This window comes from Gasterosteus aculeatus, chromosome 6, assembly GCF_964276395.1.
Source record: "Gasterosteus aculeatus chromosome 6, fGasAcu3.hap1.1, whole genome shotgun sequence".
In the NCBI taxonomy this organism is placed as follows: Eukaryota; Metazoa; Chordata; class Actinopteri; order Perciformes; family Gasterosteidae; genus Gasterosteus; species Gasterosteus aculeatus.
The window spans coordinates 4,395,939-4,665,962 of NC_135693.1; the positions used below are offsets into that span (position 1 = coordinate 4,395,939).

At 45.8% G+C, this 270,024-nt stretch overlaps 21 protein-coding genes and 1 long non-coding RNA gene across 43 annotated transcripts; 11 read left to right on the plus strand and 11 right to left on the minus strand.

Annotated features, from left to right (window-relative positions):
• Window positions 1–3,811: 3,811 nt before the first annotated feature.
• On the minus strand, window positions 3,812–37,827 carry fgfr2 (fibroblast growth factor receptor 2). Of its 9 annotated transcripts, none has more exons than XM_078104521.1 (20): window positions 37,067–37,827; window positions 34,892–35,146; window positions 29,673–29,863; window positions 28,782–28,926; window positions 26,883–27,134; window positions 26,664–26,738; window positions 23,255–23,424; window positions 21,774–21,897; window positions 18,894–19,084; window positions 17,622–17,766; window positions 16,273–16,466; window positions 15,469–15,608; window positions 13,589–13,710; window positions 12,764–12,874; window positions 11,985–12,175; window positions 11,279–11,401; window positions 10,250–10,320; window positions 7,507–7,644; window positions 6,857–6,962; window positions 3,812–5,507 (listed from the first exon to the last, which is right to left on the minus strand). In XM_078104521.1, the coding sequence occupies exons 2-20, from the start codon at window positions 35,070–35,072 to the stop codon at window positions 5,343–5,345; spliced, it is 2,835 nt and encodes a 944-aa protein (XP_077960647.1). In that variant the 5' UTR covers window positions 35,073–35,146; window positions 37,067–37,827; the 3' UTR covers window positions 3,812–5,342. The 9 variants fall into 9 exon arrangements, with proteins under 9 accessions (XP_077960647.1, XP_077960645.1, XP_077960650.1 ...); XM_078104519.1 differs by having other exon boundaries at window positions 15,469–15,607; window positions 16,266–16,466; XM_078104524.1 differs by lacking the exon at window positions 17,622–17,766 and adding an exon at window positions 18,481–18,619.
• Window positions 37,828–38,945: 1,118 nt separating this feature from the next.
• LOC144409475 (uncharacterized) lies at window positions 38,946–44,021 on the minus strand. Its single transcript, XR_013467930.1, has 3 exons — window positions 43,952–44,021; window positions 40,016–40,078; window positions 38,946–39,545 (listed from the first exon to the last, which is right to left on the minus strand). It is a non-coding gene; the product is annotated as an uncharacterized LOC144409475 (long non-coding RNA).
• Window positions 44,022–57,929: 13,908 nt separating this feature from the next.
• Window positions 57,930–98,965, minus strand: ate1 (arginyltransferase 1). Of its 5 annotated transcripts, XR_013467931.1 has the most exons (14): window positions 98,718–98,907; window positions 95,537–95,600; window positions 95,379–95,441; window positions 95,124–95,227; window positions 94,752–94,988; window positions 92,457–92,671; window positions 90,049–90,177; window positions 88,435–88,563; window positions 83,757–83,789; window positions 82,160–82,239; window positions 78,512–78,693; window positions 75,168–75,267; window positions 62,662–62,782; window positions 57,930–58,709 (listed from the first exon to the last, which is right to left on the minus strand). XR_013467931.1 is itself a non-coding variant. In XM_040178804.2 (13 exons), the coding sequence occupies exons 1-13, from the start codon at window positions 98,824–98,826 to the stop codon at window positions 58,531–58,533; spliced, it is 1,665 nt and encodes a 554-aa protein (XP_040034738.2). In that variant the 5' UTR covers window positions 98,827–98,907; the 3' UTR covers window positions 57,930–58,530. The 5 variants fall into 5 exon arrangements, 4 of the variants coding, with proteins under 4 accessions (XP_040034738.2, XP_040034739.2, XP_040034740.2 ...); XM_040178804.2 differs by lacking the exon at window positions 82,160–82,239; XM_040178805.2 differs by lacking the exons at window positions 82,160–82,239; window positions 88,435–88,563 and having other exon boundaries at window positions 98,718–98,965.
• Window positions 98,966–100,095: 1,130 nt separating this feature from the next.
• LOC120820818 (delta-1-pyrroline-5-carboxylate synthase) lies at window positions 100,096–106,992 on the minus strand. Of its 2 annotated transcripts, none has more exons than XM_040178986.2 (17): window positions 106,730–106,992; window positions 106,165–106,285; window positions 105,912–106,054; window positions 105,692–105,841; window positions 105,474–105,578; window positions 105,226–105,384; window positions 104,764–104,854; window positions 103,997–104,121; window positions 103,761–103,905; window positions 103,604–103,677; window positions 103,334–103,433; window positions 102,807–103,027; window positions 102,271–102,408; window positions 101,995–102,190; window positions 101,715–101,836; window positions 101,293–101,575; window positions 100,096–100,782 (listed from the first exon to the last, which is right to left on the minus strand). In XM_040178986.2, exons 2-17 carry the CDS (start codon window positions 106,259–106,261, stop codon window positions 100,601–100,603), a joined length of 2,331 nt encoding a protein of 776 aa, XP_040034920.1. In that variant the 5' UTR covers window positions 106,262–106,285; window positions 106,730–106,992; the 3' UTR covers window positions 100,096–100,600. The 2 variants fall into 2 exon arrangements, with proteins under 2 accessions (XP_040034920.1, XP_040034921.1); XM_040178987.2 differs by having other exon boundaries at window positions 106,165–106,282; window positions 106,730–106,982.
• A 568-nt stretch (window positions 106,993–107,560) lies between these two features.
• On the plus strand, window positions 107,561–110,490 carry LOC120820812 (E3 ubiquitin/ISG15 ligase TRIM25). Its single transcript, XM_078104868.1, has 5 exons — window positions 107,561–108,264; window positions 108,379–108,474; window positions 108,563–108,796; window positions 109,032–109,137; window positions 109,213–110,490. Exons 1-5 carry the CDS (start codon window positions 107,680–107,682, stop codon window positions 109,809–109,811), a joined length of 1,620 nt encoding a protein of 539 aa, XP_077960994.1. The 5' UTR covers window positions 107,561–107,679; the 3' UTR covers window positions 109,812–110,490.
• A 1,584-nt stretch (window positions 110,491–112,074) lies between these two features.
• Window positions 112,075–116,660, plus strand: LOC120821101 (uncharacterized). The gene is made up of 3 exons (XM_078104869.1): window positions 112,075–112,147; window positions 113,328–116,338; window positions 116,520–116,660. Exons 1-2 carry the CDS (start codon window positions 112,075–112,077, stop codon window positions 114,644–114,646), a joined length of 1,392 nt encoding a protein of 463 aa, XP_077960995.1. The 3' UTR covers window positions 114,647–116,338; window positions 116,520–116,660.
• Window positions 116,661–124,742: 8,082 nt separating this feature from the next.
• dnajc12 (DnaJ (Hsp40) homolog, subfamily C, member 12) lies at window positions 124,743–127,546 on the minus strand. The gene is made up of 5 exons (XM_040177796.2): window positions 127,235–127,546; window positions 126,583–126,661; window positions 126,217–126,356; window positions 125,835–125,976; window positions 124,743–124,967 (listed from the first exon to the last, which is right to left on the minus strand). Exons 1-5 carry the CDS (start codon window positions 127,310–127,312, stop codon window positions 124,885–124,887), a joined length of 522 nt encoding a protein of 173 aa, XP_040033730.2. The 5' UTR covers window positions 127,313–127,546; the 3' UTR covers window positions 124,743–124,884.
• Window positions 127,547–127,785: 239 nt separating this feature from the next.
• Window positions 127,786–133,809, plus strand: sirt1 (sirtuin 1). 2 transcript variants are annotated; one of them, XM_040177770.2, is made up of 9 exons: window positions 127,786–128,355; window positions 128,771–128,893; window positions 129,010–129,245; window positions 129,378–129,530; window positions 130,084–130,231; window positions 130,324–130,403; window positions 131,185–131,368; window positions 131,490–132,017; window positions 132,194–133,809. In XM_040177770.2, exons 1-9 carry the CDS (start codon window positions 128,037–128,039, stop codon window positions 132,214–132,216), a joined length of 1,794 nt encoding a protein of 597 aa, XP_040033704.1. In that variant the 5' UTR covers window positions 127,786–128,036; the 3' UTR covers window positions 132,217–133,809. The 2 variants fall into 2 exon arrangements, with proteins under 2 accessions (XP_040033704.1, XP_040033703.1); XM_040177769.2 differs by having other exon boundaries at window positions 132,293–133,809.
• Window positions 133,810–134,134: 325 nt separating this feature from the next.
• Window positions 134,135–137,561, plus strand: cacul1 (CDK2 associated cullin domain 1). Its single transcript, XM_040177785.2, has 8 exons — window positions 134,135–134,749; window positions 134,885–135,011; window positions 135,108–135,210; window positions 135,294–135,389; window positions 135,510–135,612; window positions 135,806–135,895; window positions 136,039–136,177; window positions 136,280–137,561. Exons 1-8 carry the CDS (start codon window positions 134,401–134,403, stop codon window positions 136,317–136,319), a joined length of 1,047 nt encoding a protein of 348 aa, XP_040033719.2. The 5' UTR covers window positions 134,135–134,400; the 3' UTR covers window positions 136,320–137,561.
• Window positions 137,562–138,025: 464 nt separating this feature from the next.
• On the plus strand, window positions 138,026–152,970 carry mypn (myopalladin). Of its 2 annotated transcripts, XM_040177750.2 has the most exons (21): window positions 138,026–138,236; window positions 139,350–140,426; window positions 143,104–143,279; window positions 143,376–143,427; window positions 143,534–143,966; window positions 144,050–144,124; window positions 144,208–144,349; window positions 144,696–144,719; window positions 145,080–145,196; window positions 145,285–146,044; window positions 146,640–147,704; window positions 147,790–147,922; window positions 148,522–148,599; window positions 149,922–150,143; window positions 150,233–150,382; window positions 150,461–150,540; window positions 150,751–150,877; window positions 150,974–151,181; window positions 151,284–151,449; window positions 151,565–151,698; window positions 151,790–152,970. In XM_040177750.2, exons 2-21 carry the CDS (start codon window positions 139,351–139,353, stop codon window positions 151,966–151,968), a joined length of 5,397 nt encoding a protein of 1,798 aa, XP_040033684.2. In that variant the 5' UTR covers window positions 138,026–138,236; window position 139,350; the 3' UTR covers window positions 151,969–152,970. The 2 variants fall into 2 exon arrangements, with proteins under 2 accessions (XP_040033684.2, XP_077960655.1); XM_078104529.1 differs by lacking the exon at window positions 148,522–148,599.
• Window positions 152,971–155,962: 2,992 nt separating this feature from the next.
• On the plus strand, window positions 155,963–157,048 carry atoh7 (atonal bHLH transcription factor 7). Its single transcript, XM_040177800.2, has one exon. The coding sequence runs from the start codon at window positions 156,148–156,150 to the stop codon at window positions 156,577–156,579; it is 432 nt and encodes a 143-aa protein (XP_040033734.1). The 5' UTR covers window positions 155,963–156,147; the 3' UTR covers window positions 156,580–157,048.
• A 1,984-nt stretch (window positions 157,049–159,032) lies between these two features.
• Window positions 159,033–164,848, plus strand: pkd2l1 (polycystic kidney disease 2-like 1). The gene is made up of 15 exons (XM_040177768.2): window positions 159,033–159,352; window positions 159,816–159,929; window positions 160,849–160,976; window positions 161,079–161,332; window positions 161,422–161,646; window positions 161,732–161,960; window positions 162,044–162,214; window positions 162,295–162,476; window positions 162,575–162,695; window positions 162,784–162,882; window positions 162,969–163,090; window positions 163,227–163,344; window positions 163,438–163,568; window positions 163,682–163,817; window positions 164,029–164,848. The coding sequence occupies exons 1-15, from the start codon at window positions 159,079–159,081 to the stop codon at window positions 164,146–164,148; spliced, it is 2,424 nt and encodes an 807-aa protein (XP_040033702.2). The 5' UTR covers window positions 159,033–159,078; the 3' UTR covers window positions 164,149–164,848.
• tial1 (TIA1 cytotoxic granule-associated RNA binding protein-like 1) lies at window positions 164,847–172,591 on the minus strand. The gene is made up of 12 exons (XM_040177780.2): window positions 171,983–172,591; window positions 171,443–171,539; window positions 171,169–171,267; window positions 170,968–171,022; window positions 170,775–170,862; window positions 169,146–169,221; window positions 168,784–168,892; window positions 168,548–168,643; window positions 168,346–168,430; window positions 168,017–168,140; window positions 167,424–167,626; window positions 164,847–167,210 (listed from the first exon to the last, which is right to left on the minus strand). Exons 1-12 carry the CDS (start codon window positions 172,009–172,011, stop codon window positions 167,087–167,089), a joined length of 1,185 nt encoding a protein of 394 aa, XP_040033714.2. The 5' UTR covers window positions 172,012–172,591; the 3' UTR covers window positions 164,847–167,086.
• A 3,403-nt stretch (window positions 172,592–175,994) lies between these two features.
• bag3 (BCL2 associated athanogene 3) lies at window positions 175,995–181,157 on the plus strand. The gene is made up of 4 exons (XM_040177774.2): window positions 175,995–176,385; window positions 178,238–178,573; window positions 178,670–179,017; window positions 179,134–181,157. Exons 1-4 carry the CDS (start codon window positions 176,188–176,190, stop codon window positions 180,019–180,021), a joined length of 1,770 nt encoding a protein of 589 aa, XP_040033708.2. The 5' UTR covers window positions 175,995–176,187; the 3' UTR covers window positions 180,022–181,157.
• Window positions 181,158–183,206: 2,049 nt separating this feature from the next.
• inpp5f (inositol polyphosphate-5-phosphatase F) lies at window positions 183,207–195,149 on the plus strand. 3 transcript variants are annotated; one of them, XM_040177761.2, is made up of 20 exons: window positions 183,207–183,838; window positions 185,244–185,324; window positions 185,759–185,895; window positions 186,524–186,652; window positions 186,806–186,991; window positions 187,111–187,167; window positions 187,672–187,870; window positions 188,111–188,290; window positions 188,660–188,727; window positions 189,095–189,219; window positions 189,305–189,382; window positions 189,524–189,644; window positions 190,214–190,342; window positions 190,424–190,541; window positions 190,634–190,832; window positions 190,912–190,983; window positions 191,068–191,141; window positions 191,315–191,443; window positions 191,524–191,611; window positions 191,765–195,149. In XM_040177761.2, exons 1-20 carry the CDS (start codon window positions 183,742–183,744, stop codon window positions 192,912–192,914), a joined length of 3,417 nt encoding a protein of 1,138 aa, XP_040033695.2. In that variant the 5' UTR covers window positions 183,207–183,741; the 3' UTR covers window positions 192,915–195,149. The 3 variants fall into 3 exon arrangements, with proteins under 3 accessions (XP_040033695.2, XP_040033696.2, XP_077960658.1); XM_040177762.2 differs by having other exon boundaries at window positions 186,824–186,991; XM_078104532.1 differs by lacking the exon at window positions 183,207–183,838 and adding an exon at window positions 184,930–185,042.
• Window positions 195,150–195,151: 2 nt separating this feature from the next.
• mcmbp (minichromosome maintenance complex binding protein) lies at window positions 195,152–201,274 on the minus strand. Its single transcript, XM_040177771.2, has 16 exons — window positions 200,995–201,274; window positions 200,312–200,403; window positions 200,061–200,201; window positions 199,890–199,931; window positions 199,722–199,811; window positions 199,460–199,589; window positions 198,941–199,086; window positions 198,693–198,790; window positions 198,441–198,613; window positions 197,465–197,588; window positions 197,255–197,372; window positions 196,990–197,155; window positions 196,753–196,886; window positions 196,014–196,178; window positions 195,830–195,918; window positions 195,152–195,598 (listed from the first exon to the last, which is right to left on the minus strand). The coding sequence occupies exons 1-16, from the start codon at window positions 201,050–201,052 to the stop codon at window positions 195,472–195,474; spliced, it is 1,893 nt and encodes a 630-aa protein (XP_040033705.2). The 5' UTR covers window positions 201,053–201,274; the 3' UTR covers window positions 195,152–195,471.
• Window positions 201,275–201,442: 168 nt separating this feature from the next.
• sec23ip (SEC23 interacting protein) lies at window positions 201,443–209,384 on the plus strand. Of its 2 annotated transcripts, none has more exons than XM_040177765.2 (18): window positions 201,443–201,792; window positions 202,385–202,902; window positions 203,056–203,263; window positions 203,360–203,553; window positions 203,730–203,819; window positions 203,894–204,014; window positions 204,416–204,505; window positions 204,604–204,745; window positions 205,514–205,722; window positions 205,818–205,915; window positions 205,991–206,146; window positions 206,357–206,452; window positions 206,538–206,696; window positions 206,779–206,934; window positions 207,583–207,685; window positions 208,039–208,221; window positions 208,297–208,459; window positions 208,981–209,384. In XM_040177765.2, the coding sequence occupies exons 1-18, from the start codon at window positions 201,660–201,662 to the stop codon at window positions 209,060–209,062; spliced, it is 2,901 nt and encodes a 966-aa protein (XP_040033699.2). In that variant the 5' UTR covers window positions 201,443–201,659; the 3' UTR covers window positions 209,063–209,384. The 2 variants fall into 2 exon arrangements, 1 of the variants encoding a protein (XP_040033699.2); XR_013467932.1 differs by having other exon boundaries at window positions 201,502–201,792; window positions 207,164–207,685.
• Window positions 209,329–214,929, minus strand: csgalnact2 (chondroitin sulfate N-acetylgalactosaminyltransferase 2). Of its 2 annotated transcripts, none has more exons than XM_040177778.2 (8): window positions 214,732–214,929; window positions 212,170–212,975; window positions 211,867–212,083; window positions 211,606–211,707; window positions 211,345–211,523; window positions 211,173–211,267; window positions 210,867–210,948; window positions 209,329–210,796 (listed from the first exon to the last, which is right to left on the minus strand). In XM_040177778.2, the coding sequence occupies exons 2-8, from the start codon at window positions 212,819–212,821 to the stop codon at window positions 210,504–210,506; spliced, it is 1,620 nt and encodes a 539-aa protein (XP_040033712.1). In that variant the 5' UTR covers window positions 212,822–212,975; window positions 214,732–214,929; the 3' UTR covers window positions 209,329–210,503. The 2 variants fall into 2 exon arrangements, with proteins under 2 accessions (XP_040033712.1, XP_077960660.1); XM_078104534.1 differs by lacking the exon at window positions 214,732–214,929 and adding an exon at window positions 213,126–213,381.
• A 991-nt stretch (window positions 214,930–215,920) lies between these two features.
• ret (ret proto-oncogene receptor tyrosine kinase) lies at window positions 215,921–233,234 on the minus strand. The gene is made up of 21 exons (XM_040177763.2): window positions 233,123–233,234; window positions 232,287–232,757; window positions 223,918–224,163; window positions 223,385–223,672; window positions 222,787–223,025; window positions 222,504–222,699; window positions 222,222–222,421; window positions 221,403–221,679; window positions 221,148–221,279; window positions 220,849–220,959; window positions 220,596–220,709; window positions 220,229–220,473; window positions 219,990–220,137; window positions 219,763–219,870; window positions 219,471–219,685; window positions 218,984–219,106; window positions 218,832–218,902; window positions 218,564–218,701; window positions 218,359–218,458; window positions 217,654–217,801; window positions 215,921–216,833 (listed from the first exon to the last, which is right to left on the minus strand). Exons 2-21 carry the CDS (start codon window positions 232,345–232,347, stop codon window positions 216,676–216,678), a joined length of 3,318 nt encoding a protein of 1,105 aa, XP_040033697.2. The 5' UTR covers window positions 232,348–232,757; window positions 233,123–233,234; the 3' UTR covers window positions 215,921–216,675.
• Window positions 233,235–235,217: 1,983 nt separating this feature from the next.
• On the minus strand, window positions 235,218–254,441 carry LOC120820239 (heparan-alpha-glucosaminide N-acetyltransferase). Its single transcript, XM_040177772.2, has 18 exons — window positions 254,227–254,441; window positions 253,971–254,065; window positions 253,453–253,571; window positions 252,412–252,530; window positions 250,532–250,601; window positions 250,369–250,435; window positions 248,904–248,986; window positions 246,029–246,105; window positions 245,181–245,211; window positions 244,936–245,096; window positions 242,713–242,825; window positions 242,395–242,516; window positions 241,669–241,792; window positions 241,474–241,560; window positions 239,940–240,017; window positions 237,232–237,302; window positions 236,049–236,161; window positions 235,218–235,506 (listed from the first exon to the last, which is right to left on the minus strand). The coding sequence occupies exons 1-18, from the start codon at window positions 254,306–254,308 to the stop codon at window positions 235,325–235,327; spliced, it is 1,794 nt and encodes a 597-aa protein (XP_040033706.2). The 5' UTR covers window positions 254,309–254,441; the 3' UTR covers window positions 235,218–235,324.
• Window positions 254,442–254,963: 522 nt separating this feature from the next.
• Window positions 254,964–257,779, plus strand: pcbd1 (pterin-4 alpha-carbinolamine dehydratase/dimerization cofactor of hepatocyte nuclear factor 1 alpha). Of its 2 annotated transcripts, none has more exons than XM_040177799.2 (4): window positions 254,964–255,175; window positions 255,950–256,081; window positions 256,163–256,243; window positions 257,408–257,779. In XM_040177799.2, exons 1-4 carry the CDS (start codon window positions 254,996–254,998, stop codon window positions 257,498–257,500), a joined length of 486 nt encoding a protein of 161 aa, XP_040033733.1. In that variant the 5' UTR covers window positions 254,964–254,995; the 3' UTR covers window positions 257,501–257,779. The 2 variants fall into 2 exon arrangements, with proteins under 2 accessions (XP_040033733.1, XP_040033732.1); XM_040177798.2 differs by having other exon boundaries at window positions 254,966–255,175; window positions 255,947–256,081.
• Window positions 257,771–267,080, minus strand: sgpl1 (sphingosine-1-phosphate lyase 1). 2 transcript variants are annotated; one of them, XM_040177776.2, is made up of 14 exons: window positions 266,765–267,080; window positions 264,217–264,382; window positions 263,664–263,731; window positions 263,204–263,351; window positions 263,020–263,099; window positions 262,787–262,915; window positions 262,606–262,694; window positions 262,145–262,253; window positions 261,958–262,056; window positions 261,716–261,862; window positions 261,375–261,613; window positions 261,131–261,277; window positions 260,897–261,017; window positions 257,771–260,186 (listed from the first exon to the last, which is right to left on the minus strand). In XM_040177776.2, the coding sequence occupies exons 1-14, from the start codon at window positions 266,774–266,776 to the stop codon at window positions 260,043–260,045; spliced, it is 1,698 nt and encodes a 565-aa protein (XP_040033710.2). In that variant the 5' UTR covers window positions 266,777–267,080; the 3' UTR covers window positions 257,771–260,042. The 2 variants fall into 2 exon arrangements, with proteins under 2 accessions (XP_040033710.2, XP_040033711.2); XM_040177777.2 differs by lacking the exon at window positions 266,765–267,080 and adding an exon at window positions 264,601–264,762.
• Between the last annotated feature and the right edge of the window lie 2,944 nt (window positions 267,081–270,024).

Here is a 270,024-nt window from a genome sequence, read left to right on the forward strand (position 1 = left end):
TCAGAATGTGACTTCAAATTGTGTGTGAATGTGTGTGTGTGGAATATTTAACCTACTTACTGACTAAACACTAGTAATAGGGGCACATTACTCCTTCTTCCGCTTAGTTGATAAACAGAAATCTCTCTAAACTTCTTTCAAAGACGTCAGTCATTGAGGTCTGGCAAGTCTGCCCTGTTATCCCCCTCTAAACAATTTGGTTTCAGCTCGTCTTATTCCACCGATCAACCTCCAGGGGCTGTTACCTCAGACACTCAGACATAGCAAAGTCAGTATATAAACTGACTGGAAGTGAATTACAATTGCTCAGACACAATTGCGCCATTAGCAAATGTTTAGAGGATCCCAGGGGGGCAGCAAACCACACACATCGTCGCACGCACAAAACACACACTCGTCTTGTTTATGCCGTCATGCAGAACCAGACATGGTGCCTTGCAAGCCCATCAAACACAAGTGGACCCCTCCCTCTCATGAGCACTGACCTGGCGATGAACCATTCATTATCTGCCACTCGATGCAAACGGCAGGTTGAGGAGGGCAGATTCATGCTCTCGCCTCGTTGGTCGGTGGTAAAGAGTTTAGAGAAATATCTGCTTTGAACGCAGGGAATAAAATAATTACGCTGGCGAGCAGACGCCTTGAACACAGACATACGCTTCCTGCTCCCAGTTGTTGGCAAAGCAGAGAGTTGGTAGAGGGGGATTGAGCGGTGGGTATTTCGCTCAGCTTTGTTAAACTTTTAGTCTCTCTAACTACGACCCCCCCCCCCCCCCCCCCCAGCCTCCCACCCTCTGACCCCTCCTCCTCTCCCCCGGGTTGGTGGGGTCTTATCTCCAGTGGATGTGGGCTCCTCTGGCTTCACACAAAGCCCTGTGTTGACATTCCAGAGGGCCGGGCCTTGTGCAAACACACCAGGCCCCACCAGATGGCTAGGCGAGGGAGGACAGGGCTAGGACCAAGGACGCAGAGGAGGACTAGGAAGGACAGGAAGAAACAGCAGGATCAGAATGAAAATCGCTTTACTCCGCCAAAAATGTCAGGCTACCCCAGCAGTCCATGAATCTGTCCCGCTGCCAGATGTCCCTCCGTCCACTGACAAACGATTCTCTGGCAAAAAAGCTGATATCCGTCAGGGCCTTTCGCGATACAATACACATGGAATGAACAAATAGTGTTCCTCTGTCTGCCACGTCTCCCTGAAGCCAGTCACAGCTAATATTTGAGGGTCACTGGGTTAATCTTCAGGGCATTAGGGAAACCATGGAGTAAAAACCCCTCCAAATGAAAAAGTGGTTTGGAGCTTTGACTGAGCGTGGTGGGTCGTGTTTATAAAAGGTCACCGCCCCATGAGTCCTCGGGGCATTGGCGTGATGTATAAAGAACAACATCAGAATATATTCACATTGCAGTGAACATATGACAGCAAAACCTGAACCACAATTTTATGTTGGCACAGGAAAGTTATGCAAAACTCAAAACTCAAATGACATTGAATAATGCAATCAATGCAATGAAGATTTCTGCTTCAGTGCAGCATTAACCTCAAAAACAAAAGCTGTTTGTTACCTTCACATGAGGACTGACTGATTTTAACCTGTCTATTTATATACTTTTACTTCACAATCAATGTAAACAGAAGTCATAGTGCGTCTCTTGAAAGAGCTCTAATCTAAATTAAGATCCATTGCGTCACATTACTGATGTCGGATAAAGTGTATTTGTCTCGCATAAACTCAATGGCACCTCGGAGGGCATTTTGTCAAGAAGGAACAAACTAATCCTCTCTTTGGTCTCCCAGGAGCTCCCCCCCCCCCCCCCCCCTGCCTGCTTGTGTGTGCCACCAGCCACCAGCACAATAGACAAGCGTTGTGATGAGAGTGTGCAATAGCCAGTGTGGATATCCGGCTGCCTTTCTCTCCACTCCCCCCTTAATGAGGGTGTATGGCGCTGTGGTTTCATCCTGCCACTCTTTCTTTCCGATCCTCCAGGGCTGTAGCTGCCCCCCCCCCCCCCCCCCCCCCTTCCTTACTCAATGGAAAAAACAGGAATGTTTTCTGACTGACTTTCCCCCCAATCCTCTTTTCTGGTTCCGGAGACATGAGGGGACACGTTTACTGGAGGATGACTTAGTGGTGTGTGTGTGTGTGTGACCATGTTTATTTAGAACAAGTTAAAACAAGGTAATGAAAGGAATCAGGATTTATGTTAAAGGTCTCGCCAACTCGCCAAGAACGTTTGTTGATCTCCTTAATGTCTATCCTGTATTTTTACTTCCAGATTAATATTTCTTATTGCTCTTTCAACCATCATTTCTCAGCATGCTGTTACCTTCACTTTATTTATTATCGGCTGGTGTACAAATATTCATTTTGCCCGAGCATCAGCCCTGCTTACTATGGGGATCCCCAGACGTTTTATCCAGCACCACCAGGCTGTGAAATGTCTAACTTATCTTATCTCAATGTCAACATAATTGACTGCCACAACATTTTGGACATTTATGGTTCCCAGAGTGCGCACTGTGGTCATTTTGATAACCCCTGTGACTTTTTTTCTATTTAATTAAAATCACAAAGTAGCCTCAGACAGCTTTACAGTCTGTACATATGTGACACCCTCTGTGCCGGGAGCCTTAAGTACTGTACAGGCACAGGAACAACTCTCCCACAGGACGAAAACAAGGAGGAAACCTTCGGGAGAGCAACCGAGGAGGAATCCCTCCACCGGGATGTGCATTAGAAGTCATGTGTACGGAATGAACATAAAAGTTTTACAATATGTGCGATGCTTATGACATAACTGTTTTATGATCATTAACTAGAGTACAGTTGTGGCTGTCATGACATCTGTTGGACGGATCGCCAAAAATTCCCCCCCAGGATGAATTGCAGTAACTTGATACCTGTTGACACCTCAACATTTTATGCAGCGCTTTTATTTATTACTACATTCCTTCAAGACCAATGTGACCACGGTGAAGCTCGTTAAGAGTCCAATGTCAGCTTTTTAATCTTTTACGTATTTATTTGTATGCCACTGAGCGTATTTATTGCAGTGCGAGGCTTTCTATAGAATACGTCTGTCTTTGTCGTGTACTGACAACATTCTTGTTATACGGTTGATAAGTACCCGCCTTTACTACATACATCCACATCCACGGCTGCCACAATCAATCGCCCTCGCTCATCGATTAACTTTGATTAACTTACATCAAATGGGATAAATCAACTGGCAGAACAGGACGGAATGGATTTTGTTCTGATAAGAGAGAAATCGATCAGCTAATCGTTGCACCTATTAGTGCAGCAAAGACTCTTTGTGTGATCAAAGTCGGGACACAGAGACACACTATCATGGCGGTGACCAGCTCCCTGTTCATTAACTAGATTGCTTTGGCCGGGAGCATGAATTCAGTACTAAACCTGATCACATTTCTGTGTGTTTGTGCTGAGTTGAGCAGTTTAGAGGTTTAGCGTTAAGCTTATCAAGAACACTTAAGCATGTGAGTGTTTTTAAGTAAAAGTACGTCACTTATATAAGACACATTAGTCCGAGATAAATAAAAAAGGCTTAGAGCCCCTACAGTCATCCAGTTTTCCATTTCAAAGCCATAGCAAGTAAAGAATCAAAGCATACAAGAAAAGTAAGTTTCTCTTCCTTGTCCATATCAAACACAAAGAAAAATAAATGTAGCTGGGTGGAATGTGCACTTAATGATAACACATTCTTCCTGCTTGGACAAAAAAAAACAAATCCAGCATTATCTTTTGATTATCTCTCAGCGAAGTCAGAGATTAGGACGAGAATATACATTTTCCATCTTTTATTTCGCAAATGTGGAATGAACACTTGCAAAAGAGCATCTTAAAGTTGGTCCAGTAGAAAAAGACAAAAAAACACTTGAATGATTTAATACTTTGTTTTTCAGCTTTCAATTCTGTCGAGTTAATTTGGAGTCTATATTTTGTCAAAATGAGAGTGGATTGCTAGTAGGCATTTCCATTATTTTCTATCAATCGTATATAAATATCCAGGAATAAATCTTGTTTCCTTAAACCAAGTTTAGAAAGAGTAAAATGTCTGGATAGAAATGGCATCATTATCTACGTAAGAAAGGGATTAGCGGACTATAAAATGTACAGTTGTTTTAAATTTAACTTAATATTCACATTCATATATATAAAACTTACAAAACCTGGATTTTCAAACCCACTAAAATAGTTTTTTTCTGTTACTGCTGAAAGATCATTTTAAATTACCATAAATTGAATGGATTATTTATGTATTATCAGCATCATTAATGTAATCATTTATGCCATGTTGTTCTTTTTCTCCAGGCTCTTTTTGATTCATTTAAAAAAAAACATAGGTCAATAAATTAACATGCTACCTCAGTCCCTGAAAGCCAATACTCTGTGTTACTGAGTGGGAGTAAAACAGGTGTTTGTGTACGTTTAAGTGTGTATCCATGTCTGTGTGTGTGTGACGTAACCTGTTAGAATACCTGCCTCAGACTCAAAATAGGGTGTAGAGGGTTGGGGTTATTTCGGAGTCCATACAAAAAATAGTTCATTGTAAATATATAATATATATATTTATACATTTTGAATATATTTACAAATATACCCAGCACTATACATTACACTGTGTATTTCTCTCCAGAATAATTGGGAAGGTTTTATGAAGAGAACCAAGAAAGTCAATCAATATTACAAAATAAAGAGGAAAACTGTTTCTATATGTGCTCCGCTTCTATTCCTCTCTTTTGTTAGTTGAAGCTCGGTCCTTTTCCTATTAGACGTCCTCTTCTAGTCCCGCGGTTCCTTTTGAGTTCACACAGGTCCACACTTTCCTCCAGGAGCAAACAACAGTCTTGGAATGCCAGCCGCTGGAATGGGATCACTCAATGAGTAATGTCTTCGACAACAAAAAAGCAACCTAACGTGAGAACCAAACTCTGAAATCTGTGTGTTGTTATGAAGGGAGGAGGAGGAGGAGGAGGAGGAGGAGGAGGAGGAGGAGGAGGAGGAGGAGGAGGAGGAGGAGGAGGGTCCCTGGGGAAAGTCAAATCATTCAGTCAGTTAAAAACAACAACAGCTTCAGTAGGGTCCCCGTCCTCTCCTTTAAGACTTCTTGTGAGCACGCAGTGTGTGTGTGTGTGTGCATGGCAGTACGAGTGTGTGACAGCAGCGCTGCCCCCCCTCCCCCCCCCCCCATCCTGGTCCATTAGTCCACTTGGAGTGATGGAGGTAGGAGGTTGGGAGGTTTTGCGAGAGGGTGTCTGCGCGCCGTGTGTTTAGGGGTACGGCTGTGGGGGTTGAAGAGGGGCGGGCGGGGGCTCATGTTTTCACGTTGCCGTTGATGTGCTGGTACTTGGGGAGGCAGGGCTCCTCCGGTAAGGGATCGTGGGAAAACACAGAGTCGTCACCGGAGGAGCAGGAGCTGCGAGTGTCGGGGAAGCTGGGGGAATACTGCTCTGCAGGGGCGCACAGGTCCAGGTACTCCTGGAAATACAGACAACAGGAAGGGACGTCGTTTACACTCAGGCACAAGCTTGTATGTTAGAAAAAGGGAAAGTGGCTTTCAGGAGAGGAAAAAGACCAGAGAACATAAATACAGTTCTGAAACCCAGTCAGCAAGACCGGGGACTTTCCAGAGGAGGCGGGTGAGCGAGTATCGCCTTCATCGTGATATTTATCTACACCATGCCAAATCACCCTGGAAGGGTTTCATGAAACAGAACAGAGGAATAACCATGAACTGGATAATGTATGAAAATATTTGCATGAATAATAGAAAGTAAATGAGATGTTGGAGCTTCAGGATAGCAGGGTCGGCCGAGTTGGGGTTTTGGCCTGTTACAAAGTGGTTTAAGGTGGTGGGGGTGGATACATTTAGACCAGGGGACTGGCACTCAAGCCTTTACGACATCCCTTCTCATCAGTTTAGTCCAAACAAATCTGACATATGAAACATCCAACGTAAACAATAAAAGATGGGGAGAAAACAATATCAAGACGCTGGCAGAATACAATGCCACCCACCCCCCCCCCCCCCCCCCCCACACACACACACACACACAAAAGAAGATGAAGGAAAATGAAAACCTCAAGAAATCCTGTTATTCATTTCTGACTCGTCCCAACGTAGTGTGGTTGTTATATGTCTCTTCATCTCTGTTACATGTCTTGGGATTTTCTAGAAAAAGAGCGCTGGCTTCCATTTTCCCTCCTCAACACAAGAAGTCTCGTATTACTAAAGACCTCCACATCTGCCAGCGGTTTGGGGCAGAGGAAAAGGAGGAGGAGGGGGAAAAGGCTAGAAAAAGCCACCTTGTTACATTTCAAAAGTTCAAACTAAAACTTGGCCTTTTTTTTTGGCTCAATTTCACGGAGTTCCAGCTCCATGAGCAGACGAGTCTTGACAGCTTTCCATCGACGAGCTCTCCTCAGGTCTGCCCTCGGATATCACACGAGACAAGAAGCGGGGGATGGAGAGAAACTCTGGCCATAGAAAGGAGCAAGGCCAGAATGTGACGATTGGGCAACTCCGCCGGGCCGTGGCGGCCATGTTATGCCTGGATCAAAACATCTGGACATTTTTTCGGTCACCACGAAGGCCTTTTGTCAGCTTTGTAGATGCTAATGCTCTAAGGCTCCCAGCAACATTCTGCTGAACCCTGCATTCACTGGCACAAGAATCATTTAGTTTGGACTAAGAAGCATGTTACTGTGTGTAGGAATGTACCATTTTATTACCGGACTCACACTTGACAGGAAAAGTTAAGGTTTGTGCAGCATGATTTCCGACCACCCTGAATCCCAGGACTTGAATAAGAGTGAAATGAGCTCACCTCGTTTGTGTTGAGGGAAAGGATGCGATCCAGATCCTCTACTAGCTGCTTGAAGGTGGGTCTGTGCGATGAGATGGCATGCCAACAGTCTTTCATCATCATGTACCTGAGGGAGAGAAAACAAATGGTAGCTGATTACTCAGAGACAAGCGTCCTTCGGCCTTATTTAGCCCATCCAAACTCGACCTGTGCCTCTCCTTATCTGACTCGTATTCAAGTTTCAACATTTGCTGGCTGAAGAGTTTATGCCTCTGGACTCGGGTGTCCATGTCAAAGAACCGCAGGTCTCATTTTAAAATGTATTCCGGCCTGCCATCAAAAACTGTGAGAATACCGAGGGCCTGCTGCTAATCACAACAAACTACAATGTGCGCGCACGTGTGTTCGTATGTGCATGTGCGTGCGTATGTGTGTCTTGAACTGCCATTGTGCCTGTACTTTGTCCTCCATCAACTCTACTAGTGTGGCACTGGTCTCTAGTTGTCTCTTTCGAATGAGGACACTTCTAGCGGCCAGTCACAGCTGTGCAGCGGCCCGACGGTGCACACAGAGTCCTGGAGTCGTGGATCTGAGGAAGGCTGGGGTGGCGTTAAAGAGTCTGTCGTGTGCGTTTAGGGCGAGGATGTGACTTTGGGAGAAACGGCGCTTACAGCTCGTTGGTGCAGTTGCCAGGCTTATCCATGCGATGTCCCTCTTTGAGCAACTTGAAGAGCTCTTCGACAGGGATGCCAGGATAGGGGGAGCCCCCGAGGGTGAAGATCTCCCACATCAGCACCCCGAATGACCAGCTGATGAGACAGAAAAACACAGATACTATACGACAGAGAAACAAAGAATAGTGTTCCGGAGCTCCCTGTCACTTTAAATAACATTAACATTATGACTCTCGCTTCGTTGAACTTTCGGATCATTTACATATTCACTTGGCAAGAGATTGGAAGGGAACTTAAACAGTGGGACCGCAGTGGTGTCAATGCCTTCTTTCTGCCATCCGGAGGCTTGTGGGGCAAACCCGCTCCCAGTGCCACTCGGGCGCTCACATCAATGAAGGCTTTTGTAGGCGGCTGGCCCGGTCACACAGGCTGGCATTGTCCCGTCACACCACACCAAAACAAACAGCGGACCACCCACCGCCAAAAAACCCGGAGGGAGAGGCCTCGGGGCGGCCAGTGGCTCGTAACCATTAACTACTTCCTCATCCTTGGTGTCCTGGCCGTAAAACATACATGTCCGCTGACTTCCATCTTGCGTTTATGTGAAACAATGTGAATCATTCTATCCTTGTAAGCATGCTTAACCCACAGTCGCAAGCTGACAAGCGCAGTCGGGCATCCTCAGGCCTCCTTAGGGTTCATCTAGGCCAGGGAGCCGTGGACAGGCAGGTCGGGGCTTTTATCAGCTCCTTCCATCTGTTTACACAACCAGCCCTGGGTTCGTTCTTTCTTCTATCACTGCGTTGCATCGCTCCACTTGTTGACACACTCATCCCTCCTTTCTGTGATACTTTGTAACCGTCTGTCAGCGCGCGTCAAGCTGTTGGTCCCCCGCAGTCGCCCTCCAACCAACCCTGACTCGACAAATAAACACGCCGACCAACGTGCTCCGGGTCACTTTAACATCTGGCTCTACTAGAGAGCCCTTGTGTATTCCAGCTGACGAGACGCGTAAACTAGTTTAAAAGTGGCTCTGTATTCCGGAGGCGTGTTCACATCTCGATGCATCTCAATACATTCAAACTGTAGCACTTAAATTGCACTTATAATGGCTCTTATTCTATAGTAGGTTTCAGATGTAAATCGGCTTGTTTCTTGTTTTTATCCTTATAGTCGAAATGCACTTATTGTAAGTTGCTTTGGATAAAAGCGTCAGCTAAATGACAGCGGTTAGGTTGTGCTTTCTCAATAATAAAATGTAAGAAAACCCGTCGATGACCATCAGTGGATCTGATCCTGATACGAAGATCGGAGGCTGTGAGACGTGGCATTGTGAGCTACATGCATTCGCTGGTTTTATTTGGGCAAAGGGGTTCGTCTCCGCCGAGTCGTGGCCAGGACGCCACCTCCGTGGGCTTCAGCCACGACTCTTTCCCTCTCTCCCCTTGGGCCATTTATCAAAGCGGCAACTTCCATTGGAATTCATGTATTCATTTAATCTGATGTCATATAAGGACCGACCATGCTTCTGGTGCTGTTTGAGTGCCGGCCCCCCCGCCCGCCCCCCCCGCCTGCCCCCTCCCATCGCCCGCCCCCCTCTTTCCTCCCCCATCATATGGAAAAGCCAATTACTAAATGTGAGTGACGAAACGTAATTAGCAGCGAGCTGATAGGAAGGACCGCAGTAGGCAGTTCATGTCTGCCCACCCCCCACCCGGCCCTCCTGTGCTCCCCCCAGGTTATTGATTGATCCTGCACCATGGAACATGAAGGGCATGATGTGTACGTGCGCAGACACTAGCATGAACAGTAGCGAGACCCTCGATCCAAGTGCTTAACTGGATGAGCGCTATCTTTAGTGTGCTACTGCTGTATGACTCACACACACACACACAAAGAATCCTCCTTCCAAGGGGTCAGCATGCAAGGCATTTATCTAATTGCCACATACGCTCTCTGCCGCCGGTGTCTGGAGCACAAACTTCAAACAGCGCTGTCAGGACACATAAGACTCAAACTGCGAGAAGAGGGGGGACGCTCTCCCTTTGTTCTGTTTTTAGAATAAGCGCCGTGGACTGAGAAAGAGACGGGTCTGCAATTCACATACCAGATGAATGAAAACAAGAACGGCGGGCGAAAAGTGGTGGTGGTGGAGGAGGGGGGGGGGGCGGGGGATTATTTTGATCATGGAAGGGCTCCAAAACGATGAGTCACGTGTTCAAAGTGTTGAACAGAATGAAGGATGGCAGGGGGTTAAAGGAGGGGGGGTGTAGGGAGGGTGAGGCCCGCACCGGAGGGCCGCAGCATTGTTGCGTTTGGACATGTGCGGGGGCCGGACGAGAGGGGAGACTTCCGAGCCGAGCTGGTGGGGCTCGGGGTGGGTCGCTGGGGGAGGCGGCGCTGGTGGGCTCGGGGCTCCTTGCACTGCCCTTTGAAGCCGGTCAGATTAGTAACACGGCATTGGCTACAAGTCTAGCGTGAAATCCTCACTTTTGCCACGGAGCGGCCCCCTATAGGCAGCCCCCGCCCCACCTAACACTCACCGAGTGCTGCAGCCAAACACCTCAACCACCCCTAGAAAAACAACCCTCCGAGGCCGACTGCAGGCTTCAGCCAAACGCCATGAAAAACAGCAGTGATGAGAGTGTTTTCATGAATGCGAAGGTTCATTTGCATCACCGGTGACTGGTTTCTATCATATACTATGATAATCGTATATATATAACACCCATATACTTACACGTCACTCTGGTGTGTGTAGACCCGGTCAAACAACGCCTCCGGAGCCATCCATTTCACCGGGAGGCGACCCTGAGGACACAAACGGATGTGAGGTCAAACAAAATCAACGCACAACCGGCCCACGGATTTCTTTATGTCTTGCTCGACGCTTGAATCAGTTTGGTGCAGGGAGATCTCATTACTGCTGGAGATGCTGATACGTGAAAGCGAGCCTGGGAGGAGGATTTCCCAGAGGAACGTTTACATTGTTAGAGCAATAGAGCTGATAAACATGGTCACAGATAAAGGAGAGTTTATCTCTCTGTGCGGTTAAAATACTGGCTGGGAAACTAAGCGTTGCTGACAAGGCGACCTTGGTCAGCGTCAGTGCGGTCGACTAGTGGCAAGGACAATCTCATCGGACACACAAGTCACTAAATGAAGGGATAACACCTAAACAAGTCCTCCTCGGTCCTAAATACTAAGCCATCGACAAAAATATGAAGAAAAAAATGGTGAGAAACACAAAATATATATGTAAAATATGTGTATATATACTCTAGCTATTCATCATTCATCACACAACGACAGCAGAGATGAAACTGAAATGAAACAACTGTGTCACTACTACGACGGCCCCGCTTAGATTAGTTTAACGATCATCACTAATCATCCTTATCATCGACATCGTTGCACGTTGGTAGTTATTGTTCTCTGCGTGCGATGAGAAAGCGGCCATGCCGACTAAAGGATGAGGATGTGCCGCCAATGCTGCTCTGCGGTGGGAAAAAAAGACACCATTGGGCCACCATGGAAATGTCAATAATGGTTAAGCCCCTCCCCCTCTCGCTCTCGCCCTGCCGCTCTTCTTCTGGCTAATTGTGTAAGTGTCTGTGGAACCAAAGGAACAAGAGAGGGCAGGACAGAGCCTCCAGAAGCACCACATTCACAGGCTTCCTGGGAACCTGCAGCGTCTGCCAGGACACCAGCCGAGGGGAAGAGTGGAATACTACTGTCTCAGCGTTCGTCACGCGGGACGAGGACTCACGTTGGTTGTCTTTTTATAGTAGTCGATGTTATGGACGTCCCTGGCCAGCCCGAAATCAGCAATCTTCATAAAGTTGCTCTCTGTGACCAGGACGTTCCTGGCTGCCAGATCTCTGTGTATACACTGTAATGGGGAGAGTGGGACAGGATTTGGGATGGGTGAGAGAAGAGGGGAAGAAGACTCATTAGCTCATTCCGTTAATAAACCCGCTGTGAAACAGGTGTATACTGAATCAGGAATGGTGTTAGGAAAAGCTCCTGCACCGAAATGAGCCGTGTCAGGATAAGTAGGCATTCCTTGCATACTTGAGCACATATTCGGTCTGAGTGGTTTCTGTGCCTGTCAGAAATCGTACGTTTGTGTGCGTGTGGGTGACTGAGACGGTACAGTCTGTCACATTCCAACAGTGAGAGGGAGCGTGAGGCTGCTTTCGGCCGCCATGGCCGGACCCCCACTGACGGTGACCTCGCAGCTCTACACAGAGGGGCTTTTGTGGTTGGATGAGAGACAATGCATGGGTCCTGGCAGGAGGGGGGTCAGTGAAGTGTTTTTAGGAGACAACATTCCCACCGTGACGCACATGCAAGCTCCCTGCATGAAAAGTTACTGGGTGCAGCACATTGGATGATCTGAGATCAGCCTTGGCAGCCAGAACAGGACTGATGTGAAAACAGGATATTTTGTGTGTTTGTGTGTCGGTTGTTACCTTCTGGGATGCGAGGTACTCCATGCCCCGGGCCACCTGATAAGTGCAGGAGACCAGATCTTTGAAAGTAAGCTGTTCATCTGAGACCCGGGCGATGTCGTAGGAGTACTCCATGCCGGGCGGCCGGCGGGCCCGCAGGTACTCCCTCAGGTTGCCTTTGGAGGCGTACTCCACTATCACGTAGAGAGGACCTGAGGCAGAGAGAAGGACCCACATTACCTCATGGGCACAAATGATTCAATGAAAGAAAGTGCACATAAAGAAAATAGCATTTGTTGTGTTGCAGCATTACATTTCTTATGTTATGCTGCAACACAATTTCACTGACCTACTTCTTACACAATACATTACTTGAGTACTTTGAGGCAAGGGTACTACTGTAGCCTTTCTGCCTCTGAAAAGGTTAGTTGCAAGTGTACTGCATTTCATATCTTTCCATTTTTCCACAGTCACTCTGTGACGTGTCATGTCGTGTCATTTATTAGATTAGATTTATTAGATGTATTAGAAAATTAGATTGCTCGGCATCATCCACCCTTCACATCCAATTAGGCTCTCTAAATGAGATACTCTTTTAGCTGCTGCCACCTTGTCCTTCACTCGTGGGTGATGTCTGAGGAAACATTTCATAAATGTGCGGCAAACTTAAGCTCAGCGTTGCAACAAAGTTAACGAGGCACATGACTGAATACGATAACAACAAGTTATACAATTTTCTAAGTGCACCCCCCCCCTTAAGGCCCTCCACAATGTGTTAGTCTGTGTCACGTCCTACTCACCTTCTTGTGTACAAGCCCCCAACAGATTAATAATGTTCTTATGTTTGCCGATCATCTTCATCATTTCCATCTCTGACACCAGGTCAGACAGGTCTTTCTCAGTGGCATCGTCTAAGAACAGAAGGAGAACACCTTTATTTTGTAGGTGCTTCTGATTAAGCGCGGCTGACAGACAATGTGGGCTTAAGTTACTGCGGCGAGGGAAGCTCCTCACACAGACTACAGAGGCATCCTTTCAGTGACAGTGGGAGGGAGGGGGGAGGAATTAAAGACGCTCAATCACAATTCATTATTTGCTGCACAGGCTCCTTTTTCATGGGACAGACTGAGCCAGCCGGGTATCAGGAAGGGCAGAATGGCATTGCCTGCATTCCTCTGGGCCATTACCTTACCTGGGGTGGTCATAAAGAGCAAATTGACAATGTCGAGCTCGGTCCAATAGCCTGCTCCTGTACCTGGTCTGACCCCCGCCCCCCAAACCCAGGGCCCCCTCCTGCCGATTTCATTAATCAGTGCTGCTAGTGTGACTTGCCTCTTTGTGTGGGTGCTGACTGAGCTCCAGCCAGCTGCTGCTCTTGGGTCAGGTATGTGACCGCCCCTAACCCTCACCTACACAACCCGCTTCCCTCTGGCCGTCACTCAGCAACCAACAATAAAGAATAATAATGAGAGCCCCTGGCTCCGCCTTGCTCCTTTGCTGAACCCCCTACTGTAGCATAAACTGCCTGTGATATGTTCTCGGGTTGCTCACAAGTCTTAATGAAGCAGCGTGTGTCTCATCCCAGTGGTCGACGTGATTGTGCAGCTGCAGGAGACCCTGCTTACCTTTCAGCATCTTGACAGCGACCGTTACAGCGTCCTTGGTTTTGTCCTTGTCGATGCCCAGGGCCTCGGCCATCACAACTTGACCGAAGCAACCCTCACCTAGGGGCTTGCCCAGGGTCAGCCTGCAGTCAGCACAGAGAAAACATAGAAAGAGGGCGGGACAAGAAGAACAGACAGGAACCTGTTTAGCTGCTGAAACAAACACTGAGATGCCATGACATGACCTGGTAATGAAAACAGGCACCGGGCCAGTTTCTCAACCTGTTTTATTTTTTTACTGCATCGCTCCCTCCGTTTGAATCAGATTGTGTCTGTGTGAGTGCTTTATTGGCGTGGTAACTGCAGCCCGTGCCAGAGCAGTAGGTAGGCACTCGGAGGAAGACACGGCAAAGCCAATCACCTGATAAGGCCAGGGAGAGGCGCTCTTTTCTAAACTGTTTACCTCGCCTTGGCATGTTCCAGTATGCACTCCAACGCACACTTTAAAAGTCATTACACAGAGCTTAGCTTTGCCTGTCACATTGGCCTGTGACGGATGAGATGCTGGCTGGATGCTGTGTTGCTGCACTGGTGAGCCGGACTACAACACCAGATGGAATTTAATTGCACGATGTCCGATGTTTATGTCCAACTATGTGATATTGATTCATATGGTGAGGAATTCTCCATACTCCACAACTATCCATGACAGCCGCAGCACCCATCTAACCCAGATGAGCTAAGCAGTGTACCGCTGTGCTTTTTGGTGTGATTGACAGGTGTAACCCCACCTCTAAGGCCCAGTGTCCTGGCTGTGTAAACACTCACACCGCATGCCGCCAGGCCAAGAGCACGAGGCCCGGCGCCCGGCCGGAGAAACACAATCCCCTATCTGTCCACACACTCGCCACGCTCAATGGCATCCATTCTGTCCATCCAGCTACACATAATCTGTTATTTTTTCCTCCGTGAAAACCACAAATGTTAGCATTCCTCGGCGTTCTGCGATCCCAACATGATCCCTCAGGCGCAGACATGACAGGCGAGGAATAAAGACCCAACAGAGAGGCTCACAGAGATCCATTCAGCGTAGATAAAACATCCTGTTTGCTGATCTAATCAATTAGAATCAAAACCTTTCCCCACAACGCTATTCTATACGCACAAGGAAGTCTGGCTTTACTCTAAAAAAGGTTTAGAATTTAAGAAACAAGTCATTTCTTTTTTCACGAATGACAGGCCTTCGTGTTTATAGTTTGGGATTTTCCTTTTTCTTTAAAAAACAGAGGCCTCGAGTAGGTATTAAACGACTTCAACCTTTGCTGTCCATTTAAATCCAGCCTAAAGCTTATCACCGGCCGCTAAAAGTGTGACCAATGGAAACCTCCGTGGCGCTAATTCCTCTGGTATGAAGCCGAGCAAACACTCCCAGCTCAAACATGCTGTTGAAAGCTGCGAGCGCAAAACAGTAATTATCACCGTCCCTCCACATACCGTCCGAGCCTGTGTGCGACTGTGTGTGTGTGTGTGTGTGAGCGAGAGTGTGACCAGGCAGCGCTTGTAAAGATGAGGCGTGGGGCGCAGTGCCAACTTCAAGTCATTTTACTACAGCACCAACAGATGAATCAGCAGCCTCTATCTCAGGCATCACAACCATTATCTAGCAGTTAGTCGTTATTGCCTGCTGTCTATTGGTGTTAATAGTCCTCTTCGCCTCAAGCCATCGTTATCTAATCATTCAGTAGCCCCACACACAATCAAACGGAGGTGCTTTATGGATGAATCTTGAGGCATGGAGGACAATAGCTCCGTGTGTAGAGCTGAAAGTTGTTATGATAACTGTGAAACAGGAACCGTATTGCAGCACGCCACCATGCGCGTGAAAGGCAGATGTTCCTCACCTGTCTCGGGAAAACTCCCAGCACGGGTCCTCGGGGAGGTCATACTCGGGGATCCGGTCGTCGTGCGCTGAGCTCCGCCGCGTCGTGATGCGTACCAGCGGCGTACTGGAGTTCATGGAAGAGCTGGAGTCAGCCGACACCTAATGGAGGGGAGAGATTGGCTGATCACCGGAGTCTTGGTACACAGGTCAGATAAAGCTCCAAGGCATCACTAGAGGAGTAAGGGTTGATGTGCATATAAGTGATTCACTGTGGTACTTTTACTGGAATTACAAGGTATTTCTGTTCAAATGAATACATCATAAGTGTCCACGGTTTGTGCTTTAACATCACAGTAGCATCTAGACTTTAGACCAGAGAGAAACATTCCATTGATCACTAAGAAGAAAGGGACGGCAGTCCTTTTGATGAATGTGTGTGGATTGTCCAGCCTTGCCTTCGGTCCTCAGGGCTCATCTCTCGACTCTCCGCCCTAACCTTACCTTGACACAGGAATCAGTCTCTCCGCAGAATGAAATCCAATACTTTTAGTACCTTTTGGAGCATTTATTTGGGTTTCCCTTGAGGGGAAAAGCATGGCTCATACAGAGAAAGAACTTGCTCAGAAATGCATCCCCTCCAAATGAGGTGGATTTTTTAAAAATACTGCTATTGAAGTATTTTATCAACCATGCAACCTAAGCCTCCTGTGTTTTTATGTCAATCATCTATAGTTTGTAGTATAATATTGTATTTTTGCATTGTGTGATTTTCTCCTCTAGGGGTGTTAAATGCCTTTAGAACTCTTTATCTACTTTCTGTTACCTGGCGGCGCAGAGGGATCTGCTTGCTCAGTTTGTGGACAGCTGGTTGGCCCCCAAAGTCGGGTTTCTTGGCGGTGTTCCTCATGCGGCAAACAACCACAATCCCCACCATGCAGGCGATGAGGAAGACGCCTGCGCAGTAGATTGCGATCTCCACATAGTCTGGAGAAAAGGGCCCGATGGATTTCTCGATCGCTGAGGGTAAAGTAAAGGGTGAGCAGTGAGACCGAGGGAAAGACTCTTACAGACCGCTATGCACACACACACATATGGGTGACAAAGTTCTCCATTCAAATAGACCAACGTAGGTCTTAGCTAGGCAAACAAAGGGGCTAATGCTTTAAGGATGAATCATGCGTACATGTAAGCACCATCGGCAAGCACATCTTTCTCTCGCATTACTAAACCTCGCGGTGAAGCTACATCTCCCAACCTTTCTGAGAGCTGCTGGACCCAAAACCCACTGCGCACAGACAGACGCCATCAAAGATGACATAACGATAACATATTGCTCCCAGAGGAAATGGCACGCCAGTGATTATTAACTGTTGATACCGGTTGTCTGTTGCAGACAGTAAACTACTCTCATCGATTGGTTTGATGCCTGCCCTACATTTACCTAAAACTCGGGCAGAGGCATTTTGGTCTGTTGCCAAAATGCCTGCAGGGAACTTGTGCAGAAGACTAAGTTTAAAAAAAGTCGATAGATGAGAGCACATAAATGGACGAACATTCACATGCATGAGTCCTTGAGTGTGTAGAAGCGGAGACAGGTTTGGCCCTGATAATTGAGAAAGGCAAGCCAACATGAAGCGAGTGTTGTGCTTTAACTTTCAATCTTCATTCCAAACAGAAATAAGGATCTTAAAAGAAGCCAATTATCAGAGCCATTGAAAGGGTGGGGGGAGGGAAACGCTTTATTGGACATGCACACTCGTAAACCAAAATGCGGCACTGAAATAGTTTCCCCAAGGTGCAGAAGAGAGACGTAAGAGAAGGAAAAGAGAAGGCGAGCGACATCCCCTCCCCTCCTTTTGGAGTCCCGAGACACTCGAGCTGCTCTGGGAGCTCCACTTCTGTCTCGGAGTAATAATAAGTCGTCTGCAAACCAGCCCGTTATCTCTCTGAGCTTTCGACAGCTCGCCAATCCAGATAATATTCCAGAATATATGCCTGCTCTTACGTTACATAGTCACGGATGTTGACGGGCTAGTTCACAGTAGTAATGTAATATTTGACCTGTGTGCCTCTGAGACTCTGAGAGGGTGGGGGGGGGGGCTGCCTTCCGCCAAGGTCATTGACATAAAAGTGATTCAGGCAAGCCGGAGAACAGTAGACGGGTATATATACCTGGAAGCACCGTCAACCAAGCAGTGTGATAGGAGATCCCAATAGAATTACCCGCCAAGCACGTATACTCCCCAGAATCTTCAAATGTTACATTGGGCAAGTAGAGAGCTTCTATCTCCTTATCTGTGGTGTTAACACCTGCGGTCTGGTGAGAAGGAGAAGAGGAGGAACAGGAAAGGAGGGAGGTGAAGGGCAAGACAAATGGGGATGAAGATTGAGGGCAAAAGGGGGAAGGGGGGGCAGAAAGCAGAAAAGAGAGGGGTGGGAGGGTTGGGCAGAGAGAGAGAGAGAGAGAGAAAAAAAAATGAGACCCAAAACACCAAAAGAGAAAATAAGAAAAGCTGGATGACGTCCTTTGTTGAGGTCCAATCTAGAGCAAAGGATGTTGGGAGATTCCAAGGGTAAGAAAGAGAAGGAAGAGGCTTCATGAACACAGAAAGAGCCCAATATGCCACCAAAACATGAGAACCAATACGCCAACACACCAACAAACAAAAGAACAAAAAGAAACCAAAACGTTCCCATCACCATGCATGAACAAACACAGAGGGCATGGAAGGCACTGCACTGCAACACCTTCTTGACACAGCTTGTAAGGGAGAGAAAGGGAGGTTGAAATGCCAGCTGTGTCTAGGTATGCAGGTCCGACCAGTGCTTCTATGGCTGCGCTACTCTCAGCAGTGAAGGAAGGCAGCTGAAACGCAAGGGTCCAACATTAGGGGAGAGAAGGTCCGTGAGCCCCAGGACCACCAAGAGACCACCAGCGGGACCAGCACAGCACAGCAGGTCAGGGACGAAGCCCAGGAAACCACACCGGGGGGGAGGAAGGGTACGTCGGGGTCAGGTCTCGAGGGTTTACCTGGAACGACAGTCAGCCAGCCCGACTGGCAGGCCTCGCCTATATAATTGGAGACTTTACAGATATACTCCCCAGCATCTTTCTCCGTCACGTTGGTGAGGGTGAGCATCTCCACGTCGGAGCTGTTAATGCCTGAACGCTGCAATCCACACACACACAAATACTTAGAACTAGAGAAATCAGACAAAAACAGACGTGCAAACATCGCGACTGTATCAATAAGCAGGAAAGAGGAGAGAGCAGGAATCACCAGCTCGAGCCTGCATGGAAAGGACCTATCAAAGCAATGAGGGAGGAAATGTGATGATCACTTTCTCTATATGACAACTCCAACAGAACAGAAAACCAAAAAAAAGAAAGAAGGACCTTGAATCAAGGGAAAGACAACTGAAAGAGGCAGTGCGGGAAGGTACCTTCAACACTTGGACATACGGGTGTCCGTCAGGGCCGTAGCGACTGCCGTTCCGGCTGATGTGTTTCAACCACTGGATGTGAGGTTGGGCGTCGCTGTAGACCTTGCAGACGAAGCGGGCGTCCTCCCCGACGTGAACCGTGATGTTGGCCGGGAGACCGGCCTGGAGGATGGGCCGGTGAGGGGACCGTTCTGTCGAGAGGGAGGGACATATGACGTTTAGGACCCCGGTTTGTGTGTCGACCAGCTCGGGGGGCTCAAATAACTGTGCCAGCCATGGAATGAAAAACACTTTCGTAGCACTTCATCTCCAACCGTCTGCATTATTTTACAAGGAAACATTTGGCCTGCGAATCCAAACAGAGCGAGAGCCGTTAAACAATGCCTCCTTTCAAAACTCTACCTGCACCGCACAACCAAAATGAGGAGCCCAACAACCCCCACCTGACAGCAATCACCCGCCACCGCCACATGCACTCACACACACACACACACACACACACACACACACACTAAATGACATCAATAAGCTTAGGACGCTTCCTAAGCATTGCCTTTCCAAAACAAAGCCTCATAGTAGGTGCAGTGAATTTGTATGTGTGTGTGTGAGGTCGCGGGTGGGTCAGGGGGGGAGGGTCAGAGGTTGAGGCTGGGTTTAAGAAGGAGGGCTACAAAAGGGAGAGTGAACTAGCGGATCAACAGATGGAAAGTGCAGAAAGTAAGAGGCAGAGACTTCTCCCATGAATCTGCCTCTCCTCCCGCTCCATCTTTCTGAAATATGTTGGATCAGATGATTCAACCCAACCCTCCCCTGCTTCCCGATCTCCCTCCTCCTTCCTGTGCATTCCTCGGGTCCGCCTGGTTTTTTGGCCCGCCCCAATCTCCCTCCCCTCATATTCTATATCTTTGCGATGGTGAACTTAAATCTCCAAATCTTTGTCATACCAACCACACAACACTTTCAGGCATGTCATAGCTTAACTAAAGCAGCCCCAAATTTAAATGTGGAGATGAGATATTCTTTCTAACCGTCATTATAGCTGATTCAAATGTTAACTGGAGCATTTAGAGGAGCCTGGCCTACACCTCAGACCAGATGTGTGTGTAGTGCGATAAAACAGGCTACATCATGAATATGGAGAAACCGCAAAACTATAAAACTTTGTGGAGCACAACTCGTTTAAATTAGGATAAGGAATATTACGTGTGTGTGTGGGGGGGGGGGGACGAGAAAATGAATTGTTCAAGAAAGATTTGAAGAACATCGCTGTCGTGTCCTCTCGGTCTGATGCGTGAAAGGCGGCAGAAACAGCTCACAGGTGGTTTCCATGTACACAAAGGTGGAATGTAGTAAAGTGCGTTTACTGAAATACTAGTGCATATTTCAGGGTTTTTTTGCTTGCCACTTTATACTTTACCTGACAGAATTACTATGGTGCATGCATTTATATATATGGTATATTGTTATTGGTTTGTGGCCATCTCAGATCATTTAAAAAGCGTCATTGCTCAACAATGAATATACTTGAAATGGAATTTAAAAAAGGCCTTTTCATCTTTCTCTGTGTTCCATATGACCAAATGATTCCATCTGTCAATTAAGTCATCAGTGAAGAAATTTGATGGCCGCGGCGGTGGGATGGAGGCCGAAAGAAGCGTGGGGAGGCAAACCCAAGGGCATTCCATGGTGTCCCATGCGAGACCGCTGAACTCTGGGCAACCTAGCGGCTTGGCACACGGGGCCCTCGGGATCGGGGAGGGGTGGCGGCAGAGGAAGAGAGCGCGGCGTGGCACAGGATGGCATGGGGATACCAACAAAGTGCTGCACGGCCACTGGGGGCCACAGCTCCGATTGAAAGAGCCGACGTGCTTTGACTCCTCGTTTGTGTCCACTCATCATGTGTGTCTGCTCGTGGGCGTCCCACTGCGGCCCTTTCTATTGGGGCCAGTCTGAACTGGTTCCTCTTGGTTTTAATAGCTGATCCAGCAAGTCCTTTGGACAAAAAAAGCGAGTGATAAGAACAGACTTTTTTTTCTGTTTTGCCTCCTTTTCTCTGCCCCCCCCTCCCTCCGTCGACCTCACTATAATGGAAGAAAATGAGGCAAGAGGTTGCAGGGGCCAGTGGCTGCAGAGCCAGACGTGGAGGGGGTTTACTGCTTTGCAATAAAACAGAACAAAAAACTGAAATATGCAGTCTAAAGGAGAGCTTTAGTTTACTCCAGGGGAGCAGAGCAGGGGCCCGCAGTTGGGGAGCATGTGTGTGCGTGTGAGGACCTTCACGTGTTTGTGTGCATGATTCTTTAGGCCCTTCTCGACTCGCCGTACTACATAAACATTCTAAACGGATCCCTTTGCAATTCCTGTTGCCATGTCTGTAAATGCAGGAGCTCACAGAGAGTAAACTCAGTTCTAAAGAATGGCAACGAAAAGGTCTATATTTGCTCATTGTGCAAAAACCATCAGGTAATGAAACTCCATCTGATATAAGGAAAGGAAACAACTGTTCAACAACTCAGAACAATGGTGATACACAGCCGTGGTACCTGAATGCTCCTCTTGAGCTCACTTTGGAGAAAAGCCGTGTCAGTTAAACTTTGATTGTTTGTAATTGTTGTAATTGTTTTGTGATGTGAGTGAGGCCAAAGGAGAGCGGCCTCGCCACAAATGGACAGCAAACCATTAAGTACTACATGAAAACTGTTGTCACATGCATCTTTAGCTCCCAGACACTTGGCAGCAGTCCTCGGCCTGTACCTGCATCCCGGGTGCACCTGGGCCCTCAAACAGCACAGACACCATTCTCACTGTGACGACCCGCCCTCCCCAATCTGCCTTCATTGATGCAGGCGTACTCTGGACCTGAGGCTGTGTTGTACTGACCCACTACATCCAGGGTGTAGGTGTGGTTGATGGCACCGAACTCGTTCTCCACCAGACAGGTGTAGTTGCCCTTGTCCGAGGGCACCACGCTCTCCATGATCAGGGTCCAGTGCTGGCTACGCACCTGGGAACGAGAGGGCAGGGCTTTCTGTTACACCGACACAGTCAATGCTACGCGCGCTAATGCTACGCGCGTACATACGAGACATCAACAGGCATGGAGAGCAGGCGCTAGTGAGGAAGATGAAATGAGAATGAAGAGAGAGAAAACTCCACCCTGAGTTGCTTCACGCACAAAAAGGTATTTGCAAAGGAAGAAGGGTTTCGCCCCTCGTGGAATCCACAGGTGTGAGCTAACAAAAGAGCTTCCGTCTGAATGCTGAGGAGAGACGGTGCCTGCTGCTTGTACAGGCCTCCATTTCACACAATGGAGAGATTATGCCACAGGGCTGGGCTCAGGTACCGCCTTTGTCCAGCATTTGTTGACAAAAAGAGAGAAATGAGCTGGCCGCAGTGTATCTGACAGCCTGACGGGATAGTTTCCGTCGTGTCGCGGCTGTTTTTTGTCACGCTGTTATGATCGCGCCAAAGGGACACGGCATAAGCAACTGCATCAACATAATCTGCTCCTAAACTTTCCTGGCAGGGAAGCGTGTTTCCTCATAAACTGTCAGTCATTAACCAGGAAACTCCGACTTGTTGAGCATCACTGCATCTTGCAGTGGGTTCATTTCTTAACTGTTTAATAACTGACCTGCAATTCAAATAGACTCATCGGAGAGGAATTCTTCACATTAAGACTAGTTGTAGCGGCTCAACACAACCACGCTAGCTTCGCTTCCCATCACACAGAAGTAAAGTTTTTCCAAAAAAACAGGAAAAGAGTGAGAGAACATTTTACAAGGAACCACAGAAAAGAAAGTGGTATCGAAGATGTTTACTACTGACATTATACATATAAAATATTCAATGCATTGTAGTCCAAGTCTGTTAGGTTGTCTTTATGTAGAATGTTTCAAATGGAGCAGCACACTAAGCTTGCACCAGCTCAGCAATAGTGTTTGTCAATCCCATTTCACCAACATAAGAATCACATGCTAAAGTCACAAACGGGTTCCCGACCAGAGCCAGTGGGACCTGTTCTCCCTGATTGAGTTACCTCAGCATTCTCAGCTCACTTCCACCTCTAACCACCGTCTCTATACGTTACTGTCTGGGGGCATTTAACCCTTAAGTTGCCGACTAGAAGTGTCCTGGTGAGAGGAGGCGCATGGATGAGCAATTCCAATTTCACACCAGAAACCCTGCCCTCTTGTTCCTCTGCCTACTCTCCTCCTGTCTCTCCAGTGACGGGTGGAAAAGGGGTGAAAGGAAGTAGGAAGGATCTACGTCCCTTGTAAATACATTTGCACAGAAAGCAGTAAAAGGTCAGAGAAGGCAGTGAGTTGAGGTAAAATATGACGTATAACTCTTTATCCTACCTTATACCCTCCCATGCGGTCCTCTTGGCGGAAAGGCCTGCTGTTTTTAAGCCAGCGCATCTTGGGCCGGGGGTTGCCTCCTGCGGCACAGCGGAACTTCACCGTGTTGGCGGCCGGCACCGCGTGCAGCCTCTTCTCCATCTTCGCTGTCGAGGTCCAAAACGGAGCGCCTAGAACCAGAGACCAGTTGGTGTTCAGTGAGGCTGAGATGTCCTCACAGCATTAACACACATGCAGATGCACATGGAAGCGTGACTGCAGAGGAGCAACCCCTCCTCCATTACGGATCCGCTGTCTGCATAACACAACCCAGAGCTCACTCTCTCACGTAAAAACGCACACGTTCCCTGTAGGATAAGCAGACGGGGGGGGGGGGGGGGGAAACAGCTCTGAGGGGAGAATGTGCCTGGGCGTTGCCAAGAGGGTCACTAGACCATCACATTCAATTTCAACTCAGCTCTTTCTTCTCTCCCTCCCACTTCCTCCAATTACTGCAGCTCCCCTCTTTATCTGTAGCTCGGCCCTCTTATCACCTTCAGAAAACCATGATGTGCCGCCGGGGGAGAGGTTTTGTGTTAGCATTTGCAGAAATCTGTCACCCTCCTTGTGCTTCCTCCGTTCTCTGGTTTTGTCTTTGCTCCCAATTTCTGTCTTTCAGTCAGCTTGATTTCCCTCAGAGATCAACCCCCCCTTTCTTTTCCCTCTGCACCTGGGTGTGTGATTGCCTCAGCAGATGGCACTCAGAGGGGAAGAAATACTTGAGTCAGACAACAACCAAAAAAACGGCAAGCAATGTTGGGAATACCCACTGATAAGAGCACTACTGACTCCAACATGAGTTGACCTCTCAGGGCAATATTTCCTCCACTCTCTTTCCCGCCGGGCCAATCTGCATACTGTCAGACACCTCCCGGCGTTTTCTCTGGCACGCACATCCGTACAAGTCGCACATACTTGGATAATAAATTCAGTAAACAGGGCTCTTCCTTCCTGAGTGGATTTGTACGGCGAGTGCCCAAACTACAATTAGTCCTGCCGCCTTTCCTTGTTCCTCTCGCTATGTGTGCTTCTCTTCCTGCATCTTCTCCTCTCAGCCCCCCTTCCATTTCTCCCCATTCACTCTCTCTCTCTCTGCCATCGCTTCGTCAGATCAGACGAGACAGATCATGTGGGGACTGGCCCCATTGCGAGGCTGGTTCTCCCAAACGAACTCTGACCTCTTACAAACTGGCAGCCGGGTCTGGAGGATGAGGTTAGGACATGAAAGGTGGACGGAGCCGTTTCCCATGCTCTCCGTCCGGAGGGGCAGCACTTCAAACAAGACGACCCCCAGACCTCTCTGCAGATGACGGCAGACTCTAGCTGGCCCAGCTGCTGTGGAAGGCCCGGACAGATCCCCGCTCACCTCCGTTTGTCCAAAGCTGGCCTGGGGTGAGCTGAGGTAATCAAACTACATGAGTCAACATAATGTCTGTCCCCTGATAAAATAATAATACGGTACCAGTCAAAGGTTTGGAAACATTTTCTCATTCAATTCAGTGAGAAAGGATGTCCAAACTTTTGACTTGTACTGTGTTTTTACTGAAAATTATTGCTAAATCCTGATCGGTTTATAGATACATGTGAGTTTTTGTCCCATTTAGTCCCACTCACTTCACACTAGTGGGATGAGCTCAGACAAAATAAACACTGAAATCACTGCTTTGGTTCCATTAAGATGCTAAGAAGCTCAGTTAAACTTAAATATGTTTTCCTTTCAAATGTTTTTTCACAGTGGAAAACCAATTATTGATTCCTTTGAACAGATTTTCACTTAAGTGTTAAAACAGAACATCAGTGAGGATTTAATGTTTTGAACAATTGTTCTGTGCATGAGTGCTTTAGCTGAACCTGAATGATGCCGGTGAGATAGACCTGTTCCTACATGAAGGTCTAAGGAGGAGGCCCAGCGGCAAATGAGTGATGTAAAATAAGGAGATCAGAGTCGTCAGTGTGCTCTGAAACAACAACAGGAACGCAAAGGCTTTTGACCCCACGTGGCTACACCCCCCCCCCCCCCCCCCCCCCCCCCTCCCTTTCCTCAGAACACAGCTTCCCTCACAGATCCCTGTGGAGGCTCCATGTCTCCTCCAACCAATAACACCACCACGTGCTGGTTGGGACCCAAGCCCCCTCCCTCCCCTGCCTCTTTTCCCGCTCCTCTTCTTCCCCTCTTTTCTTAAAATAAAAATCTTGGGTTTTTGAATTTTGAGAAACACACACACAGCGAGAAAATGCAACCGTACGGCCAGAACAGCTCCGCCTCAGCCTTTACCACCAAACCGGCTGCATCCTTTCCCTCTCCCCCAGTTCCTCGCTCTCCCCCACGTTTAATGGCTTTCAGGCAATTACAGTCAGCCCAAACGGGGAAGAGGGGGCACGGCGTGAGATGCAATGCGTGTGGGGAATTTGATGTGGAAGCCTGGTCTTTACTTCAGCGATGCTCTGTGTGCGTGAGTACATGACCACATTACTGCCACCGATAGTCGCACACACAAAGACACACTTGGGTAAATACTTTCTCCATCTCACTCACTCACACGCACGCACGCGCACACACACACACACACAGGCCCATCAGGTGGGTAACTGGGTCCAGATGGGTTGTCTTCTATAATGCATGAGCCCAGCTGACTGGCTGGCTGGCCGGCTGGTTCCGTGAGGCTTGACTATACCTGGGGGACACCAGCTAAAGGAATGTCAGGAATCTCTGTATTCCCTGGAGACATACGCACACTGACTCACTCAATACAACACGCACTCCAATATCTCACACTTTGGGCTTTGACAGGAACGCTAAGGTATATAAACAAAAAGATGCTCCTGATCACCATCCGCTTTCCCTCCTGCCTTACTCATAATATCATAATAGATCATACCGCTAAATCTTAACTGTGCTGATAAAGACTGACAAAGCATCAAGACATAACATTATTATTTCACTAAGGGATTTAGTTTTTGTAAGTGTTTGGCTATAGTACCCAACATTCCAGACTTTAAACTCATCTGCTCATTATTGTTTTAGATCGTCACAGGGTTTCAAACAAAGGAGATGTGGGAGATTCCAGCTCTGGATGTGGAGATAAATGTTGTGTGTGTGTGGAATTCTTTTATCATTTTTTCCAAACATTTGAGTGTTTTCCTAATATTTCCCTTTGTTTGCCAAATGTTATGTTCTGAGAATAAAACGGGATAAATTTAATTACGATCAGGGTCACGCATTTGCAACTTCTAAAGAAATTCCAGTAGTTACTTGGAGAATGAGGGTTGAGTTAATGATAGAAACGTTTCCTGGAAAAAGGATGAGACCAGCGCAGCCACTGGCCTACTACTGTCGCCTTATCCCTCTTTTGATTCCTCCCATACTCACTTATCTGCTCTTCGTCCACCCCGGTGTCCTCCGATCGCTCACTGTCGTCCTCGTCATCCCCCGACGAGATGGCATCTGCACAGAGTAACCGCGGTTACTGTCATCCGTTTTGCATCCGGCACACACAAATCCAGTCTATTCATCCCTGATCTGCTCTACTAGTTCTGTTGTTCAGGCCTAACCGTCCTAACTCCTTGCTCTGGCTCTTCCCTGACTCACCTGTGACATTCACTATGAAGCAGACTGTTTTTTTGCCCACGCTGGTGCAGGTGTACAGGCCTGAATCCTTGGCCGTGGCGTCACGGATCTGCAGCACCTCCTGCTCTATGACCGTGCGATTGTTGGTGCCCACTGAGCTGCCGTCTTTGGTCCAGGTGATGGTCCCCGGCGGCGACAGAGGGCAGCTCAGCTTCAGCAACTCTCCCGGGTGCACTGAGCACAACGTGGGCGTAGGAATTCGGTTTGCGGCCTCTGCGTGGCGGGTGGGGAGGGGTGGAGAAGCCAGAGAAAAGATTGGAGAAGGAGGAAGGTGCATAGGAAGGAGGAAACAGAGGTGGGAGAGGAGGAAACAAGCCATAGTGTAAGGAACATATCACGACACGGCCATTTTTACTGACACACTAACAAGTCGTAACCACAGATCAGTCGTTTGTTCTGTTGTCAAGTTTGCAGTGTGATTGCTGTTGCCGGGTTCAGAGCATGCATTTACGGCCCCTGCAGGATGTGCAGGGAAAGACATATCGATGGTTTGAGAGCAGGTGTGAACTGGACATCACCGTGTTGAGAGACGGTCTCAAACCACCAGCACCACCCCCCGTCCCTTTTAGCAGAGATTCCGAGCAGCCAGTGTGTGAGTAGGAGCAGTACAGACAGATCTCTGCAGCCCAAAACAACAAGGTAACTACAGCATGTCTGTCCGTCAGAAAGGAAAGCAGAGGAAGGGAGGAGGAGGGGTGGGGTGGGGGTCTTTCACTGTTTTCTTTTGGGAGTGGGAGGACTATCATTTGGTTAGACAAAACTTCGACCTGGCTGTAGCCTGACGCTTGGGTCTGACTCCTGTTTTCCATCTCCCTCCTGGTTCTCTCCTAAAACACGGCCACGGATGCTCTACAAATACAGCAAGAAACTTCTGTCGACTCCAAAGTGCATAAAACCTTCACTTCTGGGACAAAATCCAAGTCCGCCTGTGCGTGCATGTGTGTACACCGTGTCCCCTCACTCGTACAGCTAGACGGAGCAAACGAGGTGAATGTCCAATACATCAAAGGGAGTTTGGAGCTGAGGCGGCCCTTTCACATCAGGACACATTTTATATGTTAACTCTAAACTGTGACTGAATGTTGAGCAGAAGGGGGGAAAACTGAAATGAAACATGCCGTCCGCCACATATACCGAAATTCCAGTCGACTTAAGGCTCCGGTAGACTTGAGCACACACACGCATTCGTGCACAAATGTGTCCATTCACTCTGCTTCGATACCATCCACAGGGAGAAAAACTAAGTTATTTTTATTGCAGTACAAAAATGTCCCAAACTGGGTTTTTTTCAGAGGGAACTGAAGCAGTGGGGCAAACAAGAGACAGATTAAAGAGATGTGTGGGTGGGGGAGGGAACAATGGAAAAGGAAAAAGCCAGTGATGAAGGTATACTGCATGTAGTGTTTGACTAAAGTCTGATAGGTGTAATTAAAGAGGCGTGACACTGCCTCTCCCAGCCCTTCCTGTGACTCAATGCACCTTTTCAACAGCTTTCCAGCCCCTTTATGCGCCCGGTGTGTGTTTTAAATGTAAACTACACACACACACACACACACACAGACAGAAACACTCCAGGATCACATGGGGGGGAAAGTCATTCCGCAAGCAGCAGCAAGCGGTCGGGGCATGTGTGCAAGCCTCTAAACGTTCCCCATGGGCAAGTAGACACACAAGGGTACAGTTCTTGTATTGTCTTCTTTTTCACCTCCTCCATCTCCTTCTCCACCCAGGACTTAAGTGTGTGAGCTGTGTGCCTCTACACTGGGGGAGGGGCTGCCTTCCACTGAGGCCATTGCCATGAAACTGTTTAAGGAAAGCCTGAGAAAAAGAAAAGAACGGAGAGTAGACGGGTGTATATACCTGGAAGCACCGTCAACCAAGCACTGTGATAGGAGATCCCGACAGAATTACCCGCCAAGCACGTATACTCCCCAGAATCTTCAAATGATACATTGGGCAGGTAGAGAACGTCTATCTCCTTAACTGGGGTGTTAACACCTGTGGTCTGGTGAGGAGAGCAGGAAAGGGAAAGGAGGGAGGTGAAAGGGATGAAAAAGAGGGATGAGAGCAAAAGGGGGGGCAGAAAGCAGAAAGGAGGAGTCACAGAGAAGGGGTGGGGTAGAGAGAGAGAGAAAACATGAGACCCAAAACACCAAACAAGAAAAAAGATGAGCTGGATGACGTCCTTCAAACATTAGGGGAGAGAAGGTCCGTGAGCCCCAGGACCACCAAGAGACCACCAGCGAGACCAGCGCAGCACAGCAGGTCAGGGACGAGGCCCAGGAAACCACGCCGGGGGGGAGGAAGGGTACGTCGGGGTCAGGTCTCGAGGGTTTACCTGGAATGACAGTCAGCCAGCCCGACTGGCAGGCCTCGCCTATATAATTGGAGACTTTACAGATATACTCCCCAGCATCTTTCTCCGTCACGTTGGTGAGGGTGAGCATCTCCACGTCGGAGCTGTTAATGCCTGAACGCTGCAATCCACACACACACAAATACTTAGAACTAGAGAAATCAGACAAAAACAGACGTGCAAACATCGCGACTGTATCAATAAGCAGGAAAGAGGAGAGAGCAGGAATCACCAGCTCGAGCCTGCATGGAAAGGACCTATCAAAGCAATGAGGGAGGAAATGTGATGATCACTTTCTCTATATGACAACTCAAACAGAACAGAAAACCAAAAAAAAGAAAGAAGGACCTTGAATCAAGGGAAAGACAACTGAAAAAGGCAGTGCGGGAAGGTACCTTCAACACTTGGACATACGGGTGTCCGTCAGGGCCGTAGCGACTGCCGTTCCGGCTGATGTGTTTCAACCACTGGATGTGAGGTTGGGCGTCGCTGTAGACCTTGCAGACGAAGCGGGCGTCCTCCCCGACGTGAACCGTGATGTTGGCCGGGAGACCGGCCTGGAGGATGGGCCGGTGAGGGGACCGTTCTGTCGAGAGGGAGGGACATATGACGTTTAGGACCCCGGTCTGTGTGTCGACCAGCTCGGGGTGGGGGGGGGGGCTCAAATAACTGGGGCTCAAATGAAAAACACTTTCGTAGCACTTCATCTCCAACCGTCTGCATTATTTTACAAGCAAACATTTGGCCTGCGAATCCAAACAGAGCGAGAGCCGTTAAACAATGCCTCCTTTCAAAACTCTACCTGCACCGCACAACCAAAATGAGGAGCCCAACAACCCCCACCTGACAGCAATCACCCGCCACCCCCACATGCACTCATGACATCACTAAAGCCTAGTTTATGCTTCTGCGTTTTCAGAGAAACGCAAGGACACGCAAGAGCCCCTTGGGTGCATTTTCACCCCTTCTTGTGTGCTTGCGTGCGTCCACCCATTTTTCTAGACTAGCTTCAAAAGCTACGAAAGTCAACAACTATTGGTCTGCTAACTACATCCTTTAGTCTCACATTTCCGGTTTCATAGCACAATACTGCCATTATTAAAACAAGGATATTTTACGAGAGAATGAATCAGATTGAAGAGCTTTTGATGGAAGAAATCCAAATATGACCACTTCTACAACCAGTCATGACGCGCGGATGGCCTCCGATTCACGGAGGGAGACCTCGAGGGGTCCACAAAGTTGTGGAGGAAAAAAAGGCGATGAAAAGCAGCAGTTGCGATGCACAGGGCAATAAAGTTATGATAAATAAATAAAGAAACCAATGACACACAAAGACATCACAGCACCTGAAATGAGTTTGAGACCCCTGCTCTAGGACGTCTTCGACAAAAAACGTTACTCCCCCTATTGTTCTGGCGGTGAATTGCTTTGCAACACGTGGAAGCCTTTTAGAAGCATGAATTGAAACGAGAAAAAATGCAAACGCATGCGGCAGCCTTAAGCTTGGGAAGCTGCATTGCCTTTCCAAAACAAAGCCTCATGGTAGGTGCAGTGAATTTGTATGTTTTGGTGTGTGTGTGTGTGTGTGTGTGTGTGTGTGAGGTCGCGGGTGGGTCAGGGGGGGAGGGTCAGAGGTTGAGGCTGGGTTTAAGAAGGAGGGCTACAAAAGGGAGAGTGAACTAGCGGATCAACAGATGGAAAGTGCAGAAAGTAAGAGGCAGAGACTTCTCCCATGCATCTGCCTCTCCTCCTGCTCCATCTTCCTGAAATATGTTGGATCAGATGATTCAACCATCCCTCCTCCTTCCTGTACATGCTGTTGATTCAACAGCGCCTCGTGGATCATGGATACGACACACGTTTTCTGATAGAAAATGACTTGTGCGTTCTGTTCGTCTTCAAACCAAGACCAGTGTTATTGAGAGACCAGTGATAAAGATTTGTCTTCTTTGTGAAGCAAGGGCACGTAAAAATAATAATAATGACCCACAACATGTTTCTTTACCATGGAAAAGGTTTAGTGATAAAGGAGTTATAAAACTGCCTGCTTGTTAGACTATTTCAAACTGCTTTTCACCTTAGAAGAACGTTAAAAACGTGTGAGGGTAATTTGATGGTGTATTAGTAACCAGCAGTAAAAGTGTTGGTATTGTGGTCATTTAGAGAAGAAAAGGTGGATGAAGACAAAGGATGTGATCTGTATTTTCAAATAAATTTCCACCAAAGAGAGAGATTCTGCATATTTCATCTTATCATTTATTTCTGCAGAGAGAGACTGCAAAATCTCCATCTTGCTGTGTTCCACACAATGGGATAGGTGGATTTAATGCAATGACTACCATTTTGGACGGTGCATGCAGACCAACAGGCACACACTTCAAAATCACATTATTGATGCTGGCTTCCTTCTCTCTCCTTTTTTTGTCCCCTCTGTACCTTCCTCACATAGTCAAATCCCGCAAATTTTCTCCCCTTTTTTGGCCTCTCCCTCTTTTCTGATGTGTCCTTTCACATTCAAATCCGGCCTTGGCTTTTTTTATTATGACAAAGGAGCAGCTCCGTCAACTGGCTGCTGCTGGCATCCATGGCAACTGCGCCCTTCGCTTCCAGCGACCCCTTCACCGCTCCTCAAGGCATTCTCTGAACCCCACCCGACCCCCTTGGCTACCCCCTTATCTCCAAGGATCGTCTCCGGTTGAGGCCCGAGTGGCCCTCTGATTAGAGCTCCGCTACTCTGGCTTCTAGATATGAATCTGTTTTCTATTTTCACCTTTAGGGAATCTGCCAATGGCTTTTTTTTCTCACAGTTTCGCAGAGATCAGGCTGACATCTCCAAACGTGTTTAGTTGAATCCAACAGTTCAAGCTCCTTTTGATATTCAGCTTACAATGATAAAAAGCAGACGGGAGACAGAGATAAGCAGTAAATCCTCACATTGGAGACTAACCCGTTTTTTTATGTTTTCTACTATTGAACTAATATTTTAATTCCAATATCATCAAACATCTACATTATAAGAGGTGCCTTTATCAGAAGGTGGAGTATTCAGGGGGCATATTTGAAGGATGATTATTGTTTGTTGTTACATCTGTCAAGGAGGCTATTTTTTTTGGTTCAAGGGGGATCCCATGCAATTTTGGAGAGCACCGGCCTCTCCGGAGTTCCCTTTTGGTCGTGATTGGTTTTACTCAAGAGGCCCACGCTGGCCCAGGTAGCAGCTCTTATCAGACAGCTGTGAGATCGGGGTGGAGTGAGAAGGTGTTTTCTGGCATATCAGCAAAGCAAACAAACACCCAACCCCCCCCACAAGCCCTCACATTGAAGATTAACAGCACCCGACCGGGCCGGCCATTGAAAGTCGTTGTGTGAGGCTGTAGATTCCGTCACACCAGCGATTCATTAAGCGTTCACTCCCACTGCCGTCGCCACAGTCGCACGCAACGTGTGTTGTTAACCTGCCAGGTGACTCTTTTATACTTTAGCAGCCCTCTCCTGCTGTGCAGAGAGCACAGCGCCTTCCTTCCCGACTTAGCATAGGACCATCAACAGTCTGGAGGGAAATGGACTTTGTTAGCCGTCTATTATCATCATGTCTGTTACGGTACAGAACAGCAGTAAAAACTTGATTAAGAGTAGAAACCGTGAAGCAAATAAATAGAGAAACGTGCCAAGAAATAAATGATGTTCACGCTGTGCCCAGAAACAAGCATCCTTCTTTCTCTTTTGTATGCCTGAGCATGAACGATACGTCCTTGTAGCCTTTCCTTATTTAACCGTGCAACTCTTTTGGCGCCGATGAGCGCTCTTTACAGAAGAACATCCAGACCGTGAGCGGACTTGTTGCTGCACTCGCATACGCTAAACGGAGGCGTGAGCCAACAAAAGGGCCGACCCTACCGCTTTTACACACCTGCTGTGTTTGCCATTATTGTTATTCAGCTCGGTCAGATTATTCTAATCGCAGAGACGGTGACAAGGTAAACACGGTAGATTCTGTAGTGGCCAAAGGGACAACAATGGCCCTGTTGTGTAGAGCGAGTGCGCCCGCTCTACTTCTAGTGTTACAGCAGCCGCAGGTAAACAAACTAGCGGGGCCACCGTGGGTGCAGGCGTGGGCTCTGCAGAGACAGCATTGACGTGCAATGTGAGCGGGGGGGGGGCCTGAACATCTCTGTAGAGGGTGGGACCAGCCGATCTGTCTCCCTACCACATACTGTATGAGCTACCGCTGACACACACACACAGGGCAGCCCACCAAGAGCAGCGAAGGGAAGGCCGCAACAAACATTCATTTGCTCACACACACACACACACAGACGCGCGCACACGGCTGCGGTCAAATCTATGTGAGCTATGTGCAGCGAGGAAACTGACTCAGGATCAGATAAGCGGGCCGGGTTCTCTGTGCCCTGTTGAGCCCTCGTCATGTGACCCCCCCCCCAGGTCCAGCCACTTAATCTTCAGTCACATGACTTCACCGCCGCTCCGTAATCTCTCCATCTAAAGGAGAAGTCAAATATGCACAAATCCTCTTAGCCCATTCCTGGAGGGTTGTATAACTGTGGCCGTGTAGCGCAGCTCTCAGGCCATGTGAGGCCGTGAGGCCGGCAGCTCGCAGCCGAACCGTCTGCGACAGACCAACTAAAGCATCAGCAGGAGGCTCTTGTCGAGGTGGGAAAGGACGATGCGTGACCTCTAGGGCAAAGGGCGAGGCGTTACGGAGCGATTGAATGGAGACGGAGAGGTCGACTCGGTGGCTTAAGAGAAGTGATGCTCTGTTGTTGGCCCAACTTACAATTAACATGCGGATTAAAGCCCAGGAACAAAGGGCTTTGGAATGTGAGTTACCATCCATCACAACAACTCCAATCAGCTTCTCTCTGACCACAAAAGGGAAAACTTTTTTTTATTTTTCATTTTTTTTAACATTTTTATTTTACAGACCACGGAAAAGCTCTCGAAAACGTTTTTACTTCTGTCAAAACGAAATGTGAGTTTGCAGACAACGGAGCGAGTTGCGGGTCAAAATAAGAAAACGTCTTCCCGGGCAAGCCGGGGCATGAGAGAAATGGCAGCAGACAAACAGCGTCCCACCTTCCTTCTCAGCTCCCCCTCGTCCTCCCACTCGGGGTCACAAACCTGCCCGTAACACTCAAGCACAGCCTAAACTACCGCGGACACGTGGAAGGAAAAGAGAGCGCCAATCAATCGCCTCACTGTGAACAGACACCAGTCATGCTGAGGTCAGTTACTTCTCTCCTTTGGTTTGTTCATTTGAATCCCCTCAAAAAATCTTATATGAGCTCCTTCTACTTGTTAGACTCGAAGTGAAGCTTAAATAGTAATGTATAAACAACGTAGGAAAAGACGTTATTAAGGGATGAAACATAGAAAGCTAAATATCCCTCATGTGAAGGCCGAGCCATTCCCATTAAAGTGAGATAAGGAAAGGAATTCTAATAAAAGTTCATCGAAGCTCTGAAGTCAGATTTAAGGAGGGAAAACAAACTTGACAAACCTTCAACTGCTCTCTAACAGCACCCAAACAAATGGCGAGTCCTCCCCCTCCACCTCCTTCTTTTCTGTCCCCTCTCGCCCCCCCGCCGCTTACCTTCAGGTTTCTGAGCGGCCTCCTCCTCCTTGGTGGCGGCGAGGGGCGGCCGGGCCACGCTGACGGTCAGCAGGGACAGCAGGACAGCGGCCAGCAGCCAGGCCCACAAGGCCATCCCGTTAGTGGGGGCAAGCGCTCCCCATGCCCCCCTTCTCCACCTCCCCCTGGACACTGATCCCATCTGAGGGGGTCCGCCCAACCATCAACTGCTGCCGGTCGGCCTGTCACTCAGCAGAATTCACCCAATCACCTGGGCTGAGAGGTGGATGAGAGAGGGATACAGAAAGATGGGGAGGTGGTGGCGGAGTGATGATTGGAGAAGTGGACAGAAGAGTGGACAGAGAGGGGGGGGGGGGGGGTTATTTGTTAGTGCAAGAATTTATTTTATTTTATTCAGAGTTTTTTTTGTGCAACATTTTAGCTCCTCGCAAGATGAGATGGACAAATGAAACGAGGGAAAGCAAACAGAGAGACAGTGTTTCAGAAGTCAAACCAGCCATTCATCAGACATCCCGGAGCTGTGAGACAAGCAGTCAACTATATCTTTGCTGCTCATCAATAATTATATGCTCTGAAAAAAAGCAATTAAGAGCTATGAGAGTCTTAATGTTCACAGTCTAACCAGTTTAGAGCCTCCCTAAACTTCATTAAAATGGCATTTATTTTCATATTTATTTTCCCATCAGATAATAAAATAAAATATATTTTGTAATGTTTTGTAAATAACCCTGGAGCGGGATGGACAGCATGTCTGCCCATGTGGCACCATGTTGCGCTTGATCCCGCCGAACCTGTTGCCCGCGCGGCTGCGTCCGTGCGAATTGTATCGGTTAAACTTATTGCACGTGCGTGACTTGATTATCGGATAGGTTTTAATTGAAAAGGAATATTGTTAATTGCACGCGCGCACACAGTGATCTGTTTAGCCAGACATCTGCGGTACAATCGCGCTGAAGCGTCTCGGGAGGTTTGGTGAAGTCACGCTTCCCGGCGCTCCTTCTGCTCCAGACGGACGGATCGATCTTTTTTCTCCCCCCCGCAAGGACACATGTAGTTTGGCGTTTGGAGAGCAATTGTGAAACGTGCAAGCTGATTTTATTTTACTTCTGATTTCTGTTATAGCCTCTGTAGCCTCCGGGGACGCCGCGCGACACGGACGGCGGACGCGCGCACAGGCGCCGGGGAGGACCGTGACAATTAGAGACGAGACAATTCCGCATCGCTCCAGCGCACACGGACGCGTTACTAACTAATTGTAAAGCAATCAGCGATCGACCATTGAGTTCACCTCTCTCAGGAAACGTCAGCAGGACGAGTCGGGACCAGAATCATCTAGAAACCTCCGTTCGTTTTTATGCGGCAGGTTTCCAATATAACCAAACGTACGGCACTGAATGTACAGAGAGAGGAGAGTGTCAACAAATGAAGAGAAAGGTTTTATTGAGTTGACAACGTGCTCCTTAACTTGTTTTTTTATAGACGTATTTTAGCCCCTTTAGCCCCCTGACAAGATGACATCTGGACACATGGGGGACTTTGCCCCATACATGGCCACAGCTCCTCATTTAAACCGCCCGCCGAATGACATTTCTTGGCACTGAGTGAATTCCTATTGACATTCAAATGAGTTGGCTTTATCCACAATGGGGGCCCGTTTGGAGCTGCTCGGTGATTTAGGGCTCCGGCATCGAGCAGTGAAAAAAACAACTGCGGTCACGGGATAATTGGCACCATAAATGCAATGTAGAAAATTAAAGCAAAGTAATAAATAACCAGGACACTTGTTAATAGGCCCCAAAGTGATGATGCAAGGTGCTGTGTACGTCCCTTGCCTCCTCAAGGAAACACGGGAAGATTTATCTGCATCCACTTAAATGAAGGATGGTAGAAAATAACACGTACATTGGGGTGTTTTGTTCATGGGGTCAGAAGGGTAAAACAAACTTTATGGACAACTTTTAAAAAAAGGTCAAACAAAAACATTGTCGATTGACAAAACTTTGTATTTCGACTATAATAAGTGAAATCCTATTTAATGCGCCGTACAGCCGCAATGAAAGACAAGGATGACGACGCAACGCAGTTGTAAATCCACGCAGCCCGCGTGCCATGACAGCCCAAACAGTGACAGACGAGAGCGCGAGGAAGCTTTACGCGCAAACAGAAAAGACTTACCAGGGAGGAAGGAATCGTGGAGATCTCTGTTTTGGCATGCACGGGTAATGGTTGAGAGAGCATGAGCTGAATCTGAAGGGAGGAATGTCTCCAACTGCACAATGCACCAAAAAAAAAAAAGCGAGAGAGAGAGAAAAGGGGACTGCGAGGCGCTGCCTTTCTCTCGGTTTACTATTCCACAATCAAACCGGCATCAACTCCGATCACAGGGTATATTCCACACACGACCGGCAGCGTAGTCCAGCGCCATGCAAAGAAATCCCAGTTCACACGCGTTCGTTATCCTTCAAAACAGCTCGGAAAAAGCACACCGCTGTGCACCACCTCACCCACCCACCTCAACCCCCACCCAAAACTTTCTTCGCCGTCACCAAGTTGCGTCTGGGGCGCAAAAACATGCCCAGTGTTCCCCGAGCGGCGGACTTCTTAACTGGACAGAAAGTTCGCAGCTACTGCGGCGGCGAGACGAGGTTTACAGAACCAAAATGTATTGGGGGGGGGTCGGAGGGGGTAGTCGTCCGGGGCAAAATGTCATTAAATCCCGTCAGCGTGCGTCCCCCGGGTGTGAAGAGCCGCGTTCTATCCTTCCGCCGACGGTCCTCGCACTGCTCCTCAGACGCTTCGCTCAGGTTTACTAGGGGTTTTTCTCCTCCCTTACGTCTCCACACACTGCACTCCTCCTTCACTCCAGTGGGTGTCACCCCCCCACCCCCGTCACCCCCCCACCCACACGCACCCCCAAGTGTAATTCGAGCCGCTTCCTGGCCGCAGTGCCTTTGGGCCCTGCCTTCCTCCGCCCATCAAACTGCCTGCGCTTAACCCGCTTAAACGTTAGGGGCCCCCGCTCCGCTCCGGGGCCGAGGGACCGCTGTAACAGCGCCCCCCGGTGGCCGAGGCCTGACATCTGGGCGACGAGGCGCGCGCGACATCCGACCGTTCACGCAGACATGAGTCCCTGACCCCCTGGACCGCTTTCTATATCTCAATATAGTTGGAGGTTGCAAGGAAGGAAGAAGTACCACAAAGTACCAGCAAAAATTGTCATATTTAAAGAAAGTAATATCAGCTAAATAAACTTTAAGACACGGCAGAGTTTATATGTACATATATGTATTATGGAGCAAACACGGCCAACGATGTAGTAAAAAGGGAATCATGAATAATGGAACAAAATTAGGATATGCAGTTTAAACATTGTGATGTACCATCATATGTTATGACGTAACATAATAGATTACTACCTTTCCGATAAACGCAATTATTTCCTCTGGAATGGAGTTTAAATATTGAGACCTATATGCCTTTGGAGTCAACACATTTGAATAAAGAGTAATTTAAGAGTGAAAGTTACTGTGCTTAAGCAAAACATTTTTGAGGTACTTTTACTTACCTTCGGCGTACTTTACTTATAGGTCCTATGCAGGTTCATTTTACATACCACAGTATGTGATGACAGGGAAGATGAGAAAGAAAGGAGAAGTGGAAAGGAGAAAGTGAATAAGGAACAACTGAAGGCCGTAACTTCTCAGATGAACAGATCTTTCCAGCGTTACCCAGAGAGATGCCGCCGGCTGCCCCCCTGTAGCTGGTCCCTGGTCCCCCATCGCGTCAAGCTGCCCCCCGCATTGGTTCAGAGAGACGCAGCACAGGATAGAAGACTAACACTCTTTTTTTTCTATCTCAATTCCACTGCTGAAGCCGTCCTTTATTTTTTAAACAAGGGAGGGAAAACTCTTCCATTCATATTGAAAAGGGGCACTATAAGGGCTTTGGCCTGTGAATGGAGAGTTCCCTGTCTGCTTTTCTCTCCTCTCCCATCTCTACCTCCACCAGTAAAGCCATCAGATAAAAGGGGGGGGGGGGCGACGGGTTTGCCAGAAAGAAAGAGAGAGAGAGAGAGAGGTGAGGAAGGAGAGTTTAACTCATTTTTCAAGAGTGGCACAAAACACCCCCCACTGTTTCTCCCTCTCTGGGTGTCTCTTTCCTCCTACTGCATGAGTCTATTTACAATCGCCCAATTTATTTTCTGCCGCTCGGGCGTTCCACGTTTGAAAGAAACCTCATCAAGCAGAGTCTCATGGGCCTTTGACTGAGAACTGGATGGACTCAATACCCTGTGCCGTCGTATCCGTCAACCTGTCATTGTCCCTCTTCATCTAAACATCTTTTCTTTACACCTCTTTCTCCCTTAATCCCTTCTGCACCAACAGCCTGGCACGGTCTGGATTTAGGAAGCAGAGTGGGAGGGAAAGAAATTGGCGAGCTATTAGCGATTAGCTTGATTATGCCGTCAGCATCTCGGATAAACATATTGATTCCTTTGTCGTAGTTGGAGAGGTTCGCCATTAACCATGTGTTGATTGTGGGAATACCTCTTATTGGTGTGAAGTCAGTGGTGTTGTGGGAGGGATGTGGAAGCACACACAGGCCTTTCATTGAAGTAGGAGATATCTTGCGTCCAGCAGCAACATCTTGCAAACTAAAAATATTCACCTGATTATTGAATTGATTCCTTTGCAAATAAATGTTGTTCACAAAATGTGCATTGGAGCCAGGGACTCCAGACGTGGAAGTTATACCAGCAGCACGACCCTGGACTTTGGTCCAGACTGAGATGCATTTTATTCACTTTTTTTACTTTAATAATGATCCTCACAGAACCTCGAGAAGTCGCGCTTCTTATTCTAGTGTTGCAAATGTTTCTATTGCAGGTTCTTTTCTATTGAGGGACATCAAGTCAGGTCTATTTTCAAGCAGAACACGTCTTCTCAAGTCCCAACATCAGTCGTGACCCACGCAGTGGCTGGGGTGTACGCCCCTAATGGAGGCAATACACTATTATGCAGTGTTTTTTTTTTACTGCAATGGAACGTAGACAATCCACCCCCATCACAGTGAGCTAAGCCAGGACGGAGAAGCCGTTAACAGTTATTCACTGTTGAGACTCACCGAGCACAAAACCGACTTGTTCTGCTCCTGAAGATCCTTCTTTCTTCTTCCTTCAGGGTGCTGCTGTGAATAATGAACGGCACAGCCATGTGTTAATGTAACTTTCCCTACGCCAAATCTGTGAGTGAGACCCCTCCTTCTTCTCCCAATATAACCCTGACAGCATTTAATTAAAGCAACAAATGTGGGTGAGTCATATCCTGTACAAATATGAAACAAATGCAAAGAGCCGTGTGTGTTGGGGGATGAGGAGATGGGGGGGGGGGTCATAAGTAGACGGATGCCTCGGGCTCTAATTTGAACCATATAGCTCCTCTTCAGCCATGTGGCAAACAGGAGGACCCTAAAAGAAAGTGTGAGAGGAAAGTTTGGGTGTTCGGATAGAGAGGGGGGGTGGGGGCAGAAATCGGTAGAACTACACAAAATGTGTTTGAAAACTAAAAAGTTTTCTGAGGAAAACCTCTCATCCCTCTCATGCACTGTGGACATTTAGTCCAACCAGGAGGTCCGCTTCCTGCTGCCCCGGCATCCCACAGGGCGGGCCCCCTCTGCTTATAGCTCAGGAGGCATCGCCGCATGAGTCAGCGGGTCGTCCATGCTCACCGTCATCGATATGCCGTAATAAGCTCATGCAGAAAGCCAGGCCTCCCCTATCCGCTCCTCCCCCCTCAGCAGGTATCAGAGAGCAGCGATGGCGGGGGAGTGGAGGGTCAACCGTCCAGATTCCTCACATGTTTCCACCTCAGGACTCCAAAGTGTTTCAAATAGCTGAGATGCCTACGGATTGAGCTCGCAAAGGGGAGCACACAGCTAAGGGGGAAAGTTGATGTTGATGGGTGCTTGGTAGTTTCACCTCCGTCAAGCTGAAGTACAAAGAACAGCAGTAGAAGCAGAGAGTTGCTTCATATCACTTCTAATGAAACTATAGAGGACTTTTTCCTGGGAGAGACACAGAAGAAATGAATGATTGATTGAGCTTTTCCTGGACTTTTAAACGTCTGCAAGGATTATTGTCCTTTTTTTCTGTCTCAGTCTATTTTAGTCCCTCTCTTTACTTTTCCCTCATTTTTTCCATGGTTCAGTGCACATAAGCAGTGTGCTCACACACACAAATGCATTACACAGCTCATTTGGTTCAGAGAACAGGTCACTTCAGTCATTCTGGGCATGACTCCCAGTGTGCATGTGGGGACCTCAGCCTGTGCTGACGCCGGTGGAGTTTGATTTGTTTGTCTGGCCGAGCTATCACTTCTTTTAGGACCAAGCTACAACAGCTCAATATTCCTCTTTATTGATCACACATCGTGACTATGAGTTGTGACTTTAGTTATTGCAAAATGAGGGCTATCGAAAGTCTTTAAACTAAACAATTCGGATTCTTTTTTTATCACACAAAAAGGAGAAAGCAGAAACCCACCTGTGTTGTCCTGCTGTATAATTTATTTGATGACATTTTTGCTGAGCAAACACAACGGTCTCACCTAAAAATAACGTAATGAGGGATGATTAACCCTAGAACAAGATACCATAATAAAAGAAAAGAAAGGAAAATCAGTACACTACTTCAGAAATGATATTCAACAACTAATCGTCTACAGTTTGCTAACATTAATTATTCTCTGCATCAATGGATTCTTTATTTTTTCATATGTATGTGTTGCTTCTCTGTTGTCCCAGCGAGTTAGACATTAGCGATGCAGTGATCCCTGAAGTTACGCATAGAGGAACTGCAGGAAGTCGGGTTAAACATTACTTGGTGTACGTACGGACACAAACTCTTTTCCCAGAACCAGCCGCAGTCACCGTGTGTTTGCTTGGAGGTACCTGCATTGTACGGCTCCCACCAGCAGCCCCGTCCGCTGCTATGAAGAGAACTGATGCTATCTCTGAGGATGTCCTCATGGACTCCCTTTAAAGGCAGTGGGTTTTCTGAAGGACTTTCACTGCATTTTGGAAGCAGGTGCTTTCTATTGAAAGTCTTTACGCCATTTGAGCACAGCCCGTCCTCTGGCGGATCTTTAGAGAGCGCTCATTGTCGCAGACGGTGATAAAGCGAGGACTTAAGAGCGCTAAAGAAACAACCCGAGCGTGTTTAGGATTGCTCCAGACTGCCCAGCTCAGAGAGAGAGAGTTATGCATTTCCAGCATACGCATTGCTTTCATTGTGACTATAGATCGAGGGAGGCCCGTGGAATAAATCACAAGGTCAGTGAATGGGCTGTCTGACCTTTGACCCCCACGGCAGAGAGAAGTCTCTGCTCTGTGTCCTGATGTCATCAGCGAGTCGTTACTGCCAAGGCTCTCAACACCTCTACCATCCCACCCTAAGTCACAGTGCTCAGCTGCTATTGGACAAGCCGCCTGGCCACAGCACCTAAATCACTCTGCAGGGCGGCAGTTATAGACTTGACCTTGGCCTGGTGCTGTTTTACATTCCCCGCTCCCACATTTAACTGTGTTTATTGTTTCTTTGTGTCTCCGCCCCCTCCTCCTCTGGTCAGTGACAGGGCCACAAGGAATAACTTATGGGTGCATTAAACCATATTGCTCTAACATGTCATATTTGCTTGTGTTAGTGATGTGTAACGACTCCTTTCATGTTACCAATTATTCTTTGAACTTTGGGTATTTGAAAGAACGTGTTAAAAATGTTAAGACATGTCAGTGGGCATGTTTGTGGTTGACAGTTTGTTGAGACGCAACTAAGGCGTTGAGGCAAAGCGTATGTTTTCTTAAGAGACGGCGAGGTGAGCTGAGGTTAACTATTTTGACCGTGAATGCCAACCTGAGGCCTAATTTGAGCAGAACGGTCTCCTGAGGAGTCACCTCCTCGCCAGGGCCCTGACCTTTGAACCCTTCAAGCTGCTTCTGCAATACATCCAGGGAGATAGATAGAGAAAGAGGCCAAAAGTGATATATATGTGCTAATTAAACATCTCTGCACGCCCCGACCGGACGAACCACCCTTGAGCACAGAGAAACATCTCTCAAAATAGGTACAAAGTTGGATTTTCCCCAGTTGTTTACAGATTGACTGTGAGCAGGCGGCTTCACGTCGTAGCATGCCCACCTCCACAGCACCGACTGAAAGATCTGTGTCGTTGTTCACCACATTGTTTGCCCGCTATTCCCAATTACAGTGTTGAATAATGGCATCTCCGAAATATCATCATCACTCATCATCTACCCACTTCTATTTCTGGATAAGAGACCCACGGAAATGGCATAAACCCTGAGCTGTGCAAAGCAGGGCAGATTAAAGGCTCCTATACGGCGTATAAAATACGCAAGCACTTATGAAGGCACCTGGATAAACTCCTCTGAATGCTCCTCAAGACAAAAGACCCATTGACTAATCCATTCATATAACAGATCATACCTACACCAACCTCGGAGAAAAAGATGTGCATGTCTGAACACGCGTAGACTAATGTATACTTCCCTCGTTGGAAAGCTGCAGTACAAATAAATTAATCAGGAGGAATGCTACACACTCAAGCTCAAAGCTCTTAGCAGCTCAGTGTATATTCCATCAATCATGATCAGATCACTCTGGAAAAATGGGACATGGCCAACGTGCAGAACTGCTGCATCAGAGCAGGAACTTATCAAAGTTTCCAACCTGTAGATAATGTCTATGTTAAAAGAACAAGTAATGCTTTATTAATGCTATTAGTAATAAAACATTCAAAAGGAAAATTATTGGTTGGCAGATTGTACAAAACAACAAAAAAGTACTTTTTCCAAACTATTTCCACCATTATGGAAGAACCCTTGATTGACGACTAGTAAACGCTAGTTGTACACCAGTAAATCCCTATCACACTATGTATGTATGTCATCAATTACAGCTTATATATTAATTTAAATTATAATAAGGACTTTAACAAAACAGTTTCTATGTACATTTATAATGCATAGGTTGGTTTTACCTACTGCTTGTTTGAAGCTAAACCGTCATTGTGAACGACCCTGAACAGAGTGCATGTGTGCAGCTTGTAATTACTGTAACAGTGAAAGTCAAGGCGACACACCTTGTAAACGGATCCCTGAGAATCCTGATGTTCACACTGACGGCCACTCCCCTGTCTCTACGCCCGCAGTAAAGCTGCAGGAGAAGCCTCCCCCATCCCTCCCTCCCTCCCTCCAAACACCCATCTGATCCACCCAGCACGAGCTGTCACTCCTTTACTGTGTGACCGTAATTCACAGTGACAACAAACAACTGGCCATGCTACACACAGACAACTGAGGGGGGGGGTTGGAGAGTCGGAAGAAGAGAGAGGGGGCGACATTTAAGAGAGGACAAAGAGAAGAGAAAGGGGGGAGAAGGGGTAGGAAGACTAGAAGCTATTGTGATTTTGACAACTCATCCCCGTTATGTGTCATATTTATTCACAAGCCTTTATTTACACGCTTCCACATGATGACATCCTGTAGTAATTACAAAGGACCACATGAGGCTGACAATTAAAACGGGGCTGTTAGAGGGGTTGATAGGTTGAGGAATAGGAGGATGGTGACCTCTGACCACGGAGCGGAGGTGGTGTGGGGGGAGGGCAGTTTAAGTTTCACACCCCTTCTCAAACGCAGCACTTAAAGGTTCAAGGTTTTCTAAAAGTTAAGGAGCATTTTCTTTCCCTGAAAGACGTAAAGTATTTAACTAGTAGACAAAGGGCTGGGGAGGTAAATAGGAGCAAAGGGAGGAATACCAAAAAGTAAAGAAAATAGGAATGAAATGAAAATAAGAAGGAGGAGCGAAAGCTGGGATCAAAGGGTGGAGAGAAAGAGGAACATGACTGTAAATCAAAGATGGCGTGAAAACACGGCCCCCTTAGGCCTCTCGGTTTTGCCTTCCGCCGAGGGGCCGGATTGTTCTCTCGCAGCCACTTCTGAGGCTTCATAGGCTGATGGTGGTGATCAGTTGTTGTTTATGTAGCATTACTCCAAAGTGCCGAATCAATCACCCTGTAAACATTAGCCAGGGACTAAGAAGAAATTCCCTGTCAAGCAGGGCAGCTTCTCCTCCACCACCACGCTGGGTTAAAAGCTCCGGGGGAGAAAGGTCCCAGAAATCATTAACAATTTATTTTTGTTATTTCTTTATTTTGTTGTTTCTTGGCCACCTGATGGTTTGTCATTGCAGAAAAGATGTTTGGCTGTGAAAACGTATTCGGCGTTGTAGGTGTGGTGGAGGTATGTGTGTTTCACAACAGCAGCAGAGACAGCCAACAATCAAACTGTCCATTTCCCCTCCGGTGGTCCCCATCAGCTGGCCTCAAAGCTTTCCAACACAGGGGGGGGTAACTTTGTGCTTATCATATTATTATTATAATCACTACAGTACACTGATATGTTTACAACTGACAATGCATTCCATGCAATACAGTTCCATTGAGAGTACAGTGAAGTACAATAGAGTATGTTTATTTTCAGATAAAGAATAGAGGAGCCGGGTAGAACAAAGTACAGTGCCGTTGTTGTGGGTAAAGTAGAGTACAGTAATACTGTGTGTTTGAGTTAATGGGGCAGTAGAGTAGAGCAGAGTGGAGTACAGCAGAATGAGCCACATCTTTACTGTTCCAGAGGTTATTGTGTCACTCACGCTTCAGAGAAAACAAACCGAGAACACACTGACCCCAGATGAATGGTTTCCTCTCGTCGGCCTCACGCTAGAGGATGGAGCCACCATCTGTGCGTCAGGCTGCTTGGCTGGTGGGTGAAGCGCCTGCCTATGGTGTGGGGGTCTGTCGCAGGGTGTCAGGCCATGTGTCCCCACTGAGAGGGGGGGCACAGTGGTCCTGGTTGGCCTTGTGGCCTGTGACCATGAGGCCTGTTCCCCCTGAACCCAAGCACCACCCCTCACCCCAAGCGAGACACACACACACACAGGCACGATACCATATCCACTTGCCAAAACCATTAACACTTTTATATGAGCTTACAATGTAATGACAAGCACATGTCCACAGGTTGCACTACAATGGGAAAGCTGGACACCAGATTCACATTCAAGGTCTGTTAATCATTTCAATATACTGTTCAGGACACAATTAGAAAATATCCCTATGCTCATGGATATCCAGCCTTCGTTGGATGCGTTCAGCATTTGGGTTCTTAAAAATAAACAGGTGTGAACATAATATCTCCTACGTACATGTGGAGATGCCAACTTCAAACACAGAAACAAACAGCCACTGGTGTCTCAGCTGGATGGGACGAAGACTTGGCCCCATTATCTATAGCAAGCCCCCCCACACACACACACACCAGGCCCAATGCAGTCATTCAGACTTAACAAAAATATAATGCAGCTAAATTTGTAAGTCAGAATGCGTGACACAAAGCAGCGGAAATCAACTCAATCAAACTAAAGAGGGAGTCTGACAGAGGAAAGTGAGGGTTAAGGAGCATCTTCAGTTAATACAGGTAGTTCCAAACCTTTCCACTTCATATGCAGACTTGCAGCTTGCGGCACAACTCCAAGACACATGACGCAAACAACATGCACACAACTAAATTCACATGAGTGCGTTCCCACAGAGTTGTAATTGGGCTTTCAGACTATGAGAGCGGGTGCTGGCCCATCTGCCCCTGGTACCCGGCCCCTGTGTTTTGGGGGGCCATGCACAGACTGCTGCCGGCGTGGAGTCTGAATAGGCTGGCGGCTGAGCTAAGAGCTGTGTGCACATGCCTCCATGGCTAATCTGCTAATGTATTCCAGAGGTCAGGAGGGTTTCGCACCAAATCAATGGAGGGATTTACACAGCTCTGCCCTGGAATGTGCTCTATCCGTGCTCTGCTCCGGGGAAAAACATCCACCTCTGATTTGCCAGGCCGTACGATTTTCTACGGCATTTAGCTGCAAAGAAGGAAAGGGGGAAGTGCAGTGAAGCAATCGCTTAGTCGTACCTTGTTTTTTACATTTCCAGAGTGAGTCAGCGTTTTGTTACTGGGATATTTTGGTTCGTCTGGCTCTCTGTCCAACCACATTCTGTAAAGCCCACTGCCACAGAAATCACTGTAGGGCCGAGCTTTACATGTCGGGGGAAAGGTTGAAAAAGCAGCTGGGAGGGATGAAATAAAATATTATAAGAGCAGCGGGAGCCTTCGCCTGGATCCAGTTTTTGAGCCGTATCTCCTCTAATCCGAACTTCTACCGAGAGGCTCTTGAACCTTAACGGTAAGAAAAGCAGCAGGGCTTGAGGATATATCAGCATGAAACACATTTCCATCTGAGAATTTCTGTACGCCAGCAGCATCAACAGCATATCTGCTCTCATAACATAAAGGCTCAAAATGTTCCATCTAAACGTCTGACCGAAAATAGAAGCAACGTGGGGCCTCACAGATTTAATTTTGCGTGCAGCCAGACCTCCCGAGCAGTCTTGATCAACACTGAATCGCGTTCTCACCAGAGGGTGAAAAAGCTTTGGTAAAAATAAGTGATTAAGCATGGTTTAAATCACACAGTAGTAGGACTGTGATGTAGATGCAACACTGGCTCTCTTTCATCAGGTGTCATCTTACATAAGTGTCAAAGAAAAGTTGAAGCGGCTAGAGAATTCATTTTAGAAATTCCATTATTAAAGGGAAATCTTAGGCCATGACCCTGAAATAGATGCCTACGCTGATTACCGTCCAGAGAAAACGAGACAGAGGGATGGAAAAGGGTGAAAACAAATATTAGAGAGGGAAAGTGGCCCACTCTACAAACTAGCACTCAAAGTTTCTGATATGAGATCATGGGAGATGTTTCCATCTCTCATCTGCAGTGTGTGTGTGTGTGTGTGTGTTTTTCTGCAAATGTGTGTCCGTCAGGTCTTTTGTGCGGAATGCACAGGGGTTATGCAGCCCTCGATCCCTCCCCTCCTCTCCTCTGTGTTTGTGGATTTTGGAGCAGGCTTGGCTCAGGTCATAAATAAGCCGGGCTGGGTGGAGGAGGACACCCGATTCCAGACACACAGACGCAGCGTACAGGGGCCCTGGCCTTAAATCCAGACAGCGCAGCTAGGACCAAACCAACCTAGACACACAGGCAAGAGACAGACAGGGACAGAGAGAGAGAGAGAGAGAGAGGGAGAGAGAGAGGGAGGGGGAGAGAGAGGCAGGCGGCTCACTTTCACTCCCCTTAAACTCTGTTACAGAGGTCAAAGGTCAGATTCATATATATGAATGTGTGCAGCTCCGCACCCTTTGAACGGGAGATTGATGTTCTGCGCTCAGCTTCTTGTGTTTTTCTTTCACATATCTGTTTCTGGTTGAGACGTGCTCCGTGTTAGACTCCCATATGGAACGTTGAAATAAAAGCAGTTTATTTAAAAAGGGGATTTACACCCTATAGATTTTTTGAGGGATGAACTATAGTCACATACAGATTAAGTTCTTTGTGCAATGTTGTAGATATTTTATCTTTACAAGTGTGGGTCCCAGACTGAATGTCTGTTTGTATCGCATACTGAAAGTCTTCTCCCATTCTCCCTGCTAGCTTTTACCATCCTCCCCCCTCATCCAGCTCATCTGTCTGTGACTGCAATGCGACATGTTCTTTTTACCAATGACTCCCGGGCTGAGGCGGACGACAAAAGGCTGTTTTACTTATTTCTTCTGACGTTTAATCTAAAAGAGTGGTTTTAAATATCCATTTGACATGTTCCTGTCTTCATGCTTATTTAATTGTTAAGAAAAAAAATTGGCAAGAAAACAAAACTATTACTTTCAGCTTTAATAGTATGAAATTTTCCATTTATGATGTAAAAATGAGAGAGGGATGAGGGAGAACCACCATCCCAACTTACCAAGTTCACCCACAGTGCTCATCCCCGCTCCACCACATGGCTCAACCCCCCCCGGCCCCTTGTCCCATGCCCCATCCTGCACATTGACATGATCTCTCCATTCATCTGCCAGAGCGTTTCCTGTGTACGGGGTGATGGGGGGTCAGCGGTTTGATAAACACATAAAAGGCCCCCAGGTTAGCCCATGAAGGCCTCGAATGGCCTCTGTCACCCATTCCCACAGGGCCGCCTGTCTGTCAGCCCCACAGACTGACAAAGCCCCCCCCCCCCCCCCCCCCCCTACCCCCTCAACACACACACACATGCATACACACATTAAAAATCATTCCGTCTGGCCCTGCCACTCACTTACTTGACAAAAGCTTGAGTCTCACACTTTTGCCCCTTGTTAGTGTAGAGGGGGGGGGGGGGGCGCAGCGACTCCACCTTGTCCAGTCTTAAGAAGGGTCTCTTTCTGTCTTTTCAGACAGACAGCACCGTGCTAAATCTACCGAAAGGGATGGTGGGTGTTGTGAAAAGAATGACACTGGTGCCACCCTCCCCCTGGTACAAAGACACAGATGCTCCTGGCAGGAGGCTCGGAGCACCTAAAACGTCCTGCCATGTTTTAGGAATGGGCTTTTTTCTGTAATGACTTTTTCATTTATGTGCTATTGTTAAATTTGGATTCAGTAGCACACCGAGATCAGATCACAAAATCAGTGACTATTTCATATCTTTCTCCTTTGTTAAAAATATAATTAGCGATTGAGCCGGAGTGTGATCATTTTCAACACAACCGGAAACTGCTAACTCGTATTTTTTTTTGTGCTAATTATTAATTCTATAGCATGACACCGTTGAGTAAAATAAGAAGACATTTATGTCAGTCCTTTAGAATAAAAAGTGAAATAAAGTTTCAATAATAAAACCTCCATATTTTATATATATATATAAATATACCACAACAAAACAACAACAAAGTCTCATCCACTTCCTCCAGTTAAAAATGAAAGGATATTGTATAAGTACTCATTGACTGGTGTCCAGAACCTCAAAATACTTAAAGCTGATTTTTCCACCCATTTAAGGAGCTCACATGTCTGCTCTGTTGGTACTCTGAGACAGACTTATGGTGTTTGAGGAGGAGTAGCAGACCAGAAGGAGGCAAGGACATCAATGGTAGGAGAGATGGACCTGAACCAACAACCGTACATAAACAGCTGAACACTGACAGTTCAGATGACACAAATCCTTGGTTTTAATGGTTATGTGTCTGTTCAACACACTATGTTACTGTTAGACAAGCTGTACTAAAAATAAAAATACTGTACTCAGACTTTTGTTATGCTATGAATACATTCTACATAATATACAGATATTGGTTTTCCTCTGGAATCATTTCAATATATCATAGGATAACTTTCTTATTACTTCTTTCTTATTACTATATTCTACACACTATACTATGACTTATATAGGATTTTTCTCAACATAGTATACATTGACATTTTGTGACATGCTATCGTCTTATGATGTGTTAACGGAGCTCGAAAAGTTATAGTTACTCCCTTGTTTCTTTCGTGATATAATCCTTGGACATTTTACTCCATCCATATCATGGATGGAGTAAAATGTCAAGTCTTTTCACAGCTGCAGTTATTTCTTTACTGTGCAATGCTAACATCTTTCTGCAAATGAACATTCCTTTCCAGGACCAGGGAAGTGTGTGTCCACTGCTTTATTAAGAACCTTGTGACTGCACCCGACTATTTAGCTCGTTCCCAAAGGGATAAAGTTACTAGAAATGTTTTCTAACTGTCCATGTTAACAGATTTCAACCCAACAACATACATGCACGCGACCGCAGTTCCATATCTCACCCCTTCACTGGGGGCCGGGGGTGGGCAACCCGGCCAGCAGAGGCCCGGTGGTGCCTCCCGAAACACATCTGCCTGATGGAGAGTGACCTCACCGGACCAGAAACTGTCTGAGGCCAAAGACCAAAGGAGAATTAGGAGGAACCTAATGGAATGGAGAGAGAACCCTTTCTGTCAGAAGATGAGATAATCTGAAGGGGCAGCCTCAGACACACACACACACACACACACACACACACACACACACACACACACACACACACACACACACACACACACACCTGCACACTCAGGTTAAAGCAGCAGAAAAAACACTGCAAGACCATTTTTGAAGAGTCACATGGGGTGTTGTCTTAAAGGAGAATATGTCTTTCCCTGCATGAGACGTTTCACTGACTACTTTGTGATGGTAATTTCCACAATGACAGCAACCTGGTTCCAGTGTGGTGACCAGGGATAATGCAAGTCATGCATGACTGTTTCTATCGTTGTCTCTGTGCATCTCACTCCATCTGTCTCTATAGCCAATAACGCCAATTACGTCCATCAGTATGCATTTGTGCATTTGGAAAAAAGGAGTAAGACAATCTTGACTCTGATCTGACTACTGCTGATATAGTTGTTTCAGCGGGACAACCATTTTTTCTCTGACCAACTTCTCAACTTTTGTACTCCGAGCTCTCGCCCCCCACCTCCACCCCCAGTACTGTGTGGTGAAGCTGGCAGCCGCACGGACGATTTTGATTCCAGAGCTGAGGTTTCTTAGGTTCTTGTGGCGCAGACCATCTTCTTTCCTGCTCTGTTTACTGAACAGTAAAACCCAGAGGCCACAGACCGACGTGGGATCCCCCGATTTCCTCATTCCCACCAGAGAGGAGCCCATTTCTTAAGAATAATACCAAAAACTTCTCCTTTCCCGCAGCTCTGCAGATCAGGTTTTGGTTGTATTATTCTTTATATTACAGTATTGGCTGCCAGAGTGGCTCATAAACACTAACCCTCAATCAAAGCGGCGCGCTTGAGAATCTTTCATAGGCCGATCTCAAACCAACAGTAGACCTTTCAATAGTCCTCTTAATGGGGTCTTTCAGGGGGTCGATTTGAGCTGTCTTGGGAATGGGGAAAGGACAGAAGCCAGATAGTTCGGAGCAGATGAGAAACCGAAAAAGAGCAAAGAGAAGTAAAGCGTGTAGAGGCTGCGAGAAACTGAGTAAAAGAAAGCAAGTAAAAGTTTAAGGAGAGACTCGGTTTTCTTTTCCCTAACTCTGGATTCCTGGGTAATGACTGGGCTCCAATGGTGCTGAGCCTCAATTCGTCAAACGAAACAAGAGGCCCTTCCAGCCCTATAATGTTTATTTCTCTCCTGTTTTCAATTTCTCCTTTTTTTTAAACTTAAAAATCATACAAACAGAATCTGCATTTAATTTGATCGGCATCCCAATGTTTTCTCCCCCTTTTCCGATCTGCTACCCCCCAATTTCTTCTTGCACATTCAGCAAAGTCCTTTGGCCAAAGCAGGGATTTGTGGCTTGCGGAGGGGATATTTTCTGAGAAATACCCTCTGCCAACAACTTTCCTAGTTGCAGCCTCATATGCTGACCCAAGCAAGCGCCCTTTGAATCACTGCTGAAAAGGACTTTGGCCCAAGCCCTCCCTCAAAAGCAGTGACCCAAATCTGAACACGTAAGTTGGTAGAACAATGTCCAAGCAATGAAATGTCTACTTAATGTAACTGTTGTTATCTTTGAGTGCTGGTATGAAGGGATAGTCAGTGCATCTCCGTCTCTGCCTCAGAAAAGGTTGAAAAGAGAACGTTAAGCCTACACACACACACACACACACACACACACACACACGCACATTCTTTCTGTGGGGTCAGTGAATCTCTCCTATCTCCTTATAGCTCTGAGACTCCTGCTTTTGCAACGAGCATATCTGGCCACGAGCCTTATTTGGTTTGATTTGACGGAGCACCAGTAAGTAAGTCAAAACCCAGACAGAAATTCTGTCTCCGCGCACACTGTCCAAGCAAACCCCATCAACCTCAGTATTCAACACAATTGTGCTCTGTATTGGCTGTTACCTGAACTCGGTGCTTGACATTGGAAATAAATTTGCGTGGTTTCACATTGTTCTCTGGAGTACACTTGGTTATTATATTCACAAATGGTGGGACATATTGTAATGTATTTAAATCCTAACTTTGGCAGCTGTGATCACATTTATACCAACTAATATCTGAAAGATTGACTCTGATTGACTCCTGGTTGTTTCCTGGACTACATACACTTTCATTTCAATCTTTCTGCTCCCATCTGACATCCTTTACATACTGGACTTGTATCGTGCTCCACTACCCCATCTCCTCTCTTTCCTCATCCATCCACACAAAGCAGCACCCTCTTCAACAGCCGTCCCAAGCCAGTCAGTTGGGAGGCCTGTGCACACGTTTAGCCAGAAATCAAAATTAAGTGTTTTGGCAAATGCTTTAACCAGTTCATGAGCTGTCAGAGCCTGGAGTTCAGGTGGTCTGGTCCTTATTAATCAGAGAAAGACATCGGTTTCTCTTTTACAACTTTATCCCTGGCAACGTCTAGAGGGGCAGGAGCTGGCTGGGAGTTGAGCTACTGGACAAAACGGTGACCCCATGGCGCACGGCGCCTCTCCTCGGAAAGTCTCAGCTCCCCGACCCGCAGCTTTTATCAGTCCTGCATGGACATCTGACTGCTCCTGAGACAAGGCGCATGAAAGATTTCTGGCATTTCTCAAATGTGTGGCTAATCAGGAATGGCTGCTCATGTGTAGAGGATTCTCTTGCGGGGGGGAGAGGGGGAGAAAATGGGAGACTGGTGTACAACTTTGGGGGATAGAACATATAGTTCTAAAAATCTTCCAGTCATTTTCCATTTTTATATAGTATAAGAAGCCCTTTTTAACTGAGATGCTGTATAAGAGATTGAGCTCCATAAAGAAAAACACCATGAAAGACACAGTGAAGGAAAACAGTGTCAAAAGGAATCAGCTTCACTGCTGCAACTTCACTCTCCAAGCTGGAGTCTATAAGCCATAAATATCAGCATTTTATAATCTTAATTATACTGCGAACTTTCTGTTCTCCTCCACGGTCCGTATCCCCCTCAGACTCAGCGGGGCGCCTAGACAATGCCAAGTGCTTCCCTAGACAAGCAGCAGCATTCAACAGGCAAAGATTTAGAGCTCTATAAATATTGGCGATGCTTTTTTCCATGTGTGGAGGATAGACGCGCGGAGACGTTTAGCAGGCGGTTGGTGTTGTTTGTGCCTTTCGCCTCTACCTATTCCAAACTGCTGGAAATGATCTTTCGAAATGATCCGTAGCGAGTAGAACCTGGAAGGGGATATGCAACATGGAGAGGGGAGTTTCCGAAGCGGAGTTAAATGAGATTGAGGCGTAAAAGCAACACGGAGGGAGCAATCAAAAGAAGATTTAGATTCCCCAGTAGAGACAGGACACATATTGAGAGGTGGGTCCACTCCCACAGCCACCGAAAAGCTCCGCTCTATTCACCCTGACACATTAGTATTCTAATGTCAGTGGGAATATGTATAAGTGCCTCAGACAGAAAGAGATGCACAAGCTGAGGAGCAGGAGAGCACACAATGAAGAGAAGAGAGACGTTCATGTGGAGCCTTAACACCATGGAGGGGTTTATGAGGACAACATCCATCTCTCTGCAGTTATTGTCTGTGTCGTCATGCCGACACAGCAGCTCTTCTCGTGCCTGTTTACCTTTAGATTATTGAGTATGATGAATTACCCGGCGGCTTTTGTTCTACGAAGCTTTTGGACGTGACCGTGTGTGTAGACATGAGTCAAGAGTACAAACACTCTTTTACAAGCAAAGTTTTGGCATTTTACATCCTGCTCGAGTTGAGAAATATAATAAACAAATGTACTTTAAGTGAAATGAATGGAAGAACTCACTAGTTGAGGTGAACCAAGTTTTATTTACTTTAAAGAGTTGTCCATTGTGTCCCAATTTAGGAGGCATTTTAAGGCATTCAAAAGATAAATACATAATTGGAAAGATCATGAGATGAGACAAAAACTAAACATTCTTACACACAAACACACACAATTATTTAATGTTTGCTTATTTTTATTAGAGAGAATAAAGCGTTTTTGTGTTGAGTTATAACAAGAAATAGCACTGAGAGGGTTTAAGGGGAAATGTCTCTTTGGTAGAGCTGTTACAGACTAATAGAAGGGACAAGGGATCCTAAACAGACACCTTTGAGTCAAGTCATGTCCTTTTTTGAAAGCGTGGCAAGTCAGAAGGGGTTAGAATTCCCTGTCTTAATCTTCTTATGCAGATTCTCAATCTGAAAAGCAATAACAACTGTCTGGATATACTATAGATACATTTTTTTTAAAGTACAACACTGCAATGATGTACATACAGTATAGTGAAGTAAATACACTACAGTACTTAGTCCACCAGGTACTCTGAATGAAAAAATATTGCAAACTACCATTTACGATTGCACAGAAAACAACTGCTTCAAAAATAGAAAATAAAAATCTATACATGTAGATTTTGGTCATTGATTATTGTAAAAGCAAGCAAATCTATCCAAACAATAAATATGCATCTGTTGTCTTTAGAGACCTCTTCATGGACGGTACATCACTTTGACAGTAGCATCACAGATGCAATGAATTCAAATACCTTTTGCAAATAAATCGACTGGGCCTCAAATAGTTCACTGTTGAGACGGACATGCAGTGTGTACGACAACCTGATGCTCGTGAACATTTTCAGCGATGTGGCTTAACTCAAAGCTCAGTCTGAAAATGCATTTTCTACGGTCCTCCAATAAATCAGGCTAATCACTTTAGCATTGTCTCCAGAGGCACAATGCGTCCCCTCATGTCCTGTATCCTAGCGAGGGGGCTAGGGAGCGGCCCTGTGACGGTGTGTTGAATTTAGGTGACAGGGCCCCAGTGGGAGTGGGCGCCCCCCCCCGTCCTCTAGCTAATCCCTAAGAGAAAGGGCCTGCATTTGGGGTGCGATCCGCTTAATCCAGAGGGGGGGGCCCGGTTCACAAAGGAGCCCTGCATTTCCTCTGGCCTGGGAGCTTCCGCTGCCCTGGGGGGCCGTGCCATGGGTGCCAGTACAGTCATGCGACTATAATACACGTCTGCGCTGCAACGGCACAAATAACACGCCACGTATAGACGCCTCCCACTCAGACACTGGTTGGTGGACTAGGGAGGAAGCCGGGGGGGGGGGGACAGGAAAAACAATAGACCTGTAAAAATCACACTGTCCTAATGGGGAGCCAATACGAACAAGCAGCTCACGGCACACTGTGGGCAGAGGCAGTGTTTAGATTCGGCCCCCGGGGTGTAATGAAAAGAGAGGGCTCAAACGCCCCCCCCCCCCCCCCCCTCCGATGCTTTCATGTTCATAACCAGGGTGTAAGCGTAGACACCATGCGGCGCATGTGATCATGAGCGTTTGCTTCCGCGCCGTCGGCTCTGCCGTCCTACAGGGAGGCGAAGCGGGATTTCTCTTGCCACAGTTGGGATAAGACGTCAGGACGGACGTCTCTTTTCCCTCATTAGGGGACATGCTTTTCCTGCCCATACTGTTTGACGATGACACAACCTCTTTCCTCTGTGCGTCCCCGGGCACTTTCACATGGCCGCAGGGTTTGTGTGCAGACTGAGAGGAGGAACAGAATAGAGATACAAATACTTCTAAACAGCCTTTTACTTAGTGACACTATGCACAAACTTCTCCGACTACAACTGCAACTGACATTCAGATTCCTTTACACTTTAACATTTCGACTAACTCGAGTTCCTTCATCTTTTAACTTTAAAACAGTCTTTCGTGGCTTACACATTGAGTGGCATTTCCGCAGCATTCATCTCCGCACTCTTTCACGAGCCAGCATCTCAGCGGCAGATGGGAAATAAACTTGAAAGCAAATTTGCAAATGTTTCCACTTATTAAAAGTCTTTTCACATCTTCAACTCCCACATAACAACACATATCAAGATGTGGTTACAGTGTGCGATTTTCTGTGCACACATTTTCTCCGGTCGAAGTGACCGAAGATGCTTGTTAGGTTACCTTACAGAGGGTCATACCCTTCTTTCCCGGCTTCTTGGCAGTCTCTTTATTTTCCAGCGTAACAAACCTCGCCCATTTGGCACCAACACAGGCTGAAATAAATCAGTGATATTCAAACATCTCTAGAACTCAGGGCAGTAAAGCCTTCTTTCCAAGCCCCTTCATGTAGTGAGTATTTTAGCGTCACTGCGTGGTAATTACAGACCTCGTACCTAAAAAGACTTATGAGCAGCCACAGTTATATATCAGGGTCATGTTCAAACGGCTGTGTCTTGCAGCATTATGGAATTATAAAATAGCCAACCGGTCTAGGCCTCTAGTGTTGACCAAAAGCGGTCCACCAAAGCACTGGCACATGTCTCGTGTGTGGCGTCCACCAGGACTAACAGCTTGTGACAGTGCCAGGAGAGAGTGTGTGTGTGTGTGTGGCTATGTGAGAGCACATTAATTCCGAGGGGAAGCATGCCTAATGTGGGAAAGAAACATTCAATCAGATGGGGCCACTAGCCAGCGTCAGTGTTCCCTTCTTGGACAATTAGCCTGTCAGTCCATCATAATTTGTTCTCTTCAACCCTGGTGGTTTAAAGTTGAGAGACTCTCTCTCTGTCCTGTATTATTGGGATTGGGTGCAGGCAGACAGGGCAGGTAGTCTGGGGTCAAGTTGACATTTTACAGTCTGTGGTTGGCAGCATGCTGCTGTGTTTCTAGGGGAGTTCCTGAGTCATCCGATACCTTCTTAGTGTTAACCAGATACAACATTTATACGTCTAGATTGTTTTTGGGAGCGGACACTGTAACCAGGGTGTGTGTTAAATGTGAAGTCGGTTACATAGCCGCGTTAAACTAGCCGGCCTTTATGCTGAGCCGAAGACCCGCCCTGTAGACACCATGGTTGAGGGAGAGAGCCAATCAGTGCTTTCTTCTGCCGGTTCATATATCCCTCATCCCTCATATATACCGGTCGCTCGGCCCACTTCATCAGGTCTCCAGTCAGGCATGTATCTCGTGCATGTTTTGGCCTGCCTGCACCAGCTAGAGGAATCGTGAGATTTTATTCTTCCCGAAATCCTTCCACCAGTGGATAAAGGGTTGTGTTGAATAATTAGTATGCAAAGGAAAGCCACAAAATCCAAGCCAGGATTATACAACTCATTTATTTGGCTTAATCAAAAGTAACAATTATAATATTAAAAGAAAATCAAACAAAGCTACAAACATTACAGACAAAAACATTTTGGGGCTTTTTGAAGCCCCAGAATAAAAAACAAAACAATAAAATGTTTGTGGATAAAATAGAAGCAGCTGACAACCAAAATCACTTAACATTTAAAGGACAACATGCTTAAATCTAAACCCGCGTCAGGAGAGCCGTCGCCTGTGTGTAGCATCCTCACCGCTAACATCAGCTACTTAACAATTCAGGATAGAAAAAACTCACAGCGATTCATTACATTCAAGAGGACGGTGCCTGAAGAGGGGGGAGGGAGGGGGGGGATTACTCAATGAACAAGATGTAAATGAGATAAGTGATGAATGAGGCCGATGGGTGAATGGACACATGCAGCGACAGTGAGCTTTTGCAGAGCGAAGCAGCGGTGAGACGTCAGGGAGCGGCGGCAGACAGTCAGGAAGACACACGGACGTCCGTGAAGAGAAGCAGACTGGAGGGGTGGGGGGGGGGGGGTCTGCGTATTCACGGACGCATTCAAAAAGGTGGGGTGCACGGCGCTCTACGTTTAGGCGCGGTACAGCAGGATCCTCTCGGCACAGTCCTGGCCCACCAGGTCGGCGTACTGCTGCACCTCGGCCTCGTCGCTGGAGCCTTTGCGCTTGCGGGAGTAGGCTGCGTAAGGCATCACGGCCCGCCGGTACAGCACCAGGGCCCGGCCCACCTCCTTCAGCACCCGGGCGTCTCCTGGACACGTCAAGCACAATTCACATTGGGTTATTTTAAGGTTGACCTCTTAGTGACTTGGCAATAATAAAAAGCATTGTGGTAAAAAGTTGACGTGTCACGAATGAGAGAATTCAAAGAGTCTCTGATGAAGGTGCAACAACGGTGACTGAACATCCAAACTGTTCAACCAAGTGAACAGCAAGCTCCGGCTTGCTCCTCAGGAAGGAGGAGCGCTCGTTATAAACACAAAGCCCCGAGGCTCATTGGCGCCAACCAACCCCCCCCCCATCTCCAAAAATACTTTATATACATTATATATTTATTAGCCTCATTTCCCTGCTCAGTAATGCCTGAACCCCCGAGTCTGCTCTCCCTGCTCAAAAAACTGCTGATGCACACAACTGAGGAATGCTTGATATACACTTTTAAACTAAGAAAAAGCAGCAGTTCAGTTCATGAGGAAAATGTGGGTTTCAAAAGGATGCAAACATGTTATGTAACTTAACTGTCATTTGGGTCCATGAAGAATTAACGAGTCAAACTTCCTCAAGAACTCGAGCAGCCCTCAGCACTGCCTCTCTGAGCGCCATGTGCCGCATTTCTCCATCGCTGCCCACTTGCAGAGTCATGCAGAGGTACATTTGTTTACTGAAACGGGGGCCCCGCTCTGAAGCCCCACTGTCCCCTTGTGATGATCTAGATCAGATCACTACGGAGAGGATGTGGCTTTGAGATGCTCTCTTAACCTTCGCACTAACACAGCCTGGGCCTTATCTCGCTCTTTCCCTCCAACTCGAGGCAATCCAAACATCCGCTCCACATATAAACATCTTCCAGTGCTTGTTCACTCACTCCCGTCCTCCACCAGTGACCCCCTCCCCCCGCTTTGAGTGTCTCCAGACCCCGTTCCCGCCAGGCCCACCGGACGTTCAGTGACACGCTGCTCTGAGGTCACGGCTCCTCGGGGTCGCGGGAGGGAAGAGGAGTGCCGAGGGTCGGTGAGGGAGTGAGAGGGTCAGAGTCGAGGCTGAGGGCCCAGACACCTCGCCACGCTCCCCCTCTCTCTTCCCATCCATCTCAAACTGTCACAACACTTGCTTAACACCGGGCGACCGTCAAAGGCAGGCCGCCGGGTTACGACCGGCTCCTGTGACCCAATGTCGCCCGTCCCAAACGGCGCTTGCGTCTGAAAAGGAAAAAGGCCTAAATGACGGAGCGACCAGAAGACCTGGGTTCAAGCTCCGGGGTCAGCACCCCCGCGTCCAGCTGACTCTGAATCCCTGCAGCTCTGTGTAAGTTCCTCTGGATTTTAAAGGATATTATTACCATTATTGTTATTTAAAATGAGGGTGAAGTAAAGTGCAGGAGATCTGGGAGAATCAAAAATAAAGAAACAAAAACTACCTCCCGCATTACAACAAGAAGCAGAGAGAAGTGATATCACCCCCCCTCCCACACACCAGCACGAGTAGGCTGAGTAGCAGGAAGCCTTCTGAAGAGCAGAGCAAAGTACCTCTGACAGTCGACAAGATATGAAAGTGTAAACTGGAGCAGCCAGAGAGCTCAGGGGAGAAGGCAGAGGGCGGCTAACGTCTCTCTGCATGGATGAAAGCGGAGCTACAGCAGAATGTGGGTTTTCCTTTGATGGGGGTGGTGGGGGGGGTGTCCTTACTCCTCTCCCCCTCAAGCAAACACTAGCTTGTGGCTGTGTGAGAGACAGCACACATGCTGTGTAGAATGTGTGTCTGTGTGGAGACGCTGTGTGTACATTTGCTGGTCGATGTGTCAGCAGCAGGCATGTAATCAACGTGAGCCGAGTGTAAACTTTGGATTAGCTGTCTTTACACACCTCATTAGGACTGCAGCTCTGTAACCTGGTCCCCCCGGTTTTCTCCTCGGCCGAGGCGAGGCCTTACTACGGCCCGACTATGAAAACTGAAATGTCTTGAACGAAGATGTTATTTTTGGATAGAGCACCCTGTCGCTGTAGAACTCCTGGTTGTATTATCAGCATGTGTGTGAACGCAACTGGAGATGTACTGAGTAATTGCTATTTTGGACAGGACAAACTACTACTAGACTTCAAGGAGGAGAGAAAAAATACGTACATTCCTACAATCCAAACCTCCTCCCTACCAAGCTATGTAAAATATCTCACAGTAGTCCATTCATCTTAACTGTGGTGATAAGGTGACATTTCAGGAGCTGTAGCCTAAATGTGGATAACTTGGATTAAGGACACTTTCCGTTGAATGAAGGAAAGAGAAGCGAGACACCCTTGTAAGGAAAGCACTGTGAGCAAAGAGGCCCAGAGTGGAAAATATCTTCACAACACACTAAGGAGTGCGATTTTATCTATGGATATTTATTCAGACTCAAGGCGATTCAAGGTATTGATCATGTGACGTTAAGAAAAGATACAAACATGTATAGACAATAAAAGGCCGGAGAGCGAACCATCAAGACAGCAAAGCCTCAACTAAAATAAAATGTCAGAACTCCTCCAGGACCATCAGTCCACGCAAGAGACACGGACACACACAGACACACACACGGACACACACACACACACACACACTCGCTGGCCAGTCTGCGCGGAGACCTGCGAGGCTGTAGGTGGAGATACTGAGCCTTGGGTGGAGGCAGTGGCTCCAGGTGGATATGAAGCTGCCCCCTGGTCACCGGTCGCTTGTGCCCATTCTGGGATTAGTGGTGTGACTGACATGTGAGACCTACGCGGTTTATGACGACCCGGTAAAGGGCCGTCCCACCAACGGTGTTTGAAATGCCCCCCTCATATTTACAATGTTTACTGAGGGAATAAATCGAGTTAGATGCAGGGTCGTTTTCTCATAGCCTTCCATACAATCTGACTTCTTTTAGCAATCAGATGAGTTGCCCCCCCCCCCCCCCGATGCCAGGGAGAGCGTTTCTCCTTGAAGTTCATCATTTGAGCTGGGGTTTTTAAGTCTCTACATGGCAGAAGTCCAGGTATGACCTCACTTCTGTAAACTCTTACTGCCTTTCACCAGAATCACATATCCTTCTTTCCTCCTCCCCCCTGTCAATCTGTCTCTCATTGTATTATACTTCTCTCTCTTCTAGTGCCAGCAGACAAGCACCAGCCTCCCTCCCTTTCACTTCAAAGCTCTATGAAAATCATTCACGTTTCCCCACTCTCTTCCCTTCCAGTTTTCCATCTCTTCGCAGTCATCTAAGTATTCTAGTCTACTTGACGTCCCATATTACTGTCCATCAGTGTCTCTTTGCTGTCCGGTGCCCGTTTACCGATGCAGATTAATGTGAGAGCTAACGGAAGACTGCAGGCTACTGCACCACTCGGGTTACAAAAACGTGCATAACCCATATTGTGTATGTGCGTGCCTTTAAATCCATGCACCATGTGCACTAACACCAACAAGCTGCAGCCATGTCTTATCAAACAGTATGTGTACAGTGACACTTATTTAACTGCAATGGACCATGACAGTCTACACAAGGTGTGCAGGGCCACAAGATGCAAACTCTGGGAACTCTTGGTTCTTGGTTTGGTTTTTGTGGGAGCTGCAGAAATTTCACTGCATATTCCCTATAAAACCATCGAGAGCAGAGAAAGGCTGATTCCATACGGCAGAGTAAACAGAGGTTGATTAAAAGAGAACTAGGAGGATGGAAAATGACTCCATCTAATCTCTCTAGATACGCATGTATGCAAGAACAAAAAAAAATCCCTTCCAAAACTCTCCTCTGAAACCCGCTCCATTAAACACTCCGCCTGGCCTGGTCCATCCGATGGCCGCCTGCCAGTCTCCATTACAGCAAATATCACTAATCATCTAATGGCACCATGGTCCCTTTTTAGAACGACAACACAGTGCAGCACCACAGTGAAGCAGGTTCATGGAGCGCAGTGTGGCAGGTCAGCAAGCTGCGTGGTTCATGGAAGCGCTAGAGTGCCACGTGGTCCTACCTGCTTCGGGGTCCTGGTTAAACCGAGCGTAGCGGGAGTTCTCCAGCTGGGGTATGCATTGCTCTATTGAGACCCAGGCATAGGTTTCTGGGCACAGGAGGTCTGAAGGCCGGTACTGTCCCTGGGGAGACAAAAGGGACAGAGAGGGGGAGAAAAAGCGTGTTAGGCCTCCTGCTGGAAAATCCACTCATTGGGAAATGTTCTGCCCGGGAAGAATGTCAAACTGGCTTTCGACATTTTTTTATAAAATGACAGAATTTCCTTAATTTTTCGATGTCGCCATGAATCCCTTAATATATATATTGTTTAATACAACAGGCAGATGGCAACATTATTTAGCAGTGGTAGCGCCAGTAGTCGTGCGAGCGGTTCAGTCCACTTACAGCTTCCTCGGTCGAGCACAGCCCCACACACACTACGCCAGTAACCCTCCAGGGTTAAAAGGTCGTGACAAGTTGTAAACTGACCTGTGGGTCAGGATCCGGGGGGAGACCTAGATCAAGCTCTGCTCTGTTTAAGTTATTTTGTTTGAGTTTCTGTGTCAGGAGTTTTATGCTGTCCGCTGAGCACAGGAAATGTAAACACACCAGCATATTGTAACGTGTGCTTGTGAAATGGGTACAAGTCTGTATTTGACCTAACATTTTGGATGGAAAGTAAACCAAGCTGAACAAAAACAGCTGCAGGGTACACAGGGGCGGTTGAATGAACTGAAAAGTAAAAGGCTCCATTATCAGAGACCTGTGTTCCATCAGAAGCCACCAAACAAACACAAGCAGCGGAGATAACTCCGTATACGCGCGGGCTCCATCTCAACACACACGATAATGTCCATTTGTTTTAGCGGCATTAAACTGGAGGGCAACGACTCCAACATTTCAAGAACGCACAGTATTTATACGCAACAGATAAAAATGTGCAGTAGGGAGACGTCAGGAGGAACTCTAAAAGAGAGGAAAGGCCAACTCGGGCTCCCTCAACCAGAGCCATCTGTTAGTTTGGCCTCTTACATGCGGAGTAGGACGCCATGAGTAGGAACCCCGCTGGACATTTCCCTCCTCATCCTCAGCCGCCCATAGACAAGTCAAACATATTCCTAAACTCACACACTCAGGCCGAAACTGATGCACAGGTTGAGACCGTAAAAAGGCAATTCGGATGGGAGGCGAAAGACAACAACGTGCTTTAAGTGCATCTGCTAACAGACGGGTGGCGGTGGAATGCTAAGAGTCTGTAGCGCTGATGCTAACCCTCCTGCGACCGTCAGTGCAGTCGGCTCAACACTCGCACACTCCGCCACACCTCTGTGGACTCCTTCAACACTGCGGTGGGACACGGCCCGTTCCAAGCTGCACACAGACACACACACACATACACACCACACAGGAAGGTGCGGACGGAGTAGCAAGAGTGAGAGCGACAGGAGAAGAATGACAACAAGAGAGGACAGACCTTTGGGAACACCACTAGTCCATGCGGTCGTGTTCTTGTGTTGCACTTTGTTTCTTTTACAAAGTGGGTTCCCGAAAGCGCACATCAGCTCACAGCGGACAATTATATTACCGGTTCTTTGTTGTGAAGCTTCAACCCGAGAGAAAAACAGCTATTGGCGGTCTGGACGGAGGAGAGAGAAAATGAGAGACGAGAGGAAGGAAAAGCCTGGTTTGCCTTTCAGCTTCTTCGCTTTATTGGACTGAAAGTAAAGACTGAGCTTACCGCCGACTTTCCTCATGTCCCCTCTCATTTGCTTCCCTCCCCAGGTTGCCTTGAAGGCCCCTTAATTCACAGCCCCCCCGGCAACTTCTCCTGGCTCTTCCTCAGGGTCAGCTTGCTCACAGCATCCGTCACGCTACCGGACGGTAACCTACGACTTAAAGCAGAGGACGGAGTAATGTTTTCCTGGAACTTGCGTCCTCGAGAGAGCCGACTTATGCGAGGAGTTTAATGTCTGCGAGTGAAAGGGCCTATTTTTACAAACCCATGTTCCTGAGAGGCCGTTACCTCAGCGAGTGTCCCGAAAAGGCTACAGGAAGTGATGGTTGGTGTGTGTGACAATACACATGCTTTTTAAAAGGTTAGTTCGCTACACGACCGATCAAAGGTTGAGGGTTTCCCAGACGGAGGATATATTTTAGTTTTTGGTCCTCTCTTCGTGCACTCCGCTCCTCCCTCTCTAAGTGCTCAAGACCTCCATCACGAACCAATCCGTCACCATCCCTCAGTCCTTCCCTCGCTTCTGTGCTCGCCTGCTCAGACGGATGTGGAGGTTTTGCCGATGACTGACGACCCCTGAAAGGCTCGTTTAGAGAAACGAAAAAGGAGACAGGGATGAAAAAAGGCGAAGAAAGAAGGAAACATGTCGAAACTGCAGCGGGACAGACTTGGCTGCTGCCGGAGGTGTGAGAAATGAGAGGAAGATTGGACGGATCACGGGTGCGACGAGAGAAAAGGGGAGGTGCAGGTGGTATTTAACGTCACGGTGAAAAGGGGCCGGTGAGAACTGATGGAAGTGATCGGACCGAGGGGCCCCAGGACGGAGAGAAGATGCGGGATGAAGAGGAAGGAAGCTGGGAAAGAGGGCCTGACAAGGGGCGGAGCCAAGTGGACGCGAGACGGAGACCACGGAGAAAACTGACAGATTAGAAAAAAAAAAAGAAGAAAAAAAAGAGCTGCAATTCATTGGCGCCACACAAACAAAATGGAGACAGTCACAAGTCAGGGAATGCACTGTTAATTAATGCGCTGAGGTCAGCGGTCAGAGGGAGGCCATCCTCTACGGTGCACGTCTCCCCCGGAGCAGGGAAATCACTCCACGTCCACATTTGAATAACAAGCTGCCCCCCCGAGTGAACCTCATTCATCAAAAGTAAATAAATGCACATCTCAACTTGGGCTTGACATGTAGTTACACAATACTGTGTAGATCCATTATCGCGCCGAGCTCCATGCGGGACACAGCATCACTCACTCTTTTCATGCCAAACACACACAAGTGAACTTAATTACCAACGCGACCACTCAAACGCATAACTGTCCCCTTGTTCCTCTTCTTCGTTGTCCACCCCCCCTGTTCTGTCTTCTTCTCTTACACACTTCTTCTCTTGCACAAGGTAGGTTGCGTTGCCCCATGACCGTACCTATGATTTATAAGAAAAGCAATTAATCAGACACGTAAATGGAATCCTGGTGAAAACCTACACCGATTTGGCCTTCTGCTTCTAACGCTTCGTCTCGCCCGACCAGCAGTTTGTTATGTGCCGCGTTAAGGAGGCTTTCATCAAGTGAGACTCTATTGTGGCTGATGGAGTCTCACTTGACGAAAGCCAGGTTGTCCCAAATGTTAAGTGAGAAGTTGAAAAATGTATCATTCAAACTTTGGATGTTTTGCGGCTGTGTTTGAACGTCTCACTCAGAACACTTAGGTGATGGGTTTTATGCTGCTGGTAATCACAACGTGAGTTTGTGAGGAGCAAACAAGAGGATGACCCCTGACCTCAGTGAGAGCTGGATTGGCTACTAAAGCGAATCAGACAGATTTGAGGATTTCTGCAGCCATCATCTTTCCACTCTGTGTTACAAGAGCTGAAAACCAAACACTATGGATTCATCTAAAAATGAATCAGCAATTCGTTTGAGGATCCATGAATCATTTAATTCAAAATATCTGTCAAATGTGAGGATTGGACGTCCTCAATTATTGTACATTTCAATATCTTTTTTCAGAAAATAAAAAGGGGATTTCACAACCTCTACCTGGGTGTTGGGACCCATTGTGACATTACATTGACCGAGCAATAAACTATTCATTTGAGAAAACAGGAAATCAATGAGGGCCAGCAGAATTAATAACAGCTTAAAGCAAAGTATGTAGTTCAATCAGAGCCATTTTCCAATGAGTACTGTATTGATCAAGAGAAGTGAGTGCCGTGGTCTCTGTGGAACATGATGCATTGTGCTGCCAGCGCCAAGTTTTGCAGAAGCACTCATTCAGTCGTTTTTTACACTGAAAAATACACAAAAATAAAACACCCTCCCACTACTCCTGATTGCCTTAATGTGTCATAAAACGCCCTTTACATAAAGTGAACAGAAACTAAATAAAAGCTCACCAAACTCATCTTGATTGTAGACTGCTGCAATTCCAACAATCAGAAACTCTTGCATGGTTAAAATAAATCCCTCCATCTTCAAACCGCTTACCCTGCACACAGGGTCACGGGGGGGCTGCAGTCTATCCCAGCCAACTTCGGGCGAGAGGTTAAAATAAATCATGCATCGTAAATAATCCTGGTCCGTATTGTCCTTTGCGCTCTTCATTTCGGATGCTATTCTGTGTTCAGAATGTAACTAGTTTGCGGTGAAAGTGAAAAAACGAATAAGGACGCTTTTGAAAGCTGCTGAAGCTGAAGTGCTACTTCCTTCTCGATTTCCCTTTAAAACACTAAATGAATGTTCAAACAATTATTCCTCAGCTTATGTCGTGTGTGCCTTTGCGTTGTGCGACTTATGACAATTTTATTTCATTATTAATGCCGATACCATGTGTTAATACGAGGGAGATCTACACTATCACACCTCGCATTAAAGGCCCTTTTTAAGGATCGGATCATTGCACTGCAGCGTCGTGCTTCAAAGTGACCCTTTCAGGCTCGCTGGAAGAAAGACCAGAAGACAGGAGGTGGACTGGGTGTGCTAGTAAGAGGGGCTCCCTGCCTCCATCTTTGATACTTTACACCCACATCTGCTGCTGATTTCCTGCCCATATCTTCCCCTGGCTGAGGTGTGCCTTCACGTGTGTGTGTGTGTGTGTGTGTGTGTGTGTGTGTGTGTGTGTGTGTGTGTGTGTGTGCAGGATGTCTTAATGCAGTCTCAACGAAGGCATGAAGTGATGCAGTAATCTGCTGGTCAACTGACGAGACAGTGATGTCAGGCTGGTCGCAAAACAGATGAGCTCACCAATGTCAGACTGCGGCCTGTTTGCTCTGCGCAAAAGACATCCAAAAATAACAGCCTGATTTATAGGAGGTTCAACACAATAGTGAATGGGAGGCAGAGACGAGCACATTTAACCTGAACAGACAACATCTGAGGTCTCCTTGCGGTACTTTATGCAGCTGGTTGTCACTCAGGGCAAGGCTGAACTCTCTGGGTATACAAAGGGGCCTAGTGTGACCCGGAGCCGAGCAGACCCAACCAGCACTCTGACCCGGGGTCACGCTCATCCAATCAAAGTTTAAACAAAACAACAAGCCGGGGCCCTGATCCCGACATCAGTACACTGTCAAACGTACAGCTCTCACAATGCACCCCTTCTATCACATGGAGCCGCTTGGAACGCAAACTTTCTACCTAGACAAGGGGGCACGGCTGCTGATGGACACACGTAAACAGCGCCGCATACACAAACACACACGCAGCTACACAAACAACACCAAATGACGAAGCAGGCGGGACGAGAGGGACAGCGCCATTGAAAGACATGTCCAAACAAGCCGTGATGCAGAGCAGGCCGCGAGGGACACACTTCCCCCCCCCACACACACACACACACACACACACACACACACACAGTCCGTGACTACATGCACACGCAGTTGTGTATGTGAGTGCATCTACGTTTTGGGAGGGATTTACGCTAACTGCTGCTGTTTAAACACTTTTCGCCCCCCCCCCCGCTCAACACATTAACACGGGACCACCTTTAAATAAAGCTTGTGGGCTTTGGTAGGTCTCCCCGCCTCGGGCCCCTAGACTACCCGCGCAATCCCCTCAATCCACCCCAGTCTGCCCCAGCACTCCCAGGCCCGGCTATGCGTCATGGCTTCACGGATGACAGGTTAATGAGGAGAAAATATTTTTACAGGATCACATTTCTACGGAGCCCCGAGAAACCAACGCAGCGCTTTTACGGGCATCAGCTCGCAGGCTGGCCACTTTCCTCTCTTTATCTCCTCAGGTCTTTACGAGCAGGCGAGCTGTTACGGCCGTCTGACGCAGACCACAGCTTAACCCCCCCCCCCCCCCCCCCCTAAACTTCTGACTGCAAGGCCCCTCTGCCACACACGAGAGTGTCTCACTCGATCGGTCCAGCACTGCTCATCTGTCTGCATTCCCTTTGCCAAAAAGAAAGCAGGCGTTTCAGACAAGGCAGCTGCTGCAGGTTGGAAAATAAATAGTGGGGAAGTTAATGGCAAAGCAAACACCTCATCGCTGGCAGCCAACGGGCTCTGGAGCTCCTCCACATGACACCATCTCCAAACTCTCATTTTCGCCCTTGTGACCTTCACACCTTCCCCTCTCCTCCTGCCACCCGCACCCCCTCCCACCCAACTCCGTCCTTCTGCACTCAGTGAGACTGAATAGTCTGACCTGACCTAATGAGCTCATGACCCCCCCCCCCTGCTGTCAGCACTCCTCCGAGGGGAAGCCAAGCAGTGGCTGCCCCGACACGGCAGCCTGTGAATCATTTGTTAAAAACACAACCGTGGCAGCACACACGATGATGAGGTATAAAAGAGCAACGAACATATCAAAACATTCAACAAATGTTTCTGCTGAGAGGTGCACTGTTGGTGGTCTCCTGTTGAGCTAAATCAAACAGAAATGTTTCTGTCAAAAGGTTTCTCCAAAGAAGGAGGGGTGGGGGGGGGGGGGGGGTGTTAAGCTTATAACAGACAGTGAAAATGGGCCTGGCTGACTTTTGATCTTATTTTGATGGGAGCAGGTTTTCTAACTCGAGGGCTGTTGTTGCTGGCAGAACTAAAGAAATATTTGAAAGCAGAGCAGAGACGAAAAGCAAAGAAAAAAGATATGTATATTACAGTGAACAAACGAGCCCATTAGGTTCAACATGGAGCACTCAGCAACAGCAGCTTCATACCACCTCCAAGCAAACAGTCGCGCGTAAACAAATATGCATGTTTCATCTTTGAATGAAATCACTCCGTCAATCTATGATCCGGACCAGCATGGTGGCTGCGTTCTTAAACAGTCGCTGAAAGACAAACTGACACCCCCAAAAAATAGACAGAAAGAGAAATGGGGGTGGGGGGGGGGGGCTGGACTGTGCCTGGACCTGCAGGGCCTGTGAAGCGTAAACCCACCGCTCCACACGGCCGTCCACCGTAAACCTTTTTCAATCCCAGAGAGACGAGAGACCAAAACGTCAGCGCGTACTGAAGAGGACGTGCGTACGCAGAGATGGGGGCTGCGTGGGGAACGCCCCCCCCCGCTTGCCTCCAACTCACTCGCTGTCAGTCCGAATCTGCCCAGATGCACCGCAAGCGACGGGCAGAAATGTGGGGTCCCACACGTCCACACACAGCATGAATGCGTGTCAGTGACGAGCATGCGGGGTCCTGCGAGCGGTGGCTCGACGCCTCTGAGCGAGTCGCGACCTGCAGCGGCTCACCTGGAGAAGACAGATTCATTACATCATTACACGCTGCGACAATTCACAAAGACGAGCCTTGTTTCCCTCTTGGACCCGCTATTCAGGTTTCGATTAATCTGATATTAAATCAGTCCTTTTTGTTGTTAACTTGAAGCTCACGTGCGTCTCGTGAAAAGGTTTACGTGCCTGAGCTGGGAGGCCATTTGTCATGTCGAATGAGAGTTAAACTCATGCAGCAGGTGACGGGAAAAAACCTGCAGCCACACACTGATTAGGAAAAACATGCCTGAAGCTAACATACTCTTCCACACAGTGACTGACACCTGGACGGATTCATTTCAGCTCCACCGAATCCTAAAGCCGTGTGCTAAACTGCGGGCTGTTGCTAGAGAACTGACCGCCTCTCCGACAGTGTTTGTTGTTTGTGAGCGAGGAGGAGTTTCTTTGAAAGGGAACGGAGGTGCAGCTGCCGCAGAAAGGACCCTCTGAGAGGCAGTGAAGTGCCGCCGGGAAACAAGCGATCCTTTTCATCCTGCCTCCTTTTCTCATTTGGCACACATTTTGTGACTCCTTTTTTTCCTCTCTCTCTTCATATGTCCGTCTTCCTCCTTTCACTTATTTCGGTCAATCCTTCTTTCTTGCCCTATGTGGAAAATGCAATGGTTTCCTGGGATGGAGAACGAGACATTCTTTCACTGTGAACAATATCATCAAGAGCAGGAGCCACTTCATGTAACTACCTGGCTATTCCGTGTGTGTGTGTGTGTGCGTGCACGTATGCAAGTGCTTGATCTGTTAAAACCAGCTACTGCACATTGGTAAAGGGAAGTGGGTGATCGCGCCGGGTATCATCATGAAAGTCTGCTTATTCAGTACTTTCAAAAGATAACCGACAAGATCTCACATATGCACACAGCTCTGCAAAGAAACGGAAAATCACTACAGCATTAAAACCCCGCTCAGTCCAAAATGAAAAGTGGATATGTATCAAATGAAAGCTAATGACACTCTGGATATGTTCTGCAAGCTGATGAAGCTGGATGGTGGAGTTATTGGGAGGACAAGGGAGTCAAACATGGTGAGAAAAAGCAAGTGAGGGGTCAGGCTGACCAAGAAAATGAATCACAGTTAAATATAGTTGCATCCGGACGGGTTTACTGCAAAATATCTAGATGGTTCCAGAGTTGTAATGAGCATGCAGTGACAGGTTTCTCTTGCCATGAAAGCCTGGAGAAATGTGCACGCACCGTGCCGCAGTAGACTTCCAGTGATCCTTCCTATTGGACCACAGTCCGTACAAGTGTACTGCTGGCCGCTCCAGCTTGTTATCTGCAGCGAGCACCGTAAGCAACAACAGTCTCAGTTACTGCAGATGACTTTTAGCTGCCCATGAGGACAAAGTGAAAACAAAAAACGGGTGGCAGGAGAGCCAAGACCTTTGGTCTCATTTAGCCTCCAACTGCTTTACCTTCTGCTCGCTACAGCTCAACATCAGAGGGCCAAAGGAGCAGGGACAGGAGCCAGGGGCAGGATGTCACGTCTAACCCGGAGCCCGGCAGCCAAACCAGCAAGGCTCTGTGGGAAGCTCCGTCCCAGCTCCGAGAACAAAGGTGAGGGTCTGACACTGGCTAGGCGGCCCCCTGCTCCTGGCCGGACTCCAAGTCTTCTAGGACCCTTTAAGGCGGCACTACAGGACCATGGCCAGCCTTTGGCACTGCGAAGACCCTTTAAAGCCATCGCTCATGGAGCGGTTCCCCAGGGCACGCGGGATGTGACTTGGCAGAAAGAACCCCCCCCCCCCCCCCCCACCCCCCCAAAAAAACCCTGAAAAAGGAACACAGATGCAAGCGAGTCCGGTCTTGGACAGTGGCCCCCAAATCCCCAACACAAGGTAGGTACAAAGAACAGGACAACAGTGACAAAATAACCTTCCTACTACTATTATAAAGTCTCAATGCCTTCCATTATGCTGCCTGTGTCACTTACATAAACAATACACCTCTATTACTACTGAGAAAGTCGTTTTAAGTGCAGTTCACGTCTACCTCACTAACGCAGACCAGTGACTAAACTGATCAACTCCCATTGGGATGTTAAGCTTTGCTGTTAATGCGGAAATGAAGAAAATTAAAATATCCAAATCGGTCACCATCTCGTAAGGACTGTGGGCTACATTACAATAATCAAACATCAATTTAGAAAAGGTTGGATACTCCACGCAAGTACATTTGAGTGACATGACAGAGGGTCATAAATAAAACCTGATAGCCGTCACACAACCAAACCATTACCTCGCAGTCAGAAACAGTCAACTCAACTTTTCTATTAGCTAACTGATCGCATTAAAACATAAAAATGCAAAACTATGCAGTCAGAGTTCAGCCCCTTAATGAGTGGTATGACAAGCAGACCTTCAATACATTACTCAAGTACATTAATCAGAATGTGGGTGCGACGTGCGCTGAAGGCTAAAATGGCAGCAATGCATTTGACATGAATCCGCATTAGTGTGAAGGGATGGGCAGGGCGAGAGAGGGAGTGGGCTTTAAGGAGGTCGGAGTGGTGTCCAGCAGGGTTCAAGTGCTGGTGTTTTGGTCTCCAAAGAGGAAACAGCAGGACTGGGATCCAGTAATCAGAAAAACCTCCGACACGATAACAGAGGAGTCTTGCTCTCCATCGGAGCGGCTTGAACAATTCCACAGTATGTCGCCGCATTAATGAAGTACTTGGGCTCATATGCAAATGGGACAATGGGGCGAGACACTTTGCATGTGGTGAGGGTGTGAGGGGAATGCGGCTCGGGTCTCTGTGGGAGGGGGAGAGCCCCAAAAGGTGGGAACCGGGCAACCTTCTCACCCTTGTTCTGTGTTCCTCCACAAGGGTAAAATAGGGAGTAGTGGGGAGGTTGTGAACGAGACACTGCAATAGCAAACACTGTATGGTGGGGTTTGGGGGAGTAAATACCAACGTGGGGGTGGGGGGGGGGGGGGGGAGGGAGGTGCTGTGGTTACAGCGTTCTCAGCTAAAACAGCGTGATCGAGATTCAACACACAAAACACGGCGACAGAGCAAAACACACTCACATGATGCACTCCATACACACACACAGACACACACACACCCAAAGCACTCTGCAGACCCCAAAACAAGTTGTAAATGGACAACAACAACAAAAAGATGTGGCACTTTGCCATAATCCCCAACAAGACAACAGTCTCCCATGAACAAGAACAATCTCTGGGAACATCTGAATGAAATGACAGTAAAATGGAGGAATTAGTAGATGGATGAGAGGAGGACGGGATGAATGGTCGATCTGGGCCAAAGGACTGCACTTAGTAGAGCTGCTTTCTTCCACCATACTTCTGAAGCTGTAGATCTTTCAGTGAGGTTTGGTGTGAATCCGAGCATGTTGGCTCCTGCGTGCATGCACATTAGGCAATTTTGTGTAAAAGTAAATCAATCACACTTACAACTATGCATGAAGACACACACGTGAGCAACACACTGTAACCTTCCTCTCAACCTTTAATGTCTTCAGCAGCCGCTCTTCCTGGCTCTTCCTCGCGCTCTTAAATTTCTATGTTTTTATCCCTCCTGTCGTGAAGTTTCCCGCACGTGAATCTGCTGTTTGCAAATGCAATTCTGTAGAATATATTTGATTGAAAAGCATTTGCACATCATCGCGATGGATACAGCAGAACAATGGATCCCTGATATAAAGTGTTAAACACATTGTTAAAGGTTTATTTTTAAGGTTAAGCCCCCGGCTGCACATCTAATCTACCATATACTGAAAGTTCTTAATAAGTTTCATTGAGCTTGAAGAAGCAGAGAACTGAAAAATGAGCAACTAGAACAGGTGTGGAAAGGAGAGAGAGGAGCACTTGGATCGGCCCCTGTTGGGACTTTGGCAGCTATAATAACAAAAGTAAAAGAGGGAAAAGTGATGGGCCGGAAACCTACATTATGCTAAATTAATCAGGGGAAAAAAGAACTTCCTCACAGTCTAGGGAGGAGGTGGAAAGACAGGAAGAGATGCAGGTAAGTAGCGTGGGAGAGGGATTGACATGGGAGATACTTGTCATTCCGATGTTCCTATAAAACAGCAGAACTTTACAGCTTTATTGTCCGTCCTCCACGCAAAATAACGGTCCACTAGAGGACAGTTACTTTGACTATCTCTCACCAACCGAGGGACGCCGTGGAAGCGAGGCGCCGTGTGAAACATTTACACTCCAAAAGAAAAACGATACATCATTGTACTTCATTTAGAAGTGGTTACAACTAACATACAAGAGGAAAGAACAGTGTTGCCATCCTTTTATAGGGGAAGAAATGATCATCAGATCCCACGTTTGCATGGTACCGTACCAGTTTTGACTGGTGTGTAAAGTTCAAATTCCACTAGGACCATCGAGTGCAAGTTCAAAATCAATAGACTGAAATAATAAAAGATTAATCAAATAAAAAAGGCCTTTGTGATCAAAATCAAAAAAGCTGCAATTAAAAATGTAAATGTTTAGTTTTATTGATCTAACCAATCAGAGGGTCAGAAACATATCTGGGGGCCTCACGTGCAAGACATGTGACGCATGCTGTGGGCAAATGAAATGATCCGCGGAGCTGATCATGGAAGAGAGGACTTTCACGTCACAGGAACAGCACCTCTGGTATCTGGACGGATTTGGTGTTTAGACATGAGGACGCAGAGCGTGACCTGCTAAGGGCCAACAGTTAAAGGTTCATGAATATTCTATTCTACAACTCATTGGCGAAATAAAGTTTTATTATTTATGCATCAAATAATTTCACTTCATCGTCACATCAGGACCGGGCCCCCATGAAGATGCGGGACTTTTATTGACTGTATCCAATGTTGCTTTGGCCGTACTATGTAATGATTTAGCGCTTGTGCATATTGGATAATACAGAAGATAAGAAACTTTTAAAAAAATTTAAAAAACACTAAATCCCAAAAGTCCCTAAATACATATTGGTCTAAAAACACCAAAGCGGTGTGGAGAAAAGCACACAAAGATGGAAGATTAGATAAAAAGGGGAAAGTCCTGAGTAACAGGTTGTATGTGTCACACACAGAGAGAATGCGTACCTTATACCGCATCTTGGGACAGGAGTGGATGTAAAAGCCCAGGTAGTAGAAGGACAGCTTGGGAGACTGTTTCTGCAGCTGCCTGGTGAAAGCGATCTCCCTGCAGCAGGAAACACACACGCACAAAGGGTAATCAGCAGTTTGCAGAGCAATATACTAGACAAAGCAGAGTCAATTAGAATATACCAATTTATATTGCAATGCCTCTTAAGTGTACAACTTTAAAAAGTATTTGCAGGTTAGCATATGCATGAGGGCACTGAGAAATCACAATGGTGCTAGCAGCTGTGACAGTGCCTGAGCTGAAGGAAGTGAACACTCGCACTCAAAAAAAAAGGCAGCTTTTCTTAGTCTCATTTCATTATACAAAAACAACTGCCTTCTCTTTGTCGCCATTGAGCCCTCCAGCAGAAAAGGTGCTGGTGAAAAAGGAGAGAGCGTGTAAAATAAAGATTTAGAACTTGGAAGATTTATATGGCTTCTTCAAATACAGTAAATGTCTTGCCCGCTTTATTTTTCCCCCAATAGTTTCTCCCTTAATTGCATCCTTTCTCTGAAAGCCCATTTTCTCCTTTCCCTGTGCAGTTTCCTTCAGTATTCCATAACCAAATTCCAGCCCGGCTTTCTTCGCTCTTTTTGTTTCACTCTTCCTTCCACCCTCTGTGTTTCACCCACTAAAAGGGAAGGGGGAGACGTCTTCTTACAAAACCGAATAGAGAGAAAGAGGCCTTAAAATTAAATAGATGCACTGAAAAATAAGACACGGGACAAAGCAGGCGGGGAGGGGGAGAGACGGGGAGAGACGGGGAGAGAGAGGGAGCAGGGGGAGAATATAAAAGAGGAGGGTCAAGGAAGAGAAAGGGAGGGAGAGGAGAGGCAGCTACAGCGAGGTGCTAGAAGGTCACCCGCTTGCTGCCAGGTTCCTGGGTTCCCAGCCCCTTCCCACAAAAGCACCCGGCAGGCCTGAATTGGGGGAGAAGGGAGGTGGGTCAAGAGAGCCCATTCACAAAAAAAATAAAAAGCCCAGCACCCCCCTTCACTTGAGGCCTTAACACCCCCACCTCCACCCTCCATGGCAGCAGCTTGAGACCGCCATTATCCCCTCTTCAGCCATCTGACACTCCAGCACAAGCCAATTATCAAGCCCTCTGCTTCTGCACGGCTCCCCTCGTACTGATGTGCGCGCACACACACACACAAAACAATAGTGCTTACTGCCCACTCGCATGCATGCAAAACATTTCACCACCGAAAACTACAGGAACCAGTGTGGCCGGACCTGACTGGAAGCCCACATGGAGACGGGGAAACCAACCTAAAATGACAATGACACATGGTGTGTGTGTGTGTGTGTATAAACTATGCATTAAAAACAACTGGATGAAGCTGCGGCACAGCTGCTTTACTAAAAGCCCAAATGGGATCCCCGAAAAACATTCAACTTCAAAGTTGTGAGCCAGTTATAAAGGCATGTGAACTAAACAGCATCCAACCTGCAGCAGCCAGCATTGCAAGTCAATGACATGGCTTCAAGCTGGCCGTGTGTGTGCAGAGCCTCTTTGTATCTCAACAAATTGCACCGTTCTGCAGGTGTAATACACTTGTAAACCGTTGCTGTGGTTTGACACTGACATTAAACTTAAAAAGCACTACTTTCCTCAAACACTACGCACAATTATTTGTCACTACATAAAATATTCCTTTAAAAATATCATCACTGGAATGTTGCACAGATTTCTTTCAGATAACAGTCTTACTTATTCTAAATTAGGCAGACTGCAGACTATATGTGCACTTTGCCACTTTCCTGCAATATCAAAAATGAGTAAGAACTTGGATGAGATCAGTGGCGACACATCAGGACATCTCCATGAGAAAGTGATGGAGCTTGGACACCAGCTGCGTTTCCGACACACAGCGCCTCAGGCCCCTCATTATGTGTCTCTTTACCTCTCCTCCTCTTCCTTCTTCCTCTGGGCCCGTGGCAGAGGGAGCTAAGCTCCTGCAAGACGGTCCTCAACACCGCCCTCTCCTGTTTCTACTGCTGAATGGCACATCTACACACATACCGATGTACTGAAGCCCACAAAACACACAGTGCTGGCCTTGTTTTTGTACTTTTTAAACAAACATTTCCCCCCACAACTGTAACATCATCCAAACTCAACGTCGGCTCTCTCAGATGATCAATTAAGGACAAAGTTCTAATGTGCACTCCTCTTAAAATGGTGCACTCCTAAAATGAACGGCCCACGTTCCAATCCAGTTGGGCTTACTGTGGAGATAACATTCTAAATGTTTGCTCACGCTGTGTGTGGGGGGGGGCGGGCGCATGCACTCTGAACAGAACGTTTTGGACAGAATCGGCCAGGCAGCCCAGGGACAGTCCAGACCCGATCAAAGGCCCAAGCTCTGGTGACCCCCCCCCCCCCCCCCCCCCACACACACACACACACACACACACACACACACACACACACACACACACACACACACACACACACACACACACACACACACACACACACACACACACACACACACACACACACACACACACACACACGTGTTGTTCCAGGAGTCAGACTCTTGAAACAACAAGTTGATGACCAGGGTGTTCCTTCTGTCCGAGCAGAGCACATCTCGAACCGGCCGGCCGGCCTAATGTGCGTCGCACGCGCATGAACGCCGATGGCCGCTCGCAACTCCCACACAAACATCTGGTACTTTGAAGTCGAGATCCCAGAATTTACTCCACATCTGTGCAGATATATTTTTAAAAGCCATTCCCACATTATTGGGTTACATTTTACATGGAACCTCAGATATGTGCGCCTGTAGCGTAGGTGTTCTCCTGTTACATGTCGGCAGAGACAGCTGTCGTCAGCAGAACCACAAACGGAGCGCTGCCTCGGCCAATCAAGTGTAAAGAAAGTACAGGTACTAAGCGGGAGACAAAAAATCTTGGAGGAGGGGAAAAGATCAAGAGGCAGGGACAAAGCAGGTCAAATATAAAAAGAAGAATCGAGAGAATGGTCACCAACAAGGCGCTATTTGTAAAGACACGGTACAGTTACTGTAAATAATCTGGATACTCCTAAAGCTTGATTCCCCTCTACTTCATAGTTCTCTTTGAGCACCACTGGTGTACTTTTGGCAGGAACGGTGAGCCAGAACTGCAGCATTCTGAGCCACCAAGCAAAAACAGCAAGGATATTATCAACAAGCACGAGGAGAATCCGTGACACATCATCGCCACCATCTAATATGTCAATGGCCACTATCAAAAGAGGAAGAGGAAAAAGGTGATGACGTGGATGACGGGCGAAGTCCTGGCGACCGACCTGAGAGCAGAGTAGGAGCCCAGCGACAGCGAGGCAAAGTCCGGGTGGTAGTAAAGGTAGACTGAGGACACACACGTAGGCAGGATATCGATCACCCCCACCGCCACGATGCGCCCGTCCAGCAAGTACTGCTGGTGGAAGGAGCCGTAGCCCGCCTCGGGCCCATCGGGAGAGTGTTCTGCCTGGGGAGAAGCACAGGGAGAACCAGAGTAAAAAGGGGGGGGCTTGTGTGCCTTAGAGTTCCTATGCAAAATATATAAATCACAGCAGAGCGACATTGTGGTATTTCATGTTTTTCTACCTGTATGATGGTGTATGTATGAGGCTTTTCCCCGCTGGGCCTCACACATAATGTGTGTGTGAGGGGGGGGTGAGTACAGTAGCCTCACATTCAGCCAGCTAATGGCTCCCAAATGTGCAGAGAGCGCCGGGTGGAGTTGCGGGATGGGGGGTGGGGGCGATTGACGCCGGCTCCAGAAACACTCCAGGAGAGGACTGTTTAATAAAAAGACCCCGCATGAGCAAAATCCATTACACCAGGCGGTGGAGGAGTGTTGCTAAGCTTTCTCGCCTATATATGTGTGTCGGCTCTCTCCATGTGGCATGAAGCCCCCCCCCTCCCCCATCAATAACACTGCTTAGTATTTGACACACGGTGCGCTTCTCATCCACACGCTGGGTTTCTCAATCAAGTCTCTATACTGCTTTTATCATGGGGGCTTAAGACTAGAGGCTTGGGGTTAGGGTTAAAAGTCATAGTAAGCTGGGGGGGGGGGAGAGCGGGGGGGGGGCACTGGTAACGGGAGCCTTCTCCTTCACCGACATTCATCTGGACTCAGTTAAGCACTGCAGACGCAGCTAGTTATCACAACACGGAGAAAGCTGGCTCGCTAATCCACCGTGCCACCGGGCCCACACTCCGATCAAATTAGACCTGACCAAACAAAGACAACCCCCCCCCCCCTCCCCCCGGGATAAACCTCACTCCTCACTAGCATGCAAGATTCTCATCAGTAGGGTAAAAAATTATATCCCACTAGCTCAGGGCCCTTGAACACTCCGGTCTGATTACCTGCCTGACACTATATACACAGCACAGTCCATGTACTTCTGAGTGTTTGTGGGAGTTGTCAGAGTGGGGGGGGGGGAATTATTATGATGATGTGGGTTTAGGCAAAAAGGAGGGAAGAATCAAGAATATGAGGGGGGCAGCTGGGGGTGTGGACGGGTGACAGGCACCACATCTGGAATAAAGCCCTCTACCTGGCTGTGTGTGTGTGTGTGTGTGTGTGTGTATGTGAGTGTGTTTTGGGGAGCTGTCTGTCCGTGGAAGCAGGCAGCCTGTTACTCCTTGGCACCAGTTCCCCCAGAAACACTGGGGGCTTTGTCAGAGGCGGGTAAGAAGAAGATGGAAGTAGAAGGGAAAACATCGAGAGGTGATGTGTGTGTGTGTGTGTGTGTGTTTTCTCTTCCTTACACCAGCCCCAGCGCAACTGCTCGGGCTCAAGAGAAGCCGTGTGCGTCCGAGCCGGCAGGTTTGTTTGTGAGTTCGTGCCACGTTCAAGGCCCATCTCGTCTGGCTGACCTGTGCGTCACCTCGGATGACGGCCTAATGGCTGCGTCCTTGCCACCGGGACAACAATCTAAACAGTCGCTGGAACCCTTCAAACCACCCAGAGTTTCCCCTGCAGACGCTAATCGCTCACACATGGCCAGAATACAGGGCCCTGCGAGCGGCGTGCTGCCTGGAGCGCGCACGCGCACACGCACGCACACAGTGGTTTCCCCCCCCCCTTAATAACGGTCCCACATGGCAGAGAATTAAAGGAAATCTGTACTGTAAGAAGTGATATAAAAGGATTGAGCGTACAGTGAGAAAACATTTGTGTGACTGTCTAATTCAACATGACGATATATCGATCCAAACATTAGACATTAACAGTGCTGCAGTTTTAATTGTCTCATGTGTGTGAAAGGAAAATGTCCTCCATGCCTGTCGATGATCATTCTTCACAAACAGTATTGTATGTGGTTGAAAATCAATGGAATGATTTGTAGCCTTGCTTGGATTCTGCAGGGCCCAGTTTTCCTTCCAACTTTTATTCGTGTCTTTAATGAGTAACACACGATGGAAAACCAGATTTGGATGGAGCGTAGCGTTTCAGTCAACTCCACAAAGCGTTTGATCCAAGCGGTTTTCCAATAACAGGATGGAATACGGCTCGGCTTTTGCTAAGGCAATGCGACGGATTTTGGAAATAGCTTTAGTTTATTTCACTTCTAAACAACAATAGTGAATTTACACAATATACAGTCAGAAGTATTTGGCCAGTTTTCTAAATCTTTACGCATCTTGAAACGATTCGAAGTGAAGCACTCAGTATTTGGTTTAAGCAGGACGCGTTCAGCTTTAATTTGATGAATTAAAAAAAAAAACTAATTGTTTAGGAATTAGAGCCATTTCGACACAAGTATCCACATCTTCAGAGGCTCAGAAGTAACTGCAAGAACAGCTTCTTTTTGATACTTACTGAGGAGCTCTATGCAGTCAATGATTGCCTGAAGCACCCATAGAGTTTCCTCCCTTGAGATGCTCTGCCCGCCTTTTACTGCAGGCTCCTTCAGCTGCTGCTTGTTTGTGGCTCTTTCCACATTCAGATTCATTTCAGGTACTTCCACCATATATTCAATGCTTCAGCTCAAACCACTGAGGCAAAATGTAGAAATATTGTGTGCGAGTCCAACTACTTATGTATTTGGAATGAGCATGGTTTCATCTAGTGTCCTGCTTGCAGACTTCCCCCTACTTTTATCCTAATCAGAATTCAGCATTCATTAGTCAGCATGTAATATGTGGTTTGTCTCTAAAAATCAGACGGATCATTGTTGTGGACAGAACCCATATTCCTTGTATCCCATCCATTGCTTTTATGTTGGAATCGAATCAGTGGAACTTTTCTTTTAATGCTTTACATCGACTCCTCAACCGTGTAAATCGGCAACATGGATTTATTGGACCGGCTGCAGCAACGATGCCGTTATGATTCTGGCTCCAATCACAAGCAGATGGTGAACGCACACATCAGAAAAACTCTCGCCTTCCGTCCCTCACACATGTGCAGGTGCAGCACGGCGCACATCGCAAGCACCGATATCACGCACACGTCAGTGTGCAAACATATGCACTTCTCCCGTGCCGCGAAGGACGGGGAAATTTACATTTACTGAACGGATCGGTTTGAGAGTAGATACAGCTGGTGGACTTTTTGGTTTTGGGCTAAGGGTACAGCTGAGGCATGCACAGTAGGGTCTGTGTCCTCACTACTATGGTATGTCAGCTGGCGCATTCCCTGCTGAGGAGTTCTCGGGTTTCTGTACGTAATGGAAATTGTCCTTCTCTCATCTCTCAGGGAAAGAGAAAGAAGAGAAAGGCAGAGCGCTGTGGCCACAATAAAAACAGAGTGACTAATTGGCCAACACCCCTTTTAACGAGTGTTTGCCCCTTGGTTAGACACATTAAGAGGCTGTTAACAAAAATAAATAGAAACCGAACGAGTGCACGAACCCCGCACAGCCCATAAAACAGAGTTTCAGCACATGGCACCTGGACCTCAGCGGGGTCCAGTGCAGTGACACACGCACACACACCTGCTGCTCGCCATGTCTGCAGGTACTGACGTGCCACTGTTTATCAGGCTGCACCAGTGTTCACGTGTCCACGTGTGGGCCTAAATGCATTCAAAGAAACAAAAAAGTGAGCCGACGTTAAATACTTCAAATCGGTGAAACAGCACAACACACGAGTAAGAGTCAGTCAGTCAGAAGTGGGACGACCTCGATTTGATTAGCTGCAGTTGGATTTGTGCGGATAACGTTTGCATACATTTGTATAAATACCGGCTTGTATGCGAGCTGATGAACCACACAGTATGCAGGCCCACGTGGTGTGTGTGTGTGTGTGTGTGTATTTTAATAGCACTCTGATTGCATGCAGATGTAGGCCGACACGCAGAGGTAGCACATAATCACTCTGAAATGGAGAGCATTTGGAGAGAGACAGGAGTAGACGGGGAGGGGGGAGGGAATAAAAACACCCTGCGCCAGAGGAGGCCGAAGGAACAAGGACGGCCCCGTGAACCATTCTGAGAGGACGGGACAGTGGCAGGAAGATATGTGAGGCAGCGTGTGTGTGTGTGTGTGTGTGTGTGTGTGTGTGTGTGTGTGTGTGTGTGTGTGTCCGGCCGCCAGCCTTGACAAGGTGATAAAAGCTTGTTTCCTATAAACGCTAATGATGTTCATTAGTGAAGACCTGTTGGGGCCCATAGGGCAGCACAGAGTGACTGTGTGTCTCTGTGTTAGTCGGTGTGTGTGTGTGTGCGCGTGTGCGTGTGTGTGTGCCCTGGACCTCAATCCTATGAAAGTGGTGGTTACAAGTGCCCATCCTGGCTCTAATTTCTGGTGTAATTGTCCTGCCCCAACAGGTCCACAATGTTCGAGGAGGTTAGCTAAGCGCCTTGCTGCATTTCTCACCTCAGTGAGAATACGTCAGCATAGAAGAGAAGCCTCCAATACGCCGCTCACCTTTACCCTCTAAAAATCAAATCAGTCAATATATTTCAGCCTTTACTGTTTCAAAGCTGGAATAAGCAGTGTAATGTTGCCGTCATTAGATCAGAACCCCTAAATATAATTATTAAATAATTACTGCAGTGGTCCCGTGGCTCTATATTCAGGCTTCAAGAAATCCCACAGCTGCAGTCAGCTAAAGATCAAGCAACATTTTCATCTCTTCCATCGTTCAGCCCTCCGAGGTCACCGGGAAACTTTGCCTGGTGATAAAAAAGCACTTTCAGCTTGCAGGGCTTTAATCCGTACCACACCACAAAGTTAGGCGCAGAGGTACGTCCCTCTCTGAAGACCACACAGTCCGGGGACGATACTTCACTGGTCCCCCACCAGCACCCACTTTCATTTAGACAGGGCTAAATAAAACCTCTCCAATATGAACCAAAAACCGCTGGATGACGAGAGCTAGTGCACACTTAGTCCCTTTCAGTCGGTTTAGTAAAGAACTTTTGTGTTTGTTTCTTTGTAATCATCCCCACCACCATCGTGATGTCGGAGACAGTGATGTCAGCAGGGGGGGGGCTCTCCGCTGAATTATTACAGGTCACAAATACAGACGAATGGAGACATTTAAAAGGTGGTTTCATTAAACTGTCCACAGGCCAAAGGAAATACATACCTCTAGTGGTGAATCACAGAGAAACCGCCGGAACTGTGGAAGGAGAGGGGGGTTGGGGGGGGAGGAGGGGGGGGGAGAAAAACAGTTAGTTCTGTGGGTCACCAACGCTTAAATGAAAAGCATTCACCTCTCCGTTGCTATCCTATACAGTTTATGCCTCCCTGCCTGTCACATAAAGTCCCGCCTCTCATTCCCGAAGGGGCGGCAAGAAACAAAAGAACACATTTGGCCCATCAGCTGAGGCTGAGGACACCGTGAAGCCTTGAATAACAGCCGGTGAAAGGCACATGAGAGATCAATTACTGGGGGCCTTTACGTCTGTGGAGCCATTAAATCTTTCTGCCGTTCCCTACACTCGCTCCGGCGCGCCTCCTTTTCACGCGCCGGGGGGTTGAGAGCAGTGTGTTTACAGACGAGCCGCCCTGCGGGACTGGACACGGAAAGCGGCGCACGCTGCCACGTTCAGGGGCCAAAAGCCCATCTGTAACGGGACGCAGCACGGGGGCCACGGCGGCGCAGTGACGGACAGCTTTTCACTGCCCCGTCTGTCTCGCGCTCGCTCGCCACGGTAACAAGTTCCTCTTTCACGAGGAAACGCCAGACGCCACCGCGGCCTTTCAGAAAGGTTCTACTTTGCTTCAGCTGTCAAAAAAAGATATAATACAAAATATCACAAACAATTATCCCACTGCTGTAAATACTGGGGGGGTCCTCAAAGATTTATTAATAAGTTAAACTCATCTTCCACCAAAAAGCGACCGATACTCACGAGAGTAGACGTAGCTTCCAAAGTGCACAACAGACAGCATTAAATGAGGCCTGAGTAACACAAGTGATCATTAAACAATCGGACCGCTTCTATTTCAACTCGGCCCCTTTTCTATAGTAACCCCAAGTGAGTCTGTGGCGAGGCCTCATGAATCCTGCTTCCAATCGCCCGTTTATAGGCCAAGTCATCGCCTTGGGGAAGCAGACCAGTGACACCCGAAAACGCCAGGTTCTGTCTAGTCGAACCATCGAACCGAAGGTATTGACAATAAGACTCTCACAGCGACTCCTGCACGCACACACGCACGCAGCGTCCTGGGTGGGCCACTGCTGGCATGTAGCACAACTCGAAATACCGACACTTCTACTAAACTTATCCAACAGAGAGTGCGTTTGTCCGCTGATGTGTGCGTCAACACCAAGGCAGTGTTCTCCACCACGAGGGACATTTTGGCAGCGAGGGGTTACAGAGTGATGCACCGTCATCTGTCATTTCGATTTCACCCCGGTCCAGAGCCAACGGTTCTCACTACCTTTCAAAGTCGCCCTCTTGAGTTGGACCGCGGTCATAAATATGGAGTAGATCTAACAAAAACATTAGCGACGTTCAAGGCGGCAAAAAGCGCGACTATAAACTCACTCAATCAGGATTACACAAGCAGACGGCCTGTGTGGGGAATCCTCCTTTTTGCGGAGAGGAACAGGCGTGATAAAAGACTCATGGACCGTGCACCCTGCAGTGCGCGGGACTTAAAACGCACCGGCTCACCCTCAACTCGACCCCGTAGCAGCACGCAGAGCAGCAGAGGGGAGGGACAGTCCTCTTAACCTCACGCGCTGCTACTCGATGCCGTACGGTGAACTGCTTATGCTTACACACTTAAATAGGAGCATTCGGGGCACATTTTACACATCAGTGGGGCTGATAATGATCTCCAGTCTCCCCCCTTTACCATGTCGGCAATGTTCCTCTCCTAACTGGGACCACCGCACTCTGCCAGTTAACAAATTACCAACAGCAACGCCTCCCAATGAGTAGTATGGCTGCAGGGGACAAATTAAAGTTTTGTCTAAGCCTCACAAAAAACAAATGGTTTACCAACAGAACAACGGCTGCAGTCATTTGATGACATCATTTATAAAGGCCATGAAAAGGCCGGGCTGCTGTGCACGTGTGGAAATATGAACCTCCGATGGCCTTTCTGGTGAAATGCCGTGTTATGTCACTGTGTGAGACACACGTTAAGCTCTGACAGCCCGCCGCTTTAGCAGGCGCTCATCAGGAGGGCTGATGGGTAACCGTATTAAGGGGAAGCAACTTTCCACTGGTGGGCGGGGCCACTTTCTCCTGGAGGAGGGCAGCTCGAGACAATCAGCAGACCACATGGCGCTGCCAGTCTGGGACGTTCTCCTCTGCAACACAGAGTCCATCACTTCCTCACGAACTCTCCTTTTCCTATAGTAAAGACTCATCTGTGTACGATTAGAAGGGCAACACACACGTGCATCTGCTTAGACCTAATTGCTACTTAGATCTCGTCATTGTGCTCAAATGTCTGTGCTTACTTTAGCGACAACGTGCCTTAATCTATTGCGTTAAAAACAATCATTCGAAAATGTTGGCTGACTTGATATTTGTTTGTTTCAGAGGGCAGCAATGGGGACTATGAAATCTGATATAAGAGGAATGTTTCTTATAAAGATTCATTGAATATCTCGTTATTCAGCTTTGAGAAAAGCCAAAATGTTTTTCTCTTGTTCATTTCTTCTATTTTTACTGACACATTTTATTGCCATTTTGCAGCTTTTTCCATATACTTCTATGCCTTTTTTTCTGTGTCTTGGTTAAGGTCCCGGCCATCAAGAGTAAATACAGATTTAAAAGGATTTGTTTTCATCAAAATGAATGCCACATGTGCAGGAACTCAGAGTCACGGCTCAGCAAAACAGTTAAGACCACTAAGTGTGAGTAAGAGTGTGTGTCTGTGTGTGTGTGTGTCTCTAAATAATTGCGTTTATAGTTTGTGCTTCAACTCTGTCAAGAAACCCTGACTGTGGACAGTCATTGTTTGACAGGAAATGTATACATCCTTAAACGAAAAAAAAAGCCAGTTCCCTGTAGGACGTCGCACTGTCTAATGCCAGTACAATTTAGGCATGGTAATTGAACTTGTGCCCCCGTGCACACGCACACGCAATCTCTCCGATCGCATGGCTCTGAGCCAGGCTGACAGCATTCCACACTCTGTCCCTAGGAAATACTTTAATGGATTAATAAATACCTAAACCGATACTACCGGGGGTGGAGAGCGGTGGGGGGGGTCTCTAAGCTTCTGGGAAGACAACAGGCGATTTAACCTGGAGCTCGACCGGCAGGAAACTAAAACCGGCGTGTTTGCTTTTCCCCCCGTGGGCTCAGGAGTGGCCTTCACAGGGGGATACGATAAAGAGCAGGGAGGATCGCGTACCAGGCGACTGCAGTGGGCAGAGAAGAACGCGTTTTGAGAAGCGGGACGCCACAAAAGGCCGATCCCAGGAGGATGGAAGGAGGGAATAACTCGCGATACATCATTTCATCACAGGAATCCGTTTAACGACAATATTTCATATGGAATTTTCATTCCTGCATAAAGCCGTCCTTGGTGAATTAGAATGAGGTAGTAATTAACCGAATCATAGTTTCACGTTTCATGTGCTTTGACACTAGACTACATTCCGTCTACGATACAACTTAGAAGGTCCATCGATAACAACAACAATTTTGCTTTATGAAGCCCTACACCTTTCTTTTTTTAAAGTAACTCCTGTGGTTGTTGAACCCGTTCTATTCCAGTACAGTTATAAACTGAAGCTGGAAACCAAGCGCGCGCACACACACACACACACACACACACACACACACACGCTTTAATGGAGCTAGTGTTATGGCACTAGGAAAGAATCTGCCACAGTCTGCCCAATCTGACAGCTTTTATTTTTTATTAATTACATTACTTTTACGAGCTGGAGAATTCAAGTAATTTACTGAGGCCTGCTGGCAGGAGGGTGAAGGAGGTTGTTTTTCCAGCCCTGAGGGACAAAAGCCCCTCTCAGGTTAGTGAGCAAGTCCAGCAATAAAAATGTAAATGTAAAGTGGAGAAAAGTATTTTACAGTCCAATTTACTGAGAATTATACAATCATTTTCAGACTTTACGCATCTATAATTGGTTATGGCCATTCATTATACATAATACCTATTTTTCACTGCATGAACTTGATCGCTCTTTTTATAGAGTTTAACATTCATTGCTTACACAAGCTAAGAATTGAGTGCGGAAAAATGTTTTTGAAGTATAAATCAGACCTGATGAATGCTGCCATTCTCCCGTAGCATGAACACTTCTCAATGTGATGGACAGCGCGATAAACTGAGGCTGATCCAGGCGCAAAGACTACAAATGAACAAAGAGATCATTACCAGATTGGGCCGCAAGCAGGGATCACTTTCATGATCAATTAACCTGTCGATAATTACAATGATCACCAAGTTATCATCTGAGGATTGCTTGTTTCACCAAACAGTCCAAAATCTAAAGACTAAAAGGTCCAGTGTGCATGATTGACAGGGACTGTTCAGTGTACGCAGTCCTGCACCAAACAATAAAATTGTTTTGATTGGCTGAGAATGTTGCTTTTCATTTCTTCCCACAAAGCCATGTTGCAGTCGTCCAGCAGGCAAAATGTGTCTTTGCGTTATCTGCAGGACAACCATACGCTCACTGACACGCTTTAAACAGAGGGGGGGGCGTTCAATTGGTTGCAATCCTAAACCTCACCACTAGGTGCCCCTAGATCAAACACACGCTACGTGAGATTACAATAACGTTAATCTGAAAATAGCAACGGTGCGGAATAATAATCATGCAGTACCTCGCTCTCACTACACTCGCTGGGTTCGTCGCCGTGAATGGCCATCTGGTAGCTGGCGTACAGCGCCACCGACTGCTGATAGGACGCTGTGAACTGAGGGTCCTCAAAGTTGACCGGCACTAGCCTCACCTTCAAGCACAGGGGTGTGGAGTGAAAGAAGCAATAAAGGTGGAGGAGGGTGGGGGAGGGGGAGGTATATAAAGGGTTGACAATGGATAAAAGGACGGCGAGTTGTTAGAAAACGCAGAATCATAAAAAGGTGCTTTTGAGGACTCAGAGGTTTTAAAACAGTGTCATACAAGTGTCAGTCTACTAGTCCTGAAGGCAGGCTGGTCTGATTCAGTGAATTCAGCAGACCGCTGCGCAAAATGGACACATGAATGAAAGAAAAACAACAGGATTCTCGGAGACTGAACGAGACATTTTAAAATCAGGAAATGACTTGAAGATGAGGCTAGCGCATCGCCCAGCTTTTACCGCAGATTGGCAGACAGTTTGAGTTTCCACACAGCATCCATGTGTGTGTGTGAGGTCCGGAGCACCAGAAAAGCCCAAATCATGTTTTCATGAAGCTCTTCCAGCTCTACGTCTCCTCTCAAGAAGGTGAGGAGGTATAAACAGACTGCACGCACAGAGACCAGCTAAACGTCGTGACCACGGAGTGGCAAAGACATCAATCCTCCAACTCAAAGGCGCTTCCAGTGCAGACACAACTGTGATGAACTGTGTGAACTATGGTGCGTCAATGTCAACCGGTTCATGACAAACTGACCCCCCCGACCCCCAAAACTGAAACAGCTCAAGACTGAATGACTGACTGACTGACTGCCGGCTGGGGGACAACTCGACACCTGAAGAAACACTGGTCCCAACCATGGCGTATGGAAACCCCCCCCTACCCCCGATTTCCCCTCGCTCTTATACAAAAACACTTAATATGAACACATTCACTTAGGTTTCATCCATACCGGCCTTTTGTTTACTTTACCTCAAAGTTCCAACTGTTGCAAAAAGTTACAAGATACAGTTCAGTACCTACTGTTGATTCAGATTTAACCCGTATGCATCATTAGGAACGGTTTGGACTTCTTAGTTTCTAGATGGTTTTATGCTCTGTCAAATTCATATGGCATACATTTAGCAAAGGGCGTAAACCCTGGTTTAACTTTGCACATCACAAAAATAAGTATAGTAACAGTAAGAATAACTAGCATCATGTGTGCCATTTAAAAAGGATTATATTTGGTAGTAATGATAAAGACAGATGTTAGTAAAATATTTAACTCTGTGACAGTGGAAAATAATCACATTTTATATATATTTTTTTTTTTTGCATTTTCCTTCTAGAAAATCGTGTTTAAAAATGGATGCACAAAGGTTCAAAATAATTTTAAAATACATCTTTCCAGCAAAGGCTACTACCTGTGTTGCATTGGTTTGAAACATAAATCACATCCTGCACTCGCACAAACAAATTGTTGAGGCAATAATACATTTTATCCCATGATATAAAAGTAGAACCCATATCAGATACTCATCAAGGTACCCAAACTCCCTCCCTCCCTCCCTGGGTGCCCCCTTGAGCAGAGCGACCTATGCCCCCCACCCTCTGACCTGGCTCTCGGAGGGTTTGTCGGGAGGGTCCTTGTGAATGGCCATCTGGTAGAGTTTGTACACCTGGTAGGAGGCGTCGAAAGAGGCTTTGAACTGCGGGCTAGGGGGATTGGAGCGCACTAGCCTCACCTTCAAGGAGAATACGGGCAGACAGAGGTTAACACCAAGATGGAAAGGAAGTACTGATAATAACATGAGTGCAAGAGATCGTCACAAATCAAAGAGACATAGTGAGAGAGGGAGACATACACAAACACACCCTCTCCGGGCCGGGCGACACACATGGGATTGTTTTTAGCCATTTTACAAACAAAATGGGAACATTTCCCTTTTGAAAGTTTTGGTACTCGTCTTTAGTCAACGTCCTTGTTTTCACCAACAACCGCAGCGAGCTGAAGCCTGAACGATACAGAGAAGGTGTGTTTGATCCGTCTCCACACAGATACAGCAGGTGTCAATCAAAACAACAATATTGGAACTGGCCGTTGTAGAAAAGTCACGTTTACATTGCAGCCTCCCCTCATAATGTGTATTGAGCCCATTTCCAGTGCTTCACCATGTCCTCTGAAACCAAATCTAGGGAGAAATTTGTTGCCCTTTAACATTTCCAGTATGTTCCATTTGGCGACTTATATAATAATATAATAAGGTATATCCAAGATAACGTCAGTACATCAGCTGATATTGGCTTATTGCAGACTTACCGTATGGATGTGAAGTGCATCATAGGAATGCAAAGCCAGGTTTTGGGTTTCACCCGGTCAATCCACCCAAAGACCATTTATAAATCATGTTTTCAACAGTAAAACCTCCGTAATGTCTCTCAAAATAAAAGAAGCTTTTGTTGGCCACGGAGGCGCCGCCATGAGAATCCCCTGGACGGGCAGAGCAGTGATAGAACCTGGGGATTGTTTGAGTTGGACCCGAGTGGGTTTCGCTCACATGTCCACTCGGCCTCTACATCTTTAGCCAAACGGAGACATTGGGCCTCTTACATAAAAGGACAATGCTGTGGTTCAGTCCTCCAGCTCGAAATCTAGAGATATATTTTGACAGGCTGAAATCATTTTCGGTGAAACAACACTGTGGCAGATCCATGGAAATGAAATATGAGCAATTCTCATAACAGACCTGAAACTGAAACACTAGCGGTCTGACACCGCCTAACGAACGCTCAACGAAAAACCAACAAAACACCACTGCCTTTTAACTTTAATTAAACTGGTTTATCATAATGTTGCCCTGAACGGGCACATTGAAGAATACCATCATAAATTATTAAAACAGAGCAGCCAATGAAGCGCTGTGAGACCGTGGAGAAGAGTCCGGAGGGGAATGGTCGAGCTACACTAGTGGGAGATAACGGAGTCACACTGCCCCCTGGTGGTGGGGACTGAAGCAACAGCTGTTATTAAAAGAACTACGCCCAACTTCATACCCAATGTTCAAAAACATTACTAAACATGATCAACGCTCTCCCAAATCCAATAACCAGAGAGCTGACACTCATATTGGTGATGTCAGTACGTATTAATTGTGGAACTGCTTTTGTGAGAGAGTAGTACATGTTCACAAATAAGAAAAATAAATTGGATTTTAAATTTGTTCGCTTTTAAAGCCTTCAACTTAGCCAACAGAACAGGAGCCCGACGCTGCAGCAGATCCACTCAAATTGTCCTTTGGCCACAAATAGGGTGAAAATGGCACATGTAATAAATAAAAAGCTCAACGGGTCAAATAGGGGCATCTCTCAACTATTTAGCGAGCAAGACTTATAATTACCTTCATTTGCACAGGATGACCCTGTGTTCATGCCCACTTAGTCAAATGGAACCATAATTGCAGGAAAACAAATGAGTCCAATCGGGCCGGTCTGGACTCAGGAGGCACAAGGACAAGAGACAGACACCGTCTGGTTGCTCACTGCATCTGGCTCAGATCTCGGTGAAGACCAAGAATGACGCTACTCCACCAACCTCAGCTCGAGGCCTTCACCAGAGAACTTTCTGCTTTGTTCAGCCCCCCTCCCACCTCCTGCCAAAAGTTCATTTCCAGGTCGTCTGGTACCTGCGGTCTCAATGTCGTCAGCGGGGTAATGCGACCCAGTTGGTGTGGTGGGCCTGTCATTAGGGTTGCATTTTAAAACTGGGAAGAGGTGGTTTTTCCGCACTGCTCGGGCCAGCCACCCTCTCTGCATACACAAACACATGGTGAAGTCACTGGAGCTGGGGAAGGGGGCACTGTGACGCCATATTTTCAGGCTAAGTGAATCCGAACATTATGGCGACAGAGAGCACGACACAAGACGCAATTTCCTAATGATCGCTGGAATCATCCCCAACAGGCTAATGTTTATTCCAAGTCACATTACAAGCAGAACGGAAAGCCCCCACTACATTTCAGCTCACCTCGAGGCGATGTGGGGAGTTGTCGGGCAATGACTCATTGATGAAATCTTCCAGGGGCTTGGGTTGCGTGGTCTGTGCCGGATTGGGTGGAGTTGGAGAGACAATGGAGGCGTCCCCTTCAGACTGCTGTCTGTTCTGCTCTTTCTGTAGACGTCGCTCCTTTCTCAAGTCTTTGGCCTTCCGACACGGCGGCCGGCCAGGATCAGCACCCATCCCTGCCCCCCCACACCACACAGAAGAGAGGACGGGAACCGTAAGACTCACATCTCATGGCATCTCACCGAATACTTTTCTTTAGTTTAACCCTCCGGCCACTGGCCATGTGTTACTTTCAGCATTCAGCTTCAGCTCGATCACACTCCTCGGTATTGTATTGTATTGTAATTGCCTTTAGTAATTCAGATGTTAATTATTAAAGTGCTGTGAATAAAATCTATTATAGGAAATTACCAGCCTCAGGTCACTGTCTGCTGTATTGGTAACTGACCTGAGGCACTAAAAGAGGTTTGTATTTGGAAGCAAACCTCTGATATAACGCGTACAGCTCTGGGAGTCATGGAGGGGGTCGGAGGTTCTTCCCCTCAGGAGAGACACAACAAAGTCTGCACTGTGTCCTTCACGCACTCTGTCCACGTGCCTCTCCTCCCTCCTGCTGCTACGCTTTCTCCCCGGGTTCCTGCACAAACAGCCGCCGGTACTCCTGAGGACGGCGCACGCAGCCGCGGTCTGACGGATCAGTTCCGGTGGAGGACACGTACCCCCGCTGCTCTGAGAGCAGCCACTACAATATCAACATGGAGCCAAGCGGGGTCATGTGAGAGAAAGTGGACTCTGGGAAACTTCTGCCTACTTCAAGAAGGTGGAAAGTAATCCCGCTCCATTGTCACGACTAAGTGTGAGGTAAAGTATCTGTATCTACACTGACCCTTTACCCATCTATACTCTTTTTAGGTTTCTGCTGCTGTAATTGCCAAAAGCAGAGGGGTCATACATGCAAATACGACAGCACAGGCACTAGCCAATCAGATCGCGTCTATGCTCACGTCTAAAGAGCGCAAAGCTCAAAAATAAAAGATGGCGGACCAAAGTCCGTAGAATAGGGGTCCGTGCTCCATCTTGCCATCACCTCTGAAGTCACTTTGTAGCTAAAGTCATCTTAAATTGAAAAGATTTTGATCATCAATTATCATGAGCAAAAGAAGTCTGTTTAAAAAGGATTTCCGCTCACATTTCAGTACTGACCAGCTCCCTGAGCCTCACTGCTACTCTCCTAGAAAGTACCTCATTGCAAGACTACAGATGCAGGTATTAAAGTCTCACTGCTTGTGAATCCACAAAAAGCAGACCCAGGGAGAGCTTCTGCAAAAGCACCGCATTCCACACGTCCTTCTGTATCCGTTTACCTATGGCTCCGTGCACGCCGTATGGAAACGGGGAGCCGTGTTTTCTCAAGCTGGAACTGGAACCGTGCAACGCTTGGGTCATAAAAGTAGAGGAGACACATGTCCAGGTGCTTTCTGCTCGCAGTAACCGGGGGGGAAACCCTGATCCCACACAGTAAATCCTACCTGCTTCCTCTTCAGGCCTGTTATTTCTGACAGCGAGAGGACTGTGGCACCTTTGTGTGGGTGTGTGTACATACATCCGCAGCTGGATCGACCTGTGCAAATACTGAGCTGCCTAATGATTAATGAGAGCGTTTTCATTAGACGTTTGACAGGGGAAAAGGGTGTGTGTGTGTGTGTGGGTGGGGGGGATGAGGCCTGAAACTATTTCTGCGTCTTAGGAGTTTATTATCTCCTCACTTGGATTATTGTTAGTTCATTACTATGTGTTGGCTATGAGGATATCCTGTGCTGGAAGAGTAAGCAGGAGAAGCCGACACGCTGGTCCAAACACAGAGGAGTGTGTTGTGAGGAGACCAGGGGATACACTCTGGCAACAGACCAGCACCGCTGTGCCAGTTCAGCTTATGGCTGTGGTCAAATGTCAGCTACCGTGGCCACTTAAAAGATGTCCCACCTGCAGTTTTCAAAAGAATATCAGATGTCCTAAACAAACGTAACAGAAAACAGCAGCAAACAGCTGTTTGAGCAGTGCAGCAGGACGTAAAAGCAGATCACCCATCAGCGTTCTTTGTGTGTGAACTACATTCCCCACTCCACTTGCATATGGTGCATCAATAACTGATGAGCGGCTACTAAAACACTCCGAACCAAAAAACAAAAATATTTCTACTAATTATCAAATTTGAGTGACAAGTGTAACCAGCTAATTGGGAGTGGGATTTCTCACCTGCTCTGGGAGCCCCGGCTGTCGCTCGCTCACCCGCAACGGACTCTGGATCTTTTCTTGGGGTCACAGAGTCGGCCGGGGCGCCGTCTCCCGCCTCCTTCCGAGCTTCCGTGGCGGCGGGACACTCCGGCAGCTCCTTCTGAATGTCGGTTATGGCGGCACGCTGCACTTGGGAGGGGCAGGCGTTGCTTGGTTCGCGCTGACCTGCTTGGTCACACACGGAGTCCATCGGCTCCCCTGCAAGGCACAAAATGAGACACCCCCCAAAATGTGAACTACTTAGCGAAATGGTCCAAACCGATCCCTGCTTTTTCAGAGTTCCAGTACAATCACTAATCTTCTAAGACGAAAGACAAAAATAAATACGCTCACCCTCAGCCGGTCCTTTCGGTAATTCCCCTTTGGAAATGAATTTGCTAATCTTTTTCAGGACTTTCTTGTGCGACTTGGAAGGCTGGAATTTCAGTGCATGACATCTTGAAGAGAGCATTAAAGTATTATTACAAACATGTGTGTGTGTATGTATTTCTGTTGTTATACAAATATCTAATATTATGGGTCATCCTCATGTGTTCCACGTTATTCTTGTCCGCTGTAAAGTTAACTGAATCATATGGGAACAAGTACCTGATGGTGTACTGTGGACAGCAGGTCTTGTTCATTTTGGGCTTATAGACGTATTTCCCACTTCTGAAAAAGAAAAAGAACAGACGGACTTGACTAAATACACAGATATTGAAATATCCCAAACTCAAAAGGCGAGCAGGATTCCACAGAGTCCTCACCTTCTCCACCCTCGGTCTATGAGGTCCTGGTAGTCTTGTACAGTCATGGTGTGAGACCACATCCCTGAAAGAAACCAAAGGAACATTAAACATTTAATTGATCTCACGTGATACATTTCATACATCCGTTGGGGTCGCTGCTTCATCAGCAACCCGAACACGCAGCCACAGTAAAAAATAATAGCCGCCGTGATAAAAGCGGTTTTAATTCTCTAAAATCTGAAACCCTCGGTTTCATGTTTAACTATATTGGACGAGTCTTAAAAGTCTGGCGGATAAACACGACGGGGTGACACTTGAAATGTGTAGAGAGAGACAAGCGCATGTCATTCGGAGAGAATACGTTTCACCAAGAAAACTTGGAAAGAAGCTTTAATGCTTCGGAACCACTGGACCTTCCTTTATCAAAGGAAAGGAGATCATTCCGTCCCACAATTCCTTGCTGCAGCAATGTTTAGAGTTTTTAGGAAGGTCATTTTGGTTAGGAGGTCATTTTTTTCCTATTCAAATCTATTGGAATGGATAAAAGAGACAGTTAGCCTTAAATATGAGACATGTATGCAAGTGAGGAGTGGTTTGTCAACAGAGTATAGTGGGGGGGGCGAGGTTCAGGTTTTTGCTTCATAGCGACCCCTAAAAGATTCCCACAGTCCCCCAAGGCGTGTCCACAGCGATCCCGTTTCCCACAGCCGAGTCCTGGCCTCCCCGCTTTCAACTCCTGCCCTTCTCCTCCCCCTCATATACACTTTGCACACGCACACAAAAACAGACACGACCCTTCTCAGCCTACATCAACAGCCACCGAGGGAACTCCGTGTAGAACAGATCACACACACACACACACACACACACACACACACACACACACACACACAGAGGCTGAGCGCAATGTCCCATGTCCCAAGAGACACAACAATGACACGGGAAAGGACTGGAGACACAGCAGCAACACTAAAGACTCGTGTTAAATCGTGTTCAGTATCGCCCAGTGACGTGAACAGCGTGTGAGTCGCTCACTGGCATTAAAACGGAACACAAACATCAAATGCATGACAACTCTTCTTGAAAGGTTCCATAATAGATGGGGTTAGATTCTCATGACAAAGCAGTAAAGCGGCCATATTAATGAAAGTAAGAACCAACAATTTTAGTTTTCCGTTTTAGAAAGCATTGAGAATGCTTCCTGAAAAAGAAAATCTGGCATATTTAAAACTGTAGACATCAAGTGATCATCGCCATCTTAAAAACGTTTAAGAGTGAGTGAATCTGGAGCGCAGGGAAGGGCCAAACAAATGACACAAAGGCACCAAAACCCTGTCCAGGAAAAGGCGTGATAACTAGTCCGGCAGAAGGTCACACGTTGACCAAGCTTGCAGAGCATCATGTCCCGTGAGCTCCAAGAGCCGCTGCTTTCCCAACGACACAGGCGGGCCTGTCCACTGTTCACACCTGCTCCCCTGTTCAGCCTCCCCTGAGGCGCCACAGACACAGAGGGGCGCAGATGTTTATTGTGGGGTGGCGTCGTTGATAACATCAGTGCACCAATGACGCAGAGGCGAGCACTATCGCACCGAGCACCTGCTTGGAAAACTGATTGTGTCGTTGACAATATTTGTGTTGATCTAATGTGGCATGTCCTCCCAGCAGCGTGGTGAGAATATAACACGACAAGGAGATTGACAACCTTTTTCAACCTTTGCATCATGAATATATTTAACTGGACCTGATTTTCTAGCATTGTAAGTCTTCTGCTTATACTTAGTCTCAACAGCGTCAATGACCACTGTGGAGAAACACACAGGAAGTGCGATCTCTCCTCGTCCCGACATCCTGCCATTCCCTCGCCATGCACCGTATCCAGATTACCACTCTTATCTTAGATTAGTCTCGTCTGCCGGCCGTGAGCCCAACCGCTCATTGACTTGCATTAGGAACTGCCTCCACCCTAATTATAGTCAACCTGTCTCGCCCCTGTTCACTCCCTCTGAATTCAGCCCAACAGAGAAAATCCTTTCCTATCTTCTTACACAACTTCTTATATAGCCTGGACTCAGAACTTCTAAAATGCACAGTTACGTGCACCTTTGCAGCAGTTATATGAACACAGCGCATAGTATGGCTTATTTCAGCACCTCACAGATAAATTATGTATTATGTCTGTAATCACTGATTGCCACATGATAAACATGGTGTTTTTACTTAACGTTTTGTGGCTGTTTTAGTCTAACATACACATGCACAAATAAATATTTGCACACACGTATTTCACTTCAATTGCAATTAGGCATTTTAAATGGTGCCGTAAAATATGGTGGCCCAACAATGACGATAAGACATTGGGAGAATTAGTAGGAAACATCAGAATTAGATCCTCGATCCACCGTCTGTTTTGTGGGGTTACATTATGAATTTAAAAAAAAAACAGTGACAGTGTTTATTCGGAAGTGAGCCCAGGCCACTGATCACAGCTGGATCTGGGAGGAAGGAGCTCCTGCAGCTGGATAAAGACGTTGGTCTTTTAAACGTAAAACAACATTGACCATTAGGTCATCGGTCGTGGAGCGATGCTAACATCTCCAATGAGACCATCACGGTGACAGAGATCAGACGTGGTGGTCAATAAGAGCACGTTGCCCTCACACGGTAAACCGGGGGCACCGGAAAGAACGGGAAGTCACGTGAATGCCTCCAGCGTGACAGAGCAGGTGAAGCCGGCTGAGCGACAGCCTCGGTCTGCTTGGCTGGTCAGCTAGCGCAATGCTAACGTGTTAGTTAGCAAGCCTTCTGCTAAGGTAGAAGAAGCACAGCGCTCGACTGGAGTGAACATTAATCTCAAACTGTACTGCTTCAACAAACACCATCAATACCAAATTCAATTACCTCACCCCAGTGTACTTAATGACAGTCTAGTGTGTTGTTTCCTCGCAATAAAAGAGTTTGGGTGCAAGATGCTAACAGTTAATTCCAACATTGAACTGCCAAAGTAGCGAAAGTGTGCCCTGAGCTTGATGTAATGCACCGGTCTTGCTGAGCGTTAAATACAGCTATTTTACCACAACTCACTCTTATGAATTGACAATAGGGTAAAGGTTTGCTCCTTTCTCTAAATTGGAAAGTAAGCGGAGCTAGGTCGTTAGCACCAGTTAGCCTCATTTTTAAGCTAACAACGAGAGACTCTTACCGTGAGAAAAGTTGCCTTTATCATTTTTACAGTAACCACACCGGTAACCGCTGTCCCCGCCGAAATATTCAACTATAGTGTAAGACTTGTTTCCTGCCATCTTTAACATCGACTGAAGTGACAGCTAAATTTGGCTGCAGCAGGCAAGACTGAAGTACTGTGGATATAAAAACAAAAAAAAACACGCCCCTAGAAAATACGTCATCAGTGCTGCGTTGAGGAAAAGTGGGAGCTTTGACTGAATTTCATTACCAGCGTTGTAACGTTGGGCCAAACAAGACATGTTTGTTTTGTTATTTGGATTATAAGTACTGAATAATCCAGAACGACACGCGTCAATGAAAAAATATGTTTCGAGATACTGTTGTATATTTTAGGTCGGTTTCTTCACATTATCACATGCGACTGCAGTAGTTCCCACAACCACCAGAGGGGGTGGACAGTAGGAGACACATGTGAGTGCTTTTTGTTATGTCATTACATTACATTACATTACAGGTCATTTAGCAGACGCTTTTATCCATATGTCATTGTCCATAATAGTTAGAAACACCTTTGGAAGTGCACGCAATCTGACAATTGTAAAAGATATAAATGGCGAAGTTGAAGTGATTGGATTGGCATTCGTAGCAAACAACCGTACTTATTTTCTAGATAATGTGCAATATTTGTGGGCGCTTGTATCAGGAATTAGGAATCAGGAACATTTATTACCAAAATATGAAGAAACTGTTTGTGTGGCGGGAGGTCTGGGTCCTGATGGACCTCAGTCTCTTGCCAGATGGAACAGTTTTTGTCCAGGGTGAGAAGGGCCGGCAACAATCTTTTTAGCCCGCTTCAGGATCCTGGAAGCGAACAAGTCCTGGAGTAATAATGTTGGTTATAGCTCAACTAATTTTAAAATGTTGTTGCAAAAATTCTTAAAAGAAATTCAACTTGAGCATAAAAGAACGCGTTCAGGTACTAGAACTCTTATACTCCACAAAAAACATTGCAGTTCCCTTTTTCCTCTTGCTATGGTTGTGCAATTTCCATTGAGCTGTAAGACATGGGGTATAGGGTACTACGTATGGGGTCAAATGCACACATTAGTGGATCTACTCCGTAAAACCCACACACAAATGTGAAGCCATCCACAAACAAATATAAATAATATGATTTATGTGGGCGTTGGAATATATTTGTAAATCAAATAGAACTGCTCGGTGCACATTTGTGAATTTTCTGTTTGTATTTGTGAGTCATTCGGTGCTCATATGCAATTACTGAGACTGATCTGACCCCATACTTATATTTCACTGAAAAACAAGGCCACAAAGTAAAAGATGGCAAATGCAAAAAAAAAAAAATGTTTGCATTAGAAATAATTTAAAACAGATTACAGTTTGCAAATAACACATTTATTAAATCATCTGTGCAAAGACAGTCTAATATATATTGAACCAAGAGCCTGCACAAACAGAAAATTCCAAAAAGGCCAAGGGGTATCCATGTAGAAAAATAAGTTACAATATCATAGTCAAGTCAATTATCTTTTTTTTGTACTCCTATAAAAAAACAGAAAAAACAAACCCTTAAAGAGCAAAGATAAGTCTCTGTTTACTTTACATTTTAAACAGATTATGTTCTTTTTCTTTTTTACCATAATACTCTGTTATGTAACAATCACTCATCTTCTCTGGGGCTTGGTATTTATCTTATAAGCTGTCCAGTAAAAGTAGCATCTGTTCTGCATGCAGGTTTTCTGCACCAAAATAGTGGATTCATACAGTTGAAGAACAGCAGCACTTTACAGAAGTTGAAGTGCTACTAATAATCCAAAACCCCCTCCTGAAAACTGGGTAGTTAAATTGATTCCTGTTGATGGCTCTTTGGTTGGGCCCCTAACTAAAGCCCCCCTGGGGGATGGGGATGTTTTCATGAAGGTATTTCATGCTCCCTTGCTCAGAGAAGTCAGCCACAGTGTGTCCTTCTCCTCGAAGGACCCATTTAGTGGTCAGAAGCCCCTCCAACCCCACGGGACCTCTGGCATGTATCCGTGCTGTACTGATACCGACCTCAGCTCCTGCAAGACAACGACACAAAATTAGCTCTTCTGCTCAGTTTTCAAACCAGTGGTAGGTGTGGTGAGTCACCTGAGGCCCGCAATCGGGCACCATGTAAACCGGCCGAACCCCAATCCCGGGTTGAGCGCCGGCAGCTGGTGCCACTTAACCCAACCCCATTTAAGCGGCAGGTTTACACCAAACCAGGAGGGCGAGAGACGTGTTCTAGCCCTTCTTATTTTGTCTTCAGAGACCAGCGTCTGATGCTCAGCCCGCACGGCGCGGAAACCCGGGTTCGTGTTGACCCCACGGCCCACCCGACGACAGACCACAAGAGGAGCACTACCGTTCTCCTGCATGTGTTGGACACCACTTTGCTTGGTATTTTAAACAAATAATCAAGAAACCCCCGTCGGGGGGACTAATTACATTCTCCGTGTTGTAGCGTCCCGACTCCTCCCGTGACACAGGTTAGATCCATTTACAAAAAGGATGCAAACTCATGAAGAATTCAAAACTACAGTGCATACCTAGGCCAAAACGGTAGCCGTCAGCAAAGCGAGAGCTGGAATTCCAGAACACACAGGCGCTGTCCACCTGCTGCAGGAACTGCTCGGCCTTCTCTTCGCTCTCAGTAACAATGACGTCTGTGTGAGAGCTGCCGTATTTGTGGATGTGGTCCACGGCGTCCTGCATGCTGTCCACCACCTCAATGCAGCACTCCAGGTCCCCATACTCAGTCCTCAGAGACTTCACCTCGGACGGGCTGAAGGTTAAATGAGAGGCAAACCGGGGGCCTGCGTGGATCTTCACCTGAGAGAAGGCAATGGCACAGTGATTGGAATGAACAGAATAACTAAAACATCTAATAGGCCTAAATGTAGCACCAAACGCCTTCTCCAAAAAGTTTGTTCACATGACACGTATATACGTCTTGATGAAGGGTTCTTACGTGCTCGGTCCTCAGCATGTCAATGATCTGGTCGAATATGGGAGTTCGCAACAAGTCCCTGTGAATAAGGAGGGTCTCCATGGCATTGCAGGCCGCGGGGTAGTCACACTTTGAGTCTCTGACTGCAATGAAACACAAGTTAGTACCTGTATATCCAGCAGTTCTGTGTTACACCAGCAAGTTAACAACTCTTGAGCAACATTTAAAATAATGACAACTTTCCTAACCCGAGGAATAAAATGATTTCAGAAATGAAAACACCTTCACAGAAAGCACATACCGATGTCTATAGCTTTGTCTATGCTGGCGTCATTGTCTATGTAGACGTGACAGATGCCCTCGCTGTGGCCCAGAACAGGAATGCCCTTGGCCGCCCTCTGGATTTCCCTAACGAGCTGGGACGAGCCCCTTGGGATGATCAGGTCGATCAACTTGTCCAGTCGGCACAGATCCTCCACTTCTTCACGTGTGCTCACCTACACATCAGGGAACATGTTACAATGTCACCAAATCATGTGAAAACTGGGTTTCAGTAACGCAGTGTTTTCAGTGTTACCAGTTGAATGGCATCTGCCACTCCGTGAATGGAAAGCGCTTCTTGAGCGAGTTGATGTAGAATTCTATTGGTGTTGGAAGCTTCTTTACCCCCCTTCAGTAGCAAAGCATTTCCACTGGCAATAGCCAGAGCCGACACCTGAAACACAGATATGTCAAAAGAGGTCTTTCAATGACAGAGATGTTGTCGTCTTTAGACCAGAGGGTCTGTATTTACACAACAACGCGAACCTCATTATACATTTCAAAAGTTTAACACAAAAAGGTGTTCACAAGCTTAAACGTTTTTCAAGCTGAAAGATTTTGCAGACATGATCAATTTGTTTCAGCCATCGCACCATGAATAACATTATCAACCAATCACGTGGTGAAGAATGGCCCTATTCTCAAAACATTGAGTATAGAGACTCTGTAGTCTGAACGAAAGCAAACGTTATTGCTTCTTTCAGCATGGACAATAAGGAAGCGCTGCCCAGATTCACATCCACTCTTACCTTTCACAATAAAAGCTGTAGACATGATCCCTGGTTTACTGACCTGCGGGAGACAATCAGGACGCGACTCAAAGATGACCAGCAGGACACCGATTGGCACAGTGATCTGTTCCAGCTCCAGGTTGTTGGCCACCCTGGTCCTCCTCAGCACCCGACCCACGCTGTCCCTGGAAGACACGGCAAGCTGGCGGAGGCCAATAGCCAGGCTGTTCAGCTTAGATGTGGACAGACTCAGGCGGTCGATCAGAGGCTGGGAGAGACGACCTATCAACGGGTAAAGAACAAGGACAATGCAGGAGTCTGAAGATCCACGGAGGGCAACCAGAGACTGAGAACTCTGCTGACCCGGTTAAAGAATTACCTCCCTTCCTGCATTCACAAGCCTCCTACGGACAACCCAGAGCAGGGCAACATTCTACCAAACACCGACAACCAGATAACGCAAGCCTCCTTCATAAGCCGCTGTCCCTTAGTAGACAGATGGAGACCCACTGGCAGAATGTGGGAGTCAGATAATTGCATGAGCCAGTGGCTCAGGGTGATCCGCGTTTCTTCCCTGGGTCTTTGTACCTGACGTTGTTGCTAACTCCATGTCTCTCTTGTTGGCACTAAGGATCTCATCTTTCTTCTCTGTAAGCAGGTCAGCAAGAGAGCAGATGATCTCCCCTCTCTGGAAAACACACACGCACAGTATAATGATGAATTATCCAAGAGATGAATTATGTGTCTTGTCTTATCAAATCTGATATAGCAAATCAGCAGTAAATCTGTGCCATTCCATCCTCTTGACATACGTAAACATTTTAATATCGGACCGTACTGAGGGAGCGAGAACCTCACCTGTTCAGGGTCCAAGGAGGCCAGAGCCCTGCCTGCATGCCGGGCCATCTCCGTCTGCTGCTCCACAGTCGGACCTGTAGGTGTTAAAAGATACACGCATCAAATGCAAAACAAGTGAAGAAAAGAAAAACTCTTTCCACGTGGACTTGGCCAATACCTGCAGGTTTCACCTCCGAGAAGAAGGTGCCGACTTTCTTCCCCTCCACAATGTCCGTGATGACGTGGCCCGTGACTTTAGGATGCGTGCCGTTGGCGATGACGACAGACGTGCCACCCTGCAGAGCCCAGAGGGCTGCTTTCACCTGATTCAGAGGACACCCCGACTGAGTACGATGCAACTTCTTACTCGGTCCTGTTTACACTCCCAGATGACACATTGGCGGTTGCGCTGACCTTTGCTTCCATGCCGCCAATGCCGACTCTGGACTTGCTGCCGTACGTGATTGACTGCTGGTCTCCAGGATAGAAGATGTCGATGAGCTTGGCATCATCTGTTCCTGGGGGACGGTCGTATAAGCCTGCAGAAAGGTTTGGAAATTTTTTATACTACACAGAACCAAAGCAGTAACACAGATATCGATTGATCAAGAGGCCAGACGATAAAGAAAAAGTTTCTACGAACACATAATTCACTTACGGAAGATGTTGATTCCTAAAAGCAATGCAGTGACAATAGATTATCGCTAAAATTATAAACTCTGAGGATTTTGATTCCTGATAAGCTTTTTAAAATACACCAGTATTGCACTAAATTGGAGGACACCAAAAACAGCAGCTGATGTTGACAAATACTGACATTATGTCTATAGGAAAAGCTGAAAAGGAAATCACTGCTCCATATATTCTCTATGATGTCCAGTGACTCAGTAGCATCCTTCATTATCCCGGCTTTCCATTTCTTTGATTCCCCACCTCAAATTTGTAGCACCTGCTTTCTGTTAACAAGTTTACGTGGCAAGAACTCTGTTAAAGTCACTTCAGAGCCACAGACATTGTGTTTTCACAGGTTGGGTAGTATTCCTCACCACGAGTCAAATTAACATGGCTGTCTGTCTTGGGAGTCTGTGGCTCAAGTTATTTTTATTACAATAAAATTAATTGTTATTGCCTTGCTTCACATCATTGTAAACATGGTGGATAAGAAAAGTCAACAATAATACCTTCTACATCCGACAGGGCAATTAGGAGGTCCGCCTTCATTTCAACAGCTAACCGTGCAGCCAGGCTGTCATTATCTTTGACACTTATTACCTGAAATAAAAATGGAAATGTCATTTAGCAAAAAAAAAAAAAAACCTGGATCTCACAGTAGATTGTAGAATAATCTGCTGCTCCCAAGCAACAAAAGCCTCTGGGTCCCATTAGTTTACTAAATCAACAAGACATGTTCCCCCCCTCTGCAAGAGGCGATAACACAAGCGTGTCTGTGCAAAAATATAACAAACCACCACAGCTTCAACAGGTGGTCAACATTCAAAGCAGCCTTTACAATGACAGACAACAATGTGTCCAAAAAGTTAAATGTCAGCGACTGTGGTCATTTATGCATCAATTAAGGAATCCATCATCACAATTCTGGACCACGCTCAGAATTCCCAGCATGCCCTACACACAATACCTACATTTCCTCCCTGCAGGTCACTGTTGGGAACAGGGGGCGGAACGACGGCGTCGTTGGTGTTGATGATGGGAACGATGTTCATTCGCAGCAGCTCATGGAGAGTGCTGTTCAGGTTGCGACGCTTCTGCTCATCATAAAAGTCCAGGTTGGTGACCAGAATCTGCAGAAGTGGGAAAAAAATATTAAGAGAATTACGTGGGTTCAACTCTGTCAGCATTTTACTCTCTGACTCGACAGTCGAGTGCCTACTTGTGCCGTGCAGGTGCTGTATTGGGTGAACATGGCCTCGTACAACGCCATCAGGCCGCTCTGTCCAGCAGCTGCGCATGCCCTTGCCTCTAAAACCGGAACGGACTAAAAAACAGGAAATACAGTAAAATTTAACAAAAATTAAATAATATAATCAAATACTTAAACGTTTCTCTACAAGGGGACTTCCAGTCCCAGGGTTCAGGGTTACAACTCACCATTTCTTTGAGCTGGTTCTGCCCAGAATGTAAGGCCTGTCGGACGCTCTGAGACAGCAGGATCTCGTGCCTCAGCCGCTGCTTCCCAAAGGCCACGGCGCCACTGGTGACGATCATCATCTCCCTCCCTTGATTCTGCAGCATGGCCACCTGACAGAACGGACGGTTATGGTCACAGTGTCCCATCTGGTCTGTACCAACAACATGACCGTGGCGTTACCTGCTCTACTATTGAGGCCAGTCGCCCCAGCGCCAGACCACACTCATCCCGCGTCACCACAGCACTGCCCAGCTTCACGACAATGCGCTTGGCCTTCTTTAACTCGCTGCGGTGGGCCAAAGACTTCCCATGGGGACGTGGGACTGCAGAGAATAATAAACACACCTTAATTCACACATCGGCAAAGACGGCGAAGACATGAATTTCATGTTGTCTCCTTCGGGTAGGAGGAGGAAGACGGCTGGTTACTTACATTTAGACTGGGCAAACGCTCTGATGGAGACCGGACAGACATTTGACTGCCGGATTCTGGATGGCGAGCGGGAGCACAAGGCCAGTCTGGCAAGCATGGCTCTTATAGCTGAGGACAGCTGCTGTAAACACACAAACCCATGTCAAAAAGTGCAACAACCTCATCCAAACGTTCAGATACGGTATCTCCACACTACTGTAAAGAGGATCACAAACACAAGACAAATGAGTGCATTTTATCTCACATTATGTGCCATGATGTCATTATCAGGCTATTTAAACTGGACACACTGAGTTATAAGTTAGAGGTTAGTGGCTTAAAGACATATTTGCTCACAGCTCAAATAGTTCCAGGATGTAGGTCCTGCTCATTTATATGAGCTTTAACATATTTACACATATGAAGCCATTGGAGTCTTTAAAGCTAACACGCTGTAGCCGCTATTGTCTGTCAAAAAGGGACCCGGGGCTAGCTGACGTTAGCTCGCATTCGCTAAAACAATGGAGCTCGGCGGCTATTTGGGACCGAGCGGACGGACTAAATGTGGCAGAGAGTGAGTCCTCACCTCGCAGCGTGAAGGACCGGAAAGCAGAGCCCAAACACTGGCAGCGCGGCGCGGAGAGACACGTAGTCACCGGGCTCCACCGACCACGTCCACTGCACACGTTGGTCGGGTTTGCGCCGGAACTGTGCGATGCGCGAAGGAAAGGTACGTAGGAAATCGGCACGTGTTAATGCTTCATCCGACGTTCACGTAGGGAGACGGATGCGCTGTTTACGTAGGCAGAAGCGCTTTTGATGGGGGGCGGAGACTTGCGTCGCCGTGGGAGGGAGAAAGAAAACGCGTCATAGATGTTGACAGACAAGGACCACTCTAATTTAAAGCATACAGTGGAATACGTGCAGAAATGATTGTTTTACATGAGATGCTCTACCGGTTAATGAAGCTTTTGATTTTCTTATTGCCTTAAACACAATTGTGCTCTAATAAAAATAAGAAGAAGTGATGTTTTGCTTATAAAGGAGCCGATGTTATCGATTAATTTAAAAAAAGGTGAGAAAAAAAGTGTCGATCTAAACACCTATATACTGCGACTGTTTTAATTAACTGTCCCTCAATAATCAAGTCAAGGTTTACTTATCTTGACTCATACCATGATGACCTTGAAATGATGTTGGAAGCTCCTGAAAAATCAAAAACCTGAAGTTCAGATTATTATTACTGAGAAGTCAATATTTTTTTGTAATACTGAAATGAATAGGTGTAATGTGATTCCTTTTAAATAGTGCTCTATTTAACAAAACATAATTTAATTCACTTAATTTGTTTTTTGGAAATGTGCCATTCAGTTGCTTAAATCAACTTGTGGAAAATATCATCTCATCTTTTGGTAACACGACACGGAGGCACATGAGTGGCGTGTGCATGTTGACAGAGGCCTGTGAAACATTCATGAGCAGAAAGGCCAGCACTACAGTGCACACTGAGCTGCCGTTTCAGGTGCATGCAGAGCCATGGGGACGGTCAAGAAAACTTTGAAGTGTCCCGTTTGCCAGGATTTTTTCACGGATCCTGTGACCCTGCCTTGCGGACACCACTTCTGTCTCACCTGCATCCAGGCCGTCTGGGAAACCGATGGGTCGGAAGACGGTCCGTTCTTCTGTCCAGAGTGTCAAATATTCTTACCCGCTGATCTCAAACTGGAAGTGAACACCAGCCTTCAGATCAAAGTAAAGGACGTGGCAGAGACAACAGAGCTGTGGACACCAACCACGAGCAGAGCCACAGAATCAGCCTCAACTATCCACTGTGACCACTGCATAGACACACCTTCGGTGGCCATAAGGACCTGCCTGACCTGTGACGCCTCGCTGTGCCGTGCTCACGCCCTGCTGCACCAGCAGAGGTCTGCTCTGAGGGAGCACACTGTTGTGGAGGTGACGGGAGACCTGCTGTCTCTCAAGTGCAAGGAGCACCGTGAAGAGCTCAAGCTCTTCTGTATGGAGGAGAGGGTCCCTGTGTGTTGTCTGTGTGTCCTGGTTGGCATGCACAAGAACCACAATGCATTGCAACTGCGTGAGGCCTGTGCAGACTTTAGGGTGAACATGAGCACTATTTAATCATTGACATTTCTATTTTCTTGCAAATTGTATTGCTTCATCCCTGTGTCAGGATTTTCTTGTTTCATAAACCTTTTGCTTTTTTGTATTTAGAGCATGTTAGAGACCACCATGAACCAGATGCTGAAGAGGAGAAATGAAGCAGAACACGCCATAAGGGACTTGGAGTCATTGTATACACAAACAGTGGTACCTCCTTCAACCATTCAATTGTTGTATTTGCAGATTCCCCTCTTATATGTACCATTGTATGTATAACATATTTTATTTCCTATAGACGTCTGCTGCCAATTTCAGGGAGAGAATCTCAGACAAGTACAGCCGCATTCGCGTTGTACTGGATGGTGATGAGCGTCTGATGATGCAGATCATAGACGCAGAGGAGACGCACATGACAGAGTGGCTGGAGGCCCAGAGGGGCAACATGGAGGCTCAGATCAAAGAGATCGACAGCCTCAGAGCCTCCAGAAAATCACTCCTCAAAGAAGAAATTGAGCTGCGATTCCTACAGGTAGGTTAGCTATTATTCTGATGACGGTGTGTCATTGTGGTCATGTGAAAGTACAAATGCATCTAAAATATTGAACGTACCTGTTTATTCATTTCATATTCTAACAGCAAATCACCGCACAGAACCTTTGGTGAGTGCTCTGCTTTTTCTATCCTAACTGCTAATTTTTGGTGTGATTTTTTTTTAACATTGAAGTTTGTATCGTAGCGACCCTTTGGATTTAGCACCAATCCAGGAGGTAGACAAAGACCTGTGTGACCTGGAGAAGCTGAGAACGGCCGAGAGGCTGGTGGATGACCTCTCGGGGGCTCTTTCTCAACACTTCCCACGCACGTGGTCATGTTAGTATCCTATGATTCTTGAGGAATCTCTTCCCTATCTCTAGTTGTGTTCTGAATGTCGATTCGTATTTGCAGATCTAAGTTCACCTGCTCTGGACTCCAAGTCAGCCCATCCAAACCTGCAAATATCGCCGGACAGGAAACAAGTGTACTGGAGAAAGCAGCCTGTCGGTGAAGCTCTGAGACCTCAGCTAAACGACTTCCAGTACAGCGTCCTCGCTGAGGACAGTTTCACTGCTGGCAGTCCCTACTGGGAGGTCATTGTACAGGAGAAACCTTACTGGCTAGTGGGTCTGACCACTGGGCCAGTTGGCAAAGGAGAGCCACCAAGTGAGAGCTGCTCCAGCCTGGGTGTGAACAACACATCGTGGTGCATTTACCACGGAGATGGACAGTACCTGGCATGCCATGGCACAGAGGAGAAGCAGCTGTCAGTGGGGAAGAAAGTCCGAAAGCTGGGCATTATGGCGAACCTCCAGAAGGGAGAGCTGGCCTTCTACGACGCAGATGCCATGACCCTGCTCCACTCTTGTTGTGTGCAGTGCACCCTGCCTCTGTACCCCATGTTAAACCCATGCATTGATGTGAATGGACGAAACACACAGCCGCTCACCATGTTTTGGATTAAAGACCCCTGGGATTGGCATGTGAACGCAGAAGGTGTCAAAAAGTGAACTTTGAGGAAAGCTTGACTGTGCTGTGAAAAAAGATTGAAGCCTCGCTGATGAAGCTCTGTATTTGGACTTGTTCCCGTGTTTATTTTGTTTGTTAATTCAAATGAATTCTCAAACGTGCCGGACTTCCCCTGGCTGAATCCGTCCCAGGAAGAATGACAAAGATGGTAGTCGTCTCATCGCGCCGATGAGACGATCATTACGTACAGACAAGAAACACGGAAATTCATCATTCAATCAAGAAACCAGAAACAACAGGTGGACATATTGTACATGGTTGTTGTGCATTTTACATGACTCAGTATTTCTGACCCTCGAGCTGCATTCATGTAGTCTGCACTGATTAGCTGCAAATGCATTTTCCTCCAAACAGAGAAAAGCTGGATTGATGTTACTTTCACATGTTCTGCTGTACTGTATGTTGGCTTTGCTTGTAAACAAATGAGAAAAAACACTTATTTTTTTCATTGGTTTAAAATAACTTGTGTATGTACTCCAGTATCGTACTTTAAATTCTACTTTCACTTGAATATTTACATTTTCTAGCACTATACTCTTGCTTCTTTTACTCTACAGCTTTACATTACATTACATTACATTACAGGTCATTTAGCAGACGCTTTTATCCAAAGCGACTTACATTACACAGCTTTAGTGACATATTAAGAGGAAAATTTGCTGTCAGATGTGCTGTATTTATTCAAATTAAAGAACTTTAAAGAGTTGTCTTTTCTTCTTGTCTACAAACATTTGTAGTAAAAGTAAAGAAAGAAAAGAAAAAAATAGCCACGATTTAAAACGGACCAGTAGTTTATGGTGGTGAATGTCTAGATGTAACCTTTAAACAGTTTAAATATTTACCATTATCACATATAGTCCCATTTTATCTGTAACCTTTCAACTTCTCAGCTTTCCGATTGTACAGTTGTGATATCAATGTCACTGCGGTACGAAATTGCAGCATTCAGCAACTGTCACTGGTTCATGATGTATCACAATATCTGTTTAATCTTGTAAATACATTGTGTGCAGGGGGGAGACGCTGCTTTACATCAGTGTTACATTATTACATTACATTTAGCTGACGCTTTTATCCAAAGCGACTTACATTGCATTTTTAACCCATGGCTTTTTACATTTTTTCCCAGGGAGCAATTAGGGGTTTGGTGTCTTGCTCAGGGACACTTGAACATGGGACATGGAGCAACCGGGGCTCGAACCGGCAACACCCTCTCTACCCCTGCGCCACGTCGACCCCACCTCACTTTCATGGCCTCCCCTGGATGAAAATCGTTGACTTGCTATCATGATGCCACACGGATGAGATGAGATGGGGGATTGTGGCCCGTTTGGAGCAACAACAAAGGCCGTCATACTTAGTACGTGGTACTGCAGCTCAGACTCCAACACGTGTTGGCCAAAATGCATCAGTGAATAAAAAGCTAATGACGTTACAACACTGCCGTCGTGTGGAGGTTTTCGGGATAACACACACGGGTCGTCATTAATCACTCGTTTTCATAAATAAATTACAATATGCAGATGGTGATCGAGTCGCTATCAGCGTATAAAAGATCATATGTATATATTTATACAATTGCATATATACAACTGCATATTAATCAAAATTTAAAAATGAAATTCCCCGGTATCACCTTAAGGCAAATAAAATCACCACACGTTAATTTAGTATCAGGAAAGACATATTAACTCAATGGAGGAAAACAGTTTTGCAGCAATGAAGTGAAAGAAGTTCAGGACTTTATTAATTGTGCAATATCTACATGATGTCGATGGAAGCACGCAGGGATTCAAGTGTATCCTCATGTCTTCTATCTTTCTACTCATTATTGGACATCTACAACAACAAGAATTGAACTGAAAACATGTTTCATGCTTGGCTGAACCTGCATTCTTGTATGCAGTGTGTCAACACAGATTATCACACACACATTTATGGAAACACTTGTTGTACAAATGAACAAGTCCAAACATTGTACATGTACACAATGTACTACATTAAAACCGCCTCACGCACAGCGGTGAGTAAACGCCATGGCAACAGGACGGTGACGTTTCACTGAGGTCACCTGAACGCTGCTGGCCATTCTGAATTCACTTCTGCTGTTGAACTTGACGAGTGTAGCTGTGTTACCTAAAGAGTTGAACGGTCTGAGGCCCAATCCCGTGGAAAATAACCTGTGGAGAATAAATTGTTGGAGAACCGACCAAAAGTACTAACGAGTGTTACGTGGAGGAGACGATGTCTTCCAGTGGACCCCCTGCGGTGGAGCCCCTGCTGAGCAGAGTCAGACGGTGGATCCTTGCCTTTGCAAGTAAGACATATTTTCATCCCAAATGGGATTATTTATGTTCTTAAGAGATGAGTGGCTCACCTCAGTACAAAAATTGCACGTAATAACGTTAAATGTTGAATATTAAGAAATGGAATGTTCTGAATTTAAGCTAGCAAATTATGGAGAAACTGATTTGGGGCACATCTGGAGTTTCTTCCGTGTAAAATGGTAATTAAACGTCAAAAGTGTGTTTTTTATGGCAGGGACCGTGTGTAATGTGTTAACACATGTATAGGGATTCAAATGGTATTTTTAATTTTGCTTAAATGGATAATTTCGTCCAAATTTGTCTCGGAAATTGGGGAAACAAAATGGCGCCGACGGCACTTTCACCGAACGTTGGGAGATAAACAACTTTTTTTGTATAATCACAACAACGGAACTTCCAGAAGCGAACTTCAGAGCGTTCAGGTTTAGACGAAAATCCATTTAATACCCGACTCAGGTATTCATTCAAGAGGCTAAGAGCCCGAAATAAAGATAAAGTAAACGTTAACGTTAGCTCCCTACAGCTAATGGACCGAACGTTAGCTTAGTTTACAACATGTTTCCGTGTGGATATTTTGGAGACCCGTGTTGTTAATGGCGCTGAATTAAAGGCAGTTACATACGCGGGTCTCTGCACATAAAACATTTTATTTATTCTATCAGAAACTAAAGGGAATATTGGAGGTAGTGTCACCTCTCACTGAATCAGTCAAATCCACCTGTTTCCACTCAGAATTATGATGAACGTAGCTTATAAACTATGAAGGAGAATAGTTTGTGCAGGTGCACACTGACCTTTTCCTTAATAAGTGCAGACTGTGGTCTCACATGGAAGTAACATTTTAATATGTGCTTCTGATTATTACTGATGTAACGTTAGTTCCTTTTTAAAACAGACTAAAACTTTTTTTCCTTAAGAGTCGTGCTCCAACACCCCCTCATTAATGTTTCAGAATGGTGCTAACCGTGTTTAACATTTTTAGCAGTCAAATATGCTACAACAACTTGCAAAGCGAAACGTGTAGATGTGACGTGATTATTACACAGAGCACACATGGAGCTTCTTAATGTTTTAAATAGCCGTAACAGAACTGCACAGTATTGGGTATTTAAGACGGTAGCTTTGTGTTGGTTGTGAATGTAACTTTTTTTATGAATTTGTTCTACCCAGGTGAACCCCTCTGGCCCCTGTTCGCTGACCGCCCTGTCGTCCAGAGGGCCCTCGACGACGTGGTTCTTCCGGATTACGAGGACGAGCTGAAGGAGGCCGAGCCCCCCAGAGGGGACGGTGAGCCACAGGTTCCTCCTCCTCCTCCCTTTGCTGCTCCCTTTGCTGCTCCCTACCCTGCTCCCTACTCTCACCCCTATGCTGCTGCTCCCTACCCTGCTTCCTATGCTGCTTCCTCTGCCGCTGCTCCCTTTCCTCCTCCCTTCCCCCCTCCCTTTGCTGCTCCCTTTGCTGCTCCCTACCCTGCTCACTACCTTGCTCCTTACCCTGCTCCCTACTCTCACCCCTATGCTGCTGCTCTCTACCCTGCTCACCACCTTGCTCCTTACCCTGCTCCCTACTCTCATCCCTATGCTGCTGCACGCTATGCTGCTGCTCCCTACCCTGCTCCCTTTGCTGCTCCCTACCCTGCTCACTACCTTGCTCCTTACCCTGCTCCCTACTCTCACCCCTATGCTGCTGCACGCTATGCTGCTGCTCCCTACCCTGCTCCCTACTCTCACCCCTATGCTGCTGCACGCTATGCTGCTGCTCCCTACCCTGTTCCATACCCTGCTCCCTATGCTGCTGCTCCCTTTGCTGCTCCCTACCCTGCTCACTACCTTGCTCCTTACCCTGCTCCCTACTCTCACGCCTATGCTGCTGCACGCTATGCTGCTGCTCCCTACCCTGCTCCCTACTCTCACCCCTATGCTGCTGCACGCTATGCTGCTGCTCCCTACCCTGCTCCCTATGCTGCTCCCTATGCTGCTGCTCCCTTTGCTGCTCCCTACCCTGCTCGCTACGTTGCTCCTTACCCCGTTCCCTACTCTCACCCCTATGCTGCTGCTCCCTATGCTGCCGCTCCCTATGCTGCTCCCTATGCTGCTGCTCCCTATGCTTATGCTTTTGCTGCCTTTGCTGACCTTAATGCTGACCCTCACGCTGACCCTCACGCTGACCCTCATGCTGACCTTAACGCTGTCCCTCATGATGGTGATGATGATATGAACGATGAAATTAACCGTATGCTTCAAAGATACAGGTTAGGGCTCCCCGATGAGGAGGAGGACTCTGACATCGATGTCGTGGGTGAGTTTGCGTTACAGGTCCCTTTACTGGACATTGAAGACATTGGGCCAGTGCTCCCAGAAGACTCTTTTGAGGAGCTCCTGGATGCAGATGTTCTTGAATCTTCCTCAACTTCTGGCCTTGACTCCTCGGCAAAACGGCGCAGGGACGAGAGCGACGGGGAGGAGTCTGCTGCGAAGAGGGCGCGTTAGTCTGAAGACAGCGACTCTGATTGACAATCCTCCGGGAAGCTTCGGAGCAACCACTGAGTCCACTTGCAGCAGGAACAGTGGTTGCCATGGTACCCTTTGCGTCTGGCAGGGCTAGTGTCCCCCATGTAGCGTCTTGCATTGGGGCTTTTCTGTATTATGTAGTCATATTTGCACAAGACATCGGTCAACCTTTATTTCATCCTGAGGCCTTTGCGTCTGGCGGGGCTGTTGACCCCTTCTGCAGGTACTGGTATCCTTTGCGTCTGGCAGGGCTTGTGTCCCCCATGTAGCGTCTTGCTCTGGGGCTTTTCTTCTTCTTTGCGCGGTGGATCGATCAACTTTTCTTTCATCCTGACGGCCGGCCTTTGCGACTGGCTTGGCCGGCGCTGCCTCAGGTAGCCTTTGCGTCTGGCAGAGGCGTTGACACCCCGAGCATGTAGCCTTTGCGTCTGGCAGGGCTGAAGAAGACAAAAATGCTTTTATGTCTCGTTTTATGCCTCCCCCTCCCCCACAGTGTCCACATTCCTTTACAGGTTAAGAGTGAAGGTATCAGTGAAAACTGACAAACAACAGAGTAAGTAGAACTCTCAAGGTTAGAAATGCCTTCATATGGCCAAATATAGTGTATGCCGTTATGGAAATTCATAATATTCAAATATTTACAATTACTTCCCATACTAATCATGTTTTTATCCCATTTGGCCGTGTGAAAAAGTAAGTACCAGCGTCTGTTTTGTTCAGACAGTGACCTATAACATGAATACAAAGTAATATTATGCAAAGATAATTTGCCCGTGCCACTTACCATTATGTGTTGTTACCTCTCTCACTTTGCCACCTGAGATGCTGCTGTTCAATGTGGACGAAAAAGGTAAGTAACTTAGAATAATCTGGTACCTACAGGCAACGTTAGAAGTAGGTTCTTTTATTCTATTGTGAATCTGTTTATGCACTTTGTATGTTGACTCTATTATGCAAATATTGTTTTTACTAACCAATACTTTAACCACACTCCAACTGAGCTGCTGCTGTTCACCGAGGACCAAAAGGTGAGTGTGAGCATAACGACTATATATCATCACCAAGTTTATCTGTAGAAATATAGGAATATAATTAGAGTACGAGCTTGTGACCTGTAAGAATAAGATAAAACCTGAGTAACTTGGTTCTCCGCGTTACATCACCGATTCAATGATCAAAATGTAATATGTGTTACTCACTGTTATTTTTAACAGGCCGCTACCTCTCGCTGTGGACTAAAAGATGAGTAAGAGTATCTGACTTCTGTAATATGTATATAAAGTAATGTGTGTTATTGTGTAAACCAGCTCTTTATGCACCTCAGTATCCTTAAACTGTCACTAATTCAATAACTCAAGGTGTTTGTGCCCCAGACAGAAAAGTGTCAATAGTGAATGATAACATCAATATTTAGGTATATTTGCTGGCCTTTCTCAGTCTGACGTCCACACAGGGAGCAGCAAAGGAGGAAGAGCCGGACTCCGGGTTCCTGCAGGACATCCAGGGCTACACGTTGAACACTAAAAAGAAACGCCCACATTCCACTCCCAGGACAAGATGGAGAGCAGCTAAGTTGAACTACTTCCTGTTCTTCTGTTTCAGAGACTCAACTTCCTGCACTACATCCAGGGTGACCATGACGACAGAAGACAATCGCTCACTCCCGACCAGGTGAGAAGGACCGCGACCAGAGGTCGCGGCTGATAATGTTAGAATAGAGGATTTATTGTGAACACCAACAGTCAGTGTAACTGAATTTGGATATGAGATATTGCAGAGCTGACAAAGGGAAATACATGTTGTATCTCCTCACCAAATAGAAAGAGGAAACACGTGTATCTCTTGTTTATAGGGCAGCACTCCTGTTGTATCCTTTGGAAATCCTCGTGGTCCTGAGAGTGGATGTAAACAGAAGTGCAAGCAGCCGTCCACTCAGAACATTTCTCCACCTCACTGTTTAGATGAAGAATTCAATAAAACACTTCTCATAGAACCCTTTTGTTTTGGGAGATTTCTTTGGTTCAATCTCATGTTCATGTGAACCTTTTGGAGCGTTGAATTGGTCGCAGGTGTCATGAAATGCATCCTGGTTTAAATGGCCCTAAACCAGCTTTGGATCTTTCAACAAGCAGGCACACCGATTCATGTGGATTACTCTGTAGAACAGCGGTTCCCAAACTCAAGAATGCCGCGGCCCAATTTGAAATCTGAAAATCTTCTGCGGCCCACCCAAACCTTTAATCACAACTCTGATCAAAACATAAACTAGGGATGATTAAATGACCTTAAGAATTTAACCGATTAAAAATGTATTAACCGACAATGTATGTTTTGTGTACCATTTTCTCCAGGGCTCAAATATATATATATATATATATATAATTACTTTAATACTACAAGAGGGCGCCCCATTTGACATTGTTTTGTTTGGCGGCGCCTTTTGTTGAATAACGACAGGCGGACAAGAGCTGGTCAGATAAAAGAATAACACGTAATCTTTATATTAATTTCAAACTTTTCAAAATTGAAAATTTTGTATTTGCATTTATTGTAAATGACCTCTCGCGGCCCACACTTTGGGAATCGCTGTAGAACATTTCCACTTCCAGAATAATACATATTTCATGAGGTAATTAAGCTTCAAGTTGGGTCTGCAAAACAGAAATCCTGCTTTCTTCACACATGCGAATAAAGGTTTATCGTTGTGATGATCATAAAACACAACAATCGGATGGATGAAATAATTAAATGCTGTTCTTGAATGAAATGAAGGTTCAGCCTGAACGTGGCACCAGAGGCTCCTCTGCTTTGGGTCTGAGCTTAATCGGTTTGAAACAGAATGCTGAGAGCACTCATCAGACCAGTGTGAAGCCTGGTTTTAAGCCTCGCTTATGCTTCTGCGTTTTCAGAGCGACGCAGACGCAAGACCCCCTAGAGATGCGAGGTGTGTTGGGAATGGGAGAGTGTTGATTTTTGCTGTTAATTGTGCGCAGCAAGGCAAGAGGCAAGTTAATGGCGTTGACGTCGCTGAATGGAGCGAAGGTGAAGTGTCACGTACCGGGTGGAAGGGCTAAGAGCAGGGGGTGATTACGGGGGTACCGGGGGATATAACAATGGAGGAATTCAAGAAAGAAGTAAAGGGAGGACGGGTAGTGGAGGCAAAACGAATGACAAATAAACACAAAGGGAACGGAGAGGAGAGCCCAACTGTGATGGTGGAGTTTGATGGGCATATACCCAGTAGAGCAGGGGTATTCAACTAAAATGTTAAGAGGTCCAGTTAGAGAAATTTTCTTGAAGCAAAGGTCCAGAAGATCATAATGTCTAACTATTTAGTGGGATATATATTTAAGTAGCCTGGTAGTTGTATAAACATCTGCATAAAATCAATACCTTTCAAATCAAAGGAATTCGGTACGATATAAAACACTTTTTTTAACAATATATATTATCATGTAACATAGAACTGGACTTATGTGTGACTGCAGATATGTATAATGCTCTCTCATGAACTAAATAAAAGTAGGGCTGCATTTTTTAAATAAATACAAAATGAAAATGGTGCATGTAATAATAAATAATAATAATCAAAAAGTGCTTAACTTCAGAAAAATTAAAGGGAGGAAAAGCTTAAATGTCCCCGTTTCTGTTTTAGTCTCAAACGATTTTACAGATAATAAATCTTAACACATCTTAACAATTTAAGTTTTAGAGCATTAGTCTTGCATCCCACTCCCCCACTTTGTTGGTCAGTGGGATAATTGAGCTCTAGCTTGTCCTGCCAGGACTTTAAACCTGGGCTTTAATGGAGTCAGGGCCATCCGCATGCACATGTGGAGGTGCTCATTGGTGAGCCTCGAACGAGCCAGAAAGTGGAAGGGTCAGTTCTTAGAAACTGCTCTCTCAGGGACGCATCTGCTTGGAGATCAACCAGTTGCATCTGGAGAGGCCCAGGATTTAACCATTTAAAGTCCTCTGAGAACCCCCTGACATCCGTGATGATAAATGGGTTCTGAATGAACATGGTGAGCTGCTGTCCAAAGCTGAAGCTGTCAAAACGGTTGCTGAAGTTTACGATCAGCTTATCAATGAAGTCAACAAAAGAAGACACGTCTCTCTGTCCCTGTACCTGTTCCTGCACTGCTGGGAAAAAAGGCCACATTATCCATCTGTTTCTCATTTCCTAAAAAGAGAGAAAACTGCGTTGCCTTCTGATGTTTTAGCTCTGCCAAAAAAGATGCTACTTCCCTCCTGATGGACCAAAAGCGCGCTAAGACCTTCCCTTTGCTGAGCCATCTCACATTATTGTGCAGCAAAAGATCATCAGCATTGGCATCAACTTCTCTGAGGAATTCCCTCAGCATGCGATGCTGGGTGGAAGAGGATGCCCTGAGAAAATTGATCATTTTCATCATTGTATTCATCACTTCAGCATGCTCATCTGACAGGGAGGCACAGAGGACAGATTGGTGAATGATGCAATGTAAGCTATGAGCTCTGGATTGTCCTCTTTCAGTCTTGCTACAGCTCCTTTCTCTCTCCCTATCATAGCAGGGGCTCCATCTGTGGCTATTGAAACCACTTGTGTTGGCTCTAATCTCCTTAATGGCCAGGTAGATATCTTCTCCTCTTGTACTGGTTTGAAGGGGAGTAACACCTAACAGATCTTCACAGAATGCTTTCTGGTCTGTGTTGAAAAACCTGACCTACACTAACAGCTGAGCATTGTCACAGATGTCAGTGGACTCATCCACAGCTAAGCCTACACATGGTGCCTTATGTATGGCTTCATTTAGCTGGGTTAGCACATCCTGAGTTAATATTTCACCTATTTTGTGGCAGATGATGCTGACATGGGTAATTGCTTTATCTTATCACAAAGCTCTTGTTTTGGTTTTCCGACAAGTAATGTTTCAGCGACGACACTCATGCATTCTTTGACAAGCCCTCCATCAGTAAATGACTTTTTGTGTTGCCCCAAAATCCAAGCAACTCTGAGGGAACCCTCATGAGCACGTTGTTGGGCAGTGAACGTGTGGCTCAGGATCCTGGTTGACTCTTCATATTGGGCTGTGAGGCCACTTGTTTTCTGTGATCTCACTTCGGATTTGAGTGGGTATGTTTATTTAAAACCTTTATGTTTTGTCTCATAATGGCGTTTCACATTGCCACTTTTAATAAGTGCCACGGTTTCTGAACATATAAGACACACTGGTTTTGTGCTCCCTGTGGGAAGTATGAACAGAAATGAGTCTGTCCATAACTGATCAAATGCGCTATTTTCGCTGTCAACTTTTCTTTTTTTGGAGAGCGACATTTGTTCTTTGTTTCTCTCCCTTTCTCTGTCTCACTCGACTTGTCCTCAACTTTCTCCGGCACGGTCGTCCGTTTCTCTCCCTTTGTTTTCTAAATGTGTCGCTATCTTTCTTTTTCTTTCTCTAACTTTCTCATCTCTCAGCGCGGGCGCAGCGCTGTCTTGAGACGTAATGTTTACCGCCGAGAATGCATAGATTTGATTGGCTGAGTTGGCTCGCATGCAATTGGTCTGTGCGTTTCCTCATCCGCTAAACCACTACCGTAAAAAACTGCAAAAGCCACGCCGCGCCGCCAGGTAAAAAAATAAAAACGCCGTCAGGTTTTAAATCACAACCTTCTGTTTTGGCTGGCGGTCCGGGTCCGGATGGGACGGCCTCTGGGTCCGGACCCGGACCGCGGTCCGCCAGTTAGTGACCTATGGGATAGAGGGTGTAGGTGTAGAGGGTGTAGGTGGGGGGATGTGCTACGTTTGTTGAGGACGGACTGGCATACAGTAGTAGTGGAGGTAAACGATGCAGAGTGTGTCGGGATAGAGGTGTGCAGGAATGAAGGCGGCATAGTGGTGTTACATTTTTATAACCCTTGTAATCCTCAAAGTGCAGAGCAGCTAGATGTAATGGGTAGGTGTGGTGGGGGTGGAAAGGTGATTTGGTGTGGGGACTTTAATGCACATAATGAGATATGGGGAGGTGGACACACGGATGGTAATGGGGCAGTGGTGGAGGAATGTATGGAGGGTTGTGGGATGGTATGTGTTACTGGGGGGGTGGTACTAGGGTAAATATAGGGAAAGGGACTGAATCCTGTTTAGATCCAATGTGGGTGTCTGCGTCTATGGCAGGGAGGTGTGAGTTGCGAGTGATGAGACTCCACCGTAGGGAGTGATTATTACCCTATTGTTGGTAGGTTTGAGGCTGGTGTGTGTATGCAGAGCAGAGGTCATGGCAAGAGGTGGTGTTTTGAGAAGGCTGATTGGATCAAGTTCAAGTACTTGCGTGAGCGGGAAGGACGGAAGTTGACGATGGAGGGATCAGTGAATGAATGTGCTCAGGAACTGACAAGTATGCTAGTGGCAGCAGCAAATGGAAAATGTTCAGGAAAATGTTGGGTAAAGGAGACGGAGACTGAGGTGACTAAATCGTGTTTCATGGTGTACTCGAGGAGGAGGGTGGGAGAGGTTCGGTTACATATGTATGGACAGGAATTGGGAAGGGTGTTAGAGTTTAAATATTTGGGGGTATGGTTTGATGAGAGGCTTACATTCAGGAAACATGTGGAGTTTATAGAAAAGTGCAGGAAGGTGCTGAATCTGATGAGGGCTGTGACAGGTGTAGACTGGGGGGCAGATCGGAGGACACTGTTGTGTATGTATCAGGCACTGGTTAGATCCACGATAGATTATGGGTGTTTTACTTGTCTAACTGTCTCTTTAATCTTCTCTTTGAGATTTGGCGAGAGATGGGGGGCGTAGAGGGCTGGACCCGTGGATTGTAGACTGAAGGAGGGCGGTCAGGGCTCCTCCTTAATAGCTGCCTGAAGAAACCTGGTCGCGTTTCTCTCGTCTTCTCCTCTTGCAGTTTCCTTCGGAGCTTCTCAAGCTCAGTGTCTCTGTCCTCCATCTGTCTTCCGAAGACCCCAAGGCTCTTCTTTTTGAGGTACAAGCAGATGTCCTCGAGGATCACGTTCTCCTTCCTCACTTTTGTTAAGGCCTCGTCCAACGGTTTGTTCTTGGAAATCTCCGCCCTAAACTTCTCACCAAGGGACCCGTGGGCTAACTTCAAGGATGCTACAGTGTTCTCCAAGTCCAATGCTCTCTTCTCCAGGGCGTTGTACTTTTCCACCTTCTCATTCTGCAAGTGTAGACTCTCCTCAAGATGGCTTTTTTCGGCCTCCTGTCCTCTGACGGTCTCCTCCAGATCCTCCACCTTCTGTGTCAGCTCGCCGATCTTGGCCACGGCGCGACAGAAATCGGTCTCAGGACCACCGATCTCTTCGCTCTGGTCGTTGCTGGTATTCAGGAGTTTTAGTTTCTCTGCCTCATTGTTGGCAATTATGTCCTTCATGTGGTCTTCCATCTTTTGTACTGCGTTGCACTCTTCCACCTTCTCATTCTGCAGGTGTAGACTCTCCTCCAGATGGCTTATTTCGGCCTCCTGTCTTCTGACGGTCAGCTCCAGATCCTCCACCTTCTGTGTCAGCTCGCTGACCTCGGCCACGGAGCAACATAAATCTTTTTTTACCAGACATCCGATTGAACATTTGGGTGGGCTCTCAGGACCACCGATCGCTTTGGTCTGGTTGTTGCTGGTCTTCAGGAGTTTTAGTTTCTCTGCCTCATTGTTGGCAATTATGTCCTTCATGTGGTCTTCCATCTTTTGTACTGCGTTGTACTCTTCCACCTTCTCATTCTGCAGGTGTAGACTCTCCTCCAGATGGCTTATTTCGGCTTCCTGTCTTCTGACGGTCTCCACCTTCTGTGTCAGCTCCCTGTACTTGGCCACGGCGGGAAAGAAATTTGTTTTCACCCGACATCTGATTGGACGTTTCCAATTCGTTTCCAATTCGCTATTTCGCGGATTTTCATATTGCATTTTTTTTTTTTTTGGTGCATTGTGCTCTGCATTCTGATTCGCTAAAAACTCACTCCCGAGCCGTTAATTACAGTTCTCCAACGTAATCGATGGTGGCATGTCGGTGTACAATGATCTTTTTGCAAAGAAGAAAAAAGAGCGACAACAGCTGCCTATCACTATGTTCTTCTCCCGAACAAACACACCTGCACCGCGGGCTTCAGAAGAAGAGAACACTGCAGAGCGCAGTCAGGATGCAGCGGCCCAGTCTGAAGAGCAGTGAAACGGCCTACACGCGAGTCACTGTATTTGTATACATGTAATAGTTGCTAATTGTAAAAAAAAAAAAAGGTTTCTATTTCGCGGATTTCACTTATCGCGGGTCATTTTCGGAACGTAACCCCCGCGATAAACGAGGGATTACTGTACACAGTAAACTGGGAAATACAAGGGGATTTTATTTTTGAAAAACAACACTATCTTATTCCCACAATTATAACTTTTCATTCACAATGTTTGGGTCAAATTTAAATGTTATTTAATTAAAACTCCTTCAAATATTCTTTTTTTATTTTACACAACTATTTTTCGGTTCAATAGACACACGTGTGTAGGTTTTTATATATTATACTATATCCCTTAACTCCAGTACATTAAAACAATTAAAATAACTGAAATAATTGAAGTATCCAATGGGATATGAAGAGCCTGCTATGTTTTACTCCCTTGACAACAAGTAAAATGCAGGTGACAGAACAACGAGGGGAGGGAGGTGAGCCAAGAAGACGGGGAGGTGTTTGGTTGAGGTGTGTGATGACAGTGGAGTGAAGGTTTTACTCACGGTTGATGGATGAGACTGAACTTGCTCATGTCACCGTCAGACAGGCTCTGGGGGAAGTAACAGAGAAATCCATTTTCAATTGTGACAAGTTGGGTGAAAATTGCAGAGTTCTCAAGTGACTGTGATGTCTCAGGTGAGGCGATACTACAAGGGGGTCACATTGTCACCAAACACGTGCATTGGAGCAGTGGTTCTCAAACTGAGGGACGTGTACCCCTGGAGGTACGTGAAGGCACTCCAGGGGATACCTGAGATTGTTTAATGATTTTAAAATAAAATAATAAAATAAAATAAGCATGCTACACACACACACACACACACACACACACACACACACACACAAACGTCCATTACTTTCGAGGCTCCCCCTTTTCAATCGGCCTCTCTCCAAACGGCGTCTTACCGTGTGTTCGTGTTCATCTGCGTCGACAGATAATAAAGAGCCCACTATAGCGAGAAAAGCCGCAGCTGCTACCTTCCACCTGGAAGACCCCATTCTTTTTCGGAGTAGGAATACAGCGAGATTGGGGATGTTAGCTTTGTAGGGCTATCCCACCTTCTTCCTGGTTGTATGACAGAGGCAATTTTAGGGATGCTCTCGTTCGCATTTGGCGTAAGCGCTTCACCACCGCACATCGCACGCAAATTTGATGGGCTGACTTGAGTCACATGACCCGCATCCTCCAGTCACGGGGGAAAGCGATGGATCAAACGGTGGATAAAAAAACTCCCGCCTGCGTATCGTCCGCAACCTTCAGCCACGTCATCCGACTGCCAAGACTGGAGCTTCAGCGCACCTTTGGCAGATCTGGTGCATGCAACACAATCACGAGCTCAACAAACACGTTTATTCACCCAAGAGGCCTCGTAATGGGCCTAAAGTTGTCGTAACACTATCTCACTTTTTATGCATTGACGTGTACATGGACGCATTCACATCTGTTTGGAATGATTGTGTCCCCCCCGTCGAATGGACCTTCCACGCCAGTTAATATTTCAAGATATGGATGACAATGATAAAAGTAACGATTTAACAATCTTTTTAAGGTTCCCATGTAATCGTCAACATTTAGTACCATTAGATAGTTTGGATTGGCATTTTGATCGACATCTCACAAAACATAGTCTTGCATAATAATACAAATCAATGGAATTCGGATGCTTCAGTTTTATGTTCCCAATGGACTTAACAGCATCACAGAAATACACATGACAGACTTAAGGGGCTCCAGTATAATCCCAGATGAGTTATCTGCATTGTGTGTGTTAGTGAACATATTGATCAAATTAGCAAAACGATTGACAAAATACATTATTCACATCATTTACATTTTTGCTTGACAAAGAATCTGATACAACAGACACATTTATTGTTTAGCTCACGAAAACCAACAGTTGAATGATTTACAGATCATACACAACAATTAGGGCCCCAACTGACTAAGACACAAGAAAGTTACAAAAGTATTTCACTTATTAAACACATGTGTTTATATTTCGTAATTTCTAAACTTCTGCAGCAGACTAGATGGGGAGTCAGCAGCCCAACGGAAACGTTGATGGCAGTAATCACCTAATGAGGACAAAAGACATTTAGTTGGGTTTAATACTGTAAGAAGAATACATACATTACTGAATGGAATGAATAATAGTTGATGATAATAATAGATGATAATAGTTTTATTGCATTAAGAATAAATTAACAATGGCAATATACTGGTGAAAAACATGATCCTGCTTGTCACTGAGGTTATGAAAGGTATTTTCCAACTTTGCACATTTTGATGCATGCAAATTATCGTTTTGGTGTTGATCATCTTATGTCAAGGGGGGTGGTTATAGAAGGAAGGCAGAGATAGTATGCTGTCTGGTAAAGAGTTACTATGGAAATGCAGCATTTTAAAATTGTCCTTTTTGCATTCGGGTTCTGCTTCGGGCTTCCTGCTACATACACTTGCATCGCCGTGGGTCTTTATTTAGTTGCCAAGGCCAACCCAGTTTAATTTGAAAAAGGAGCAGATACACTTCTGGCCCCCTGGAGCTGAAAACTCTGATATAAAATCAAAACCACAGGGTCGGTTTAAACTTCTTCCGAAAACGCACACATACTTTGTAAAAAAGGTTGGTTTGAACGTAGCGCCCCATTTTCATTTATTTATTAAATTCAATGGCCTAAATCTCACAGCAGAGGGAAACTTAAGCAGCATACGTTCTCCCTCTATCCAAAAATGTTTTCCAGGCTTATTTTAGGCCATAACTTCAGGGTAAAAATACCGTAGCTGTGAATGGAAGAGGTACCAGCATGTTTAATATCTGCCGCAAAAAAGTGAAAACCAGGAATTTAATATGCGTATTGTCTCTTCCACACTCGTAAATGTTTGCACTTTAGTAGCAAATTGATACTTTTCCTTCCTTTGAGAATATTCAAAAATTCACTTACTTGTAGAAGGAATAGCATCACATGAGGAGATCCTCTGAGCTTCTTGGTCAGAATGAAGGTCCTCCGCTTGCAAAGGGACACTCCCAGCATTGGAAGCCTCCAACATTGGTTCCTTCTTATTTTTCAAAGCCCAGTGCATTGACTGAAAACAAATGGCCATATAAATCACCACGCTTTTCTAAATTAAACACTTTACACTACTTGTATACGCACGCAGACGCACGCACGCACACACACTGTATACACTGAAACAGTCAAAACTTTGGACACACTTTCTCATTGAATTAAATGAGGACACACACATACACATATATGCACACACATGCTTGTGTGTGTGTTTTTGTTGACTGTGTTTGTATTTTCAAGTTAAAACATTACATACAGTTTTAACAGTGTCATTCAAGGGTTGCCAGTCATGAAAAGACACAGTTACTCCACTTCTTCTCCAAAGGTCATAGTTTTTTCTTTTGGTTTCATTGCATAAAACCTCTTTGGCTTCCTGCAGCTTTTGGAAATCTGCCACTGCCAGAAAGAAAGAAAATATCAGGGTCTAAGGTGGTTTATTATGCCTACCATATTAGAGAAAGGATCCTGGTTTCTATGCAGTTGCAGCTCCACATTAACATAATTTGCTTTGAAGTCAAGACATCCGAAAGAGGCATTACGTGTTTGTGGAATAAGTAATCATTAAAAATGATTATGTGTATCTGAGACTCTGCGGTGTAAAAGCAAGGATTGACTGATCTACCTGCTCTTGGATGGTTCAGGTGTTTGTCTGGATGACAAGCCAAGGCTCGGATCTTGTATTCAGTCAGAATCTGTTCATGCTGCAAGGAAATTACACAAAAAATTAGCTTTTGCTAATATAAATATTTGTAATTCGGTAATAAGTCACTTATTTGGTTATCAAGGGCAACCCACTGATAAAACAACGTGAAATGAATATTGTATTTTTAAGGGGGGGTTCCTTGTAAAACGTATTGATCTATGCCGATCCTTGTACTCGTAACTCAAACACTTACTGCTGCTAGGAAACTGTCTATGGACATTATCAACATAACCTCTATAACACTCGGTGAATCGTATGTTTCCTTCATGTTCCCATGTTGACTAAATGAATTAACGTTAATAAGGAAAAACACTGAGACCCACCCGACAAAGAATCTCTATGACGCACTAGTTCCTCTGACATATTGTACTGCTGGAGCTGCAGGATCAGACGAACATCTACATGCGCAATTCAATCAGATTTAAGTTTAGAGGCAGCTGATATTTTACCTGCATCCAGCATTCTACGTTATCTTTAACTTCTGAATTCTTCAGTCAGTATCTTGATGTCTTGGTTTGTTGATGCACATATACAAATAGGCTGATCCTCAAACACACAAGCAATAACTTACCGTCGACAATTCATCACATCCTAATAACAAGTAGTAATCATCCCAGTCCTCTGGTCTGCAGTTGAGAATAGTCTCCATAACACTTATAACGTTAATGGTCTGTTGTCACGGAGCAGCTTGAATGTTTGCAGTCCTGGTTAACATATGTTGGCTTCAAGGCGTTTGGATCGGCTTCAATTAATTTTAATTGTTTTACCAGTTAGCGTTCAGTATTTAATGTCCAACTGACAAATAAAAATGGTCGAGGATCTGTTCTGAGTTGCGGCGAAAATTCAACGATCCGTTTTCGCTGTATGACGTGTGATGCATTCAGGTGTCGAAACGACAGCTCGAAGTGTTGACGGTTCATTGGACATAGAATTAATGCAAAAGTAGTCCTCAAAATTAGGAGACAAAATACTTACTACCAATAACCTAATCATATCTGTAATGACTGGGCTCCATATCATGCGGTGTCAAGTATGTGGCCAAATTAAATAGAAAAGTCTACAGGAGGCATTTAGTTTATTATCAAAGATGCAATATGCTAATGCCGCACAAACACATTTATCGACATAGCTCATATATGCTGCTCCCGCTATGTCTGACGTTTGCGTTTTATTCCCGTCTCGTGAGTACTTTGATTCGATAGCAATTATTCGGACAGAGCCTGAAGGCAGCGATATTTTGTTATGGTTTTACGTCATTGACGTAAAGGGGGACGTTCCGCCCGTGTCTACTGGTGGAGAATAAGTCACGTGCGCTGAGCAATGAGACAGCTGTCCGAGAGGAAGGATCTGCTCGGCGGCTCTGCGGGTTGAAGATGGCGGACGGCGAGACTAGTCTCGGAATGGCCTTTTCAGGCGGATCCGATATGGAAGAACCTGCTGCAAAAAGGTCGAAAATCTGTCCGATAACGAACAACGGATTCAAAGTCGCTCACGAAGACCGCCCGCCGTGTTTTTCCGTGGCCAAAGAGAGCCGGGAAGCGGCGATTAATTGTACGCAAACAGCGGAGAAGGAAGCAAAGCCGGCGATGGCGGTGGAGCAGGCCCCGGCAGCGCCAGGCGGAGACAACAATGGACTGGGACTGCTGGACTTCGAGCCGCTCATTCCAGTCGCGAAACGCGAGGACAGCGCTGGTATGTCAAGAGACGGACGTCTAACTAAGCTACAAGTTTTTACGCGAACCGTAGTGGGAAAAGCTTGTTTTTTTTAGCAAGTAACAGTTAAAACGGTTTGAAGTTTGAAACGTTAATTGCCAACTAACTTAACGTCAGTTAAAACACAGTTGAATACGTGTGTCCAACTTAGGAGACGTGCCGGTTAACTTTAGCTACTTCTCAAGGCTGAAACTTTTTTCCTAGTTTGTCCACGCTGAAAATGACAGTGAGAACGTTTGAAGTCCCTTCACGGCACTAAACTTTGGGAGACACTTTAGCGTGTTTTAGGCATCTCTGTCCCGTAACGATGTTACGTTGTATCGCCTGTGAACGAGCATTGCGCACGTACCCGCTAGCTTTATACATTCCTTTAACCAAACCTCTCTGCGCTCAGATGTCCTCGGACAGGACGAGTTGTCCTCCAGCGGACCCGCTGGCACGCCGGACCACATCAACGAGGACGACGACCGCTCCTCGCATGCGAGCTCCAGCGACTGGACTCCTCAACCGCAAATAGGTAACAGATTCGATCTGACGTCTCCAGTATGACGAGGACAGTCCTCAGCATCTTCTGACTCCATTGCAGTGGCCTCAGCCGTCTAGCAGACCTGTTGTCACTGTGTTCTCCGCCAGGCTCCTACGGTTACATCCAGCCGCAGATCAGAGACACGGACCCAAGGACCATTCTGAGGGATCTGCTGCCCGAGACTGTACTCCCGCCCGATTTAGACGACATGACATTGTGGCAGATTATCATCAACATCTCAGAACCTCCAAAAAGAAAGAAGCGGAAAGATATCAACACCTTAGAAGATGTGGTCAGGCTACTGCATGAAAGTAAAAGGATCCTTGTGCTGACTGGTGCTGGGGTGTGTATTTAACAGTGCTACTGTTTGAATTACTATGTGTTTGAGTAAATGCATAAAACCAATGATATTAAGTCTGTATGTTTGATACAGACTTGTGATCTTGTTTGTGAATTTCTAATTTTTTTTTTTTAGGTGTCCGTTTCATGTGGAATACCCGATTTCCGCTCCAGAGATGGAATTTATGCACGGCTTGCTGTAGATTTTCCAGATCTTCCAGACCCTCAAGCTATGTTTGACATTGAATATTTCAGACGGGACCCAAGACCCTTTTTCAAGTTTGCTAAGGTTCGTTTACTGATCCACGTCACAAAAAATTGGATAAAAATGACTGATTTAATTGCCCTCCAAGCCCCAGATGTATGATGTAACAGGATTCTATACTTTGTTGAAATGAGGTATGAAAAACTAAACATGCTCACGTATAGCTTTGGATTTGCCCGCCTATGTTGCATGGTTTTGGTCACAGGTGAAGACGAACAAGAAGAAATATACACTAAAATGCGCATCATATCTTTTCCATTTTTGCATTTCACACAGTATCCATATGATAAATTGTTTGCCCCTGAGGTGATGCATACAGAAGGCCTACTCTAGAACCCATGACTGTTGTGCTCGGAAAAGGTATTTGGGTAATATTGTAAGAAACATTCTCTGCAAACACACATGGAGGCTTCATTCATCTGGAGTCACGAGGTTGAACTTTTCAAACATTTGAGATGATGACAAAGATTAGAAAGAAGTTTACATTTTTCCAGATGAAGGGTGCAGATTATGCATGTCCAGGGATGATCCTCCCGCTCATAGCGTGCCGTGGTTGAATGCGTCCTCTTTGTTACAGGAGATCTACCCGGGCCAGTTCCAGCCTTCACCCTGTCACAAATTCATATCTTTGCTGGATAAGCAGGGCAAGCTGCTACGCAATTACACACAAAACATTGACACATTAGAACAGGTGTCTGGAGTTAAGCGGATAATTCAGTGTCATGGTGAGTGATACAGCTGAGCGATGGATCTTTCTTTTTTTTCCAATATCATTTTGTCCATGGGTGTTTTACGTTGTTATTTATTTGTATTTCAGGGTCGTTTGCAACTGCTTCCTGTCTTGTCTGTAAACATAGAATGGGCTGTGAAGCCATAAGAGAAGACATCTTTAACCAGGTATTTATTCAATGCAAACGTTCCACGATAAGATATTCACATGCACTGCTGGACACTATTGGACAGACTTAGTATTAAGCCAAACCTATGAAACTCCATTATTTCATAGTCCGAACATGAGCAAAGCATCTTCCACTAGTAGTAGACTTGCTGCTCTGAGTACATTTGCAGTGTCAGAGATCCTGTACACTTTGTCAGAACTACAGCCGAAGCAGGATCGGTACCGGCTAATGTAAGATACAACTATCATTATTTGCTGCGTTGTGTGGTATTATTTGTTGGAAGGTAGAAATGACTCATGTTATGAGCAGTCATAAGGGTCTTTAGTATTTTACTCAACTTTTAATGGGCAGGGATAGAAAATTGGTGCTCATTAGGTATCTCAAAAACCGCTTTGGGATTCACATCAGCAGTGTGCTTAGTGCTTTATTACTCCCATAACTACAACACATTCTGAATCTATATTTATATCTGTGTTTCCCCGTTGGTGTACAACCCTGCGGGGGCGTGTCTGACGGTTGTCGTTTCGGGTGGTGCGAGCGCGTACGTGGATATATATGCGTGCACATGTCGGGGTGGAACTGCCCATCAGATTGTTTGTGTTGTTTTAGCCTTCCACACATTGAGACATGTATAGCTCATTAATTAAACACCGGTATTGGATCGGTACTGGGTGTCGTCTCATATCTAAAGGTATCGTATTACTATTGAAAGGTTAAGTTGATGCTTGCCTATGACAAAGTTCTAATGCTAATAACTTGAAATCTTCAACCTTCTGTAGGTTGTCCCTCACTGTCCACGCTGTCCAGATATTCCCATGGCCATCATGAAACCTGACATTGTCTTCTTCGGAGAGAATCTTCCAGAAATGTTCCACAGAGCCATGAAACAGGATAAAGATGAGGTGGACCTCTTGATTGTCATCGGCTCTTCACTCAAAGTCCGACCAGTTGCTCTCATCCCAAGTATGTTGGTCAGATGGATTGTTTCTGTTAGATTCACTCCATATAACCAATAGTTTTCTATTGTGCTTGCATTCAACCCAAACCCGCGATACATAACCGCTTCCGTCTTCCTCCTGTTCAGACTCCATTCCCCATGAAGTGCCTCAGGTCCTGATCAATAGGGAGCAGCTGCCGCACCTCAACTTTGACGTGGAGCTCCTTGGCGACTGCGATGTCATAGTCAACGAGCTCTGTCACCGGCTGGGCGGAGACTTTGAGCAGCTCTGCTACAATACTGTAAGACTCACTGAGACCACTGAGAAACCCCCTCGGCTACCGGAACAGCCCCCCAGCGAGGCCTCGCCCGCTGCCGCCGATTCGGCTCAGGAGGAGGCGAGGCAGCACAGCACAGACTCCGTAACGACGCCTTCAGAGGAGGCGGAGAGTCTGAATGTCTCGGACGCTGCTGGTAGCGACGTGCCACCTCCGGAGCCGTGTCCACATGCTCAGTGTCCCAGTGAAGAGACGGCTGAACCGTCACAGTTACCAACCGGAGACGTGCCGAAAGAGGAGGTCGCTGAAGCAAAGAGCCAAAGCTCCAACCTCGAATTTCGTAGACGATGCTGGATGAGTCGAATAAACAGAAGTCCAATCAGCAAACGCCTTGAGAGTAAGCTTTAGAATGTGTTAGAGCAAACGGCAATCTTTACTATAGTAAATTGATTTATATATAGTAAAGTATATTTTGATGTGTTTGAAGTGAGACAGTAGTGGCCAAAACGGTCTCCAACCATTCACCCCATTAATTGGAGCTTCCCCCCCCCCCCTTTTTTTCCCTTCATGCAGCTGGAAAATACATGTCAATCTAAATAATTGTAAATTCTGTTTAATCTTCTCCAAATGTTGTTTTCCGGCTCCGTAATTAGTTTGTGTTGTGTCCCACAGCAGGCCAGTACCTGTTTCAAGCGCCGTATCACTATATCTTCCACGGGGCGGAGGTCTACTCCGACTCTGAGGACGAGACGTCGAGCTCCTGTGCCAGTGACAGCGAGGAGTCCGACTGCAGCGCAGAGGGGGTGGAGGAAGAAAGCGAGCCGGAAGACGGCGACTCGCTGGCAGCCGATGGAGAGACGTGCCTCAGAGAAACATTACCGCACGCTTTAGCCAACGAGGGCGCGTCAAGCGTGCAGAAGGACAGTACGCCTGAAAAGACACAAAGCACCACACACCTTTAAATGTAAAGTATCCGGTCGACAAAGCACTAATCTTTTTATATGTCTGTGTGTGTAAATATATATATATTTACACACATACATATGTGAGTGTCTGTATATCTATACAGTAGCATTCAAAGGTTTGGACACACTTGAAGTTTGTGTCCAAACCTTTTGACTGGTACTGTATAGGTTTCGTATATTTTTGACTCATCTATTATTTTTCATAAAGTGGAAATTGCTTGACAACTTTGGTGACAACGGCAAGTTTTTCTTCTGTGCCCAGTTTGGTCAAAAGCATTGTGTCTGAAACGTCATACTGTATACTACTTGCTTAATAGAAAGTCTTTTTAAGATTTATTTTTTTGCTCATCTCAACTTCTTTCACTGTTTGAGAAATGCTTCCGAGACATCACAGCAGCATGCTGATCTAGCAACACTAGACGTAGCTTTGATTTCTAACTTGTCATTACCGGCAAAGCCTTTAAAATGTCAAATGTCTTCAGCTGTGGTCTAATTACGTGTATTACACTTGCTTCTTCTTCTTCCAGTTGAAAAATGTGTAAATATGTGAGCCTTCTGCCTGTTAAATAGGGGATACTATGAGTTTCAGACACATACATGATCTTCAGAGCGTTTACTTGAACACATTATTTAAGTTGCAATATAAAAGTTCAGCACGGCACCTTAAGGGTAAGTGCTAGAATGAAGAACAGTACTTCTTTATTTTAGACCAAAGAACGCTTTAACATGTTCCTACATTGTCATAAGCTGTGTATATTTAAGAAATATACAACGACAGGAACGGTGTTCCTTCTCACATGTGGCAGCTACTTTTTATGGTCACACCTCTTATTTTTATACTCTGATGCGAGACCTACTAAAGAGTCTAGTTCATATCTGTGTATCTGTAAGTTGTATTATCAACCACAAGAATTTATTCAATGCGTTCACATTGAAAAATAGCACTATTTTCCCCTTCACATAAAGGTTTTATTGAACTTTTCATAGGTTATAAAGTTAAACCATCCATTACCCAGAGGGGCCTACTGCCTGTGAAGATTACGTGTTGGTAGATGGACGTATTTGAACCAATGTTTGGGATATCTGCACCAACTTAAATAACATACCATATACATGGTGATGTTTTGTTTACGATATAAGGAAATGGGATTTTTCATGTTTTTACATTGTTACAGTGGTTATCTATTCTTGGGTTCTCAGTAAAAAAAGAGAATGAAAAAAAAACAACTCTTTCTGTTATTTTGTGCACAACTGACTTAAAGCAATTGTTTAAATGAACATCATCAAAGGGAAGGCGCAGGGTGAGAAGTGCGCCACCTAGCGACCAGTTCACCCTTTCACTCTATGGCTCTCCAGCAGCGCGCGTAGTCAAAGGCCAAGAGGATTCATGTTCAACGTTCTAACGTTATATTTCACGGAAAGTGTCCACGACAGCAATATTCACAGTTGTAAACACGGACTTTTGTTAAATGTCGCGCATGCGCAGTGTGTTAATGGCATATATTTCCCCCGGTAATATCTGGCTAGTCACGTGTATTACTCTCACGGAGCCACCGCGCGCGGTGCAGTCGACTGACGCCACCACGCGCGCGGCCTGAGGACTCCGTGTGGCTGGAAGTCTGTGGAACTACATTTCCCGGCCGCTTCCCCCTTCAGCTGTTCGCTCTTACGACGTGTCGTGAAAAATCAGTCCACAGCTAAACCGAGATGGGCACCGCCAAAGACGCCTGACAGTTTCCCCTCTTAATCCCCGGCTGTCATCTTAAACGTTAATGTAGTGGTGCCAAGTTCCAGCGCACGCGACCGGTTGTGAGGATGGAGGCCATGGAAGATGATAGTCTGGAGAGAAAAGACGACCATAACCACAACTACTGTGCGAGCAGCAGCCGAGGCGGTAGCAGCAGCAGTACTACTAGTAGTAGTAGTAGTACTACTAAAGCCCGCACGTATCCGAGGAGCCAGCTCTCCGATGTGACCGGTCCGCCGGTGCCCGGTGGTGAACCCGCCACCCGACGACGGAAACGGTTGCCCGGCAGCACCGGGTCAAAGTTCATGGACTCGGATTCGGGTAGTGAGAGCAGCGAAGTCAGCGAGACTGACTCCACGGTTCCGCCCGCCGCCGCCGCGCAGGGGAAATTCAGCCTCGATTCCACCTCCAAGTTCCGTAAGTAGCGACGCGCGGGGCCCGCGGCCACCGGGCACCGGGCGGTCGGGCCCGCCGGAGCCTTTAACCGGAACCCTTTGCGCTGATCTAATAGATACTTTGCAAAACTTGACCAGCTCTCCTCCTTTCACCCAGTTCTCAATGCAATGGCCGTGGAGGACTACCGCAAGAACCACTGGCCGAACCTGGAGAAGGCGATCGACCGTCTGTTGATTCAGAATCCCACGGACCACATCTCCGTTTCCTACTCGCAGATATACAGGTGAGACCGGGCCGCCTTTCCGTGGCCTCCGCCGACCCTCACTGCTCCGATCAGCTCAACTCGAACTGAATCGGTTTCTCCTCATTTGTTTCCCAGTTACGTCTACAAGTGTGTTTGTCAGCAGCATTCTGAGCTGCTCTACAACGATTTGACCACGAAGATAACAAATCATCTGCAGCAGGTTTCTACTCGTCTACAAGTAAGAACATCCAGATGCAAGGTTCCTTATTACAGAGAAACTGGATAGAAGATATTAACGAAGCGTTTGTTGGTGTTTTCCAGGTCAGCCCACCCGAGGACTTCATTGAGAACTTTAATGTTGTGCTGACGCAATACACTGCCTCTCTTCAATGTATAGTTCCTGTATTCATGTACTTGGTAGGCATCGTTTTTCTGTTTTTAAAAGACGGCATTGCCCTCCAACTTTTAAGTCACAATGTATTGTATTGTACGGCGTTGCTCCTCTTAAGTCTTTCCCCACATTCAATGTGTTTTTAGAACAAGTTCTACATTGAGTCCAAGCTGAACAGAGACCTGAGAGAGGATCTGATGAAGCTGTTTGCCAATCATGTAGCAGAAATACACGTGGACACACTTATGCGTGAGTGATTTGTTTCATCTGAAGGCTTTCATGACAGTAAACTGCTCCTCAGCATTTAAACGAATCCTTTTGTTAACGTTATTTACATCAGGGCAGATGTTGGTCTCGGCCCGTGGGGCTGTTGTCTCTGATGCTGAATAGTACAGGATTTACTGAAGACTTAATTCATTCCTTCCTCCTTTTTCGCGTTCAGCTCTCCTCCTCAAGGCGCATTCCATGCCGTTCCAAGTGCAGCCATCCACAATGGCCAGTGTGGTCAAAGGCCTCCACAGCCTGCGACCGGGTGAGCTACGCCCATCGTCACTGAGGGCCACACTGCCCGTGTTTAATGTCATCAAGCCAATGTGGTCTTTCTAGAGTAAAGAAAACTGTCCTTCAGAATAAGCTGCACACGTCCCACTGCTTCATTTGGTTTCCCTCTTTCAGACTGGGCCCAGCGGGCCCCGGCTCTCTTCTCTGGCTTTATTCCCCAAATAAACCCTCCCACTGTGGAGTCCCTGCTGCCTGACTACGCTGCTCACGACCAGAAGTTACAGCTGGAGCTCTCCATGAACGGATTTCCGCGGTGTGTTCTCCGAGGCGTCGGTCTCAGTTGAATACAAACTCCGGTTCTCATCACCCGCTTCCCTTCCAATCGAGTTGACGTGATGCTGCTTTTGTCTTCCAGAGGGGACCAGTCTCGTAAAAGAGCGAGCGACGACCCCTGAGAGCGGAGCGGCCGTCCACAGATCGCTCACTGTGCCTCCTACATTTTTTTATCACAAGGGCTCTGGAGGCTCACTGGACCAGCCACCATGTCGACGATGCGTCGCTTACATCTCCTGACCCGCATGTTGTTGCAAAACACTGTGAACAAAAAAAAAAGAGAACACAATGTTGAGTTGTACAGCAGAAGGTCGATTATGGCACTGAAAAGGGAAGCACACAGACTTCCGTGGTGATGCCTTCCTCTGAGATTCTGATGCATCCAGCTGCAGTATTTGTGCGTGCTGAGATAGTGTCTCCACGTTCTCCTCATTTGAAGAGTGCCTTCGTGGTGCCTTCTGATCGTATGTCCATGGATAAGCTGATAGGTATTTCATTCCAAACCTTTAACATGGAAGTGTCTTTTTTGATATACTGGGCTTTTCAAGACTTTCTATTGCTGCTAATAACAATGTACAAGTGATTAACCTACAAACCCCCTCAGTTTCACCCTCTGTGTCTGCACCCACTGGCTTGGCTCAACACAAATGAGTGTGAAGAGACGGAACTCAACTCAAAGTCTCATCTACGTGTTGCCTTTATTGTGTTGGTGAACCGGATTGTATTTTCCTGTTACGCCAAAAAGGATTTTCAGTTTTTTGTTTCAATATCTAATGCATTTGATTCCTGCGGACATTCTTAATGTCGCACACCGCCTGAGCAATTTGATTCATTTTTTTTTTTTTTTAACTAGCGAGGTTTGAGCTGGCATTGGTTTGTTTGTTTGACTTGAATGAGATTCTAACTTTTGATTTCCCGTGTCTGTTTGAGCCTTGCATGTGTGATTGGCAGGGATTGCCTCATAGGACGTTAAACTCCGCAGAGCGGCGTTTGACAATTTCTAAATCTTTCTTCAGGTGTGTTTGACAACTTGCCTAAGTCGTCCCTAAACTGTAAATATATCAAAGTTGATGCTTGGATTCATGGAGTTTACAGAACTGATGATATGCAAATATTGTTTGGGCCACGTCTGGCGTGCTGGGGCGCTACATGCTGCTAACGCCTTGCAGCCTGTTCCTGATGTAGATTGCTTTTGGTCTTTTCACAGTGGTCAGTGTGAACTAACTTTTGTTAAATGATTCACTGGAACAGAAATATTTGATACACGGTCTTACACTGTTTTAAGTGTAAATAGATGCTACACAAGGCTTACTTTGGTTTCCGTCTGGGTTTTCATTGTCTTTTCAATAAAATAATTTCCTTAATCATCGGTATGCGGAGGTGTTTTTTTGTTTTTCGGTGTTTAATATTTTAAACCTGGGGTTTTAACAAATCTTGTTCTCCTGAGTAAGAATACATTACGATAAAAATTAGAAGCAAGTCTGAATTGTTGCCGATGTCAAACGTTGTTGTTCTGGTAGTACTATGTTATTTGTTCACTTTCTATCTAAACATGCTGCAACAAATACCCATATTGAAACAACTAAAGAACTGTGAATAAACTTTTTTTTTACGCAACATTAGTGCTTTAAAACGGTTTCTTTTACTCTGGTGCGTTGGTCTCTGACCGGCTCAACGTGGGGCTTCTAATTCTGTGGGATGGGGGCTGTGACGGACCACAGGAGGAGGATTCCCTTTACAGCATGTCCCCCCCCCGGCCAATGAGCCGGGACACCACCCGGGCACATGGCCCGGGCCTCCCCAAAATAACCTGAGACCACTGCACTGACAAATGTTGCAGCTTGTGCTGGTGACTGGTTACTGCTGCTCGCCGCCACACTCTCGCGTACACTCCAAGGTGAACTCCGTGGTGGAGGCTGAGCAGCTGCGAGTGGCCGACTTTTCCCACAGGTGGCCGCCACCAGAAGACCGGAATCCCCCCCCCCCTTGCCCCCCAGCGAGCACAGGTGCACTCTGAGGATTTACCAGTCCATCACAAGGTAAAACACGTCCCCCTAGTTTGACAGTTCAGTGCGCTGCTGACTGTCCTCTGGCAAGCGGCCTCTTGTGCCAGGGTTAGACTCGGAACATTTATGACATTGAGCTTATTGCAATATGTTGCCTTCCGGGGGGCTGCTGTGTTCCGCCGGGGCGCCCCGTTGATCTGCATGGGCTGGTAGCAAGTGTTCTCTCACTCAGCGGTGTCCCATTTATAATCATTAGAGTTCAATTTGGGTCATTTGATCAGTGATTAAAATCCGCATGAGAACGCCACAGAGGATGCAGGGGTAGCTGCTTTCTTGTGTGTTGATTTTCTTCATGTAAACTGACCCCTCGCTATTATTAGATATGACTCGGTGGGCTTGGAGCCCGTTTGCAAAGGGATAATATACACAACAGCTGCAGCTCCAGGTCTGTTGGAAGGACATCACTGCCTCTCCCAGTTGAACTGATTTGAGTGTCGGTGGCGTGTGTGTACCCCATCACGTTGTTATTTTCAATTACTTGTTCATGTCTGGTCTCAAACAGTTGTGTAAAGACTAAACGTCACATAAGCGTTGGCCTGAGGTGGAAACCCGTCTGTACCCCTTCAGCTCTGCGTTCACTGCATGAACCCGATACTCTGTCGAGGGGAGGCTGAAATAAGCTGAAATAAAAAACTATTTATAGAACTTGTCTCCCGCTTTGAAGTGAATCCAACTATTTCACAGGTGTAATTTTAATGCAAGCTATTCTATGGGAGAAATCAATATGTTTATACATATGCTCTTATAATGTATCTTAAGCTGGTGATTTCAGTCAGTAAAGGCATTAGACATCTCAGGACATTAAAAGACTGCACATTTCATTTAACTGTAACGTGCACATACTTAAAATCACTGCTTATTATGTAAAAGGACCATCACAAACTCCAGAGTGACATTTGGCTGCTTTGCTTTATGCGCTGATAAATAATCTAAATGCTAAATGCTTTAAATGTTGAAGATAAAATGTAATTAAACTGAACATTTAATTAACACATTTTTTTAGTCCATCACAAAACCGACGTTATGTGTGAGAAAATAAGTCATTTTTAGTGAATATAATTGAATGTATTTTCACAATTTCCAAAGCATGCAGGAGAACAACATGGACCACCCCACGTCGCTGTCGCAGCTCTTAAGAGAGAGCTACCTGGCGGAGGCCCGAGCCCAGCAGCGCCACAGCGAGATGAGCCGCTCGGACGCTTCTTCCTCGCGCCCTCAGATCTACGCCTCACTCAAAGGCAAGAACGAGGACTCGACGGGCCACAACGATCCACAGTTCCACGACCTCTCAGCCTTCCTCAGCCAAGAGGAGCTGGATAAGAGCGTGAACCTCGCCCGCCAGGCCATCGGACATGAGCCCCGGGAGGAGAGGGCAGAGGTCAAGGCCTCTGTCGCCCCATCAACCCCCTCCCACATCTCCCCAGCCTCCTCCTCAGAACCGCCAGCTGTAGCCAACCCCTTCCCTGCCCCCTCCACTGTGCCCTTCACCAAGCCGGCCTCCGAACTTAAAGAACCGCCGGCAACACACACAACATTCGCATCAGACAGAAAGACGCACAAAGCATCCACGCAGCAGGAAACAATGAGCAGGGACACGAGGGACACGAGCGAGGGATTCAACGACTTTAACCGGGCGGGGAGGAACGCCCCGTATGGTCCGGAGACCCAGTCCAAGAAGGAGTTCCTCAACAAGGCAGCAGACTTTATTGAGGAGCTCTCTTCGCTCTTCAAGGCCAACAGCTCCAAGCGGGTACGACCGAGAGCGAGCAAATCCCACAGGAGTAGGAACCAGAACAAGAGCCAGAGCGATGGGACGGCTCACCCGCTCGGGCCAGACAACAGGGAGCGCTCAGTCGTGCCCGTGGAGGTGGAGCAGGACACCCCCGGACCCCCCGCCGCTAACCACCAGGCAGAGGCCCAGGTGGACTCCGGGATGGCCCACGTGGACCTTCAGGACAGGAGGGTTACCGGGGAGCCGCAGTACGGCCATGTTTCCCAGCAGGAGGGGGCTGAAAACTGTGGCGCGACGGGAGGGCCGTACCCGGCGGAGCCGGCGTGTGAGCCTCCTTTCTTCATCCAGAAACTGAAGAGCAGGGAGGTCCCCGAGGGGAGCAAGGTCCAACTGGACTGCATTGTTAGAGGACTCCCCGTGCCGGAAGTCCGGTAAGGCCAACAATAGCTGTTATTGTCAGTGTTTGCAGAAGATAACGTAAGACTTTCTGCTTCACCGCTTTTTCAAAAGGAGTCTCACTGAAAAGTGTGAGTGGAGGTTTCACAGTGTAGTCGAGGGCCTGAATCCTTTTTAATTACCTGTCTGTGTGGAGAAGATGTCACAAGAGTTGAGGGCGTCATGATATTCATTTTATTCAGTGATTCAAGTACTTGAGTCCTTGGTATACATCTGGGGGATTGTACTGCTGCCAAAGTTCTTCCTTTTTTTAGCAAATATGCACTTTTTACAGCACTACATTTATGGTTTTAGTTACTTCAGTCAACACATTGCATACAAAACTACATCAGGTATATATATAGATTTAACTTCCCAACACAAAACTAACTAGACATAAATTCAACAAGTACATTATTGAAAAATAATACAATAAAGCATCAATCAAAAGTAATAATACTCTTGTGTATAGTACATTAGTAGTACAGATATTCATGTTTTGAGATGAATGCTGTTCCTTTTACTGTGGCAGATCCTGACAGAAGTTGAGTGTGACGATAGCCAACAGCTGATTTGAAATTGTGTGTGTGTGTGTGTGTGTGTGTGTGTGTGTGTGTGTGTGTGGTGGTCAGGGTAAAGTCTAGGACAAGAGGGATTCACATTTGGCTCTCTTGAGGAAGAAAAGCTTTGGATTCTAAGTAGTAAATAAATGCACATTTTGAGGACTAAGGAGACGGGATGCATAGAAACCCAGACTGGATCAATCAAGTGAAGCTTTCAAAATAAAGGCTTGACTGACTTGTTGGTTGTACTGAACATTTTCGAGCCACCAAAATATAGGTGTCCGGGAGAATGCAGCTCTCTGCCATTTTTAGACTGAACTGGCGGTGCGAGCTGTAGTCGCCTCAGATAATGGAACGCTCTGAGCACTTGACCGAAACATAACAAGTTTGGTAAGATTATTCTTTTATTGCTTAACTACAAGTTTTTTGCTGTTTGTTGTTCTAAGCACTAGACTGAAGATTTGAGTTGTGTTTGTCATTTCTACTTTTAAAATGTTCCGTCCTTAGCGTTGAGTTGAAGCTTGGCTCTTATTTGCCGTGTTCTGTTCAGAGCTCTGTTCATTGACTCGAGTGTGACGTGTGTGCTTCTTCCTCCTGCCCCCACCAGGGTGAGTGACTATGACTTAAATGAGTCAAAATAGAGCGGTCAGGTTCATATTTCCCATCGCTTTGCAGTGGTGTTGTGTGTCTGGTGTGTCAGGGTATAGCTTTGTGTGTATGCTGAGTCTATGTTTAGCGCTGTGCGTATGTGATTGGGTCGGCCCGTCACCGCTCCCAGGCTCCAACCGGGAATCTCCTTCGTGGTCCAGGTCCGGTTCAAATCCAGAGGGAAAATAGTCCCGACAGGTGCAGTGAGCTGAGTCTTTGCCATTTCATATACTTGTTATATCTAATTTAGACCCTTACTCAGTAGAAACGGGCGGCGGTGTGGTGGTTTGCACAGTCGCACAGCAAGAAGCTCCTGGGTTCATGGTTCCACCCAGCGGCCTTTCTGTGTGGAGTTTGCATGTTCTCCTTTCTGTGTCCTGGGGATTAGGTGGATTGGTGACTCTAAATCGCCCGTAGGTGTGTGGATGTGAGTGTCAATGCTTGTTCGTATCTGTGTCAGCCCTGCGATTGGTTGGCGACCAATCCAGGGTGGACCCCGTCTTTAGCCCAAAGTTGGCTGGGATGGACTCCAGACCCCCCCCCCCCCCCCCCACCTGCCCCAGCGTGTCTAGTTTGATTGTGTAATACACAAGCCTGGTGAAAGCCCTGGATATGATTTATCATTGTATGATGACATTTTGCCAGCAGGTCACACATCATCTCATTCCTGGATGTTTATTGGCGGGATGAAAGCAGCCAGGCATCATCTGCTCAAAATAGATTTGACGTACAGCGTTGTATTAAATTGCTGGTCGGGACGGTGAAATTCTAAAGTCTACTATTTTGTTGTGAGTAAATAGCCTGTTGCCTACTGTAGCTCCAACGGGATGCTACTTTGTAACATCTTCTTGTCAAAAATATTTTATTTTGGATTTATTCATCATTTGACACCATAAGACAGACAATAGTTTACAAACCTTAGTTGTTGGCTAGACATTGATAATAATCTGGTTTGTGTCCAGCCAGAGACCTTTGTTGCATTCATCCCTCTTTCCTACGTCAATAGATTTGACAATTACATGCTTACACTTTTAATTCAACACAAAATATTTGTCTGCACAAAAATCAAAGCTGATACCAGCACTGTTTTTGACCAGAGCAGAAGACCTCTGAGGAGCCTTGAAGCATGACTTGTATGAAAAGTATGTGTGTCATTTCTGTCTCCTGTTCGCAAACATTACTTAATCAATGTCCTGTTTAATGATAGCAGTCTTCTTCTGCACAGCCACCCACGTGTGCATGATACAAACAAAAGACGGACACCCTCATGAAAGCTCCGTAGGGTACCTTTTAAGGCTCACCGTTGGATGCAATTTACCCTATCGGAGATGTCCTCCAACATATTTGCACATCCAACGTACTTTTAAAAATGACAGAAAATCATCCAAAAGGTAGTTTTATGAAATCCAGCCAGTGGAAGAGTTGTTGCACTGAGCAGTCTGGTGCATATGCTTAATTACAGGTGGTTTTGCGAGGGCAAGGAGCTGGAGAACAGCCCTGACATTCAGACCGTCACTGATGGAGAGCTGCACTCTCTGATCATTGCGGAGGCCTTTGAGGAAGACACCGGACGCTACTCCTGCTTCGCATCTAATTTCTACGGCACTGACTCAACGTCAGCAGAGATCTATGTCGAAGGTGATTCCTTGTTGTGCTTTGTCACTCACACGTTTACGGTTCAGTCAAACACTGTTAGTGACCGAGTTATGTGCGCGTGTTTGTTGAAACCGACAGGTGTTTCCTCTTCGGACTCGGAGGGCGAGCAGCACTTTGAGCATGTAGCCCAGTGAGTTTATACCACATTGTCATTGAGACCCTCTGATGAAAACAATACCTGATGTGGAACCCTACTAAATTAGACTGTTCCTTTACTCCCTGCGTCATTTTCAAAGGCCACAGAAAAGATCTTCTCCCCCATCATCAGGCCAAACTCTCTCTGCAGAGGGGAAAGACTCTCCTCCCTCCCAACCTGCAGCAGCGACCGAGGAGCCGGCGGAGCAGATCTCCTCTCCAACAACCACCCAAATAATCCCAGAACCTCTCCGAACACTGTGGACGTCGGCCACCGCACTTCCAGTCACGGGACCCTCTAAATCCCCAGCTCACCCTGCTCCGGAAGAGGGAACAGTATCAGCCGTGCAGGCGGTTCCGACTTTGCCCCCTGGTGAGCCTTCAGCAGCTCGGGATGCGTCAACATCTGTCGCAGCCACACCTCCACCTCTGCAGACCTCGTCATCGGCAGCTGCAACTCAGCTGCCTCTGAGCGCAGTGGTCTCGTCTGCACTCACTTTCCTATCTGCTCCAACACAGACCCCCCAACCAGAGGTAGACAAGCTGAAACAATTCTCCCCTTAACTGTTTTGTTTGGGAATATTCCAATACGTTCGCTGTGTGTTTTTTGTTTTTAGACTCAAACCTCCAACTATAACTCTCCACTGGGGTTGAACGGCCTCCCCGTTATGGCTGCCCCTGTATTCACAAAGGTAAAGTCTTTCTCCACACAATTTATACCACAGCTTTGCGTTTGTTTGACGTTACACACACACACACGGTCTTGTCCCACCAGAGCTTGCAGGACCTCCTTGCGTCAGAAGGCCAGCTGGTGGTGCTAGAGTGCCGTGTGAAAGGGGTCCCGTCTCCTCGCGTGGACTGGTACAAAGAGGGGAAAATCATAGATGACTCTCCTGACTTCCGGATTCTGCAGAAAAGTAAGCTTCTCAAATGCTCCATTATTGCCGTATTATTGGGTCTGGGAATTGTATTCCGTGGCCACATTTGACCTAACTTGTTTTATAAAGAATAGGAGAATTGAAAAAATGATCAATTTAGATTTGAAAACTTAATCACATCACCCTATAATATAGTGTTAAGGAATGGAATTCAGCAGCATAAATATTCTAAATGTATTCCTGGGAGAATCATCTTGCATCAACTGATTGTTGAATGTGATGGGTGATGGTAGGCATATTAAGTTGGAGAAGTGCCACATATTGTTAAAAATGTAATGTTTATCACAGTTTCACTATAACTTTGATTGTTTTTTTTGCATTTCAGAGCCCAGATCTCCGGCTGAATCAGGTACATATCAAAATGAACTGTTGCACCACAGCAGCTGCCGGCGTGATGCTGCAGTGTGTACATATTAATCTGCTCAAGTGTTTAGAGTCCTGCTTGAAGGCTCACGCTGTTCTTCTGTACATAAGCCAGGGCTGCTTTTCCCCGCACCATATAAGGTATCATCCTCATCCTGTGCAAACCAACATAGCAGATCACTTCCACCTGCTTTAGCTGCTTTAGCTTGCTGAAGGGCATCTGAACCACAAGTCGCTTCTCTTTCCTCAGTCTATCAAGACTTTAGTTTAGAAGTTCATATGATGCAGTGATACCATACCCGATTATGTGAGTATCTCTGCCTTTTGTTTTATTTTTAACTTTAAGAGGGAATATGCACTCTGGTCATTGCCGAGGTCTTTCCTGAAGATTCAGGGGTGTTTAACTGCACCGCAACCAACAAGTTTGGAACCGTGTCTAGCACTGCGACTCTAACGGTCAAAGGTAACCCTCTTGTTTCCTTTTCTGCTGATGTGTATTCCAATGAAACAGCATGGGAAATTCTGATATTTATCTTTCTGATCCTCATCAGGCAATGGAAGCAACAGCAACCATGTGAGGCCTTTCAGTGGGTTAATGGTGAAGCCCCATCAAATGCAAGAACCTTCTTCAGCTCCCACCGTGGACCCTCACCCAGAAGTGACTGTGAACAACAGCATCAAGCCCCACTGCAGCACTATTCACCTGGACCCGCTCGTCTCAAGCACCTTACGTCTGGACCCCCTGAGCACCAGCACCCTCCATCTTGACCCCCACGGCTCAAGCATGTTGCGTGCAGACCCCTTACGCACCAGTCTACAAAGTCTGGAACCCTCCAGCCTGAGGAGCGGCTCCTGCCTCGTCTCACGCAGCAGTAGCACCCCAAGCCTAGATCCTACCTGCCTCAACCAGAACCCTCCTGGACCCGGTGCACCACGTCAAGAACCACACGGGCATGGACAGGTGCTCTCGTACCCAAAACCCCCCACTTGTCGATTTGCGGCTGAGACCTCAGCGGAGCAGGAAGTGTCCCAACCATTGGCGATATCGCCTGACACCAGCCCTAAGGTGAAGGGCACCTCAAACCATCAGAATGGGAGCGTCATTGTGGTGGCCCTCCCTGATCCTCCGCCGAACTCCTGCCTAAAGACAGGCGCCCAGACCAACCACAAAGACTCCAGGGTCGGCCTGCGTGTGCACTTCAAACTGCCTGAGGACGAGGCGGGTGAAAGTGATGCGTCCAGTCAGTTTGATGAGGACGCCGCCATGTCTGGGAACAGAGAACCACCACCAGTGCTGGCTAAACCCAAACTGTGAGTAAAAAAAACAAAAACAAAAGTATAAGTACAAGTCCCATGTCAGTGGGAGGTTCCTCCTCCTCTTGCTCAACCAGCAACAGCAGTCGGTTGTGCTTCATAATTGAACGCACGCAGACTTGAAATGTGGACCTTCCAGCTTTCTAAAACAAAGGATGGCATTTTCTATCTGTAAGTGAACCTCTATTCATTTATGTTTATCAAAACTGTATATTAATACTACAATCTTCCATGCTTTGATGACTGTTTACTGCTGTGTTAGTTCATCCTAGCCTCAAAACACAAAGATAAGAATGAGATTTTTTCCTGTATTGTTTTTTTAAACCCTTGTAGTGATTTGACAGAAAAACAAAGAGAGCCTCTTATTTAGAATGAAAGCTGAAAAAGCCCGGATGTGTTTTGTTAGTCAGTACTTGTTGGTGGCCCATAAAAGGGCAGAGTTTTTATCACGCTGACCGTGGCTCATTCCTGCTGGGATTTGCAGCATGGTCTTAATTTATGAGAGCGGAGCACTGAGCCGCTCTCATTTTCACCATGTATAGTGTCATGTTTTCCTTAGTTCTTTTAATTTGATTTTGTCTTCAATCAACAGGGACCCGGCCCAGCTCCAGCTCCTGCACAACCAGGTCCTCATGGAGCAGCAGCAGGACACCAAACCTCCGACCCAAACCCACACCCAGCCGCAGGCCCACCCCCAATTACAGATCCAGCCCGAGGTCTCCAATGAAGGTTCGCTGTGGTCACCCCAAATGCACGGCGAACCCCATCAGCCACCCATTCAGCCTTCCCTTAGCACTACGTCACCACAGAAGCCCAACTCCGCACCTCCGTTGACAGCGGCTCCCCCCGGTCCCTTTGTGAGCTCTGCTCCAGGACTCAACACCACCTTTTCACCCCTTCTTAATACTTCTGCTTTCAGCTCCACTCCTTCACTCCCTCAGCTAAAGACCTTGTCCGTGCTGACCTCTCCTCCACCTGCCCCACAGCTGAAAACAGCTCCCCCTTTCAGTATGGCTGCTGTACCCCAGATGAACACCATCCATGCCTCCCACCTAAACCTCTCCCCTTCAACACTTGCCAGAACTGCACCTACACCCCAATTTTACCCTCCTTCTGCACCGAAGCTTAGCGCAGCCCTTACAGGTCCGAGCTCAACCTTACAGCAGATCACATCTCCCGCTCCGCTACTGAGAAGCACCCACGCCTCCCTGATGAACCTCACCGCCACCTCCCACACCTTCAACTACGCCCGGCCAAAAGAGTTCATAGCTGCTCAGGCATTCTCACCGGTCATGAGTCCTTCCCCGACTGAATCCCCGGTTCCTCTCCTCCAAGAGCTGGCTGCTGAGCTCAACTCCTCCGCGGCCAGCTCCCCTACTCTCCTACCATTCTGCCCGCCACCCAGGATCTTCCCCACTAGGGTGCTCAAGTCTCCCACCAGCCCTCCCTCCCTGGTTTCCTCACCCACACCGGTGTCTGCAGCATTCCTGAACAGCCTGAGGGCCCAGTCGCCTCCACAGGCCTCCTCTCCCACATCCAGCAGCTCCACCCCCAGCCCCATTCAGAACCCCGTGGCGTTCCTGAGCTCCGTCCTGCCGTCCCTGACCCCGAGTCAGCCCACCAACTCGATGGGCCTGCCCAAGGGAGCTCCTTTAGGGTAAGCCCTCTGAGGGTCTACAATGGCAACGAGATCAGTGAACTGTCACATGCAATAATACGCTTTTTCCTTTGTGTCTTCTCAGGTTAAAAAAGAGCGTCCCAAAGTTGCGCCTCTCGTCGAATGAAAACATTCACGAAAGCAAAGAAAGTCTTCTCAATGATCTAGAGAATAAGCTTGGATTTAAAGACGACGCTCCACATTTCACACATCAACAGGTGCTAGAACTGGATATTTTCCCTTTTTGTCTGCTTCAGTGGCAGCGATCCAGAAGTGGATAATTATAATGCAAAATACTACAGAAACCAAATGTATTCTTATGGAATTTTTCATCCTTCATCACATCCTTGCTAATAGATGTTACTAAATGATTCTGCTTGTTGACGTGTAGGTATGTGATTTTAACTAAGCACCTATTTAAAGCTTTTCAGAACGAAGTTGTATACATAAATATACATGTCGTTTTTGTATATTAACCAATGACTGCAAGGTATTCTCCCTTTCCTCCAGGTTTGTACTTATGATTTTGAGATTTATATTTAAAAAGACTGCTGTAAAAAGACAGGCATTTTAAGAGAGCGTTTTAGGAGAAAGGGACATACAATCTTTTAAATTGGCTCAGAGGCAACAAAGAACTCTCTTCCATTCAACAGAGCATTAGCCATCCTTCCTTCCCCCGTCATTCATTGTTGTGTATCCATGTAGCGTAACAACATACACACGCTATCAACAATTAGCTTGTGTGTTATTCCATCCGTAGGCCTAAATGTTTGTATGTGGAATATGTGTGTCTTCATCCATCCCTATCCTCTCATAGAAGCCGAGTAATGAGTGGAAAACAGGGAGCAGACCCCTTGGACCAAACATTCCTGCTAATGTCAATAACTATGATAAGGTACAAGGATCTTCCCGTCCCAAGCATTGGTTTGCTCGAGGCTGTATGGGTTTTTTAAATGTTAAAGACTTTGATTAAGAATCGCCATTGTCTAAATACCATGGTTAATATCTCTAATCAAGCATTCCAGCTTCTGTACTAATCTATAATCTGCATTCAGTGTGCATAGTAGTTTAAGGGACAGTTCACCTAAAATATAAAATACATATTTTCTTCTTGCCTTTAATGCTATTCATCATTATAGATGTTTGGATGTTTCACTGTGTTCTAGAGATAAGTAATGCAGAGACATCTGCTTTCAACTCAACCCCCCCCCCTACACACAAAGCACTGCTGAGTCTCTGCATTATGATGGAGATAACTGAGTTATAATTTCTGGAAAAAATGAACGCAGCATTCTTTAATTTTGAATAACCTCTAGTGTAACTAAAACCTTAATTTATCCTTCCACCATTTTTTTGGGTTGTCAGCAGCCACCACAACACTTGACCTTTCACCTTTGTGTAATGCCTGCCTGCAGGGGCAATGAAGATGTTCATTATTTTAAGAAAGATGAAGAGTTTTTAGCTTCCAATGTTACACAACTGATGAGGAAGACTGCAAGCCCGTTTTTTAATTCTAGCGTTTAAGACGGGCACATTGCATAATCATATTTGTGTGCCCTGAGAACATCGGTTTGAGGGTCATGTTTTGTTGTAATTTAACATGCACACGTAATTTTTGTTTAAACTACTTTTACATGTTGCTTTCGTTCGAGATTAGTTAAATTTCTACTGCAAAGTAATTGGTAGCTTGCAAGGCTTTGCTTTTATAGGAGCTTCCTCGACGCTGCCTGCCTTCGTTAAGCTAAGAAACGGCTCTACTTTTCTGCACTATGCCACAATTCGCCAACTAATTTGACATATCCCCATGATCACTTTTTGTAACCTCAACTCATAAACCTGCATATTACCCTTTCATTTCACACTCATCCCAACATCTTGTGCTCGTTTTTGTTTCATCTTCCTCTTTACTCTGTTTCACCTTCAGTTCTATTTTATTCTACCAACCAGGAACGGTGCCGCTTGACAGATGTCATTTCCCTGCATGATAATCTTCATAATTTTGCTTAAAGTGACTAAAATACTTTGTTTATACATTTGTGTTAAATACTTTTACAAGGTGCCACATGTTAATTGACCAAAGTTATGTCATGTTTCTGATTATTGCATACCTCTCCCAGACAGTTTTATTGTAGTGTATTAAGCCTTCATGTCCAAGACGGATATGACACAAACATTTACTCTTTCGATGACTTTTATGTGGCGGATTTACTTTTCCAGGAGTACAAAGTGTCCAATTTTGAGCAGAGACTAATGAGCGAGATTGAATTCCGATTGGAGCGGACGCCGGTGGAGGAGTCTGATGATGAGGTGCAGCACGATGACGTCCCTACAGGAAGATGCATTGCACCTATATTTGACAAGAAACTGAAGAATTTCAGAACAACGGAAGGCGTGCCTGTCACACTGTCCTGTAAAGTTGTGGGAATCCCTTTTCCGAAGGTGAGAAGTCAACAACAGTGAGGCACAAATTGCTGCATGGTCTTCTCACTAATCCCTCATATTTACCCTCCACATATGCCTCTCATCAGGTTTACTGGTTTAAGGATGGCAAGCAGATCTTGAGGAAGAAAACCCATTACAAGAAGATAAGAGAGGGGGATGGGACCTGCGCTCTACATATAGAGTCCACGACCAACGAGGACGACGGCAACTACACCATCATGGCAGCGAACCCACAGGTGATGCCTCACACCTCTCATTCATACTGCACTGCTGCAAGCTGCAAAATCTGATATTTTATATTTATTGACCATCAGGGAAGAATTAGCTGCTCGGGTCATTTGATGGTCCAAACGGGACCTCCCCGAAACCGACTGACACCTATTCACTCTCAGAGGTGAGCAGGACTAAGTGTGCAGTATAATGCAGAGGTAAGAAAAAGCCTTCTGCAGCATGAGGAACCAGCCAGTTATTGACTGTTCTCCATGGCAATGGTAACCATGTGTATCTAAACTAACATGCTAACATACTCCACATTAAAGATCCACGTGGGTTAACGTCCAATTACGTCTTTGTTCCTGACAACATGCTGTGCTTTTGTTTTTAGGGTGCGAACCCGCATACAGGAAGTCGAAGGTGAGAGAACCCAGGAGCAATTTTTTCGCCCTCACTTTCTCCAGGCACCGGGGGACATGCTGGCCCATGAAGGAAGACTATGTAGACTAGACTGTAAGGTAGGCAGCAGGTTCTGCCGTGCGCTAAAAATATATATATATTTTTTGGTATAGAATTTGTGCCTCAGTTCACTTTTCCTGTTTTTTGTCCTACAGGTGAGCGGCCTCCCCAACCCAGAGCTCATGTGGTTGGTCAACGGGGGGCCAATCTATCCCGACCTTTACCACAAGATGTTGGTGCGGGAGAATGGCGTCCATTCTCTGGTCATTGACCCCTTGACGCAGAATGACGCCGGCACATACACCTGCATCGCCAGCAACAAAGCAGGGCAGAGCTCCTTTAGTCTCGAGCTCAAAGTTGTGGGTAAGGACTGAATGAAAATGAATCAATTGCTCTCACACAAGTCAGTGGAATAGGGTCGTGCCCCATGCCCTGTTCACGTAATCTAAGTCATGTCCACTTCAGAGAAGGAGATGAAGCACCCTCCCCAGTTTGTGGAGAAGCTGCAGAACGTGGGTATTCCTAGTGGGACTCCAGTCAGGCTGGAGTGCCGGGTGGTGGGCATGCCCCCTCCAGTCATCTTCTGGAAGAAAGACAATGACACCATCCCTAAAACCAAGGCCAGAATCAGGTCAGTAGGAGCCTCTCGAGGTACATGTTTTAGTAGCGGTAATGTGTTTCAGCTTGATAGTTAGAAAAAGCTCTAATGGAAGTGGAATGCATTCTCAATGATGTGTTTATTTCAGCATGACCCAGGATCCAACCGGGTATGTGTGCCTCCTCATCCAGCCGACAACCAAAGACGACGCTGGCTGGTACACAGTGTCTGCAAAAAACGAGGCAGGAATTGTATCATGCACCTGCAGGCTTGATATCTATGGTGAATATTCTGTACAGCTCCGTGACTATCAGCCTTATTAAGAAATGTGCCTCATTTTGGTAGTAATACCAGCTATCTGCTGCGCCTGTAGCACAGTGGCACCAGAGCATCCCCGCACCCATGAAAAAGGCTCCGCGTGCGGCCGGCCGCTACGCGGCTCTGACGGGCCAGGGGCTCGACATCAAGTCGTCTTTCGCCACGTCGGAGAACAGCCCCATCCTGTTCTCCAGCTCCCCTGCAGAGGCCATAATGGAGAGTGAGGAGCTGTGAGTCTGCAGCATATTGGACGCGCTGAGGTCAAAACCCTGGAGGGCTCATACAAGCAGATGCTATGGGATTTGTGTGATGCTTTTGAAGTGATACACTCGGAGTAGAATGGCAATGAGTTATTGTGTTAAGGCTATCGGCGCTGGTAGTGGGTTTGTCACCATTCCTATTCACTCAAGCCATATGAATTGGTTTCACATACGGAAAAGCAGACCATAGGTCTTAGGTCATGAGACTTCAGTAGGGTTGATAAGTGTTTTTTCAGACTGGCTTGAATGACGTTTGTTTTCTATATCATTTTTAGTTATGACAGTGTGTGTGTGTGTGTGTGGGAGAGAGGGGGGTGCCGAATGTTGGTTATAACAGCTGTTCCTTATTGTTAGTCCTGTTCTCAAAGTGGAACAAGCGCTGCTTGTTTTTATGCAAAAAATATTTACCTGAATTGGTAGTCATATTTTAAAGTAAAATGTCCATAATATAAATGTATTTATTAATAATCACAGTTTAGAGTATATAAATAGAAATATGTGCTCCATGGCTACATTTACCTGAATCATTTCTTTCCTTAATCACTGGTTCATATTTTTGCACCATGTTTTTTCATGTGCACGCCTGCCAATGGTTGATGATGATGCAGTATCGTATGAACACTGTCTGCAGTCGTAATAATAATATGCAGTTAGGTCACTCACTCATTCATGGTTACAAGTTGAAAGACAAAAGATTTTGTCAAATATGTTTTGCTTTGTAGTTGTTTGGTTCAATGATTTATCTGGATTGTATCCACAGTTTGAGATGGATTAACAGAGAAATGAGTCCGATGAGACTAATAGCCTTTTGTTTTGCTGTCGGACATCAACAAGTCAAAAACGGACGTTATAATTGAACTTTGATCGAAGTTGTTTTCCAAATATATATTGAAGAAAAGTACATACTAAACTGATGTAAAGTTGCACTTTGTAAAATAGTTTTGTCTCGCTCAGAATAAAGTTATATTTATTCAAATGAGTGATATGTTTACTTGGCTGGAAGAGGACTGGGAGCCGGCGCATACAGTTCTGTAAAACAAAAAACAAAAACAAAAACTTTTCATAATGTATTACGTAGAGTGCTACCTCCTCAAATTTTTGGGGGCCACAGCCCCCATGCGTCCATGGTAATTTACACCCTTTGGTTAATGGATAGTTTGCTTTGACAGTAATTTGTTTTACAATCTCAATTTTTGCTGTCATTACTGAGAGCTTGTTACGACCATCCAGTCCTAGATATATTAACTATAACTGGTAACAAATGGAAGACAAATAGGAAAGCTTTGAAGCCAATTAGGCATCGCTAATCCGTCCAATTATAGGGGAAGAGAGTTCAAATAGGCATAAAATTACATTCACCTTATGTGACCTAATTATACTCTGAGCCTCATTTGACCAGCTGCCAGGCCTCCTTATTTACTGCTGTGTTGATGTCTTGCTAAGAACTAAATATCTGTGGGTTTAGAAAAGACAATATTGTTTTATTTATTTAATTAGTCATATCTCACTTTTACTGAATCTTTGCATTATGTTTCAAATTCTGATTTAGATTATATTATTGTGCTCTCTGGATTACTGCAGTGTCAACACAATAATAACTAAAAAGTCATCTTTTGAACCAGCAAAAAAGGTTCCTACTTTTGAAACGAAAGTAGTCACACATTTGTCATGAGTTCCTCTCTCTTTATTAAAATGAACCATGCGCTTAATAAGACTGCTCTTTTAAACTAATCCTGGGCTAACGATGAGGTTTATCAAGTCAAACCACACACATGCAGAGGAAATCCTTTCCTACACTTTCTCCTGTACTGAAACATACGCTTTGTGCCGTAATCTCCATTTCTCCATAAGGAGAGCTGGAGTTACTGGGGTCCGTGCTTCTGTCAGCGCAGACGTGTCACTCAGTTGTGACATATGGTTTTTGACAGCACGGCACAGTCCTCCGACAAGCCAATCATGTGAGTGGGTGTAAAAAAAAAAAAGGGTGGAAGACACGGAAGGGCTGGGCCACGTCTGAGACGAGGCCCTCAGGAAGGACAAGCAGCAGCTGGCAAACTACATCAATCTGTAATCAATGAACCAACTGGGAGATGGGATTTTATGCCTAATTGCACAGCTAACCAGTCCATCCCAAAATGACCAGACAGCATCAGCTTGTGTCCATGACCCAATACGAGAGAAGGGCATTATTCTAGGCCTCTGGCGGGGATTAATCATTCATAACCTGCCTCTACATCCCAGCTTTGAGTTAGTCAGCACAGCAACAGGATCGCACAAAGGATGGCACCAGAAAACTCTTTACTTAGGTAAAAGTACCAATAGTAGGGTTTAAACATCGAAAGATAAATTCTATTCAAATTGTAATTATTACAAAATGTTTGGTATTTGGTATTAATTTGGTATTAAAAGTAGTCATGCAAAATTCCTTCTATTTACAGTGCAAACTTGTCATAAATTACCAGTGTTGATAAATCCCTATGGGGATTTCTTTTTTTGGAAGGTATTATGAAGCAACTCGCACATTATTTTATATGTAAAGAAATCTTCTACAATCTGCACCTATGCATTTTTTCTCAGAACACAATTATGTGATTAAAAACTCTGAGATGGTTATGAGACTTCAAAGTGGAGTAAAAGCTGAATGTGATTAAAGTAGTTTTTTCTGTGCTAGTCAACAGTGAGTGTGTGTGTGTGTGTGAGTGTGTGTGTGTGTGTGTGTGTGTGTGTGTGTGTGTGTGTGTGTGTGTGTGTGTGTGTGTAACTGAGGGAGATATTCAGATAGAGCCTCCTGAATTACACAGTTTAATGTTGGCAGATGGGAAGGACAGACAGACAACTATTCTGTCCATCTAATTTTCCCGGACCACCACACAGATCAATTATTTATTTCACTTGTGGTCCCGAGTACAAAGGGAACATTAATGCATCCCACATACTGTGACAAACACAAAGTGAACCTATTTTTTAAACAAGAAAACCGTTCAACCTTTTTTTTTACATGTTCCAAATCTCAGATGGCAGAATAATCTGTGCACCATCTTGGCCCATATTGTTTGGGAGCCATAATCCCTGGTGTGCTGTTAAAATCCCTCAGGTTATGGGCCACACTTCCACTTGTGTTGCCGCAGGCTAATCTCAGATTATGGTTATTATCACAAGCAGACCAGACGCCCATGAGAAGTGAAAGCGCATCTCTTGGTGTCTTATAAAAACCTCTGATGGACTTCTGGCTGAGATGCTTCCAAAGATGTAGTTGTAGTTTTATAAATAAAGACAATTGGGAACTAAATGTAACAATGGATTAGTGACTAATTAAGATCCCCATGCAAAGATCTTACTAACTTGAACTTGAATAATTAAGATATAGAAAACAACTGTACAATGACGTGAGATACTCGTTTGCATATACGTAAAATTCAGTTTCATGTATATAACAGTAATGTGGACACTGGTACTTTTATTGCCATTTTAGAAACATTTGAGTAGTTTAATTTACTGTTTGCCGCCAGACAATATCAATATTGTAATACAAAATGTCAACATTTTGTTTCATTTGTATGTAAATTGAGTTGAGACCTTAAATGTTATTCACTAGGTTTCTATAGACTTGGGAAATATCCACAATCCCTTTAAAGTTTGTCTGCACTCTGAGCTGTGGTGAGTTGTGCTTCCAGATGGTAGACTTTTAGTGTTTGTGACACATGGCATGGAGTGAAGCCACGGCCAGATAGCCCAGCCCGAGATAATTGGAATTTCATTAAGGTTTTGTTTGTGTGTGCGTGCACTGAGTGTGTGCATATACAGTGTGTGTGTGTGTGTGTGTGAGTGTCTTGAGAGTGGGTGTGGGTGAGTGTGCATTGGTGTGTTTCTCTACATGCAATATTGAGGATGGGGGGTGGGGGTGGGGTCCAGGGACTCCACCTGCTGCCACCTGTTCATCTGCTCCATCTTATAAAAGCTGCTCCCTCACTGTCTCCGGGATCACAGACACCTTGGACTCTTCAGACTGTCCCCTCTCTGGAGTTACTTCTATCTGACGTGAAGGACGTACATCTCGGACGTGAGACCCCCGAGGAACCCTGAGGCCGAAGCTCCGACCGGACTTTTCTGACCAGAGGACGTACTCCGCGCTTCCATTCTTCAACCGAACATCATGAAATCCCGGCGACCCAGCTGCGCCGACTCCGGGTCCGAGTCTTCGGAAGCAGACTCCCAGAGCCCGGAGAAGTATGAGACGGTCACGAGGCGGCGGTCGGCGGCCAACGCCCGAGAGAGGAAGAGGATGCAGGGTCTGAACACAGCCTTCGATAGCTTACGTAAAGTGGTCCCCCAGTGGGGCCAGGACAAAAAACTGTCCAAGTACGAAACCCTGCAAATGGCCCTCAGCTACATCATGGCCCTCAACCGGATCCTGACAGAAGCCAGGAGAAACAACGCTCCTCACAGGCAGTGGCTGGACCTGCAGTTTGACTGCGTGCAGCCAGAGAACTACCCGTGCCTCATGAGGTACGACTCTGCCACCGACCAGGACTTCATCCACTCGTCCTTCTCGTACCAGTTCGACGGCCACCAGGTCCACACATAAGCTGCTGCCACGTGGTGGACAATCAGTCATGTTGTTGGATGTGAGTGACAATGTGAATATTTCTCCTCCAATCCAGGAGAAAGTAAATACATTTGTATTGCGTTATTTTCTTTATTATTTTTCAGTTTTTGCAAGGAAATGTTGAGCATTTTTATTTGTTCACAGTATAGCAATGACAGAAAATCTATTGACTTTATAATAACCGCAATATTGACCTGGAGATACAGGCAATTGTATGTGATTTGGTGTATATCTAAAATACTTTTTTGATGTGGCCTTAAAATGTGCAATGCTAAATGGATTCTGAGAAAATCTCAGTTGTGGTAGTTTACATCATTAAAATGTAAAATGTTACTATTTTTCTCGAAGTAAAAGTACATTTGTAGAGATGATAATTTTTCACATGCTGACATCTTTTTTGTTGAATTATAGCTTTTGATCAAAACAATAAACTATTTTGTAAGAAAAAGCACTTCTCTTGTTCTTGTTCTATTTCCTATAAAAACGGAGAGGTAAAGTATGTGATTTTTAAAATGGTACTGACTGTAAATACATTATACGTACTATAAAGAGATTAAGTAGTTTTTAACTGTCTTTGTTTAAATAATTTGACTTTAAAGGCTATTAAAATTAAATTGCAAAATATAATCCTGACATATATCGAAGATGCCGATAATACATCTACTAATTAGTAAATTTTCATTACAATAGAAAGGTTTGATCAGAAAGCTTTGGAATTTTACCCTCAGCATCTTGCTTCGTCGCCTTTGTGTGGTAATAAAACTACAAACTAATAAAATAAGGGTTGTCAAGGAGAACAACTCATTTAAAGCACATCCTTTGTTTTGTGGGTACAGTGCTCAGGAGGAGAAATGACAGCTCATGTCTGCTGCATGAATGAATCCTCCTTTTGTCCTGAGCTCCTGCACTCTGAGATAAGACTGCTTTACGTCAGAGGGGAACCCAAATATAAACATTTAAAATAGACTCATGTTGGGGGGAGGGAACAGGCCCAATCACCATTCTTTTATTCAATGTCCTCTGTAAAAACAACTTGTTCTTAGAGATTCAAAGAATCATTCGATGTCTCATAGAGGTGGAGACACGCCAGGACGCCATGTGATCCCCGTTGCTGGAGCACACGGCTACAGATTTAAATGGCAATCATCGGCCATTGAAAAGCGATTGTTGCAGATTTGAAGAAGTTTGAATGGTGGCACAAGCCACAGAAAATTAAGAAAGCCTGTGTGCCAGATCCTACCCCAGCTTCAGAGGGGGAGCAGAAATTAAACTCTATTGTGTGTTAATGGCTGTGTGTAATCGCTCTGTTCACAGCCGCTGAAGCATGAACGCCCATAGCGGGACCCAAACTCTATCTGCATTAAGACATTTACAGAAAGGCTTAAATGCATTGTCCTACTGGGAAGACACTATACGCATCGTACGAGCCTGACGGTGATTCGGTTATCATACCTGGAATTGCGTTGTTTTTAAATAATCTCACATTCAAGTTTGTTTGGTTTAACGACTGTAGCTGCTTAACATAAATACACACACACTCACACACACATAGATATCAGAGTATTCATTATTTTATCAGCTCAACTAATTGTTGATATCAGCCAAGATGACTTCCTGTAAATACTCGTGCGGTGAGAGTTTCAGGGGCTTGTCGGGTTGGTCGAGGACACTCGTCCAATAGACGAGGTGCCAAACGCTTGATGCAGATGGTCACAATGATTCATATGCCACAACGAATGTTTGCATACCTAATAACTGCTTTCTGGCAGTTGGTGTGTTAATAATGAATATGTGGCCGAGTCAAAAGTGCGTGATAGTAATTAGGAGGAGACCATCCGTGACACTGTAATTACGCTCCTCATTCATTTGGTGCAGCAGTTGGCGAAAGAAATTTAATCTACGCTCAATTAATTGATTTCCTCAATAGGAGCTTGTTATTGGATGAGATGTTAATCAATTGTGACAACAATGTACTCAGCATGGAGGTAATTGAGAGGGCAAAACTGATTGAGTCGTCTTTTAGCTGCTGAGTTGTTCAGTCTTGCAGTCACTGGCTGGACGTTAATGAAGACATTTCCAACAAAATAATAATTGGCGGTATCATCCTGAGCTACGGGGGGAAGTTTCTGAAATTTGGCAAAGTATATTTACTATACTTATATAGCTGATTGAAGCAGGATTGTTATTGTTGTTTTCTGGTTATTTAATAGTTATTATTTATATCGGAGGTGGTGTAACTAAGCAGCACAGGCCACAAGTATGTCAATGCTGTGTCATCCCGCCATTTTATGACGCTGATGTCCTCTAACTAGGTCCCAATCTCAAGACTACAAAAGGTCCCAGAAAGGAGAAGCCCCTCCCTCAATCCAGCTTATGTCATCCACTCTTTATAAACATCTCTGCAGCAGGTGCTTAAAAACCTCCTGCCCCGCTCTGCCTCGCTGTCCTCTCTGATCAACACGCCAGCTGTGTGACAGCATGAAGCGCCTGGACAACCGGGCCGACAGCCACCTGGCCCCGCAGGTGGAGTCGGACAGCATGGGCAACGGAGCTTGGGTGAACCACGGCTACTCAGGGTCCCCTGTGCCTTCGCCCCAAGGGATCAGCACCATCTACAGCTCCCAGCCCCTCTTCCAGGGCGCCGTGGACAGCATGTACAAACTGGACACGGCCGATCCGTTCCCGGAGGAGCCACCATCCGCTGACCCAAGCCCGATGAAGAAAAAACGGGGCTGCTGCTCTTTCATCAAAGGTAGGCCGGGGAACCCATTCAGCAGGTTCCAACGGTGCGTCGTGTATCAGGTAGAGGGAGAGCGGCTGTCTAGGAATTTTCCCGATTCAACTCGTGCTTCCTTCAATTGATTGAGCAAGACACTCGTAACCGGTCCTGATGAGCAGGTTGGCATCCTGCATGGCAGCCTCTGCCATCGGTGTATGAATGGATGAATTGGTTTTTAAGTGTGAGTGGTCAGTGGACTAGAAAAAATGCAATTACTGTTAAACATCCCTACGGCTAGTCCACTGAATATGTATTACTTTGTATATTTTATATATAGACCTATATAAAACATCTGTGGACGACATCGATGTAAGTCTTTAATGAGACATCCGCTTATTCATTTCAACCCAAGATCAAAGTCGATACACTGTCTGGTTGGTCTTTCAAAACACTCGACTCAAAATGTAACATCGTAATGACTGTAATTTGTCTGTAGGCTTCTGGGGAACAACTATGACCGAAAACACCTCAAACAACAGAGAATTGTTTGTCCGAACCACTCTACGTGAGTTGGTGGTCTACCTGGTGTTCCTGGTGGATATTTGCCTCTGTAAGTATCCCACTGTCCTGTATGGAATATCAAATATAAAGGTCTATTTCTGACACTCTTAAATGATCAGTACCCTGGATGCAAAGTAGCACGGGAAGGACTAAATATAATTATTAAGTGCTGTATTAAATACAATTATCTGCCTAGATTTGAGATATTTTAACAAAAGTTGGGAAACCTGATTTAAACTTCACCCACGTTCCCTGATTTGTTACACACTTAATAATACTTGTTGAATTGACCTGCAATTACTTCCAAATACTGTCTAAAACATATATCTTTGACACATTATTAGTCCATAATGTGACAGAGGTTAAAGAGAATTTAAATTTTTCATCACAGAATGTTTTCATTGAATTGATCTCCATATATTTAGTTAGGTGCGCCTGTATTATTTGACCACATTAGCAATGATGATCACCTCTTCATGTGCTCAGCTTTTTGCAGGGTCTTGGTGAATAGGGCTTTTTAGACTGTTGATTCACCATCAAAAGCTTCTCCCTACTTTAACTCTAAGCACAAAGGCCTCCCCCATCCCTCTGCCAGAGGGCCATTGTCCACCTGAGCATTAGGAGTGAAAGGAACTTGAGTACTGCTCCCTTGCTTTTTAGCGATAAGAGCATTTAGCCTCGTCCATTGTAGCTTTGTCTGGGTCACATTTACATTGTTTGAAGAGGCTATTTGCGTCAGGCCAGCGTGCTCTCTGTTCAAACAAATGGCGGCGTCTGATCTAGATCCATCCGACTGCATTGACACGCACAGAGATGGACAAAGAAGTCTTCAAAGAGGCCTTGCGTGTCTGCTTCTGACTCGTCTTATCTCAGGCCGCTGAATAGAGCAACATTTACAGCCGAGCCTGAGCAAGGCCAGATAGGAACCAATGATTGGCAATTAACAATGTGACAATGTTGTCTTTCAGTGACATACGGCATGACCAGCTCCAGCACCTATTACTACACTAAAGCCATGACAGACCTGTTTGTGAACACGGGTGGCGAAAGTGGGGTTAGCTTTCAGTCCATTGGCACCATGGCCGACTTCTGGACTGTGAGTTTCCCTCCATATTTATTTCCTCCATGTTTGCAACAATGACAATTCACTAGAAGAAATGAGAACATTGACGTGCATCCTCTCTCGTTACACAAACAGTATGCTCAGGGCCCGTTGCTGGACGGCCTCTACTGGACTAAATGGTACAATAACCAGTCCCTGAACAGAGGGGAACAGTCCTTCATCTACTATGAGAACATGCTGCTGGGAGTGCCCAGAATGAGGCAGATCAAGATCATGAACAACTCCTGCAACGTTCACAAGGACTTCAAAGATGAGATCACGGGATGCTTCGATGTTTACAACGACAAGAAGGAGGATGGCCTTAGCTTCGGTCTGATTAACGGCACTGCGTAAGCTGCTCACCGGTCACCCTGCGGCATTGCTTTGGTTATGTAGTTAGTTTGGAGAACTACAGCTAAGTTTTCTTGTACCTCTGCAGCTGGACCTACCACACAGAGAAAGAAGTCAAAGGTTCGTCTCACTGGGGCCTGCTGACCACGTACAGCGGAGCGGGGTACTACCAAGACCTGAGTCGCACCAAAGACGAGAGCGCCATCATACTGGGGGAACTGGTGGACAACCTGTGGCTCGACCGAGGAACCAGAGCAGCCTTCTTGGACTTCTCAGCGTACAACGCAAACATCAACATGTTCTGTGTCATCAGGTGAAAAGCACTACAGACAACAGCAACTTTACCCATTGATTGATACTATCGCATTGGTCGATCTAAGTTTCATCCACTCTTTCAGGTTGGTGGTTGAATTTCCGGCAACTGGTGGAGCAATCCCTTCCTACCAGATCAGAACCGTCAAACTCATTCGCTACATCAACTACTGGGATTACTTTGTCCTCGGCTGCGAGGTGGTTTTCTGTATATTCATCCTCTACTATGTCGTGGAAGAGATCCTAGAGCTGCGAATACACAAGCTCTCTTATTTCAATAGCATCTGGAACATACTGGATATTGTTGTCATAATGGTGAGAAAATGTAATTCTTATTTGATTCAAACAGTTCCTTTTCTCTGATGTCATTAAAGACATATAACTATTCTCCTTTCCAGCTTGCCATCGTTGCCATTATCTTCAATATTTTTCGAACCGTCAAAGTGGATAACATACTTGGCAAACTGCTGGAACAACCTGGTATCTACGCTGATTTTGAGTTTCTGGCCTTCTGGCAAACACAGTACAACAACATGAATGCAGTGAACTTGTTCTTTGCGTGGATCAAGGTAAAGAAACATCTTTCACCCAAACACATCAAGTTAAGAAATGGTGGGGCTTAAGCATCAGCAGACTGTGTTTTCTTTAGGTTTTCAAGTACATCAGTTTTAACAAGACCATGACTCAGCTATCCTCCACACTGGGTCGATGTGCCAAGGATATCCTGGGCTTCGCCATCATGTTCTTCATAGTGTTCTTCGCCTACGCTCAGCTTGGATATTTGCTTTTCGGGACAGAGGTTGAATCTTTCAGCACCTTTGTTAAGTGCATGTAAGAAGGGACCAAAAAGAAACGTTTTGGCACCAAATATTGAATAGGATCATATACCATGAATAAATCAATCCTTTTGTGTGTTTTTTGTCCTGCAGCTTCACACAGTTCAGGATTATTCTCGGAGACTTTGATTATGATGCAATTGACCGAGCTAACAGAGTACTTGGGCCAATCTACTTTGTTACCTATGTGTTCTTTGTTTTCTTTGTTTTACTGGTAATAATCATACACCAACATAAGACATTTGATTACGAAAGGATAAAGATGGGCGTTCTCATTTGGCCTTTATCTATCTGTCCATCAGAACATGTTTCTGGCCATCATAAATGACACATACTCTGAAGTTAAGGAGGAGCTCTCTTGCCAAAAAGATGAGCTACAGATTACTGACATCATCAAGCAGGTAATCAGTCTCATGCAAAAATAGATATAATTATGGATAAAGTTTTTCAAGAATTACAAATCAAATGGATTTCTTCTCTAATGCAGAGCTACATGAAGACTTTTACGAAGTTGAAACTTAGAAGGGAGAAAATATCAGATGTTCAGAAGGCGCTACAATCTGGATCTGGAGAAATCGAATTCAAGGACTTCAGAGAAACTCTGAAAGAGTAAGAAAGATCTTATCCCTGTTGTACGCACGGCTCATCAAACTTAAGCTTCTCGAGGCAAATTTGTGTTATTCAGCTATATAAATCAAAATGACTGATAACGTAAGTAACCCTCACCGCTCCGATTATGTTGTAGGATGGGACATGCTGATCATGAAATCTCTGCAGCCTTTTCCCGGTTTGACCATGATGGGAACCAGATTCTAGACAAAGGCGAACAAGAGAGGATGAAAATCGAGCTGGAGGAAAAGAGGGTATGCATGATCGTCTTCACACTCTGGCTTGTTTCTTGTTAAGCTTGACGAGCAATACAAGACTAACACACTAAATTCCCTTTTCTTTGTAAGGACGCTCTTTGCGCTGAGCTCAACCATCTCGGAAGCCATTATGGGAAAGATTTAATGGAGAAGCCTGCTGTAACGTGCAATGAGCAGAAGCACTCCAGTCATACGTTTGTGGATCAGGAACAGTTTCAAAGGTGGGGATAGTTTTCACATTTGACCTCAAATCTTAAATACCTCATATCTTAAATACACACATTTAAGAAATGGATTTCATTACAATGGACTAATGTTTCTCTCAACATGACAGACTGGCCAGACAGGTTCTCCAGCTCGACAGCTCGGTGGTAGGCATCCAATCCAACATTGAGTTGATTATGGAGAAACTGAGATTGCAAGAGGAAAGGAAGGGATCAGCAAAGAAACTCACTGTGACCGACAACGATGTGAGTCTGGAAATACACAACGTCCATAAACCCTAATGGATGCAACACTTAACTTTTCTTTTGAATTAGCAGTTCACAGAGTACATTGAAAGGTTTAACGAAGCTATGTAACAAATGTGTTTTGATAATGCAGGTTACTCATAAAACAAAACCCAAGAATAGTGCTATTCTTAATTCCCCAAAAATGTGTAACTTTTGACCCCTTATCCAGAGGGATGATACTGCCTCAGATGGGAGCGTCCTGGTTTGTGTGGACAGAGGGACGAAGGCTGAGACTTTGTCCTGGAGAACAGCAGATCGCACCGGCGCCGCATACGATTACCGAATGTGATGAACCTCTGAGACACAGAAGCACGTGTTAAAGGTCCGGGTCCTTCAGATAAACCATAACTTACTGACAAAACCGATCTCAAATTACAGCTACTCGCTATCATGGATGTAAATACTGTAATAAAAACATGTTTGACATTCTTTGCTTACTAGGCGACCGCACTAGAGCTAATGTAAGAATCAGGTTCAGGTTTAAGCTCAGATATGTAATATTTGTTGTAGACCTGAATAATCAACATATAATTGGTGTTGTGTAATGTACATACATTTCAAGAGGTTAGAAATAATAGTTGCACAATATAATCCAATTGTATGTATGTCACCAATTATCTAAGAGATGCTTGCTTTTCTTTAGTCATTTAAGGTTTCTGAATGTTCTAGTTCTATAAGGTGGCTCGAAAGGCCCCTCGACTTGTTTGCAGTGTAGTGAGATGTATTTATATAATCATTGTATTTATATATGCAGTACATCGATGAATAATTATTCCCCTTTGTTCACCTGCTGAGCTGCCTGAACATCACGACGTAACAAAAAACATATTACCGTTAAATGCAGGATGATGGGAACAGGTATGGTACCCGATTAAGTTACAGATATTATTTACGGCGTGTGGTAAAATAACAAAATAGTTCAGTGAATTTATGCTTTTCTTTCAGAAGCTCTGTCGTGTTACATGTCTAATAAATATACTGAACGACAAGGTTCAAACGTTTCTTTATTTACTGAGTTTTCCCATTTTAATGGAAAATTCATTTCATTCTTTATTATTAAACATCATTTATATTGTTCAACCCCCCTATTATTGTCATAAAAGCAAATTGCCATTACATTCAATATTATAAGCAACAAATGTATTACATGTCATAAGCGTGCAGTTGAAGCATAAACAAAACCTGCTTACTGCTACTTTCTAGAAAATGGCACGCAAACTCAAAAATGGAAAAATCCACAATGGAAAAGAATTTATGTTTGAAACAAAGCCTGTTTGAATTTATTGATGCGTCATTTAAGGCTAATTCATCAATCATAAAACCAATATTTAATTATGAACTTTCCATCTGGAATATGTACATTATGTGTCATGAAGATTAGTGTTTACAGTGGATATTTTACACTATTTTATTCACAAAAACATCCCCTGGGTTTAATGAACTAAAACGCATTGTGTTTGTCGGCTGATACCACACAAAGATGAGCGTGAGCTTAAAGGAGTGTAGTAAATTGTACGAAATGGCCCATACACAAATCAAATCCAGATGGCGGTATGCCTTTGAGATGTCCCACAATTTTCTAAAGAATACTTTTACTGGGAATATATGGAATTTTTCTGCAAATACTGGGACCTTTCAGAATGCACTAAGAGGTGCATGCGGCCCTGAAAGATAAATGACATTTAGTATCAAGTATAATCTAAGAAAAACACCCCAAATCCATAAGGTTAGATCAATGGACAATTTGTCTTTGCCAAAGGGTATGAGGAATTTTGAATGATGTAAAACGCAATGCAAAAACCTTTAGGGGCTGGTTCAGGCCAGCTGTTAGAAAGCCATGACTATACATTAAAACATGTCATTGAGGAGGGAAGAAATATAGATTCAAAATCGTTCCAGGAAACCAGCCCCCAGAATCAGCACAGTCAGTTAACTTTACAAAGATTAGGGGTCAAGCTTTTTACAATATGTGCTGTAGCCTTTACTTTAAGATAGAGGATTATAAATTAGTCAAATCGAGGCTACATTAAGGTGTACATTAAAATCAATCAAAAGTCTGCAAATACCATGCTCATCTATCAGATACAAAAACAGAAAAGAAAATATTTTTTCGTCTCTTATTAGTGTAGGTGACAACTTTCTTTTGACACAAAATGTACCCAATAGATACCACATCCTGCTTAAATCTCCTTTAAAGACAGTTGTTTATACAAATAGTTTCTTCTTTCTACTGATTGTTTCAGGGCCTCTATTCACAAAGCATTCATCATTAATACATCAAAACAGGAAGTAATTTCTATATACGAGCTGAAGCTAAGCACAGACCTACTTTTAGCAGGTTGGTTCATACTTTTGGCTCAGTGCCGTTTGTAGCATTATTCACTTGATGCCATCAAACAACCAACCTATTTCACACAAATGAACAGAATTAATCCATCATCACAGGAGCTTAATATTCTGCTGTATAAAATTAAAGAAAAACTCAGTGAGTGTATGACAAGGAAATTAACATTTTGAAAAGTCTGCAAAGAACAAAAAAGCATTGGCATAATAAAAGTAGATATTGCTTGAGTAAAACAATTCACTATTATGTTATGAGGTATCCATGATTTCAATCCTTATCATGTTTCAGTGACATGCCAGCGTATCATGACTCATTAAAAATACCGTGGTGGCTATATCTCTGAGTACACGTCTTGCTTTTGATACATTTTTGGTCAAATTCTAAATATTGGCAGGTAACAATTGGGCAGTGAAAGACTACACTAACGCTTTGATGGCTTGGCCCGTTGCCTAACGCACTCATTGTGTGATAAGAGGCAACTAATGGTCTCTGTAAAGATGACTTTCCAGTAGGCATGCCACTGCCACAAATCCCTTTGTTAGACACTGGGTAAGGTTTCATAGACACTGGGTAAGGTTTCATAGGGCCAAACATTCAAAAGCTTGGCATGTCTTGTAACAACAGGACAGTTGGTTAGGGCCCAACAGTAATTATCCATAACCAAACTTTGAATTATGATGGCATTTAATTTTTTTTAAAGTTCAGAGTGAAATTGATATTTAAAACATAATTGGTTGTTTAGGAGCAACTACTAGCTACAAAGGCTTTGTAAATATGGCCCAGGCCCTTCTTCAAACACAGCACCTGGCCAGATCAAAGAGTGCCGTGTTGTCTAAAAGGGTTGACAAGATTCTCTTGGTACTACACTTAGGTTTGCGCTGTCTCACTGTGTTTGGTAGCCAGCCATACTAAAGTTGGCCAGGTTGGACATAACCTGACCGGGGGAGGCTGCAGCCTGGCCCGACTGAGATCCAAAGCCTTCCACCCAGGCTGGGGACTGGGACTGCCTGCGAAGATGCCACAAATACCCAGTTAGTAAGACTGTGGTCCCTGCACGTAAAGATTGATACATCATTAATAAATAAATAAATCCCACCCCACCCCCAAAGGGCAAGATTCATTTGAAGCCACTCCATAACCAAATTAAGTGTTCTAGCTCCAATACAGTGATAAGAAAGGTTTAGGAATAAATTGAGTGCAGACAACTTAATGAAACTCACTCTACTCCAAATCCTTGCTGGTTCCACGTCTGTCCGTACATGCTGTAGGAGGGAACTTGCCATCCATTCGCCACATACTGCCCATACTGCTGCTGATGTTGCTGTTGCTGCTGCTGCTGTTGTTGTTGCTGCTGCTGTTGTTGTTGTTGGTGCTGCTGATTCCCATAGAGCTGATTCCACTGCCCCCACTGACCGTACTCAACCTTAGTGACAAACAAAGAGGTGGTGAATACATTTTCGGACACTTAAAGTCGCATTCACTTATTCTCAATTGCATTGCATTACATGTCATTTAGCTGATGCTTTTATCCAAAGCAACTTACAATAAGTGCATTCGGAGCAAATATCAGACGAAAAAGGTCAAATTAAAAAACAAATGCATTTCTTGTTTCACTCTAAAAAAACATGTCTTTGGAATTGAGGTACAGTTTCTGTCTCAGTCAATAAAGGACTCCTAAAATGGCATAAATCATTTGCAGTGTGCCCTTGTGGTCACTCACCTAATTTCCTGTTCTTTTTATTAAAGTTATAAACCCAGCCAGAATAATCCATACCATTTACATCCAATACATTATCAGTGACTCTTTTACTACCTGCGGTGGAGTCTTGGCTACGTCAGGAGATTCTTTGCCCCAGAAGCACTTCACTATGTGTCCTTCGATGGCTGTGCCATTTACAGAAACAATGGCATGGGCAGCACTGTCATGAGAGGAAAACCTTCAAAAGGAAAACAGCAGTTTAGCAGTCAAAGTCATGAAGGAGAATTTCAATCAGGCAAAGCTGAAAATCACAGCAACAAATATTTACACCAACTGTTTTGAGCTGAATAAGAGCGGCAAATTAAAGGCCACTGACACAGAGTCATGGGCGGCGCTTGTGTTGACCTCTAGTGGCCAAATGCTGAAATGCAGTGAGGCAGTACCTGATGAAAGAGTATCCTTTCTCAGGGAAAACTCTGATTTCCATTATTTGGCCAAAAGGGGAGAAGGTCTGGCGCATTAGGTGTTCTGAAAGAATCAAACCGAAGAGAGAATTATGTGGTTAGTTTTTTTGGCTGTTTGAGGAGCGTGTGGAAAGCGATAAGACTACCAACCTATTACACCTTTAGAAAGCAAGAGACTTGCCTGATAATCCTGACTGGATACCGCCGCAGTACACAGTAGAGTTCTGTGGACTGGACTGAGTCAGTACGTCATCGAACCTCAGCTGCTTTGAGCCGTCTAAAATAAAAACAGGACTTAAAATCAAGTTCACACTTCAACTTTCGCTGGCGATTTTCCTGTTGTGTGAACCAGGCATCAAAAATGAAAGTAAATTAAATCCTTCATGTGCGTGCGTGTGTTTGCACTTTAACACTTACTGTCCTGGACACTCTTTGGAGCTGGTGGTTTACGTGTTGCCCAGTTCGTCCTGATTTGGCGTCCTCCAAGCCACTGCCCCCCCATGTTGATGATGGAATTCTCTGCATCCTATAAATCCAAAGCAAAGAGATTTAACCCTCAGAATTGGATGAATCGGAGAAGTTTACTTGCAACAATACAAAAGGTTCTCAAAATATACATTACTGTTTGTATTATTAGTATCCCTTTGTGATGTTTAGATGATTCAGGATGTTGTCAACTACGATTCAATATATATAAGTCACTGTGAATGTATTACAGTAGGATAATAAACAGAAAAAAGAAATAACCTTCAGTCTGTGTTCTTGCACTGGAGCCTTACCAGTTTGTTGTAGAAGGACACAAATCCATACCCCTTTGATTTGCCTGTCGTCAAGTCCTTCACAACACGGGCGTCCCTGGAGGGAAACGTTGAAACAACTTCAGGGCACTTTTCAGTTTGAACGTTTCAAACTAAAAAGGAACCACGCAAAACAAACTGAACTACTCTACTCTGTCCTACAATAAAGTACATTAGCTATCATGACCTTGTGCTGAGCACTGACTGTAAAGTAACTTCAAACACTTGAGAAAAAAAAAAATACAAAAACATGCAGCCTACAGTAGTGTTTTTAAATAGTTTCAGATGAATTAAGTGATCGTTGCCACTAGAGCACCACTTCCTGTTCAGTTTTTTCAACAGAATGCTACCGATTTAAATTCACAAAAGAAACAGATTAGAGGGATTACCATGCATTCTTAAGATCAGCTGTTGGTGCTCTCGCTACAGATAGAAATATATAGAAAATATCAAAAGAGAAAAAAGGAATTAAACGGCATACATGGCCTGTTAACAGATTTCTTTTTTTTCCCGTGTCAATTCTTTACCACCACTATGGAGTACGGAGTTTGGGGAGCTGCAAATTTTGAGAAATTGACATTTTCAGAAATTTTGGAAGAGGATCATTTCACTACAAACAACACTGTGCAAATCAAAATGAGACAATTTAAACATAGATTTAGAGGAATACATTGTGTGCTGGGAATTGTTCATCTAAGCTAGATCATGTGAATACATAGCATCTACATAAAAAGACATGTGGAAAGAATGGAATAAATAGAGAAAAAAAACTACATCTGAGTCTCCAGAGTGCACAGTTCCTTGCTGTTAGCCTTCAAGCTCCTGTCCAATCCTATGAGCATTTCTGTAAAATAACCAAAGTGCTATTACTTCACTGAGACCCACAACTAAAAGCTGTACAGCTTACAGTTCTGACATCTGACATAATATTTACTTACCACACCCTAGATATGCAAAAGCAGCAACAACAGTAGGCTAGAAATGAACACTTCAGTCCAAAAAAAAATACAGAAAACACACGGTTCACATTTAGGTAACTGGAACAAAGCTCTTAACAGCTTTCGTGAAATGTTGAAAGATGATTCATATGAGACTTAAAATAGTTGAAAAGCATGTTACATATACAATACATATGTTGGTAGAAGGATATGGGGCATACTGATATTAACTTTCATGTGAAAAGGTCCTTGTATTGTATTTATTTTGGTATATTACAACCAAAACCTTGCATCTCACAAAAGATAACTTGGTTTGCTGATATACTTCAGTGTTTCCCCTACCATTATATCAAGGGGCGCCTCCAAGAAAGTCTGGAGTTAAAAAAATTGAGCACGGCAGGTCCGCCCCAACACCAGTGGACAGAGAGCGAGCGTCCGCCCGCCTGAAACGACTACTAATATCCAATATCACACTGTTGTTTTTATCCATAGAATAAATAATTCATTCACAAGATCAGACAAGGCTTGTGGACTTTTTTCCTGAATCAGACGTCTTAATAGGATTATTAAAAAGTACCATCATAACATTTAAATAAGTCAGCTTGCTTACACTTTATCATTCAATTTGTTGCACTGCACATAACAAGAATACTCCATTGAAGTGAAAACTTACGAGATTTTCCCGAAGGGTGCAAATGCGGCCTTGACATCCTCAGTGGTGATCTCAGGGCTCAGATCTCCCACGAAAACATGGAAGTGATCTAGAAAGAGACCAGATTGAAAACAAAAACAAGGAAAGAAACCATTTACAATTCTCTGTATACTTTGATTTCAGCAGATTATAAAATCAGTAGGTGAACACTTACTGGAAGTATCTTTCTTCTGGCTACTTGGAGTGGTGGCCCAGTTCACTTTGACCTCCTAAAATAATGATACAGATAACTATTAAAGTATTGATAGAACTGAAGAGGAATCGACTCTTCCTACACAGGGAACACCAATCAGAAAGGATTTCAAGCAGTTAAGCTGCTAAGCTTTTACATTTTTGACCCAACCTATTGATCTACCTTTCCTAATATCTTCCTCCCGTTCATGGCTGCGAGAGCTGCAGCAGCATCCCTGTGTTCAAAGAACTCCACAAAGCAGTAGGGGTCATTGCTTGTGTGCTGCATGGGACAAAGTAAAACAATAACAGTTAATTAGGTAGGTAGATGTGTTTCATAGTTATTAACAGTGGATGTATTCATACATATCTCATAAAGGCATCTCCATATATGTGAAGACATATCTCCTGAAAAGGAGAACACGTAAATGATTACATTTACTATCTTGGCTGCCTACCTCTGTGATCATTTTACAACTTTTGCAAGGCCCAATCTGGGTGAAGAGTTGCAGAATCAAAATCTCTGTTACATCCCTGGAGAGGTTTCCCACGTACCTGCGGGAAAAAAGAGGAGTGCAATTCAATTCAGGGAAAGCTGTTAACGGTTGAAGTTTAATCAAGCTGACAACGAGTTGGTGCTGAATGGGATATTATTTATTAATTCATTCTTAAAAACTGACGGATATGCAGTTAATGTGAGCCATTGCCGTGGTTAGTCGGACGCTAACATTAGCTTGCCTCGCGTTCAAGCTAACCCCACGTTTCTTACGGCTAACAGACAGTTGTCACCGTAAACTCTTCAAACGCGTTGTGTATGTAATCTTATTTTAAATAAACAGAAGCTAGTGAACCATAAAATTGTGTTGCTCGGGGTTATTCACCCAGGTTGTTTGTGTACATTGGACAGTGAGTAACGTTAGCTAGGTTAGCCACCGGTCCCCGACGACAGCTAAGCTAAGAATACCTAATGCCGCAGTTGGACGCCTAAAATTACTTACAGAGTCTTTGGGTAGCTTTCGTCGTCCATGACCGAAGTCAATAGCTAACGTGTACCGTTTCTGGTGAACCCTTTTAATTAACTAATTACAACACTATGTTAGCTAACTAGCTTAGAAGCTAGCTAACCGGGCGGCAGGGTATACGTCACGCTGGGAGTCCAGAGAGCAAGCGGGCGGGCGTACGTGCGTGCGTACGTGGGGTTAATCTTGGGAGGGTGTTGCTAGGGTAGTTGGTAGTTTGGTAGGGAGGGTCGGTGGGTCTGTGTACCTTTTGATAGTCCCTTTTACCGTAAAAACCATAGAACGAAAACACTGTTTTCTTGTTTTTCGTTCTCGGTGTCTGGTGTAAAAAGAAGAGTTTCCGCAAACCGATGTCAGAGTGAGGAAACTTTAACGAATAGCATCCGTTTTTACCATTTCAACATTAGAAATAATTAATTTCATATATATTGCTTTTACTAATTACGTTAATAACTACAAAAGTCAAGTGCGAACACATATAGTATTTAATGTATCATATAAGGCGGAAGTAATTTGCGAAAGAGACTTCTATTTTGAAGTGGTATAGCAGGGTGAGCTTGTTTTATTTACCAGTACTCGACGGATTACGGAAGTGTCTAGAACCGCAGCGACCTTTCTAGATCTGAGCATAGATATTGTATATATCATATCTATGGATCTGAGCCTCCCAGTCTATAATCTGAACTCAGGAGTCACGTGAAGGCATCGGTGTGAGCCGATCACTATTTAAATTACTCATTTATTGATTAAGACGTTTTCTGTCATAGCAGTGCAATTCTAACTGAACAAAATGTGTATTAACTAATTTAGAGATACACATTCAATACATCGAGTATTCAAAAAACTTCTTATTCCAACGTACACGTAAAAAGTATGCCGCTGAATCAATAGACTGAATTAAATGAAGGAATAATTAAATAATAAATTGTTGCAATACCTTTACGGCACTGTTTTTCAACCACCACTGGGCGGCGCCAAAAAAATAACATTCACACTCTTAATTAGTTTTTGACAGATGTTTTTATTTCGAAGTAATTTATATTTAAAGGCAAAAAAAGACATGTGTCTAATGTTTCGTTGGATTAGGAAATCTCCATAAAGATAACGTTTTTTGAATTTGTGGTTCCATTGGAGTGGAGCAACGCTGAGGGCTTTACTCAATAAATAAATGTATCAACAACCACCACCCCACTCATCAGAGATGAGCCAGGACAGGACGGGTTACCAAATAAATATCCAAATATCTCTCTAAACCCCAATTAGCTGATTAAACACAAGCTTCAGCCGAGATACATTTCTTGACATTTACTAGTAGTCCACTGGAGCTCAACTGGACCAGTCCTGTGATTAAGGAAGGCCACTAGAGGTGTCACTGCATGTGCCCACACTGCAGCACTCCACAACAGTTACGTGGGTTTATATGTGTACCTGATCCTTGCAACCACAGACTTTCCCTGGAAGGGAGTTATCACGTGGGAGTATGAATACATCTATTTGGGGAACCCAATTTGGTATGAAAAAAGCTTTGGGATACCCACGTCTGTAATACACAGAAGGTCTTTCTCGAAAGGGGCTCCTGGGATCAAGGGAATATTAGAGAAAGCAAATAACCGTCATCATTGGAAAACACTGCGGATCAATGATAATAATAATACAATTTTAAAAAATCAAATTCAGATCAGGGAATTACTTTATGTCTTTTTTTGGGGAGGAGGGCCGGGGTTTATGGGGTACAAAAATGACTTAAGTATGAATAAATAATTGTATAAATAAATACAGGAATAAATAAATAAATGTGTAAATAAATGTATAAATCAGTGCAGGAATAAATAGATAAATGTATGAATAAATAAATAAATTCTGAAATAAATATGGAAGTAAGTAAATGAATGTATCCATAAATAAAAAAAAGTTGCTCATCAAACAGGCCATAAACAAATACATATCATATATTTATTACAAAATTTCTGTTTGCCTACATTTCTTCATTTATTTATTTATGGGTCTGTATCATATATGTATTTCTACATTTCGGTTTGCTTACATTTCTACAGCAGGATTGGTCACAGGAGTGCTCCTGGTCTATTACTTATGTCTTGAAGTTAGCTCCTTAGCAAAAGTTGTTGTTAGCATTTGGTTACATGGTTTTGTTTGTACATTTCAAATCAATTGCGATAGTTAGCAAACAGACGGAGGATTTGGATCAGCTCAATGCGACATGGATGTGGAAGTTGACCAAACAGTGTTCGATCCTACTGGAGAGGCGTGACCCGTGGACCTCCATCGTATATCTTATTCTCCTTTGGGGGCACCCTGCTTGGGACATGGCGAAGCTGCTCGGAGGATGCTGCAGTATTGAATAAGGTAATGATGTATAATGTGTCATGTATTATCTTTTAAGTGTCTGTATATCGTTTTGCAAATGTACTTAATATTTACTGATGGTAACTTTTAACTTTTTACATGGTTGCCATGGAATAAATTCTTCAATTTATCAGATAATTTGCAAGACCCCTGAAAGGATGTAAATGGTAAATGGACTGTACTTGTATAGGCTTTATAGTCTTCTGACCACTCAAAGCGCTTAACACTACATGACATCATTCACCCATTCACGCCCATTCATACACTGATGACAGGAGAACCATACACAGTGTCATCTGCCCATCAATAACTAACATCCACACACTGTAGTCGCAGCTACAGGAGCAACGTTGGGTTAAGTGTCTTGCCCAAGGACACATCGGCATGCGGGTTAGCAGGCCTGGGATCGAACCGACAACCCTCTGATTGGAGGACAACCGTGCTCCCCCACTCACCCATGTAGTTAGCAGACCAATCACAGCTTTGCGGGCTGCGAGAGACTTGCGTAGCTTTTGACGCTGGTCTAGAAAATTTGGTCGACGCACGCAAGAAGGGGTAAAAAAAAACACGCAAGGGGCAGGCAAGAGGCACGCAAGGGGCTCCTGCGTGCCCTTGCGTCTCTGAAAACACACAACCATAAACTAGGCTTAAGGCTGGCGCTTGTTCTGCATCTTTACCAACCGTTGTGTCGACACACTCGTTTCAATCCACGGTTCTAAAAGTCTTGCGCGTGTTGCAAAGCAATTCACCACCAGAACAATAGGTGGAGTAACGTTTTTTGTCGAAGACGACGTAGAGAGTCACGTCTTTGTGTGTGGAAGTTGTTGGTTTGTTTATTTATTTATCAGAAACTTTATTGCCCCGTGCATCGCCATTGTTGCTTTTCATCACGGACACATTTGTCCCGTATTTTCCTCCGCAACTTTGTTCCCCTCGACCGGCAAACCAACGTTTGTGGAGATCTCCCTCCATGAGTGGAGGCCATCCACGCGACCTTATAGTCCACCAATGACGGCTTGTATAAGTGGTCATATTTACCGATTTCTTCGACAAAAGCTTTTCAATCTGATTCATTTTCTCGTAAAAATTATTTGTTCTAATAATGGCAGTATTGCGCTATAAAACCGGAAATGTGAGACTCCATAAAGGATGCAGTTAGCAGACCGATCGCAGCCTTGCGGGCTGCAGGAGGCTTGCGTAGCTTTTGAATCTAGAAAAATTGGTCGACACACGCAGGCACGCAAGGAGGTGGGAAAAGGCGCGCAAGGGGCTCTTGCGATCGATTGCTTCTGTCTCGCTCCTCCACTTGACCAATCCTGCTCAAGAATGAGGTTCGGACCGCCTAAGCTCATTTACATACGGACACAGAAATACAGACATTAATCAATGAAGAAATACAGAAATGTTGAAATAAATGAACGTAGGAATATAGAAATGTATTTTTTTTAACTTATATTAATGCATTCATGTATTCTTTTATTTAAGCATATATTTACTTATACATTTATTCATGTATAGGCTACGTAAGTCATTTTTTGTCCTCCATAAGGGTTATTGTTATTATTTTTATTATACGGTTGTATTATTATTAAAAAGTGTGCCTTCTTGTCCTCTTATAACATGTGGCAGTACTCGACGGCCAACAACATGAACGACCCCCCCGACTGGGAAGCACAAATTGACATAACAGCTTTGGGAAGCCATGCCTCGGCATCCAGCGCTGTCCGCCCCCAGCATTAACCCGGCTATTTCCAGAAACTTCCAGCCCACTTTTCCACGTCACTTGAGGGAATCTTTAAAGCGTCCGTCGCCTGTGGAACATGTTCCAGTACTCGACGGCCGGCAACATGAACGGCGTGAAGACGCAGTCTCCGACACCGTCGGCGAACAACAACGAGAACGAGCCTCTCCCCGTCGGCTGGGAAGTAAAAATTGACCCTCAGACCGGGTGGCCCTTCTTCGTGGACCACAACAACCGCGCGACCACCTGGAATGACCCGCGTCACGACGCCAAAAAGGTAACACCCCTCCCCCCCCCCCAAAAAAGCGGAACGGGATAAAGTTGGCTCCTCGCCGTCCACCGCTAACAGCTGTCACGCACAGCTGTACCACAGCTGTACCACAGCTGTACCGCAGCTGTACCGCAGCTGTGCGACAGCTGTTTTGTTTTCTTCTTCTAAACCTCGAGCTGCGTGGGCTGCGGCGCGCGTCCGCGTCCCGTGCGCGTGCTGCGGTGTGGTGGTCTTGTTGACTGCAGGCCTCACGCGCGGCTCATGCGCCCTTTATAACGGGTGATCGACCCCGTTGTGATCCAACACTATTATTACCCGATGAGTCACCGCGCGCTATGCGCAGGCTTCCTACGGCGAGCCGACGGACCTCCCGGACCGTCTCTGCCGCGACGCCTCGCGTTAAACTTTTTCCCTTACAAGGAACGAGGGCCGGTTCGGTTCCCCTCGGCAGCGGGACGGGGTTTAGCGCATGTTGGGGAGGGAGACACGCGCGTTCTGCAGGGGGGAGAACATTAGCCCCGTGGACTGAAGTTCACCCGACAGGCCGCCAGCTGCTGATCTCTCGTCTCAGAGAGGCACACCGTGCTGTCCAAAGTTAGTGTCCCGAAGAATCTGCTAGAAAGACACAGCTGTCGGGGGATAAAATGGGTGCAACGGCCCTGGCAGTGCGCAGGAGTCCCGTACAGAAATGGCGGAGGGCAAAGGGTCGCTCACGGCTACTTAATAACTTTTGTGGGGGAGCGAGGATATACACGGATTACACGGAAATCCAGTTTATTTGGTTTGTGGAGGACTTTTCAGATCTGTCGTTGACAGAGAGCTGAAATACCAGGTGACTTGTTGCTGCACAGCTGTCATCTGGAGGTGTCTTGTCACTTAGTACATTAGATCTCATTAGAAATCAGATCACCTCTCTCCTGGTGTCTCATAGGGCCATTGTTCTTTTTAAGGAGATATGCTTTTTTTTATTTCCAGCAATTATATTTCTTGTGACTTTCATTGTGAATTTGTGTTTGGTATGCATACTATTTTATTTCTGGGATTATTCATACTCACGATACTGGAGAAGCACACGTGTGGTCAAATGAGAGACATTCTGTGTGCCTTCATGACTTTTAGCTATTAGCTGTTTTATTTTAGAGTGTGAGCCAGACTATTGTGAGCGGAATAAGTGAGCCGGGTGAATAATGTGCGTTTGACCATGGAGTTAAATTTCACAAACAAACTCAGCAATTGTCTGGACAATGGACATGAACGCAAGTCCACGTTAATCAGAGGTTCATTTCATTCATCAAATACTCAGCAGAGGCGACCTGTTTGGCGTCCTCCCCACAGTTATCTCATGTCTGAGAGCTTTCCTGTTAACGCCCCCATGTTTTGAAAAACAATTGGTTGTGCGTACTGATCTGTAATAAGTTTTTGCAGACAATGTGTTTCTCTGCATTTATTCAGATAGGAATGTTACATTTATTGAAGCAAAGACTTTTTCAAAGATCGAGGATACCAGAAAAGTCCTGATACAATCCACGAGATGAAAGTGAAGTCACTTCTTTCACTCAACTCTGAGTAAGAAGCGCATGGTTGAAAACAGCGTTGCCTATTTTTGGTGTGTTTTGTTTTTATAACTTTTAATTGCTCAAAATCGTTGACAACATTTGGTTACAATTGATAATTATATAAAGTTTTTTTGTGTTAACGCTAAATGGCCATGCTCTCTGGCAATCTCTTAACTATTTAAAAAAATAGCCACAAACATGTTACGATTTGAGAAAAAAATCATATGAAGTGGTTTACCTTAGCTGGATCATGTAATAGCAATAATAGCATTTTAAATGATACACCTTTGGTCGTGTTTCAGGTCAGAGAAGTTTCATCAAATGGACCCAATATACCACCAGAACCGAGCCCTCAGGAGTCACACAAAGCCTTCGTGAGGGAGATGAAGCACCCCATTCTGCGGCCCGGTTACGTTCCCATCCCTGTCTTCCATGAGGGCGCGGAACTGAGGCAGCAACAGCATCCGTGTTATTCCTACATCCAGCCCAACGCCGCACAGAGCCTCCGGTTGGACGGGCGGACACCTTCCCCGACACCAGGGCTCCACTGCCGGCCCAGATCCCCTTTACACGGCGCCACAAACAGCTGCTCCGCTGAGCCTGGAAAGGCCGGCTCGCCTGTCTCACAAACTGCAGAGGTTTGATATCCGGATGCTTGCGGCGAGACTTTGAAATCCGTAAGCGAAATTGTCGCATTTCTGTCACTGTTTCAATTTGCAATGTTTTTTTTCAAGGTCTACACCGCCCCGCATCACCAACCCCCGCGGCCTAGCAGCACTGGTCTTCAAGCGGGTTACATCCCCATACCGGTGATCCATGAGGGTGGAGGAGGCCAAACACAGACGCAGCCTCAGTTGAATCCTTCCGTCTACTCCCAGCGCGTCCCCTACTCAGAGCACCAGCAGCCCTTCTACCGCCTTCAGTCTGACGAATGGCCCGGCTACTCTGGGGCGATGCCGCCTGCCCGGGAGAGAGCCTCTCCGATTCCCCAGCATCGCGATGCTACTTCTATTCACCTCCAACCTCATATTAGAAGCCAGTCACCTATTGTAACGCAGGTCGGGCTGGGAGAGAGACCACAGGTAAATAATCATTGTGTGCGTTTTCACCCTTGATTTTTCCTTGGGCTCAAAAACGTTAGATTTTCTTGTCAGCGCGTGTTGACCCAGATTGTGACAACTTCTTTGTACCTCCTAAGGCACAGCAGCATGTCCTCACCAGAGAGCCACCCCAGAAAATGGAGCAGGAGCAAAAAGGCCCTCAGCAGAAACCAGAGAGCGTGCAGCACCCACAGTCGCTGCCCACGTTTGCTGACGTCCAAAAGCCTCAACAGCCTCAACAGTTTCAACAGCCTCAACAGTTTCAGCAGTATCAGCAGCCTCAACAGCTCCAACAGCCTCAACAGTTTCAACAGCCTCAACAGCTCCAACAGCCTCAACAGTTTCAGCAGCCTCAACAGCTCCAACAGCCTCAACAGTTTCAACAGCCTCAACAGTTTCAGCAGCCTCAACAGTTTCAACACGCACCACCTCAAACGTCTCCACAGCCTCAGCATCCCGAACAGTTAATGCAGTCTCAGTTTGAGAAACCACCACCACAACAACAACAGCATACTGCAGATATCACAGTTCAAATACCTCCAAAAGAAGAGTCCCAGGACATGACAGCGGTTCCCCCAGAGGTCCCACCGGTTAAGGCTGAGAGTGAACCGGCTGCCCAGAGCCCAGTGCACCCGGGCCTGGCTAAGGTACAGCAGATAGTCGGAAGGGTCGCCAAACTGGAGCAGGAGGTGAGAGGCTTTGATGGAAAAAAGAATGATAAGAGATACATGTTGCTGGAGGAGCTGCTGACCAAGGAGCTTTTAGCGCTGGACTCGGTTGACCCAGAGGGTCGCATAGACGTGCGGCAGGCAAGACGGGACGGAGTCCGCCGCGTCCAGACCATACTGGAAGAACTGGAGCAACTGGAGGAGCGGCCGGGCAGGCCTGCAAGCAAGATGTCGATGGAGGGAGACAGCCCGACACCAAAAGGAGAGCCCAGAATGATCACCAAGGAAAATGTCGAGCTGGCAAAGGAGATATCATGATTTCACACAGCATAATCAGGAGGGGATTAGGGCAACCTGCTTTATATTTGATAGTGATCAAGCCCCACCCCTCCATCTACAGCATTTGTGGGAGTTGCATGCATTGATTAACAGTGTTGGTATTTACTGCCATTCAAAACATATTGGGGCACATATGGGAGCTCAGTGCAATCATGTTTTTCAAGCCAATGTTGTTGCCTTCTATGTTGTGCCGAAGTCTTCGTAATAAGACAGCTGTCCTGATCACAGTGTTGTCAACAATTTCCAGTCAAATTGAAGTTTGAATAAGAGGCCTTTTATTAATGAAAAGCAGCAGTAGTTTTCTTAAGAAATGTTATGTGTGGTTGGCTTTTGTCCTGATCAAATCTTTTTGGGAGCTTTCCTTAATCCAGTCGACAAACCAGTCAGTGCACATTGCAAACATTGGGCCTTTAAAGCAGAAGTCAGTGCACAACTCAGTCAACAGAAAAGCCTTTTCCCTCTACATGTTGGAGCTGTTTGTTAGATGCTGCTTTCTGGTGCATTACTGACTTTGCACTTTGCCATCATTGAAATGTAATACGCTGAAACATTATCAGCACTTCATTTAAAATGTACACCTTACATAAGGTTTGATTGATGTGTTTGTATGTGCATTGGTTTACTTGTAATTCCAAAAGCTATTATCAGTATTTATATCACATAGTATTTTGGCATATTTATGAATGTGTAACGACAACCGGAGTTGAGATGTGTATCTTACTCGACACGTCCGACAATCGGCCCTTGTTGGCACTTGACAATCGGTGTTGTCAGAATGTATAACTACCACAGCCACAATCTGCAATGACGCTAACACAAAAGATGGCCTTAAAAATGCCAACAGAAGTTGGACAATTCTTTAAGAGATGAAGTGCAAGAAAACGTCAATCTTTCATATTAAATGTTATTTTGAAGGTTACGCTAATTGTTTGTGTAGTAATTTGTCGCTCTGATGTGATCATAAGCCATCTGTGAGGTGTGGTCACTGCATAACACACCTTTACAAATGATGGTGAATTTGTGGTGAAGTGTTAATCACAGTTTACGAGTAGCAGACTGATGCATTGTTGAAAGTCACCTTGGTATGTTTGAAAATAAAAATGTATTTGACATGGTTTTTGACTCATATTTGAGTTCCAGCTCGGCTGGAGAATTGACTGAATCGTGACTGGAAACTGTGGAGGGGGGATACTTAACGCTCGTTAATGACATCCAAATTACCATGCATCCATCCATTTTCAACCGCTTATCCGGGGTAAGGTCGCGGGGGCAACAGCTCCAGCAGGGGACCCCAAACTTCCCTTTCCCGGGACACATCTACCAGCTCTGACTGGGGGATCCCAAGGCTTCTCAGGCCAGTGCAGAGATATTATCTCTCCGCCTAGTGCTGGGTCTTCCCCGGGGCCTCTTCCCAGCTGGCCGTGCCTGGAACACCTCCCTAGGGAGGCGCCCAGGGGGCATCCTCACCAGATGCCCAAACCACCTCAACTGGCTCCTTTCGACGCAAAGGAGCAGCGGCTCTACTCCGAGCTCCTCGCGAATGGCTGAGCTTCTCACCCTATCCCTAAGGGAAACGCCAGCCACTCTCCTGAGGAAACCCATTTCGGCCGCTTGTACCCGTGACCTAGTTCTTTCGGTCATAACCCATCCTTCATGACCATAGGTGAGGGTAGGAACGAAGATTGACCGGTAGGTCGAGAGCTTTGCCTTCCGGCTCAGCTCTCTTTTCGTCACAACGGTGCGGTAAAGCGAGTGCAATACCGCCCCCGCTGCTCCGATTCTCCGGCCAAACTCACACTCCATCTTCCCCTCACTCGTGAACACGACCCCGAGGTACTTGAACTCCTTCACTTGGGGTAAGGACACATTCCCTACCTGGAGTAGGCAATCCATCGGTTTCCTGCTGAGAACCATGGCCTCAGATCTAGAGGTTCTAATCCTCATCCCGACCGCTTCACACTCGACTGCGAAACGCTCCAGTGAGAGTTGGAGGTCACAGACGGAAGATGCCATCAGGACCACATCATCTGCAGAAAGCAGCGATGAGATCCGCAGCCCCCGAACTGTAGACCCTCCTCCCCCCGACTACGCCTCGATATCCTGTCCATGAAAACTAAAAACAAGATTGGTGACAAGGCACCTCTCTTTCTCTCGGGGCACCCGGTCATGCGCCTTCTCCAAGTCCACAAAACACATGTAGACTGGATAAGCATACTCCCAAGCCACCTCTATAATCTTGGAAAGAGTGAAGAGCTGGTCTGTTGTTCCACGACCAGGAAGAAAACCGCATTGTCCACCGCCCGATAACCTCCTCAGTCGCGGTCAACAGGATCCCATCCTTACTGTACACAGCTTGGTGTCCCCCTCCTGAGGTGCCGGATGGCCTTCCAGAAGCACTTTGGTGCCGACCGAAAGTCCTTCTCCATAGTTACCCCGAACTCCTCCCATACTCACTGCTTTGCCTCCATCACGGCAGAGGCTGCTGCCCTTCGAGCCTGTCGGTACACTGCAACTGCTTCCGGAGTCCCACCGGATATCATAACCCGGAAGGCCTCCTTCTTCAGTCGGACGGCTTCCCTGACCACCGGTGTCCACCACGGGGTTCGAGGGTTACCGCCCCTTGATGCGCCTAAGACCTTAAGGCCACAACTCGCTTCAGCTATGGAGGTTTTGAACATACACCACTCTGGTTCAATGTCCCCTACCTCCACAGGAATGTGAGAGAAGCTCCGCCGGAGGTGTGAGTTGAAAATCTTTTGGACCGGGGCCTTCTCCAGACGTTCCCAGTTCACCCTCACTACACGCTTGGGTTTACCGGGTCTGTCCCGAGTCTTCCCCCATCCTCTGACCCAGCTCACAACCAGATGGTGATCAGCTGACAGCTCTGCCCCTCTCTTTACCCGAGTGTCCAGAACATGCGGCCTCAGATCAGACGATACGATTACAAAATCGATCATTGATCTTTGGCCTAGGGTGCTCTGGTACCATCCAAATTACATCAAACTTTAACACCAGACTAGAAACGCAATTGCTTTTGTTTGGTGTTTGTTTTAAATGTTATCCTCTCATTTCTCAGACCCAACTGCCACACGCCCTGCTGTCACTCAACAAGCAGCATGTAACTGGGTGTATGAGATGTTTAAATAAACAATAACAATACAATAAAAGCCACTTCATTTTCACTTTGATCAGAATCGTGAGTATATAACAACACACACATACATGTCCAACATATAATTATTGTGTCACGAACAGTTAGTCTAACGTGTGATCACACTAATCATTCACAGGATGATGTAAATAGTGCGATGTGCAGGTCACGTGTCTTTGTTTAGAGCAGGAAACTGTCTGTTGCGTCTTAAATTCCTCGCGGCAGCTTCCCAGGACGCCGTTACTCTGTCCAGCGTGACTGCGTGACGCGATACTTCTCCAGTGGAAAAGGGAATCGGATTACCAGGATGCGTGGAAACGGAATCAACAAATCCGACACGCATCTAGCTGCTGCTGCTGCTAGCTCGGCAGGTAGCTAGCCGCTAGCTGCTAGCTGCTCTCCAGCCCGCGCGGGGGGACCGAGCTAACAGTGGCTAGCCGGGCGCTCTCTGGCTCGCTACAGCGAAGACGTAGAAGTTTGTAGAGATCCCTGCGCCCTGCCCGCCGAGCCGGCTAGTTAGCTACTCCTGTCTCGGGCGAGGGGACAAAATGGAGCTGTTCCAAGCCAAAGACGACTACATTCTCCAGCGGGGGGACCGTGCTCTGTGGTGCAGCCGAAAAGACGGGACCGTGACCGTCAGACCGGGTACGTAGCGCGAGCACAGCTGTCTGTACCGGAGCCATCGCGCGTAACCTTTCCCTTTTTTAGAGTGAAATAAAAGCGCCGTGTTTCATGTCCCCGTGTAACGTTACAACGCACCCCGCGGAGATAACCGTTAGCGCGAGCGATCCAGCTGCGTCAGACAAAACCGCTGGGATTGTTTTCATCTTGACATAGAAATTGTTGGATGCGCCATTTAGTCTTGACATCGTCTTCCCAGCTTTTATTCCGGGCAGTGCCAACACCCCGAACTTATGTCTTATGTCACGCACCGTAACTCCTCCGATATCCTTTGCACAATGAAGTACACATACTGTACATAGTGTCATTGTAAGGAGGCGGAAACTAACAGATGTTTTATCTGTCTTATGAACTGCTACATTTAGCTGTACTATTCTAATACAGTGGAATGAATCTATAACACCATTCTGAGGTCTTCTAGGTACACTAATATGTATTGCATAGGGGTTGAATTGTGTAAAACAGCTGGTGGCTTTACACCTGAGAAGCACATCTGCTGCTGGTTCAGTCCTGAATGAAAGGCAGCAGGTCTGTGGGATCTCCACGGACGGGAAAGAAGTGCTGAGCCAAAGGAGAAGTTTCATTACAGTCACGAGAAGTCCCGGCTGTGTCAGCTGAAGTCTTACGGAGGTGCAGCCATCCTGAACAGGTTCTCAGTTGCACCACTGTTTCATTATTCAATTGGAAAAGGGTTTCCACTCCCCACTGGGTTTCCACTCGCTCGCTCGCAAACAGCCAAGTGCCTCAATGATATTGCACTTTCTGAGTGGCAAAGGGGTGTTGTTATTATTATTTGTGTCATCTTAGAATTTCTTCTTTCTGCAGCACTTTTCCTGTTGGCCCTCCCCAAATGTTTCAGATCTCCACGAAATGTTGCGACTGGTTGAGCAGGAAGTGTCATAGTCTCAGGTGGCTTGCGGGAGATTTACTACGAGCCTCAGCCACGCCCGTCACACTTTTCCATTTTCCCCTTCTGTGCGCTTTAATCCTTCATCAGTGATTTGGCATTCCAGTGTTTCTGTGAGTCACTGGGTGCGTGCAATGCTTCAAATGTGGACTGACGCTTGAACATGTCAGCACACAGAGCTTTTGAGGTGAAGAGTGTTTAACTCTGTATCGAAAAAAAGCTTTTTTTTTTGTGAACATGAAACTGACCAACACAACTGCTGTGAGGAACTTTGTGTGTTATCTGGCTTAATGTGCTGCACATTTCCCCACGTGTCGTGGCGTAACCGTAGACCTCAATAGGCTGCGGGCTGTGCTTCATGTCATTTGTCACCGTGGCTGTTTATCTGATCTCACTTGTGTCTGGCTGAGCTATTTCGCTGCGCCACTATTCTGAGGTTTCGCCTTCATATTTCCGTTCCAGCAACAGACCTGCTGTTGGCCTGGAATCCAGTGTGCTTGGGTCTGGTAGAAGGTGTCATTGGAAAGATCCAGCTTCACACGGGTAAGTAGAGAATGATAAACCTTTTAAACATTTGCCCCTCAGCTGTATATTGCCTTCACACAGAGCACGCACATGCTCACCAGTATTTCCTTTCTGTGTGCAGTAAATGCTTGACTAAAAAAATGATAGTTTCTTACTCACAAGGAAAGGTGTGAGAAAATGTGTTCAAGCGTTTGAGTAAGCTGATGTGATGATTCCATCAATAATAAATATGATTTTGATGGTGCCTCGTAGTTTAGACCTTTTGTAAGCAAACCATCTACCTTGAAAAATTATATTTTTTTGTTGATTCACATTTATAAACATGATGTTGCCTGTAGAGAATATGTGCAGTCAATGCTGCTGCTTTCTTTACACCTCTCAGAATGTGAAAAATGTACAGCCATGACGCAACTCCCCCTCCTTCTTCTTCTTCTCGTTCCTCCCCTTGGCAGACCTTCCTCTGGGCCTCGTATTAATCCGACAGAAAGCTCTGGTGGGCAATTTACCAGGCGGCCACAAAGTCTACAAGATCACCAAGATAGCCGTCATCCCTCTGTCCGACGAAGAGCCCCAGGAGCTCGAGCTGGAGGTGTGTACAGAACTTCTTGAATGAGCCATGAGGAGTGTTGTTTGTGTAGTCCGGCACGCATTCCACCCCCTGACAATCAATACAACAGCAACTTAGAATGTCTCATTCTAATATTTAAATGCATCCAAAAATACCCGGTGTGCATCAACGTATGACTCATCTCTGATGTACTGGCCGCGATGCCAAATGAGTTGTTGATGCACAGATTTTAAATTTTAAAAAAAGCTTTTATTTTTAACTCATAGATTTACAATGAAAACAACATACAATTTCACTGTAATTGATGGCAAAAGGCATTCGAACATTACTAAGCTTTTAGTTTTTCAGGGGAGCTTCATGGATGGTGAGACAGTATATTTTCAAGTGAGTAAATATGGGGGAGGCTGATCGTTTGCTGGTTAGGCTTTTAGTCCCCATCCGTTTGTACATTGTGCTGCAGTATGAACAGTCCACCCCGTTGTCCCTAGAAATCCTTTAGGTCAATGTAAATGTTAGATTGTTTACAGCTTTAGGGTCGGAATGTAGTCAAATGTATTTTTAGACTTTTATTGGGCTGTCTGTAGGTGGTAGTGTTACACATTTTGTTCATACAATTTGATACCAATTCAGTCATAATGCAAATTCTCAGCTTTGCAAGAAGCATCACTTCGGAATCGATAAACCAGAGAAACTGGTCCAGTCCCCAGATGAGTCCAAGTTCTTGATGAAGACCTTCAGCCAGATCAAATCCAATGTGGCTGTCCCCATCAAGAAAAAGGTATGTTTTTGTTGTGATTATATTCAAATGCATCCAATCATCCTCCAGGAGAGATGCTTCTATTCTTTACTTGTGCGCTTTTGGGGCTGTGAAGTCCTCATATGATTTGCTTTTTCAACTTCTCGCTCTTTTCTATCCACGCACCCAATCCAGTATTCCCCTGCCTTCCAGGTCAAGGAAAATAAAGAGAAGGAACGTCTGGAGAGGCGGCTGCTGGACGAGCTGTACAAGGTATTCATGGACTCGGATTCCTTCTACTACAGCATGACCTATGACCTGACCAACAGTGTGCAGCGTCAGGGAGACTCTGAGAAGTCCAGCCTACCGCTATGGAAACGGGTGAGCTGGGAAACATCTCACGACTCTTTGCTCGGCCCCATTTGTCTTACACATTCTCAGTGTAAGACAAAGACTCTTTCATCTGAAACTACAGTTGTTGTTGTTGTTCTTTGTTAAAGGTGGACGACCGTTTCTTCTGGAATAAACATATGATCCAAGACGTCATTGACCTTCAGGTACAAATTCTTCGGCTCTACGGCTAACGGCTCAGAGTTACTAAGGATGATCTACTTTGTGGATGATGATTTAGATTTCTCATCCTGATGTTGGGGGTGGCATGGTGGTTAGCACTGTTGCCTCACAGCAAGAAGGTCCTGGGTTCGATTCCGCCCAGTGGCCTTTCTGTGTGGAGTCTGCATGTTCTCCCCGTGTCTGCGTGGGTTCTCTCCGGGTTCTCCGGCTTCCTCCCACAGTCCAAAGACATGCTCTGGGGATCAGGTTAATTTGGGACTCTAAATTGCCCGTAGATGTGTGAATGTGAGTGTGAATGGTTGTATGTCTCTGTGTTGCCCTGCGATTGGCTGGCGACCAATCCAGGATGTACCCTGTCTATCGCCCGAAGTTGGCTGGGATGGACTCCAGCCCCCCCGCGACCCTGTGTGCAGGATAAGCGGTTTGACAATGGATGGATGGATGGATGGATCCTGATGTTGGTTTGACTTTTCTTCTGAATGCTCCAGGTGCCGGAGGTGGACTTATGGGTGATACCGATCATCCAGGGCTTTGTCCAGGTGGAGGAACTGGTGGTGAACTACAACGAGACTCCCGATGAGGAGAGGAGCAGCCCGGAGACGCCGCCACAGGAGGTCACCTGCGTTGATGACATCCATCCCCGCTTTACTGTGGCCCTCATCTCCAGACGTAGCCGCCACCGCGCAGGTAAAGCTACGGCTACTGTCGGGCTCGGCGTCGAGGAAGGTGCACCACAGCTCCGATTGAGCCAGACACGTGGCTCCTCTTGTGTAATTGATACCTGTTGTTCCCACCTCATTGGGTTTCGTTCACAAAAGGCTTTGAGTAATCCGGCAAACAATGACGTTGTTTTTCTTGTCTTTCGCTGGCGCATGATCTGTGATCTGAATAACATGAATAGAGTCGATGTCTCCTCGTTGTCCAAAGGGATGCGGTACAAACGCCGCGGTGTGGATACCGATGGCCATGTGGCTAACTACGTGGAGACGGAGCAGCTGATCCACGTGCACAGCCACACGCTGTCCTTCGTACAGACTCGTGGCTCCGTGCCCGTGTTCTGGAGCCAGGCCGGGTACCGCTACAATCCCCGGCCCCGCTTAGAGAAAGGTCAGTGGAACTACACCGTCTTTCACATGGTCCAATAGAGGTTCTTGTTTTAATAAAGTGCACCAGTTCCCTTTTTTTTTTTTTAACCTTGAAAAAAAAAAGTAATTTCATTCAGTGTTCTTTTGGTTTCTCTAGAAATACAATTATCTTGTCAGTCATTGGTTCTTGCTCCACTTGTTTTGATTTGGAGGAATTGTAGTTTTGGATATGAGAAGATTTGCTGTAACTTCAGGGGAATTAAAAAGGGTCTTTTGGAAATCGCACATGTGTGTAGTGCAAGTTATAATCATTTGTAACCTGGATCTCTTGGTGTCTTTACCCAGGTTTAATTACATGGAAATCATTTGTATCCATATGTGTCTATTTCAGGAGAGAAGGAGACCATGTCTTACTTTTCCGCTCACTTTGAGGAACAGCTTAAACTCTACAAGACACAGGTGGGTTTGCTGTGCCGGAGCTTATGCTCCGGTATCTGTCTGCATGCTTATGGACTTTGTGTCTGTTGTTTTAGGATTCTTTGCTGCATCTATTAATCACAAATGTGGTTATTCTGTTGCCTGTGGTTGAAAAATAGTGTACTTGCAAACTACCATTGTGCTTCCTATCAGAGCATCCCAACTAGAATTGATCCCCACAATGAGTTCGCTGAAAGTGCCAATTTAGCCGTACGCGAGGGCGCAAGACCGGATCAGAATCGAGCCAGAACCAAGTTCCAACAGAGGACATTGTGTACTCGTCACACACAAATATATGAAGATGTCATAAACAAGGCTTAATGACGGCCCTTTTTCCTGTCTTCTTCAGGTTATCCTTAACCTGGTGGATCAAAGTGGACGTGAGAAGATAATTGGCGACACGTATTTGAAGCAAGTCCTGCTTTACAACAACCCAAACCTCACATACGTTTCATTTGACTTTCATGAGCACTGGTAGGAGAACCTTTTTTAAATTTGAGTCTTGTTCTATACCACATTGCACACTTCCTCTTTATGCTTCTTATATCCTGTTTCTCAGCCGAGGTATGAAGTTTGAGAACGTGCAAGTACTGACCGATGCCATTTCCGATATCATCACTGAAATGAAGTGGGCCTGGTAAGTGTCATATCAGTGTTTTGGGACTTTCAGAGAAATGCCTATTTATTGTCTTTAAATCTGATTAACCACAAGTGCTTGTTAGAAATCCAGTTTCATATTGGGTTAACGATTACTGTTACTATGCATCTTCTCTGTCAGGGTGGATCAGGCCGGAGTCATCTGCAAGCAGGAGGGCATCTTTAGAGTCAACTGCATGGACTGTCTGGACAGGACCAACGTGGTCCAGGCTGCTATTGCTCGGGCCGTGATGGAACAACAGGTGAGATCTGTTTGGTGTCTGGACTGAGGCAAAGGCGTGTGTTATTAAAAGAAGTCATATTTAATAAATAATGTCTGTGTTAATAATATAGAATATCTCCATCACCGGTGACATATTTGATATGACTTTTCAATACTTGGATTACTTCATAAAAGGTCCAACGGATTCACTCAGCAACATGAATCCCTGTCACTGTTGATTACCAACGGGCAGTTTACGGAATGTTTGTGCAGCCTTGAAGTGTGCATATATTTGCTCATCGCATCACATTACACACACACACACGGATGGCGGACCTTTTGATGCTCGTACAGCAGAACTAATCTCTATAAATAAAGCACATAAACACAACCATTGTATTTCCACACAAAAGTGTTCCTACTTCCATAGAAACTCCAATAAATCCATCTTGGATTAAATTCAATGTGCAAAAAAATGGGGATCTAAATAGATATACAAAGAAATAAAGACAGAACTTTCCTATTGATGCAGAGTAAAGCTACAGAGAGGCAGCATCATTGCGTGTACTCCCAGTTAAAACGTCATACACGTCTCTCGTCTTCCTTCAGCTGAAGAAACTGGGCGTGATGCCTCCAGAACAGCCTCTGCCTCCCAAATGCTACAGGATTTATCAGATCATGTGGGCCAACAATGGAGACACCATCAGCAGGCAGTACGCAGGCACAGCAGCGCTCAAGGTAACGTCAAATCCAAGGGTTCACAAGGCCGAGTCATAAGTCACAAGATATATTTAGCAAACACTGTTTGATCTGTTTCAGGGAGATTTCACCCGGACAGGGGAGAGGAAACTGGCTGGTGTGATGAAGGATGGCGTAAACTCAGCCAACCGCTACTATCTGAACCGCTTTAGGGACGCTTACAGACAATCTGTCATTGGTATGGACACACACACACACATTGTAGAGCTGTATATGTAAGCATTGCTCCCTGTTGATCGACTCTTACGGATCCTCCGCCTCTCCCCGCAGACCTAATGATGGGCCTGCCAGTGACGGAGGACCTGTACTCCATCTTCAGTAAGGAGAAGGAGCACGAAGAGAAAGAGAAGGAGAGCCTGAGGGGCGCGCAGGAGCAGGTCGGCCTCCTGCTGCAGACATACATGCAGCTTTTGCTGCCCGACGATGAGACGTTTCATGGAGGTTGGGCCCTCATCAATTGTGACATGAGGTTAGTTGCGACCTGATATGCGTTTTCAGTAGATTCTGAAGTTCTCTTTGCATGACAACGCGTTCTCCTGTCCCGCCAGCCTCGTCGATGCCAACAACAAAGATGTGGATGTGCTGCTTCTTCTGTCTGACAAAGCCTACTACATTGCTTAGTAAGTCTGACTTGTTGCACCAACATTGTTCTGTTAGGCCTTGTTGTTGTAGTTTCACTTATGCTTGCATTCATTTTCTTGTAGCTACGACGAAGAAGCTGATAAAGTTGACCAATACCAGCGTCTCAACTTAGAGGGTTTGGAAAAGATCGAAATTGGTAAGAAGTTTGACTCGAAGGAGAAGTGCGGGTTCACAGGCTCACTGAGTCACCCGACACTTCCCACTTCTCAAAACAGTTTCTCTGTAACCTTTTACCAATATCTGCGGCCGTTTTATGAGTCATGCAGGGAAGGCTCTCTCTCTGAAGTGAAGTGGTGGTTTCTTTTGCAGGTCCGGAGCCCACTCTGTTTGGGAAGCCGAAGTTCTGCTGTATGCGTTTGCATTACAGGAGTGAAGAGATGAGCGGATACTTCCACACGCTGCGAGCGGCAACACGGAATCCCGATGATGATGGAAAAGGTAGGAAGTTATATATTTCTATTCTTAAAGTGTTTGTAAGGTAAACTACAGCTACTGAATTACATTGTGACACGTTTCAGACACATTGCAATGCATAGCCGAGATGCTTCGCATAACTAAACAGGCTACGGGGCTGGACCTGCTTGTGATTGAAAAGAGGCTGGATAGGTGAGTACTAATCTGTCTTCACTGAGGAGATCGGCTTCAGTCTCTGTCTCCTTTTCACATATTTAGATGTGATGAGGATACACATTAGCAGCCATCATTGCCCCACGTTTCAGAGGTCTGTGATTTGGGTACTAAATGTTGTTTGTGTCCCAGGCGGCAGAGTAAACCTCATGAGGACATAATGGGCATCCAGAACAAGCCCGCTGACCCGGTCCAGGGCAGCTCTGGTCTAGCGCAGGGCAAAAGTTTCCTCCTCAACAAGTTCTCCTCTCTCAATCAGAAAGTGAAACAGACCAAGACAAACGTAAACATGGGCCCCTTCAAGCCCCTCGGGAGGCTGGGCAACTTCTCTAAGCCTGACGTAAAGGTCAATTTCCTGAAGCCAACTATGCACGTCAACCTGTGGAAGTCTGACAGTAGCCTGGAGACGTCCGACAACAACCCTGGCACAGCAGCCCTCAAAGGTATCGGGGACCGTCTCTCAGATGACTCTGATTCCTACAATTCTGACCCAGAGCACCCGTGTTCTGGTTCTTTGGAAAACGTGGACTATGTGCTGCCCAGCTGCGGCATCGTAGCATCAAACCCACGACTGGGCAGCCGCTCCCAGTCTATCGGCAGCGTGGAGCTCAACATCCCCTCGGTCATCAGAGTCACCGGCTGTGACGGGAAGCAGGAGGGCCTCTCTCAAGGCAGCGACGAAAACTCCCCAGGCTCCGCCTCTGTGGCCGAGGAAGCCATTCTGATCGACTTTGGTACCCCCATCGACGCCTACTGCCACCAGTTTGTCCAGGACGCACAGACCAAACCTGTCGAGGTATTCGGAGAGCAGCCGCCGGCCGCCGCCCCCCCGCCCAACCCGGGGGCGCATGTGCCGAACAAGAGCCCAGCGGACTCCGACCGCCAGGCGCGGCGCCCCGAGCCGCGGCACGAACCCGAGGAGCCTCAGCTCCCCAGGCCGTCGCAGCTCGACGTTGACTCCGCCCCGCCCAGCTCTAACCTCCTCTCCGTCCAGAAGCCCGGCTCGGGGGGCTCTCAGAGGAGTCTGTGCTCACAGGTGGAGGGCAGCCTCGGCCCTTCACCCGCCGACAGCAACGGCAGCCGGGTGGTGTCGCCCTTTGCCAAGATCAAGAGCTCCATGGTCCAGGTGGCCAGCCTCACGCAGGCGGGACTCACCCAGGGCATCAACTTTGCCGTGGCGAAGGTGCAGAAGAGCCCCGAGCCGGACGCTGTCAACGAAGCGCAGGAGAACGAGCTGAAGGCAATGTTTACACAGTGCCAGACCAGGATCATTCAGATCTAGTGCTTTCCCCGTAGCAGGACTTTGTGGTCACACTGCAGTAGCAAAAGCCCGCACGTGGCGCCCGTACTCGGCCAAGAAATGCGCTCGTAAAGCCGCCCTTTAGTTCAACTTGCCCTGGTTAATGGTGATACTTGAACTTGGAAATATATTCTTCAATGTTGACCATGTTTATGTGCACATAATTATTCAGTCACTCTCTCGTGCAGGGAGGTTTAGGTCATATCCCTTTCTGCCACGCAAACTCAACCAATGTCCAATTCAGACGCTTGACTATTTGATAGAAATAACTTTATGTACCGGTACATCAAAGTCCTTTTCATTACAAAGAGTCACCTAACAAGACAAAAGAACATTTTTAGGTTTTACAACATCGTAAACTGTATTTTTTTGTGCATGTAAACATGTCACTATCCTCGCATGTGACTGAGCGGGAACAGGCAGTTAAACGTCAGCTGCACGCTGACAGACCAACCTGACTTTATCGTGTACTGTACGTCATCCTCTTGGTCACTTACGGGCCTCGTGACAGCCCTCGATTTGTAACCGTTGTAGTAGAATCCGACCAAACACCCTTTGGGATTCCCAAAGGACAACTCTGTGTAAACTATTACCCTTTGTATAGCTGTCAGAAACTAGCCGGGTGACATAGAGTCAGTAGTTATCCCACGTGATATCAATGTTGTCCAGTGTAACTTAAGACGATACGCCGTTAAAGAAGTAATGACACCACAAGACTGTAGTAAGAGTTCCCTGGTTGTTGATCTGTACAGTGAGTGTCGTATGTTTATCTGTTGCCCGTGTGGAGCCTTCCCACAAGCTTTTATTCAATTGATGGTAGGGTCAATATGTCCAGAGAGATATGAGCGTTATATTTTGGAAAAGAAAGCCCAGTACCCTGAATAACCAGAAAACCACTGGTTGGAGTTGTTTTTGAAATAATTATTCTTCTAATGGTTATTAAGTCGTCGGCCGGTGCGGCGCATCGGCGTTGCATGTTTGGCGAGTAGCATATAGTAGGTATATATGCCACGTACCCATCCATTATTAGACACGCTGACGCTTTATGCACTCCCCCATCTGAAAGCATATTTGCCTTAACGGGGAATAGAAGTGGGATTATGTATATCAGGTATTTATGGCTAAATCTACCTTTTTTTTGTAAGTCCATCATATACACGTTACATTTGGTGTACTTCATAAAAGCTCACGTTCAGTTACTGTAAGTCAGAGCTTTATCCTGGGATATTTCATCTCCTGGCACATACATGGGAATGAGCAGCATACTCATATTTATGTGCTGTGAAGCCGTAAAAGTAGTTATGTTGAATGTTTTTTTGACTCATTAGTCATCCGTTAAACATTCTGGGAAAATGTCCTACAGAGGAAAGTATAATGAACCAGGGTCACGCTGCTTTGTATATCCGTGTCTATTTATGATAAATAATTCTCTGGTTTGCTTTCAGCTGAAATATCCCAAGATAAACAGTCACACATTTCATATTTTTGCGTTACATTTGCATACTTTCTGCATAGTTGGGATATTTGTGTCTTTTATCGGACTATAATTGGTTTAAGTGAGATTTTATCCATGGCTGCTTTAGGGTGCTAGATCATAGTTATTGAACCTGCTGATAGTGTGTGGGGCTGCCAAAGCTTTAAGTTAATAGCTGTAATGCAAAGTTTTAATACGGAGGGTTTTTTTAAACTTGGAGCAGGAGCGCAAACACTGGAGCAGTTGTCCAGCAGAGCAGGGACGTCCCGACCTGCTGAGAGGAACCGTACGCTCAACATTCCCAATTTCTTTTTCTTTTTATATGCAGAAGCTGGCAGTTACGTTGCATTCTGATTTTTGCTGGGTGGGATTTTCCTCCATTTCCTTCGTTTTTACACCAAGTGCTTTTGCGACCACCCCCTCTTGTCCGGTTGTGCCCCCCCCCCTTCTATCAGGACCCCAGAGCATGACCAACTACCAAGTGACTTGAGGTCTTAAAAGCATTTGATTTGCACTGTTTAAGCACATTTTTCTACCATAGCACCATTACGTTTGAATGTTCGTGGTCGTCTTTCCTCTTTACCAACTGACTGTCATTGTTTTCCACTGTGTACTGAGATTGTATTATATATATTAAAGTATCCTATTTATTCTTATCCTCTTTGGGTGTGTTTTTACTTGACGTTTACTGTACACTTTGTGCCAGAAGCTTTGTTGAAATAAAGTGTATGTAAATGGGTAAACATTTGTTGCATGAGGTTTATTGTCAAACAGCAATTCTCCATGCCAGCATATCAAAGTTTGCTCTTTCTAGCAACTCACTATATATTTATACAAACTCAATTGGAACCAATTCTGCAAACCTCATCTCATTATTTCCATAAGTCTCACTCTGCAGCATCACTGCCATGAACCTCACAGCGGGCTGAGACATTACTTTGTACCTAATTTGACCTTTTAAAAAAAAAAAAAAAAAAGACTTGAACATCCTTTAAAGTTAAACCGAGTGAACTACATGAAAAACATCTTTATTACAAACACTTAGGTATCAAAAGGAGAGTTTGATCACTGCTCGTTGCCGTTGACACACTTGTGCTGCTCCATCCGACTCCTCCGCAGCGCCTCGATGTGTTTGGCTCTGAGCCAGCCGTCTCTGGACAGAGAGGTCTGTCCCAGGCTCAGAGACAGCAACCTGAGGACACACACACACATTGATTCTACAAACATCGTGGTAACGTTTCAGTTTCCCAGGCAAAGTATTGAACAACTTATTTTATTTTGGTTGCGTGGACCCACGATCGTCGTCAGATGGCACTTCCATTGTGTCATAATGGCTCGAACACGTTTAAAGACGGCTTCACAGGCTGCTATTCTTACTAGCTAACAAAAATGAATGAGGCTCATGTGAACTTAAGTCGCCCACCTCGCCACAACGAGCATCCTGTGCAGGTCCTCGGCAGAAATGCTCTGCGGGTCGTCCTTCCTCCTCTCCACAAAGTCATCCTCTACCGACTGAGGACACCAGGAACGAGCTGTTAAAGGCCACTCCAATGCACAGATGATTAGAAAGACACATAGGCCTGGTACCCAGCTGCCAGTCATCTCACCTTTGTCACTTCGTCAGAGATGCTGTAGTCCAGCAGCCGAGCCACGCTCAGGTACACCCTGAACTTGTTCAGCTGCGAGGCCTGCGACTGCGTGTGGATGCTGCGGAGATACTCCTCCACGTCGGACGGGGCCACCTGAGACTGTAGGTGTATCCGGCAGTCGGACTGTGGAGTAGAGGACAAACGATACATGGGCACTTTGCCGAGGAATACCGTAGCACATTAGAAGAGCTGAATGCAGCTTCACTTTTTGTGTTGCTATGCAAAAGTGGACCGACCCAAAACCTCAAAGTGGTCAGACAGGAGCAAAGCCCGAAGCACGCGGCCAGCTGACCGCCGGCCAAGTCGCCCTTCAACGTAAACACGGGCGTGCGCTCCTGACTTCTAATCAACCCAGGGAGCGGCGCGCGGCGCGCTGCCCTTCACCGCGGGACTAACGGAGGGCCGAGCCTGACGCCTCTCCCAGGATTGTTCCTTTGGCACACAGCTGCCACCATGACAACCCATTAGGCCGCCGCACAGGAATAGCACACGGCACATTCCTCGGGCCGCTCACAACAAAGTGAGACCCGAGCTAAAGCCGCCGGCTGGAGGGGGGGTCGCTACAGCCGGCCAATGGCAGCCGAGGTGACGGCGTGACGCCGGCGTCAGATGTGGCTCGTCTCCGGAGAGGCTGGAAGAAGGCTAAGCCCTCCCCGCCCATGGGGGGGGGGGGGGGGGGGGGGAGGTTTGTCCTCACCGGCAGCAGCGAGCGGCCCTCCGATGCGATCAGCACGTTAATGTTGCAGGGGAATTCCATCTGGTGGTAGTTAAAGTCATAATCGACCTTCTGCCACGAGATCACGTTCCCCAGCGCCGTGACGTTACGCACACCTGGGCAACAGACACACACACAGAACACACAACCCGTTTAGCGCCGGCTCAATGGAATCCACAGCATTAGCACCCCCACCCCTCCCCCTCCTCAGGGCCTCACCTGTCGTGTCCAGCTGTCCCTGCTCCAGCCGGGATTCATCCAGGAAGAGGGAGGTGTTTCTGGCCAGCTGCAGGGCCCCGCTCACCAGACGGTTGGCAACATAGTCCTTTTTCGGCACTAATCGCATCTGGTTCATGTTCTGGAGGGTCATGCCCAGATAGTACGACTGCAGGAAGGGGGGATGTGGGGCGGTGACTTTTGTGGTTATTCCAAAAACAAACAATAAATAAATGGATGGATAATCTGGCGGTGACAGTTGACTCACGGACGGCACGAGCTGCTGGATGATCTGGTAGAAGCGCTCCGTGTACGAGGCCTCCGTGGGACAGCCGCTCAGGTTCAAGGTGAACTTGCCCAGTGGGAGAACATCATGTCTATGGTACCTGCGAGGAAATTGAACACACTGTATTATATATAATATTTTTAAATAGGCTCGTTTGAGCCGCACAAACATTACAGAACTAACTAAACTCACACGTTAGAAATGAGGTGCAGAATGAGGTACTCAGCGGCCAGAGCGTCTCCCAGAAGGATGTGGGTGAAGTAAGCGAGCAGCTCCGTCCTGACGGTGGCCATCTCGCTCCGGGTCGAAGATAAATCTAAGGAGGAAGGATACAGGAGGTAAACACAACACAAGTCCTCATGGCTGCTTCAGGCACGCGCTCCTCAAAGGCCCCGTGGGAAGGATCTGCCGACATCTAGCGGCGAGGCTGCACAGTGTAACCGACCTGAGCTCATGTCGCGTGCAAAGAGAACGTCCCCGTCAGGAGCTGTGAGTGTTGATTTAACGTCTTTGTGAAGAGCTGACGAAGCATGCAGCAGCATCATCATCACCAGTTCCCGTTGTGTGTGACTCAACATTGTGTGTCACTAGACGAATGTCAAGGTTTTGCAGAGGCCAACTGATAATACAGAGTATTTAGGCCTGTTCTATTCTCTTTACCTTACAACAATAATCTAGTCAACAGTGTTTTAATGTTTTACCAAAAACCACCCACGTTGTTTTTATGACAAACTGAAATATTGATCTGTTGGCTGAGCTGTAGACAGATGCTGACGCATGCAGTCCTCTCTCTTGCGGGATGAACACACAGACACACACACACACACACACACACACACACACTCGCATTTGCCAAAGTGCAGGGCAACATGTGTCACACCAGCCCACTGTCAGTATGCAAATCAGATGAACAGCAGCTGGGCTCATTTACATAAGTGTAAAATTGCAGCGACACAAAAGGGGGGTGGTGCCCCCTTGGGTAATTTGCTGCAAGCTTAGCAAATATTTCCAGAGATCTCTTTCGACAGTGTGACAGTTCAGCTTCGTGTCAGCGCAGGTGTAGTCCAATAGCCTGGTATTGAAAATATGAGGTGGAAATATTAATGATAACCGGCGTTTTCAGTCATTTGAACACAGGGGGAAAGAGAAGACAAGTATTTGTCCTCACAGGCACTGTTCTGCTCGCAGGCGGCGGCTGGCAGCAGGGGGTTGTTGTGTGGCAGCGGCTTGGCGTAGAGCATGTGCAGGCGAGGGACCAGCGAGGCAGGCGGGCTGTGCACTCTCTGCTCCTCGGCCGTCTCCATGCTGTCGGCGGGGTCCAGGAGGGACGAGGAGGCGTCTCTGCGCGGACACAACCAACAATAAGCAACAAGCGCCTCGACTCCGAAAGGAAATGGGACTAAAAAGGGTGGTGCCTTACTTCTCGTCAGCCAGGGCGCTGAGAGCAGGGCTGACGGAGAGGATGCCAAAGACCTCCACGGCGTCGTTCAGTTTGAAGCCGTCCCAGTCCTCGTACACCTGCCAACGGCACGCACAGGTCAGCCAGGAACAGCAGTGAGGTCTCAGAAATCCCCCGTTAGAGAGGAGCGATGCCTCTCTGACGGGATAATGAAACCCAGCTGAGAGGGGAAAAGGGGACCAAAGCCCTGTGTTAAGGTAAAAACATACCTTAAGGAGGCAGGAGGGGCCTTTCTCTCCTGGCAGGGGGAAGTTGAGGTCGACACGGGAGGCAGATGCCACTTGGCTGGAAGGAGCTTCCGTCTCCTGCCGCTTGCAGTCACCATTGCCGTGGTGCTCCGATGCCGTTTGAGGACCTGCAGAGAGAAGAGGAGCAATCCAACCTACACTTTTATTGTGATCTATATAATCTAACACTTCAAATAAGTAATGACGCGTGAGTAATAATTTACATATTGGTGTGCCAGCTCTCTCTAGCTGCAGATTAGAAGTTTCCTACATTTCCCAGAGTGTCTTGAGGCTAGTCGAAAGGAACGTTGCTTTCACTTGTGTTATACAAGTAGTCAAAGAAAGGAGTCCACATAATGGAACACAAAAAAGAAAGGTGACTACTTATTCGAAAAGCAGTCAAACACAACCTCCATTTGCCGAGAGGATGTTACTCAAAAGTAAGACTTGTGTCTATTAAAACACATTCTGCACCCGGTTCCCTTAAACAGCAGCTCGTACCGGCATGCGGCTCCCTCTGCTTCTGGGGTTGTGTGTCCATGTCGTCGTCTTCCTCGTAGCTACGTTTCTGTCTAGCCGGCGCATACGAGGTGGAGGGAACGTCTCTCGCTTGGCTGAGGCCGGCATAGCAGTGTGATAGAATTAAGGGAAACTTGGGCGCACCACTAAGAAAATACATTCCGACACTAGTCGGGCGAAGAACACATGACAAACGCCAGTTTGAGGAACGTTTACATACATAATCTGGACAAGATTAGGATATCTCCTTCACCCAGGGACTTTCTCCGGGGATCGGCACACAGTAGAAAGTCTGTCTTTCTGCGGTCACTGTGTTTTTGGAGTTAAAATCCACCTGCAGACACACACGTAGCACTGTTAGCTCAGCCGAATCAGAATAGAGGGATGTGCGGCTCTCTCGAGTAGTACCTACCCCACATTCCGTCACATCTTTGTACTTCCCACAGCGCAACACCTGGGAACAGTCAGACATTCAAATCAGATGATACTGTGATCACGTCTAAAAAAAAAATTAAAAAAAACATTGCCCAGGACACATGATAAGGATGTATAGCTGCACGGGGGAGGTCAACGAAGCGCTTACTTTATCGCGTGTAGATGGATTAACAGCCTCGTACACTCCCATGTAGAACTCCGGATCAAACATGTCTTGGATTAGGCAACGGAACTTTACCAGGCTGTTTGGCTTCAGGTAGTGAAGAGGGACGTCGTTTAAAGACGGGACCTGCGCCAAAAGGAAAGGTAGTTTAGTCATTTACAGGCGTCGAAACGGGCGTGTAAGTGTGCAGGCATCTTCTGCATCTCTTTGGAATAAACCACTGAGAGCTGCGTTACCCAGGTGTGAGCGTCCTTCTCGTTCAGATGATCTTTAAAGAATTCAACCGCTTTCGCCTCCCAACCGGAGTTTGGATTGTTCTGGGAAGCAGCTGGTATAATCAACAAGAGCAAAATGGTTTTATTGTTTATTTACAGTAGTAAAAGAAAATGTGCCTCATCTTTTTAATTTGGCCGGATTACTGTAATTAAAAGCTAACAATGTGAACACGGGGTAAACAAACAATAAAACAAATCAAAATAGCTAGGACTAAGTACTTTAGGAAGGACGACCTGCCTACAAAGATGCATTTTGAAAAAAACTATACAACATAACAATCAATCATATCTTGACAATGAAATAACTCAAAAGTATTTCAACTTTCAATTCAAAACCATTGAGTGCATAGAGGGAAGTTACGGCGGTTTTAGTCGACTTTAAGACACTTTAAAGACCCGTGAATGCATCACGGACCTGTTTAATGTGTTGGAAACACGCAGCACTTCATCTCGTCACTCTGTGAATAACGGCGCCGGAACAAGCTGCGACACACCAGCGTTGCAGGTCTCAACCCGCATCATAATAATACTAATACATTACTTCCTCGGGGCTACTTGTGAGGAGCATGGCAGTTAGCCACACAGCTAACCGGCTAAGTTCACAAGCTCGGTGTCAACGAGTGACGTTCCGGTGCGTCTCTTACCAAACATCCCCTCGACCACGCCGAGAGGGTTGTTGATCCAGTCATGTGAGGAAGGCATCGTTGGGCACGGACTAACTTCTGGAGGGTTTTAAGTGTAATAACGTTAAAAGAAGCTATGAGTGAAAACACTTATTTGGATAGTTTCACATACAGGAAGGCAGAAGTGAGGGCGGGAAATTTGCGTCACCAGTGGAGAAGCGTAATTCGTTTGTTTTGCCTCACGGGGCCTCGCCGGAGCGCGGAGCTGTCACACCGACCGAATACTGAAACGCGCGGTGACAGATGCGATTAGTAGCAAGGAGACCACTCGTGTATTATGTACGCTCCATTAATATAATATTCTTAATTCTTAATTGGTTATTTTATCCGATTAAAATGATTTTAAAAGGGCACCTGTTCGCTGTATGTAAACAATTTGACCCATAGGCGGCAGTAGTGAGATAAAGGCTTTATTTTTCCTACAACTAATGAAAACGTTCGAACGACCGACGTGGATTGAGTAGATCTATAGACCATGTGTTCAGCCATCTTGTATTACTTCAGGACGCTGTCGATGCTTTATAGGTCAACGAAATCTGTGAGCGCAGCAACTGTTAGGAGAAGTGAGCGACCGCCGCCGAGCCGCGGCAGCAACGTTAGTGGCTACGTGTAAATTCTGGGGCAAAATGGCAGATAGAAAGAATAACAATGCTCCCAACAACAGTGCAAATTTACTGTTCAGCGCGGCTCCGGAGTTTAACTTCAACCTGCCTTTCATGCCGGTGAGTCGGGCCACTGGTCCGGCGGTGTTGTCAGGAGGTGAGATTAAATGCCGACTGAAGAAATGCCTTTAACGTTGGCGCTGTCGTTAGCAGGCTAAGCTAGCTAGCTAACCCGGGTCCTGTGCGGCTGCAGGCTGCCATTACGTGTAAAAGTGAGAGAAACGCGGAGAAACGGCGCGTCTGAGCCGGTTGTCGTTTCACAGAGGACCGAGCCTCGGTGGCCGCGATGTGTTCCGTTCAGACTGAACCCTCATGCTACATGAGCAGGTTTGAGTTATCAAAACATGTTCTGCCTTCAAACTGGCCACATCCTGTCAGGGTCAAACTCATTAAACCAACGTTAGTCTGTCTTATAAACACCGATTCTTGCTGTATTCTGGGTTGTATGTCAAATGTTTCCACAACATCCTCAATCGAAGGTGTTCATGGTAAAGATGAGTGATCTATTATCTAAAGCTGAAATGGTTCGTTGATCATTCATATCACTGTAAATAGAATTTCTTTTGAGTTTTGTTGAAGATGTTTATTGACATTCTCTATTTTCCATATCATGGATTAGACTTTTTAAACGAATGTCCACTTCCTGCGCTGTGTTGATCGCTGTTCAAATGACTGCTCTGATCCATTAGTTGATTCCACTGATGTCGGAGAAGAAGACAGCTTCCTCGGTCAGACCTCTGCGAACGGGCCGCCCCCCTCTACGTTCAACTACTTCTCCAGCCCCGTGACCAGCAGTGACCCGTTCGCCGCCATCGGCCAGTCGCCATGCCCGCCGCCGGCCCCCTCTACGGCGCCGTCTGCGGCCCCGACACCAATGGGCCCCGCGTCCTTTCCCAGCGGTGTCGCCATGGCTCCGCAACCCCCGCCGGGCTCGCAAATGAATCCGGCGCCCCCCGCGTTTGGCGCTGCAGTTTACCAGAGTCCCGTGGGGCGTCACACTCCTCCCCCCCACACGATGACCCCGCCGCCTCCGCAGATGCAGCCACAGAGTCACAACCCGTACCGACACACGCCGATAAGCAGCAGAGCCAGTCCGTACATGCCGGCTCCAGAGGTCCTGCCTCTGATGCACACACCTCAGCAGAACCCGTACGCCCTCAGCTCTCCGCCACAGACGTTCCCGCTGTCGGGGCCCACGTTCACAAAAGTACGTGTAAGCTTTTTTGTCCTTGCCTTTCAGGCGTCTTTGGCGGTAACTTGATTTAACACAGTTATTGAAAGAAGCATCTGTAAGCTTCATGTGCCGTCATCGTTAGTGAAGGAGAATTCATGATCAGGGTGTTTTCTCTTCTGTCTTCAGCCTCCTCCCACACAGTTTCAAGGTCCTCCGCCTGCAGCCGCCACTAGTGGAGCGATAGTCCCTGCTGGTCCCATGATGCCGTACAATTACAATGTCTACGAGGCTGTTCAGCCTCACTGGTTCTACTGCAAGCAAGTGGAATCAAAGAGCGTCTGGCTTCCGTTCAGTATCATTGACTCGCTTCAGCTAGAGGAGACGTACAACTCAGGTGTGCAGTTTCTTTCAATGTTTTTTCTCCAGACGTCTGTGTAGAGCAATGCAACGGAGACGCCCTAACCCGTTTGTGGGATTTCTGTTCTTCCAGTTCAACCAGACCCAGAAAATGTGATCATACGAACCGACGGAGGTCGGTACGACGTGCAGCTCTATGACCGCCTGCGGACTGCGGTGTACTGGCAAGAGGAGCCCACAGAGGTCCGGCGCTGCAGTTGGTTCTACAAAGGGGATACGGATAGTCGCTTTATTCCTTATTCTGAGGAGTTCAGTGACAAGCTGGAGGTTTGTCTCACTATTACATTACCGCAGAATATTTGAGTCTATTAACCGTTATTGTGTCGATGGGAAAACATCTTGCCAATTCCAGTAAAAACAAATCTCCTTCTCATCCACTCTAATGTGACATTTCTGTGTTATGAATCAGTAAATATACCTAAGCAGTATGTCTTCAACTTCAGGCGGAATATAAGAAAGCTGTGTCGACCAACCAGTGGCACCGTAGGCTGGAGTTCCCATCAGGAGAGACCATTGTGATGCACAATCCAAAGGTAAACTCTTGTCGGATCAGAGTTAATAATTCAACCTATCGGTTTGACCTAATGACGTCTGTTGGCCCGCGCAGGTGATTGTGCAGTTTCAGCCCTCCTCCATGCCAGACGAGTGGAGCACCACTCAGGATGGGCAGACCAGGCCCAGGGTGGTGAAGAGAGGCATTGATGATGACCATGACGAAGTACCAGATGGTAGTCGAGTTCCTCTGTGCCCAAGTTCATTTCATTTGAAGTGGAGGCAATTATTTTGAAAACAAGATAAAACTTTTTTTACTGTAACATTTTATACTCCTACATTGTAATAAAGTAAATGCTTGTTAATCAAGCAAGGAAGCTTTTCTGGAAGTAATCATAGAAAAACTGATTGTCAGAGTATCATAAGCGGAGGTGAGTTATCTCACAAGACTTTGGAAGAAGTACCAGCCATCAATCTATTCCATGAGGGACAGTTAAGTCTGAATCAACTGAGATGCTTTTTAATATCTAGCTGTTGAAGCATTGAAGGTTGACTATAAATGAGAGCACTACAGACTTGAATTGTTGAATGTTCATGTGTGCGCAGATAAAACTTCCATCCCGTTCATCTCTTTTAGGTGAGCTCGCGAAGGTGGATCATCTGGTGTTCATGGTTCACGGCATCGGTCCTGTGTGCGACCTGAGGTTTCGGAGCATGATCGAGTGTGGTGCGTAAGCGAAGCCCCACGCCGCCGGGCCGACTCGGCTCAGCCTTCACGGTGACAGTTTCCCTGACTCCGACTGTACAAACCTCCTTTGCTTTCAGTGGACGACTTCCGCAGCGTGTCGCTGAAGCTGCTGCACAGTCACTTTGACAAAGCGCTGGATGAGCACGCCATCAGCAGGGTGGAGTTCCTCCCCGTCCAGTGGCACACGGCACTACATGGAGATGCCACGGGGGTGGACAGGTGAGGAGAGGCTGGTTAACACCCACTCAGGAGCTATTTTCTGTTTTCCGCCCGTGAAACTGCAAAAAACTGGGAAACTGGTGCTACTCTTGTGTTTTTCTCATTGAAAGCAAATGACCCAACAGTGCAATTGTCTGCGCCACAGTGTGCTCACACTCCCTACCGCGTCTTTAGCACTCGGCCATAAGTGCATTTCTTTCAATTGCAAGGCTCAGCAACTTCCTAGAAATAGCTTGCTGTTGTAGTACTTTTCTTACTTAAACAAGGGGAAATAATCCATTAACTTTTTTCCATTGACTATTTTCAGCTGCGGATTAATACTTATTTGGTGCTCTTGTGACTCAGCCGCTGCATGTTGCAGGTTTGTGGTAATGAAGGAACAATGAGGCTCATGATGTGTTTTAAGACCGGAGTATTCTACGATTATAGTAAGATCGGAGTATTTTTAGGCATCAGGAAACATTTATTGCCAAAATATGTCATACATACAAGGAATTTGACTTGGCGGTTGGTGCGTAACAGTAGACAGTATAACAATAGACAACAAGAGAACAGTGCACGAGTAATAAAATAAAATATAATTCTATGGGTTAGTTTAAAATAAAAGAATAAAGTTAAAGTTAAAAATAAAAAAATAAAGTGCACTAGCGAACAGGAAGTGACAAAAGCTTTGGATCTTTTCGTTGAGATTTAACAACAATGAGAAAAACGTCACCAGACTCCTTCTGTATGTTTATTTTTCTTAATCCGCCTTCTTTCTCTTTGCAGGAGGATAAAGAAGATCACGTTGCCCAGCACTGGACGTTTACGTCACTTTACAAATGAGACGTTGTTAGATGTGCTCTTCTACAACAGTCCCACTTACTGCCAGACCATCATGGACACAGTCGCCCAGGAGATTAACAGACTTTATGCCCTGTTCATGACGAGGAACCCGGACTACCGAGGAAGCACGTCAGTGGCCGGACACAGCTTAGGTAAACACCAGGCGATGCTCAGCTTCCTCACACTTTGCTTTGTTTGTTCTTCTGTGTTTCACCTGCATTGTACTGATCCTCCTCCCCGCCTGCAGGCTCCTTGATTCTCTTTGACCTTTTGTCGAATCAGAAGAGTGGTTCTTCTGCACCGGCCGTGCCAATCGTCCCCGCGGCTAACGGAGACGCCCAACAGGTGGATGCACGGACAGAACCAAGCGTTTTTCGTAGTGTTTTTGTGCCCGGTGGTAATTTCTGCCTCTCCCATCAGGCGGAAGCCCCCGCTGGTGTCGCCCCTCCAGCTGTGGAAGAGAAGCCCAAAGAAGACTGGGAGGAGTTTGAGGATATTTCCGCCATGCTGGAGCACCTGGGCTTGTCTGAGTACAAGAACACCTTTGAGGAGGAGAAGATCGACATTGAATCTTTTGTAAGAATAAAAGCCCCATTAAATTGTCATAAAGTCAAAACTGGTAATCCAAGGGAAAAAATATTGAAAATAAGGATGTGGTCAGAATAAAGATCATATGGGGGCATTTTAAATGTGGTAATTAAGTACTAGAATATCTAGAAGGGTATTTCTTTGCTTTTGAAGTTCTTCTATGCAAGACATTGCTGACTTTCACTTTGTCACTTTCAGCTCATGTGTACGATTGAGGACCTGAAAGAGATGGGCATCCCACTCGGCCCCAGGAAAAAGGTCGCCAAGTTCGTCAAAGAGAGGGTGACGAAGCAGGTACGGGAAGTCTCGTGAGCTGCCGCGAGGCTCGAGGACCGCTGGGGAGGATTAACGCACTCCTGGCGTCTGTCTCGGTTTGCAGGCGGCACGTCAAGCAGCCCTGGAGAAGGCGGCGGAGGTCAGTCAGGCCGCGGCGCCCCCACCAGCAGCTGGAGCTGCTCCCGATCTGTCGCTGAAGACGCTTCCGGCGGGCAACTCCGTACACGTCGATTACAACTACTTTGAAGTGGGCACTGGGCAGGTAAATGTGACCGCAAAGGTGATCAGGGATCACGTTCCAGCGGATTCTGGTTTCATATTTAATGACACCATTTGCTCTGCAGGTGTCAGTGGTTTACCACTCCCTGGACTTTGAGCCCATTCATTTCTTTGCCTTGGGTTCACCGATCGGCATGTTTCTGACTGTCCGAGGCCTGGAAAAGATCGAGGAGACGTACCAGCTGCCCACGTGCAAAGGATTCTTCAACATTTACCACCCGGTATGCAGCACACACATTACATTTTTACATTACGTGTCATTTAGCTGACGCTTTTATCCAAAGCGACTTACAATAAGTGCATTCAACCATATGCAAACTCAGAAGAGCAGGAAACAAGAACATCCTCAAATAATCCAATTTGCTATAGATAAGTGGCGTTATAAGTACAATTTAAGTGCTACAATTTGTTAGTCTTTAGTCGAGTTAGTCTGAAGCGGTGTGTCTTTAGTTTGCAGCGGTAGATGTGAAGGCTCTCTGCGGTCCTGGTGTCTTCGGAGAGCTCGTTCCCTAACCCGGAGCAAGGACAGCAAAGAGTTGTGATCTAGTCGAGTGTTTTGCTCTCAGTGAGGGAGGGACGAGCAGTTTTACTGCTGATGCTAGAATGTTATTTGCCAACTTAAGTTTTAGAATGTTTCCCTTGATTTAAATAGCAATTGTAGCGTGCAAAAGCAGAAGCTATCTTTCTTAAAATGACACTTTTTCACTTTCGAGTGTTATATTAAAGTTATGAAAAGTGTTATTTCCCCTTAAACCTGACTCATTAGTGACTGAATGAAAACACAAACTAAGCGGCTGAATGTATTTCTAATTGATGAAAGCAGTAAAGCTGCAGTCTGATGGCTTAATCAATGACCCATTTTCCTTCAGTTGGACCCAGTGGCATACAGGATCGAGCCCATGATAATCCCAGACGTGGACTTTAAGCCTGTTCTGATCCCACACCACAAAGGGAGGAAGAGGCTCCATCTCGGTACGACCCCCACTGATTGTCATCATTTTCTTGCTCTTCCATAACCAGACCGCTGTGGTCCATTTACAGTTAATGCTGCATGGCGTCGCTGAGCTCTGGTTTATTGTTCCTGCGCCGTCCTCCGCTCGGGCCTCTCTGTCTCTCATGGGTGGAGTGCCCTTGTTTGTGTGCTCGCAGAATACAAAGACTCTATTCTGAGCGTGTTTGGATGCGTTTCATTGTGATGACTAATGGATCGCTAATAATACTTTAAATAGTATATGGTTTGGGTAGATATGCTGCGATGCCGTAAGTCGATCACACACCATCAGCTTCTCCCTGCCGGTGTGTCTAGTAATGAGTCTGTGTTTCAGAGCTGAAGGAGAGCCTCACCAGGATGGGCTCCGACCTGAAGCACGGTTTCATCAGCTCCCTGAGGAGCGCCTGGCAGACGCTCAATGACTTCGCTCGCGCTCACACCTCCTCCGCCCAGCTGCAGGCCGAGCTGGCCATGGTAGCCAATCAGATCGAAGAAGAGGAGAAGCAAGCGCAGGAGGGTGAGTGTGGTGGCCCTTCAGTCGAGTCCTTTCCGTATGGTGAGATATTTTGAATGCCAATCTGGTTTGTCACAGAACACAAGATCCCAGATATCCCCGAGCCTCCGAAAGAGGAGGAGCCTCAGATAAAGGTCGGGATGCTGAATGGAGGGAATCGCATCGACTACGTGCTCCAGGAGAAGCCGATAGAGAGTTTCAACGAGTACCTGTTTGCCCTCCAGAGTCACCTCTGCTACTGGTACGCAGACGCCATTGCCACAGCGCGCACACACACACACACACACACACACACGTGTTAACCAGGTTTCAAATTCAGTCCGTCTCCCAACGACAATTACAACAACGGCTGATTAGTCGGCCAATGGAAAAAATAATATTGTGAGGTTCTGAATGAATACGTTTTCATACAAATACCAGGAATGTGATCATATTAGTTTCTTGGCGCTGTTCTGCCGAATTTAATAACCACCTTTAAGTTCCGTTTGGCTGTAGTGATTTTTCGTTACATTCCTCTGTTCTAGTGTGATTCTCTATGCAGAGGATGTTGTTTTCCACCACATCAATAGACCCAACAAATGATGGCTGCATCCCATTTAGCCGCCCTGTCGTGCACGCTGGCACACGCGTGACTTAATCAGACGCCTGAGTGGAACTGAGCCGGCGTTAATGTCATTAGTGACACCTGTGCTGCTCGAGCGCTACGAGTGACCCGTTTGCAGGACGTAAATCCTTTGTATTAACTCTGCTGTTGTTTGGTAGGCAATCTGAAGACACGGCTCTACTCCTTCTTAAAGAGATCTACAAGACAATGGGCATCCATCCAGAGCAGCTAGCACACTGACACGACCGAGGACCACAGACGAAAATAAGCCTGAGACTTTCCCTTTTGGTTTATTTCATGTCAGTTTACCTGGTTTTTATTTTCTATTAGTGTCGTTTATTGTATGCAGATGAATAATACAATCGTATTATGCCATTTGTCTTAAATTAAGAAACATACAAATGAGCCTTGTAAAGAAAGGCATGTTTGATATTATTTTATAGTATAAATTATAGAACTGATCAAGTTTACTCAATATGCATCAAAGCAAATGCAAAAACACAATCAGCAGTTAATGAAGCCCTGTTTTATTTAATGGACAAAATAAATCATTTCCATCCTTGCTCATTTTCACTTGTGTGCTGCTGAGATGAGGACAATGTTTCTACAAAAAGCTGTAACATTAGCAAAACATTAATTGAAAACAGGATGAGATGCAAGAAAAGGCTGCTTTGAAAGAAAAAAATGAAGCACTTCTTCCTGTTAATGTGGTTTTAACAGCTGTCCTCAGTAACGTCACACCTCTAACACCGCAACATCCACTCATGAGATGGAATACATTTTAAAAACATTTCATGTCAAGCATGAAGTCTTGCACAACTCGCATGTATGAAACAAAATTAGAAAAGTATTTACACGTGTAGCTTTAACATTCAAATACAGTCCAGTATTGGAAATCCTAACGTAGTGAGTCACACTCACCGGGCAGAAATGACTAGTGCTGTTAATGTTATTTAGACAATAATACTGTCCCACACAGACCTGATATCATAGCGCTGCATGCTATAAGCTAATCTTTGCTCCTGGCTATTAAATCATGCTTCTCTGTAGAACTCATCACAAAGAATAGTGACTCACATTGAACACAAAATGACTTCCCTTTTTGTCCAATAAACTATAAATAATATTAACAGACCGGTTGTGGGTCAAATGACATTGTTTATCCTCCATTTGAACAAAGTGCAATTTATTTTTCCTTTTCTCAATAGTAAATAAATAAATGTAGTTTGAGTTTTTACCCTTTTGCAGCTGCTTTGTCTCTCTGTTAAAAAGCTCCTCTACACATCAACAGCTTGTTGCATTTGATCTGGTTTGACTTATTTTTTTGGGGGGGGTGGTAGTCCCCAGAAACAGCAGAAATCTGCTGATTGAGGTCCCATTCGACATTAGAAAGGTCGTCGGGCCGCAGCAGATGCCGGGGAGCAGACTGCTTGCATCAGCTGCTCCGTTGGACGGACGGCTGAATGAGACGTATGATTCCCCAAGAATAATGTCCACCTAAATCCCCGGGACGCGTTACCTGTTAGTTCTCATCCAGCAAGTTAAATATTAGCGGACTGACGGTGCATTAGTGTTTAGTAATGCTGTTGTACCATGTTGTTGCGTTTCACATTAGTTGTACATTCACTGGTCTCCAGCTGCGCGCCGTGTAAATGCCTCAGTCTAAAGGAAGCGGCGCGCTTCAGTCCTCGGTTTTCACCTCGGTCTTGAACGCCTGCTTGCGTAGATGAGCCTCGATCTCGTCCCGGAAGACGAGCATGCCCAGATGCGAGTGGGAGGCCTCGTTCATGGCTTTGGACTGGATGCACATGCGGTACTGCTCCGGCGTCAGCTCGTCGGCACACTGCTTCTCGTGCCACAGGTGGAAAAGCCCGGAAACTGGCGCCCGAATCACGATGAGCTCGCCCCGGAGATACTTCCTGTACAAGTGGACGTCCTCCACCCCCCAGCCTTTGACCTCCAGATCAAACCCACCTGGAGGGACAAACGTGAGGTTACCAGTCGTTTGGGAGTCATTCTTATTATTAATGGCATCAGTTCTTACCAATATTTAGGAAATCTGAACGATACTGGCACGTCATTCCGAAGCCAAAATCCCTCCAGAATCCAGCATCTTTTTTGTGAATCTGTTTGAAAAAGAGATTTGTACTCACATATTCAGTTGAACTGAAATTAAATTAGCATTTGATACGAATACTTGAGCCGTTTTTACATTGAAACCTAAACTTCCAAAGTCAACAACATTTGCAGAGTCGTAGATAATGGGTTTGTTAAAAGAAGCCCTTTGACGTTTGGATTGAAATGTAATGATATTTGTACATATACTATTAAGAGACAAATAATAACGTACCAGTTGGAGTTCAGTCGGTGGAGCCAGCTCCAAATTCCCATAGACAATGGACGGATTATACAGACTGAACACCACCGGATAGAACACTTTCTTATCTACAAACAAACAAGTCAAGTACAATTTAATGAAATTCTTCTAAAACGAGAATATACACGAGGTGTCGAAAACCTACTTGGAGCAGCTTGGAGACGACAAGTGTTTAAGAAGCCAAGAGTAAAATGGATGTCGACGTCACAAAAAAACATTAAGACGTCGCCTTTGTTCCAGGCGTGGGCTCCAATATCCAGACCGCGACCTCGTGAGAACTCCTCGTCCACTGGGATCAGCGTGTAATTGGAGAAGTTCTCCTCCCTGAAAAACAACGGTAGCTTTCAATGCCCAGAACGCATTACTACCATGAACTTTTGTTAAAAGCTCTTTCGGAAGGACAAACCTCGACATTTTCTCCAAAGACAACTTCACCTCCTGCAGGCCTCCCAGCCCAAAATAAACCACTGTGAGATGCACTCGTCTGTCCTGCTGTACGCAAACCTCTCTGAAAACATAGATCATACATTTTTCAGATGAACTTAAAGAACAGCAACGTTGTATCCTATTGCAAAGCAATGGTTGAATTCGGGGAAAGGTGTCCACGGAAGACGCATTTGGAGAGGACACGCCGGGTAAATGTCAGCCAGCCAGTTTGTGGTCTCACCTGAAGTTGTGTAGGAACTGTGAGAACGTTTCCACTCTGCCTGCCAGTGGCACGATGATGTTAATAACCATTCCTGATGTTTCTACAGATGTGCTCCTGACTTTCATTAAGGGTCCAAAGGGCCTGAAGAGCGTGACATGACGGAAGCTGCTGGAATCCTCTTTGGAAAAGAAGAGCTCGTAAAGAGTGCCTTTGTCCCGCTCTGTCCTGTACAGTCCTGGGAAATATGAAAAACAATGATCAACATCAGTTGCAGACCCCCCCACCCCCCATTGGTCCACAGCCACGTCGTGTAGCCCTTACCTTCTGTAAAGAGACCCTCTGTGTAGGTTTGTCTCTGCATCGGCATGTCCTCCTCTACACCGTCCTCCTCATCAGGGTTGTTGATAATGTCCAGCGCGGCCTCAACGACCTCCACCAGCTCGTCCCTGCGGTCTTTGCGGACAGGTTTCTCCTCTGGGTGCCGCGTCAGCCCCATCTCCAGCTGGTACACCTTGGACGAAGTGAAACTCTCAAAGGGCACCAGGGCGTACTCGCTGGGGAGCCGTGCCCCCGTGTTCACCTCGGCCTTGTCAATCTGAGAATGCAGGTACTCCAGCAGATCTCCCGGCTCTTGGTCCTTTGTCTCAGCCAGGCCCTGCACCCCAGGAAGCTCCTTCTTGTCCTGCAGGAGCTTTAGCTTCTCACCCATTTCCTGCAGCTCCTGCTTGAGCTGGGTAATCTGGCGCTTGAGACTGGCGGCCCGGTTTAGGTGGCGCTCCTCCTGTTCCTGCAGCAGGCCCTGGTAGTACTCCTTCCCATAGGGATCGCCCGCTAGGCCGGGCAGGGCCAGGCCGACGTCTGCTGGAGGGGTGCACTCCAGCAGGTAGGCAAATAGCAGCAGCACCAGCAGCACGAAGAGGCCCAGAAAGAACCAGCGGACCCGGCCCTGCAGCGTCAACCCCCTCCTGGGCATCACGCTTGCACGCAAACTATACCTGGCAAGTCTGCATTCCCCTTCGATCACATCAGTGTGCTTCTGCACATCATCCCAGAGGGTCGGAGGGGCCTTTGTGTCGTTTTACTGTGTCTTCATTCATTTCTCCTGGTTAAATCCATGTGATGATCACCTGGGTAAAAATCACAGAAGTCCTCAATCAGACAACACATTTCTCACTATGCAGGGAGGGAGCCACTAGTGGAGGCTTTTGGAGAACTCGTTCTGTGGATAAACATACATTAGTAAGTAGATGATTTACAAGATACTCAGAAAGTAACACCTTCATGATACAACATCGTGGTCCCGTTCAAGCAACCGGTCAGTGACATTTAATTAATGGGATAGATTTCACATTCCTTTGTAGCGACGCGTTCAATATGTTTTCAACTTCTACTGCGTTCCGAAGATTTGATATAAACCTGAAGAAACGGGGGCAGGAAGAACTGAGCAAACACACACGGCGACTAGCTGTCTAAGCTAAACAACAGCACGGAGGAAAACTGGTGGGCGCGCGCCACAGCAAGCCGCTAAGGGATGGCTTCCGGTCGGAGGGGTTCCTTTCAAAATAACAGCACGACACTCTCCAGAAGATCTACGGAATTAGGAAAATATGCGCCTTGTTGAATGAAAGGATGTATAATGGGGGATAAATATGTAAAACACCAGAGTATTTAAAGCGGTAGGATTGTAGTGTGACTTGGTCATATGCTGCAGCATGGAGCCTTTTAAACCACATCTCATCCAACACATACAATTGTTTCTTGAAGGTCACACGGTGACATTTACAGCTCAAGCACTCAGCAAACAAAGTGATGCTGTTTCTTGGTCCTGACAGTCATAGTCTTCACCTGGCATCAAAGCTGTAAATCAAGCTCAAGACTGCTATAATGAAACCAGCAGGGGTCTGAGTCCAATACAATACACACAAAGAAGCCACTTGGTTAAACAGACAGGACAAAGACTAAACCTCTGCACCGAGAACTGCTTGTTTTGTGGTTTTAACGTACGAGAATGTACCAGTGCCTCGCCACAACTCCAAAAAGGAAGTTGTATAATAAAAGATTTTTTCCCTATTGTACAATCATGAAAACAGAGACAGACACGACACATTCCGGACATTTTTGAGGAAGGCAGTAAATTCCTTCATTATCACTTCTGCATTTTTTTTGAAGAGTGTTTCAATGTCACAATGTTTCAATGTGTGAACTTTCAGGAGACACACACTTTTCGCATGCCGGGAAAACCAATGCTTTACAAAACCACGATGTTCTTTAAATTAGCTTTGTCTTCTTTCAAGCTGCCGAGGACCAGTTAAGAGACACATGCGACACAGAATTGGATGAAACCTGAAGTACAGGTTCCACATTGATATCCGTGGCATTTGTATAAATACATACCCCTCCTTAATAAATCATCTTATTGGCAGTAACCTCAGGAAGACTAAATATTCATACATTAATTCATTCATTGAGAGGGCTTGGAAATGCTCGAGTAAATGCACCTACATAATTCTAAAGACTAATAAGGCAGACAAAAGTGAGTTGTGTTAAAAAATTCTAATATTTGGATATTTGTCAAATTGGAATGGGAAAAAAAAGTACAAGTTAATTTAGTGGGACGTTCGGGATTAAACCTGTATCATGCACGTTTTTCTACTCAGCAAAGAGGTCTTTAGCCAAATATACGCACATTCATTCTGTCCCTGTGGAAAATGTGATAAGTTAAAATACATCGCGTGTATCATTACTCTGAAAACCTAAACCGGATATTAATAGGGTTATGTAGCTAGCTTAGCGATATTCAGAGCTTCAATTCGCTTTTGGATGTCTATATATCTGACAAAGAGCCCGCTGAGCAGTTATAATAGTTTTCAAACAACTACTCACATAGTTCCGTCTTTGTCCATTCGTGACTGTTTACAGCTGTGAGTTTAGTGTAAAATGAACAGCAGCAGTCAGCCTGAGCTGCAAAATGCCACGGAGCCGAGAGAAAGGAGTGGATGTGATCTACTTCCGGTCAACAACTAACCAATGGGCGCTTTGCTAACAGGTGTCGTCATCGTACACGCTGAAGCTTCTTGCTCATAATAAAACCGTTTTGATCTCTTGCCAGTAAAAGATTTTCCGTGATAAAAATACTAACTAATTTCCTTTTGCGAACGTTTTTTTAAGCTCATCCACCCAAAAACACCGTGTACTTTGCGGCTCGTTGTGTGCTGTTAAACTATTAAAACAAACCTCTTTTGTGTGATGTCACACTGATTGACAACTAGAATGAATCACTTCTTAAATAAGCGCTAACTGGAGACTGATCACTTGTATATTGTTCAAACATGACATCTGTTATCATTATGGTTCATAGAGTAAACCAGGAAATGTTCCCATTAGGTTCTATTTTTAGTCATTTCCTTCATTAATTCCAATTAAGAATGACAGCCAGGAGACACCACCAGCCTGAGACACCACAGATAATGTGATGACCAGTCTGTCACATATCTATTTTAATTAAAGTAAGCGGTATTGGAGAACTTTGACTTTCTTTCCTCCTCCCTTTTGCTCCTCCTGTCTCTAGGACTCATTCAAACAACAATAACAACAACAAGCTCAACAGAAGCTGCAGGATTCAAAGGACATAAAACATGAAACTTTAGTGATGTTTTCAGACTGCATCTATATTAACCAGGGTTAGTGTTAACATAAAGGTACAACCAGTGAGATCATGACAAAGTCATCATCAAACAGACTTTTTCCTTCTCGCAATAAACTCTACCTTTCACAGGCAGTGGGAGCTCAATGCTATTTCTTTTATAAACTTTGAAATCCAAACTTGTACCATATTTAACTTTGTGTAGCAAATTACATAGAAATATGGAGAATAATGACAGCAAAAAAAACAATTAAATAAATAAGTATAGAATATGTTGTAAGTGGTCATGGTTTATATTACAATCTAGCTTGGAGTGATATGATTTTTGTTATAGTATGTATTAAGTTGTAAGGAGAAATGCAAAAAAAAGTTGAATGTGCCAACAGACGCTCAGTATCTATTTTTGGAGACATGAGGTGAGTAGACATATTGCACATTTGTATTGTTTATTGGAACATAATCAAATAATAACAACATGATAACACTCATTAGTTTACATAATCATCTTCTACAGAGATTGCTGTGGTCTGACAGGGACAAGGTCACAATCTACATGAAGTCTCATGTCCTTACGCTGGAGTAGCACACACTAGTTGATATCTTTCATGTAAAAAAAGAAACAAATAAAACTGTTCACTCATTGTGTCTGTGGTACTTTTTCTTTGGCAAGAACAGCCTTAAAACGTCTATCGGGAGAAACACAAAACGGACGATGCTCCAAAGTAGAAACTTTACATTTTTAACAACAAGTTAAGCCTTTTGCTTTCTTCCACTCCATCCCAGCTGTCTACAGCGGGAGAGGGTGAAGACGTCCCCTTTCAATTCCTGGGCCGGAACAAGATCTTCACAGTCGCACTTTAATAATTGGAGGCTATTGTAGAAGCGGTACAGGCACTTAAAAGACATTGACACTGGCATACAATCTGGTACAATAGTCATGCAGTGATACAACTTGGCCCACATGACCCGTGAGGTAATAATTAACATACTGACGAGCTGAATGAAGCGTGGTCTACATCAATCCTGCCGCTTCTGCAGCAAAAAGACCCCAGTTTTACACATTGAATACCCGTGCAACAGAAATAAAAAGGGACCCAACTTTAGCATCAGATTGTATATGTACAGTTTTATAGAAATATACACATCTACTAATTAGTCATCTTTTCTACAGTGTTGGTTTGTCTTTAGCTATCGAGCTTGTCCACAGCTTTTGCGGGTGAAGGCAAAGCCATCCAGTTTGCATAAACACTATCATTGGCATATCTTGTAAAGACTGGATTAGTGGCATCATGTCTGTTGAGTGGTACCGGGCTCTTCTCAGGCCAGTTGGGGTATGACATGCCTAAAAACGAGAACATATCATTTGTCTGCACTCAGTGAAAGATTAACAGCGTGCAGACAGTAAGGCTTTCACATCAAACTCTCTAGTGTCCGTCTCTGAAGGTCCTGATTCGAAGAGTGTTGGCTTTATGTTTTTATGATTGTATAATTTACTAGTTTCGTGTATCAAGGCTCATATTTTGACCTGCGACTACGTTGATGTTGAGGTTCAGGATTGCGGGTGGACCATAAGTAACGAGACTAATGCGTTCCTTATTTTAAATGAATGCCACTCGAGAGTTGTGTTCAAAAGCCTTACTGTTCCTCTGTTCAGCATTGTGAAATCATTATGGATAGGTAGCTAATATACATTAGAAAGTCAGAAAATTCAAGGCAATCTGAAATAAAAAAAACAGGGACCTGTTTCAAATGTTGCACATTGTTTCTTCCAATGTCAACAAATAATGGAATGGTGACAATGTGAATGTGATGGAGTGACGAAATGTCTACAAATAAAATGCAGATGAAGCATGAGAACGAGCAGTGCCATATAAATTAGAATGAAGGGTATTCTCAATATTAACAATTAGCAAACTTTTGGTCGGCATTCATGTACATTAGAAGCAGGTCCAAGTAAAACACAGAAGTCAAGACACAAGATCTTTTTCTCACTGAGTCTCTCATTTGCGATGAAATGGGAGACGCGTCAGCGTTAATCAGCAGAAGGCATGCCGAGGTTACAGTCACGCACACTACGGAAAGCCAATCACAACTTGCCAAAAAAGAGAGCTTGTGTTGTGTGTCCTGTTTCTAAAATCTAGTAAATGCGTGGGAGATTCTACCATAGAGCTTGTTTTCAATCCATGTGGAGGGGAGGGTTCGAGGGAGAGGGGCGTTATTACAGTCCACTAGTGGGGTGTCCTCTTCAGAGAGGGCGTCGTCGTACAGCAGGGCATCGGCTGGCGTGGACGCTGCGAGGTCCAGGTAATCCTGACAAGAGCAGACGCAGGTGGGATTAGGCCGATTAGTGAGGGGAGGAATCACAGCGCGGTGACGTCTACTCACAAAGGTGCAAGTGCTGTCTGCCGTGGCATCAAGAGACATGGCCACTAGCTCTTCCTTTTTTTACAACAGCGAAGAACTGGCCCGCTGAACCGTGGGCCGTCTGCGTTCCCTTGTCCTTAAATGTTTTATATTTAGCCTCGCTTCAACAGCAGAGGCCCGGCTGGTATACATGCTTTGTGATTAAGCGGACCAAGCCTACACTTTAGGATCTTTACAGGCACTAATTACGGTATCCAAAGCCTTTGGTAAGACAGGCAGATCATAGAGCAAAAACAGCAGCGTCAGGCCTCATGTGTGTTTGTGTCTTCAAACAGCAAAACCAACAGTACACAAAGTCAACCGGAGCTGATATACTGCTTTGGGGCAGCTGCAAATCCCAAAGTTGTTGCAATTGTCTTCGAAAGAGGCTGATTAATAGATCCTGCTTTCCCATTGAAGAATACAAACAACTTATATCACTGTATTGTGTAGCTTTGTCATACCCGACTTTTCACCATCATCTTCTCCAGTTCTTTGCTGATGTCTGTGAACGTCTGCCTCTTTTCTGATTCTTGTTTCCAGCAGCGAAGCATGAGATTATACCTGAGGAGGAGAAAGAATAAGCGTCATTTCTGTGACTGTCTGAATGAGGTGGAGGGAGTTATTGCACCCAGAGGAGATGCTGCAGAGCGACAGATCAGGGCTCACATTTCCTCCGAGCAGTTCTCCGGCCGCTCCATCCTGTAACCGGTCTTGAGTAGGTTGAAGAGGCGTTCAGGAGCGATACCTGGGTATGGATTTCCTCCCAGTGTCACTATCTCCCATAGCAGGACACCAAAGGACCAGCTGCAAGAAAACCACAAGGGCTTATAGGAATATTCCAATAAATAGAGAATGGAATGATAATTGCTTACAGGATAATTCAACATATTTCCCAACATGATAAATGATTTCATGAAATGTTTATTGTACTCACACGTCACTTTGCGTTGTGTAAATGTGATCGAACAAGGACTCTATTGCCATCCATTTGACGGGTATACGGCCCTGGAGGTGAGGAAGAGAGTGTTTTCAAGGCTCTTGTAAGGAAACTAGAATGAATGCTTTTCTATCTTTATGGCACTTTACCTTGCTCCTCTTAACATATGAGTCCTCTTCGTACACGTCTCTGGAGAGGCCAAAGTCTGAGATCTTCATCTTTCGCCCTTCGGCTACCAGAACGTTTCGCGCTGCGAGGTCCCTGTGAACGAGCTGTCGCACCAAAAGCCTCAATTAAACACATCGCGCCGTGAGTGGCTTCAACTGTGATCAATGTTTAAACCTATTTTGTCAAGAAACACCACAACCAACATCTCGACCGTCCATCATTTACTGACGTTTCAACTGCTTTCATCTCTTATACTTCAAACGAAATCTGTCAGCAGTTTCCACTCAGCCCTTAAAAACAAAAAATCTAACAACCTCTTTCAGAACTTTCTACTCACGGTATTCGAAACCGACTGAAACTGCAAATGTTCCAGTATCTTAAGTAATTAAATATCTGAAATGTCTTAACTGCAGAACTTCCACAGCAAGCACACATATTTATTTTAGTTGGAGCGAGTTGTTCAAATACCTTCATTTCGGCCAGGTACTGCATGCCTCTGGAGATCTGCCACGCGAAGGAGATCAGGTCCCCCATGGTGAGCGCCCGGTCGTCTGGGTTCTCCAGGTAGCTGGAGTTCCGGTTGGCGTCCCTCCCCATGTAGCTCGGGCCGACCTTGCGGCTCTCGCGCAGGAAGTTGCGGAGTGACCCGTACTTGGCATATTCCACGATCAGATGCAGTGGACCTATTCAGGTAAATGCAGCAGTTAGAGGCCACGTCCAACACACACACTCTGGAGTAGGATATTCGGGATGCCTTTACCGTCCTGACTGCACGCTCCGTACATCTTTATGACGTGCGGGTGGTTGACTTGCTTCAGTAAAGTGAATTCTGACATCAGGTCACGCAGCTCACTGTGAGAGGCGTTTTCTGTCACGGAGCAAGAGAACGGATCGTAACGCTGAATCCATTCATCTCTTTGGACATTCACTTCTCATATATCACCCCTACTTCCCCACCTTGTCTGGCCTCTTGCTGGCTCGCCTTACCTTTAAGCATTTTCACAGCCACAGTGGTGTAACCTGCTTTTCCTTTCAGCCTGAATGCCGTTGCCTTGACAACTTTCCCAAACTCTCCTTCGCCCAAAGTCTTGCCGAGTACCAGGTTTTTACGAGGAAACTCCCACTTAGGATCCTCCTGTTGAAAAACAAACGAGCATTGATGACTTCCTCAGTTTAAAATGTTGAGCAGCGGAAACGTCGGTCACAGGCCGAAAGAAGCAGCTCACCGGTATTTTAAAGGTCTCTGTCTCGATGGAGTCCTGCGAGCCGCGGCGAAGGTTGTTTGCAGGGAAGCTGATGGGGTACCCCTGAGCTGGCCGGCGGAAGGTCATCTCAGCGGAGGCGATGGGGGGCTTAGGCGAGTTCTTGTGGTACCGGTGGAGGAAGTACGAAGACAGGAGGATGGAGACGATGAAGGAGAGGAGCAGCGCCGTGGCGATGATGGTCTTACACATGTCGTCACATTTCGCCTCTGGGGGATTTCAAGAAAGTAGCGTCTATTTCTGGTTCATTTTTTAGATGACATGATTGAGGAACCTCTCAGAGTCTGTATTTTGCTTTAATGTCGACAGTTTACGATTTACAACAACGCACCCGGAATATCTTCCTTCTCACAAAAGCATCTCTCAGAGTAGCAGTAGCAGGTTCCGTATCCAGCCTGGATCCCGTTCCTCAAGCCCCGTTCATGACCTCCGGTAACAGTTTCCTCTTCAGAGACAAAATAATTAATAAATAAATCATCCTGTTCATTTGAATTTAACATCAAACAAAATGTCCTGTAACTGTTAGTTACACGTTTTCGCAGAATTCCATCAGCGTAATAAAAAGCAAGGCTTGTGTTTCTTACTTGTGCAGTCTTGAGGACATATTGACGCATCTTTGCTTTCAACTGCATCACAAAAGCTATCCGGACATGTCCGCAGGTCCGGGGAGCAGGTTGAGTAATTTTCAGAAATTCCTGAAACAATAGGAGGCAGGAGAGAAAAACCTAGCTGTGAAAACGACACCAGATGACAAACATACAGTGCTTGTAATTATGAAAATAAAGAGCACATGGTTCTTGGTTCCAGTTGAATCACTCCATGGTCACATGGTTAGTATGAACATAAGCCAATGATGTTTGTGTGTTCGTTAAATCAAACGTACCTTTCTCAGTGCCTTGCCTCCACTGGCATCTCCCTGTCGTTGCCCCGAGGCCTCGGACCGACTCGCAGTCTCCTCGCCGTCTGTTTTCTGCACAGGACAGGTACGGCTGGCTTTCCTGACTGGCTTTGTTTGCTATGTACCAAAGACACACATAGCCGAATATTCAAGAGACGGCTCAGATGTCATAGTCATGTGAGGACTAAACCTTTTCTTTTTAAAAGCTGATGAAATGGACCTTGACTGTTCCAGCCTCACCATCCAGTATGATGTGTATTTGCGTGCTGGCCTCGAGCTGTGTGTGCTCCTCCTCGGCAACCACCAGGTACTGCAGGTCCTGGCACTCTGGCCTGCACAGCACCTCCGAGTCGTTCACATAGAGCAATCCCCACATGTCGTCCGGGGCCTGGGTGATGCTGATGGCTGCATAGCAGGACTGCACGTCGGCAGACGCGTTCTTATCAGGCACCTGGAGCCGGTATGTGACCCTGAAGCCATCAAAGCGGTGGCAGTTTTCCACACAGACTCTGCCGACCTGAGGGGAGACGGGACGAGAGATTTAAAAGACAACCGGTAGTTTAAGACCGAGGTTGGCATAATGCAAACAGCTTTACTGCATTGTAGAGATACTGCTTCACGAATAACACCTCAGTGGGCCAGCAGATGGCAGCCTCATCATGTTTAACACTGTGAAAACCTTTTTGAAGTGGTTTGAAGGGCTAGGATTTTCTCAATAGCGAATAGAAATAAGTGTTAAATCCTTTTGGGATCAAGTCCAAAAGTTACATCAATGGGTGTTATTGTACAGAAGGGTTTCATGCTCAGTTGTATTGTTATGTATTGCTTCCCAGGACAATCCTTTTTTCAAATCTTTCAGCATTGAGGAAATCCTGATCTCCTCGGCGGAACATCTAATTAAATGGAGCTGATGTGATGTAAACAGGTGCGGCTCATCCAGCTGAGACCTTTTTGATTTTTAGTTAATACATTAAAATGTAAGCATGTCTACCTACACTTTAAGACAACAGCAGACTAAACCGAGAGTAATAGATTGGTATGATAGGCAGTCAGGAGTACCTGCGCGTAGAAAGAGGCTCTGCGGGCCAAAGGGAACATGTGGGTGACGTTGGCGAAGCGGATGTGGACGGGTAAGATGGTGACGTTGAAGTGCAGCAGCACTGTTCCTTCCAGGCCGGGGTAGGTGGTGTCATTTACCAGGTAGTCGAGCTGCAGGGTGCGGTTCTCAGTCACATACAGGTTCCTCTTCAGGACCAGCTCTAAAATCAAGAACCAAACATGTGTGAAAAACGAAAGTGCTCATAAACGCAGATGGTTTGCATTAGCGCCAGGTTTACTTACGGTAGTCGTGGACGGTCTCTCGAATCCCACCAAGAGCTGCTTTCTTTTCACTGAAGGTGCCTTTTATGGCAAAGGTTTCCTTTACCCATGGGTCATTATTGAGCAAGGTCCCCACATACTTATTCTGACTCTGGTCTATGGGGTAGACGGGGGTTAAATCCCTGTCAAAGACAAACAAGCCCCCAAAGGAGCCCCCCTGAAGAAGAGAGAAAGAAGAAATGTGAAGAAGGTCAAATCAGCCAACATTGGCTATAGATCAGATCCGTCATATCGGCCTCCTCACCTTGGTCCGATTGAAGCTGATGATAACATCCGCTGTGTCCGTTGCATTCACGTACGGCGCATTGTCGTCCTCATCGTCGACGAACACATCCAGCGAAGTTTCCACCTTGGTGATGAGCGTCTCAGTCCGGACTGTGCAAACCAGCAGGAGTCGGTAGCATTCGCTCTCCTCGCGGTCCAACGGAGCCGTGACCACCAGCTCTGTGGTGTTCTCGTTCACAGCAAACGGCGCTGGAGTATCTGCAGACAAGAGGAACAACCAAGGTCAGGCGTGTATGTGTATACGGCCACCACGCTGTGGGTCTCACGTGTACAATACTGAGTCAGAGCTGGTTTGCCAGTGATTTAGACTTAACAGTCGCCATGGTGATTGTCAGCTAAAATGCTAACTAGTTTAACACAAGTCGATAGTTAAAAAAGTGTTAAAAAATGATCATATTTGCCTTAAGTTTACTAACTTATACACTATACCGGTCAGACTAGTAGTGCAGAATACCTGGATGAAGTTATGACTTGTTGCTTTTGAATTCAACTGTCAATTTGTCAAGAAATAATGTGCGATTTCATGTTGCACGAGTCACAAAGTGCAAGTGTCCAACCTGATTCCACGTTGTAGGTGATGGTGTAGTTGGGGCAGACGTTGAGTCTGGTGAGACGCCTGAGTTGCCGTAGAGCCCCGGGGAACCGGTTCTCCATGATGTGGGGGTTGGAGGTGTCTCTGTGAGGGAAGCACAGCTCCTTCATATCCGTCTGAGCACACTGAGGCATCGTGGCATTGACAAAGTCCAGGGTGATCCGAGGGGAGTTTCGGATGCAGTGGGACTTCCTGGTGAAGGTCGGTATCACCATGGCAAGCAGGAACAACTTCTTCACAGACCATGAGTGTTCTGACGGGAAAAACAGCCGAGACAAAATCAGGCGCCGTTTTAATCTCAGACAGCTCTTTTTCATGACTAAGCACATTTTTTTTGCCTCTATGCAATTAGCATTATCATCCTGAGGGCAGAGACCTGAACAGGGAGCCAAAGTATTATGCAAAAGGGATAAACGTCAAGACACTGATTCACTCTTGTGTGTGGGGCACACTGACAAAAACTGTGCATTGCCGTAAAAACGGTCGCATCCAACTCACGTAGCGAGGCGAAGTCGCTCTCTTCCAGGGTTTTGTTCAAGGACAGTGTTCCCGTGTTGATGTCAAGATTGAACCAGGAGCTGTAGGCCGGACGTCTGAGTGGGTTTGTCCAGCACAGGTAGAAATGCGAGCGCTCGGAGTCGCTGTCCAGCATGGCGTGGACCTGCAGGATCGGCGTCCCTGCCAGCTGGCCAACATACACCGTCTCAGTGTACTCATTCTGAGGGAAGTACAGCCCCGTCGCTCCTGCGGAAAGAAGAAATTACCAGATGTTAAAGAGCGGGCGGCCAAGGGAGTCACAGAGGGGTTTAGTTTTATCCCGTCTAAGGGAAACATTGTGATTACTGAAAATAAGCTGTGACAGTAGATAATAACCTGAGTATTATTACGGTGCAGGATAACAGCAGTTATCATCTCTTTCTGGGTATTTAACTGTGAGAACAATGCTCACTGATAATGCTGTCTGGCCACTGAATGGAAATAACACATACATGGAATACGACCGAGCCTCCCCCCCGTAAGGACTGTCATCTGTTAGCGGATATTGAAAGTAGGGCTCAAATGACACTTATGCAGCTCTTTTAATGAACGTCTCATACGGTCAATAACATGTGGTTTCCGATTCTCCTTGTATTCACCTTGAAAAGTTTAATTACAAGGGATAACACGATATGGAGGAGAGATGAATCATTACCTGTCAAGGGGGGGTGTGGTTTAGAATGTGTGCGTGTGTGTTGTGGAAATCCATAAAGGGCTATAGGCGGCTATGTGTTTTACAGGAAAGTGGAGATGTGAGGTTTCCTCCTGTAATTATATCCCTGTTATGTTCCTCTTTGACGACGGTAGGCAACCATTTAGGGAGCGCACTAATGTCATTAGCAGACAGCAAAACTGGATTTTCTATTTCTGTTGGTGCAGTTGAGGCATCGGCTCTGGTTTCAGACATTGATTTAATTTCGCGGGGGTTGGATGACAGGAGGCCGAGCTGATGGATAAAATGTGGCCGTCCTTCCTGAAGGATGGAGATACACTCAGGGAGGCTGCAGCCCTTTTTATTAAAAGTGATCCTGAGACAAGAACAAACAACGGACCATTTGTTTTTTAAAATCTTGCTGGGGCAGTTTCAGGAGACTTACTATTATGACTTATTTTTCTATATCGTCCCCAACATGAATAACTAGAGTCATTCATGATGACAAATGATTTTGGTATTTAGACATGATAGACATCACCCCAAAAAGTTCCATCAGGATGTGATCAATCCCCTGTCTTGGTTGCACCGGTTGAGTAATAAAATATATTTTATGATGATGTCAGAAAAGGTTTAAAAAAAGCTGAGAAAGCCTGAAAATAATGTGAAAATGAGAATATGACAAGAAATATAATGGGCAGGCACTGAAATAAGTCATTCATCAATGTTGTATCTTTTTAAATGAAAGTCTTCACTATGTTTGACAGATCTGAAAAGTTCTTCCTAGAACAGGGAAATAGATATTCACCAGCAAAGAAACGAGGTTAATCAAATTGGCTATGTTTGTTTCCTGAGTTGCATAACAGAGGATATCTTTCAAAGTTAATTTAACATGGAGATTTCAAACAAGACCAAAACATCATGAAAAGATAACCTGAAGGTTCCTGGTAAAAAAACAAGGATTGTACAAGGGATTGTTTAGTCGGATAAAAAGAAAAAAACTCATGTCTTACTCAAAAAAATGTAGCTTCTCTTTATCTCGCATTACAAAACAGGGGAAATCGGCGGTAGGACCGTCTGACACGGGGGGCACCGATAGAATATTAGAGGAAACACAGTGCAACATTGTAGGACCTTTAGAGACAGACTGAATCATTGGCATTGGATGGCTTTTCTATAGTAGTAGGCCTACAACATGGATGCATGCTGTGAAAACACTTCAAATGCAACTCTTAAGAATTAATAAAAGATATACTTCAAAGAGCAAAATAACTGAATTTTGTCTTTTTGTGTGAGAAAATAAAAGAATTAATTGTAAACAAGCATGCAGCCTCAACATGTACTTCAAAGAGCCATCAGAGGGTGCCATTATCTCACTGCCAAAGGCTCAGTTTATCATCATAATACATTATTAGCCTAATGCTTGTCTTAATTTCATAAGATGCTAAAGATGTTGGATTAAATTGTTTTTTTTTAACAAGGTACAAATATACTCATCTCAACACTGTGTGTTCTATTAATAGAGAAATGAATCAGACTTCCTACACATGAAACCGCCATGAATCAAACGGAGCGGATGGCAGCACCTTAACAAATAGAGCTACAGGATTGAACATGTGAACCAGTGACGGCTGAGTGTATTTATGAATGCCGGCATCGGCTCAAAGCCAAGGCCACTGGACCCCAACACAACACAATTTGTCTATATCATTCAAAATTAAATTTCTTTCCAGGACTGAAGCCAACAAAAAGCAAGCAAGTTTATATCAAAACTAATTAATTGAATGGATCGAGCAGGTCTCTCTAAACAAATGGCATCTTTGCTCTGTGTATCCATGATGAGGGTTTTCCAGAAGTATGACTCATTAGCTCCCTTAAATGATGCGCAAGAATTACAGAAATACAGAAATCATAACGACATTTCATCCCTGATGACCACTCAAGAAAACGATTGAAACTAATAATACTGAAACGGAGCACTAATACCAGAACACTGAAACGTGTCCTTTACAGATTATGCCGTATACGTGTTCAATACGTTGTCTTTGACCCCCCATTACTCAAAGTGTGTAAATATTAAAACCGCCAGCAGACCTTTTACTGCCGTCAAACACCAATAAAACCGATGGTTAGCCGCCATATACATTTCTTCAAAAAGCCAGGGTAAGTAATTTAGTAAATAAGCCAGTGTTTGAGGGGAGCACTCAATCTGTGTTTACAAAATATATCATGCACTCCTGAGTAGATATACTGAAAATGAACTCATACGTTGCTTATTTGGCGACAACCACAACAGAAAATAACCTTCACTCGTCTACACACGTATGCCTTTGACGGCGGCAGTTTTCCCTGAGTTAATTACGGCCTGTGTCAGTTCCGTTTCATATTCTAAACTGTGGAAGGACAAAAAGGACACGCGCTCATCACAAAGTCTGCAGCCATGTGCTCAGTCAGCCACAGACCACAGTGTGTCTGGGACTGAGCCGATAGGGTGAGACGCCCTCCCCGTTGTCCCAGACAAAGACAGGAACTCAATTAGCTCAATGCGTGCTCCGCCTGATAGATTTACCAGCTATGAGCTCATGTGGTAGACTAACCCGCAGCTTGCGCCTGCCTCTGTGAATGAAATAAAAACGTGGATCCCCCAGCCAGACGTCCTCGGTGAGCCTCCTTGTCAACGGCAGGAGGAGTGCAGGATTTTTTCCCCCCCTCTATTCCCGCTGCTGGTACGACTGGAGCTGTGGGAGATCAGCCCGGTGCCCTTTCTCTCCCAAGGTCAACGTGCGCTGCATCTGCCCCTGGTAACGACCCACTGAAGAGGGCCTGTATCTGGCAGCAGACCAATCAATAACCTTACTAATCAACAGTGATGCTGATTGTTTTCCACTGATGAGACCGACGGGGAGAACGGCCGATGGCCGCATGTGTGCAATCATCTCTGCGGTACGTCATATGGACCCTTTTGTTCCGCGTTGTGTTCATTTCGCAGCCCCAGTTTAGTCATTCATATCCACATTTTCAAATAATCCATCAACTATTACGGAGTAGCTGCAGCGTATCAAGGTGAAACAAACACAAAATAAATCATAATCACTCTGAAACCTCCAAAGATGTAACAGTAATGTGAATGAGTCTCATTAAGGATCAATTCACTAGAAATCTGCACGTTTAGCTCATTCACTTACATACGATGGCTTTTATTGATCACTAGGTTTGGAAATCTCTCCCTCTTGGTTTCCCGTGCCAGTATGCATGATCAAATCTCATTTCACGCTGGATCTACAACCTGAATTTAGCATTGTCCTGATTGAGGTTACAAACAATACGGCATAATTAGGAAATAAAGTAATATCCTGTTATGATGACACAGTCATCAAACCTTTCATCAGAGTAATACGATATCTGATCTGGGTTGGAAGGAGGTAGTCAGGCTCCAGGTAGATTACTCAGGTTACCATGAAGCATACCGTAACATAATAATCAATTACTCGAAAATGTAATCCAATTAGTCCTCAGAGAATACACAAGCTAAGATCCAATGAACCCTGTTCATCAGTCATCAAGGAATCTAATAGAACATCTCCTGAGGGAGGAGCTGCATGTACAAATTCAGTTTCAGGATTCCTGGGGGAGTGACAGTGGCATCAAAAATTGAAATCCGTATCCATATTAAGGAACATCTTGGAGCTCCTGACTGAGTTTGACGCAGTGGTCATTAGCCTGCTTTGATAAAACCTTTTGATTGTCATGACAACGATGGTAAAAAGCCATCGGATTAACCGACATGGACACAGAGGCAGACAAAGACCTCGTCAAATATTCACCACTACAAGATATCATGCAGGACCTAAACGAAAAATAGCCCTGTGTAGATGATGAGCCTCGTGCTGCTGCTACTTGTGTGTGTGTGTGTGTGTGTGTGTGTGTGTGTGTGAGCACATCAGGATCCACAGTGAGTCTGATGGGTTACAGTACGGAAACAAAGGGAAGTCCGTGGCTTCATGGCACAGAACGGATCTTTCAGCACAAAGTGAAGCTCTCTGAGTTTCTGGCACGGGCAGGTGGTGGAAAATCATTTCCTACTTAACGTGAAGGAGCGCACAAAATGGACACAGGGTGACGCCAGGGTGGGGCTGGTGGAGGAGGAGCAGTTACGCAATAACATTCTTACTTTGTCAGAGAGTGGGTCCGAACGAGGTCTGGATTGTTATTTATTTATCATAAATGAGTTGTTCATGTTTAAAGCTGGTACCCTAAGCACCCTTAAAACGATTAAAACGACACCCATCACCCACTTCCACTTCTGCAGTGGCACACGACCGCGATGCATCGAATGAGCTGAGCTCGCTCTTTTGTTTTGCTCATTGTTGTAAGCGGCGGGTCAAACGCAGCTCGCACCGCCAGGCGACTGGAAAATAACTTGTCAAGGTCCATGTGAAACGAGGGGACTAGATGCCCAGAGGGCGAAATTTCAATCAATGTCTCCTTGTCCTTTCACCACAGCAAATTAGATTCTACCCATGCATGAGAGGGAAGTGTGACCCTGAACTGACTAGAGGATCAGACACAGCGCTTTGACAGGTGGGAGCGGCGTCCGTGCAGCGCAAACAGCAGCAGAAGCAACAGTCCCGAGTTAGAGATTAGGGGCGAGGACTCTCAGAGCAAAGGAAGTGATAATCCAGCGGTTGGAGTCCGTCCGTCAGACGTCCTCCTAACAAAATAACACTGGTTTAGATTAATAATAAAAAGTAGGATGATGCATTTACGCCAGAATTTTGTTGATCTTTTTGCAGGGAGGAGAAACAAAGACTCAAAGACAAAGCGTCAAACTTTGAAAGGCTGAAAACGCTGCATCAGTGCTCTGATTGTGATCATCCTTATTGTCCTTTCAGGGACAGCGAGGCTCACGGCGAGATGGATGGAGGGATGCTGAGGCAAGTTGTTGTGTGCCACAGTTTTATACAGAAAGCAATAAACTAAGACCCCAAAAATATATACCCTGTGCCAATTCCATAGACGAGTAGTTAAATGATTTAGTTTTTAGAGAATCACAACAACGCTGTTTACGTAATTAAATGTAAGAGATAAACTCTAGAACAAAGAACTTGTCTTCTGATGTTTTCCAATTATTCTAAAAGAGACCTAGTGACAGCAAGACTAGATCATTGACGAGATTTATAAGGCCTTGATAGGCAGCACAAGACAGAAGCTTTACTAAATCATATAATGTAATAAGGAGCTAAATCAAATAGCAGCATATATCAAATGAGATTTATAGGTCTGTTCCTTCTCAAACGGAAAAGATGCTGATGAAAGTCATCATTCTAAGGAGGAGGAGGCACAGTGGTTATCACCACTTGGTTAAGGTTTCAAAGGTCAAAGGGTGAAGCAGGGTCAACGCTACGGCAGCAAGGCCACGATGGAAGATAAACGGATCAATGCTTTTATGTGAAAACATCTGTGGCTCTTGTTGAATTGATGGATTACACAGAAGTGTCTGTTAAAAGGATTTGCTGGATTTCAATAAAGGCGTATATCAGGTTCACTTACAGAAGGTATTATGTTATTAGTTTCAATTCTGAACATTTTATTAAACAATCCATAAGACAGCCGCGTTTATTTAAACCAGTCCAAGTCATTAGACCTCCTCAGCCAGCCTCCATGAAAAAGATCCTAGAAAAGCAAACACAAAAATCCATATGCTTCCTCCGAATATGAGAAGTTTAAATGTTAAAAAAGCAACGACGGACCAGAAGACTTCAGGAACTTGGATGACGGCTCTACTTCTTCTGCGTAACTAAGTGAAACGCAGTCACATGTGGAAACGCTGATCGCTCTCATAGTGAACTTCTGATTGCCAATTTCCTCCGTTCGATTACCTCAGCAAGGAACACTAAACTAATGAGTTACCTCCAACTGTGATGATGGGAATTAACCAACACTAACTTTATCTTTTTTTCTACAATCTAACCCTCCCTAGATTCCATCAAATATTTAATAACTTGTATAACGACCTCGCATTAGAGGTTATGTGATACAAAAAGTGCATCGCAACGTGACTCAATTACTTTTATCACATTTATGAAACTCATTTGGAGATTTAACTTTCAAAGGAGTGTACAGAAGGCAACGATCACATTGTTCATGACGTCACCAACATCCTCCAAAGGTGAAATAAATAAAAAATCAGCCGTAACGTATACAGCTAAATCAATCTGATGTGTTGTTCTGAGAGCAGTTAACGTCCGAAGTGCAACCTAAACGCTGTGTGCACTTGTATAACAGGCGATATTTTGCTAAAGAAAACAAACAGCCAGTGTTTGCCTAGAGATAGGAGCAGCTGCTGCACACCTGCCTGCAGCTCGCCTCTTCTCCTCCGTGCAAGTGGAGGTCTTTTGTTGCAGCAAACAGGCAGGTGAGGAGCGCTGCATTTACGTAAGGTGTGGGTTTCAGCACCCGTTTAATTACCATCACCTCCTTGACATATGAAATCGAACTCAACCAACTATGCCCATCCATGAATGTCAGGAGGAAACGCCTGCCACCGCGACAGTAGGCGCAGAACCAGGCAGAGCAGGGATGAAAATGTGTGCAGGAGCATCCGTGTGATGGGAGAATACACACAGAATACACGCGGTGGAAACAGCAATTAATTGCCATTAATACAACTGTAGCACCTTAAAATTGCAGGAAAGTGTTCTGTGGTGCGATTACGCCGGCCTGCAGTTTATTAGGAGTCTAGTTTTTGCAGCCATGGGACCCACTAACATGCAAAAGAACAAAGTCTTCACATCTCAAATCCACTAAAACAATGTGATGATCAATCGTACGCTGGGCTGATAGTCCAAAAACAAATTCAAGGGTTGCACACGACGGCCTATAATTGTCACATTTGACATACTAGCCACACGCTGAGATTTGCACCCTCCCGAGCTATGAGAGACACTTTAAATATAGACGGCAGGGGAGGACAGTGTTGGTACAGTTGTGCTGTGGGATTGTGAGTGGGATTATAATATTATGGTATATGGCCGTAGTCATTTGACTGCAGGTTTCAGTGTGCCATACCACACATAACAGCCAGCACACGTTGCAAGTATCACTTTCTGAAACGTGAAACAATTCCCACTTTGTGCCCGTCTTCTGGGAAAAGCATTAAAACAAAAATGTTGCAATTTAGAAAAGCTATTTAGCTTCACACATGAGCAGTCAATTTCATTTGTAAGTTGCCATCTAGACTTGCTGGCTCGTCTTTTTGCAGCTCAGATATCTTTTGTCTCTGTATTCCTCTCCACCCCCCCCCCCCCCCCCCACCCCCCCAGACTTTTGCAGAGAACCGGACATTTGGTGAATTCAGAGTGCATCCCGAACCCAATGCACTTTATTTCATGCCACAAGTAATTGCCTTTCTAACTGACAGACGATTAAGAGGCGGCTTTAAACAAAAACGAATGCTGTGAGATTAACAGATAATGTCTCAAATGGGATTTAGCACTAAAAAACACATTTTCCTCTTAAACATTGTGTTTTTTTATTTACAAAAATAAGAATTATTAAAGTAAATTTCTTTCAAATAAAGCACCAATAGCCCAAACCATTCTTGAATGCAACGCATATTTAGAACGGAATCTTGTGGCCCCTCATGTGCCCGAGCAGCGGATCTAAAGACGGAGCTCACCTTCCAGCAGCAGCAGCAGCGCGAAGACGTTTCCCCGAGAGAAACCACAACGTGACCCCATATTCACCAACCATAAGTGAAAGTTTCTGAATAAAAACGAGATGGAAAAAAAAGTTCCTCAAAAAGCGACCAACACGCGCGCGCGCTCAACAAAAAAAAAGGAAGAATCAAAAGGTCGCGCAAAGCGGTGAGTGTCGGTGTGCGCGCGGCTCCGGGATGAAATCCTCAGCGTCCCACAGACTGCTGGGCGGACTGGCTCCGTGGATGGATGGATCAGTGGATGGATGGATCAGTGGATGGATGGATCAGTGGTTGGATGGCTCTGTGGTTGGATGGCTCAGTGGTTGGATGGCTCAGTGGCTCAGTGGCTCCGTGGCTCTGTGGCTCTCTGGCCAGGGGGAGGAGGCTCGCTGCTCCTCTGCTTCGCTCCTCACTGCCCCGCTGCTTCCGCACCAGCGGGCTGCACAGCATCTACAGGAAATTTAACAGCAGGTCAGTCACCTCATTAACACTCTGCGGGGGGGGGGAAATTCTGAACAATTATGATTAAATGGTGCGTTTCCAAGGTACAGCCTCTGTGTGCTCATTTATTTATATCATTGCTTCATTAGAATCTGTAACCATTTCGGCATCATTATTTCCAATCTAGTAACACCAGTGACACATTTACCTTAATGGATTCAAACCCTTTCATAAGGTCTATTTCAGTCAACCCAAACCCACTGGCCCGCTAATGCCCCAATATATCACATCAATGAATTATACTTCCCCAAAAAACTAGCAGACATGTCCCGTGTCTGTCTGCCTACACTTTGAGGTCAAAGAACAAAAATCACCTAATATCAGCTGCGTGACTCTGGCCTGAGGTCTGGAGCGGATGTCCGTGGCTAAAGGCCACCGATCAAGGGAGGGATCTCTCTGTGACTGGATGTGTGGAGTGATGCATCGCTGCAGCCTCGGGGCGGGACACCAGTCACTCACACAGCAACCGCTCTCTAATCAATGTCTCGGCATGGGGCAGAACCACTGGGATCACTGGGCCAGAGGGGACAGCAGGGATTCCCACCAAGTGGAAGAAAACACTGCTATTCCATATTTGCACCTGCTGTCTATTGGTCCAATTTATTTGTATCAAAAGGCTGTATATAAAAAGGGAAATACTAGAAGAAAGCACCTTATAATTATACTTAACATATGTACTTCGGGAAATTATTTTGGCTTGTTACCTGCTGCTATACTGAGAAGTGGAAAGTATAATACCCAGATTAGATTAACAATATCATCAGTACCACAGTCCCACAACACTAATTTACCTCCACTAAAACCCAATATATCAATTTTAAAAGAAAGGAAAATCACTTTCTTCCAGATAGAATATTGATTTCAATACGTTTTACAGATAGCGTACCCAAATGTTCACTGTCAATGCTTCTGGCTGTATCAAGGGAGAGTGTGGGGATCATTATGTGATGTAAGATAAGCTGCGCTGTCTGAATTAGTACATCGTATCTGGGATCAAGTTTCCATATGACAGACTCGAGGTATCCTGAGACATATGCTCATTGAGAATCAATACAGGCACGGAAACATTGTGGTATAGTCATGTTATGTGGAACCAGGACATCGTTATCTTATGGGCTTCTATAGAACGGGTTCAGCAGAAATTCTATCTGAAACATAAGCAGAATGTTCTTCATTAATGCAGTCCAAATATTCTCATTTTTATCGGTATTTACAACTTATCGATATGTTTCTAATGGATTTCGAGCTGCTGCAGTTCCTGTAAGTGGCTCATAATGAGTCAGCTAAATGCTTATAGCCAAATAAAAAGCTTTATCATTGCATGCAAACACACAAAAGATGTCTTAAGACCTCTGTGGCGAGTTTGTATTGATTTCATTTTTATCTCAACAAGATGCAGCTTTTTGTTTCCATCGCTGACTGGCACCGTAATTTGGGAAAGCAATTATGAACTTGAGTGTTGTTCAAGAAGGCAGGATGCACCTACAGGGATTCAAACAACAACATCTGCTCATGAGACACTTACCAAAACCACTACACGATAATACGCAATGTCATTACCGAGCAGCGCGTAATACGGTTTCACTCTTGAAGAAGAGCACGACGCTTTTCCATTTCATTAACCAGATGCCATTTCATGATGTACACACCGGCTGACCTGATGCTAAGAGCACACGCACCCGAGCGAGTTCAATACCGCCACACGCGCGTTCTACACACGCATCCCCATCGTGGCAACATTCAAATCCAAACGTTTAAAATGAGCTGTTTCAGTCGGTGAGTCAGCTCAACGTGTTAAACACGTTTGTCAAATTGAAACGTGCGTAGCGAGCTGAGGCTCCATGAGGGGGCACGTCTCTGTCCTCTGATGAATTGGATTTGTGTAATTTCCCTGATTTTCTAATACAATGAGTGCAAGAGGTGTCGATCCCATTAATGAAACTCCTTTGTGAGCTGTGCATCTTGACCCCTATTAAAGTCCTGTCACTTGGACAGCAGATGGTATCGGCGCACGCACACACGCACACACACGCACACACACACACACACACACACACTGAAGGAGAAGGAGTGGCCATGGCAACAGGCTCATAATGGCCGGCCCGGTGTGTAGTGGAATCACTCGTCCTAATTTGTTAAGTAGTACCTCAGTGTATTTGATTTAATCAGTCTATTCAGTGCACAAAACAAGTGGCGTCAAATAAATCCTCAGCTGCCCACACGGACAATGAAGCAGAGATCTTCTTCAGAGAATGGGCACTGCTTCAATGGGTTTCATGGAGGAACAATGTCATACTTGTTAGCTGTGGTGTATTTGATCAAACTTGAAGCACGTTCAGATGGCACAGTACAGTACAGTTCATTCAAATGCACGTCAGCACGCCGTATATTAAACAGAGTAAACACACAACAAGCACAATTTTTTTTATTCTGATGTTTTGATAATCAATATAATTTTACATGAATAGTGTTTGTTTAGCTAAAAAATTAAAAATTGAGTCTTTTTTCACCCCGGTTTATATTTTGAGGAAGAATTTCTTTCTGTAGAGCAGGTAAGCGGTGAGCACCCACAGAGACGTTCCCCACAGGCCTTGGAAGAGCCACTCCCAGTGGTTCTCCGTGAAGCGCATCTCCCAGCTGAACGGGAAGTAGTAACCCAGCATAGTGTGGCCGACGTAGACAAAGATGGAGTTCATCCCTGAGGAGGAGAGGATAAGTTGTTGCTCAACAGGAATCCTTTGAGATTTGACAACTTGTATTCTGACAAAATATATAGTACATTGGGGCAATTAGGAAAACTTCTAAAACATTGAAAACAAAGTTACATTTGACATTAGTCATATTAACTGGTTGCCTCCGAGTCTGGCCGACAACTTGGTTTTGCATTTGTTTGATCTGCTTTGTCAGAAGTGCTCTTTCCCCAATGACTTGACAATGGAGGCAGCGAGTGCAAATTTAACTTGCAATGCAATTATTTGACCTAGATTGAAATTCACCTGAATTTTACCTTTAACCCTGGATTGACAGATGTTTTAGCCGTAAACCCAAATCTGATGTATCATAATGTCTAAAGTTAATATGGCGAACTTGTTAGCAGTAATCTGGCATCAAATTCTATATTCACCATGTCAATGTAGCTCTGCCAATCAGTGCCTTTAGTTTCTGAGGGGGTTTCTTTGTAACCAAAGCAGAATAAACCAGTGTGATGCATTGAGCCCCTGATTTGTGGCCCAACAGTACCTGGGTATATGAACGGCTGTCCGCCCCACCAGCCCTTAACATCGATGACAAAGTACATGGCCCCCAGCAGCAGGAAGGAGGAGCAGCCTGCACACAACACAAAGGACAACGACCTGCGGGGGACAGACCGCCATGTCACACGTCGATAACGACCGCGGTTCGTCTACAGGCATCACGGAGATGTAAGCGCTGTGGTGTGAACAAGGGTGTAAAAACACAAGAGTCTATCAATCCCGTGCTGCAGCTAAATAACACCCAGGGGTCTCCAGCCAATTCCAGCAAACTGCGGGACGGTTTGCTGGATTGGTCCAGGGCATCAGCGGTGGATCTTTGGCACGTGCCCCGTGGAGCCGTGCCAGCCCTCCGTGTCCCAGTCTGTACCTAAGTGCAGGAATGTTTGATGTAATACCATCTGATGTAAAACGGCAGCCTCCCGGAGCCTCCTTGCTGAGGGCTCTTTTCTTTTTTTTTAATCTCAGCTGAAGTGGGGCCAAAAAGGATTCTTAGCTGGGAGTTAATTACTTCTAGACATCCAGGCAGGCACGCGTCCTAAAGAGCTCAATAACCTGTGTATGATGAACTGCCTATAAAAGCCAGGCAGGTAATGGCGAGGGATGAGCACAGCGCTAGCGGGGGCCCCTGCGGAACATCACGAAGAATTTGCTTACACATCACAGATGAAACGGCATTCTTCCTGCTGCAACATTAAAATGATTCACATCATATTAAGGGGAACAAATGCATAGGTCGTAAAGCTATTCACGTCTCAGGTAGTAATTGCGCTGTGTATCCTGCAAAATCATTATAGACACTTATCAAGATGCCACACCTTGTTTTACCAAAATGGCACATAACATTTTGGAGGGATTTAAGCAACACTGAGATGATTTTCCCAGAGCCTGATCCCATTCCATCACGCAGAGCTGCTCAAATGTGTTGTGAGTGAGTGGGGAGGATAAAGCATCCTTTATTTTCCTGGCTGGAAAGAAGAGTGATCATGTTGTGAGGATGTGTAACCGCTCCACCTCACACTCCCGACAGCGCTGGTGATTATTTACCGTCGTTGCTGTCGTTAGAGGTAAGTAAACGCGTGTTTCAGCAGCCTTGATTTGTGCCTGTTGGAAACCCATCCTTTCCTTTGTGAGGAAAAGTGGCTGGATTTAGAGGGTCAGGAAGCACTTACCAAAGGTTTTTATTGACAGGTATAAATCCTTCGTCTCGTGTGCACTTAGAAAGGATGGCTGTAGAGATTCCCTGAGGGTGGAAATGAAACAGATTTCAAATCGATGGAGGGCGATAAAGCAAGCAGTACTGGGCTGCTCAAACGTGAGCTAACGGAATAAAGACATTTTGGCAGATGAACCGATTGTCTGAAAGTCAGATGTATCTAAGTTCCATCAAGTGACCCACACGATGTCGGAATGCAAACAAGCCGATTCGATCCTCCTGGAATGTTGTACACATCGGATACAGCCACAGAATCACACCTGTCTGAACACAACTCCACAGTCTCATCAGCCAGAATACATACTAATACGTGATACTCGTTTATCAATGCAATCATTATCGTATCCTCTATTACATGTGATTTAGAGACTTGAGGAAACATTTTGTGCTCCAGAGAGGAACCCGGAGCAGTGGATCAGAGCCCAAACATGCTTGTTAGGTGCATATCCATCATGTGTATAGATGACAGAATCGATGGTGTGGAAATAGCCTATCCAGGACTGGATTGAGTCTCCAGGCTATCCAGGCAGCAGGATGTGGGACGGGGCTGGTATGTGGGGCAATCGCTCAATTTCAATCTAACTTCTGGAGCCTGATCGTTGGATTTTAATTAACTGGGGCTGTTGTTTATTAGGAAGATGCATTGCCCCCCCTGAATATCAATAGGGCGCTAAAAATCAAACCACAGAGAGCTGTGTGAAAAACCTGGCTGGTCTTTTACTGTATCAACGCGTTCTGGTTCTGGTTGGGGAACCTCTTGGGCATAATAGCAATCCTGTGGTTGGATGCCTGCAGAACTGAGAGGACCCGCTAATGTCAAGAGCACATGTCTGAAACTAGAGGCTGTTCAGCTCTGCACCGCCTCCCTTTCTGGCAAAATCATGTTAGAAAAGTCAGTATAAAGAGCAGAAGAATCATTAAAAACGTGCTTTGTTTTCTTTCTTTTGTGGGACTAAAAAGGGATATACCGTATTTGAGTTATTTAGATCAAACTAAAGTAAATACACGTGTGCAGCGGAACACGTGTCTCCCTTCCCAGAGTCAACATAAGAAGGCCAGCTCTCTCTATCAACCTTTGCAACATGAGGAAATCTTTTTTATTGTCATTCTCCATTTCAGTTAAGCAGGATTTTAAGTCCCTGTATTTTAAGTCACTAAACGCTGTATGATCCTGAATATAACATCTCCAGCGTCACAATCCTGAGGAGCATCCACACCATGTAGCATTAGCCGGTGAACCAGGAGACACATGAGGAAAACATAAAAGCCTAATGTTTATTTATTTCCTTATATGTTACTTTATCACTCTGTGCCTCTGGGAGAAGCCAAATGGATCTAATATATTTCACCTCCCTCCAGTCACTCGCTCCACAATGATAGTCAATAAGATTCAACACCGGGAGAATAATGGGGAGATTTGTCATTTTTGAAATGAGGTTAACAACATTAAATTGCTACAACAGAATTTCAATTGATTCTCACGGATATGAACAAGATTCTTCCTGATTACAACTACAAAAGACCCATTCCTCAGCTACTTGGCTTCTTGTATTGGATTTTGATCATAGATATTGAACCCAATACATATATACAATATATAGTTGTAGAATTAATGGATGATGGATGAAACGGTTCACTTATTTTAAGGCCGTTGGTCAAACAGTAAAAAAAAGGCAGTGCAATGAGCAACAACCACATCACGTAATACTAACTGGATGTGTGTGTTTCTACTGGCCACTCCTTTTTGTCCTTCACAGTTTGATTTCAAAGGCCGGGTGATGGAGCCAGCTCCTCCGGCTCCATCATCGCAGCGCGGCCGGCTCAGGATGTCTGCGCCCCCGGCCTGCAGCTTCCTGCTGAGAACGGGCCGCATCTCTGCAGCATCGTACTGTACGTACACGCAAACTGTGGCCGAGCACACCTCAGCAAAGCCGGGCCGTTCCACACGGATATCTGTCAATCTCGTTAGAGCAGACTTCACGGCCTCCTGTCGGGTTAAGAAATGCAAAACGGGGCTGTCTCGTATAACACTTGGCTTCTCCCTGTGGGACGCGTTCCCCCTCTCAATGAAACAGGGGCCAGCTTGCCTCTTCTTGTGCTTTGAGACCACCCAGAATGACCACGGATACAAAACAAACATGACCACAAATAACGTCTTCACAGATTTATAGAGAAATTCATCTTTCATTCATATGGATTTGAATGAACTTTGATCTACTTCTGTTATTCCATTGTGTCCATACTGTCATGTGATTGGTTTGTAAATACTTTATGAATTAGCCTTTCTCTTCAATTCGGTTGTTCAAGTAACAGGCAAAACTCTTCTAATCTACAACCACATGTGAGGCACACAGGCAATGAGAGACAGTGTACAGTACATATGGCCCCGGGGCCCCAGGTACCCATGCCTGCCCTGTAAACACAGCCACACATGGATGTGATTTAATTGTACCAAGATCACACGCATCTCCTCAACTAAGTCCGGCTAATGAAAGGGTTTGACAGCTATGGCTAAAACCCACACACGAACACGAACACGTTGACAGGCAAAACCATAAAAGTGCTTTGTTCCGTGTGATTCATAGAGGAAGAACTACGTCTTTGTTTTACTTTTCTTTTGCTCATTACCAGCTGGGTTTAAAGCCTCCCCGTGATGTTACGTACCAGGATGACGGCCCACGCCAGGAATCGACAGAGAATGACGATGTTCTTCCCCTTGTAGAAAATGATAATTTTCCCGGCCTGTGGTAGAAGGAGGAAGAGACACCACAACTCATTTCATCATCCCATTTCATGAGAAATACAATGTAAACACCAACAACCGGGTGAGGACGTGCATTTGTCCCCGGGTAACCAAATAAGCCTGGGACGTGGGTGTCGATGGCGTGTCCCTGACGCGGGGGTCACATTTCTCCTATCCCGTTGAGCCAGATGTGCAGTGGAAGACATCCACACCCTCTGATTAATTTGGTGATGATGAATACGCTTCAGCTGAGGACATTAGCGCGGGCGAGCACAGAGCAGGGCGGCGGGCACCTGGCGTGTCGTCTAAGACGCGCTGACTGAAGGGCTCCGCGCCGACCGCCCACTGGGAATTGAGCAATGTGGCTGCTTTTGCTTGACTTCTTCCCACAACACAAATGGTTATAAGTGACACGGCCACCACCAGAAGCTAACGTCTAAAGTCCAAAAGCTCTCTCCTCACTTTTTCCGCTCAACATTTTGTCATTAACATGGGGGGGGGGGGGGGGGGGGGGGCAGCTGTGCTCTTGCAACTAGGCGGGAAGCAGTCTTTGCGTGCAGTAAACTCCTGCTAGGACGGGTGGATGTGTAGGTTGGTGCTTTAGAATAATTTCCTGAGATCTCACTAGCAGAAGTCCCCCTTTTCCAGTTATGCAAGGTGCACTGATGCCAGAAAATAAATAGTACTGGTACTTTAAGGTGGATTTTGTTTGAATAAAATATAGGTTTTATTGATGCTCTGTGTGTGTGCGCGTGAGTTGTGTGTGTGTGTGTGTGTGTGTGTGTGTGTGTGTGTGTGTGTGTGTGTGTGTGTGTGTGTGTGTGTGTGTGTGTAGTGCTCAGCTACCAGACTAGGATCCCGCTATCAGCAGAATCCCATTAACAAAGAGAAGGATAACAACGTGGCTTTTATGTTATTTTATACAGATGTTTTTGTACAGACACATATTTTCCGAATCTTGCTAAGCATCTCTTGCAATTCAATTTTACTTGTTCAAAGTGTTGAAATAAAGATATTTGTGAAATACAAAACCAAAATACCGAGCCAGTTGCAGTTTTTTTGGTATTTACTTACTCTAGGTTGTTTGAGAAAAACAATTCAGCTGTAAACAGTGGCAAAGAAAAATAGTACTAATGCTAGTTAAAACGTTTTCATTTCCAGTTTCACATCTGGGATTAAACTCACTGACTGGCACTTTTTGTGGAAATATAAAAAAAACTGTAAATTTAAAATGGTTTAAGAGCCATTAATGAAATGTCAGATATCACAAAACCTATTACGAGTGACCTGACTGTATGAAGCCTTCATATTCATTTAATAAATAACCTAAACTGAGCAAAAGTACAGAATCATGAAAAACATTACTCCTTCTACAAGCAATGGGAAATTTGAAACTAATAAAAACGAATTATAGTGACAACTTAGAAAACAATGTAGATAAATGATCCCGCCTACCTGCATCCCCAGGAATCCCATGACAACGGAGTTGATTGTACCCAGAACCCCCTCCGGGTCAAAGGGCTGCGTGGTGAGATATATTTGCTGGGAAAAAAAAGAAAAAAAGATGAGCAAAGTTATTTTAAGTCCACCTGTAATGTTGTTAGATAGATGGATAAAATAAAGAATAGTGTTGTTTGAAAAAGTTCTTACTTTGCATGTGGGGTATCTGTATAGGTTGTGACCAAACATCCGCCTGTCAATGTACCCCGCCGCGCCCCCAGTGCAGTTTGGGTAGAGACCGTAATCACCGATTCCACCGGCTCCCAAATACCCTCTGATAGCAAACGATATAGAATGGTATAAAAAGTATATCTTAGAATATTAAAACGTACCAAAATGATAAATGATTAAATAATTGAAATATAATAATAAAATGCAAGGAAGACGTTTGATTTTATGATACACTGCTGCTCAGTTTTAATTGTGCCTGTAAAGTGTCCTTCAGGACACCTATAAATAAAACACATCATTATCAATCCCCCCATCCCCCCAAAAAACAATTAGATGTTTAAAGATACAGTGCAACTATTGTGTGCTTCTATTTCTGTGAAATAGGGGGAAACACAGAGAAAAGCAGGGCTGAGCAGAAGACGTCGAGCGGGAAAGATAGATCCTCTGCCTCCACTCCTCTTATTGCACATGACAGGCTGAGATTGGGTAATTATGCCCTCTGAAGCATCCACCACAGGCCCATAAATCACTGCGGTTCATAACACCAGCAACACAAGGTGCACATTAACACCGCCGCTTGCAGCCCCAACTGGAGATCAACTCACCACGAAGACATTTACACTTTTAGCATATGTGTGCAGTTGATTAATGAGAGGATTGCACTCGATCAGTTGGAAGACAGTGGGAATCTGGTTTTTGACTTACGTGGGGCAGCCGGGTACGGGCATGAGAAACGTGATACAGAGCGACAGAGCCTCAAGCAGGATGATAATCAGCCACTGTGGCCAGTAAAGGACCACGTCCTGGACGGGGTTCCACCAGTGATACTGCATCACAGCACACAAACACATCTTCTCAGACACTGTTAACCAACTGTGCTTTGCATGTTTGGTCAGTTATCCCAGCAATGACAAGGAACCCAAGGTGCATTTTGGCAGCAGATTGGCATTGTGTAGATGTTTTGTTTCCTTTGTTCCCCTGGTGTGTGATGACTAAGGTGAAGGCCTTGACAGAGCTGCTGACCGTTCTCAGTGGGATTTCTTTCTGGCCCCAGAAAGTCTGCAGGAGAGACAGAACAAAGTAGGTGAAGCCCAGACGCTGCAGCACTCCAGGGACCCTCAGCCAGGACCAGGACACTGAAACACAGTCAGCAACACACAGCGTGAACCACTACAAGTGCCGTGATAGACCACGATGAATGCATGACCTTACAACTCATGTACAAGCACACACACAACACATACAACTCGGAAGCCTCTCCTGCTGATCGGGAGATTGATAGTGGAGGACATGAGAACATCTGCTCTGTCGCTCCACCACATCACTACTTCCTGAGGGATGATGGACAGCTCGCCGCACGGGGAAACAGTGTCAGCCTTCAGGACACGGACATGTCAGGAACCCGGGAGGCTGATTCACAGTTCACAGTTATCTCTTTGTCACAACAAAATGTTTCTTTTGGGTTGAGAGATTGATGGTAATCTACACGTTAGTTAATTGAAAAGCTCTCTGCTGCACAAAGTGCCACGAAAACAGTGTAATCCCAATCATTGATCCGGGCAAATCAAATAAGAGGCGGAAGTCTCTCCTTTCATAGGAAAGGAGGAAGCTCTTACTTATGACACATTTGTTAAAGGGGCAGGTTACACCTCCACCCGGATAACTAACTGCATCTGTGTCTCCACACACGTGTGTCCCCTAAATTAAAAACTGACTGAAAGTCACAGTTTTGCAGGAAACTGTAAAAACATTTTGTGATGCTCAATATCATTGAAGAAGAGAAAGCTCTGCTGTCTGCATCCCATCTCTGAGCACGTTCAGTCATTGATTGAATAATATAATGATTCAATGGTGGAAGTGAGCAGAAGAGAATAAAATAGAACAATAGAACAAAAATGAACTAATACCAGAACTAAAAACTTTTAAACAGAGAGCTTTCCTGATTTAAACACCCTCTAAAGACCTCGCGTCAGTCAGCGTTGAATCTGGCTTTCTGAGTTCATCTTCATCTGGAGCTTGTCACCATCCCAAAAAGATGTCAAATCGCCAAAGATTGCACATTGAAAACACATGTCGGCCAAAGCAAAACAATGTTTTCGACACAATCCAGAGAAAAAGCCACGTGTTTACCTCCCCCCTGATGAGTTCACCTAATTGAATGTGAATTACAGCCATTAAATCAAGTGCGTTTCTAATGGTGTAACCAACAACGGAGTGTGCAAGTCGGCCATTTGAGTGAAATGAAATAACCAAAAATGTAGTTTCAAGGTCACTGCTTTGATCGAAACGAGTCACAGTTTCTGTCAAAGGTTGACACCTTCCCCCGTCCCTCTGACATCGGAATGGTTTTAACGTATTGAGCCAATGTGACTCCACTCCCTTATTAGATCAGACCCTGGCGCTGAACTGCAGAGAACGTCCTTGGAGATGGAGGGCAAAGCTGCAGTTTGTGGGAGAAGTCGTGCTGTTATGAGCTGCAGCAGCCGCCTGTACAGCAGCTGCATGGGGCTGAAGAGTGTAACACTATCTGTTTGTAATCGTCCATTAAGCAGCGGTTGTTTTTGCTCAATCCGCCTCTGTTAAACGTCCCCTGGTGCTGGGTTTTGAGACTGCACACACAATAATAATATTTTTGTTAACGCAGTTACGCAGACATTGGCCCAGGAAAGTCCATTAGCACTGGGGATGGCTAATGTGTGCAGGGCGCCCCCCCCCCCTCCTTAAAACCTCGACGCAGCCCTGCAGCTTTGGCTTTTATCACACATCTGCATCAAAATACATCTTCGTCTTCAACTGCAGTGTATTGTAGGAAAATACAAAATGTAAGCTGCATTACATTACATGCAAAGCGGTTCCCGGCGCACCCTCTCTACTCCATGCACCATCAGCACCTAGTGATTATTATAATAATGAATCAGTCTGCTGATTTGTTTTTTATCTGTAAAACATTTCATACATGTTTTGTGTCAGTAACAGTCAGAAAACCTAAACATATTCAGTTTGGTAAAAAAGTTAAGTCAAGACAAAGTGTAGTCATAAATCAATCAAGGATTTAAATAAGCCACATGGAGCTGATCAGATCAGTTCTGCCATCAGTTATTTATCCAGCTTTTGTTGCAGGTTTCTATGAGATAATATGGAATGAATCTTGAAAAAACGTTTTTCCAGAATCTGTCAAACTTGTTGATGTTACATCATTTTTCATTTTCAGAACAAAACAAAAAGTGGAGAGTGTCTTGCACCTACGTGATCCGTCTATGGGAGAGTAGTTCAGGAAGCAGAAGCCAAGCATCATGAGGACCACTGTCCTCCAGGTGATTTTGCGCAGCAGCTGCAGGCGGCTGACTCCTTTCCTCTGCATGGACGTGAAAGCTAACACCACCGAAGTCCCAATAACAAACACAAACCTGGAAGACATAACAGTATTGGGCCGTTAAAACACATAAACATACACACAAACGTGGATATTTGTACATATATAAAAGTCATACCATGGCATGACGAGACTGGCCACAGTTAGACCTGCAATGAATCCAGAAGCCTCCATTATCATCAATAGAAACACAGAAAGCTGAATTGGATGCCATTAAACACTGTTCACAGTTCTTGCTCTTTGCTAATCTCTGCAATCCAAAAGGAGTACCGGTTTAATTAAGAACAATGTTATGTCCTTTTGTGCAACTTTAGTAATTAACTTTCCACTTCCTAAATGTGGATAAATGTTTACACCCCTGTGACAGTGGCAAAGAGAAGATTAATCAAACCTCCCCTGAAATCAATACGTCATTGTAGATGTGGAAAGGAGGCTATTATAGGAGTTAAATTGAGAGCAACCCTAAAAGCAGGACATGGATTTCTACAAAACCTGCAGTGCCATTTTTGCTTTTTAAAAACTTTTATTGCTTTGACCTTCACCGCGGCGTCTTTGAGTCAGAGGTGCCTTGCTCCAGGGCACCTCAAGAGCAGCTGCTGCAGGAGAAGAAGTACTACACATTCTCTGCCCTCCCCAATCCTCCTAGCTAGACATTCATCACGCCTCTTTCTCGTCTCCTCCCTGGTTGCTAATAACAATCATAATCTATGGACTGTGCATCATTTGGCGTCGGGTGTGATTGATTTGAGACTCTGTATTTCATAATTAGTGACAGAAAATCTGAAAATGTTACAGATATGATGAGGAGAAAGCTGCAAACACATTCATTTCATATTTTGCGTCATGTGAAAGAAGTCGTACATTCATGTGCCTTCCTAGAAACAGGAGCCCTGTCGGCTGCTGTCCTTTCAGCTTTTAAATCTACTGGAATTGCAGATGAAGGGAAAGAAAACGGTTCTACTCAACCATTCCAAGGTTCATGCTGAAAGAACCAGTAGCCTCCTCCTCCGTAGTTCACAAACACCATCACAATCAGGGAAAACCTACAAACACATTACAGTGAGTCAGCACCATGGCACACTGAATAAATCACCAAGAACTGGATTAACCGTCACCCACTACAGGCAATGATGGAAATATGGGTGAAAATGGTTTTCAAACAAATAGAAATCAAGCGCTAAAAGTTAATATCTAAATTTTTCTCTAATAAATCACAAACAATATCAAGTTTTAAAGCGGCCAGAGGAGGTTTTTTTTTTATTCTGTTGCACCCCAAATGCAAGGTAATGCAATCTAAGCATTATGAATCACTCAGGAAATGAACACTTGTCCTCTGGATCTCCCCAAGCAGGAGTGCTGACTAAAGACTTTGCCTCTAATATATGATACACTTTATAGTTTAGCACCGGCCAAGGCTGCTGAAACACAGCACACGTGATGGAGTGCCTCACTGGTTCAGACACCGCAGGGAAGAGAGGTGTTCGCGTTGCATGTCAGAATGTGTGTGTGTGTGTGTGTGTGTGTGTGGGGGGGGGGGGGGGGTTACACAACACAAAACGGCCGTATGTGCGAGAGGTTTGCTTCGAGGCAAAATCCAGCCTTTTCCCCTCTTAAATATTTATGCTTTTAATTTCCGTTTTATTGAATCAAAAAGAAAAGAGAAAAATGATTGAGGGATTCTTTAAGAGTCATAACAAGATCAGGATAACCTCTAAGAGCAAGACTCCCAGATAAGGTGCGCTGTATCTTCCTCTGCCTCCTCTGGTTTTTCTGCCCGGATTCAATTAAGCGGAGCAGCAAAGCCATTACTGATGTTTTAGCCCCAACCTGCTGATACAAGATTTGAATCGCTATCATCTCAAACGGGCCATTAAAGTAGAGTAAACCTTGCAGCGTGTGTCCCGGTACTCTTTCTCTCTGCAGCACGCACACATATGAATGCAGGCTATCATTTAGATTTTGGCGAACACATCCATTAGTCGCCATAGTGACAAAGACCAGCGGTAAATCAGTGGCCAGATGAGGCCCGGTGAAAGTCCCTGTAATATCAGCGCATATTGGCCGTCTTTTTAATCAAAACACTCTGGGCGTCGTTAAATGGGAGCTCAATTTCCCATTACAAAATGCCGCACACGCGTGACACTAGCGGCAACTAATTATTATTAATTGCCTAATTAATATGATGTGCAGTGACATCATTTTGCTTTGTGTTGCACCAAAGTTAATAACATCCAGGCTGAAACACCACAGGGGTGTTTCTTGGTTCCTAATCAGGTTGAAGTTGCAAATATCCATGTGAAGCTCTCCAATGAGCATTTGTCACTTCAGTAATAGACTTAATTTATGTCTAGGATTCGGTGTTCATGATTTATAGCTAACAGATTATAGATGAATGTGTCTTTCTTTCAGCAGTGACAACCGGTTATGACTCGGTGACAGACGCTTATGGGCTACTTTGATTTGAATCACTGTATACACGCATGACGAATTACGTACAGCGTATCGCTTTGTGCATTTCCCCATTCAAATGGATAGTGGGACTCTGCACTGCAGAGGATTGAGTTACATACTGGGCTGGCCATATCTAACACACTAACCTCCAATCTAGTCATAATAAATTACTACTTGAGTGGAAATGCCATTTTTGGGGGGAGCAAACATCAGAGCGTATCTGAAACCCAATCAGAGGGGAACTTGGAGCTCAGTCATAACAATGAACAGAGTCGGCCAGCTGGTGCTAAATGCAAGCGGGAGTCCGCTGTTTTGCTGTAACCGTGGTTCCCTCTGTCGTGTAGCACTGCTAACTACTGACGGTGCCATTTTCCACAGTGTGGAAACCGGCGACAGGCTTTTAGCGGCGTGGCGCAAGATTAAAAACCGAATCCTTTTAGAAAAATGAAGGCGTTACCGTGCCCCGCTGGTCTCTGTATATCATGTCAGTGCAGCCTGAGCAATGATCAGGAAAACCTTTCAGCTCAGAAGAAAAACCTTTTGCCTTCAGAAATGTCTCAGCGTTTATGTCCCCGATGCGTCTGCTGCCTGCAGAAAGTTGTGACTTATTGGGGAGTGTGGTTCATAAATCACGGGCCCGTGGAGGCCCACGCAGCGTTAATCCGGAGCGCTGAGTCATGGTTGGATTATGTGGGTTGCCAGGTACGGCAATATGTGGTAAGTACCTGTAACCACACAGGGATATTTCAGCCAATAAGTCAGTGGAACTGAACAGAAGGGAGTTTGAGCACACTCAACTAACTCAGCTCCCAAACTAGAAACATTTTGAGCCCGGCTCATAAGCGCGGTGGTTTCACATGGCTTCCCATCCAAAAAGGAAGTCACAGATGGAGAAGATGCCAATTGTCTGCTGGATGCTGCCTCTGTGCTGCTGGATTTCCTCTCGCTCCTCATTTTGGCAGGAGATCTATGGCCCTGTGGATGTGTGCTGATATGTTGACGGTATTATTACATCAATTATTTGGCAAGAGGGAGGTCAAAGCCACACCAGCATCCTGTTTCCAGAGAGGCGTGCTTTGTGTCTACCCCCAGGCCACAATTAAGGCTAGCAGGGAGCCCAGATTCAATCACATGCATCACTCCTGTCCAACAGAAACACACTGTTCCAAACCCGAGACGCGCTCACATCCCAAATCATGCCCGAAGCTGCACCGCCCGATAACAAAGCCTAGGGGAGCCTGTGGCCAGACTGTGACCCCTGTAATTATTCATTACATTGGGTCTGTAGATCTTCATCATGCCCCAGACTGCTCTAAAAAGAATAAGCATGTGAACGAGTCACATGTGGTGATAGACTGACAAACAGGATGGTTGTTGATGGCGCACATACCCTCGGAAAGTGTCCAGTGAGAGCAGACGTGCTGGTTTAGCTTTAGTGGTATTCTGCTGAGCCTCACAAGCCTCTACGAGTTCCTGTCGAAGACAGTGGAGAGGAAACAAAATCTTTTAATGGGCTTTTAATGAACTAAACACGTTCATACAAGGTGTTACTAAAGCAGCAACATGCGTTAACTCTGTATTTGACTACTGAATGTCGTTTCTACTCATGACGGCTATTTGTCTTAACTTATTAAAGCAGTACTGACAGATTTGTAAACGTTAAATGTTTTTGCCTCATATAGATAATCAAGGAAAAGGTGATACAAGAGGAACATCAGCATTCATTCATTTTTTGATGATTAGGTCCAACAGTCACTGCTCACTAGCTGATAACTGTGTCTGACAGAATTCTGGGGCTGAGTAGGAGGCTTGAAGTTTATTTATTAGAAGGCATTTGATTCCAAAAAGCTGCATGCTTTGGCTGGATTCAAGTTGTGTTTTTTTCATTATTATCTGTTCCATCTCTACTTTAGAGAGTTTAAAAACACAGGACACAGATAGAAACACATACAACTGTTATACAGCCCTCCCAAAGAATTGTTAAGAGTTAAATAACTGTTAAAATGCTGACAAAACCCAAAACCCTGATTGTTGCATGGGTCGGAAGTGGTGTAAAGGCCGCTGGAGGTGCTGCATGCGGCTCTGTGTGAAGGCAGCACTGAGATGACTCTGGCCTGTTGCCCTCTCAGTTGGATTAGCCTGACTCGCTGGCCTTTACGCAGCAGTTTAAAGAGCCAGAGCAGGAAGACACCGGCACTAATATGTTGTGATGGATCTGCATGCCATCCAGACCGCATATGGAAGACAGAGACATCTTGAATGGAAGAATGAGAGGAGCCATTCATGCTCACAGAAATTACACAGCGCCTCTTGCCAACAAGCAGGATGATTGGACGGACGCGGCGCTGCATCGTTTCTGTACAATCGGCTCCGCTAACATTTGTATCAATCATTCCATTAGTGTCTCCCAAACGTCTTGATGACTGGAGTCTCAGAGACATTTTGGTATGCAGCGCAGGCCGCGCAGTTGCCAATGACAATAATACGATGTTTCTGTTGGATTAAGGCAACTTTAATGTTTGATGCTTGAAGTCAATCCTTTTCTGCAGTGCAGGAAAAAAAAGTGGTGATGCAAAACGCTCCTCTGAAGGATTCGAATTGTGAGATACCGCAGCAGTTTAAAAAATAATACTAAAGGTTTCCATACATATTTATCATACGCACAATATCCACGAATACAATTGTGTGTTTTATGGTTGGTACAGAGATGTGGCAGTGATGAGATTGCCTCTGATTCCATTGGATTGGTTTATGATTGATCCAAATCGAATCAATCAAACCACTCATCTGTGTCATCTCATTGCATTTAGTAAGATACTAATCTAATGTTTTCATTAGAGGTAGATTTTACTTACATTATCGTCTGAATGCTGAGGGCCTTGGCAGCAAACGGTCCTGATACATTTGGATGCACAGCACCTCCTGTAAACGGAACAAGCCTGAGTTGCCCTGTTCTGATGGAGGAATAAGTGCAGGAAGGTGTTTTTAATACGGATGACGTCTAAAACACGTGGTTACCTGTGGATGTAGGGTCTCGCAATGAATAGGACAGCGAGTACGACCAATAAGAGAGCTGCCACCAGAAGAGCTGGAAAAAAGGAAATGTTTAAAAAGGGACATTGGGTGATCAGACTGGACCATCTGACCGATCTGCAGTCTGTCCGTCTGTCCCTGTCACGACCGTTATGCTGTACGTCTCTATCAGAATCGGATGCGACTGCGGATGAAAGGCCTGATTATCACTCTAAACTGCCTGCTTCACTCGCCTCTGGACTCCCTCGTGGCTCTCTGTCAGTCAACCCCGTGTCAAGGGGGATCCTTCAAGTGACAAACAAGGACCTAATGGAAAACTCTCTGCTCGATCCATCTGGCTAATCTAAGCCTGCAGGCGCACCGAAAGGAAAATGGACAAGAAAAACAAAGACTCGGGGAGAGGGCTGGTTTGCCAGAGGGTGAGTCAGGTCGAGATGAGGTGTATAACAGCAACACAGCAGCGGAAATGTTTTGTTTTGCTAAACGAATGAAGAAATCTACCCAGATCACAAGAGAAAGATCGGGCAACATGTGTTTACTGTTTGAGAAACGAAAGTTCCCTTCTTCTGTTTCCCTGATTAATGTAGATACTGATGTACAGATAGAGAGATATGTCCAACGTGACACATCATTATGCTAAAAACCACTTAGACGTTTCTAAATTGTTGACTACATTATTGCTCAACCACCATCTGCAGCAGCGAAAAATCGATGAGACATTTTACGGCTGTGTTACCAACGATGAAACCAATGGTAAAACTATAACACTATAACTGGGCGATGCCAGTCTGGTCTTCTTGCGTCAAAGCACAGGAAATACGGGGCACAGTACACTCAGTGTTTGCCTTCAGTGGAAAAACAAACAAAGAGCAGCCGTGCCACCTGAGCTTGATCCCCATGATGACATCCACCCTGAGCAAAGAGTCACTACGCGGCATCTCGGCTGCATGAAGTGGAACCACGGCAGATCTCTGCCCCGCTCGCTCTATTAGTTATTGATCATAAAATGAACGAGCTCGTTTCAAAGCAACTCGATTAAGTTCCCCCCTCATCCTCGGCAGGTGACATGTGGTTGGTGAACCAATGCAGAGTACGGTACTAACGTGATTAAAGCACGCGTCTGATAGTAGGTGCACAGAAACATATCCTCGAAGAATACCGCAGCCGCCAAATGACCTCACAGAGAACCGCGGCCGATCAATCCCAAGCGCTGAAGTAAACTTTGAAAATTCCCTAGCAAGGCCACTCTAACCCGCCTCGAGCCGCTGACCAGACCAGTACTTAGGCTGAGCGAGTCCTACGGGGAGTTGGTGTAATCACTGGTGTGCACAGCTAATGGAAGCTCATCACGCGGCGAGGGGTGCCGTCGCGCTGACCGTACAGCTGCCTGGATAATGGCTACTTGGCCTCAAAAGTCTGATCCACAACATAATCTGCAATATTGTTAAGTACAGTGTACATTATGGAGGGAGACGCTTTCAAAATCCCATTACGCCCTAATCCTTCCACACTCCCTAATGTATTACCCACAATGCTCCACGCGCGGGGGGGGGGCAGGCCTTCAGAACAAACAGAAAAGCTTTTCTTTTATCTCTTTTCAAGACAGCGCGTCTTATCTGATCGATACACATCGTGTCCCAGGAGATGGAGGAGTGTTGCTGCTCAGTAGATGTGATCCCCCTCTTTGCTGACTCGATTAAGTAGAGAGCGGATCAAAGGCCTGGCCCGAGCGTGGACCCGGGTTCCTTTGCTGTTAATGTGTCTCACCGAAGCCATCCCCTTCACTCTCAGTGTGTTATTCCAAACTATGCGACTGATCGCAGAGCGTCATCCTCACGTATTCCTTGTTGGTGTTGTGCACTTACGCATGTAAACATTGTTTGGTTTCTTATCCACAGTGAAAGTGCAGCTGGAGTTATTGGCGGTCTCGGACATCTGGATCCAAACCGAGTAATGACCACCTTCTCCATATGTCTGACTCCACCTGCATCCAAAACAGGGAAATGTTGAGACACACTTCCCTTAAAAGCACATAAAACAACACTCTGTTTGTATTTGATCCCCTTTCAAAAGCATATTTCCTCGGCAGCATGTATTAAATTACCCTTTTTATCCACTTGCTGTTGTTTTCCTTTTCACCTGACTATAAAATGGTGTTTTAAGACTGTGAGGCTGCGGAGCACCACCTAGTGTCTGCAGACTCTACATGCATCCCTGTGACCTCCCGTCAGGCCCCAAAAACATGCATTACACACTCGTATTGATCCACTGGGGATGACATACTAGCTGTCACTTGGAGTGTTTGTTTTTTTTAAAGGGGAAGGGAATCAATAGCAGCACAGTCGTGTTAGAGACCTGGACATTGATCTACGCAGCTCACAGCCAGACCTCTGAGAGGGTACGAAAAAGTACCACAGGCTTGTCATGTTACCGAATCTCTGGCCCCATGTTTACAGGTGACCCCCAGATGGGAAACTCTGCCCCGGTGTCCTGTCAGTCCTGATTGTTCTTAAATATGCCGCCTGCCTCCTCCAGTTGACATCCCCGCTGAGGCTTCCACAGGACAAGCTGCTCTGAAGCTTTAATGAGCCCTTTTCATCAATATTGGAATGTCAGGTCTTATTAACCCCAAAAAGGCTCCTGATCAATATCCAGGGAGGTAGTTTAAAGGGAGGGCATCACTCAGGTCAGGATTACTCCCCCAGCCCTGTAAATAATCCCACAGACTGCTGATGCGATGATCGGATGCCACCACGCTGCGTATATCAGGCCGGAAACAAGAGCAATACACTCCCACGGCTAGTTAAGATGAGTAAACAGGGAACTAATCAGCATTTTTACCGCTGAGGATTGTGGGTGGTTTGATGTGTTTGTTATTGGTGTTCGGTTAGAAAGTTAATACTTACCTGCAAAGAGTTGCATTCGTGGTGTGTGATTTCACCTCCAGAGTCAGGGCGAATTTTGTGCTGAGCACAGCAGATGCATTGTTGCTGTGTGTCACCGTGACCAGATGCAGGAACAAGCACTGAGAAGAACAACAGGTGAAACACTGACTTAATGTGCTGTACACTCAGAAGAGTCCCAAGACACAGCCAAAGGGTTTATGATGATTAAAAGTTATTAAGGATTCGATTGTTTATTTGCCCCGACACACATGGAGTGAGATGCAACACAGGATTTGAGTAATTACTTGACAACAGAAGCCTAGTCAAGTCATAGCGAGGCATTATGGGAAATGTACAATCAGGATCTAATCTGAATTTGAGTGTTTGCCAAATCATTGGAGGGCTTCTTGATTTGGGCGAGAAACATGGAGGTCAAACATGAACCCCTCACATTAACAAAAGGAAAACTTGCTGATGTCATGGTCCACCTGGACAACCAGACCGATGGGGGGACGAGACAGACAGTACATGTCCTCTACCTTGTAGCAGTAATCTGACGTGTAGGAGACCTGCACTTCTTCGGTCAGCTGGTTATGGAACGTTAACAGAGCCTGGTTCAATCTCAGATTGGGCTCTGCAAAGATTCAGAACAGCACTCATTTATGATCCACGTTACCAAATACTATCGACTGAGTTCTCAGACGCCAGATAAGGCAAAAAAACAGCAAACTTAGCTATGTTGGTAGAATCATGCGTCAAATGTCAAGGGATACTTTTGACTCCTCAAAGACTCACCTGGTTGTAGGCGTCCTCCGTAGCTGCTGGTTACAAGGATTAACACAGTTAGACTTGCTTGAAGTGTTCTGCTGGACTCCATGTTGCTATTTGAAAAGTGCCACCTCAATCGATTGTCTTTATAACACCCAGACCAACATAAAAAGGGTCGAAGTGCGGCGTGCACGCCTGTTTGGTGGATCCATCAAACTTGTTTACATGTTTGGAATAATGTTCGGGGTGATATTAGTCTGCAATTTTGTTGAACAGATGAATAAAGTGAGAATTGTTAAAGACAGATACTTCACCAGTTTAAAAAGCTTATGTGGAAGTCAAAGTGATTAGCTTGTTATTTCCGAACACGATCCAAACCATTGGCAGCAGCATTCTCATTTCCCCAGCCGGCCAACTGTTAAATGTTGATCACTTGTCACATCCTCTCCGTCTCCTCATTTCATTAACCAGCTCATTTCCCTGAGCGCTGGCTGTGACAGATGAGTTCACGGGGCCAGTCTCCCAGCAGCAGCTCATTAACCTTTGACATGGACTCCCAGAAGAGCGGCGCTCGCTTCCAAACCTGCTGTCCTGTTAAACAGAGACTCTGGACAATGAAGTCCATGTTTCAGTACGTGTGCATATACACACACACAATACAACATCTAAAAGTGTGAATGACTGACAGTGGCTTTCGTCACACAGTGTACACATCTGTGCAGAATCCCACTACAAATACCAGCCTGACGCACGGCTTGTGCAACAGATGAGAGTTTATGATTAAGCCCGGGCTGACATGTTGCCGAGAGGCCTATCAGCAGTGAGGATTTCTGCTCAGGCTCCTGCAGGGGCGGCTAATCAGGACCCACAGCTTGTGTGGCTGAATGGTTTGTTTTCCAGCCGCTCTCACTGGCTGCCAGAACAGATCTGTGCTACAGGGAGCTGGAGGCGAACCTCCTGTGTGCAGGAAAACATGGTGAGTATACAACTTCCCCACGGAGTGTGTGTGTGTGTGTGTCTGTTCAGTCTGCCACACAGAGCTGCTCACACACGCAACCTACACACTTGTTGCCATGTAATCTCTCACAGGTTAAAAGCCCTGTAGATAATGTTTTATGGCAGACTGAGGATGCAGAGACCTTTGATACAAAGTTTATAATGTGCTATTATGATTCTGCAGCGTTAAGAATGACTTAGAACATGTTCCTGTGTGTGTGTGTGTGTGTGTGTGTGCGCGCGCTGCCTTAAACCACATCTGATGAGTATCAGAGGTGGAAACCAATTCCCTCTGCCGACAGAGCAGATTAGACTGTTGCTAGGATACCGGTTGATGTCATTGCTCTCTGATCGTGTCATCTGTTTGCCCTGGTTTGTAGGCATGACCGCTCACATGGGGACGAAGCCCCCAAAATGACCCTTCCTCTATTTGAGGAATGTTGTGAAACGTGCCATTTATTTTGGAGTCGGGGGTCGCGACGGCTGCATGCGAGCAGCAGAACTAACTCTTATCCATGTGACCCTGCATCATGTGTCAGAATTAGGAACTGAGTGACCAAAAGGGAGGCCCACCGCCACCCCCCACCCCTCTCCCCCTCCCACCCCCAGAATATACTTTGAACCAGTGTTGTAAAGCAGGAATGCAGCCTCTCATTGATTCCAGATGGGATCCTGTGCAGCCAATCACAGCCTGTGTTAGTGAAGCTGCCCTCTCACATCTGCTGTGCTGTCCCTGTTTGTTCTGCCGTAGCAGGCTGGGAAAATTCAGAGTCTGACTGAGGAGGAGAGAACCCACCTTCTCCCCCTGCTACGCAACGCTCAGTGGGTGGAGGTTGTGGGACGGGACGCCATTTACAAAGAGTTTATTTTCAAAGACTTCAATCAGGTATCTGATGAATCAATTCATTAATTGGCAGCTACTGTATATTATTAATATGTTCAACCGCATGATTTCTTCACCTTTCAGGCTTTTGGTTTCATGTCCAGAGTGGCTTTGCAAGCAGAGAAGATGGACCACCACCCTGAGTGGTTCAATGTCTATAACAAGGTAAACATATGACTTATGCATAGATGGTTCTGTGAGAGCACAGCTGGATTTGGTCCTGACCGACTTTCAAGGAATATTGTGACCATCATTCATCATATTAACTTATGTTATTCACATTCATAAGCAAAATTATAAAGAATAAAAATAAACACATTTACAAGCACTGTTCTGACCACAGAGACCTCACGCAGACTCCATGAGAGTTTAGATCTGTCCCAATTGTTGAGTATTTGAGGCTCTCAGGCCGACGTTGTGAGCATTTTATGAACCCTGTCCATAAGTCAGCAATGACGGCTGAATTAGCCCAAGGGAATTACCCACAAGTCATTGCAATGTGGTGTTTAAAACGGGATAATAAGAACCCAGGACGACACACGTGTGTTCAGACTGTCATAATAACATGTATACATTTAAAACGTTGAGAATTAAAGATAAAGAAAAAAAAAAACATTAATTTCACCAAGACCATATTTATTTTGTTCATAAATTCATACATTTTGACAAAAAACATTTAAAATAATTTTATGAGGAAAGAGCCTGAAAAACATTCCAATCAGAGAGTAATATGTATGAAATAAATACCCTCAGTTGTAATATCATTTTTTTGACGTTGTCATGGTGACGTGATATGTGGCAGCTCTCTCCTTAATATTTGCACCATTTAAAGCCCCCACAATCAACCACTCACCAGGGAGGGTTCAGGGCTTAGTGTGGAGATGCAGGTTGGGCCTCAGTCATTCAAACCCAACACCAAGTGGATGCTAACTGAGGTGTGTTCTACATGAGCAGTGCCCGTTGAGAACATGTCTGAGTGGATAGAACCGAATACAAACAATTTCACACTCGCTCAACTGCGCGTGCTCGTGTCCTGTGGACTCACCGGTGCATCACGCACTCAGGTGGGGTTATCCAACTAAAAAGGGCCCAAACAGCTCGATTGAACATTGTTGTTTAGATATGATCCTTAACCTTAAGACCCCATTTCACTTCGGAATTCCCCAAAAAGTTTTTTTTGTCATTGTAATGTCATTTACCTGAAATGCCAGTGGTAAAGTTGTAGATTCAGATTTTAACAATTGCAGAACATTAGAAAAAAACAACTTCAAACAAAAACAAACATTCCTGTTAATATTGCACATGTCCTTTGTCCCCCCCCCACCTCAGGTCCAGATCACCCTGAGCACACATGACTGTGGGGGACTGTCCCAGCGGGACATCACTTTGGCCACCTTCATTGACCAGGCATCCCTGATGTGAGCGACTGTTCATCAGCTCCTCGCCATTCATTCATCTGAGGAATATGTGACCTGCCAATCCAAAGATGCCTTAATGTTCCTCTCAGTACTGCAAAGGGTCCAATGTGTGTATTAAAGATATGGTGTTTGTTTTAGCGTGATGAATAGATGAACCAACGGTAAAATAATGTTTACACTTCAAGTAAGTCATAAGCAAACATTTTATGTGTCGTGTTTTGGTACCAAACTCAATCTCCTTGTCATAACTAAAAAAAACAAAAACAAATAAATGTTACCAGACTGAATGCATTTTATTGAAAACATGACAGACATCTGCTGTGGTCAGCGTTAATGGCCACAGGGAAACCGGCAGGTACTCCGACACGAGGACAATTCTTTAAACGTTGTACATTCAGGACTCACAGGGTGAACTCGTGTTCAGCGGTGGACAGAAGTCAAACATATATGGGACTCTGAAAAACAGATTCATGTTTTTCAAGGCTTCTGACAATAGCAGAATGATACATTCAAAGAGCGATGCAAGGCTCCTTTTGTCTGCATTAGGGTTACGTGGTCCACTATGTGCATGTTTGAAAGACCAGCGGAGCTTAATGATGCAGCTGCAAAGCCACATCCCTGAGGATGTCAGGGGAGAAAATGTGCGATGACGTCACCCGCTCGGACCTCTGAAGGCACAGAGGTGAACCCTCATTATTGCTACATCATGTCACCATTTCCACTCCCTCCGTTACAGTTCGTAGTGACGCTTTTAACGCTTTTATCCAAAACAGATTTCTTAACCGTTCAATTGTCACAAGGTATTTCTCCAAAGCAAACCACAGGAGTGATGGTTGAAACAGGCTTCTTTTTTTGTTGCATGGGTGAGGGTTCCACACCCAGTCACTGGGCACAGTATTAAATGATGGACATGTGATGGTAGAAGCTTCAATCACTAATGGGAATCTTACGTCTGTCAGTCCTTTAAGGTGCTGACTGAAGTCCCTTGATACATTCATGTTTAATCTCTTTAAAAACGTTAGCATGTAAACACAAAAGCTGAAAACAAACACTTTTAAATGAAGCGATCGAAAAACACCCAGTGGTCACACAAATGGTTAAATTAGAATAACGAGGCCAATAAGCGATCATAAAATACGATGCGACTTCTCTTAAACATTCATAGAGCAATCCCCGCGGTTTCACTTCAAAAGGAAAAGTTATATATTTATATATTGCACAAACATGGAATTATTCTAATGGAAATGCACTATTACAACAAGCAATATTAGGAAAGCACAAGAAAGATCTAGACAAGGTCATTTTGGTGTTACAGAAGCACCGTTAAGCTTCAACCTGTTACGGAGCGTGTAAATATCCTGCTGAATGGACATTTACCAAAATAAAGCCCCACTCAGGCAGCGCGGACTTTCTCCCAACATGGGACTCACATTGGTCAGTCTGTGGATATAAAGCCTCCATTCAGTATCGGTATCTAAGAACACTTGTTAAATGCCCTCATATTGGGAAGCTCATCATGATAGAAATGGGGGCAGAATGTGTTTCGTCGGAGGAATAAATTACGTATGCATTGAGAAGAAACCGAGGTAGATCGTATTAGGAGACAATGGATTCCTTTTTAAGTGGTAGACGAGTGTCTATGAAGGAAATACTGTATTTCTGCTTCTTGATCAAATGTAGTAGAGAAGACTTGGAAACAGCCTTCAGTCCAGATAGAGACGGGAGGTTAAATTGCTTAAAGCACCAAATCTGAAAAATATGACATTTAAGCAAAGCGGCTAAAAAGCTTTGGATTTACAAACCACTTTCTAAATATTCATGGGCTGTTATTTGAATTTAGTACATTTTATTGAATATCGATGACATTAAAATCTCCCACTATCAAAATCTCTCCCTCTGTCCACAATGTTTCATCATCACACTAAGTGCTAACAAATGCTTCCAGACAAACGCCTACTAGAACAAGAGCGGGGATTCACAGATTAACCGGACTGCATTGCTTTTAAGTAAAAAAACAACAAAAAAAAAACTATGGCAAGATGGGGATGAGGATGATACCGTTCAGCTCCGTCAGGCCTCCTCCACACACGCATTAAGCAGTAACTCTGCTTTCATGCCAGAGGGCAGCATAGCTTTACTAACAAGCTTTCAGTGGTCTGTTTTTTTTGCTGAGTCATGACAGATGGTAAAAAAACAAGCTGAAATGTTCCGGCAGTAAAAAAGAAATTTAAAAAAAGGAATGGGTTTTTTGCTGTGTAAGTGGGTTGAGATTATGACAGACAAAATTGAAATGAACTTTTTAAAAACAAATAAAACCACAAAATCCACCACATTAATAAAATTAAATGACTAAACCTCGTTTGGAACTAGTTGTTTCTTGTGCCACTCAGGCACAATGTTACACGGGATTTTAAATGAGAATGGCTTGTGCTTCAAAGGGTCTTCTCAGTATGGTGTACGTATGCAAGATAAGGCCACCTTTGAGCCACTGGCTCGGGGGCTCCTGGAGGAGGCGAGCAGGGGGGCCGGGGGGGCCCCATCCTGCTTCAGTGGGCTTTGCCGTTGCCGTTCATGTGGCTGGTGTTGGACTTGGCCACCTCGGTGCTGTAGAGACAGTCCAGGAAACCTCGGGAGATCTCCGTCACCATGGATCTATCTGGGATGGACTGGGCCATGCCGTAGATCGCCCCCTGAAACACGAGGGGGGGGGGGATGAGTCGACAAGCGCACGGCACTCAAAGGAAATGTTCTGATGATTTACTTCTGTAATAAACGCGCCACGCCGCTCAGCATTCCTTTTAACACGACGGTTTGTCTGAGCTGAACACATACTCCGGGAGGAAAGCCATTTGACGCTGCAGCCCCCCCCCCATTAGACAAGACAGACACACAGTTCTGCCCCTCCCAAATGTCAATGGGACATTCTGAGCTGCAGTAATGTAGAAAGTGAAAGGGCATTTGCATTGCTGTAAACTCAGTCTCTCTGTATTAAGCAGGATTCGGCCCGTCAGGTTGGGCGTGTTCCCACCCAACCTGACGGGCACAAAGCTGCCTGCTGGGTGGAGTTTCCGCTCCGCTTAAAGCAGACACACGAGCAGCTCGTGTCAAGGTGAATCACCGGTCGGTGCAGAAAAAACAAAATGCCACGTGTACCAACGGCGTGGTAGACAACAGAACGGTGAACGCGCTTCAGGTGCTTCGCCGTGAGCGCGATAAATGGAAATTGTGCCACATCTCACTTTGGCTGCATGACCAATTCTAAGGTTGAATACAAACTAAATCGAATGTGCGTACATGGATGTTTATGATGATTGTACCTTTTGTACCTAGCCCTTGTTTTAAGTTATATAATGAATGCAAAGTGTGTGTGTGTGTGTGTGTGTGTGTGCGCGCGTCTCACCATTCCTGTGGTTTTCTCTTTGGGGTTCTTCATGATGATGGCCACCTGCTCTTTGACATCACGGATGAACCGATCAGCGACGCCCGACTGCGTGTGCAGAACTGTGCAGCAGATGTGGATGCTGTGAAAGAGGACATCACATTATCAACATTACACTGACTATCAATGATAACCCTGAGATCAATGATTGCCCTTATCATTGATATCATGGTTGAGTATTAGTAATCCACGTACCTGGACGGGTACTGCAGTGTGTTCAGGTTCCAGCCCTTTGATGTCAGCGCATTAGACAGACGGAAAATATCAAAATCATTTGAGCCTATTGCCACCACGGACACCTTCGGCTCCCCAAAAACAAACACACCCTTTATCTTGTTGATTCTGCCGAAAAGGGAAAGAAAATAAATATGTAAATATCGTGTGTGTGTGTGTGTGTGTGAAATCAGAGTTCCTTGTAGGTGGCCATTAGGTGTCTCACTCTTTTTGGATTTTGCGTGTCGTGCTGACGATCTTCTTGGTGGCATTCACGTATCCGTCCTCCCCCATGTGCATCATGGTCGCCCAGCAGGCGGCGATGATTCCGCCCGGCCTGGAGCCTGCAACAGAGGGCGAGGCGTAGATTCCCCCCTGCCAGTCCGGAGCTACGAAGTACTGGTAGTGACGGTACTTTGTGTCACTGTAGAGGATCACTGAGGAACCTTTGGGGGCGTAGCCGTACTGGAGAGAAGCACACAGCGGTGGGTCTTTAAACGCGTCGCCCTCATTTGTATCCTTTCAGCTTGGAGATCAACAAAATGAGAGTGGGAAACCGCTCCTTACCTTGTGGGTGTCGGCAGAGATGCTGGTAACACCTTTGACCCTGAAGTCGAACGGGGCGAGTGGGAATCCGGCCTTGGCCATGAAGACAATGAGGAAACCTCCCAGACAGGCGTCCACGTGCATCGGGATGTTGTAGCGCACAGCCAGCTGCAACACACCGGGAGAAAGCGTCAAGACGTTTCAACTTCCGCCGTGTCGCGCCGCGGCCTTTTTCCCGGGGGATGAAGCGCTTCGCTCCTGACCTTTGCCACTTCCTCGACGGGATCCATGATTCCATGAGGAAACTGAGGCGTCGAGCACACCAGCATGGCGGTGTTCTTGTTGATGGCTCTCTTCATCGCCTTGGAGCAGGAGGAAAAGATACGATTAGACGAAAAGTCCAAGAGGAGACGTCGATCGGCGCACACGCCGTGTCCACCGTGTCCTCACCGTCACGTCCACTTGCATGGTGTTCTTGTCGAGGGCAACGTGGACGAGCTTCATGCCAAAGTAATGCGCTGCTTTGTCGAAGGCCGCGTGGACGCTCACGGGTGCCAGACTGCACAAAGGAGGAGGGAAATGTTAACGTTAGAACTTGTATTTAATGTCGTCATGACGACGAAGGCTGACAAAAGCAGAGGACTGCACCATTCACAAATGAATAATTCTATACCTCCAGAGAACGTCACATTTTGGTTGAGAAACAAAAAGAAAAACATTTTACCGAGAGATAAAATCCTTTTATAGAGAATATGAAACACACTGCTGGAGTGAATCTGTTGTTATCATGTAAATAGGTCAATAACTCAAAGCCTTAAACTGCCCAGGAAGGATCCTGATTAAGTGTTACAATAAGACAAAATCTCTCTTTGGAAAGACAGAAAAGTCAAATGTAATAAAGCTCGTCTTACATTTCAGGGTACGTCACACCACGTTCATACGCCATGTCTCGGTACGCCTTGCAGGCCATCAGGATGCTCTCAGTTCCTCCCGAAGTAACCTGGACAACAAGGAGGCGAGCTGGAGAAATGCTGCGGACCGTCCGCCCTTCACTTAAACGAGCAATCTGTGATCCTCACGATCAGAACTCACTGTGCCACAGGAGGTGGGTCCTCCGTGGAAGAGCGTGCACGCCATTCGGACGACCTCCGCCTCCATCTTTCTCACGCCAGGAAAGATGTCAGGGTGGAGGGGATTGCTCCACGCAAAGTCTCCGTAAACCTTGGATCAAAAGAAGGCCAGAACGGTTGTTGTTGGTCACAAAAAAAAAAAGGAACAAAAACAACGACGTTTGCCAGAGAGACGTAGGATACAAAGATGCATACCTTCACCAGCAGATTGGTCAGAGATTCGTCGCCCCAGTACACGGCCCCCGAAACGCAGCCGTTCTCCCACTGCACCTCATCTGCAGCCACACGAGACATTTGTTTCTATGCAACAGCTAAACAAAGCCCACTCTCTTTCTCATCAGCATCAAAGACGGCACGCGGGTGATGAATGAGGTCTTACTCAGAGTCTCGTACTCGCGGATCTTGTCCAGCACTTGGCTCTGTGAGAGGCCTTTGGAGGGCAGCTGTTTGGTGTAGCTCATGCCCTCCTTCAGCGTGCACAGACTGGCAGACATGTCGTCCAAAGCCTTGTTGAGCTGGCTCTGGATCTGTTGGAACCAGCGGAGAGGCGTTAGTTCTTCAGGCGAAGGGAAGTCTGTCATTCCCTCTAACGGGCGACGGCGTCACCGCGTCTCGGCCTCAGCCTCTTTTTGATAAAGCCTGACAGTGACGTAATGACCCCGAAGGAACCACATGTCATCACCGAAGCACCATGTTAAGTGTGCTAAAGGTCTGACCCCCCACCCTCTCTCCCCCCGGCGGGCTCAGTCATCCAAGAGTGACTCACGAAGCGCCTCAGACGCCAGAGTCCGTGCACATCTGCTGGGAAAAGAAGGAAGCCGCTCACCACTGATACTTACGTTTGCGCCAACAAAGGGGATTTTTCTGATGAGTCGGAAGCACAGCTTCTTGATTCTGGACGGGAGACCTGCCGGCGGAAAGGAGGGAAATGAAACAAACGCGAGGCAGCAGCTGCGGTGAGAGGCCGGCGCACGCTCAGCCGCGGACGCCGAACAGCTGACTGTGACCCCCCCCCCCTCCCCGTCGCACGCCGAGGCGCTCCGTGAGAAGCCACGTTGAGAGCAGCCTGAACGCGCCTCACTCAGAGCGCCTCCCTCCCCGAGGACGAGCTGGGCTTGTCACTGAGGAATTTAACCGCTGATTGGTTGATGGATAGCAGATCTAGAAAGTCTTGTTGATTGATGGTATTTACTCGCACAAACATAAGGGAGGAACCAGTATGGAAGACGGGAAAACATTACAAAGACGTTCTGCATTTGCGCAGAGCTTATTTTGAGATACCATTTAGGATTAAACATTCAGATTATAAATGGCTATCTTTGCCCCAGAAACGTTTTCAAGTGCTTTATGTTGGATTTAGTCCAGCCACGCATCACGATCGTGATCGCTTACTTTCTTTCTGGAAGACGAAGCCTTTGACCCACAGCGCTCCCAGCGTGGTGATGACCGTCGCTCCGATGATCTGCCACGGCTCCATGTCCCCGCAGCGCGCGTTGACCTGCCGCCGGCCCTCCTCCAGGTACAGCAGGGCCATCTCCTTGTACACCTCCAAGGCACTCTGGACACACAGACACCAGAACCTCACACTTAAATATTCATTTGCAATTATCACGGTCAGCCTGACAGGCACGGTTTATTAATGCCCTGAAGTACAGTGACGCAAAAAAAACACTCCCGCAACTCACTTTTAAGAAAAGGTTTTTAAAAAAAGGCGAGCAACTTGTTTTCCAAGTTAAAGAGTTCCAGGACACCAGAGGTCCAGATGTCAGTACTCACATCGGAAGTCATTGTCAGATCCACAGAGTCCAGATGCCCCCTCACACCCACACTGCCAGCGTCCCTTTGTTCTCCAGGCGAGAGCGAGAGAACGCGCTCGGCCGCCTGCTGAACGATCAGCAGACTCCTCCCAGCAACCAGAGCCACAAACAACACTTCCAACCAGCAGAGGTTTGGTAATCAACCACCACGAGACACGGCAGGAGGTCTGCCTCCACACGGACGGAACCAGCGGATCCGTTGTACAATTATCCCCGAGCCGGACTGTCAATAAACGCTGCGATATCTGTCGTCGATCCAAGAGGGGATTTGTCGCAGCCTGAGAAGATCAAACCGAGTCTGAAATCACAGCTGTAACACTAAAGTGACCCGTGAAAGAGATTCCATAAGTGCAGCACAACTATCTCCCCATAATGATAGGGTTTGTTTTTATGGCACAATAGCAGGCACTTTGATAACGTGGACCCGTGTTTCTCCAACACGGCACCAGATGCAGGAAAGCTTAAGGTTCAACAGACAACACGTTGCGCAATCGGAGTCGGATACAAACATGCCGTAATAGCACGCTGAGGCCACTTTCCTCAAGCTTATGACACACTGAGCTCATTGTTTGAATCCCGAGCATTATCTGCTCCCAGGGGGGGGTGGGGAGGGGACTGTACAAAGGGGAGTTTAACGGGGCACTTTTTTAAGTGAGCGGACCTTGAATGGAGGGCTGTCAGCGAGTCGGGGATCCGCCCACCAAACCCCGAGCCACAGCGGTCACACCTGCTTGTTGGGATGAAATCCACTCATACAGGTTAGGGCAGATCGGCTGCGTGGAACCAGACAGGGAGTACTTGGGGGGGAGGGGGTGTCATGATCAGGATCATGCCTGAGTGGGCTGCTGCGTGTGCTGGCGATCACGCATCCGCCGTAAAGACAAGATAAAAGACAGCGTTATCTAACATCAGCGCTGAAAGGCGGGTCCCTCCCGCTGTGAACACGCAGGCCTCTCGCTGTTATCCAACACGGGCCGGGCCCGTGCTTCGCTCTCAGGTCCACCCACACTTTTCCAGACCATTCAATTTCATTCTAGGCCTCAGGGAAATCGACTCGGGTCACACAAAGACCCCGTTGCACAAGTGCCGTCGGACTCATTGTTGAGCGGAGGACGCCCATTCCTTTGCTGGCCCTGGCGCAGCATTAAGCCATTCTGTAAGGAGAGCTTTTGTTGTCTCGGTGGGGAGGTCATGTTCTCATGGAAATGTACTGGGTGTGAGGTGACTGCTCCTGGATGCATCAAGGGGGAAACATCACAACGGCTTTTAGTCAAACACACATCCAGAAATCGCTGGGGGGGTAATTACAGCGGTGGTATTTTCCTTTAACTGGATGCAGAGCTGAACGTGACATTGGACACTTTAGGAAGAAAAACACAAGGACCAAAGCTTTTTAGGGGACTTCTTTCCGTTGCTTGATCTGATCAGGTGTGAGTCAGTGACAGGTGGTTCAGTTTGCACTAACAGCAGCTTTGTGGGACACCAGATGTCCCCAGCGAGGAGTCCTCTGTGCCTCATGGCTGCTCACAACAGGACTGCATTGTGCTGCTTTAAGGAAAACCGCACACATGTTTACAGGTCTCTGCAGTGATGCTTTGTTTAAGCGTCCTGCAGATGCTTCTTCAACAGGATTCCTATTGTTAAACAGTCACTTCTGCTTCTGACATGAGGAAGAAGAGCTGTAAATCTTAAAAAGACATGTGATCTTCAACTAAACAAAAGTAATGGTCCAGCTTAAAAGAGGCACTGACGTGACGTCATTTGGTTGCATTGTACTTCAGGGTCTTGTATAAGAGTCGGAAAACACCGGGGGTCAACTTGTGTGAAGAGAATCAATATCGGCGAAAGGACTCTTCACAAACAGCCATAAATCTGTAGCGAAAGGCTTTGGCTCGAGGGGCCACTGTCTCACACGCAGCCTGTGGACTTGGGACATCTCGGTGAGCAAAACAAGTCGGCTCATTGGGAGCGTTCGCTCACTTCACAGAGATAAACAAGTCTTCTCCTTCTCCTTCTTCTCCTCCTCCTCCTCCTCGTCTGAGTAGCTGCACTGCCGCCGTCCGAGGATCACACTGTATGCCATTTGGAAATAAATAACAAATAAAAAGTGAAGCGACCCCTACCCGCACATCCATGTCGTCACCGAGAGTCCTCTTTTTGTGTCCGCCACTTAGGAAAGTCCCCTCCGGTAGCCTGCTTCGAGTCCTCGGCTCTCATCTACATGCTACCAGCAGAGACAGCAGCGAAGCTAACCCTGGTTCAGGAAGTAACCGCGGCCCGAGAGGCTGCGCGCGGTCCAGCGGCCGTAGAAGTGACTGCGCTGCGGACGGGTCCGATCACGTGTTCAGCGTGCGCGTGCATTTGTAGATCTACTACTTGCGAGGACGCAGCCGCGTCGCACGATTTGACTCCCACAGCGGGCTGTGACAGCGAAGAGCAGCTGCGTTCAAATGCTCCCCGTAAACTCCAACTGCATCACGTCTCAGTCATGTCGGTGCATTTAATACATATGTAGGGTAAAGAATAATTCCAACGGGGAGGGAATCATTCGTTACCCTTTTATTTCCATTTTTTGTACATGGTATTATTTAATTTTATTGTAACGGTTGGGTTACATCAACTTCTCACGAGCTTACAAAAAGGCACCTATTTCCATCTTTGTCACCATGTTTGTTCCCTTCACATTATCCAACCGGTCGTAGGTTAGAAAGCAGATAATTTAGCTCAACCCTTAAAATAACACTTTGTCTATAGTTTATAATACTGGACCACTCTGGTTAACTGTGTTCATTCTACAGTTATTTATTAGCCTCAAATTAACATTACTGGAACCAGAATATTCACTTGCAGTGCGGTGATGGACGTTAACATAACATGTATTCATTCAATCAAGCCGTGTTTCAAAGAGATGAACCGACAGCCATGTATTTTCGAAGCTCTGCATTTTCAAAACTTACTAAATGTGGAATACCAATGTGTACAACTATGTTGGGCCGTTCCCCTTTATTCTACGTGTAGTTTCCATGCTTACGACATTACGTGAAGGCATCGTTTGGTCTTCTCTTTTATAATGACACGAAGCGTTTTTTTCTCTTTAGGAGTGAAAACAGCCTCCAGGCTGCCGAGTTCTGCCACTGCAACAACACCCAAGAGCTATAACACGAGGACACACGATGCAGCACAAACAAACCTCTCCACTAGTTCAGATACGTTCCGTCATTTAGAGGCAACTGCTTATTATTTGTATTTTAACGCATGAGATAGACTGATGAAGTGAAAGCATATAGAGCATAAAAAAGGTATTCGTGTATTACTCCAACAATGATTCTTGATGTAAAACTCATGGACCAACATGTTTGATTCCAAGTTATTACGCTCCTGTGGTGCTGATGATGATGATTATTGTCCCTTAAGGTTTGAGATGGCCGGGTTCCATCTTGGACCAAAAATGTACCAAAAAGTAACAAATGAAATACTTTATTTTGAGGTATGTTATAATTTTCTCAAGATATATACATAAAATCAGATTATAATAACTGGTATTACGGGTACAATTGTTGTATCAACCTTGAGAGCAGCTGCTTGAGAAATTCAATCGTTTCAATCAATCAATATTTATGTTGTGATAAAGAAATATTCCAAAATTTGAAATTAAAATCCGCTGAATTAAGATCTCGGTATTATAAACAGCAATAAATTACTTAAGAAAAAAATATAATCTTAATCAAATACTAAATTGACTATTGTTCATAGAAACAAAATGAATTTTAAGGTAACATGTATTGTGGGGATTTCATCCATTTGCAGAAAATGCATCTTTGTTCTTTTTGTCCACGAAGACGCGCTAGAAAACAACAGCAAGCTATCAGAAGAAAGAAAAAACCTTCTGCATAGTTTAAGAGGTGAAAGGAGGGCGACTTGCTGCCGCAGCCTGCTTCACGTCTTTTCTAAAAGACAAACTGTGTCCATAGGACAGCTATTCCGCTGTAATTGGTGTACACTGTCTTCTAAAGCTGAGGTAAGAGGTACAATGCTTTTCCCGTGAAAGGGAACTCCAAAGCACATTAAAAGTGAATTACTTCTTGTGTAAAGTGCGTTCGGGGTCATTCTGGTCACGATGCGCGCACCTCTCCAAAAGCGCACACGTCTCCAAAGACGCACTCCATACTTTCTAAAAGGCAGTCACATTGTTGAGGGGGTTCACAAGAGGTGTACATATGGCATCCGGGTTGCAATTAAATGTTTTTAAGATGTTTTTTCTATCTTGAAGAAGTTTCCTTCTTCTTTTTTCCCACCCGGCAGCTCTTTGCCAGGAAAAAAGAAGACGAAGGGGGGGCTCATTGAAAGGCTTCGCTGCTGGTTCGCGATGACAACAATCTGGTCAGCGAGTTGTTGGACTTTGATTGCCCCCCTCAAAACGTCCTTCAAACAAAAAGCTGAAGACGAAAATAAAGCCCCACCTGGTACCTCTGTTTGCTAAAATAATAATAAATAGATTTCGTTTAATAAATAATGAAAAGAGACTGTAAAGTGAAGCAGTTGAGGAACTATTAATCAGGAGCATCGGGCAGGTATCACCTGCTCCGGAGCTTGCTCAGTTTATTGTTAAATATTGTTAAATCAGTTTTCGTACCAAGTCTACTCCGATATCTGCTATTTCCACAGCAACTGGGCGCCTATGTTTGCCTTCACTTTGCATAACAAGCAGGACACTATACGGCACACTGATAAAAAGAGAGACTGACAACTTCAAACCCCACACCTGTCCATGGTATCCGAAAATGGATTTGGCATCAATGGATATTTGTAAAGTGGTATTATTCAGTTTACTTTAGACTTTCGTGCCTTTTATAACAGCAAGGCACCATCTCATATCACCTCGGTGTATTTGTCCAGTTTATTGAAAGCATATGGTTATCAGATTGTGTCCAAAATACATATTTAGACAGAAAGTTAAGGAGAGCTTTTTTTATCCCTTTGTTAGCAATTGTAAATCCTGGTTGAGCTCTGCCACACTCCCCCTCTCTGCTCTCCTCCTCCCCCACCAGGGCTGAAACGTGTCTGCGTGCTTTTGACATGTTTTACTTTTCTTTAATTCTCCAAAAGTAGAGTTAATCTAATGCGCCACCGAGCTGTGGCGATAATGGAGATGTTTTTGGAGATGTCATAGCGCACACACGTAGGCTCATACTACGGAAGAAATTAGGCTTTTATTGTTGTTACACAAGACAGGACCCTTTGTCCTATCAGTTCACACAAAAGATTTCTCCCTCTCGAGTCCTCCACGTTAGGTGGTCCCATGCGTAATTGTCCATGTCCAACTGAGCTTTGCGCTCTAAATATTTGATTCTCTCCAAATATATATTCCATTAATGTGTCAGTT

Excerpts from the sequence above, each read along its gene's own strand:
- fgfr2 (XM_078104519.1), bottom strand. The coding sequence starts at position 35,072 with ATGGGATCAGTGTCCAGGGGGAGGTGGAGAAGGGGGGCATGGGGAGCG. Across the intron at positions 12,875-13,588 it reads CGCTGTCAAGATGCTGAAAG|ACGATGCCACTGAGAAAGAC; the intron begins GTAAGCAGGGTC and ends TTCTGTTCTTAG. Across the intron at positions 7,645-10,249 it reads TACACACACCAGAGTGACGT|CTGGTCATTCGGGGTGCTGA; the intron begins GTAAGTATATGG and ends CTGTCTCATCAG.
- ate1 (XM_040178804.2), bottom strand. The coding sequence starts at position 98,826 with ATGTTAAAGATGGCAGGAAACAAGTCTTACACTATAGTTGAATATTTC. Across the intron at positions 62,783-75,167 it reads GTCCCAAGATGCGGTATAAG|GGACAGTACCGGCCTTCAGA; the intron begins GTACGCATTCTC and ends TTGTCTCCCCAG. Across the intron at positions 58,710-62,661 it reads TAACCAGGACCCCGAAGCAG|GAGACGCCCGGGTGCTGAAG; the intron begins GTAGGACCACGT and ends TGACGTGTCCAG.
- LOC120820818 (XM_040178986.2), bottom strand. The coding sequence starts at position 106,261 with ATGCTTGCCAGACTGGCCTTGTGCTCCCGCTCGCCATCCAGAATCCGG. Across the intron at positions 103,434-103,603 it reads CCTCCTTGGACCCTGAACAG|AGAGGGGAGATCATCTGCTC; the intron begins GTGAGGTTCTCG and ends TGTGTTTTCCAG. Across the intron at positions 103,028-103,333 it reads GGAGTTAGCAACAACGTCAG|GTCGTCTCTCCCAGCCTCTG; the intron begins GTACAAAGACCC and ends ACCCGTTGATAG.
- LOC120820812 (XM_078104868.1), top strand. The coding sequence starts at position 107,680 with ATGGGGACGGTCAAGAAAACTTTGAAGTGTCCCGTTTGCCAGGATTTT. Across the intron at positions 108,265-108,378 it reads AGGCCTGTGCAGACTTTAGG|AGCATGTTAGAGACCACCAT; the intron begins GTGAACATGAGC and ends TTTTGTATTTAG. Across the intron at positions 108,797-109,031 it reads TTGAGCTGCGATTCCTACAG|GAGGTAGACAAAGACCTGTG; the intron begins GTAGGTTAGCTA and ends GCACCAATCCAG.
- LOC120821101 (XM_078104869.1), top strand. The coding sequence starts at position 112,075 with ATGTCTTCCAGTGGACCCCCTGCGGTGGAGCCCCTGCTGAGCAGAGTC. Across the intron at positions 112,148-113,327 it reads GTGGATCCTTGCCTTTGCAA|GTGAACCCCTCTGGCCCCTG; the intron begins GTAAGACATATT and ends TGTTCTACCCAG.
- dnajc12 (XM_040177796.2), bottom strand. The coding sequence starts at position 127,312 with ATGGAGACTATTCTCAACTGCAGACCAGAGGACTGGGATGATTACTAC. Across the intron at positions 126,357-126,582 it reads CCTGAACCATCCAAGAGCAG|TGGCAGATTTCCAAAAGCTG; the intron begins GTAGATCAGTCA and ends TCTTTCTGGCAG. Across the intron at positions 124,968-125,834 it reads TGATGCTATTCCTTCTACAA|GTGATTACTGCCATCAACGT; the intron begins GTAAGTGAATTT and ends TGTCCTCATTAG.
- sirt1 (XM_040177769.2), top strand. The coding sequence starts at position 128,037 with ATGGCGGACGGCGAGACTAGTCTCGGAATGGCCTTTTCAGGCGGATCC. Across the intron at positions 129,246-129,377 it reads TTGTGCTGACTGGTGCTGGG|GTGTCCGTTTCATGTGGAAT; the intron begins GTGTGTATTTAA and ends TTTTTTTTTTAG. Across the intron at positions 130,404-131,184 it reads GAGAAGACATCTTTAACCAG|GTTGTCCCTCACTGTCCACG; the intron begins GTATTTATTCAA and ends AACCTTCTGTAG.
- cacul1 (XM_040177785.2), top strand. The coding sequence starts at position 134,401 with ATGGAGGCCATGGAAGATGATAGTCTGGAGAGAAAAGACGACCATAAC. Across the intron at positions 134,750-134,884 it reads CGATTCCACCTCCAAGTTCC|TTCTCAATGCAATGGCCGTG; the intron begins GTAAGTAGCGAC and ends CCTTTCACCCAG. Across the intron at positions 135,012-135,107 it reads TCCTACTCGCAGATATACAG|TTACGTCTACAAGTGTGTTT; the intron begins GTGAGACCGGGC and ends TTTGTTTCCCAG.
- mypn (XM_040177750.2), top strand. The coding sequence starts at position 139,351 with ATGCAGGAGAACAACATGGACCACCCCACGTCGCTGTCGCAGCTCTTA. Across the intron at positions 143,428-143,533 it reads CACTTTGAGCATGTAGCCCA|GCCACAGAAAAGATCTTCTC; the intron begins GTGAGTTTATAC and ends TCATTTTCAAAG. Across the intron at positions 150,383-150,460 it reads TCATGGCAGCGAACCCACAG|GGAAGAATTAGCTGCTCGGG; the intron begins GTGATGCCTCAC and ends ATTGACCATCAG.
- atoh7 (XM_040177800.2), top strand. The coding sequence starts at position 156,148 with ATGAAATCCCGGCGACCCAGCTGCGCCGACTCCGGGTCCGAGTCTTCG.
- pkd2l1 (XM_040177768.2), top strand. The coding sequence starts at position 159,079 with ATGAAGCGCCTGGACAACCGGGCCGACAGCCACCTGGCCCCGCAGGTG. Across the intron at positions 162,215-162,294 it reads TGTTCTTTGCGTGGATCAAG|GTTTTCAAGTACATCAGTTT; the intron begins GTAAAGAAACAT and ends TGTTTTCTTTAG. Across the intron at positions 162,883-162,968 it reads TTACTGACATCATCAAGCAG|AGCTACATGAAGACTTTTAC; the intron begins GTAATCAGTCTC and ends TCTCTAATGCAG.
- tial1 (XM_040177780.2), bottom strand. The coding sequence starts at position 172,011 with ATGGACGACGAAAGCTACCCAAAGACTCT. Across the intron at positions 171,023-171,168 it reads GGAGGAAGATATTAGGAAAG|GAGGTCAAAGTGAACTGGGC; the intron begins GTAGATCAATAG and ends TCATTATTTTAG. Across the intron at positions 168,644-168,783 it reads TCCAAAGAGTGTCCAGGACA|ACGGCTCAAAGCAGCTGAGG; the intron begins GTAAGTGTTAAA and ends TTTTTATTTTAG.
- bag3 (XM_040177774.2), top strand. The coding sequence starts at position 176,188 with ATGTTCCAGTACTCGACGGCCGGCAACATGAACGGCGTGAAGACGCAG. Across the intron at positions 176,386-178,237 it reads CGCGTCACGACGCCAAAAAG|GTCAGAGAAGTTTCATCAAA; the intron begins GTAACACCCCTC and ends GTCGTGTTTCAG. Across the intron at positions 178,574-178,669 it reads CTGTCTCACAAACTGCAGAG|GTCTACACCGCCCCGCATCA; the intron begins GTTTGATATCCG and ends TTTTTTTTCAAG.
- inpp5f (XM_040177761.2), top strand. The coding sequence starts at position 183,742 with ATGGAGCTGTTCCAAGCCAAAGACGACTACATTCTCCAGCGGGGGGAC. Across the intron at positions 189,645-190,213 it reads GGGCCGTGATGGAACAACAG|CTGAAGAAACTGGGCGTGAT; the intron begins GTGAGATCTGTT and ends GTCTTCCTTCAG. Across the intron at positions 190,542-190,633 it reads TTACAGACAATCTGTCATTG|ACCTAATGATGGGCCTGCCA; the intron begins GTATGGACACAC and ends CTCTCCCCGCAG.
- mcmbp (XM_040177771.2), bottom strand. The coding sequence starts at position 201,052 with ATGCCTTCCTCACATGACTGGATCAACAACCCTCTCGGCGTGGTCGAG. Across the intron at positions 200,202-200,311 it reads AGAAGGACGCTCACACCTGG|GTCCCGTCTTTAAACGACGT; the intron begins GTAACGCAGCTC and ends CTTTTGGCGCAG. Across the intron at positions 195,919-196,013 it reads TCTCTGACGAAGTGACAAAG|TCGGTAGAGGATGACTTTGT; the intron begins GTGAGATGACTG and ends TGGTGTCCTCAG.
- sec23ip (XM_040177765.2), top strand. The coding sequence starts at position 201,660 with ATGGCAGATAGAAAGAATAACAATGCTCCCAACAACAGTGCAAATTTA. Across the intron at positions 206,697-206,778 it reads TTGAAGTGGGCACTGGGCAG|GTGTCAGTGGTTTACCACTC; the intron begins GTAAATGTGACC and ends TTTGCTCTGCAG. Across the intron at positions 206,935-207,582 it reads TCTTCAACATTTACCACCCG|TTGGACCCAGTGGCATACAG; the intron begins GTATGCAGCACA and ends ATTTTCCTTCAG.
- csgalnact2 (XM_040177778.2), bottom strand. The coding sequence starts at position 212,821 with ATGCCCAGGAGGGGGTTGACGCTGCAGGGCCGGGTCCGCTGGTTCTTT. Across the intron at positions 211,268-211,344 it reads TCGTCTCCAAGCTGCTCCAA|ATAAGAAAGTGTTCTATCCG; the intron begins GTAGGTTTTCGA and ends GTTTGTTTGTAG. Across the intron at positions 210,949-211,172 it reads CACCGACTGAACTCCAACTG|ATTCACAAAAAAGATGCTGG; the intron begins GTACGTTATTAT and ends TTTTTCAAACAG.
- ret (XM_040177763.2), bottom strand. The coding sequence starts at position 232,347 with ATGGGGTCACGTTGTGGTTTCTCTCGGGGAAACGTCTTCGCGCTGCTG. Across the intron at positions 221,680-222,221 it reads GAGCCTCTTTCTACGCGCAG|GTCGGCAGAGTCTGTGTGGA; the intron begins GTACTCCTGACT and ends GTCTCCCCTCAG. Across the intron at positions 220,710-220,848 it reads ATGTCCTCAAGACTGCACAA|AGGAAACTGTTACCGGAGGT; the intron begins GTAAGAAACACA and ends TTGTCTCTGAAG.
- LOC120820239 (XM_040177772.2), bottom strand. The coding sequence starts at position 254,308 with ATGGAGTCCAGCAGAACACTTCAAGCAAGTCTAACTGTGTTAATCCTT. Across the intron at positions 245,097-245,180 it reads GCCAGTCTCGTCATGCCATG|GTTTGTGTTTGTTATTGGGA; the intron begins GTATGACTTTTA and ends TATGTCTTCCAG. Across the intron at positions 242,826-244,935 it reads CTCTCCCATAGACGGATCAC|TGTCCTGGTCCTGGCTGAGG; the intron begins GTAGGTGCAAGA and ends ACTGTGTTTCAG.
- pcbd1 (XM_040177798.2), top strand. The coding sequence starts at position 254,996 with ATGTTGCCGAGAGGCCTATCAGCAGTGAGGATTTCTGCTCAGGCTCCT. Across the intron at positions 255,176-255,946 it reads CCTGTGTGCAGGAAAACATG|CAGGCTGGGAAAATTCAGAG; the intron begins GTGAGTATACAA and ends GTTCTGCCGTAG. Across the intron at positions 256,244-257,407 it reads GGTTCAATGTCTATAACAAG|GTCCAGATCACCCTGAGCAC; the intron begins GTAAACATATGA and ends CCCCCACCTCAG.
- sgpl1 (XM_040177776.2), bottom strand. Across the intron at positions 261,278-261,374 it reads ACACGCAAAATCCAAAAAGA|AATCAACAAGATAAAGGGTG; the intron begins GTGAGACACCTA and ends CCTTTTCGGCAG. Across the intron at positions 261,018-261,130 it reads ACACTGCAGTACCCGTCCAG|CATCCACATCTGCTGCACAG; the intron begins GTACGTGGATTA and ends CCTCTTTCACAG.